Source organism: Rhopilema esculentum, chromosome 4, assembly GCF_057945365.1.
Source record: "Rhopilema esculentum isolate cy_ngs chromosome 4, ASM5794536v1, whole genome shotgun sequence".
In the NCBI taxonomy this organism is placed as follows: domain Eukaryota; kingdom Metazoa; phylum Cnidaria; class Scyphozoa; order Rhizostomeae; family Rhizostomatidae; genus Rhopilema; species Rhopilema esculentum.
The window spans coordinates 3,598,612-3,886,969 of record NC_142818.1 but is presented as its reverse complement, the minus strand read 5'-3'; the positions used below and the strand labels follow the sequence as shown (position 1 = coordinate 3,886,969).

General features: G+C 35.9%; 16 protein-coding genes and 2 long non-coding RNA genes across 27 annotated transcripts in view; 7 read left to right on the top strand and 11 right to left on the bottom strand.

Moving 5' to 3' along the window:
* Positions 1-2,629, bottom strand: part of LOC135691020 (uncharacterized) — a 10,193-nt gene extending 7,564 nt beyond the window's left edge. Inside the window, exon 1 of the mRNA XM_065208742.2 lies at positions 2,127-2,629. Coding sequence (XP_065064814.2) covers positions 2,127-2,562 — 436 coding nt within the window. The 5' untranslated portion in view covers positions 2,563-2,629. The remainder of the gene's footprint in view (positions 1-2,126) is intronic.
* Positions 2,630-11,853: 9,224 nt separating this feature from the next.
* On the bottom strand, positions 11,854-27,349 carry LOC135691021 (uncharacterized). The gene is made up of 3 exons (XM_065208743.2): positions 26,867-27,349; positions 20,245-20,496; positions 11,854-12,148 (listed from the first exon to the last, which is right to left on the bottom strand). Exons 1-3 carry the CDS (start codon positions 27,288-27,290, stop codon positions 11,997-11,999), a joined length of 828 nt encoding a protein of 275 aa, XP_065064815.2. The 5' UTR covers positions 27,291-27,349; the 3' UTR covers positions 11,854-11,996.
* LOC148960312 (uncharacterized) lies at positions 15,926-20,036 on the top strand. The gene is made up of 2 exons (XR_016144908.1): positions 15,926-16,244; positions 19,222-20,036. It is a non-coding gene; the product is annotated as an uncharacterized LOC148960312 (long non-coding RNA).
* Positions 27,350-40,372: 13,023 nt separating the features above from the next.
* Positions 40,373-42,373, bottom strand: LOC135690897 (uncharacterized). The gene has a single exon (XM_089113973.1). The coding sequence runs from the start codon at positions 42,371-42,373 to the stop codon at positions 40,619-40,621; it is 1,755 nt and encodes a 584-aa protein (XP_088970099.1). The 3' UTR covers positions 40,373-40,618.
* A 17,710-nt stretch (positions 42,374-60,083) lies between these two features.
* LOC135691018 (uncharacterized) lies at positions 60,084-72,365 on the bottom strand. Of its 3 annotated transcripts, XM_089113982.1 has the most exons (9): positions 71,342-72,365; positions 70,850-70,936; positions 69,361-70,086; positions 68,860-68,932; positions 68,058-68,138; positions 67,411-67,434; positions 66,621-66,790; positions 65,291-65,388; positions 60,084-63,170 (listed from the first exon to the last, which is right to left on the bottom strand). In XM_089113982.1, exons 4-9 carry the CDS (start codon positions 68,903-68,905, stop codon positions 62,714-62,716), a joined length of 876 nt encoding a protein of 291 aa, XP_088970108.1. In that variant the 5' UTR covers positions 68,906-68,932; positions 69,361-70,086; positions 70,850-70,936; positions 71,342-72,365; the 3' UTR covers positions 60,084-62,713. The 3 variants fall into 3 exon arrangements, with proteins under 3 accessions (XP_088970108.1, XP_088970102.1, XP_088970104.1); XM_089113976.1 differs by having other exon boundaries at positions 69,361-70,936; XM_089113978.1 differs by having other exon boundaries at positions 69,361-70,936; positions 71,346-72,365.
* Positions 72,366-72,529: 164 nt separating this feature from the next.
* LOC148960311 (uncharacterized) lies at positions 72,530-88,471 on the bottom strand. The gene is made up of 4 exons (XR_016144910.1): positions 88,167-88,471; positions 82,717-82,756; positions 80,767-80,828; positions 72,530-73,571 (listed from the first exon to the last, which is right to left on the bottom strand). It is a non-coding gene; the product is annotated as an uncharacterized LOC148960311 (long non-coding RNA).
* A 3,557-nt stretch (positions 88,472-92,028) lies between these two features.
* Positions 92,029-114,554, bottom strand: LOC135690799 (kinesin-like protein KIF28). Its single transcript, XM_065208463.2, has 27 exons — positions 114,410-114,554; positions 113,160-113,198; positions 112,465-112,541; positions 110,826-110,842; positions 109,507-109,529; positions 108,872-108,993; positions 108,382-108,460; positions 108,002-108,065; positions 107,488-107,577; positions 106,720-106,816; positions 106,112-106,264; positions 105,325-105,589; positions 104,617-104,777; positions 103,396-103,484; positions 102,603-102,735; positions 101,706-101,763; positions 101,107-101,249; positions 100,336-100,482; positions 99,960-100,047; positions 99,315-99,374; positions 98,768-98,855; positions 98,270-98,443; positions 96,741-96,863; positions 95,828-96,097; positions 95,088-95,243; positions 94,328-94,456; positions 92,029-93,543 (listed from the first exon to the last, which is right to left on the bottom strand). Exons 1-27 carry the CDS (start codon positions 114,421-114,423, stop codon positions 93,433-93,435), a joined length of 2,970 nt encoding a protein of 989 aa, XP_065064535.2. The 5' UTR covers positions 114,424-114,554; the 3' UTR covers positions 92,029-93,432.
* Positions 114,555-117,347: 2,793 nt separating this feature from the next.
* On the bottom strand, positions 117,348-137,356 carry LOC135690804 (mitochondrial inner membrane m-AAA protease component AFG3L2). Its single transcript, XM_065208468.2, has 16 exons — positions 137,026-137,356; positions 135,816-135,909; positions 133,027-133,331; positions 132,780-132,907; positions 132,263-132,356; positions 131,469-131,539; positions 130,377-130,479; positions 125,270-125,564; positions 123,616-123,745; positions 122,489-122,586; positions 121,807-121,917; positions 121,200-121,315; positions 120,237-120,317; positions 119,347-119,466; positions 118,633-118,827; positions 117,348-118,098 (listed from the first exon to the last, which is right to left on the bottom strand). The coding sequence occupies exons 1-16, from the start codon at positions 137,107-137,109 to the stop codon at positions 117,895-117,897; spliced, it is 2,229 nt and encodes a 742-aa protein (XP_065064540.2). The 5' UTR covers positions 137,110-137,356; the 3' UTR covers positions 117,348-117,894.
* A 6,251-nt stretch (positions 137,357-143,607) lies between these two features.
* Positions 143,608-151,359, top strand: LOC135690896 (uncharacterized). The gene is made up of 3 exons (XM_065208585.2): positions 143,608-144,364; positions 146,498-146,694; positions 149,395-151,359. The coding sequence occupies exons 1-3, from the start codon at positions 144,151-144,153 to the stop codon at positions 149,725-149,727; spliced, it is 744 nt and encodes a 247-aa protein (XP_065064657.2). The 5' UTR covers positions 143,608-144,150; the 3' UTR covers positions 149,728-151,359.
* Positions 151,360-152,083: 724 nt separating this feature from the next.
* LOC135691398 (uncharacterized) lies at positions 152,084-162,496 on the top strand. Of its 2 annotated transcripts, XM_065209249.2 has the most exons (12): positions 152,086-152,634; positions 153,639-153,817; positions 154,790-155,082; positions 155,210-155,328; positions 155,739-155,812; positions 157,177-157,257; positions 157,619-157,703; positions 159,013-159,124; positions 159,706-159,827; positions 160,742-160,817; positions 161,575-161,690; positions 162,350-162,496. In XM_065209249.2, the coding sequence occupies exons 1-12, from the start codon at positions 152,518-152,520 to the stop codon at positions 162,479-162,481; spliced, it is 1,506 nt and encodes a 501-aa protein (XP_065065321.2). In that variant the 5' UTR covers positions 152,086-152,517; the 3' UTR covers positions 162,482-162,496. The 2 variants fall into 2 exon arrangements, 1 of the variants encoding a protein (XP_065065321.2); XR_016145309.1 differs by lacking the exon at positions 160,742-160,817 and having other exon boundaries at positions 152,084-152,634.
* Positions 162,497-167,615: 5,119 nt separating this feature from the next.
* Positions 167,616-177,290, top strand: LOC135691397 (furin-like protease kpc-1). Its single transcript, XM_065209248.2, has 5 exons — positions 167,616-168,191; positions 170,024-170,249; positions 172,943-173,181; positions 173,803-174,102; positions 175,246-177,290. Exons 1-5 carry the CDS (start codon positions 167,750-167,752, stop codon positions 176,346-176,348), a joined length of 2,310 nt encoding a protein of 769 aa, XP_065065320.2. The 5' UTR covers positions 167,616-167,749; the 3' UTR covers positions 176,349-177,290.
* On the bottom strand, positions 176,646-188,146 carry LOC135691400 (uncharacterized). The gene is made up of 10 exons (XM_065209252.2): positions 188,007-188,146; positions 187,122-187,307; positions 184,296-184,345; positions 183,917-183,978; positions 183,004-183,222; positions 181,973-182,176; positions 181,125-181,149; positions 180,607-180,641; positions 180,053-180,104; positions 176,646-179,655 (listed from the first exon to the last, which is right to left on the bottom strand). Exons 2-10 carry the CDS (start codon positions 187,301-187,303, stop codon positions 179,399-179,401), a joined length of 1,086 nt encoding a protein of 361 aa, XP_065065324.2. The 5' UTR covers positions 187,304-187,307; positions 188,007-188,146; the 3' UTR covers positions 176,646-179,398.
* Positions 188,147-188,331: 185 nt separating this feature from the next.
* LOC135691402 (mediator of RNA polymerase II transcription subunit 10) lies at positions 188,332-203,434 on the top strand. Its single transcript, XM_065209254.2, has 4 exons — positions 188,332-188,477; positions 189,831-189,914; positions 192,009-192,111; positions 192,265-203,434. Exons 1-4 carry the CDS (start codon positions 188,332-188,334, stop codon positions 192,370-192,372), a joined length of 441 nt encoding a protein of 146 aa, XP_065065326.1. The 3' UTR covers positions 192,373-203,434.
* Positions 192,018-199,214, bottom strand: LOC135691401 (uncharacterized). 3 transcript variants are annotated; one of them, XM_089116123.1, is made up of 5 exons: positions 199,076-199,214; positions 197,850-197,916; positions 196,683-196,871; positions 195,835-196,029; positions 192,018-195,256 (listed from the first exon to the last, which is right to left on the bottom strand). In XM_089116123.1, exons 1-5 carry the CDS (start codon positions 199,081-199,083, stop codon positions 195,098-195,100), a joined length of 618 nt encoding a protein of 205 aa, XP_088972249.1. In that variant the 5' UTR covers positions 199,084-199,214; the 3' UTR covers positions 192,018-195,097. The 3 variants fall into 3 exon arrangements, with proteins under 3 accessions (XP_088972249.1, XP_088972250.1, XP_065065325.1); XM_089116124.1 differs by lacking the exon at positions 199,076-199,214 and adding an exon at positions 198,761-198,921; XM_065209253.2 differs by lacking the exon at positions 199,076-199,214 and adding an exon at positions 198,673-198,742.
* A 295-nt stretch (positions 203,435-203,729) lies between the features above and the next one.
* LOC135691399 (uncharacterized) lies at positions 203,730-209,806 on the bottom strand. The gene is made up of 2 exons (XM_065209250.2): positions 209,247-209,806; positions 203,730-208,146 (listed from the first exon to the last, which is right to left on the bottom strand). The coding sequence occupies exons 1-2, from the start codon at positions 209,307-209,309 to the stop codon at positions 206,647-206,649; spliced, it is 1,563 nt and encodes a 520-aa protein (XP_065065322.2). The 5' UTR covers positions 209,310-209,806; the 3' UTR covers positions 203,730-206,646.
* Positions 209,807-211,102: 1,296 nt separating this feature from the next.
* Positions 211,103-228,915, top strand: LOC135691395 (uncharacterized). Of its 2 annotated transcripts, XM_089116121.1 has the most exons (14): positions 211,103-211,496; positions 213,414-213,615; positions 214,452-214,604; positions 215,725-217,294; positions 217,835-218,107; positions 218,954-219,103; positions 219,297-219,371; positions 219,494-219,568; positions 220,365-220,426; positions 221,142-224,361; positions 224,770-224,894; positions 225,862-226,097; positions 226,779-226,976; positions 227,664-228,915. In XM_089116121.1, coding segments are annotated over exons 1-14 (6,600 nt in total). In that variant the 5' UTR covers positions 211,103-211,494; the 3' UTR covers positions 227,923-228,915. The 2 variants fall into 2 exon arrangements, with proteins under 2 accessions (XP_088972247.1, XP_088972248.1); XM_089116122.1 differs by lacking the exon at positions 211,103-211,496 and having other exon boundaries at positions 211,510-213,615.
* A 384-nt stretch (positions 228,916-229,299) lies between these two features.
* LOC135691038 (uncharacterized) lies at positions 229,300-233,603 on the top strand. The gene is made up of 4 exons (XM_065208774.2): positions 229,300-229,923; positions 230,468-230,720; positions 231,071-231,187; positions 232,877-233,603. The coding sequence occupies exons 1-4, from the start codon at positions 229,315-229,317 to the stop codon at positions 233,296-233,298; spliced, it is 1,401 nt and encodes a 466-aa protein (XP_065064846.2). The 5' UTR covers positions 229,300-229,314; the 3' UTR covers positions 233,299-233,603.
* A 10,449-nt stretch (positions 233,604-244,052) lies between these two features.
* Positions 244,053-287,433, bottom strand: LOC135691025 (FH1/FH2 domain-containing protein 3). 4 transcript variants are annotated; one of them, XM_065208751.2, is made up of 24 exons: positions 287,086-287,433; positions 271,806-271,906; positions 270,926-270,984; positions 263,824-263,891; positions 261,071-261,176; positions 259,055-259,149; positions 258,388-258,499; positions 258,032-258,129; positions 257,527-257,610; positions 257,102-257,161; positions 256,525-256,592; positions 254,562-254,599; positions 253,660-253,861; positions 252,872-253,017; positions 251,400-252,499; positions 250,520-250,684; positions 249,849-250,151; positions 249,199-249,360; positions 248,271-248,386; positions 247,976-248,050; positions 247,503-247,560; positions 247,042-247,200; positions 246,308-246,680; positions 244,053-245,802 (listed from the first exon to the last, which is right to left on the bottom strand). In XM_065208751.2, the coding sequence occupies exons 1-24, from the start codon at positions 287,233-287,235 to the stop codon at positions 245,705-245,707; spliced, it is 3,996 nt and encodes a 1,331-aa protein (XP_065064823.2). In that variant the 5' UTR covers positions 287,236-287,433; the 3' UTR covers positions 244,053-245,704. The 4 variants fall into 4 exon arrangements, with proteins under 4 accessions (XP_065064823.2, XP_065064822.2, XP_065064821.2 ...); XM_065208750.2 differs by lacking the exon at positions 287,086-287,433 and adding an exon at positions 272,248-272,482 and having other exon boundaries at positions 246,308-246,677; XM_065208749.2 differs by lacking the exon at positions 287,086-287,433 and adding an exon at positions 272,248-272,481.
* Between the last annotated feature and the right edge of the window lie 925 nt (positions 287,434-288,358).

The window sequence follows — 288,358 nt, the reverse complement described above, 5'->3', positions numbered from 1 at the left end:
CATAAACGGACGGAACACATCGATATAAGGTATCATTTTGTTCGAGAACAAGTAGAAAAAGGGACTCCGCTACTAAAGTATTGCAACACGAAAGAAATGCTGGCTGACTTACTTACTAAATCATTGAACAGAGGTCAATATGAGTACCTACGCTGCAAGCTCGGAATGCAATAAAACCTGAAAAGAAACTGTTGATTGAGTGGGAGTGTTGGGAACGTGCAGTCAACAGTTACGTAATTGCTGATTTTGTAAGTAAGCTAATGACCTTCGAAATTAGTAGCTAGTCTAGGACGCGTAGTTAGAGTAGATTGCTTGCTGCTCTATTGTTAGCTAATTAGAAGCTCCTAGAAAGTTCTAATGATCGCTGAGGTAGAACCTTTTATCACGCGTCACGTAGAGTTAATATGCAAAAGATCTTGAGTACATCGAAGCAGTACTTTAGTGTGTTCCAGTCCAACAAATGTCAAATTTCATTCAAATAAGTCTTTACAGAACTCTTATCATGCAAGATAAAGCCAAAGCAGAATGTGGTATGCTTACATAAAGGATATATTGTATGTTTCAACATCATTTTTATTGTTTCAGATACCTTAGTGCCATTATAGGGGATTACCTGGATGGTTCAAAGACACTTTACTTGCAAGAATATTATTTGAAATAGGGTTCTGTTGCCATGATATAACTTTTGTTTGTTACCTTTGCTTTTAAAACACACAAGAATTTATAATATGCCTTATAACTTTGCTCCTTAGTATATGAAACCACAGAGCATCCAAGTAAGGGAAGGATTTATGCTTGCAGAAAAATTTTATGCATGGTTAAAAGATTAAGACTCAAGGACTTAGGGTTAAAAAACTTGCTAGTTTTTGTTGCAAATGAGGAAATCAACATAGTGTAGTGTCATAGCTCCAGCTTATTGCAGTAGACAGACAACCAGTAAAATGAACAAAGATAGTTTTAAAAAACAACTGTCTATATCAACTTACTTCCAATAAATATTGTAACATAAAACTTGGGCGAGTACAAGTCTGCAGAGTATGGCTGGCGCATGCCATTAATTTCATTCGGTTTTGAATCGTATTTTGTGTTAGATGAATTTTAATTTGATTGCAAGATGTTAAAATTCGATCGCCCAAGATGCTCAAGCTTTAACAGCAAAATCTCAGTGATGTAAAAGACACAATACACAATACAATGAATGCAAGTATGACATTTTAAACTGAAAGGGTGGAAATGACTTTGAAAGAATGTCGACATGTAAGCTTTAAGCTAAACTGAGATGAAGTGTTGTTGATTGTCTTTTATAGTGGATGTAATGAAGACAATAGCTACTTGAAAGTTGCTTACTTGAAAGTTTAAGATTGAGTCAGGTTAAGTAGCACCTGCAAAGTTCAATCTGCAGAGTATGGAAGGTCTCCACAAGTTCTTGTGTATGCAAGAGCAAATAGAAATATGTGGGCAACTGTGCAGAAACAGTGTACTATCTTGTGTACGAGAATGGGAAACTCTGAATAACAACTTCCACAACCTTGAATTGTGCCAGGTTTTCAGCTTGACTTGTTGATAAACATGGATTTTTTTAACAGGCTACTATTGTTTGTACTTTTTGGTATTCTAAGCACTAGCCTTCATTGATTAAGATCTTTGGCTCAGACTTTTTCTTCTTTTCATTATCCTAGCATGCCATAACACAGTTCGGACTTGACCTTGACATGTCTTCAGCATGAGTTTCACATTGGGTGCACATAAGCATCAAAACTGATAATAGGTTTTTTTGCAGCACCAAAATCAACATTGTTTAATTCTTATAATCATATTTTTCTAATTATTGGAGTCAGTTATTGAGGCAAGCTACATTTTACTTTTTATCCAATCTATTGCTAAGGTTGATGAGGCTGATTTAATTCTGAGATAAGGCTGAGAAAAGGGGTATTACATATCCAAATTTTCAGAGATAAGGCTGTGTTGCGATGCCAGTTATGTCAGAGATAAGGGGGTAGAAATCCATTATTGGAACTCACATGGTATATAGATTCTCATAGAAGTGAACCCGCCGGGCTTTCGAATAGTGGCACCCAATAGATACAGCTTGTACTTAAATAAAAAAACTCAATTTGTTTCCTTACCTTGAGCCAATGCTCCTAAACTTGCAGCAAACTTCAGAACTGCTGCACACGATTTCTCAACGGCAAGGCACATCGATCTGCACGGAGGTATGCTGCCAAACCTATCTAGCAATGGAGGAGCCAACAAGGAACAAGCCAGTGGTCGAACTAGTTTTGAGCAGTTAGTCCTGTCTAACGCTTCAAATGCCTTGAATAGATAACCCTGGGCAACTTTCGTCTGGTTGATTTCTTTCAAAAAGTTTATTTTTCCGGTATCTTGATACCCTAAATCTTTGCAAAAATCAATACCAAGTTCCTTGCCAATTTTAAGCAGCTCTGTTAACGAGCGTTGCAAATTCAAAGCTGTTAAACTGTTAACCAACGAAAATGCGATGAAGAAAGAAAGTGATACCTGCTTCATTTTTGACGGTTGTGTATCGTACATCTCTTGTGCCATGTGTGTCTCTTACTCTATGCAACATCTATTTATAATGATGTCTAGTTGACATGTCTAGTCTGGATGTCTAGATGTCTAGATGTCTATTTATAGTGATGTCTAGTTGATATGAAACCCGTCTTGACCTTAATCGCGATTTTCGCGCAATCAAAACTAGGAAGTTATGAGGCCCTATAAGGGGGGATGACGTTATTTCATATTTCATGGTGATACCTTGCAATTATTTCATATTTTGAAATTGCCAAAGCAAATTATTTTGAAATTGTCAAATGTTCCATTCTGCCTTCAGGTGTCAAGAAAAGTTGGACCGACTCACATACAAAATGGACCGAGTCTTCAAAACCAATCTTTGCAGCTACAAATATTGCAAATGTAGAAAGAATTTGTTCGGAAAAAAGCCAAAGGGCCCCGTACTTTCGCAGAAATAGGGAATTCATTCTCTTTGGAACTGTAGTGATCAGTGGCGGACTGGCTACCCTTTGACCCACCGGGAAAAGCAAGCAAAAGGGCGCCAATAGGTGTTGAAGTTGCTTATCTTTGGGGCTTGTAAAACGGGCCCGGAAAAATTTTGTCATTCTTCATTCTTAAAATTCCTTGCAATTGAAAACAACCTATTTAGAATGTCCTAGTAGAAGAACAATTGGCATTGGCATGAGGAAGACTCTCTGTCAAATTGACTGTATTTGAAACGTCTACACGGCTGGTCAAATTTGTAGGTATCAAGTGACGTATTGTCCTCAATTTCATGTATCGAATGACGATATCAAATGATAGATTTTGAAAGCTGGACTAAAACTCAAAGCCCGTTTTCAGTTAGCGAGACACTCCCTTACAAGATTTTATAAAGAAAGCAGCTTCTCTGGCCTAGGAGACGAGATTATTTTAAATTAAGCTCGATCTCTAAATCTTTAAAAATTTTACGAAATATATGACTTTGTTCTCATCAAACGGTAACATAAATTTTTTTGAAAGTTTTGGAGCATATCACTGAGAAATGTAAAGCAGTGCCACATCACCTGCTAGCCTAATGACTATGTTGCTCCATGCTACTGCCTCAGCGCTACAGTTACATATCATTTACAAAAGATATGATTCCAGTTCATCAGCGTGCGGAATTATGATCAGGTATTTAACATTTAACCGTAGACTTGTCTGAAAGATATCTGATAACATATCTTGGACAAACAAGCACCGCGGAGCGTTGAGAAAAGTGGGGGGTCTAGAAAAAGTGGGGGCGGGGGCTAAAACCATATAGAAAGAGGCTTTTCTTGTAGTTTGATACTTGAAATTTGGCATTTTTTGCAAAAAGTGGGAGGGCTAAAACCACCCCCAGCCGCCCTGCTCCGCGGTGCCTGAAAAATGAATTTTAAGAGATCTTGCTGTCATCCTTTTTGTGCAAATTGATGATTTTGCAGATTAATAGGCTTCCTCTCTATGAGAAACTGTGCGTAGAAATGGTAAAAGGGAAAAAATTCTTAGGAAAAGGCATAGTTCCTTTCCGGGACAAAAATTTGAAGAAAGATTGGAAAACCTTTAATAGCTAGTTGTAAATTTGAAACCAGTTTTTTCATGAGGGTATCGATCCTCAACAACTTCTGTATAAATTTTTTAAAAAATGGTCAAGATTTTTGACTTCAGTTAGTGATAATTTCTATTGGTGCAAAGCTCCTGGTTTTAACGTATAAAAAACAGGATGCCTATCAGTTATTAGATGAATTGCAAAACATAATAGCTTGTCACGGACAGGAAGTATTGTCCTCTATCATTCATAGAGTGGTTTTCACTATCAAGGGATAGTTGATGGCCCAAAGAAAAAAGGACTATTATTCAAGAGAGACAACACAATGAATATGCACATATTACGTTAATATTTGAAAAATCCCCTTCTCCCTATACAACTATTTTAACAAACTTTAACAAATAGCCATAATAAGCGTAATTGCCATAACGTCTGTGTAAATCCCCCCTCCCCATCTCTGACTACATAATATGTGAACGTTCCCATACCCAATAGCCAACATATCCAGTAACAGCCATTATGATTAGAAAGAACACAGGGTCGTGCTCAGCTAAGAACCACAAACATTCTCAACTAAGGTGGCCAGAAAAGAGTGCCAAATTTCTTTTGTCTTTACGGTTGCGTGTTCATGGCTTTTGATAATATTTCCTTATAGTTTGATCGAGGATAGTTATTTTGTTTTGCGTCAAATAACGTAAATTTTAATCACTTTTAGCATTGTTTATTGGCACCATACTGAATTCAATGATATGGCCAGTAATAACATTTTCAAGATAAGAATAACTTTGCGGGAAACATGTTAACCCCAAATAAAAAAATTGAAAAATTAACTATAACCTTTTTAATATTACTATCAGCAAATCAAAATTGTGGTTTACAAAACAGTAGTTAAGTAGTCTTAGAAAGAATTCATAGTATGTATGTGGAACAATCAATGTAGATAAAAACATTTTTATGATATTATTTGATGTTGGCAATTTTCCTAAACGTGAAGTATGAAAAGCCTTTAAACTCATAAAAAGGTTGAAATATTCAAAAGAAAAACCCAAGCGTGATATGATATCTTAACAGCTCTATAGATCAATAGCCACTTGAGTCAGTGCTGTTATCAAATAGATAATTCTCACACAACATTTTAGAGAGGTATTCAGTTATTTTGTTATTTAATATTTCATACAGAGAACCAAAGTTATTTCATATTTCAAGACTAAAAAACCTAAATATTTATATTTTCATTCCGACAATCTCAATTATTTCATATTTCAAATACCCCTTACAGGGCCTCATCAGTGTATGGTACGTTGCTTTCAACCAGTCATCTGTAGACAAAGTCTTGGCTTGTTGGGGTAAAATACCTTTTAGGGCCTGTTTACATGGAGTGGGCTACCCCACTTGAGTGGGCTAGTTTCCACTGGTGAGACCGTATTCGCATGAGTTTACATGAGGACGCGATTTATCCCACTTAGGTGGTATGGCCTCTAATTTGAAAATTGTGAATGAGGTTTTTTTAGTTTTTGGCGTCACAGTATTGAATATCAGCTTTCCTTAACAATGGCGAAAAACAATTGGATTCCATTTCTGACCGTTAAATTATACGTTATGCTCGGATTCGTACTTCAGGGCCCTTCATTTGACGGAATTCTGATTTTGTGTTCGATCTATCATAAGTATGCGATCGACAGGTTCGTGTCATTTCAATTGAGGAAACGTTTGAATTCCTTAGGTTTCTGTACGCTTTTACTACAGTTTTAGAGCCCGATCTGTTGCTGCCGATTCATACGACATTATGATTTGGTTTAGTTTGGCGCCAACTTCCTCTTCGCAAGCGCAATGAGTTTCAGTGAGTGGGCTACCCCACCTGATTTCGTTTACATGGATAACTTTCATCCAACCTGACGCGGATCCCACCTGTCCTTCTCGCGGATCTCACCTGTGCGGGCTGGCCCACTCTCCATGTAAACGCAGATACAACGAACAAAGGAATTTACAGAAAGCACGGACCTCACTTGAGTTAACCGGCCCACTTTAGTGAGCTAGCCCACTTCATGTAAACAAGTCCTTAGTTTGCGATTCGAAGGCAACCATAACTTTAAGGCAACCCATCTTTCATTTCACGTTTAGATTTTTGTACTTTTGGTTCCGGGTCAAGGGTTTCGTCGACCGTTACTCATAGCTACTTAATTTTATGGACCCTCTTTATATCAACCCACAACTGGTATATATTTTATTTCTTGCTCTTTCCAATCTTTATTCTGAAGTTTTGTACTTTTAAGCCTTGGCCAAACGATTCGATCTTTCGCTCGATTTTTCATTCGATTTCTTGTTGAGTGAAAAGTCGAGTGAAAAATCGAGTCGTTTGGCCGGGGCTTTAAAAGGGTCAGACTAAAAAGCTTTAAGTATGCTGTAAAATGTTATTTCTTTGAAGACAATTTTCAAATTTTGTGCCACCAAAAAATTGTTCGCCCTAAAAAGTGCAAATACATATTTAAGAATATATAAAAGGTACAGATAGATTTGATGCATCTTGAGAAGATTTTAAAAATTTTGAAATCATGAATGGGCTTTGAGATTAAATACACCACAAAAAATAAAATTGTAACTTACTAGGCCAACTTTGTCTGATGCAAATGAGCATTGAGTTTTTCGCTGTTCTTGTTGGTAGGCCAAAATGCCTTGTTCATAGCAAACGGATATATCTAAGTTTAAATCTGGGGCGCAAAGTTCTTTTCTGAGCTCTCCTTGACTTGGGTAGAGTCAGCATTAGGCTTGCCACCATCAACCCCTGTTATGAAACATGCCTTTACTGAACTCTTTTGCACTAACAATATCCCTATCAACGGTCATTGCGGCATTTTCCAATGCCATGGCAAGCCATCTGCCTGGAATCAGTGCTTTATGGTAATTCAATAGTTAGTGAAAAATGGTTTAGAAAACTTTGGTGACAATTAGAAGGAGATCTATTGTTTCTTTTGCAGTTGCAATGCATCAACGATACTGAACAAGGATCCGCAAATATTTTATTCATGCCTATCATTCATGGCTGACTGGCTGTTAAATGGAATACTTTTGATCAATAAAGTGTTTTTGTACAAGGTCTTGGACAGTATCATGGGGCACAAAAGGGAAAAATTTCCTTTCTGCCAGAAACAATACAATAGAAACGTATAACAATATAGCACCGAATGTTGAAACAATGGTTCCTTCACACGTCACAGAGTACTTTTTTCGAAACAAATTAGGTCGTATTTTTACGGTGAGTTTCGAATTTGAGGGTCTATATCTTGAAAACGAGTGTAGATTTTCGAAAAAATTTCTTTACGATACCTTTCAACTCTCGACTGTCTGCCAATTTATGCAAAAATCTCAGAAAATTTTTTGGGATGGAGTGGCCCTTTAACAATATACCACTTGAACCAAGCAGCCTCGTTTTGAGATTTCTTCTTGAAATAGTTCCAGCCAAATTTCTTCTTGTTGCTCATAAAAAAATTTCATTCCATTTCTTTTGCAACATGTCTTGCATACTGAACTCTTTAGTGGCTAATAAATTTGGTCAAAACTTTTTCAAGAAAAGCAACATCAAGTTTTTTATAAGTTTGCTTGCTACTTTTACCACTCTTACTAGCAATTGTTTTTAATAAACAAATCCGCCGCTGGTTAAAATAAGCTGACATCAAGGGTATTTGTAAACTTTATTTCTGATATTTTTTTTCTATTTGTATTCAATTTGCCTTTTATTAGATTTTCATTTTTATCATGACTTTGCATGAATAATGTTAGAAGACATGAAGTCCCTGCGAAGGACAAGTTGTAAATAATGAGTATATTTTTGTTTATTTCCGTGATGTATATAAAGGGCTGTCGTGGTTTGAAGTAGCCTGCGTGCAGACTCTGTTGACAAAATTGAAAATAGGAGAAAAAGTAGAGTCTGCGAAGCCGAGCCGATTTTCTTCTTCACAGGTTCCTCAAAACCAAGGAACCGAATTTGATTGGTTGGGGAATTTCAATTGCTTTTTTCAGTTTTCAAAGTGGCGCCTTCGAGCAGAAGTATAAATAAATGGTATCAGGATAATAGAATAGATCTTTTTCTTCTTTTGAACAAATAAAATTACAGAAAAACATTGCACGCTAATGGAGTTGTTGTTCTTGTACTTAGAATAAAATGTTGATGTCAGCGAACAAGAAAACGGCTCTGTTGCGCAGACTCTGCTTTCTCTCCTCTTTTAAGTTTCCGAGTCTGCACGCAGGCTAGGTTTGAAGAAGATTGTTGCATTATTGCTTGAATGGAGATTGTTTTGTTTATTGATTTGAACACGAACCCGTGTACGGAATTAAAGTTTGACATGTTTCAAGATTATATCATGGATATCTTTTTATTCAACAACAACAACAACAACAACAACAATTTTGCAAGATGGAGTTCTTAACAGTCACAAATTTTGAATTTTCTGTGATTTTTACAAAACATTACAACATAGACAAGCAAAATGCTTATCAAATTTAAGGTAAACTTTATCTACTTGTCAATAATTTATTGACCAATGCATGCAAATAAGGAAACTTTACATACCATCTTCCCGAGAGCATTTTACGTCGTTTATTTTCGTTAGCGGACCTCTACCAAGAACAGTTGTTTCCCTATCTTTCAGAATTATATAGATACTTTTGTCCTTCCATGAATAAAAACGGCATTCCATATTCTTGTTTCCCTTGATACCAATAAATAACAATAATTACAAAACATGCTAATCTGTCATGATCCCAAACTCCCTTGCTTCCATGTGACAAATCCACGCAAAACGAGGCTGATTGATAAATTGATAAAAAAAACTTTATGTGCGTACCCTGTTTTAGCTTCCTGTGAGTACTTTTCGTGTGTCCGTTAGCAAACTTTATTGAACTTTATATTGTACTATCCATATATGTAATTTTAAAGTTATTGTTATTTGGGAAGGTTTTATTGCATTTCTAAGCCATACTTGCCTAATTATAAGAGAAGGGTTTAGCCTGACACTACCCAGGGTACCAGATATTTTATTTTGTATTTAGTGAGTCTGGTACCCAGGGTAGCCTGACACATAAAAGGGATGGTGGACTGGCAGGAAATATCATCAAAATAATTAGCATAAATGTTCTTACAGTCAGTACCGGCGGAACAAAATTCATCTTTTTTTCGGGGAGGGGGGGGGGGGGTGATATTGGCGTCTATGTTCGATATTGGCGTCTATGTTCGAGTGTAAGGAAAATTACTGTTTACCGGTCTGTCATTAAGTGCCGGATGCCAAATAGGCAAAGCTGTACATGCCTTTGGTGTCTAAAACAAAACAATTTTAACTTGCTACTCCGAGTTCCACGCTTTATGCCGAGGGGCAAATCACTCTAAGAAAATCTCGTACACCTTTTGTGAAAATTCTATTGTTTTATCTGAAAATCCCCATAAATCCTTTTGATTTTGGCAAATTCTTGTACGCTATTTGCAAGAGTGAATCGCCTCTCGCTTTATGCGACCATCGGGCAACGGTTGTGTGCTTGTGATTGTGTGACAACAGTCAACATTCAGATTTCTGTGGCATTCACACGACAGCTGCATGAAATGCACCGGAAAGAATGATGATAAATAGAATTTAAAAAAATCTTAAAGTAAACGTTATTTAATTCTTTAGAACCATCTACGTCAAAAATTAAAGAAATTATCTGGTGTACAGTGGTGCCCAGCGTGAGGCTGTCATAAGGTTAGATCAGAAAAGGATAATTTCTATCGAACTTTGGAAAGTAACACTTTTGATTTATGTTACTATTGTTGTACTATAACCCAAGATTGATTGCAGTGAGCGGAATTTCTGTTATTTTTCTGCATTTGTGGTTAGAATTCATAATCAGACACGTAACTAAGCATTTGGTGTGTTGGCTTTTTTGATGGCCAATTTCGGGTATTGCCAATTTTAAAAGCCCCTAGGCATTATTATAGAGATTTTCTATAGAACTTTGCGCAGCAAGTCAAGAAACTCGCTTTTCTAAAAAATTTAGAAGGCAGTGTGTAGCGCCGTTTGATGGCTTTCCGAAACGAAGAAAAAAATTTATATTTCAGTGAGTTATCATTTTGTAACAAAATCTCTTGAATTTCGACAGAAAATAGCTAATGGACAGCATGACGCGCAAAATTTTAGTATGTTTTTGGAATAACATAGTAAATAACCAATTATAATCTGAAAATGTTTCGCAATTCTTTTTTCTGTTTTCTCGAGACATTTGAAACCAACCTATGTGTGAAATTCACAGCCAAAATGTAAAGTTCATAAACCTAAATCCTGACTTGGCCTACACAAATGCTTGTTCTCACACCATTACGCGATTATCCAGTTGGCAGTGGAGCCCTTTTCCTTTTATTTAACATAACACGATTACATAAGTCTTAAAACTTGTTTGATTCTTTCACTTTTCTTTCCTACTGCCGTCATGGTCTGTTGAAGCTGAGGAAGCATTGGTGGTTAGTTCCAAAATTAGGTATAAAGATTTTAAAACATTAGGCCTGTTCAGAAGAGATCTAAAGCTTCTCGTCTGACATTCTTCAAAGACCAAGACGTCAGAACATAGATCGAAAACTCTACGGTAGGAAATATATATACCCAGTTGTGGATCAGAATAGGCCAATCAGAAACGCGAGCACATGACTGTTGAGGTTGAGCAATCAGTGCCGCTTGCCTATTGACCAATGGAGTCCTTACCGAAGGTGAAACGAACTCCTTTTGTTTACACAATACTTTGTCGAACCGAGGTGGCTGTTCTCTTTGGGGATGAGTTTTGTTTCTAATACTAGACAGGACATGTTGTTTTATTCAATCCTCAAAATTCTGAAGAGTGTCAGACGAAAAGCTTTAGTTTACTGAAATGTTTGCTTTTTTCAAAGCCATTTTCAAGATCTTGATACTATTTGTCTTTGAAGATGGCACGGAAAAAGAAAAATAACATACTAGAGCCCTTTTCAAAAGACACTCCTCAGATTATTTTGAATAATGACTAAGGGTAAGTTAAAACTTCAAGATGCGAATCGAAAGATACATGAGAAGAACAAGGTCGCGATTGATTAGTTCTTTGTTTTTGAATGACCGACTTGTCCCGACCGACTTGTCCCGACCGACTTGTCCCGACCGACTTGTCCCGACCGACTTGTCCCGACCGACTTGTCCTGACCGACTTGTCCCGACCGACTTGTCCCGACCGACTTGTCCCGACCGACTTGTCCCGACTTCGTGAACAGAAGAGTTTTTCTATAGTTTCGTTTGCAAACTTAATCAAAGCAATTATACCTTGACTAGAAAGTCTGTTTTAAGTATTTCTACGTCCCATAGGCGCAGACTTATATTTTTTCCAAGGAGTAGGGATGTTCAAAAATTAATTGCAATTGCCAATGAAGGCTGCCTATGGCAGAGGGTAGAAAGAGGCTTAGCTGGGGGGTTTTAAGGTGATCTACTATGTACTTTTCATGTTCGCTATTGTTTGATCTTGATTAAATCTCTTAAGGTGATTTTTATGCGTGAAACCAAGAATATTAAAAGTTAGGCTAACAAATTGATAGCCAATTTATGTATTTCCAAGAGAGCGCTTAGCCCCCAAATTTTTATCCGGATGGGCTCAAGCCCCAGAGCCTCCCTTCTTTTAAGTCCGCGCCTATGCTACTTCCACAATCACTTGAAGACAAATTGAAGCAGATTTTACATGCTTTTTTGCCCGTTGATAGCTGCGTCCTCGATAACTGTGGTATAAAAAGTCTGTTCATTGAATTTTCCCCAGAATATTTCAGAACATTGAAAAAGGTTTTTTCATTTCAATAAAAAGTTTTCAATAAGGTGATTACTTAATAAAAGAAGGAAGGTAAAAACATGTTTATAAAGATAAAGTCCAATGAACAATTTCCTCCTCAATTGAATGGCAGGTTCCAACTTTTTGCCTGAGATACATTCGGAGTTCCTTCAACCACAACCTTATACTTATCAAGCTTTGGATCAAATTTGAAGTTAAGGCAGCCACTCGTCTTGCTGGGATTCGGCAGCATCTTGCACCAAAGGCTCGCTAAAAGAAGGAAGATAATAATTACACGAACTTTGCTTCATGCAAGGATGCCGGGAACCAGGGCCTAAAATAAGCGTGGATCTGACACACTTTGTGGAGTTGTAAATTAAAATTGTGGAACTGTAATTGTAGAAAGTGTGGATTTGTAAATGTAAATAATGCATGTTCTTAAAAGTGCAGCATAAAATACCAACCGAAACGCCTGAGAAAGAAATGGGAACATTTTTTCAATTCGAAGTGAATGCCCAATCCCAGCCTTATGTATTGCACTCATCTTTTATAAGAAAATTGCGATAAGAAATAAGCAATGGACAATAAAAAAGAATTAAGAAACTTCAGAACTCGAAGCTTGAGTACATGCGGAGAAAAATCAAGTGCGCTTTATGATATTGCTGTGTGCTAATTTGAAGTAATATGAACTCTGTATACAGCTTTGATTTCAAGACATCATCTCAATTTAGTTTACTTTTATAATTTGCTTTAAAAAAGACACTGAGCCTTAAGACCAAGAGTAATGTATTTTAGGGTTTATATGATATCTTTCAGTAGATTTCAGAAAAAGCTATAAAGCAATTCAACTAAGGTGTTTTAAATTCGAGAAGCATTGGAAAAATTCCTCTCAAGGCTACAGCAGCTGAACGATGATAAGCCTTTCGGTGGTAGCTGGGAGGAACATTCAATTGGGAATGTTGCATGACAGGGACTATAGTCCTCCCCAACTTTTTTGCAATAACGGGTTAGAAAATGTTTTGAAAATTTTACGCTAACGAACGCAGTTCTGCTGGGTACACGTTTCTGTTCTTTCTGGTGGTGCTTTTTCTTGTGTGGTCAAAGATAAATTTGTATTTTATCTAACTCGGTTTTGTATTTCTATGTTAATTGAAATCTTCTCTAAATCGTTATGTTTATGAATAAGGACATTATTTAAAAGAATCATTGTTTCCATTGACCCATTGTCTATCGTTACCAAATGCAAACACTTTACACCAGCATCTGTGGTTTCATTTAGAGAGTAAATTGTGACTTTTCCACCTTCAGGATTTTGCCAGTTGTCTTGAATGGTTGGCAGCCACATATTTTGTGGTTGGCAGCCAAATGCAGCCAGCTAAACGCAGTATACAAAAAAGCTAAATTTTCGCTAATTATTGGGAGTGATAACGTAATCAAAATTTGCTTTGTAGGTTACAAAAGTTTTCACTTGCTTTTATCATAAACTGTCTGTTATCTTTTACTTTGTTTCATCATTCATAATTTGCAATTTTGAAATTATTTTTAAAAGTTTTGAATATTATCTGTGCAAAATTTTTTGTTTCCTTTGCATTTTCGTCGTTTTTTAAACATGGGGCCAGAATTCAGCCAAATTTTCTTCTGCCAAATAAATTTGTGGCGGCCAAGGGGTTTTGAAAAACTGCCAAAATGTAGAAATGTGGCCATCAAACCATGAATCTAAATTGCCTTTTTGTTCATGAAGAATGAGTACACTGGGTTGTCAAAAAGGCCAAATTGCAACTCTGGCCACTTTTGATATTCTGAGCATGCATTAGCCTCTTTCTCGAGCAGTGTTGCCTTGATTTGTAATCTAGCATAATTTTTGCAAATCTAGCACAATCTTATGACAAAACAAGATGCATTAAAAACAAGATGCTTTACAAACAAACATTATAAACAAGCACTACAAACAAGGGGGTAAAGGTCATGCTTTCAAGCTGGGCGAAAAGAGAATAAGAAGAAACAAGCATAATTGTACATCGGTGAGAGAAGAGTTTATAATATCAAAACGTTTTGAAACAAACAAATTTGATGGTAAAAATTATTTGATGAGCTGAATGCAGTTAAAAAGTTTTTATAAGTAAAACAGACTTGAGCAAGCTTCGCCCAGAAAGCTTCGTCCCGGACAAAATATTTCATTCAATCATGCATTAAATTTTGAGAAATAAACGACTAAGATCGCAGAGATCTGAGACTTGTTCTCAGAGGAATTCGAGTTCCAAGAAAAGCTGCAAAGATATGGCTCCCAAAAACCAAAAAACACCAAAGACTGGCAAGAAAGGCTGATTTAAGGGAATTTTTAAAGGTGTAAGGGAATAAAAAAACTTTGACAGAGATGTTGAAGAGTTTTCTTTCGATAACGTTTTGCTCACTATATGTAGCTAGTTTTCATATTAAATCCATATATTGTAAAGAAGGACATGCTATTTGCACTATGATGGCAGTTTCTATATTTGCCAGCCCCATGATGCCAATCCCAGCAAAGTACCACGCCCAATTTTTATAAAAAGTGTGGATCTGTAAAAATTACTTATTTTAGGCCCTGCCGGTAACGACCAAGGGGCAAGGGGGTCAAGCATGAAAAAAAGGGCCTTTGAAAGATAACTCCCAGTTCTACTACTACTACTAACTAACTTCTTCTACTAACTTCTTCTACTAACAGTTCTTCTTCTACTAACTGCCATTTTATTTCGATCTTCTGTAGGACAAGTTTTGAGAAATGTCGTCATGAACTAAGCACTGCAATTAGAACTTCATGTGAATCTCTCTGATTGTTACAGGAATACTTTAATCAAGAGTACTTTAATAAAAAGGGAACTCTGGCGCCTCTTGTCTCCTATCCTATCAAAAGGCAACAGGGGCGGTCGACCCCCCGGTCGACCCCCCGCCCCCCCCTTCTCCGGCGTCCCTGGCTTCATGTACAGCTAACGATATAGCAAAAAATCTGGCTTCTCCACTTCCGGATCTACTGGTACGGATGCACTAAGAACCGATTCACTTGAGATCCGATCCACTATAGATCCGATCCACTTTTTCTCGTTTAAAAGTGGCCTTACAAATTTTCCTCAGAAAAGGAATAAAATGAAGCAGAGTTTTGGCATGGTATATCATTTTTACATATTTTTGTTGGCCTTTGTCGTGGTCTATAACCATATGACTCATCTGCTTGTCCCTTATTCAAAATGATCGGAGTAAGTGTATTCTAACATTAAGAAGAAAATTATGAGCAAGAATTGAAACATGACATTATCCACTTTTATATATCGACAACAGTCAAAAGCTTTACTATTTTTTGTGTAACTGTATAGGTTTTGTGTGTAAAGAGAATTAAGTGAAAATAAATGAAAAAAGCTTCTCGGGGATTTAGAGTGCCTCGTTTCAACAACTTCGTCCAAGATGATATCATTTGGATTATAAGGCCTGTCGCTAACTATTGTGCTCAAGGGGTGTTGGAGCGATCGAGTCCTGGGAATAGGGTGGTGCCCAGTCTTTCTCCCGTCGATCACTGCGTTGACATGTCTTTCGTGATAAATCGCTTCGGCACATGACCTCGAGGTTAGTTATTGGCTATTGTGGCTGAGTGTGTAGTAAGCACAATTTTGTTACGAAAATCACGTACATAATCTCAAAAAAAAAAAAAGATGGCATTGGTGCGGATAGGAACGAGAAACAGCTGGTGAACATCCTGTTTGACTCAGGCAGTCAGAGAAGCTACATTTCAGAAGAAACGGTGAAGAAGCTGGGTTTGAAGGTCGAGAAAACAGAGACCGTATACTTGAACACTTTCGGTTCAAATAAATATGAGAAGAAAAGTTGTGATAGGGTAACGGTAAATCTAGAAGTAGGAGATGAAATATTGCCGTTAACCGTATTAAGTTCCCCCCATCTTTGTTTGCCATTAAGTACACCAATAGATGTAAGTTGCTATCCACATTTGCAAGGTTTGCAACTCGCCGATAGTTATGCGACTTGTGAAAAGCGCATAGAATTAAATATTGGTGTAGATTATTATTATCGCATAGTGCAAGGCGAAGTAAGAAAGGGCGGCAATAGCCTTGTTGCAATAAGTAGCAAACTCGGTTGGTTGCTTTGTGGACCTGTTGTTTGTAATGAAGGTGATAAAAGCTCTTTAAATAATGTGATGAATTTAATTGTTGATGTTTTACCTTCGAGAGACGAAATTACAGATGATAGCAGAGAAATCGTCGAATCGCTGACGAAATTTTGGAAGCACGAATCCGCGGGTCTTTATGAAACCGAGAATCCTGAAGACAAGAAGACCGATGATGGAGGGGTGGATATCAACTTCAAGGATAGTCGCTACACGGTAAGACTTCCATTTAAAGATGATTTGTATCGTAGCCTACCTTCAAATTATGATATGAGTAAGAAACGGCTTGAATCATTGTTCAGTAAACTTAAAATTAAGCCCGATCTTTTGAAACAATATGATGAAATTTTCCAGCAGCAACTTTCTGATGGTATTATTGAAGAGGTTTCTCAAGAAAATATTGATAAACAAGGGTCGCATTTTCTTTGTCACTTTGGTGTTATTAGAAATGATAGAGAGACAACTAAACTGCGTATAGTTTTTGACGGTTCCGCGAAAAATTCACAAGAAAATTTGTCTCTAAATGATTGTCTTGAAACAGGGGAGAATTCTATGCCACACCTTTTTAACTCCTTGATACGATTTCGCACGAAGCCAAAAGTTTTGACAGCGGACATAGAGAAGGCATTCCTCCAAATCGAACTTAATGAGGAGGATCGTGACGCACTACGATTCTTATGGTATGATGATGTGACTCGAAATAGCCCAACAATACGTTGTTTTCGATATCGACGGCTTTGTTTTGGTCTTAATTGCTCGCCATCAATCCTAGGCCAAGTCATTAAACATCATGTTTTGCAATTTAAATCGGACAGTCCTAAGGTGGTCGAGATTCTCAACAGGTTGTATGCTGACGATTTATCTTGTGGAGCTCAACAACCACATGAAGCCCTTGAAATATACGAAAAGGCTAAATCTATTATGTTAAAGGGAGGTTTTAATTTGCGTAAATGGGACTCTAACGATAAGAATGTGTTAGACGAAATTCGAAAGTCAGAGGACTCAAGTGAGACACCTGCGGTGGAGCAGGGCGTGGTCACTGGTGAAGATGACCAAACATTTTCTGAGTATTCATTAGGGGCCGCAACAAGTAGTTTTGATAATGCGGGTAAGAAGGTTTTAGGTGTTAACTGGGACAGCAAGTTAGATAGACTGTGTTTTCAGTTATCCGATATCGTTGAGTTTGCTAAATCACTGGTGCCAACAAAACGTTCTGTGTTGAAATTGGTAGCGAAAATATTTGACCCTTTTGGTTTGTTAAATGTTTACACAATAAATTTGAAGATACTTTTCCAAGAACTTTGTACTGAAAAGGTGGCCTGGGACGAACTATTACAAGGTAAAAATAAACTCAAGTTTGAATCACTTATACAGGTACTTGTTTCAGAAGGGAAAAGAGGTAAGAAGTGTAGAGTTACATGGATTCTCGGACGCTAGCGAGAAAGCTTATGGGGCTGTGGTGTATTTACGATGTGTTTACGAATCTGGAGAGGTCCAAGTTAACATAATTGCTTCCAAGTCAAAAGTGTGTCCAATTAACAAACAAAGCATTCCAAGACTAGAGCTTTTAGGTGCATGTTTACTTGCCAAACCTATGCAAACAGTTAAAATTGTTTTGCAGAACGAGCTCCAGGATAAAGTCATTGACACATTTTATTGGACTGACTCATATTCTACTCTTTGTTGGATTCGCAATGTGAAACCTTAGACACAATATGTTAGGAACAGAGTTTCGAAAATTTTGAGTACTTCTAAGCAAGAAAAATGGTTCCATTGTCCTGGGGTAGATAATCCGGCAGATCTGCCTTCCAGAGGAAAACATGGGGGTCTCGCTGCCAATTCGTTCTGGTGGGAGGGTCCACAATTTCTTAAGTTAGAACCACAGGAATGGCCCAAGTCCCCTAATGGCAGTGAGTTGGTCGTAGAAGAAGCATTGCAGGAAAGGGTTAAACAGGGGCCTAGCATTACCCACGCAATATTTACTTCAAAGGGGAAATTCGAAGAACTTATTGATATAATGCGTTTTAACGACAAGGGTAAACTGGTACGAAGTTTTGGATGGGTTATAAGTTTTTTCTCCAACTTGAAAAGTGCGGTACAAGGTACTGAAATAAATCGTAGCGAAGGTTTAAGTGCCCCGGAAATTCAAAGGGCAGAAACAGTATTAATACGGTCAGTTCAGCACGAGTCATTTTCATCTGAAATAAAATATTTGTTAAGCTCGGAATCAGGCAAAAAGGGTACGAAAACACCGCTGTACATAAACCAGTTTAATCTATTTTTGGATAAGGACATGATTCTTCGATGTAGAACACGTGTAGGAAAGTCTACAATTGCTGAAAGTACCAAACGACCTGTATTTTTGCCTGCTAAAAGTAAGTTGTCGGAGCTAATAATTAAGGATTGCCATGATAAAGTGTTCCACAACGGTGTAAAGGACACGTTAAACTTAATGAGACAGCGTTATTGGGTTCTCCGGGGGAGGGAACAAGTAAGAAAACTCGTACGTCGTAGCATTTTGTGTAAGAGACTTGAGGGTTTACCCTTCAAGACCGTGTACAGCCCTGAATTACCAGAGTTCCGCACTGATAGTGGTCCGCCCTTTACAAATGTAGGCATAGACTTTGCGGGACCATTAATGGTAACAGGTAGATGGAATAAAGACGAACAAATTAAATGCTATCTGTGCTTGTTTACGTGTGCTGCTACGAGAGCAGTTCACCTTGAAGTTGTCGAATCATTAAGCGTTGAAGATTTTATTTGTGCTTATCGACGCTTTAGTGCTCGTAGAGGGACACCCTCATTGTTGATTTCCGACAATGCCAAAGTCGGCCTCCAAGGAGATCACTAAACTACAGCGTTCTCTCAAACTAACTGAATATTTTACGATAAGAGGTGTAAAATGGAAGTTTATCGTAGAACTCGCACCATTTTACGGGGGGTTTTGGGAGCGACTGATAAGAAGCACAAAACGTTGTCTGACGAAAGTCGTGGGTCGAGCGACACTAAGTTATGGGGACCTACGTTTTTGATGATACGGAAGGGATATCATATCCACTAACCCCATCCCAATTAATAAACGGTCGTAACTTGAGTCAATACCCAAATGAAGCACATTTTGAAGTAATTAATACGTATGAGAGTTTGTCGAAACGAGCTAAGTATAATCGAAAATTACTTTCTAATTTTGTAGATCGATGGAGGAAAGAGTACCTACTGGGGTTGTTGGAAACTTACAGGCCAAGAAACAGTAGTAAGACCAACCCCGACATAAAAATTGATGATATTTGTATCCTTAGGAACGACCAAACGAAAAGATCCTTTTGGAAACTTTGCCGAGTGTTAGAGCTGCTGACAGGAACAGATGGTTCAGTGCGAGCAGCCAGGGTATTAGTATTATCACGGGATGGCAGTAAGAAAGTTTTGAATCGAAATTTGAAATATCTTATTCCGTTAGAAATTCGATGTCCTTATTGGCAGAAAACCGAGTGTGCCGCTAATGCAAACAAGGACACGCGAGCAATGCCACCTCAGGATAGTGCGCAGCAAACGCAACCTAGGCAAGGGCGACAAGCGCCTTCGCAACCACTGCAAGCTGTTACTAGGGCGAAGCGCAACGCTGCTATTATTGGAGAGTTGCAAAGGCAAGCTAGTATGAAACGTAAATGAATATATTGTGATTTGCAGTTATGTTTCGAAATTTAATAGATTGTAGTTGATTTTGTATTCGTATTTATAAAGATGTTTGATTACGCCGTATATCAAACCGGGGGAGTGTGTTGGAGCGATCGAGTCCTGGGAATAGGGTGGTGCCCAGTCTTTCTCCGGTCGACCACTGCGTTGACAGATCTTTCGTGATAAATCGCTTCGGCACATAACCTCAAGGTTAGTTAGTTGGCTATTGTGGCTGAGTGTGTAGTAAGCACATTTTTGTTACGAAAATCACGTACATAATCTCACAAATGGATTTTCTCTATGCTCCGACCTAGACTTTACAACAAGGGGTTTTCTATGTCCCAATGGGTCAGTCATCCGAAATTCGCAGACTAAGCACCCTTGGATGGCAAATAACTCCTTGCTTTTGCAATAGAATTCTTTATCAAGGGGGGGGGGGGGGTGTAACATTCCACACGCCTCCCTTTAACGACAGACCTGCCTATTTCCAGACCCCTGAGGCTAGAGAGACGCCGCGATTGTGGAAAAATGCTCAACTTACTAAAACAAGTAGGGACATCGCAGTACTCCCATCTGACCGACTTTGATGTTGTGTAGCACCACGGCCCATCTGGCTCCCCATCTGGATTTCTGCAATAGTTCTCTTCCAACCCTTCCCATGGATGTGTTTTTGCTGTTAGGTGTCGATGAGAGTGGGGCTTATGAACATTCCAATGCTGGCAAGTAAGGCCTCCAACTGTCTTGTTCACAGTGCCTCTGAAGTCCCTTCCATCGACAGTTGTTTTACATCCACCTAGAATTTCAAAACCAAACCTCAAAAGTCAGAATAAACAGTACGGAGCATGATGGGAGGTACGTCCCCCTTACACATTTAATCTCTCTTCCAAATCTGATAACAATCTTAGGGCAATCCGTCTGATTGGACCAAACCATAGCATGTTTAAAATTTCTGAGTGGTAGGCCTACTTGAATATAATTTAGTTGTTTATGATGGAATAGATAGGAACTAGAATTTAAAAACTGTTTTCTTTTCTACTATCCAATACTCTAGTCTGGTTTACTTCAAGTATTTTAAAAATGACCTCAATAAAGGGGAGCCTCCGATAAGGAATGATAGCTGAAGGTCAATTAATGAAAAATGTTGATATTTTCTCCTTGCAGAACTGCGCATATAATTGACGTGAAGTACCATCAACGTTACCCGGCCTCTGACGTCTAAGATTTCAACAGCAAGAGGCCAAAAAGTCTGAAAGGTAATTTTGATAAAACTCGACTTACTGACAACAAAAACCAAAGTCTTAACGGCCGGAAGTGGCCGTGAAAATACAACAGTCAATGGCCAAACTTGATTTTTGGAAAAACTTTCTTCAGAACAAAGCAACAAGCATCGTGCTGTTTATTTAAGACGGATAAGTTGGTATAATCAACCTTTATGACCCCCCTCAAAGTTTCCCTTAGTTGCTGAATGAATTCAACAGTCATTGGTCAAGCCCCAGGCTAGTTTTGAATTCCAGGTAATGATATTGTATCTGGCCCATAAGTAACAATGTTCGGCTTTTTTTGTATAAATGATTGATTTAGTAAATTATATGCAAGTTCATTCAACTGAAATATCTCTTTCATAAAAACTGGATTTAAGTTATTTACTGTTTTGTATATTTCTATTGCTGGTAGTTGTAGGTTCTTTTGATGTATCCTGACATTATTTTTTGTGTGAGAGAATATTTTCAAAACTTGATTCAAAATCATTGTAAGCCACTCTCAATGCTCTTTAATGGATATTTTCAATAAGTTTTCCAGATTTGCGGCTACAATACATCCACAAAAGAGGGCGATAGTTAAAGCGACTAAGTATAAAGGTTTTCATCAAAAGTGATCTTTTATATTCATTCATATAAGGGGTGATTCTGACTAGGGCATTTATCTTTCTACCTGCTTCTTTACATAAATTTTTTACATGTTCTTCAAAGTTTAGTTTGCTGGCTAAAGTTATTCCAAGTACTTTGGCGTTTTTCGTCTCTTCGATTGTGGCATTTCCTATTTTAATATTTGCTTTTTCAGTTCTGGTTTGTTTATGTTCAAATATCATAAAGTTACATTTGTCTTCATTTAAGAATAATGAATTATCCTTAAACCATTAATTCAGAGCTGCTACCTCTGTTTCTAATTTATATATTATATCATCAACATTTTTACCAACTTTCCATATTGTATTGCCATTTGCATAGTAACAAAGATTTTCTGTAGTCATGAAATAGAAAATATCATTTAAAAAAATGTTAAATAATAGGGGGCCGAGAACTGATTCCTGTGGGACTCCTTGTGTAGCATTTTTCCACGTGCTTGTTTGAGAATTAATTTTCACTTTTTGTGACCTCTCCTTAAGGTAATTTTGTAATAACATCAGTTCTTGTTTGCTGAACCCATACGCATGTACTATTTCATGTGAGAGGCAATCAAATGCTTTGGATAAATTCATCATTATTATACCTGGTTTTTTCTTATCGTCTAGATAAATTTTTAAGTTTTCAACCCAGCGTATCAATGCATGGTGTGTACCATATTTTTCTCATAATTCCACATGAAAGAGGACATAATTCTATTTTAATGAATGAGAATATCTGATTATACATTATGCTTTCATATATCTTAGACAGTGAAGGAAGAACACTTACTGGCCTGTAGTTCCTTTTATCATTTGGATTTCTTTCTTAAATACTGGTGATACATCTGCTTGTTTCATTGCATTGGGAAATTCACTAGTTTTGACAGTGTGGTTAAAGAGAATTTGTAATGTTTCAGAAAAATTTTCCACTGATGCTTTGATTCAGGACGATTATATTAGGACAATTACACTTCGGTTGCAAATAACGTGTGCAGAGTCAATTGTAGACCGATGCGCAGAGTCCAGAAAATATAACGGTTCCACGGCTGTGAGCCGGAGGGCGGTTATCTAACGATGCAGTAGTTTTGAGGATGGAAAATTCGTACCTACCAAACCATACATGGTTTTACTTAAATTCCATGTCTAGAAAACCTTTGTACAAAAGATATAAGAAAAATTTTGTGGATGAATAAATATCATGACAAGGAATGAATAAATATTCCTAGCATTAGCTTCGAACTATACTTTCGATTCTAAATTATGAAGATTCTGGCCCCAGGGGGGTGCAAAGCGAAGCTCTTTCATAATGATCCCTGAGGAACTCTGATGCACGTGAAAGGCAAAAATCAGCCAAAGGAACGATGTCTCGAAGATGATCCACTCCTTTTGAAGTTTTATGAGGAGGTATCATTATACCTTAGCTCACTGACTGCTGACTGAGTTACAGAATTCATTGGTTTCTGAGAAAGATGTTAGAGCATCAGAACATATTTCTGTCTCTGTCCAAAGGAGTTAACATCATTTTACTTGATGTGCTACTAGCGAAGATGACATGAAATGTATTCAGACCCTTGCAAAGTTCCTAAGGCAGTCCTTTAAGCATAATAATAATAATAATATTAATAATAAAAATAAATAATTTGTTTAAAGTTGGCGTACTAAATGAACGGCTGATAGCAATAAAGAAGCTTATTAAGGCCAACTATCTATAAAGAGTTAGTATGAAATAAAGATATATGATACAATATTAAAAAGGTTTAAGGTATAATGTTCTAAATAAAACCTAACCCAGCAATAAATTTTTTACACAATCTACAGTCGCATTCTATAGGGTGTGCTCTTAATTCTTTTTTAAATGTTGCCAATGATTGGGACTCTCTTATACTGTGAGGTAGTGTTTGCCACAGTTTTTGACCTAAATATCTCACAGTTTCTATACCATAAGAAGTTGTCCTGGCTTTTGAAATGCAAAGATTATTTTTAGTTCGCAAATCATAATGTACATTTCTTGTTTCAAAAATCTCACTCATGAAACTAGGGTTCAGGTTATGTTTGGTTTTGTATACTTCTATCATCAAGTACTGTAGATTGCGTTGGTGAATTGATACTGCATTATCCAAAGTCAGCAATGCTTCGTAGTCAGCATGACTGTCTTTATAAACAAATCTGAGTGCTCTTTCGTGGATTTTATTTACTTTAGCATTCAGACATCTGTCATGGAACATCCAAATTAGGGGGCAGTAACTAAACTGAGCTTTTATGAAGCTGTTCATTAGGAGACGCAGTTTATCAGAACCCATAAATGGCGAAACTCTAGCAAGAGCATGCATTTTTTGGCTGGCTCTTTTGCATAAATTTGAGACGTGACTTTTGAAATTAAGATTTTTATCTATTATCACCCCTAGCAGTTTTTCTTCAGAGCTTTCTTCAACAATGGCCTCACCGATTTTGATCTTAAAGTCATCTTGATTTGTTCCAAAAGTAAGAAGATGACATTTCCCTGCATTCAATTTCATAAAGTTTTCTGGCAACCACTTTGATAAAACAAGAGCATCAGTTTCTAGCCGTTCTAAAACTTTATCTAATTGACAGTCAGCTGCAAAAATCGTAGTATCATCAGCAAAGATACATACTGCAATATCAGTTAACATTAAGAATAAATCATTAATATAAAAATTAAATAGAAGAGGCCTAGGGACTGATCCTTGTGGTACACCTGCAAAGGTTTCTTGCCAAGTGCTGAATGAACCATTTAATTTTACCCTTTGTCTTCTACCGGACAGGTAATTATAAATCAATAATTGAGCATCTTTACAAAAACCATAGGCATTTAATTTCGCAATTAATAGCTCATGATCTATGCAATCAAACGCTTTTGAGAGATTCATTAGCAAGGCACCAACCACCCCTTTTTTATTTAGGGAATTCTTGCAAATATCCATTAATCTCAACAGCGCATGCTGTGTGTTGAAACCTTTCCGAAAACCACATAAGTAGGGAACTAGGAACGTATCCGCGAAGTCGACCATCTGAGCATATAGAAGCCGTTCAAAGACCTTTGATAATGCGGATAGAACTGTGATAGGTCGATAGTTTCGTTTTTCTGTAGTTTTGTCACTTTTGAATAGTGGAGTTATGTCTCCTAATTTAAGATCTTCAGGAAACGTTTTCTGGAGCAATGAATTATTGAAAATTGTCGTCAGTAATGGTGCAAAAATTTCTTCGTTTTCTTTCAGTATCCGCGGAGGAATACTTTCAATTGTAGACGCTTTTTTGCATTTAGTCTCGATAATTCATCATTGACTGCCTGCATTGTAATTGGTTTGAATTCGAAGAATGTGCCATGGTTTACCTTATCCTTAATCTTGCGGGTGCTGGGATGATGTTTATATTTTTCAACAGCAATTTCATCAGGATCCAGCAAATGGTCTGTCGAATTGAGAATGCATTCACCAGGGGCAATGTCAATTGTCTTTGTGATATTTGTAAAAAATTCATTAAGGATCTCAGCTATTTCACTGTCATTCGTAATAAACTTTTCATTTTCGATAAGCGTAATACTTGAAGAGGTTTGTACCTTGTCAGTAAAAAGTGGTTTTACAGTTTTCCAGAACTTTTTATTGTCAGTGACAGAATTTATATCAAGGTTACCATAATATGACGTTTTTGCTTGTCGCAGAATTTTCACACACCTATTTCTTTGCTTTTTAAAAGCGTTCCAGTTTTCAGAAGTATTATGCCTGTTTAATCTGTTACGTAACTGTGAACGGAGCATAATTGCCTTTCTTAAAGTTTTCGTCATGAAGGGTGCATCATTTGCGCGTAAATATTTCTGTTTTAGAGGTACATGGTTATTCAGAACTTCTTCGACTACAGAATTAAAATTTTCATATTCAGAGTATGCTTCGCTGCTCTTAGTTAGATTGCTTCTAAGGTCACTGCGAAACTTTATAGGATCAAATTTACTGTAGTCTCGGTATGTCACAATCCTTGGACCTCTTTTTACAAATCCACTCTTTAACACTGTTAGTATCATTAGATGAAAATCAGACAATCCCACTTCTATTGTCGTAGTGTTTTGAAAACCAGAGGTTTTATTCGTTAGAAACATATCAATGGAAGAGGGATTGTCAGCAGATTTATAACAAGTGGGACTTTTTATTGAATTTTTTAATCCATAGATATCCATGAAATTGCTAATTTCATAATTTTTCTCTTCCGAATTTAAATCTCCAATAATGACGAAGTTTTCGTATCGAGGTGTAAGTTGGTCAAGCACTTTGCCCATCTCTGCGAAGAAAATTTTTCACATTGAGAAGGGGGGCGGTAGGTACTGATCAATGCCCATTTTTTCTTGCCCACATTAATCTCAGTTAATACACATTCAATTGAATTGGCGATGTTCACCAGTTTAATTTCATTTGCTGGAACTTTTTCTCTGATATAAACCAGAATCCCACCACCGTTTGTATTTCTATCATAACGGAAGGGTTTTTTGAAACCATCAATTAAAAACTGACTAGTAGGAAAGGATTCGTCTAATTTGGTTTCAGAAACTGCGAGGATGTCAACATTTTTTGCAATCATGGTTTTGAGATCCTCTATTTTGTTTCGGATTGAGTTTATATTTAGATGTGCCACAAATAGGCCTCTCTTGTTTTTGTTCCTAATAGTTGATAGATTGGCAAGGGGGTTAATATCTTCGGTATCAGAACTAGCAATTTCATTAGTATTTTGATTTTCTAAATTAGGATTGACTATGCTTTAACGAAAATAGCAGAAACGATCGCTTGAACAAACGATCGAACATAGCATAACATGTCTTTAAGTAAAAAACGTTGAAAAGTTTACATAAACGCGGTTACTCAGCCTTGTTCTGTATCTGATCATTTTTGTAAATAATGTACAGTTTTGTTAGGTTATGTGAATAATTTTCATAGATACATCGATAGAAACAAATTAGGTTGAGGGCAATCTCGGCCAATTTACCTATATTATAAACAATGGATTTGGATACGTCAGTCTACCTAAAATCACGTCTTTGGAATTTAAGCCAAATCCTCGGTGCCTTCTTTGGAACACCCAGTTGACCTTGACCGTATTGAGTAACATTTCGAGATCTATGACGGATTCCGTGACGGTTCACCTCGAGGCAGTCAGGATGGCGGCACCAAGTAGCAGGAATATTCCTTATCAGTTTTAGCAAGGGCTTTCAAATAGTGGCACCCAATAGATACAGCTTGTACTTAAATAAAAAAAACTCAATTTGTTTCCTTACCTTGAGCCAATGCTCCTAAACTTGCAGCAAACTTCAGAACTGCTGCACACGATTTCTCAACGGCAAGGCACATCGATCTGCACGGAGGTAAGCTGCCAAACCTATCTAGCAATGGAGGAGCCAACAAGGAACAAGCCAGTGGTCGAACTAGTTTTGAGCAGCTAGTCCTGTCTAACGCTTCAAATGCCTTGAATAGATAACCCTGGGCAACTTTCGTCTGGTTGATTTCTTTCAAAAAGTTTATTTTTCCTGTATCTTGATACCCTAAATCTTTGCAAAAATCAACATCAAGTTCCTTGCCAACTTTAAGCAGCTCTGTTAACGAGCGTTGCAAATTCAAAGCTGTTAAACTGTTAACCAACGAAAATGCGATGAAGAAAGAAAGTGATACCTGCTTCATTTTTGACGGTTGTGTATCGTACATTTCCTCTAAAGGCAAAATTTGCTTCTCTTATGTGCCATGTGTGTCTCTTAGTTTATGCAACATCTATTTATAATGATGTCTAGAGGACAGGGGGTTGATATGAAACCCGTGTTGGCGGGTTTCATATCAACCCCCTGTCTTCATCATCATCGTCGTCATCATCATCTTCATTATAATCATAATAATAATGGAAACTTTTCATTTTCAATTCCAGTTAAAACTACAATTACAAATCTCACCATTACAAGGTAATTTATAACTGGCTAGCCTGTTTTTACAAAATAAGACTATTACAATCGTAGTAAAGAGAAAAGAAAAAAAAACGTTAAAAGGGGAGTAGCTCTGGGTTAGTCCATGTTTTGTTCCTACAGCAAAAAATGTAATAGGTGATACGAATGGATATCGTAGAAAGCTTAGAAATGAGATATCGTTTGTGTTGATCATCGATGGAAAGAGAGTCACACATTTCAAGGAATGAGCTGCATGAGTCGCCGAAGATGCCAAGAGAGCTGATGGAGAGATTTACAAATATCACAGATTTGAACCTTGGTCTTAGATCTGAGACAAGGCGAGCATATTTTGAACGTTTCCTTTCTGCATTGCAGTTAAGGTTAGTTTCAAATCCTATCGTTAGTTCCAAAACATAAAGAATGTTTTCCTTTGTACGCAGAAGTAGATCTGGGCGCAGATTGTCTCCAGTTATGATGGATGGTGAGGAGAAGCCAGGTAATAATAATAATAATAATAATAATAATAATAATAATAATAATAATAATAATAATAATAATAATAATAATCATCATCATCATCATCATCATCATCATCATCATCATCATCATCATCATCATCATCATCATCATCATCATCATCATCATCATCATCATCATCATCATCATCATCATCATCATCATCATCATCATCATCATCATCATTATCATCATCATTGTCGTTTCTTGAACTAACTTCCTTTTCACCATCGTTCGATAAACATTGTTCTAGCGCATTGGCGTAGCGAGGGGGAGACAAGAGGGGGCGGATACCAGACGAAGTTTTGTCACGACGAAATTTTGACAAGTTTTCCGAAATCTTTATCGACGAAGTTAATCCGCCGAAGATTTTTCTGAAGAAGTCCTTTTATTGCTAATCTACCTGGGGTGCGCCTTGATTTTTATCCCAATTCCCACTGATTAGCTGCCACCTTGCTTCCAATTGCAAGACCCTCCACTTTCAAGTTAGGGGTTACGAGAATGTCTAGGTGGCGAGCAATATCGTGGAGAAGGTCTGGGTCACCAACCATATCAAAATTGTTAATTATCTGATGAAAAATGCCTTGTACAGCAACAATGATAGCAGTAAAAGCTTCGTGGCCGTCTCCTCCTGGCTCCTGCAACTGCAATTCTCCGACGAATTATTTGTCGACTGTTTCACAGGATTCAGTGGCGGATCCAGACTACCGCTTACTGCTCGAGCGGTAGTCAGATTATTCAAAAAATTATAAAAACAAGGATCATTTTCATGTTTATCCTACTACTTTAAATAAACCATAGTTAAAAATTGAAAATATTTGATCGCACTGCAAAGCAAGCATTCCTTCCTAGAAACATGCCTAAAATTGCCACAGAGACATAAATACTTTTTAATCCTTATCGCTATGGAAATTGCGTGCCAATTGGCCCAGTCACATGCTTGCAAAAAAAAAGGCTAGCATGGGTGGATGTACCCTGGGTACCAGAATCACTATATATAAAATAAAAAAGAGTCTCTATTTTATTCTCTCTCTGTTATTTTATATAGAGCCAATAATCGGTCACCAGACTCTCTATTATTTTATATAGTGAGTCTGGTACCCAGGGTAGGGTGGATGATGAAATAATGGCTTGCTACCTATGGGGCATTAGCGGAAATTCAGGCTTTAATTGAGGGGGGGGGGGCAGGCCTACGATTTTCCGACAAGATAACATCACGGACCATGTATAAGTTTAAAAAACTGCACATTTTGATAAAAATAGTTGATTTTTTGACGAGACTCTTTAGAAATCTTTGCTGACCATGCCATAATTATGTAGCAAGAAAAACAATCCATTTTTTATTTTTGATATCAAGATTGATATCTCATCTAAGACAATTGATGATACAAGAGGTCGATCGATTACACTTTTGACAAGTCGTACGTTCATTTTATGCATTTTATCTTGTTTTCGTCAGTGAGAAATACGTTTGAAAATAACTTTTGTTCAGAAGAATCCGATGGAAATTTTGGCCAAACTTTACGGAATTGAAATTAAGTATACAATTCACAAGCAGTTTTGATTTTGGTCATATATTGTTTGATTGATTATTTGGTACCGGCTAATTTTTTATCAGCTATGCCATGTTCAAATTTTGCAAAAAGGGCACAGAGAGGTTATAGAGGCCCGCGGGGTAAAAAGGGAAACGCAGATCACCTGCGAGACCTGGGAGATCAACCTGGGGGGATGCATACAAATTTTGTTGACAACCAATGAACAACCGAGTTGACTTCCGCTCAGCTGGGGGGTTGAGTAGAACTGCCGCTCAACACGGCTCAAACGTTACAGAAAGATTGGGGGATGCCTACATATTCTAAAAGTGGGTAAACTGTAACTTCAAAGCCGATATGACCCATTATTTTGTACAATACATAAATATTGGTAGAAAAATATTTTATGAGAATATTAAGACTCAAATATTCTAAAATTTAAGAAGGCACCAGGACCATGCAGTCAGGCCCATAAAGTGAGCCAAAAGTATGATTCTTTGTTTAACAAAAGTTGCTCTCAATAATTGCATATTTTATCTGGCTTTTTAAACTTATAATTTCATTAATTAATTAATATAATTAAGAAATTGTGCGACCTAATGCAAGTTAAAGGCGACATTTCAAAATTTTGCCAAATGTATTTTTTTTCTTATTCTAAGGTGTTCCTCGGCTAAATGCCGCAAATATTTTTAGAATATCAATCCTCAGAATATTGAATAAGAATATTTGTTGCTTCTGAAGGTTTTTGTAAGGATACTTGAAATTTAACTAAAGCACGGCTTATGTTTTGAAAATGGTCTACATAAGAAATTACGGTAAATAATAACAATTTTAGAAAACAGGGTGAGACCAGGAAATGGGTGTGGTCTAAAAGATGTGGTCGATCCTCTATCTCATTTCGGCGGTAGTCAGATTTTTGGCTTGATCCGCCACTGGCGATTCCCTTGCAGTTTTGCTTTGTACGCGGAATACATCGCATCATGCCGCAATGCATCATGCCATATGAAATTTGAAATGCCATATAAAATGGAACTTAAAATGCGATACAAAATGGAACATCTCTCGGAGTATAAAGCCATATAATGAGTAATGCCACGCAGAATGAATAAGCAGTGGAATTATGATATGTTATCGAGAATTTGAAAATCCACACGAAATGTTAGACTGCGGATTTTAATGCCGTAGAATAACATATGTCATTTAGAATTTAGTTAAAGACCATGTAAAATAAGGTGGATGGCATGCGAAATCATCAAACACTCTACAAAAAGTACAATTGTAATACAGACACCAACGACGCTCCATATTGCAATCCATGTTTTAAAGGTAGCGATTTCTGTAAAGTAAACACGTAGTTACACTGTCTGGTTATCATTTGTGTATTGTATGGTCCACCTCGTATTTCTTTGAGCAGAACAAAATGATAATAGTGATGAAAATCTGAAATGCGGAATCCAGGATACGAAATATTTTTTGGCAAAATATTTATATACAAACCCCAATGTGCTTTTTGATTAAATTTTATGTAAGCGCTGTTTTGTAATTATCTTAGATTTTGTTTAGGGTTATTAATGTGAAGGACAGTCAGTTACTGTTTAAATAAAGCGCTACGCGGAACCACGTAAAGAACTTGAAAAACAGTGTATATGATAAATTTTCTTAGGTTTCAAAGATCCAGCCCTGAACTTTTTCAACTTTTTGAAGAACCGAGCACAGCTTTCTTATAAAATACTTTCTTATAAAAAATTTGTAGAGCTGAAACAATGTAATAAAAGTTAGTCATTAAACTGATTCAGAAACAGCGGCTAAACTAAAAGAAGCAAACTATTTGATGACGATAGAAAAGAAAAAATATATCCAAATGAATGGAGAAATAGGGGTCTCGTGACAAGGTGTCTCGCGTTACAGATTTAAAAGTTTGAGAGCTCGTGATTGAGGTACAACACCTTTTAGGAAAGCATGCTTAAAAGCATAGTGTGACCACGGCCTTTCACTAATGGTCTTGCTAAACATTTCTGGAATTTGGTTGGTTTTTTGCATTTTCAAAGCAAATTCCCTTAATCCTTTAGGATGCTCTGTACCTCGGGCATTAATTTAAGGAATTTTCATCACTGCACAAAACAGCGTAAAACACAGATTTTCGGGGCCAATAGGGTGTGGCAAAGGGTGTGGCTAGGTTTTGACTGGACCTCTTTTGGACGGACCAACAATGTTTACATTGTTTCCAGGGACATTTTCAGTGTAATTTGGCCTAACTACAGCTACCACTTATTATGTATATATCTTACCAGAACAGATCAAACCTGGCCAAAAGAAAACAGAGTAGCAAACCTAATAACAGGTAATTTTTTCTTCATTTCCACCCTATGGAGTCAAAATAGTATTTATTTGTGAAAGGTGGAAATAGCAGTATTGTATTTCATACAAAAGAAGAGAAGCAGGCCGCCATTTGATGGTGGTAGTGACACTGGGTCTTTTTGGCCATGCAATGCAAGAATTCCAAAGTTGTCGGAGGCCCTAGGATTATCCGACAGAGGAAGCTTACCTGCGAGCGGAGCGAGCAGAAAATTTTATGACCACACCCCTTAGATTATCTCAAAATATATTTCAGAATATTTCTAGCAGTTATTTTCTTGTAATCATTTTAAACATTTTGTTTTTTTTCAAGGCATGCTTTTATTACATTTGATCAATTCCAGTCTTAAAATTTACATAATTACTTTATAAGACCCCACAGAGACCTCGGCTTATTCCTTGGAATCTTGGCAATAACAGGATTTATTGCATTTTTCTTTTTATCTATTTCTTTTCCAGTATTATTTCTATTTTCTTAAAAACACTTTTTACATTATGAAGTGGGTTTGTGATTAACTGTATATTATTTTTATTGTTAAAGCTGGCTTTAGTTGAGTTTCACACGTAGGTGGATTCTGTTATCTCATTTGACTCTTGATTATAGTTTGTATTCATTTGTCTTTATTCTAAAAACATCCAAATCAGTAGTATTTGGAGTATTTCAAAAGTGAAGTAATTCATCACTGCACATTTTTCAATTCATCACTGCACGTTTTCGCTTCATCACTGCACAAATTGGTCACCACTGCACCTTAAATTAATCCTTGCTGTACCTTCCCAAAACCATGCTAAATACTTGTTATGCCTTCTAAATGAACAAAATCAGGATGTTCTGTGTCCTTGACATGTGTGTCCTATGGCGGTTGACATAAAATAAAGCGCACGCGTACAATTCTTTTCATTCATAAATTTTTCACTGAAAATGCAACAAGCAAAATTTACAATACAATCATGTCGTACCCTTCCGGATCTGGAGGCAATTCTCAGCAAAATCCGTTTCAGTACCAAATGTATTTGCAGCAAATTGAATTTGAATGCTACCAGAATGGGTGTATGAGCTTGAATCCAGGGAATGAAGTTGCAAACGAAGATGAAAAGAAAAAAGAGGAAAACAATTGTCGCTGGTCCGAGATTCAAGCAAGAAGCCTGATTAAAGAGTGGAAAGAAAATGTCCCGGAGCTGGAAAGCAGTCGCAATCGGCAGGCATGGACAAAAATTATAAATAATGTTAACAAAAATGGACCTAAAAAAACTGTCAACCAGGCCAAGAAAAAACTTTCGAATTTAAAATACACCTACAAGAAAGCAAAGGATAACAATAAAAAGAGTAGCGCAACTCCAGACTTTCCTCAATTTTACAACGATTTTGATGAAATATTATCATGTAGGCCTTTAGTCAAACTGGACTTGGTAAGAGAAGTTGGGGTAGGTGTCGAGGAGGTTGAAGAAGGGATAGAGGCTGAAGAGGAAAGAAATCAAGATGACGATGTTGTTGATAATGGCAAGAAATTAGCGAAAAAAAGAAAGACCTGTATGGAAAATGATGGAAAAAAGGCAAAAAAAGTAAAAGAAAATTTCAAAGACAAATTGTTGGAAATACAAGAGAGGCAGATGGATGCATTTGCGGAATCTGACCAAAGGAACAGAGAGTTTTTGGTGGAGCTGGAAGAGCAGCAGAAAAAAGCAGCGGCTTAAAATTCCAAACGCCCTCTCCACAACAGATCTGGCAGAAGAAAGAGTTTTGTTATATTTCGTCTGTGATCTTGTCAATGCTCCATTGTCAGGGTACGGCTTTAAAAGCCAACTGCTCAGTGGATATGTCCCCTCGCCTATAATGAAAGGTTTTACGGGCTGGTTCTCTATATTTGCGAGTGGCCTATTCAGAATAGCGCCCCTTTGCGCTGTATGATAAATTGAGCTCGCACGCAAAACCCTTGCATCATGAATGCTGCCTGGAAAACCGGATGATACATCCATAAATTTCACATTTCCATGTGTGACCGGTGGCATAATAGAGAGTTTCCGATCGCCGACGCAGCTACGACGAGGACGTTTGCGAGGCTTGGAACTAGCGCGGTGAGAAAAAATGGCATACCCCCGTGATTGCTTCTCGTCCGGCCTACAACGCAAAATTCGAAAATTTCCGTCGGAGCAAGAACGCTGAGTTTGAAAGGTAAGAACTAATTGTTTTGGGTGTAATCGTTTCGAATTGAGATCTTTCTGGCTCAGCAAAGCCGCAATTTACCTCTTCGAACTAAAAATAGGCCATTTTACCAAGTTTTCTTTTGTATTTCAGCCTTATCAATTCGACCTATTTCTGAAGGAAAATGGCAACTAAAGTGACACCAAAAGACATGGAAAGCCGGTGTCATATGCGTTTCGGTAACCTTATGCATTTCGGTCCGGCTACTCAAATGCATGGCAATTTTGGTTATGCAAAATCGTACCCAAGCACTTAAACAATAGGGTACCAAAACGAATGGTGGAATTTAGCATGCAGAACGGTTCAAGTACACAAACGCATGGCAATTTTGTTTATACAAAACGTACCCAAGCACTTAAACAATAGGGTACCAAAACGAACTTGGAATTTAGCATGCAAAATGGTCCCGGTACACAAACGCATGGCAATTTTTCTTATACAAAAACGTACCCAAGCTTTTAAAAAACAGGGAACCGAAAAGAATGGTGGAATTTAGCATGCGAACCGGTCTGGGAACACAAATGTTCTTGTTCATATTGTTCAGAACGTAAAGAACAATCAAACTATTTCTAACAAGGGGTACTAACAAGAAGCAGTGCTGCGATTTCCCTTGTTAAGTTTATACAAAAAAGTAAAACATTAATGGCGATTCCAAAGTTTTTTTGATTGAAAAATGTGAAATTTTAAACTCAAAAAGCATTGTGTTCAATTTGTTATTCATAACGTGTCATAATATCGCACTACGATGAAATCACATGATTTGAAACACATTGCGTTTTACAATGTTACACTTTTGCATAGGGTACCAAAACGCATATTACACCGGCCCTAATTCTTAGACACAATGCATTAAAAATAGTTGCAACTGACTTTATGTACATTGTTTGTAGGTTTTATAAGTTTTAGTATTTTTAAACCTTTTATTTGTAAGAAACAAAGTAAAAATTTGACGAAAGTTTTTTAATCACAAGAATGCTAGCTTCAGCATGTTCAGGAAGCTACAGTTTTCAGATCTATAGTATCAAAGGGGTTTTTCCCATTTTTGTATAGACAACTGAACTAATTCCTTGTCCTATGGATTAAATTTAGGTAGGATTTTCTTTTCAGAAAGTACTATATGTATTCATTCTTTTATATATGGAACTTGCTTATGAAACAAGTGCTAGGAATCCCAAAAATTTAAATAACTTTATAGTATTCAAAGGAAAAGAATTTATAAAAATGGAGGGCTTGAAACATCTAAGTGTTGGCATGAAAATGTCCGACCTAGATAACTAAGATTTTTAAAAAATTCCACAAATTCTTCACAGCATTCTATTTCTCTCATTGTATGTAATTTATTTCATCTTTCTTTTGTAACCTGTTGCTGTATTTTAAAAAATTTGAAGTATGTATGGATTTTTAAAAAAAGAAATGAACTGTAACTGAACAGCAAACTTCATCAGTCTCCTATCTCCTGTTTATGTGTTAAACCTTTTCTGCAGCCTGAATAATAAAGGACCCCAATGTATGAATAAATGACATGAAAATTTGGAAATTTAAGAAACAATGAGTGCTAAAAATTGCTGCATTCAGAGACTTCAGTGTGTTCTCAATGTTGACCTTTGTTTCTGATAATAAATGAATGTAATTCACTTTTTGGATCAAAACTAAATGTCAGTGTAGTACTGAATTAAAAACTGCACAGCACCAAGTTTACTGTCATATAATTGGCGAAGAGGGGTTTGCACAGATACCTTGCTTGAAACTACTGTTCACATGGGAGATCTCTTTAAAAGTGCGATCCCTGCATACTGAGATATTCTTACTTACATGAAACATTGTATTTTTTAAGTTTCAGATATATCTTTATAGAGTGACAAAAGTTATTGGCTTGTTTGCCTTGAACTCTTGACTTGGATTCAACTGTAGTTCTTCTGTAAATAAATCTCCCTATAGCCAGATATAATTGATATCTGAACATTCCTACTTTTCAAGTAAGGACACAGTGTCTATAGTTAGGTAAAAACATATTTTTTTTATGTGAAACATGTTGACAACTTTTTGTAATACAAACTGCCTTTTATGATGCACTAATTGCAAAGATCGTGATGTGGATAAGAAATTTTTCCCTTTCTTACAAGTTTAGCCTGTCCACTCTACTGGAATCCCACTACAGGCTGGTAGCTCCTTTTAAGTTTTTGGACTTTAAACATTTCTTATTGAGGGCTTGTTTTGTGGCTGCCCTTGAACTACTGTAAAATTTACAGTATACATTTAACAGACCAAAAATTAATTTAAAACAGAAATTTTTATAGTACTGAAGTATCATTTTCTTTCACCAAGCATTTGTATTTAGATAATCTCTCATGAAACATGCAAGCAAAATCCTGCATGCTGGTGACATTTGGAAATTATAACATTTGAATATATTGCATAAAGAAATTGTATGTTTATTGGTACATTTCCGGCTCGTTAATATCATGCTCCATTTTCGATATACACTCTTTGTTATATGAGAACCAGTATACCTATGCAGATCAGGATGGCTGCTTTTAATTTTTCTAGAACTTTCAGAAGGTTATCAACAATACACATACTTGGAGTTTTCTATCGTGTGTGATAAGATAAATCTAAACTTGGTGGCTTTGAAAGCTTTTAAAAAGCTGTTTAATAGCTTGTAAGAAAAGGTGTTTTCCTTATCTGAAGTATTCTTCAAGAACTGGTTGCTGCAGATAGAAAAAAAGCTGATGTAGTGTTTCCAACGTTCACTTAAAATACGGAAGGCCATCGTGCAAATTTTTATTATGGTGCTCTAACAGAAGAGGCGTCTCTTTGCCGTCGATATCGCCCTCATCGTGCAATAAAAACAACATGTCGTCCATTTTTAGCTTGTTTGATTTTGGCGCCATTCTACGTCCCCGTCGTAAAATCGGAATCTCATTTTTCACATGTGCAGGAGGACGGAACGGCCGCGCTATTTCCAGGCCTCTCAAACGTCCCCGTCGTTGCTGCGTCGGCGATCGGAAACTCTCTAATATAAGAACAAATTCGGATTAGCAAAAAGGATGCTTGGAAAGGTACAGTGTGACCGCAGCCCAACACCTTTTAAGAAAGCATGCTTAAAAGCATAGTGTAACCGCGGCCTTATTTGCAAAATATCATTTTTGTGTGTTGAAGACTTACGAGCTGGGCGATACAGTACATACATGATAACCACACAGAAGAGCCGCATGGATACTTTCACATTGCAGCATTTTATTAGTAACACACACGCACCTTCACAGCACGGATTATCAGTGTATGGTACGTTGCTTTCAACCAGTCATCTGTAGACAAAGTCTTGGCTTGTTGGGGGTAAAATACCTGTTAGGGCCTGTTTACATAGAGTGGGCTAGTTGCCACAGGTGAGATCGTATTCGCACGAGTTTACATGAGGACGCAATTTATCCCACTTAGGTGGTATGGCCTCTAATTTGAAAATTGTAAATGAGGTTTTTTTAGTTTTTGGCGTCACAGTATTGAATATCAGCTTTCCTTAACAATGGCGAATAACAATTAGATTCCTTTTCTCACCGTTAAATTATACGGTATGCTCGGATTTGTACATCAGGGCCCTTCAGTTGACTGAATTCTGATTTTGTGTTCGATCTATCATAAGTATGCGATCGACAGGTTCGTGTCATTTCAATTGAGGAAACGTTTGAATTCCTTAGGTTTCTGTACGCTTTTACTACAGTTTTAGAGCCCGATCTGTTGCTGCCGATTCATACGGCATACCGTAAAAACCAGACCCTAAGACCCTGAGACCTAGGACCCTAAATTGCTAAAATAAAAAAGGACCCTTAACACCAGAAGGGTCATCGCCCCGATAAGACAATAGTCGATCAAAGTTGACTGTCATCATTTTAAAGCCCCAATCGAGTCGTTTGATCGGGGTTTTAAAAGGGTCAGACTAAAAAGCTTTAAGTATGCTGTAAAATGTTATTTCTTTGAAGACAATTTTCAAATTTTGTGCCACCAAAAAATTGTTCGCCCTAAAAAGTGCAAATACATATTTAAAAACAAATAAAAGGTACAGATAGATTTGATGCATCTAGAGAAGATTTTAAAAATTTTGAAATCATGAATGGGCTTTGAGATTAAATACATCACAAAAAATAAAATTGTAACTTACTAGGCCAACTTTGTCTGATGCAAATGAGCATTGAGTTTTTCGCTGTTCTTGTTGGTAGGCCAAAATGCCTTGGTCATAGCAAACGGATATATCTAAGTTTAAATCTGGGGCGCAAAGTTCTTTTCTGAGCTCTCCTTGACTTGGGTAGAGTCAGCATTAGGCTTGCCACCATCAACCCCTGTTATGAAACATGCCTTTAATGAACTCTTTTGCACTAACAATATCCCTTTCAACGGTCCTTGCGGCATTTTCCAATGCCATGGCAAGCCATCTGCCTGGAGTCAGTGCTTTATGGTAATTCAGTAGTAAGTGAAAAACGGTTTAGAAAACTTTGGTGACAATTAGCAGAAGATCTATTTTTCTTGTTCAGTTGCAATGCATCAACGATTACTGAACAAGGATCCGCAAATATTTTATTCATGCCTATCATTCATGGCTGACTGGCTGTTAAATGGAATACTTTTGATCAATAAAGTGTTTTTGCACAAGGTCTTGGACAGTATCATACTCATGGGGCACAAAAGGGAAAAATTCCTTTCTGCCAGAAACAATACAATAGAAACGTATAACAATATAGCACCGAATGTTGAAACAATGGTTCCTTCACACGTCATAGAGTACTTTTTTCGAAAAAAATTAGGTCGTATTTTTACGGTGAGTTTCGAATTTGAGGGTCTATATCTTGAAAACGAGTGTAGATTTTCGAAAAAAAAATTTACGATACCTTTCAACTCTCAACTGTCTACCAATTTATGCAAAAATCTCAAAAAAAATTTTAGGCTGGAGAGAATAAACCACTTGAACCAAGCAGCCTCGTTTTGAGATAGTTCCAGCCAAATTTCTTCTTGTTGCTCATAAAAAACTTTCACCCCGGAACGAAAATTAATTTTCATTCCATTTCTTTTGCAACATATCTTGAATACTGAACTCTTCACTGGCTTTAGTGGCTTTTAAAGCTGGTCAAAACCTTTTCAAGAAAAGCAACATCAAGTTTTTATAAATTTGCTTGGTACTTTTTTCACTCTTACTAGAAATTATATATTTTTAATAAACAAGTCCGCCGCTGGTTAAAATAAGCTGACATCAAGGGTATTTGTAAACTTTAGTTCTGATAATTTTTTTCTATTTGTATTCAATTTGCCTATTATCAAATTTTCATTTTTAGACATGAAGATCAAGTACCAGAAAGCTTCTATTTCATGTTTTACAGAAAGTTTAGGTACCAGGAAGCCTCTAATTCATTTTATAACCTCGTTTCCATCAAAAATTTGAACGTGGAACAAAGGCTGTAAATTTATTGGTTCTTATTAATTGTGATATGCTTATTTTGAAACTTGATCTCATACGGCGGAATCCTTTTTCATGCTTAAGGCTACGGTAAATGTTTTCTGGATGAACGCATCCTTTTTTCAATTATTTCATAGTCAAGTAGCCGAACTTTAAAGGCACACAAACATACCAAAAAAACCCATGTAAACGAAGGTTTCCATAATTTCTTTATCAAGCTTTTAGTTGAGGTCTTGACCCGGATTACACTGTGGTTTATGAGTGTACCTTGCAAGTGTAATCAGTAAAATCCCGTTTTTTCCGGACTTACAATTCCTCTACATACAGGTATGAAAAAGCTATTTTGTACCCAAGGAACCAATCGAATGGCTCAATAATTTGCACACGACCAGGACAGATGTCGGGAAATGAAAACGTATTTCAAAATTTTTGTATTTGCTCTGGTCCGTTTTATAGCCAAATACAGCTATGAGAGGGAGGAAATATTGTTTGCCAATTTTTGACAGGGTATAGTTTCAAGGGGAGGTGGAATTTGAAAAATCTGACACAAACTTTGGTAGCTAAGGATCTGCACTTTCTGCTGATATAAGTCAGATTCTGTTAACTCAGACGCAAGGGTACAAAATAGCTTTTGAAGGTGGTGCACTCATTTAAGGGATAAATTTGCAAGTATGTTGATTTGAAATTAAATTTGGCTCGGTTCTACATCAATCAAATTTGACGTCACTCGACTTGTCCCTCTCTGGCTCCGTGTACACTGCACGTAAAATAGGACAAACGATGGAAGGGAATATCCATAGAAGTTGAGATACGTAGCTAGATTTACGAAAACAATCGTTTCTAAAGGGTTATAGGCCTAGAGCTTACAGGCCCCAATCTAAAGAGCTACTAGATTTCTTAATTTTAAAGGAACATTGGTAATTAGACAGAAGGCAGGTTTAAAATATGAAATTTTTTACAAATGCCAATACATCCCTTTATGTTACTTGGTTCAATTTATCTCATTGCTAGCAAATGTTTTGGTGTTAATGTATAGGCTACTCAATCTACTAGGAAGAAGAAGTGAATCGCCTTTTGAATTTACAAAACAATTGTTCTTTCAATTGTCTTCGGAAAGTCTTATTATAATAGCAGTAAATCAAAGGATTGGAAAGACTGTTGAGGTACCCAATCAAAAGTGTCACTTTGTCGATTGTTTTAGGAATGTGGACCGACGAAAGTGACTCGACAAACATAGTAACAACAAATGGAAACCAGGAAATGAAGAAAACCGCTACGATCATGATGCACATCATCGTCAACTTCTTTTCCTCTTCCCTTTGCCTGTTCGCCTGTATCACAACATGAAGCTCTTCACTTTGTTGGTGGCTATCAGAACTAGAAGATACTTCATTTTGCTGGCCAACAACGGTATTATTGACAGCTGAAAGTATGTCTTTAGGTTGACTGCAATCGTCGGGTGCCGAAATTTCAAAAGTAACTACTGGTTCGTCTTCAACCGTAATGTTGACGCCTGAAAGTATGTCTTTAGGTTGACTGCAATCGTCGCATGCCGAAATTTTAAAAGTAACGACAGGCTCTCGTAAGCACGACGCTTGCTCTTGATCAGTATAATTGTTTTTTTTAATAAGATCAGTTGCCTTCCAGTCAGTGATACTGTCTATGTCAGATGCATCAGAATGACTGTTTGCCATCTGACTATAATGCAACTGTGGACAAGATTTGGTGCGCTTACGTAGACTATTTAGTATGGTCGTTTTGTCATTTCTTTTGCTGTTTTCCCAAGATTTCTGTTTAGGTTTCAGCTTTTGTTTACGCTTCAAAAATTTACGTAGTTTCCTCTTGGATAATCCTCTTTTTTGCGTGATACATTTGGTTGGATGAGTCTTCTGTGAGCAGCGGTGTTGAGTTTCAAAAGATGTACCTGGTATTCCATTAGTAAAGCCTGTTACTTGAGACTTTCCATTAACAACAAAAGCACCGGCCTTGACATGACAGTCACTGATTCCTTCTGTGTTCTTTTTAATCTGCTGCAGCTCCACTACATCACCTCTAATGCCTGAGTCATTCCCAATATCGTTGGTTACCTGTTGGTAAGCTAGCTTCTTCTCCGAAGTATTAGTATCAGGCGTGTTTGACAAATAATGCCTAGAAGGCGATTTTTTACTACCAAGTTGCTTTCTCTTGTTAGAGAATGAGCTTAGATCCGCTTTACTCTTCTTCCAGAATCTGTATATTTTGAAGTAGCAAATACCCATAATGCAAACAGGCAAAAAGAAGCAAATAAACATGAGGGCAAATGTATATAAGGGTGTGACTCTCCAGTCAACAAAACAGTGAGCTTTTCCAGATTTGAAAGAAATTTTTGAAAAATTAAAAAGTGGAGGGGCAGATAGAATAAGAGCTGCCAACCAGATTGCAAATACAGCAAAGGAAATTCGTCTTTTTGTTACAATATCATAATATGAACTCCAATGCACAAGATGAATGTATCGGTGCACATTCATTGCGGTGACAGAGAATACAGATGCTATCAAAAAGGTCATCTCGAAGAAGCCTGAAATATCGCACAGAATGCTTCCTGTCTGTCTGAAGTAAGGCAACGATGTCGAGGCTGCAGTAAATGGGATGTTGAAACAGGAGACAAGAAAATCTGAAGCAGCGAGGCTGAGGAGGAACATTGTGCCACGAGTCTGCAGCCTACTACACTTATACACAGCAATAAACACAAATATATTGGAAATGAATGTGAAAGTGGCAGCAGCTGCCAATATTACTATCCAAATAGCAACACCTGCGTCCATCTTGCACTGGCCTCCTTCTCAACTACATTTTACTGGCAACTGTAGGCAACTGTTGCATGTTTGTCGTTTTGAAAGCTTTCACGATATCACCTTGGCTCAACACTTTGACTATCTTTCAGCTATCAGTTTTGCTTCTTGCAATCACTGATTAGGCCTAAAATAAGATTTCTGTCTTAAAGGATGTTTTAATTGGAATTACAATATATCATGATTAAAAAAGACAAAAGGAATCAACAGTCAGTATACGATAACGTCTAAACGATAATTTTACAATTTAATAGCTAAAGTTTCTGTAAAATCTTCAAAGCTATTTTCTTTACTTTTGAATGTTTTCCAGCTCTAAAAACCATTTTTTAACCATCAGTTTTGCAACAAGTCTTTGAACGTAAGGAAATCATTATATTTGGAAAAAGTTTAAATGTAAGAAAAAATACCTAATGCCCTACACGAGAAGTCGCTTAATATTATTCAATCAAAATAGCCTTGATTTCTAAACAATATATATTATGCAAGCTGTCAAATGGTTTAGTTAGTTCTAGCTACCATTTTGACCTTTACATCACCCAAAATCGTGCAGCATCCAAAAAAGAAAAATGATATCTTGAAATGAATATGGATTTGTATGAGAGAATTTGTAGCACAAAAACTGAACTAACTACGAATCACATTATTTTGGGGGGGCCTTTCCCATGGACTATAAAAGTTCAGTCTTGAAGCATTAAATGTCAACAACATACTAATCTTTGTATGGAAAATATGACTTGGGTGTCGTTGACAGAATTTCTTTAGATTCTGTTTGCCGTTTGGGTTCTACATCTAATGAAGTTAAGATGAAAAGTGCAACCATACATTTGAAAAAGTAAGAAATTGTGGAACCTCTTAGACCCCGTTTACACTTTGCCGGATAAAATTTATCCGCATAAAACTTGTTCGGATTGATCAGCGTTTACACTGTGCCGCACAAATTTTGTCCACTTTGCCCTCCCGTTTACACTGTGCCGGATAACTGCAGTCACATGACCTAAATCATGCACAGAACGCCCAAAATGAAGTCTTCTCTGGGCAACAAAGTAACAAAAATATTCCCGCCAAGGTAAAAAGACTTCATTCTCTTTTCAGAATCATCTGCTTCTCTTTTAGGCTAAATCCAAAGATATTGTCAATATAAATTAGGCCTAGTTTATTTGAATTGTTTGTTCTTGAAACAAAATGGCACTGAACTAGCAACAAAAGTAGCGAAAGCTGACAAGGATGCCAATTTTTCGTGGACTGGCAAGATACTGCACTTTTAACACGAGTATTTATCGACAACAAGGCAACCAAGATGGCGAAAGGTCTTGATTGGGAGACAGTGAAAACTAAATTGGATGAAATAGCCAATCGCTTTCGAGCAAGATATGATGTGGATAAAATTTATCCGGATAAAAGCCTTTACACTGTACCACATAGCTATCCGAACTAATTTAATCCACTTTCCTAGGTGAACTAATTTTGTTCGAATAGCCGCTCTCAAATTCGTGCGGATAGCGTGGGTCTAGTGTAAACGCGACGCCTATCTGAACTAATTTTGATGCGGATGAAATTTATACGGCACAGTGTAAACGGGGTCTTAGAAAACAACAAGAAACAAAAACTTTCGTTTTAAAAGAGAAAAATAAAAAATTAGGTCCATAAGGTGTTTTCCTAATAAAATGTGCTTACCATTGGATTTTCGTCAAAGAAGATTTGTACGCGGGAAAGAGAGGGGTCACGTAGAGTAACCCGGCAAGAGTCTAAATGAACAATGGTCTTTGAAAGATCAATGACAGAGATAAAGTACCATACAGAGCTCGTAGAAGTTATATAGAATATTTAAAACGTTATTAATTGAAATGATGATTATTTGTTATTGTTGGGAATCCGCCATTTTGCATATAGCACGTGTATTTTTACAATTAGTTCATTGATTTCGTCAGGTTCTTTGTAAGTCATGCAAGTATTTTCTTCTTGTTGTTTTAGAGTAGCATTTGCGTCAAAACCTCGCTTTAAGCTGAATCCGTCCGAGATTATAGGAAATAGTTATACCACACTTGCTGATTAAGTTATCATGCTTATCCATAATAAACACCTGACTAACATATATGCAAGTTGTTATAATTAAAAGTTCATGACTCAAAACTAATTAGCAACGTAAGTAAACGTATATATTCCGCAAATTTATTAGAAAAAGTAGAGTGTTCGACGTAGGAGTCGTCGTAGTGTTGTAATCGTTTGAGATTTGGAAAAAGACGGAGATGTAAAGCAAATAGTTGTATTTTCTTGGATTCATGTTTCTGCTCTTGGGTTCTCTATTCTGATACCAGCGAGATTGGAGGTTTTCCTTAACAGTTGTTCTTCAAAATCATTTTTCAAATTTGAAGTCTCGAATGAACTCCAGTTTACTGACATTAAAAGGCTTTAACCAAAAATATAGGCCCATGAAAATATTTGCCAAGTAAATATCAAAATCGATCCTCGTCCATAAACACCTTACTTTTACACCCCAAAAAATATCATGTTCTAACTACCTCTCCAATAAACGCCTTGCTGTTATAAGAAATCTTGCCAATACGAAAATTCTATGTTTTTATTTCGTTTTTATAAGCAAATTAGCAGCATTGCAACTCTATAGCAGTTCAGGATGTTAGAAGATTTTTGAGTAAAAAGGGGGTTAAATCAGGAGAAGTTCCTGCTTATCCTCTGTGATGGAACGGGTTTGGGATGACGTTTTTAACAAAATAAATCTGGTCTAAGCAGTGGAATATGAAGCACAATTGATTTTTGCTAGAAGTACGTTCAAAGTTACAAAATGAGCTTTACGTAGTCACGTGACGTCAAATTGCCCCCATGCCCTTATATGGAGATCTTATTAAAAACGGGCAAAGCCAACTCATCCTTTGCCATAATTATGTGTTATTAATTAATTATGTGAACGTACCTTTTAGCTCAATCATCGCAAACAAAAATGTTTCCACATTGTAAAACTTCATTCTTAGTATTTAGACACTATTTTAAAATTTCCATAGCTCCTTCCTTTATAGTGAAGAAACGTGTTTTTTAATAACAGATCTATCTTTTAGAAATATTTCAAAACTTAATACAAACAATCAAAGTTACCTTGATGCATACCGAAAGCAGAGCTTCATCTAGCGGCTTTTCCTTTCTCGTCAGCTCAGCTCAACATAAGTGGGCACACAGTCACCTGTCCGCAGCACTTTGTCAATAAAACATCAGTCCTGTTATAAAATTTCTTGTCCTATGTTTTTACACATACACAATACTTCCTGTACACATTGGATTTCAAACTTTGAAGTCGAGACAGCTTTGGGCATTAGAGCACATTTGTTTCACCTTAAACCAGTGGAAGAACCTTGCTGGCATGCCACCTGTCAACGAAAAAAAACAAAATGTCACTCAAATGATATTGGAAGTGTGAAGGATGGCAGCTGTGACATCCAGAGGCTATTACGTTCAATTTATACCGGTAGAGCTGAAAATTACAGATAAAATTCCATAACACGGAATATCTTTGTCCATACCTCTAGGCACCAGTCTATTTTTTGCATCAAATATTAATTCTGTACACACCTTTTCACAAGAAACAAGTGAAAAATTGATGATTGCATTTATTGTACAACTTTCTCTTGGAAAAACAGATGAAACCTTAGAAGAAAACGACGCTGTAATGTACCACTTTATCTTTCTGTAACATATTGTGTAAACGTTGTACAAGGTAGCATATGTGCAAAACACATGAAAACAAGACATCTCATGTTTTCAAAATTGGCCAAATATTGTGCCAAAAATATTTTCGTTTCCAAAAATATTTAAATTGGAAAATTTTTTGGAAATTGATGAAAAAAGATTTAAAGCAGCTGTGAAGGGTTGTGAAGTTTTATTCTAGGGCGTCAGAAGAAGGTGTTTATTCCATCTTGAAATGATCTCTTTACGACCTCGCCAACCTCGCCTTGGAAACGGTTCTACAGACAAGAGACTAAACACAAACATTTCTGGCATCTAGATTAATACTCATCTGTGAATGATATTGACTTTGTGAAGATCAAGAGAGGAAAAACTTGAGTCTGGCAAAAAGTAAGTTAAGAAGGAAAATAGAAAGATTAATGAATGAAAAAACAAGTCATAAAAGGTTTTTTTCAACAAAAGCATGCTTCGTGATATTGAAAACAATCTTCACTGGGATCAAAAGTGTTCAATTTTAAGAACCATGTCGACTGCCTAATGTGGAAAGTAAAGCAAAATTGGATCTATATCAGTTAAATTTAACAATCAATGAAAAAATAGAATAATATCACATCGATGTATCTAACATACTATATAATCCAGTTCCCATTTACACTAGCCGGATTCAAATTGATCCTTACCAGTTTGGATCGGCCTATTGAATACGGATCGTTTAACCGTACTCGTTAAAGATGACATTCCAAACACGCAGAGATTGCTTTAAATAAAACCCGCTTATAGGGACCACTACACTATGTTTACAAAGGCCAGACAAGGTTATCGTTTCTAGAATAAAGTTTGAGACAATGTAATTCTGAAATAAAACCATAATAACGATAATAAAAAAAGTTATAGCAAATGAACAACCAGCTTTACAAAGCAGCGTTTTATCAATTCATAAAAAATTTATCTAAAATGTTTAGCATAGAGGTTCTTGAAACTATTTTATATCAATTATTTTAGCCATGTTTAATTACCTCTCATAATCGCCTATCGTATTATCAACGTATCATTCATTTTGGCTGTGATTCGAGCAGTGTTTAGAATTACCCTAGGCTCTCACTGTTAAAGTGTCTATGCAGCGAAATTTTATGTCCTGCTTTTTTTAAAAGTTATATTTTACCATCTTTTCCGATACGTTTGACACCAAATTTGTCATAATTTGACCAGCAAAAGTGTGATTAATCAGAGTTTGAAATTAGGTAGTACTTGCGAAAACCAAGACCAGTTTGTGACGTCACAGTGATGAGTCGGGTCGACAGCAATCCGGTTATACAGAATAGGATTTAGCAAGAGTGAAGGAGATAAGCAGAAAAATTGTGCAAATTTTGATACAACTACCAAAATTTCAGAAAACACCAAGTTTGATACGCTTAAAAAGATGTGATATGAACCCAAATCATATCTTGCCAATAAGATCTATTTTTAGACTGGGGTACTCCGGTCAAGACCCCTAGTTGTACCTTTAAGTCATAAACGGAAAACGCCAGTTCATAGACAGTTGAAATTCACCAAAAAAAGACAGTTTAACAAGACAAAAAATATGTGATATAGACCCAATTCATAATTTAACAGAGAATGCCAGTCCATGGAAAGTTGAAATTCACAATATAAAGGCAGTTCAACGAACCGAAAAATATGTAAAATAAACCCAAATCATATGATGCCCCCTAAATTCTATTTTTAGACTGGGGCCCTCTGGTTCAGACCCCTGGCCAAAAACAGAGAACGCCAGGTCATAGAAACTTGGAATTCTCAATATAAAGGCAGTTTGACATGCAGAAAAAGAATGGATATAGACCCAAATCATACCTTGCCCCTAAGTTCTATTTTTAGACTGGGGTACTCCGGTCGAGACCCCCTATTTCACCATTGGCCATAAACAGAGAATGGAAATTCTCAATATAAAGGCAGTTCGATATGCTGACAAAAATGTGATATAGTTCCCATTCATATCTTGCACTCTAAAAATAGAAAAAGGGGGCAATTTTCAGTCGGGGTCCATAACCTATCTTTTTAAGCGTATTAAACTTCCCTATTATTGCAAAGTTTCATGCTAGTATCACAATTTGCACAATTTTTTAGTTTGTGATTCGAAGACAATCCATCTTTCATTTTATGTTTAGGTTTTTGTACTGTTGGTTCCCCGTCAGGGTTTCGTCGACCATTACCCCTAGCTACTTAATTTTATGGAACCCCTTTACCTGTAACTCCACAGGCCCGTTGACTTCGCAGGTTCTTTAAGTAAACGAAATCTTGGCGCCAGGGCTGTCGCTAGCTATTGTGCTCAATCGCCAAGATCTGCTAAGATGCCGGATTGCTATCGGAGCGGAGCAGAGCGGAGTAACTTCTACTCCGGAGTGATATTTAGGGTAGCAGTTACGCTACGACGCTCCGCTCGCTCATAAGCCTGTATTTCTTTGCATTTTTTGTACAAAACATGCACCAGATTAATTTTTTGATGATATTTTCGAATCTACGTGCTGTTGCGAATTCGTTTCAATAGCTATGCATTAAATGACGAAATCAACCATGAAACTGAGAGATAAATGATGGGGTTCGTAGGACGGATAGCGAGATTGTGTTGCTATCTGATGTGTTAAAGAATGTTTTTCGTCCAAGGGCCACTTCAAAAAAGTTTGGGTAGAGATGAAGTCCAAATACGAAAATGTTTTCACGATTTCGATTTGGCATTACCCAACAGCAACAAAATCTCAGTAAGCGCCATTCCTTTGTTTCAAAATGGAGCATATCGGATTCGTGCGATTACACTGCAACGCTCCGCTACGGAGTGACTCCGGAATGAATATCGTATCACCTCCAGAGCGGAGTGATTTTCACTCCGCTAATCAGAGCGTTGTGTACCGGATTGGTGTGGCGTAGTGTAAGGTGCCAGTTATACCGGATTGCTATCGGAGCGGATTAACTTTCATATCGGATAGGGGTTTGAGTTACACAGTTTGAATTTGAGTTACGTGAGCAAGGAACTAGCTCTATTTACCTACCGTAGTGTAGCATTTGTTGAAAATGTTCAGGGATGTCAAGCACCCATTATATTGCGTCATAAGCTCTGATGTTCGTTGTGTGTAGAAAAATTAGAATAACGGTCTTACTATAGAAGCTGAATATTGTGCTATAGTGTTGAGCAAAAAAACTTTCGTCCGCGCCTTTGGAGGAAATATATTGTGGTTACATTATTGTGGTTAATTGGCTTTTGCCAACACCAGCGCTTCTAGAAATAAACAAAGTAATTTGTGTTTTCACAGTTTCATCCAGTCGATACATGATAAAATAGCCTCTCATTCAAACGGATGAGATTTCTATTTGAAAAATCTTCTGTTCAGTATAAATTTCGAATGTCGTTGTCATTTGCTCGTGGGAAGACTCCAAGATCATTTATCAAATCATATTGATTGTGACACGAATCTGCAGGTTCAAAGCAAGCATATTGTCGACTTGGTGCAACACCGATACTCTTATCAATTGCACTTGAATGCTGCGCCGATGGTGCGACATTTAAAGACTCATTGCTAACAATGAGCCATTGCGCTACGCAAGCATCCCATAATGCATTTTCAGACAGTCTGAGATCAATTATGGTTAATCCGTAGAAGTTTACTGCCATTATTTGGATCGTTGCCTAGATAATTTGCCACCCTCGCAAAGGCTCATTGTTAGCAATGAGTTTTGGTTTTCATCCTTTAACAAGTTTCATGCAACAATGTTTCAGTTTAATGGAATGAAACTTCTTTTTACTGCCGCCCATTGCATTGCTTCCTATTCAGTTCACTGTTATAAAGGAAATATAGTGCAGTTTTAAAATTATTGGGGGGAGGGAGGGCTCCAGCCCAGAATTAATAAATAGAAGAGTCAACTATTCCTAAAGATTGGTTTCAATATATCTTTTATGCGTCGCCGATGATTGAAAATTTTAATGGAGACATACATCGCCGACGCGTCGGCGAATCCTTGTATACACATGACCAGCAATAGCCAATCAAAATTCGTTATAAATCACCTGGTCAACTCGTTACAAGCGGTTTGTTGTCCGTTCGAAATATGGCGCAGCAACAGAATAACATCAGCGAAAAACTCAAATGAATGAGATTCAAAACTGTCATGTTTCGTGCGATAAAGTTTTTGTACCATAAAAGGAATACAAAAGAGACCTAAAAAACTTTTGGCGGCACAAAATTTGAAAATGGCTTTGAAAAAACAAACATTTTACAACATACTAAAAGCCATTTCGCCATACACTCCTCAGAGTAAAAAATGTCAGAGTGAGGGTCCAAAAGAACACGATGAAAAATATATACCCAGTTGTCCAATCAACACTGCGTGCCTAAAGAAGAATTACCACTGGAGTCCAAGGGAGAAAACATAATGAACAACGATAAGCTTCTTTGTAAAATACGAATGGATTACCACGGGACATTGATATGACTGTATTTAAGTCAATTAGACTTAGAGGTATTTAGACTCTCTCCCTTTGGACGTGGTGGAACTACATATGATAATTGGTTTTCATGCTGGCTGGCCCCCTTCAGTAAAAAACGTAAAATATTTGAGTGCGAGTCCTCCATTGGTCGCGAGGTTATGGCTTCCATTAGTGATACTGCCATTATTTGATTGATTGTTGGTGTATCCCAACTGGGGCCACCAAGGGAACGATAAAAATTGTTGGAGTTAACGAATAATCGTCGGCTTTTTAGTTATCGGGGGTTTGAATTATCGAGGTTTTGAGTTATCAAGACATAATTTTGTATTTCTAATGATATTCTCCTCTCCCGGCTGCGTTACTCTTGTCAAATCTAATCCAACCAACTGTAGGACGAGGCTAATTCCACTCGCTTAGATTGAAGCATCTGAAACTCTCGTATTTACAATGTATTTGCTACTTCGAAAGCGAATGACAGATATAGATGTTTTTGGAATCAATATAACGAGTTCTCACCCAAAGGCTGGCCTTCATGACACGAGGTTTAAACTATCTCTCCTTGTCTACGAGCATTTTCGATGGAATAAAAGATATATAAGATCATACACGGTGGAAATCTCATTTTCTCGAAAGCCCTTTTTTAAAATCAGCAGCTAGGCCGGCAAAACGGTTATTAGATTTTCGCCATTCAGAGATAAGGAAAGGCCCTTAAGGAAAGGCAAGTTTCTTAGGACAAATTTCCAATTAAACTAAGTAGAGAGTTATCGGTGTAAAAATACCTTTGTTGAGAGAAGCAGCTCCTGTACATTCATTCTTGATGTTTACTGCTTTGAAATGCAAAGTCGCTGTTTCTCTTTGCACTGCTTTTCATGCAGACTTTTGAAAGGGGGGCAATAAAGTTGAAAGCAGGTTTAATTGTTTATACACATCACGAGTGCAATGCTTAACAGGCTTTTTTGTGGTTCAGTTATTGTTCTTCAACTTCCTATTCTTTTACTCATACATCGTTTGAAAATTATGTGGGCAAGAGTATCTCAGATCTCAGTAAATAAAAAGCTTTTTGGAAGAATGCGAAAGGGAGTGAGTCCGCATATTTAAGATTGACGTTAATTGTCATGAGAATGTCTAATATGCGTGACCTAAAACGACATTCAGTTGTAAACACTCATTATGGCGGGTTTGTTTACCTTCTTTTGCCGTTTGTAGTGGCATAGTTTAGATACAATGCCATACAGCATATATAATGCATAACTTAGTGTCACGGCTTTACGGGAGCTTTGAGTTTAAAACAGCTAAATGTAATGAATCAACTTTTCCGGGAAACATCATTGAGTCGCAAAAGTATATTTTTATACCATAACTGTATGAACAGAGCTAAAATAACGGTAATCCGTTAGCAAGCTTCAAATCTTTCATTGGCCATTTCTTCCCCGATTTTCGGTATTTTTCACTGATTATTCATATTTCAAAGTACTTCATTGTGTTCTTTCAGATAGTATGGTCAAAATTCAAAATTTCCAAAAGTATATTGTTTATGATATTCTCCTTTTGCTAAAATGACCAAATGCCCCTTGGATTCTATTATCATTTTAAGATTGTTTTATTGCTCTCTTATATGAATGGTCTGCAGTAAAACTGCAAATTGAAGGAAGTTGTATAGATCCTTATATCTTATATAGTGAAAAAGCAGAAGAGGGCAGATATTCTTTGAAGAAATAGGCATCGACTTGCGTTGTTTGCGCCCTTTTCATTTTTTGCTCTGCTAATATGCTTCGACCGTTACTTGTTCATCTTCAGAGCAACTGAGGCCTGGTTCAAACATCGCACTTCTCGTGTGCCGAACCTAACTCTGTTTGGAGCGACACTTGAGCATGTTTAATGCGACTCCCGTTTCAAACGTCGAACTTAATCATGTCGCGCCAAATGGCTATCAGGATTGTTACATGAAGTATCTTGGTTAAAGCGCGCAATCTCAAATATTTGTTTGAAACGCATGCGCCCTCCAAGAAAGAAATGAATTTTGGGAAGGAAAATAAATTAAATATAATTAAGCATTGAGTTCGGTACATGACAAGTTCGACGCTTGAAACCGTGCCGTGCTGGAGCCGTGCAGCTCGGCAAGCTCTGCCGATCCAAACTAGTCTGCCGCTACTAACTAAATCTGCCGTACCAAATTGGGTTCGGCACATGAGAAGCGCGACGTTTGAACCAGGCCTGAGAGTGTTGTTGTTTTGTTTGGCTGCTTTTATAGCTGAGAATTTAATAAAAACATTAATTAAGTGTTCATATGGAAGTGTTTCAGTTTGTTATTTTTGTTGCTGTTGTGGCTAGTGCTAATTTGTGATTAATTTGTGATTATTTCGAAATTGAATCATAGATTCAAAAGTGCTCTCAAAAAATTTTTTTGCGCAATAAACGTCGTTTGAACACGTGACGGTAAACCAATTTATAGGCTAAATTAAACAACAATATTTCATAAATTAAATGACAACCTATCATGCCAGTTTGGCAAAGATTTTCCAACAAACCATATTAAAATTGAAAAAGAAAAATTAGCAGTTCAAGGGGGGGGGGGGGGGGAATTCAGAGAAGAATTTGACCGTTGCAGATTTGCAAAGTAAAAAAGGTGCAAAAGTTTAATAAAATTGAAACAAAAAACAGAGTTGTATTTTATGAACAGCAACATAAGCAAAATCGTGTGATTTCATTACATGGAAAAGTCCGAAAATATTATTTCGTCATTGAAATGGATCAATGGCAAATCCGTAGCGGGACGTCCACTGAGCAAAAACGCCGTTTTCCATGTTTACTCGCAATACTATTTTATCGTTAGATACAATCGGTGGTTTTCGAGTCTAATGGGTCATTTGATCCACTTCCAATTCCTCGTCAGACTACGAGCAATCTTAATGATCGCTTGTCTGTAAAATAATTGACATTATCCTAAAGTCAGTAGATAGCGAAGCTGCTGCTGTTGATTCCCATCGTTAATAGAAGACTGTCGTCCATAATTGATGTAAGATGAAATCTAATCCTGAACAACAGTATTTGGTCTCTTTAATTTCTAATGAGAGGAGAGGTGGCCTTCGCAAAATCTGTCTTAGAGTATTATTTTGCAAGAAAACTGTCAATGAAAGGGAAGAAAACTTCACTTACATTGACATTTTTCAATAAAATACGCCTTCTGTGTTACCTGATTAGACTTCACAATAAAATATGAACTAAGACGATCAGCTTCAAAGTGAGTTTGCTTATTTTCTCAGTTCAGGCAAACCGCCTTTTTAATGAAAGTGGAAGATTTTGAAAAAATCCAACTCAATACAATTTACAGATTATTCCAGTATTGTGGTTCACTGTGTGGTGTAGTAGGTCGATAGGGGGTGCGAAATGCTTTAAAGTTGTTAAAGAGAAATCAACGGAAAATTTTGACACCTGAAAATTGCAACAAGACATCGGTCATTTGAAATGAAGGGCAAAAAAATGCATTTACATGCTCTGTATCCCATACGTGTTGCGAGAAAAAAGCGAGAAAAACTATCGCCTTTTAAGCCTTGGTAACCTAGTTTTTTCGCGGACCGATGGTCATCAACAAATAATCGATTATTCATATGATATAGAGTGGCACAATAGCCTATTGCTTAAAAATTGCTAACTTTCTCTGGGAAAAGCTCGTTTTAAAAAGAAAACGATTTTTCCTCTTTCCCCCTTTCTGCGCCATGGTCGTTCCAAAATGGTTTGTTTACACTTATCAGCGTGACGTTAATCGCTGCTTCTGTTTGTGACCCGAGATTTGCCATCCAAGAAGAAGGCCTTTACTGTCACTCCTAGCAATGCTTTAGCTCAGCTGCTCTGGTTTTTTTCTACTTCAGCACTCAACAGTCATACACACAACATTGCACCTCTCGCATATATATATATATATCCAGGGATGGCTTCCAGCTTTCATTGGGGCCCTCTTCCTTTTGAAAGCAAGCGGGCTTCAACATTTGATGTTTCAAGACTGAATTATTCAGTGGCAAGCTCGATCTAGTCTTATTTATAGATCAATTGTCTCGGGTCTTTGTCTATTGGCTCCATGGTTTTGTTCCTCAGGGAAGGGTCTTCCGCCAAAACACAAGAAATAGCTACCGGCTTTCGCAGAACACAGCAAACAAAAGTGAGCAAACCAGATTCGTGTAAAAGAGTCAAATATTAAAAGGCAACAATAAGCTGTGAACTGAAACCCCTATCAAGAGCGAAAACGAACGCGAAGTGAAAACCAATCAAAAGTGCGAAATAATCTGAAGTGAAAAAACTGCGTATTTCAAGTTTCTTGGGACGATATAGTCAGATAACAAATATTGACTAGAAAAGTCACTTATGACGAGTTGATCTACGAGACTTGCCACTGTCCTGTCGTTACTATTCTTTTTAAATTATAGAAAATTAGACCCCTCTGATGAGACTTTTCATATTCGAAATTTGAATATAAGCACATAGGAAGAAACTAACTAACTTCCGCCTCGGGCAGTCTCGCAAAAATAACACACACACAACTAGGCCTTTGTACTCCAATTGATTATGTGATACGCCACTTTTTATAATTTGAAAAAACTCACAATTCATAAGAGATTGCTCTTCTTCATGTTTCTAAACTCTCTTTGTGCTCCCCAAAGTGATTTCCCATAAAGATTCTTTGGAAAATGCTAGAAAACACAACGTTGATAACAAAGCACCTTCGACTTCTGGCCCGGCTGGCCTTACTTTTCACAGCTGAAAACGAGATCGTGTGGAGGCTGAAGTCGAGGTCATTTGCAACAAAGGATCTAGACAAGAGTGGCCACTCTAGACAAACTCTATTTTATGGCATGGTGCAGGAATCTTTTTGTTTTACTAAAATCACGATGTTTGGATACAACGATTATATAATATACAAAGTGGAATCTAAATTAAGTTCCAAAAAATCCGGTGCCAAAAATTTCGGTGGATTATTTTTCGGTAGAAAGAAAAGACATTATTTTCTATTTTAGTTATTTTAGTTAGTTATTTTACATTAAGTTATTTCTATTTTCAACATAATGTTGTCTGAAACGCAATCATCAAAGTTTTTGATGCAAGTCCAATGAGTGGAAGTGAAGAGTTGGCAAAAACTGTTATTGAAGAGGCGATCTTTGTTAATTAATTTTTTATAACCCATGAAGGAAAAGTAATTGGTATCGGTTACTGTTCACAATATTTTAGATCGCCGATCGCAACAAAGGGACAAGAGTCCTGGTCGATTGTGAGTTAAAAATTGAAGCGTCCAGATTGAAACCACTGTAACTTTAGAAAGAAATAATGGAGAGAAATTTTTAAGAGCCGGAAGAAACGTTAGTTCAGCCAATAAAGAAATCAAATTTCTTGGATGTAGAGGGTGAAAGAGAAGAAAGTGAAGATGAACAGGATATCTTGTTTGTTGACGAAGAAGGAGAACCAGAGCCTGCCAATTGATATGTATTGGATGTAAAGTAATTCTCTAATAACAATATCAAGAAAAAAATTTTCTGCTATTTCGAAAGTCAATCGGTGTAAAGTGAGAGTTTTCTAGCGTTTGAAAAATTCCGTAAGAAAAAATTTCAGTTTCAAAAAATTCAGTGGGACTAATTTTCGGTTGCCCCATATCAACAAATATAAATCCCACCGAAATTTTTTTGTAGATAATGTATCAAGCGCAGATGAATAGGCGACTTTTAATTAGTTATAATTACGTGAAAATTAACATAAATAATTAAATTAACATAATCACTCTCAAGGCTGGAAACTTAAACTGCGTGCTCAAGTTCAACAAAAATTCGAATTTTGCTGCTACTAATAAGAATTCAAGGTGATGTTACCAACGAGATCCCTGTTTAGAATTAAATAAGCAAAATCATCAATTAACAATTTAAAATGCTTAAAAAATACTTTGATGTTTATTGTCACAAATCCTGAAGTTTGGGAAACAATTATATTCCTTGAAGTTTTTCTTCGAGTCAATGCTTGCAAACAATAGTAATCTAAGCCTCGTTAGGGTGGTATCTGAATAAGAGAATCATAGAGTGTAAATGGTGAATTGTGTTGCGAAGGAAAACAGATAGGATTAATCCCTTCGTCTTCCGTTGTCCTTCGCAATTCCACCCCCCCCCCCCCCCACCCATTTCTCACTGCCTTTGACTACCCCTGGCTCTGGTATCAAGGGCAGATGGTAACAAGCCGTTAAGATAACCCATCATTTTAAACTTCAAGTCTTGTTTTTTTAACATCACCAAAGATTTGTTGCGTTGCATCTTAAGGAAGGGCAATGAAACAGGAACAATTTGTTGAAAAATGACCATTTGAAAAATTTTAGTAACTAAAGGGACTATCTTTAAGAGACATCGACAAAGATGCATTTTTCAGTTGCAAGAACAAACACTTACAAGCATGCCATATAAGAATATGAAGGTGTTTTTATATCGCGGATCGAATATTATATCGTTATATTATTCTACGACAATTTTCCGAAATTATCTTTTTTACTAAACAATTGCTTGAAGCAAATTCAGTAAAGCCTAATGGTAGCTAATTACGCAGCTTGAATTGTATTGAGACTGTTTAAAATGAGAGCATATTGATTTATTTACTCAGAAACTTTTTTAGTAAAACTGGTGACTTTAAAATTGTGTTTAAAATGGCAAAATCAATCGCCATGGTTACAAAAGTGCTTCATAAACACATTTGCCAGCTGAATAAAGACAGCACTGTCATTACAAGCTTAGGAAAAGATAAAATATCCGTGTTAAATACTTAATGGATCTTTTAAAGTACTGCATTTTCATCAACATTCTAGAAGAAAATTTCAAGGAATAAGGGAGTCATTCCTATCAAATCGTGACAGACTGTGATAAAATGAATAGTGCTGAAATAATTTGCATTCCAAAGAGAATTCTCAAAGCTTCAAGAGCGTACTTTCTTCAGTGATGTTCTTGCACCTAAAGCACCTTGCTGAAATTGTTTGGCGGCCCGTGAACAAAGAAGATTTCATATAGATTTGGGATAAATTGAAGAAATTTCGTTTGAGCAGAGCATCAAGGAAAGCTTCCGCGTTGAGAAGCAAAACATTTCAAAGCCTACCAACGTGCTTAAAATATGGGATCATAGCAGTGAAACCAAAGTCTTAGCTTTGCTTAACAACAAGCTTAGACAGATTGTTGGTGTAACATGACAAAGAGGACTTCATCCGATGCAAGCAAAATTTCTTCTTCTTCCAGTTTTTAAACACGAAGAATGCTTTTTTATGTTCATAAGAATTCGTTGTGCTTTAAGCTAATCAAAGAAGATATTATAACTCTTCGTCCTGAATATGTTTAGCTGACTTTCGATAAAGCTGTCGAGGTACTGAAAGTATCAAATGAGCTGAATAAACTATAAGATTACTCACAAAATTGAATGGTCCCCTCTTGAGTGCAACAATCGGAGACTCTGTTAGATATTTCCGCGACTGTAATTCACTTGTTATTTCTCAGGCTAAACTCGTACTGAAAGCTATTAAAGACAGACTGTCCCAAACTACCAATCAATATCATATCTTCTCTTCAGCGATTTCTCAGTAATGTGAAGCAGCTAGTGTTTGCTTGAATGAAGAATGGTTAGTCATATTATACAGATATTATACTCCGCATCTTATTATCTCGATTGCAGGTGCTTCATAGCGTAGAGTATTTCATATTTCCCACATGCAAAAATATTATGTAACTTAAAAGTAACATCATGCTAGGCGTAAAGAATGGGAATTTCTTTGTTAAATAGAGTAGAAACAAATCTAATGGCAAAAAATTTGAAGTTGGCAGAGGGGAAGGGGGGGGGGGGGTGGTTATGAAGAGTTCTACCTCAAAATTCCATCCAATACAGTTCTACCTTGCATGTGATTCTTTTCTTGTCATTCGGTCAGGTATTGGGATGGAAAACCGTACCAACATTTCTAAAAAACCTTGAACGTAACCGCTTCCTCAAACCGTAAGTCTCGGGGAGTGGTCAAGTTTACGGTAAGCTAAGACCCAAGACAAGGATCCTGCGACATATATCGAAAGCAGAGAGCTGTAGTTTAGCAAGCAAAATGAATCTTATAACTTGCTTTTAATTAAATGTGATGATAAGGTTAAACAATATAATGAATCGAAGAATTTCAACGCCATGTTTTATTGACAATGCATACGGGGAAACGTGTAAATATTTATAACTAGAAATTTGAACAGCTATGTGCCTGTGTTTTAAAAACAACCCTTATAAGAAATATCAGGCTGAGATTTGCTCAAAAAATAAGAACAACATAAGAACCAAGACAAGCTAAAATTCAACAATACTCAAGAAATAAAATACCGCCAAAAATTGAAAAATGAAAGAATAACAACAGAAAAAAAGCGATAAGTAAAACAGAATTAAGTACTTTATCAAGCACATGTTATGTCCGGACACTACTATGCACGAGAAATTCCATTAAAAACAAGAATAAGAATAAGAAACACGTTAGGCTGAAAAGATAAAAAATGCAAGGCTGAAACTGAGTGTTCTTAAAGAAAAAGCGCGTATTCTTCGCCAGGGACGTCAGATGCATTGCGAAGTTGGAGTCACAGGCGTAGGAGACAGGCTGGGACTGGATCCCAACCAATTAGGCAATATTTGCCGAAAAGTAGGCCCATTCGGGCATTTTTATCTCAATGAAACAACAGTATTCGGGCAATACTATACTAAGCCAATTAATTATTGAGTTAGAGGGTGAATATGAAAGCCTTTATGCCGCTGTGATAATTACATTGGCGATCACCGCCGAATCTAAGGCTGAACAGTGAGTGCATCTTTGACGGGATTATGAACCATTCCTAGATTTAAGGTAAGTATATAATTGATTTTGTCTAAATTTGAAATGTCTAAAGCGCTTTGGGTGGGGAGAGGTAAAAACGTAATTTATCTGAATCTCGACACGAAATTTAGCGATCAATTGCGAAGTGTTTTTTATATTATTCTTTGCGATCGAACAGTGACGCCAATATAGGTTAAATAGCAACGCATGATGATGAACTGGACAAAAAACAAGGTTGAAATTCGCTCTGTAGAGGCGTGCAATGTTGTTTGTAGACAATGTGGTAATAACACGCTGAAATGGAGAAAATGGGCCTAATTCTAGCTGCAAATCGATTTTGTTGTGAGAATCCTGTGTGCTGATTGGCTTAGAACATGGTAGCGGAAAGGGCTCTTAGCCAACCAAAGATTTGACCGCTATGCTTAATAAGCCCCAAAACGTGAAGCATCCGCTACGCGCGTGGTTGGAGTGGGATAGTTTGGAAGTGGGTAATGTTGATTTTCAAAAAAAAATTGGATAGTGTTGATTTTCAAAAAATATGGGTAATGATGATTTTCAAAAAATATGGGTAATGTTTATTTTCACAAATATGGGTAATGCTGATTTCAAATATATGGGAACTTGTACCCCTTGTTCTGGTGATGTTGACTGATTTGATAGAGGAAGCTCGAAAAGAATCTCTACTGTATTTTATTCTAGAAATTAAGAAATTTATACAGTTCTTACTACTTAACACTTTATAAACTGCTATTCCTCTTCAAATAAATTACAACATTTCTACCCAATAAAGAAATATCACATTTTACAATACATATATTCAACAAAAAAGATAAAATTAACATACGATCTAATGTTTTCAATCTTATCTTAGCTAAAATTAATAAGCACCTTGGAAAAGTTTTACAATAACCGCGCAAGCTATGCAGGCAGTGTCATTTGGCGGATTGAACGTGTGAGAACATGAAAACTAACTAAAAAGGTTTGCTCCCCAGAAAAACGGTCCAAAAAGGAGACAAATCGGTAGGGAATAAATAACAAGGACCTTGTAGCAATGATATAGGCATACAGCTGGGAAATGAGAAAATTTGGAATCAAACAGAGTTAAATCGTGTGTAAAACTTGGTTCTCACTAGTAACACCAGCAAAACACAAGCACAAGGGACTGATGCATTCATGAAGACGGTTCAACTTAAAGACTCATTGCTAACAATTGGCCTTTGCAAGCGTGGCGACGGTCCAAACTTCTACGAATTAACCAAAATTGATTTCAGACTGTCTGAAAATGCATTATGGGATGCAATGGCTCATTGTTAGCAATGAGTCTTTAAGCGTTTCTAAAATGAGGACATTCAAGACAAAAGAACGAATACTCTAGGAAATCAAACTAACATTAATAATTTTGTCTAGACCGTCCCCACTAGATTGTCTAGACTAGCGCAAAAGATTTTCGGTTGCATTTGTGGTTGTGTCGCTAGTGAGGAGCAAGGATAACGTGAAAGTAGAAATCGCTTTTAAAAAAGAAAACCACATCAAGGACCTTGCTATTATTGTTTTATAACACCAGATTGGTTCGAAAGCTTCACGTTGATATTAAATTGCTGAATGAAAATGTTTAAATACTGCAACCAATGCAGAGAGAATATTCATAATTCATCATGCTGTGGACTTTGTTGAACCATTAATAAGTCTTTCTACGTAAAATAGAATATACCTCAAAATTGCATTTCCCATTGCTATCTTTGACGAGTTTCCCTCACTTGTTTCGTTCTCCTTCGACACGATTTTTTTCGTTCTATGCAGGAGAGTAAGTGTTGTTTTCTAAAATGTTTAAAGCACTCCACTTTAAGCAAGTAAATTTTATTGAAACACAGTTACTCTTATGCAATTCAAATGCACAGCATATTCAAGATAATGCTTTAATAAGCGGGATTTTATAAAATCTTTTCAAAACAAAAACAATACAAGGTAGGAAATAAACTTCTTTCGGTATGGAATTTTCATTTGCAATGAGATCTCTTTTATTTGTTAATGCTTTTGTGGAAATCAAAAGGTAACTGTGTTTTGGAAAGGTGAGCATTGTTTCAACGAATTTCGATGTATCAAAGTCAATTAATAAGAACCAGCTCAGTTCTCTCTTTGCATAGGAACATAGCGTCAAGCAGGTCTTCTATTCAGGCGGTTTTTGGATGTAGCAATTAAAGTACAGCTGAAGATTATAGGACAAGACAAACAAGATGAGCTTATTGCTAACAGTGTGCAAAGGATTTATTGCATAACCAAAAAAGACTGTTTGAATTAAGAAAATGGAGACGTCGGGAAACTCAATGTCGTGAAGCTGCATATTTTTGTCATGGTTTGAAAATATTAGAACGTTAAATCAGACGCAATTCTAGCCAATTTTGATTGTTTATCTTGAGCGTTGACTTTCAATGAGCAGTGCAAAACGTTTGCTGTTTACGAGAAGGAAATCAACATCCAACGGAGCGCTACCTTTAAATGGCGTGTCATATCGCCATATGGCGTACCACAAATTGATTTTTGTTGCACACTTTCCCACCAAAAACTCTACAAGTTTATCTTTAAAAAATTAATCCCTTTTGTTCATCTCAAGCTGCTGCAATTCATAAAACAAAACGAAAAACAAAAAATGATTTTATCTGATTTAGAGATATTCGCTGGATTTTGGCTTTTCTATCGTATTCAAGTTGTGTTGAATTGAATCGACGAAAATGATTTTAACTAATCTTTTATTGAGTTGACTCAAAAGCCTTTGTTGTGTCGGATTTTTCGGAACATATCACCTTGTATATTCTATTTTGAATTCTGTTTAATTAAGAAAAAATTTAAACACTCTTCCTCTTTGCATAAAATTATTTTGCAGACAAATCTACTTTTTCTTGTCACTTTGATAATCACAACACGTAGACTATCACCATAAGAAAACTATTCATACATTACTTCTATTTCCCAAAACCTAAATAATTGGGAACAACTGATGAACAAGAGAATGATACGAGCACACTAAAACGAACTCGTTACCATTTGTTGGCAATTAAACCTGGCGTCCCATGCCGAACTTCTTGCCAGGACTCAATCCTCTATGAACCAACTAATAACACTTGCTTGAATCCCTGAATAATCGCAATATTACGATGAGGGTGCACCAAACTTTGTGTTATCAAGTGCCTCCCACATCTCTCGGGCGCAGAAACATTGCCAGGTATTTTCAAAGCGCGGACTTGCGGCAAGTCTAAATCTTGCCCGAAAATACTTCTTATCAATCAACGCTGACCCTATTTTTAAATAACTACACAACTGTTGTAGCTTTCCACTGGTTCGCATTTTTGTCTGCAAAAGTATTTGCATATTCGTCTTTGCCAAGCTTCTTTTCAACCCCAAAGTCTTTCAGTAGCTCCGAAGCCCACAAACCGGCAGGTTCTACCTCTTCCTTATGATCAACAGGGCTGATGACGTCATCGCCATCATTTTTCCTTACAGTGTTACCAATAGATGCTCGTTCGGGCTTTTCTGTGTTTGTTTTTGCAGGATGGAAAACGAAAACATCGTCGATATCTGAAGAACTACGCCCGGACCCGCTATACTTACTAGCATGCTCTACGTCGATAACTTCTTCATTTGAAGATTGCCTCATTTCATCAAAATGTGGGTGCTCAATTTGCAGAAGCTTGCTCCGGCTGGCAGGTGTCAGGCATATATCCGGTACGGACTTGGACCGCTCGTCGGATCTTTGTCTTTCTCTAGATCTAAAAGATTAAACAGAGACTTAAAGAACTTGAGTATGTAGCTAAACATTGATTAATGGTCTTCAATTTGTGCAAGAACTTTAAGATCTTAAATAAGTCACAAAGGATCTTCAAATCTAAAAGATGTCGACAGTGACCTTTAAAAATTTAAAAGATGTTAACAGGGACCCTAAGATCTAAAAGATGCTGACAGGAACTTTTAGACTTAAATTTATTGACAATCTTAAACTTTTAACTGGGAATTAAAGGCCTTACTTATGTTAACAGGGACTTTGAAATTTAAAAGAAGTTTGTAGGAACCATTTATCTTAAATTTGCCAACAGGGATCTAATAATTTGAAATATAACAACAGGGACCTTAAGTATGCAGGAAGCATGCAAGACCCAACGGATACCAGTAATGTCAATACCATGACTTGAACAAGTATCTAAACATGAAGAAATAAAGGAATTTTAGTCTTGATTGCCTTGATTGAGATCAAAATTGAAGTCTTGATGGAGAGGCAGTTGTCACGAGACATGAGTTGCATTGCAGGTGAACTTTTTAATATAAGATCAGTTACCAGAAGTGGTTTAGCCGTAAAATTTTAGGAAGCAAAATGCAACAGTTGAAGAAAACCAGAGCCTCACTCTCCTTTTTCTTTAGAAATATGAAAATTATACCATACAAATGTTGAAAAACATAAACATAACATCTGTTCTTGATTACATGGAATCGTCAACGACAGGACTTCCAAACTAATGTTGCCTAGCTACCATAAGCATGCCAAGAGCGATATCTTCATATGACTTTCACGACTTTCATCATTAGTCGAACCTAGGTTGGGGTAAGTCTAATGAAAACTTAGCAGCGAAAATTGTTTAGAATTTAGCAGAGTTCGGAAAATTTTACAATTCCAAGGTTGTCAGCTGGAGGAAGGGTATCCAAAAATACAATAAGTTTGAGAATGCATAACTTCACAACCATATAGGATTTTAATTTAATTCAATTTCTAAGAAACTTTTGTACAAAAGATTACTTTTGCACAAGAGAAACATTTGTAAAGAGAATGTTGAGGAAGACGGAAAAGGTAAAATTTCAACCCGAAGAAGGTTGTGGCGTTTTCTGAACTCTGTTATGTAGAATTATGCTAATATTTAAGAAGATTAACCCTTCAATTCGTTTGAAACGGTAGCATAACTCTGCAACAAAAAAGTTTCAAGAAGCTTTACGGCCCTATGCCGCGTTATTCCTCCACTGCACCACTGGTTTCCAAGCTAACATTGCACTTATAGCATATGCCTATTCGGGGAGCTGCTATTTCACTACCATAAATCAGATGCAGACACAGCTATCAAAACTACTATCCTGTATATTTCAAGAACGCGATGCTTCGTGTGATAAAATAGTCATTTTTATCCCTAAATCTTGTGCCTGACCCACTTATTTGTTATTTTACTACCCACTTATCAGTTATTAAAACGTATCATCTTGTACCTGTAACTTTCTATATTTTCTATATTTTTTGTAACACTTCTTATGTATTATCATTATAATAGTCATAACAAGTAGCGTTTGGAGTTGTTAGTCTATTTGCGTGTAATGGCCATGGGGTTGTTATTGTCCTTTGCTCCCCGTGGTATCGTACCTGTAGTATCGTAGTGTAATTAGATAGTATAGTAGAATGTAGTTTATATCGTAATATTTTGTCTGGATAAAATAAAGGCCATCAAAACAAAATACACTGGCTCTGTAAACTGAACACATAAGATGGCTTGTATGTTGTCAAATCTACTCCTCACCAGCGCAGACTGATCAGTGACACGAAGTTAGGGCAATTATATGACAGTCAATATTATTTTCTGTCTACATCAGTGATAATAAAGCTTAAAAGCAAGCTAAAACTGCCTACAACAGCAATTCCAAAAATTATGGCGGCCTGGTGATTTTTAACGATTAGACACTGTCAAATCTAACTGACACTGTCAAACCCAGCCTTGAATTGGTTGTTTTTCCGAGGGAAGTTTTGAGTTTTGTTAGGAGGAAGCTGAAACACATTCAAGCACTTTGTACAAATTAATGAACTCTGCTGATCGAAGTATTTCTCAAAAGCCTCAAAAGACACACAAAACATACTTACTCGGAGTCTCTAGCTTTTGAAGCGTGCTCCTTCGAATCTTTTTGATGTTGTGTTCTATCCTTATTTCGAACCTTTCGAAACGATCGTAGAATCGATTTCTACGAAAGAATAAAAACTTTCAAGCTAAGCAATCTTGCAAGCGTTGCCACAAGCTAGCTAAGAGAAGAAAACTTGATATTTGTGTTTTCTTGATAGTTTGTAAGAAGACTGAAAACAATAAGAAAATGTACACCTGAATATTGCAAGTTAATGATAAATCGGTAGAATAATTTCTAATGAGAATATTCCTCTCTGTCTTTTACTGCATATTGCTTTTGCAAGAAATCTTATATAAATTCATCTAGTTCAAGACAGTAACTTTGAAATGCGGTTAGGTTCACTCATGTTTCAACAAATGGATAGATTGGAACAGTATGTGGATCAACAGAAAAATGATTTCTGCGGATATGTTAACTATTTTCATGCCAGGATGATGGTCTTTGATCTTTTGATTCTTTACTTTTCTTTACAATCAAATACGATCTTGTCTTGCCTATCCTTTATTCAATTTTTTATGATTCATCTAAACTGAATAAATTACTCAGGATCAGGAGTAGAAATTGTAGCGGCGTAAAAGCCCTCTGCGCAGATTAAAAATTATTTGAAAAAGCAAGATTTGTTTGTTAACTTTGAATAAGGTTTTCGCCTTCTTTTATGACCGAGAGGGAGGAAAGTTAAAGAAAAGATTTAAAGTGCTTAAAAATGAGATAAATTGTCTTGGCAATAGTCACTGCTTCGTTCATTTGGACCCAAAATAACGGTTCTGGCAAAACTTTTATTATATCTTCTGAAGTCAAATCAGTTTTTGTCGGTTGAGTTAACATTATCGCTCCCCCATAAAAAATGTTCGGTTTTCGCCTCTGCTTCGTAAAGGTTGCTTTATCAAGAAATTAATAATCTATGGAGGGACACGATTTCAAAGACTTTTCTATCGAAATCTGAAGAGCTATGTTTGATTCCATCAAAAAATGCTTTTAAATTTATAGTTTTTGAAGTATGTGAACAAACAGATACCAGCCCTAGAAATTTTGATTAAGGTCCTCGATTAATCGAATAAAGGTCCTAGAAGGCCCTTCAGAGTAACTCCAGTTCCAAAAAACCCTCTCTGTGCTTCTTCCTGATAGAATTACTATTTATAAAGTAAAGTTGTTCCTGAAAATGGTTTAGAAGGCATTTTAAATTGCATATTCATAATATCAAATATCTAGCTTGATATATTGAAGATGAAATTTTATGTAGTAGAACGATATCTGTCAGACAGAGTAACAGAAAAAAATAAACACCTATTTACCGTTCGAGATTTTGAAGGATTGTCCCGCTCTTTTTTGTCTGCCGCCATTTTCTCCTCTAAATTTTCGTGTCTAAAGCTATTCCACGATCTTGACACTGACTGCTTGCTCATTGCCGTCAAGTTTGCTGTTGTCGCCATGACAAGAGCATCCACTTTTGCACCGTCAGATGCTACAAAAATACACATATCAATTGATAAAGCGAGGGAGTTTTGTTTTGGTTTTCTTTCATGTCTGCTTGTCTGGTACCTAATGAGAGCTAGCGTTTATGGACCATCTCATGAGCACGAACCTTTGCAAATGTTTTAATTAGAGTCAATTCATAATTCTTTGTAAGCTGAAGTGAGAATCTACAAAGAAAGCTCGTGATCATTTTCTTCAGATTTTGAGGACATGTATGGAGTAATTGTCCCTCTTTCGTTAAGAGCAATCTTAAAATGATCCACTGATGATTCATGAAGAGGACAAACATAAAAACGGTAATATAACACAATTATTATATTATTGACAAGATTAAAAGCGATCGACAGATACAAAGGGGCTTAGGCCATATGTAAGTAAAAGAGTTGACCAATCAGTTAGTGCATTTCCAGCCACACGCTTATTGATTGGCTAGTTTTGATTGACAGATGGCTGAAGCCATTTTCATATCTGTCGATTGCATTTAAGCGCTCTCACAACATTATCAGTATGCTCAATATTACAATGAACAAGTTTAATGCATACAAGAAAATGTGCAACATAATAAACTTAGAATATTGTGACTGTTGGAAAGAAAGTATGAATACATACTGCTTTGGTTCGTTCTCAAGGCTCCTAAAAGAAGAAAACCCTGTTAGTCTGCTATCAAACATGGATCAATAGTTAATACAACCAAGTTCCAACCAAAGTCAAAGTTTGTTGGTTTAATCAACTCTTATTAAAAGGACTTGTAACTAATTTGAATCGAATAAATATCTTCAGCGCTTGTGTTCTTGACGCATTTATTAGAGGTAATAGTCACACAAAATGCTTCTTGAATAATAGTAACTGCAGGCAGGAAAAAATTTTCATAACAGTCAAACCCGGTTATAGTCACTCTGTTTAATATACCACTGCTGGGTACATTCGTATCTTAAAAAAGATTCATTTATAATCTGCTTTCTGTTTTCCTACGTTGCCTGCAGTTTGAAAAATTACATAATTTTCATGTTTGGCAGGTTTTCCATTGAAAATGCCATACAAGAAAACGACATATTGTTTGCGATCTCAACAATTCATTTCTGATCTTTATTTGCAGTATGCTTAGATTATCAAAATTGTTGAAATGAAAATGTAATGTACGGTTGAGGATAATTTCACCATGGTTTTTGGTATTGTATACAATAATACATTGATTGTATGAAAAGTACATTTAAGTACAAACATCGAAGATACCGAATACTGTAATGATTACGTACTTTGTACCCATGTGGGCATATCTGATTGAGCATAGTGACCAGGCTTCTTGCCGCTGTAATCTCTGGTGTTGATGTCTGCATCTGATGTTTAAGTGATAGCATTAACGACTATGCATTTCATTTTATCATTTCTACATTTATATATTTTTGACATAGACATTTGTCTCGGTCTCTTTAAAGGGATAACTGCTGTTAAACTTTGCAACAAAAACATAACAAATGGCAATGATAATTGTTACAGAAAATAATCAACTGGAATCTCCATCACGTAAAGATATCTTTAACATAAAATACTCATTTCTGGACAAATTTATTGTAAATCAGTTACTGGTTAGTCGATTTTCAAGAAAAAAACAATTAGAAGTCCACGAGTTAAAAAGAGCCTGACATCACATGCGAATAATATTGAGTGAAGATGTCATTAACTCTATTTCTTAAACATTTTACATTGGATCGCATAATTTGAAAGAGTGCTGTTATGAAAAAGTACTATTGTTGCAAAATCAGCTGAATGATTTAGAAAAAGATTCATCCAAATGAGCACAAGCTTTTTTCTTACCATTTACTGTTCATCGGTCCTGGTTCCACAAACCACATTTTTACAATACTACAGGTCTTCACTGTCTCGTTCCATTTCGCAGCATATTTGTGTACCCATTTCATATTTGTTACAGACTTCTCTTAATTGTCACATTCAGAACTAGTGGTAATCTTTTAGGTTGTATAGCCGAAAATAAAAATACTAACAAAACAGAATATGTAAAAAATACTGTTCAAACTTATCATTGTGCATGTTTCTCACCATAATCAGTGATCAGGATATCAACAATCAGCGCCTTGCAATGCATCACAGCAATGTGTAAAGGTGTATAGCCCTGTCAGAACAATGGCCTGTTACTCACAGTGGCAAGTTCAAAGTTTCAATTACGTCACAAAAGAAGAACATGGGATGCAAATTAGAGAAAGTGGTGCGTTAGGATGTTGGCTGCATTTGTTTTTTAATCAGAATTTTGTATAAAGCCAACAGCTTTGAATAACTGGCCTAAAGCTGGTCGATATGCAGAATTGCTATGACATAACAGTTTTCAGGACAAATGCTATGGAATCAGCTAAGATATAACAGGACAAGTTCCTGTTTTTTGTAGAACTTTTTAAGGGTCTACCTACCACCAAATCAATGGAATTTTAACCAATTAAGATTAAAAAAAATTGCTAATTCATTATAAGAATTATCACCGTCATAGAAAATTATTCTTGTCAAGTGATAGTAAAATTCAGATAATAAAAGGAATGTATTACTTACTCCCTAAAAATCCCGCAACGAAAGAGAAGTCAGCAACAACATTGGAAAGAAAAAATGACATATGATTAGCTAGATATTGATAATGTATGGCATATTCTGATCTCTAAATTACTTCCTGGAATATATATTGAATAATTAAGACAGTTTGTTATCTTAGTTATAAAGTTCTAGTCAAGAGCACACTATGTTTAAACTTTTGGCTGAACTTTAAAGATAGAAAAATAGAAGAGGGGAGGGGGAAAATGTCACAAAAACTCGAAAATCAAGATTTAGCGGAACTTGCAAAGTCGCAAAATAATGTGAACGGAATTAGATTGTATTCTAGATAACGAAAGAAACTTAAAACTATTAGAACTAGAGTAAAAAACCTTGCTTTAAGAAAGTTGAAAGTCGTTAGAATTGAAAGTCGCGATAAGTGAGGCAAGAAATTGTTACGACAGAAAAGTCTCAAAGTCGCGATATTTCGCGAGCGTTCCACCGAGAATTCTTTTAAATCGATTTTCTAGTAGCATAAATTCAAAGATGACCATGTAAAAAGCAAACAATTTAAAGCATACTCCTTCTCGCAACTCTTTCCATTAAAAGATATTATCTCCGAATCAACGTAGAATCCAGATAGATCTAGATACTTATTATAGATAGTTGAATATATAAAATAAATGCAGAACAGTGTGATGTTCTTATTCTGTTGATATAATTTGTAGGTAATGTCCAAAAACTTACATTCTGTTTGTGTGAAGGCCAAAGATCAAGCATAAAAGATATCCAACATATAAGGAAAAATGAAAATTTCTATTAGCCAATGAAATCAAACAGAAATATCTATATATTCAGCAAAAATATTGATTTTAGCTAAATTTTTTGCTACGGACATTAATTAGACATATTTATGGCTGATTATATTTTGAATATTGCAAATAGAATATTTTATTAGGTTTTACATTGTAGCGTTTTTTAAAGGACCCCTCTAAAGCAGTCTCAACAGACTGACGGTGCTACCATGGATAAATAATATGTCATAAAATGAAAAGTTAAAGGACATTATATTTTGGTATTATGGACACAATTGCTGGACATCCCAACATAGATAACTCTTCTCCGGGAAAGTTTTCCTAAGATTACAATCGGAAAGAAGAGGCAGCACTCTAACGTTAGTGAAAGAGCGCTTCCATGACGGGCATTATATTATTTTAGCATAAATACTTCTGTTCCTATTTTGATAAAAGGAGCTGCTTTGATAAAGTTCCTATACATCTACGAGTACATTCCTCTACATCTCGTAGTTTGATGGATCAGATCCGTTTAAGTCCTTCAATGCTACCTAACAATTGGTCCTGATGACAGATGCAATAATATTGAGGAACGTGATTGAAAGGAAGGAAGAAGTCTACATCAGACTGAAACTCAAAACACTAGTTAAAGTTCGAGATTCGTTATTGAAGACCACAGCCTTACAAATGCTTCGGTAGTCCTAAGAACCTGAACTCACCGTTTTAATGTTGACGTCAGCACCAGAATCACAAAGCCAGTGAAGAAGCTCCGATTTTCCCTCTTTTGCAGCCCAGTGCAATGCCGTCTGTAGGGAAGATGTTGATTTAATATTCCATGATTGCTTTTAAGAAATCACTAAAATTCTGGAAGGTTTTACGTAGATCTCGTTTCCTACGATTATGATTCATGTAAGTTCAGATTGATTTCAGATTGATTTCAAGTAGAAGAAATGACTATGTTCAAACTTACCCTTATCATTTCAAATTCAAATTATTGATTCAAATCATCTTGGAATAAATAAAAATGACTGATAATAGAGGGGACTTGTCCTTAAACCTATTAAGGCACCGATCGGCGATCACGGGACGACGATTAAAGTCATAGAAATTGTTGATCCCTGATTATATATCCTATATTATTTTTGAAATACGATAACAAACTTTCAACGTGGTTGACAAAACTAAGAATTAAGAATAGATATTATACTCACATACTATTTATTCCATCAATTTGAAGTTGCAAATGTGATGTGAGCATAGAAGGAATCAGACAAAAATTGTTGAGTAAATAAAATGGGAGAAAGTGTACATGCTTGTGGTAATATAGAAGTATATTTGAAAATCAAAATGGTACGATTCAGTAGCAGCTTGAAACATTTCACTTTAAAAACATTTGTGATATCTTTTTTTTACAATTTTAAATATTCTTTGTGGTGGTAAAATTCTTTAACAAAGAGGCCTTAATAATTTGACGAAATCGCTGCTCGGTTTCCTTTAGTAATTAGCAATGTTCTCAGTTTTCAAATATAAATCTAGATAGCCTGGATACTTAGAAGTACACTAAACCAATCCATGTGTCAGATAATTTTTGGGATACAGTAGATGTTGTAGTTTGCCTGTGACTTAAAGTTTTTTTTCTTCTCCCTCGTATCAAGACAAAATTTTCTGTTAATAATTTCATAAAATCTACCAGCAAAAAAACATAGGTTCATCAGATATGGATCCTTTGAATATCATAAAATTATGCTAAAGAGTTCTACTGTGAAAATGCTCATGGAAAAGTCGAATAATACTCACGCCCTGTGGAATTGTCATTGCCATAATCAAGAAAATACATCAACATGAAATAGAATTGAAAGAATGCTTGTAAGATTAGGTTAAGAAAATCACAAGTGGTTCAAATTTTTGTAGTTTTGGTAGTTTGAAATTATAAACAATAGCTATGATGCTCAAGGGCACTGTTAACATAAACAAAGCAAAAAATTCTGTAATGTCTTTAGCAATATACATCTTTATGACATAATAATTATACGCAGTTGTATAAATAAAATAAGTAATGATATAAGTAACATAAGTGAGTAATAACATCACAATAAAAAAAGCTGCAACGGAGAAGGCTTTTCATTTATTGTACAAAAATTTTGTTTCATTGAGATATTTAAGAAGATAGCTGCAGAAATTTAAGAATTTGAAGCCATTATTTTCATAAGGTTGCAAATAATTGCTTAGAACAAATACTTTAAAAAGATCTTTAGATAAAAAATAATCCTTAAAATATGAAAGCCAATAAAAAAAATAACTTTAGAGTGATACAAAGAAGCGTTTTAGCGTTATATTACAACCATGAGAAAGGAGACGAAAGGAAAATAAAACCTTCTCACCATGACAAAGTCCTGCAGAAGAGAAAAAAGATTTTTGATAAGTTTTGGAAATGGAGATTTGGTAGAGCATGCGATAGGAACTTGTGTATTGATTAACAGGGGTATTAGAAACAACAACGAGTTAAACGTAATCTAAGAAAATACATCCTAATATGCAACAGTACACATTTAATTTTGACTTAGTCTAAGTATTCTTAAAAATTCGTGATTCTGAGCCTAAAATTATTTTGAAACCATTTTTGCGAATAAAGGTTCAAATCTTTGTTTCACGTTCAAATCTCCTTTCATCACGAAAGCGTTGTAAGAAAGAAACATACAAGCAAATTTGCGTGTAAGTCGTGTTTGCTAAAAAAACTCTACTCATATAGATAAAAAGTATAAAAGCCGATAAAATACGAGAATGGATACTATTCTTAAATAGTATCACAGTTCCAGTTTATGAACTTCCATAATCACAGTTCATAAATAGTAAATTTTTACAAGTTCAAATCCAAAGTTTATCCCCGTATGGCAGCCATCAAGAAAATAAGTACGATAAAAAGTTGTACCCTGCCAGTATTATTTCTGAATCTCAGAGGCTAAACATATCCAAAATAATGGGTTGCTTATAAGTAGCACCTAGATTGTGGTTTGTGTGAAGAAAATATTGCCCCTACGTCGATCACCTCGTGCGATTTTTCATTCTCTTGCGGTAATAATGTAAGAGCTTTTCTAGAGCTCAATCGACATTTGTAATACGAACCATAAACTTTCAGATGGTGAGCGAGTTAGACTGTTAGATGTAACTCTCTCAATCTATGTGGTGCCTAGGGCTATACTTTTTTATCAGTACATGGGGGGGGGGAGATTTAAGTAAAAAATATATCGATGAGTTTTCTCTTTTCCCTTCAACTTTGGCAAATAGGCTGCTTGAGCGAAAAAAAAACAAAATAAATAGTTAACTATCAAATAAAAATACCTTTTTGTCTATAAACCCGCTATTGGCAGCAAAGAGGTCTTTTAACTTTCCCATTTGACATTGTGAAGAATACAAAAACCACTCTTTTTCCGAGATATTGAGCTAAAATGGAAAGACTCTTTCTTTATTAATCTTGCTGATAAACGTTTAAAAGAAGGCACAGGGGAGAAAGAGGAGGAGGGAAAAGGAAGAGGGGAAGGGGAAAGGGAAGAAAAGAGACGAAAAGGGGGAAAAGGAGAAGAAAAGGGAAGAAAAGGAAAGAAAGGAAAGAAAAGGAAAAAGAGAGAAGAAAGAAAGGGTTGAACGCAGAGAAAAGGAGAACGGGGATAAGGGGGTTAACGACGAGAAGAGGTAGAGGGGAGAAAAAGGAAGGGGAGAAACAGAAGAAAGAGGAGAAAGAAGAACAGGGAAGATGGTAAAAAAAGAGAAGGGGGAAGTTGGAGAGAGGGGGCGAAAGAGGAGAAAGAGGACAAAGAAATGAAGGGATAGAAAGAAAAGAAGAGAGAGGAAGAGGAGAAAGGGGATAAAGAAGAAAAAGGGAAGAAAAAAGAGAAGGGGAGAAAGAAAAGACGAGAGAGAGCGAAGAGAGCAAAGAAGAGGGAAAAGAAGAGAAGGGGAGAGAGAAAAGAAGGGGGAGAAGGAGGAGAAGGGGGAGAAAGAGGAGAAGGAGGAGAAAGAAGAGAAGGGAGAGAGCTGGAGGAGAGAAAGGGTCTATTGCATAGAAAGCATTGCTTTTATTGTTCAAATCTTTAACAAGTTATCTCTCTATGTAGACAGCAAGGGCTACGTACTTCTAGAATATACAGCTCAAAAAAATCTGTTTGCATGAAATCAAATAATCATTTATCTGTTAACGTAAAACCACAGCTCTATAAATTTCTCTAGGAAAAGCCTTAATAGAAACTCGAAATAAGCTTCTACAATGAACAATATTACCTACAATGAACAATAAAATTTTAGGCGTAGTCTTATAAGCATTATTAAATTTCCTCCTTTGTAATTTAGAAATAGAGATACATTATTGCCCTTTTATCAGTTTCCTCAAAAACGCAATCCCACAATTGAACGATAACCAGCCTTTTCAATTGCGTTAAGTTGGGAAAACAAATCGGATTTCAAGATTTAAACGATTTCACTGTAAATTTGAGGTTATAATCTCCCAAGCCTTTGCATGGGTTTATTTATTATGTTGTGTGTTTGCTTCGATACAATGGTAGCCTAGGACCAATATTGAATTACCGTAACAACATACAGTTAAACTTCAAAATTTTCCTTTAATTGAAATCCAAAAAAACTGTTTTATTTGCAGTTCCATTTTTTGGTGTCCTTTACTTAAATACAACCAAACAACAAAAAACAATCGCCTAGATTTAAGTCACCATTTAATTAATCTATCATACTTTTTATGATAGCCTTGAATGTCGTGATTTACGTAAAAGTGAGGTAAAAAAAGAGAGGAAAGTGTCAGCCACAATAAAGCTTAACAAAAAATTGGACAGGTTGAGTTCCACGACAAAATTACAAATCCTTGCAGTCAGTAACAGGGGTTGCGAAAATCAGAAGAACAAACTTTGCCACTCCCTTTGCGTCACCACACCATGTCATCATTTCAAAGATGATAAATTTTTTGGGCTATCGTAGAAAATTCTGTTTTGCAGTTTGTAACCGATCAAAAACTAGAGTTGTTACTAACAACGGTGATATTCTGCAAACTATGTGCTCCGCTCTGCCTTATGAAACTTGGCTAATATTCATTGACTACGATTGAAAATCACACAATACAACCTAATCATATGCAGGTTGATATGTCTCGATGCAAACCTGCCCCGTCATTATCGACATGAGCGTTTATTCATGGTTGACCACTGAGTTCCAGTGAAACATAGCGATTAAACGGCAACACCCTGGGTTCATTCGCGGCTCTACTCTAAATAGACCTGAATACTATATTGGCTGACCTTGATTGCAAGGTTTGACATAAGACGAGGAAGTGTTGGCCTGTTGACCAACGTATTCGACAGAACGCACGTGTGTAAATCAGATTCGACGTTATTTAATAACTAACCATCAACCAACGTAAAACCATTGAGTTTCAATTTTATTACAGACAAAGGAAAGAAAAACTTGAATTAATGGCTGAATCCTCTGGTTTCAAAGAAAGCATATGAACAACGAAAACATTATATTAGTCCACTTTTTGTCTGACATATACTTATGACACAAAATAAAAAACAAAAACATTCAACTTTATCATCTCATTGGAAGAAGTTGAAACTGATGAGCTACAACTTGGCATCAATAAGGCAGCTAACATGCCTGCTAATCAGGAAATGAATGTGCTAGCTTAGAAAGACCAACGTACATTGGTTGAAGAAGTAATTTCAAAGTAATAAATAATGCGGAATATGCGGTATTCCTCTGATTAAGAATAATAATCGTCGACATCCTTCTAACCTCTCCTGAGTCTGCTTCGACACAAATCAAGATTTTTTGAATTCCTACACTTTTCGAAAGATTTCTTATTGGAAATCGTATATTGAGATTTATTCTAACACACCTAAATAAATATGATTTTCCTGATATGGAGCTTAGCAATTCCATGCATGCTGTAGAATCTCTTTAATCAGGATTTCTATAGTGTATCTGTTTCGTTTCTGGCTTATTGTGGCTATTAAAGTTTGCATTAGAACTTATCGTCATTTTGTTAGGCCTATCTCGTCACCACAACAGAAAACTTACCACCACAAGTCAGTGAAAAATAGTCTCGAACATAGTCTCGACATGTAATATCAGACTCAGATTGAGATTTCCACTTGAAAATAAGATGATCTTTCTATTCGTTCTGATGATTTGTAACGAGTGGTTTTGTGAAGAAGTTGATTGCTTTAATTTAGCCTATTGAGTACATTAGGAGACCTTCAACGTAATATTTGATGAGGACAGATCTATATCACAGAATCTGTGTGTATGTGCTTGAAAAATGTCACTCACCGGTAATGGGGACCTAGTACTGCAGACACTTATTGAACTGACGTCGCTGCAACGTCTGAAAGACGTGCTTGCCTGGCTCGATCTCCGTGAAGAACAATTTGAACCATTGATCAGGATTCTATCCAGATTTCTTATTACTTCGTCTTTTGTCTGCATTTTGTACATATTGATACTAATGCCAATAACAGGTCATTGATCCTTCAATTATTCTTGTAACAATCCTTTACAAAATATTGTGATCATGGCTTAAGGAAACAGCAGCGTCAGTTCAAGCCAACGGGACGAGCTCATTCCAATAATGCAAATTGTTCGAATCGATCAATCGACACAGCGCTTTAATTGCACTTTAGCGCATGCCAAATCTTTTAGCGAGTAAATCTTAGTTTCAATTACAACGACTTCCCCGACGGTGGCTTGCGTATTTATTCATACAGGCCGCTGGTTTTACCGGGGGAATAATGCTCCTTGATTAAGACAAGTAGACATTATATGGATTCAACCCAGTAAGAACTTAATTGGCTATCACTTAGATTTGATTGCAGAGAAATTTCCAAGTATTGCCGTATCATTGGCATCTATGTCACACCATGAAACAAACCCAAGGAACATGGATTCTTTATTAACTCAGCAATAATAACACGAACTCATAAATTGGCTCAAATCAAAAGCTTTTATTAGAATGAATTTCTTTCAAAGAAGAAGAAATAGAAAATCAGATTTGACACATTTAATTTGAAACTATCTCAAAGAGATCGGAGACAGCAGAACAATTCACAATATGAGGGGTTCAACAAACAAATAGAAAGCAAAGCTTTATTGTTGATGACGTCACGAAGGATTAATAAACAAAAAGGGACAGGGAAGCCAATGGATGTTTCCTATACTTTAATTCTTTGTATTAAGAACTGTTATCACCTCTTGAGTGCCATGAAGAAAATCACAGAGGACCAAGCCACAGATATATCATTACATATAAGACCATGATCACAGACACTGGACAAGGTTCAGAAACCCCCGATAATATAGAGAGAAGAAAAGATATGGTCTTGTTGAACGACAGATTAAGGATTGAATAAAGAGCACCTGTCATTCATAGCACCAAAGCGATTGCGTCATTAAATATTAATGTCACCTGACCATTGCCATCCCAACTTATATGATACGGCTAACATCCTCTTTGACATATAAACAATTACAGCCACTGTCCTAAGGCAATAGATTAAAGTCAATACAAGTCTAATTTTGATCAAATAGATTATATTAAACAAGGAATTTGAGCTTCTTGACAGCTCTAACTAAGCTAGGTGCACAGTATTTAATAAAAATTAGCTCTTACTCTTTAATATTCTATAAATCTTCCTTTCAGACACGCACCTAGATTTTGCACTCTTTTATAATAATGACAGGCACTATGTCCCGACGCATTTCGCTGGCCATTTAATTTTCCCATTGGTTGGATTACACAATAGACCTATTGTTACGTATCCAATCAGCTAATTCTCAATATTGTTTTTTATCATAAACACGCTGCGAAGTCTATCGTTAACTCTGAACGGTTGGCTGACGGGAAATAGTGCCTTTATGGAAAAAAGATATCATTGATTATGTTGAAGTCAATGGTTAACCATTAAAGAAAACATCTAAAAAAGGTAAACATCTTTTTCTTTCACGAACCACTAAGCTTCAGGTGTAACAGAGTTCCAAGATTATGACGTCAGAAGAAGAATGTACTTTTTCAATTTGATCACTTAAGTTTAAAGAGCAATAATGCTTTAAAGAAAAATTCTTAGAATAGGGGAAAACTTATTAATGTCCTCAACAACTACACAATCAATGCTCCTTTATCAAAAACGTAGGTAAAGGAGCACAATTAAGCACGTGCCCTTTCCCGTTCATCAGATATTCTCTGATCCGGGCAATTTTTATCTTTATATCCAAACAGCCTCTTTTTGAACCCTGCCACGGAGTTTGAAGTTAGTGACGTAATAAGTAACTTAGATGCTAAAAAGTCAGCTGATGCTTATGGTATTCCTACCAAACTAGTCAAACTAATAAAAGCTGGTATTGTTGGTCAATTAACTTTATTAATAAAGGAATCATTTACCACTGGCTACTGTCCCCAAATTTTGAAGTATGCTAAAGTTATACCAATTTTTAAAGCCAGCTCCCCATTTGAGGTAACGAATTATCGCCCAATATCACTTCTTCCAATTTTTAACAAAGTAATTGAAAAACTGATGTTTGTGCGAGTTAGTAATTTCTTAGAGTCACTCAAAATTATTTTTAATCATCAATTAGGTTTTCAGAGAAACAAATCTACAACCCTTGCAATCTTAGATGTTTATGCAAAACTTGTTGATGCGGTTGAAAGCAAAAAATATTTATGTTGTATTTCCTTGATTTCGCAAAAGTTTTTGATACTGTTGATCATGAAATTCTTCTTAAAAAACTAGATTAAATATCACTTACTGTGTACCTCAAGGTAGTGTTTTAGGCCCCCTTCTATTCCTTCTTTACATTAATGATATACCTAAATCAACACAAGGTTTCGAATTTTACCTTTTTGCTGATGATACAAGCCTTTTTATGTCACATGAAAAATTGGAAACTCTTGAATCTCAAGCTAATAACGAGTTAGCTAAAATCTCTGATTGGCTGATTACTATAAGCTATCTCTGAATACAAAAGAATCTAATTTCTCAACTATTCCTCCAAAAAACAAGATGCTAAATCGAAAAATGGATATTTTCATAAACAATAAAAAACTAACTGAAGCACAGACTGTCAAATATCTAGGTATTTTGATCGATTATAAATTAGCCTGGAAGGCTTATATTCAGCAGACTAATTTAAAAATATCTAAAAGTATTGGTATATTAGCTCGCATAAGGCACCAGCCACCTAAAAATATACTTGTTAACATAAAAATGCATTTATACAGCCACACGTTAATTATGGTATTATTAATTGGGGAGAGACCTACAAGACTGCTTTAGATCCTGTAAGAAAGAGCATGAAGCATGCTTTAAGGTTGATTACATTTCAGCCAAGAACAGCTAACAGTCAACCTCTTTTTAACGAATTAAAACTTCTATGTCTTAATGACTGCTATGAAATAGAATGTGCCAAATTTATGCATGATATTATTGATAACAAACGAGATAAAATCTTCTAAGAACTAATATCAAGCATCAAAGTATTTTAAACAATGGAGTTAAAATCTGGAACAATATACCTTTTGATAAAAGGCAATCTAATAATTAACGTACGTTTTCGAAGAAATATAAAACATGGCTTCTAAACAACAGTGCTCGATCGGTTGATATTCATATTTGTATATAGTCTTAATTAAAAAATCCTTCTCAAATCCTTTTTAATAAACATCTGTATTTTTGTCTTTTCGTTTTTGATCTTAATTTTAATTTTGAATAATAAACTAGCAAGTATCCTGATTTCCCAAACCTAATCCAGTTACTTTAGTTTCATTTTGCTTAGTTTAATATTCTTATTTTATATAATCTTATTTTCTTAGCTGTTGTTGTTATGTTACTATTAACATAATTTGTTTTGTTTATATCGCAAATTGTTGTTAAATTGTGTAAAGGGCACTTGGCTCGATAGCTCTTCTGAGTTTTTTCCAAGTGTCCTAAGCTTACCTAATTAATATTAAATCGTATTATCAGTATATTGTAATTAAAAGTTTGAATTATCAATATGAAATGAAATGAAATTAAAACATTTGGCAAAAATGGATCATGGAATTGGAATCTTCATGTTGAAATTAGTCTGTGCTGAAAATTGTTTGGACGGCAGACAGCGAATTAACCCATTTTCAAGATTTAGCTTTTCCTATACATTTCAATGGACTTTGTTGCTGTAGTGAAATTTTTTCACTGCAGCAGCAAATTCCGGTCAAATCTAAAGAAATATCTAAATATTCGAAACAAAGTAACTCGCGACCGAACAGTCTAAACAACATGATTGTCTCAGTACAAACTAATTAAAAGATGAAGATTTTAATTCTGAAGTACAATTTTTCAGAAAGATCCATAGATAGCGAGATTCAAAATCAATGACGTCAACCCGGAACGAAATAGAGGTAAATGTCATTACTTCCTGCTAGCAGTTGGGTATCACATGCAAAAATAGGAAAACAAATTAAGGAACGACTGTGTAGCTGTGGTGCAGCTCACTAAAGAAGGACTGTTTGATTTTACCCTAAAATGAAAATAATACAAAAACAAACAAACTTTGCAAAGAAGAATTCATGCTAGTTTAGAATAGAATTGGTCATTCATTTACTAACCTTTAGCGGCTTATTTACCTTGTCTTGAGCACTGACGTAACGACTTTCCTCTGATCCATCATCTAAATAAGATTCAATAAAAAATCAAACTTCAAAATCTTTAAGAATTTATTTAAAAGCGCATTTATGTAAGAAAAATATCTGTTGAACATTATTACCTTGAAAGGTATATTTGTTTGCAGTGTAAGTTGAAAAATGTGTTTTCTTGATAAGCAAATGACAAATTCTTAGCGAGGGAAAAAGTACTGAAATGAAATAACAATATCTAGATATTCTATATTTGAACATGCCAAGGGAGTTTAATAAGAATCCCAAATGTTTGTAAGAGATCTCATTTCTTTTCTAGAGGGCTAAAAGAGTAGAGTCCCCTTTCGTCCTGTCAAGACAATCAAACACCCTCATAAAGATATGAATTAGTTTGCTCAGAATTTCAGCTAGTTTTGCCAATTCTCCTTCCATTTTTTAAACAGTTTCTCTTTTTCCTTAAAAAGGATTTCAAATCCAAAGGCATGAACAATAACAATTTCCGTAACATTAATGCGCTGGTTTCCATTCTCCTTCACTATCAGCCTTCTCCTAAAACAGGCACCACAGAGCGTTGAGAAAAGTAGGGATGGTTGGGGGGGGGGTTGGGGTAAACGAAACAAAAGAAGTCTAATCACATCATTTTTTCTGGCAAAAAGTGGGGGCTACAGCCCCCCTATTCCACTCTGCCTGTAATGCCGTAATAAAATGATATTCAAAGACAAATTTACTAAGATTCCCAAGAAAGTTAATTTTTGCCCAATAGAGTTGGTCTAGAGTATCGTACAAAGGGAAAATCGAACAGAATATTTCAATTTATCCAGCTACTTCTTCTAAACTTTCTTTAATCGTCCAACAGTCAATCGAATTGTCATACTAAGAATGAAAGATGGCTGTGAAGTGATCTATAATGTAAATTTACTTTTGCTTTAATATCACATGATCAACGATAGAGGCAGTTTTCAATGCATCATAACCACTCCATCGGGTCCCAAATGTAAATACAATGCTAACTCTAAGTATCAGACGTGAAACCGTCCTTGTAATGTGGCATCCGTTTTCTGAGACTGAACATACAAGGTCTGGACACTGGAAAAACTTGGAGACGACCGATATGAGGAAGCGTGTTTTATTAGGGGGTATCTTTTGAATTATGTTTCTCTGAATCTTTACATCTGAACCCTTATCAATAGCTTCATGCTCGGTTACGTACTAAGACTTACTGATCTGCATAAAGACTGACTGGAATGACACTCAAATACCTTTGTTAAAGTTACATAAAATCTGCAAAAATCCTGACAGGCTAAACAGTATTGATCCTATTATAAATCTCCACAATTCTCCTTAATGAAATTGTTGTTGAAACCTAAAGAGATCTCACCAATTGTTATACTTTGAAGATAAGCCTGAAATTGCCTTTGGCTTTTTCCCTTTCTTCCCTTGTCGTTTTTAAGAAACAAGGCTGGGATTAGCTGTTTAATCCCGGTCATCAATGTGAAACGTTTGTTAGTTTATGGTTCTAGACCGAACTTATTCCACTATTCAATTACTCCTTCCCTTTATTTGGAGACAAAGACGTAGCTATTTAAGATAATCAATATAAGATGTCCATTAGAAATAAATTGCCCACAGTAGAGGCTAGATATTGCTCCATGGAATGGAACATCTATCCGAGACTAAACACCAATCGCCTCGGTGCCTGGTACTGACATTTCTCAATTTTCAATCATTTCAGGTCTTGCAATTATTTCAAAGCCTAGAAATTGCAATATCTACAAATCTATACAATTATGAATTCTCAACTTTGCTGATGTCGTTATTTATTGGTATCAGATGAATCTGTTGAGAAGACTTAACTAAAACAGTTAACAGTTTAAACGAAAACTACAAATGAAGTTTTCACTATAAATCTATGATGGAACTCACCAATGCCTTTCTGACTATCCAATTTAGATTCTTCCATGTCCTGAAAGAGGGAATACATATTTGACTATTGGTTAATGAGCATCAGAAAGCTAAAGACAATGCTCTAACTTCACAGACCTAGCTACAAGTACTTCGTAATATTGTGGTGTAAATTTGATTCAACAATCAATTGGTTTTATTCTCATGCAACAAGGTGTTCGATGATGTTTATCCAAGGTCAAATGTAATCTTTTGTATTGTTTAAACGAACAAATGTTCTGTTTCCCAGGGTGATCCGATCTTTTCTTCGCAGTAAGAGCACCACGACAATACTTCTTTTTATACTGCAAAACTGATTTTGATAATACTGTTGAGTTATTGTTGAATAAAAGCAATAACCTTGCAATGATATTGAAAATGATATGACTAACCTTTTGAAAAGGAGGCCTCTATACGCTAATTTTTAGAGAGGCAAGTTAACTTGAAAAAAGCGTTTCAGATTTCCACTTAAACAAAAAGGTTTCTACAGATATTCTGATAAAACAATGGGATTTTCTTGGTTGAGATCTCAACACAGAGTGATTTGCCCCACTATTTTATTTGTCATAACTTACATTAAAGAAAATTGATATTAACCTACTTTTCATTCAGAGAGATACGTCAGCCAAACTTCAGAATAATCGTGATATCATTGTGATAAAATTATCAAAATTTATTGCTACATGGAACCAGCAATAAATGTGCCACTGAATACTGCTGCAAGTGCAACTAGTAAACGTTCCTAAGAAAGCTCACCTAGGAATAAAGACCTTTCAAAAATGACGTCACAAGTACAGGACGGGAAAGCATTCTGCGATATTTTACTTCATGGTAAATGAATGGTTGGACAGTGAAGACATAATATGGATTAATGACAATTCTAAGAACTCCAGGCGTACATTCGGTGACGTTTTAAGTTTAAGAGCATAACTGTTACACATTGATCTCCATAATCGATAAATATCTTATAACAAATGGAAGAAAATCTCACTACAATGGAATTTTTGCAGCTAATATCATTTTCCTGCAACAGGCTTCAGTCTCCTTATTTTTTCAGGTCACTGTATTTAGGAGAAAAGCCACAGACTAAATTGCAATTTATCTAAATTGCTCTCATGACGAAATCGTAGTAATTTGGTGGATCGAGAGACTTTGGAGGGGGACACGTAATTCAGGGAGTTAAAAAACTTTCTTCCAAAACCAGAGATGTCTGAAAGTCACTAGGGGTTTAGTAACATTCTATCGCACCGCCTATAATGTTAAGCCCTGGTCAAACGATCCAACATTTCACCCAACATATCACCCAACATCATGTCGGGAGAAATGTTGGATTGTTTGACCACCATAGTTAGGTCACATTCCAGCATAAAAGAAAAATGTTGGGCGAAATGTTGGGTGAAATGTTGGATCGTTTGACCAGGGCTTTACTTCACACAACTCGGGGAAAACAGTCAATGTTGCGTTGTTTAGAATGATTCAAATTACATTGGGGTCTGGGTACAAGAGTCTCAACATCAAAACACAGGCGCCCTTCTCTCCCAGCGTTATGAAAAAACTTTGTTGCCTTGCTGGTAGTCCTTTTGTGCTGAGTATGTTAGATTATGTTATTGTGGCCACATTTCGACGGTATACCTAACTGACAAGTGGTACATATTTATAGTTAGAATGTATTCGCAGCAAATGCCTGTTCAATTGTTCAACCACCGGCTTTTTTTCAGCCACAAAAGAAAATGTTCGTGACAGTATATATCATAGTAGATCAACATCGAATTTTTGCAATACACTGATATTGTCAGCAATGGAATCTTATTGCGTGTTTACTATATTCAATTACATTGTTAGTGTTGTTGTGTTCACAGATAACAGCAGTATTTCATTATGAACATTTGCTATAGTTGATGCCGCCCGTTGTAGCACAAGAACGGCAACAGGAAACATTTATCAGAGAAGCCCAGGCCTTACGTGACACAAGCATTATAAACAGAGCAAACTGTGTATCTTTTGCAGGCCATTTGACAATGCCTTCTAACAAATGAAGACCACGGACTATATATCCTTGTTTATATTCCACGTTTACAATGGCTGCACAGCACCACTTGAGCATATATCTTTGGAATTGTTTTCTTTGTAGATAAATGAAGAGGGGTTTTTTCAATTATCATAGAAATGGAAAACTAGCCTTCAAAAAGCCAAGTAACAAACTATTCCAACCTTTGAAATGATGATTTTGCCAATAAGACAAACCCCAATAGCCCAGAATTGTATCGTTTCCCCACCTCTTCCTTTCCTTTCTTTTTTCCCCTTTTTAATTTTTTTTGGCTCCTTTCCTTCCTTTCAATTTTCCCCTTTTTTATTTATGGCTATTTCTCTTACTCTTCCTTTTACCCCCATTTCACATTATTCGCGCTTTCTATATGGATCTCTAGTCAAAGATCAAATGAGCTAAAAATAATTAAAAAAGGTATTAGTTTTGAATAGGACTTCATCCCACCGTCAGAGTCCAATGATCGATCATGTGACAGAGGGTAATCTGACCACGCTGTTCGATCTTTGAGATAAAGAATTTCCAGAGCTTTAAAGGGCCTAATGTTGTGGACAGTTTCAATTCTCTGACCCAGACGTGTTTTGTTCTATTGAGAATTTCGCTTGCTCATCTTTATCTTTTGGCCAGAACAAGTGGCATAGGTCACAAACACGATTGTCGTTGAATTTGCCAAGGCCATCCATGTGGTGGCGAAGATAGTATCTCTTACAAAATATAAAGAAGGCGTTGCTCCAGGGATATACTTTAGAGAAACTCAGTTCCAGGATTTGTCCTTGTGGTACCGTTTTTCATTTGTAAATGAGGAGAATATGATTTACAGCGACTCATTCTTAATAACGTTAGATGGATAATATTTGACAAAGAAGGGGGCAAGGGTAAAAACCCCCGTAACCCTCATAAATGCCTATACCATTGATTCTTGTTGATACATAAAATGATAGTTTCCAGCAAAAGCAAATGTTAACTATCAAATACACTTAATTCTCTTAAAGAGCTTCGGCAATGATCTGTAAATGCAGAGTCGAGACGTTCATAAGTCCATCAGAGTCAGCTGATTCAAGCCAGCCCAAGGTGCAGTGCAATGCTCACAGTCCCATGGGAGATTGAAACAACTCGTTTTTCCTTAGTTATATTACATAGCACTTTATATAGACTGCACTTTATACCTCAAGCAATGATTATCACTAGTCAGTTGTATTTTTCATTGAAAACAAAAAACAGGGTCAGAGTGGGATCTAACACAGTTTTGGCTCAATGAATACTTCTAGCAAAGACTTTCGATCGTGATCATTTCAGAGCATTTTAGAGAATACAAAATTTATTGAGCTTGCAACCAAAGAAAGCTTTTCGATGTTTTTAGAAAAATTCGAACAAGCATGAATAGACAAGCTATAACTTTTGAACTGTGTTGACATCGATGTATCCACAAGAAGCCATTTCCTGAAACACTTAGTCACATGATTTTGAAGAGGAGAGGCTTATGAAGCAACTTGGAGCTGGACATGTGGTACCTATTCAAACTAGAATCTTGTGACACACAGTACCTACAACTTCTGCCAAAGAACCTTGGAATAACCAGCAATTTGCATGATATTCTATCTTTCACTTCTTTACCGAAAAAATACCACTTTCGCCACCTCCCCTATAGAATAATGTTGATACTTAGCTAAAAAAAATCGTAAAATTAACGCATAGGAAAGTACTTCCTTATCTCCAATTCCGTTTTATAGTAAACCGAAATTGTGCCCTGACGAAGAGGAGGATCACTGAATTTGACCTTCAAAAAAGACTTCAAATCCCAAGACCTTTGGCAGGGACTGTAGCTGATTAATAAGGATATGATAATGTGGCACATTGCGACCCTGTTATCTTAGCCATACAAAGAAACCTTCTCTGGTAGAACGTCAAAAAGAGAGTGAGAGGAGAGGACCGATATGAGAAGAATATGTTTTTGTGAGAGAAATTATTGACATATGCAAGAATATTGTTTTATTTACAGGGAGATTATAAAATGAAAGCTAAAAATGTTTTAGCTCTAAGACCGATGCTGACTGAAAGCCAGGTATCAGGTTCAATGCTGACCGAAGAATAAGAGCCACAATCTTCTGACTAAAAAAGAATTCAAGTCTCCTTTTTACAACATTCTAGCAGGGGTGGATTTAAGTAGCAAGAATGGGGGGGATGTTATTTGATGATTGGATTTTGGTTCAAAGTCAAATTTTTACTTTAAAATAAATTAGGTAAGACGATAAATAAAGCTAATTTTTTTGCATTATTTCTTTACTGCTGAATACAAAAAAGGTTTTTTCTGCGGCATACCCTAGAATGCAGAGACGCACCATGAAAACCCCTTGGTATATCAGTTCCTGCATTCTAGGGTATGCCTCAGAAAAAGTTTCCTTTAGGTTGAGTCTCCAAAAGTCAGGTATGTTTCATTCATTTCATTATTTGATGTAATTGGAACTGTATCTAGATTTAAAAGATGAACTTTAGTACCGTATTTAGATTACCCTTGAACGATGATTAATATTTCAAATACAGAAAATCAGACGTGGATTGAAGGGCTTTTAGAGTTACTTAGACACGAGTGCGTCAGCAGGATAATTTTAACATGGAAAACTCATTATAATCCATTTAGTTAACTTTACTTTGTCCGAATATATATGGTGATTTGATCCTTAACCTTCCAGTATGAAAAGAAGTAGCATTTAATATAATCCGTGCTGTTTTTGAAAATAATCCTATAAGATAGTTTCAAAATCTCTATTCCAGCTTTTGACAAAAACGCATGAAATGTGAGAAGACATGGAAATTCTTAAACAAATTCTGCCGCAGCTAAAGACCAGAACATCACTGACACACTTGCGTATTCCCATCCAGAAACTGCAGTTCACTTTTGCAATGGGCGAACGTTTCTTAACTCAATTTCGTCATCACATATGTACAACACCATTACCGGTTTGTGATTCAACGAACAAAAAAAGACTTACTTTTAATGAATGGTGCTTGTTTGGAAAAAAAATTTCATCCAGCCAACAGTTTTCACTGAGCTTTTTTCGATGAGAAATATTACTTTAAAATGATTAGATGAAGCTTTTGATTTTGAAGAGAGGCAGTACAAGTATAACTTTGTAAAGGAACTTTCATTTGAAAAACAATTCTTGGAAATAACAAAGTTTGATGTAATCTCTATCCGGTAATGTGAAGTGTCTAGAAAACGCTACTAAAGTTTATGCTAACAGGCCTATGGAACCAACACACAGTGAGTTAAGAACAGCAAACATTTCAGTTTGGATTTAAGACACTTTCTTCTTTTATAGCAGGTACTTTAGAAAAACTAGACATTAAAACAAACTCCAAAAGTAAAACAGTTTGTCAAATTGGTTACCTTGTTAGTGCCAAGTATAATCTGATATCTTCATTTATTTCTTGAAATATCAGGAAACCAAGTCTGTTAGTTTATGTTCGTCGCTGAACAAGGCTCACAATTGATTTGAGCTATCTCCGTCTCTTGGTACCCTGAGAACCAAAGATCTAATATTATTATTTGTTCATATTCGCCACCTTTGTTCTCAGTCTTTCCGTCTCTGAGATCTAATTTTGTTGATGTAGCTGTTTGCATGTAGAGTTTCTTTCTCAAAGTGTGACGTAATTCCTTTTGGACCCTTTGTCGCGGTTCCTTATTTAATCTATAAAGATCTCACTGTTGCTCAGTATCGTGCGTACAAAAACCGGACCAGAAGAGTATAGATCTCAGAGGTGACCCAAGATTTGAAACAAAGATTTCTTTTGAAGGTACGAGTAAACTACTTAATTTCCAATTGTAAAGTTGCATTTTACAAGTGAAAAACTTGTTGCGCAAATAATGCAAAATGTAATTAGATTTGAAAACCAAATAAATACCAATCTTATTTGATATTTTTTAATGACACTGCCTTTTCCAAAAAGCTGCTTCCACTGAAAAGCTGACAGGAACTAGAGCACTCGAGTCAATTAAAATGGGAAGATAAAGTCACTATGCCCTGATAAGATGTTTTGTATGTATTTCAAGGCTTGTGTGCTAAGGTTTTTATGTGGTTTATAGGCAGACGTACAGCAGACATAAAGACTTGGTCAATCTACGACGATTGTGCACAGATGGTTAGATTGTGGCTTATATAATCGAGCAGTCTCTTTCTGTTTATTATTGTCTTCTATTTTAATACATCTCATCCTCCTCCCTCCTCTGTTCCAGTTTTTAGTCATTTTTTTTACTTCCGATAAAACAAACGTTCCGGAAATGCAACCGGGTGTTAGGACATGAGTCCATTTTGCTGATGCAGATTTGATCCTGTATCATCAACAGAACGGATATGTTACAATCAAACCGCAATGCAAGGCATACACTACATGCTAAATTTAGAATCAAGTTGTATTGTAGGCATTTTCTTGAAATAAAATTCTAGGGAATTCCCGGGAGAAGAGAGCTTCAGATCTGCAGCTATTTCCTTTAAATCAGAGTAATACCCTTTCTCCCTGGGGCAAATCACTCCAAGAAAGACTCGTAAACCTTTGGTGGAAATCCCTTTCTTTTATCGTAAAAACCCTGGAAATCCTTTTATTTTCATGAGAATCTCGCACGCTAATTGCAAGTATGAATTGCCCCTCGCTTAAGAGCAATCTTGAACAATGCTTCATCTCAAAAACGAGGAGTTTTTAGCCTTCCAGGGGAGCTTCTTCGCTGACTTTTCAAGCTTGTCGCCAAGAAAGGATGTCTCACTCACTTTGTTGTAAAGTGATGTTTAGGCTGGTTGTTCTTAATTTTTTTAGAGATTCTGAAGCTGGATTGTTCTTAATTTGTTCTTTAATTATCAGGGTGTAAGCATTACAATTGCTAACTTTTACTCTCTAGGGAGGTGTTCAGGCCTCATTTGCTAAGGAAGTGAGCGAGATAACTTACTTTAGTCTTGTAGTTCTTATAAAATTGTTCTTGTAAAAAAAGAGTGTGCAGAGTTGGTATATTAAAGATACTTTTACTGTAATACGATATCGCTGTCAAAAAAGAGATAAAAAGCTTATATTTATCAAATTTTAAAATAGCTTTTTTATTGTTAAATAGGCTTCTTGCGTTGTAAAAGTCAATGGACTATTTCGGCCCGGGAATAATGTCTGAAAAAAAGAATAATAGGGACTTATAAGCAAATTTACCTAGTCACTTGATATTAATACGGAAGTCCCTTGATTTAAGGGTGAGGTAAGGTTACACACAGCCTGTTCAGCCTTCTCATTAAATGCTGTAATTTTTGCTGCATCTGTTGCTGCTTAGCATCCGAAGACAGTGTATTTGTTATTTCTCTCCATCTGACCACACCTCGCAATTCCTACCACTATATTTACAGAGAGCTGGCGACTTCACTCACTCGTAGCGAAAGTTCCGTTGAAATTTAAATATGAAAGCAAACAAAAGCCTCTTACGACCCAAGCTAATGAGAAATTAAAGATTTTCAGCTTTCAGATTTTCAGAATCATTTGTTTAATTTTTCAATCCGATTTTCAGTTTGGCAAGCTTTTCGCGTAGATTTGAACATGCTAATTAAAGCTAAGAAGATTAACTCTACATTTTTCTAATTTTCCAAACAACAGACGAATACGAAAGGATGCTTCCATAAATAACGATACTGTCTCAAAATATTTCCTAAGATTACGGTGCTGCAATAAATTAAGCAGAGTTACTGGGTTGCCCCCCGATCGTTGATTTGGTTCTATACCCCTGCCCAGTGCATTACGAAGATTCTTGGAAATGAGCTCACTGGAAGTTGTATTTTGTCAAAATATTTTGATATGTTTCTAATACAAAACCAAGTGCGTCCTTATAGCATGAAAGAGCGAAGGGGCAGTTAAATTAATGGTAAAACTACTTACCCTCAAAACTCATCTGCTTTCTTCTTTTTTCCAAGTTGAGATGGCCTTGCAATGTTTTTGTCTCGATCAGCTGTTTTTGTTTCGAATTAGGCCTAGCAACGACTGCAAGATTGATTGGCAGCGAGTTTACCTTCAACCACCACGACTTAATTGATGAATTTAAACAACCAAACAAGGAAAGACTAACATTATTTCGTCTAATTTTAATAAGTCTAGCTCAGCTAAATTAACGTATTTCTAATATCCTTAAAGTTGTTTTCCTTAGCAAAAAGGCGGGAAAACGTCATCAGATTACAGCCTCGTTTTAAGCTACAGTTTAAATGAGCAACAGAATCGAGAAAACGTTGAGCTAGTAGTTACACACATTAAGCAAAGACATAATGAATCAATATTGCAACACTGTACATTTTGCATTTGTTCTTCAGTTTTTGCACGAGTAAAATGATTTGATTCATTTGTGGGCAGTTATCTGATGGGTCTGACACTGTCAAAGTATCGTGCAAAAATCACAAAGTTTTTGCATTTTATTGGCAATAGAATTCAGAAATGTTTCTCAATTTTGTCCACAGGAGAGCAGAGAAGAATTTTAACTGGGGGGGGGGGGGGGATTTTTCTCAAAACAGTATTCCAATCCTGTTTTTTCCTTCACGCTGCATTGTGTCAGCTAGACAGTCAGTTTTACCCCTTACTTCGGTTGAGCGTTTTCCTTTCCTTAAAATATAATGATGCATGCCCAAACTGGTCACACCCAGTCACGCCCATTTGTCTTTATACCAGATGCGTCTGTTCCCTTCACGAAACCAAAGCCACAACACCAAGTGTGACGTCATAAAAAGCTGTTTTTGGAATTTTTCCATTTAGACCACATAATCTAAAAGAACATTATAAGCAATTTCTAAATAAGCAAAATCAGTCAAATACGTCAAAGCCAATGAAAGATTTGAAATTTGCTAACGGATTCCTGTCATTATGGCTCTGTTCATAAATTTACGAACAGACGAGAACATGGACCAATTTACAGAGGCTTGATGAGGAAAAAGCCTGTGCTGATGAGAAAAGAGCCTGTTTTAATACCGCCGTATCTCCGCCAATTTGTAACACATTTAACTGATTTAGCATATTTAGAGAGATTTCATGATGTTCTTTCAGGTTAGCAGATTCAAAGACAAGATTCTAAAAATGGATTTTTGTGTTCTTAAGAAAAAACCCTGGTCTGTGATTAGCTTACCGACAGACTCTTTTTCTATTGAAAAACACGCCGGTCCACTGAGTTACAAACCATCTGCAAGGCAGTACCCTGTCAGACAAACTTGACATTGCAAAGAGGTAGCTCTAGACATAAACGCAAACTCTGTCAAAAGTCTTGTGGAGAATCATATGGACAATCACATTGTTCTTAAGTTAGATAAACATGAATCTAAAAAACATTATTGACAATCTAGGATCAGTGCATTAAACATATCAGAACTGAAGTCTACGAAACACTCTTATTAAACAATCAATGTATCAGCGCTTAAGATAAAAGTTAAAAAAGCCTTTTCTAATCAAGTATATAATACAGTAAACACGAACTAACAGCAATCAACACAATAAATAAACGAACCCTAACAGTTTTAATGCGTTAGGTAATACAAAGGAAGCTAGATTTACCCCAAGGGCGGTGTACGGGTGGCTCATTTATGAACTGTTGTGAAGGCACATAGGCACATGTTTTTTGCAACCCGGTAAAGCGTTCAGTCTTAGTTGATCGGGAAGAAGGATTCTCGTTGGCTCAATATCGACTGTCTAAGTTTCATAAACAATCGAGAAAATGAGAAGGCAGAAAGAATAAATCTAAGGACATTGTCCCATTCAACAGAAAAAATTGATCAAAGGTGTGATGCAAGTTGAAAAGAAGCATATCAACCAACTTGTTACCTTTGTGGCAGTTCACTGGTCCTACAAAGCTAAGTTAGTTATCGGCAAAGACAGGAACCTTACAGATGCTTTGATTCCTGAAAACCACATCAGTTGTTTACAGTGACTTCAATTCAGCACTCTAATTCAACTTCGCCCTAAAGAATGTTTTGGCTCGCTGCTCAAAATTTTGAATGCAAGGGCAGTGCCGAAGAGGAAGGCTTTCCGAGTAATCTTTGTGAGCCAGTTCCCAGAAGGCCGTGGGTTGAGTTAAGGAGATAAAGCAAAGTAAATACTATTTGTATTTGGCAGCATGAAACGAAAGAAATTGTTCGTGCTAATTTTTTTGTGGCTCGTGGAAACAGAACAGATTAAATTCTCTTGCAAACCCGTCAAAAAAGAAAGATGGCCTTCGGAGTATTCTGTCCTATACCCAGTAGACAGATTTTTATTTCTTTTACAATTTTAACAATATCAAGAAAATGACTGACTGTTATTCTTGTTTAACAAAAATGTAACTGCATAGGGTTCGACTGGCAAGAGAAAGCTAAAGAACTACCAAAGCTGACATAACACAACGTGCACTTTTTGCAAAGAGCATTAGAAAATAAACAAACCCGCTCTTATTTGAAAAATATAGAAAGCCATTAATGATACTTTTTAACAAATATGTGATTAAATCTTGGTTAAAAGTTGGCCTATTGCAACATATTTTTTTAATATTCTGCTTGAACAGAATGCCATAATCACTAATAGACTTCAGTGATCCGTGTTTTGTTCTAGATACTGACATATAATGAGTCACAAACTATAACAATAAATACATCTTACGAGCATTAGCAAGACAGGAAAATTATTTACATTACAGAGCATGCTTTACTTCCGGCTGAAGCGCTCGAACCGCTTGGTTTCACTTCCGTTTTTATGTCTCCACCGTTTGCAGTAGTAACTTTCTGGTTTTTCAAATACTGGAAAGAAAGAATGCATGATTTATAGCATTATTTTCAAAATACCTAGCTGATAAAGGTTAAAACAGCTGATATTCTTGCAAATATAGGGGTATCATTGCTACATTTCGATTAGGCCTTGCACTGAATTTCTGCTCGAGTTTTAAAAGCTGGTGCTAAATCTTTCTCTGACCCTCCCTAAAATGTGGATTGTTTATGTAAAGGCATTTATAGAATCTTTGCTAGACTTCTCAATGCAATACAACAAAATGTCCTGATTGGAATATAATAACTGCATTTGTTTACATGTATTGATTAGTTAGACTTATGTAAAAAATACTCATCATTACAATAAAATCATTAATGCTTAGTTTTTAAGGGGGACTTCAAGAATCTAAAGAACGAGGTGAAATATCAACTGGCTTTGTAGCTATGATAGGATAAGATAAAACAGATATGCAATTTGCTGCATTTCCTTTTAAGTGAGACGCAAAACAGTTATAAAAGAAAAACAACAAATCAAAAATAAATTAAAATAGATAGCTAATTAAAGGCATCAAAAAAGTACAAAGAGTTTAAAAGAAAAGCTTCAAAGTGAATTGATTAAAAAGCAGCAAAACAATTAAAAGAGGTAATATAAATTATAAACTGGAATTTGAATGCATTCCAGTAACAAATACACAACTTTTTCACAGAAATAGGAACTGAAAACTAAAACCACATTCAAGGACTTGGATACCGCAAACTACTTTCCAATTACTTCCTAGGAAGTGAGATAAATAAAGGAACAGTAAGAGAAACTTACCGACTGGAGCATGTTAACTTTGTACTTGAGCTGGCCACGTTGATAGAATGCAGCAGCTTGCATGGCCTTGTGGAATGCATTGAAATCCTTCTCGTTATCTGGTTTCTTTCCCCACTCAGTGACAATATCCTTGGAAAAGAGGATTTAGCATTTCAAGAGCATTGTTGTAGGAAATGTTGTTGGAAATTTTGAGGCACAAATAAAAACAGTGTGCACATACGAAGGAATAAAACAAGTCTAACAGAATTCTGAACAAGAGATTTCCTCCGGAAAAACTTTAGTTGCACCCACAGTGGGTTATATAAAATGTGTATGAAAGAGATTGGCCATATAGAAATCATGTCAGGAAAATGGACGTGTGTAATTTTATGTAAAAGATTAGCATGAAATCCCGTTACAATGTACATTTAGATTTAAAGGCAAGATTAATCCCTACTCTAGATTCCTCAGATTATTGAGCTAAAGTCCCGATGTGATCGACAGTATAAATAAATATTATCATACATCTAAAAATCTAAAATACAACAATTTCTTGCAGGATTTTGTAGCGTTTGTAGTAAGAAACCTTATGTTTATGGAATATCAGCGTTAAATTAATACACAAAAAATATATATTCTAAGCATAATGATTACAAAATTATTCATGAATCATTGTCCATTGATTTCAAGGCATTTTAATAAAAAGTTGCTCGTGTTTGGCAGTTCATTAACAGCCCTGTCGTGAAGGAAGGGTAAATAGATTGTGCCTAGAGTTGTCTACCTGGATTCTCTTCTCTTTCTCTGCCAGCCTGTTGAGTTTTCGTTTGAGCAAAATCAGCTCTGATTTCAACTGCGCTGATTCGCCAATCGCTGGCCTGAACGTCGACTGTCTGTGATTCATACCAGGGTTTTGTATGTGTTCCATCTGTCGCAATTCCTATAATAAATTCATGGGACATTGTAGCATTGAATACTAAGCAACAACATTGTCATCCTGAACAATCTAAGGAACAATGCAAATCTTAAATTCAGTGAGAACAAGAATCTGCATTTAGCAATTGATTCTGCTTCCAATTTTTCGCTACGAGACCTTTCGTCTATCTGTGTTGAACACCATTCTAAGAGAGAAGCTACCTCAAAAAGGTACGAGCATATTCCCATATCCCAAATACATACGCTCTTAAAACAGAACAAGCTGAGGCAGTGTTAATACAGAGGCTGAACGTCTTTTCCTATATTTCACTTTTTCCTTTCTAATTACAGCAGAATCTAAATCATAACCTATAAACATTATGATTATTTTGGTACAATGTGCCATCAATGCCAGATTCTGCAAGTTTGGAATAAATCATGGGGTTGATTTGCTTCAAATACTCATTAACCCGAATATAATAGCTTTCAAGCTACTGTAAAAAGGTGTTAAATCAGCGTTTCTTGAATCCCTTTTCTCTTAGCATCAGTGTTCAAAGTAGAATCCATAACAAAATACGATTAGTAACCGCAATGGTAGGTTATCCATACCTTTGTTGTCATTTTCAAAAGCCTTTGATCTGAAACAGTGTCCACTTGCTTTCCATAGACAGAGAACGTTATACAGCCTGAGTCGAACCATTCTAAATGCTCCTCTGTGATGCTTGGGAATGAGAAAAGCTTAGAATGATTGTATTCTGGCGACAGAGTGTCCTTCACAACCGGAGTCTCCGTTGTCTCAGTTTCACCCATGGTTGTATACTTGATGTAAATGCCTTGAGAATATCTGGCTTTCAAAATTTCAGCATTTCTGATCAAAACCTAAGGAAGAAAGCGAATAATTAGCAAAGTCAAGAAAATATATTAGTTCGATGCAAACTGCTAAGAATGAGCTTGAACCATGATTTTAAAAAGGTTCACTCAGCTTCAACATCGGCTGAATAGTCTTGGTGCATTACATCTGATTTTTGTAAAATTGTCAATAGTCCCTCACCCCCCCCCCCCCCCCCTTCCAAACAACAACTTTTCTTTAGAATTTTTCAGAGATTCCATATTGTCGAAATAATTGATTATTTGATGATGTTAAACCACAAAATCTTTCGAGTTTATTAATTTGAGTTTTATGGAATACATCGTCGAAAATACTATATTCTTGCAGCAGGAGATTAAAGCAAGCAATTTTAAAGACTGCACGAGATGCTGACACTGAAGCAGATGGAGTTGTTGAAAGATTTTAGTGCTTTAAGTCAAGGGGTAGTGAGAGGAGGGAAGGGGGCCTGGGCCCCCAATATTCTACAGGATCGGCAAAATAAAAATAACACCAGCAATTCTCTGAGCAAGGATTACCATGGGCGGATTATCTTTTTGCAGATATACAACCACAGTTAGCAGCAAAATAATCACCGTCTTGGATTATAATATCAAAGATTCATAGACCAAATGACTGAAAAACAGTAGCACATACCTTGAAATGGTAGGGTTTTCCTAGTAGATCTTTCGGTTCATCAACAAAAGATTCTTCGTCCAAAGGCTTGCCATTTGCAGTACATGGTGTCACGTTAATAATCAAAGTGCCTTGCTCGATACCCTAGCAAGAAAGAAAACAAAGGTATGAAACTTTTTTGGCAGAACATACAGAACTTGAAAATGACATTGATTAAAGCAAACATTTCACAATATATTGGCTAAAAGCTTTTTCGTCTGACACTCATCAGAACATAAAACGTCAGAATAAGGGCCCAAAAGAACACGATGAAAAATATATATCCATTTGTGGATCAAAGTAGGCCAATCAGAAAAACGTAAGCACAAAACCGGTATAGTTGACCAATCAGTGCCGCGTGCCTAAAGAAAAATTACCACTGGAGCCCAAGAGAGAAAACGAACTCCTTCTGTCTACACAATAGCGGCTTTGTCGTTTGTATGTAGATCGATTCCAAAACGCTTAGATGGAAAAACGACCGGGCTCTACTAATTATCCGAAACATGTCGTCATTATAGAGTTTTGCAGAATCTGGGTTATCCAAAAGATGTTGACCGATGGCAGAATCACTTGTTTTAAAGGTGCTTCTAGACCTACAAGATCGAGGAAGCTGTTCTCTTTGAGGGACAGTTCTGTTTCTAATGTTGGAAGGAACATGTTGCTTTATCCTATCCCCTTATCTTTGGGTAGTGCGTCCTACGTAGCCAAAATCACACTGGCACGTAAATTCATAAACAACGGAACTCTTTTGGGTGGTAGGGCTCTCCTAGTACTGTAAACAATAAGGGGATTGACAGCAAAGAAACATTTTGTGATGGCCTGCTTAATCTAACTCTCAAATCGCAAGGAACTGCTACCAATCCATTGTAGTTTAAGATCTTCTCCTTAGTTTAAGACAAAATGATATCTTCTGGATAGTTGTTGTCCAGAAAGATCGTTTTAAGTTTATCCAGTTCAGCATGAAGTTTAAATTTCGAGCAGATCATGATTGCGCTATGTACTAACGTTCTGACGAGGTTGACTTTGCGTTGTTTTTTGGGCAAAATGAATCCCAGAGTATGTACTGGCCAGTAAAAGTGGGCTTGCGATATACACTGGTAATAAATCCAGTGTTAAACTTTTCGATCAAAACATCTCAACAAAATTGTAAGGAATCATTTTATTTCTTTTCAAACGTAAACTGGAGGGCTGGGTGTAGGCTATTAAGGTGTTCTAGAAAAATATCACACTCAGCCTCTGTTTTGAAAATGGTATATGTGTCACCCACGTGTCGAAAAAAGACGCCAGGCCTTTGACATATGTATCATCCACATATCAAAAATTGATGCCAGGGAACGCAGAGTGGACATAACATCTTTAGGTTTTCCAGACCTGGCGGCCTTTTTTCACTTTTGTTCTTAAATGCTTATACTAACTTCAAAGGAGAGCATAATAAAATAAGTTTTCGAAAATCTTGAAATTTTTCGGGATTCTTGTGCAGTTTTGCCGCTATGAACAAAAACTTTACCTACCTTGTAATCTGTAATTGCCAGCTTGTCATCAAAGTCTAAAGCATACGATAAACTCTGCAAGAAAACGTTTGCGGTTCCAATAAGGACATCTTCCGGAGGCTCCCAGAAAGGGTCTTCTTCTTGAGGAATTGTTTTCACTGTCTCGTCCCCATCAAGAAACCGTTGATACAGATCCTTGAGAACATAAGAGTAACTTGGCTTATAAATGCTGAAAATTTACTCAAACGATAAACTGGATTCAAAATTTATCATATATATACAAACACTGAAGTGAATATATGAGAAAATAATTGCATCATTTTAGACACGCTGATTTCTCTGTGAGATATGGATCACATGCGAATTTCGAATAAAAAGAGAATTCATTACACGGTGCTGAATGCTTGCAAACAGAAACATAAAATAGATAAAACTATTTAGGAAACCGAAACTTCACACTAACTGATCAAAGGGTTTTAAAGCCCTAATATTCATGAAAAAATGTCTTTCATTTCATACCTGCATGAGAAACCTTCTGTTCATGAACTTTCCTCGCTCCCATAACCACACGTTGTCATTCAGAAGGTTCTTCATCTTTACAAGAACTCTGGAAAGTATCAGCGAGATTTTTAGCTAACAAATAATTTGTAAAAATGTTTTCCAAGTACAACATTGTCAGTACTGCTAAGTAGCAATCATTCTACTGATTATTTATGATCCCAATGATTACTGTTGATTAGAGATAACGATTAGCTATGATTCCTAATGATAAGCAGCGATTTCAAATGATAAGCTATGTTTTTTCATAAATCCTTGAAAAAAGCGATCCTAAATAGATAGTTCTTCACAACCTTTACATAATGCCATACCAGTTTACATTTCACCTCTGATTCCGAATATCAACTTTACGAAAACACAACTTAAGATTGCCCCTCCAAAAATTCGTAAAATTATCCCTCGACCCGATAAATGTTAGGGATTTTTTCAAGTTATTCAGTCTTTAATTTTTGCAACTCAGCAGTTATCATCACAAATAATTCTAGATACGAGCGAAAATCTTGATTACTTTGTTTCTTTTCCTCCAGCATCCTGTGCTGCACTTGAGATGAGAATGATTTCAAAAGTCCTGCAAGAGATTCGTGTAAAGCGTCACCAGATATCGACAAGATTCAAAGATAACATTTAAAACCCAATTAAGTACTCATTATTGAATAAAGTGATATATTTTCGATCTTTGTGCTAAATCACAATATAGTTTGTTATAATTGTTTTCACAAAGGGAAGAATTTTTTAGATCATCAAAATGAAAATAAATGCTAGTGTTTTTATGCAACTTTTTTCAATGTAAGCACATGACATTATTACAGCTTGAAAGGAGACGACATCAAAATTCAATTAATTTTTTAACAAACTCATACAAATTAAATACTTCAATTAATTCCTCGAAGCTTTGAAATCGTCTCTCAGTCCAGTAAAATCTTCTTAATTTATTAGTACGGCTCTGAATCCCTCTTTCATTCAGTTTAACTAAAGACGTAAACAAAGGGTAGCAATGATGTTTCCACAAACAAAGATGACATCACGAGCTTATCAATACTGAAAGGAGAAAGTTCAGATAGTGCCATATAACTTATGTGCTCCACGACAATTTTGGCAGCGGTTGTAGATCTGACTTTATATGCGCTGTAGCTGAATTTTAGTGTTGACATACTTTTGCTTGTCCAGTTCTTCACTGATAGCGTTTACTTCGCTGATCAGGGGTAACAACTCCAGGACTTGCTCTTGAGCTTGTTGCTGGTCTGTTTAAAAAGAACATTGGACATTTAAAAGACTGTCGTTAACTGTGATGAAAACACACTGATATTAGCAATGAAACCATTTTTAAAGATCAAGAGAAAACCTATATTGGTCCTTTAACAGTTAAATTCAAGCTATAAACTTACTTTATATTAACCTCCATTCAGTTCTCAGATAGGCAAATGCTTTAGGTTACAGAAAAAACCCACTCATAAAGTTAGACAACCACAAACTGTCGAAACTTAATGGATCTAATTACTAAAACGCATTCAGAACAAAAGGTCACTTGCCTTTAGAAAGCCCAGCTCCAAAACCAGTCTGAAACCCTTTAGCCTGGGCGATTTCTTTCTGTGCGAATTCCCAATCCACCTTTCCTGGAGTTCCATCGCTTTTCTCAGTATTCAATGGATTTACAAAATAATACATATGGTTCGAGCCTGAGAAAATAAACACAAATTTCCCTCTAAAAATGGCGAAAGCCAAATCGCCTTGCAACCATCTAAATGTTAGTCTACTAAACAGGATACAGATTAATAATTTGTGATTAAGCATAAAATTACAGCCAAATCAAAAGCCAGATTCAAGAACATTAAATGTTACCATTCTTATTGTCTTGTGAAATTCCCTCTATGTGAACTCGCAGAAATTGAAAAAAGTTTCATTTAAAGTACGTGGGTGTATATCGTTTAAGTGAATGAAACTGTTTGCGACTTTGTTCTCGCTAATCGCTTGAGGTTATAGCATACCAGAATGTTGCATGAATCTAACGTTCTGTTACCGCTTATAGTGTAAGGGGCGCCAAAAAAAACGTTGAAACATGTTTCCAAAGTTGGAGATACCCAAAATTTAGAGAGGAGAGCCATTGACCAGGTCATAAGATGTCATATCATAAGTTCACCACTGAATAGCCTAAGATGACCATTTAGTGCCAAGAACAATTAGTCGAAACAACAATTTGTTATATGGATATTTTTCGATTGGACAATAATGCTTCAAACCCTTTTATCCAAATACATGGAAAGAATTGTCCTAGGATGATAGATAGGGAAAAAATGTCTTACCAAAAAGGATTCGATCGTAATGTTTCAAAACCCTCTCTCCAGTCAGTGGCATGCCATTGACTTTTGTCTTAGCACCAGCCGTAGCCGGTTTCAGTGTAACCTCATTTTCATGCCAAATAAGAACTGCGTGCTGTTTCATGATACTGAAAAACATCAATTAGAATTTTTTAGACTAAAATTAGAATTAAATTTCGTATGGCATCCAATTTGCATACGAGAAAAAACCTTGTCAATGTTCTGCTCTGGATTCTTGGACTTTTCACCTTAGACCCTCCTCAAGAATTCTGACCTTAAACATTCTTGATTGCACGGGAAAAGAGAAAAGAGAAAATGGAAGAAGGGTACTATGATATATATTGAAATGGCATGTAAAAAACGGTGAATATCTCTAAGGCAGAATACTAGAATTACTATAAAAGGCAGGACTTTTCATAGAAGAAACTTCGTGAGTAAATTGACTTCAACTCGTAAACTAGTGAGTTCATTGAAAATTTAACCAGTAATGTGACACATCATATTGGTTGAATAATCTAAAATATGAGGACAACAGAAGCACAATTTCTCAATATATCTTAATTGGGCATCAAAGACATTTGTACCTCAATCCGGTCATAGGTACATTGGGATTTGCATCTTTCCGGCCAATCGTTGTTTCTCCTATCAAGCAGAAGGTAAAATGTTAGTAACAATGAACCTGAAACAAGGAATAAGGCAGTTTTCGCACAGTGTTATTTCGTAAATGGAAAGGATAAATGTTCCTTGAAAACCATAACGGTTGGAACATGTTGATTAGAAACAAAACAAGGTTTTTCTCAAATATCCTTTGAACCGGGGCAGCAAAAAATCTGAACAAAAATAATAGTTTGATGCTTTCCTATACAGCAGAGCTACTTCAATGTGATTTGCATGCATACCATATTTGACTATTAGGACTACCACTATATTCTAGAGATTCTGCCTGAAATAAAATTCAGCATTTAATGAATACCTGACGAACCTTGAACTGCATTCAAAAATAAAAGATTGGTGGGGGAGGGGGGGTAACACCTGTCTCAAAACCAATACTCCAATTCCACTATTAAACTCTGCATGTGCACGAGTTGTAATGGGCTCAGAGGCGTTAATTGTCATTCGCCTGGGAAGTTATCGTACTACAAATCCTTCCCCCATTCTCAAATGATTTTGTTTACTTGCTTAGTAGGTTTTTATTATAAAACAAAGATAAAAACCGCATTGATAGAAACTGTAGACGGAAGAAAAAATTGTTAAATTCAAGCGGCATCTTTCGCAATTAACATTCTAAGATTGAAGTTAATAAAATAAAGATAGCTTGAGATAAAGTTACGGTAAACTTTGTCTGTAATATTCGACAGCCATTTTGTTTTATGATTCAAGTCTTATTTATAACTTGTGGAAGACTGTATTTTTAGTTTCCACAACATATATGGAACAGGCCACGATATTTCAATGTTTCAAAATAGATAGTTAAGCTGCACCTTCATTTAAGGAATGTTTAATGACACCAGACAACATATTGTCCTCGTTCAAGTTGATAAGATGTGGGGTTGTCTGCAGCTTTTCGTTTGCAGCATCATCTGCCGGATCCGTTTCACTTCGCGATGCTTGGAGCTGTGAAGAAAGCACAAGGAATTAGGAAAGCTGCTAGAGATTTTTGGTAATCGACTAACAGAGAAACAACACAACAAATAGTGCGCTTTTAGTTTCCATTGGAAGTAGGAATGCCATAATATCATCTTATCCGATGCTACTGACGAGAAAGGATTCAATTTTGTACAGGTTTTTATGTATATGCAGTCCTGTTGGAGCGAAGCTGATATTGGGGGGCTGCCCATTGTATTCCTTCTCATTCAATACAATGTTATAAAGGAAACATACTCCAAGTTGACAATCATTGGGGGGCTCCGGCCGCCCCCCCCCCCGGTTCCGACGGCCCTGAAATGTAGTTCTAATATAATTTACGATGTTCTCCAAACCACAGCTTTTTGCTTCTCAGAGTATCGTCCTAGCAGTACTGTAAATTGCTTTCATGTCAGCAGTGTATCTCGTTATATGTATTGGTAGATATTGGTAGATGTATATTGGATTGTAAAAAAACCTGACAATACACTGAAAACTTGTAACCTGCAGAAGCATGCAACAAATATGAATGACAAATAATCAATATGTTAAAGGGCATCAAAATTTGTCTCAATGGTCTACATTTCCCAATAATAAGGTAGTGAATAGCACGTATAAATGAAAGCAACAAGTAAAAGGCATGAAGCCAACCTTTTCATCCCAACTCATCATTGCCATAGCGTTCGCTTCAAGTTGAGCACGTATTTCTTCTTCCATTTCTTTTCTCATTCTTTCCTTTTCTAAAATGGTTCATAAACGAGTTAGAATAGGGATTACGTTTGCACAGCGCAACTTTAATGGACTAAAAGGAACAGCCGTTTAAAATAGATTGTCACCAAGAAACGGATGCAGACTATTGGCAGCTGCAACATTATACGAGGTGGAAAAAAATAGTGTAATTGAAAAATACGGTTGAGCATTGCCCATGTTAAGCAGTATATTCTGACAAAGACTAAGGATTTCAAATTTCTTCAAATCGCTTCAATTTAAAATTAGCTTACATTGTATTATTGGCTAATATTAAACTCTGAAAGGTATTTTTACACAAATAGAAAGTCATGTACATTTTTTCTAGTTCTGATACTAGTTTCAACACTATACGCTGGTTATATATAGAAGATTTGAAAACGATTTGGGGGCTGGACAACAATTCTTCATTAGCAGGTAGCGGAACCTGTGATTATCGTCAAGTACAAGGAAAGGAAATGGTGTTTTGTGCACTGCATAATGTTCAATATCTGAGCAATATTAAAGGCGAGAGCAATATGTTTGTTAACATAATACCACTTGAGTTTGATGACATATGTTCAGTACTGACTTCAGATAGATAGGCAAAATGCCACCATCTGCAGGGAATATGTTGCTGCTAAATATTACCAATTTAAAGACAAAAATTCGATGCGGAGAAATGCATTGTGTTATCCACACATAGAAGTTAACATGCTCAACCCTGGCTTTTTCTTGAAATACGTCAGATTGATGATTGCTTACACAAAACGACGAATGCATGGCATCAATGAGCGACTCCGAATTGGCAAAGCTAATGTGGTAGAGGTCCCGCCCCGTAACTTTGAACCACGTGAACAAGCGAGGCGAAAAACAGACCACCAAGAGACAAGAGGAAGATTTATCAGAGAAAGATGCTGGACAAAGTGATGAAGAAAAGGGGTAGAGACAAAGCAAAAACAAAAAGTTAGGGGTAGCAAATGACGGTTTTTAGTTGTGAAATCCATCATATAGGATGTTTTGGAGCCGATTCTTGTTTCTATGGTAACTTGAAAATTACCTCAACACTATTATCAGTACACTGTTTCATGATCAGAAAAGACAATGGAACTTGACGTCAAAAAACAGTTAAGGAAGTCTTCTTACCCTCTTCGGTCATGGTTGCCCCAGGTGCGGACACTGGCAAATCTCCACCCATCGCTTTTTTCAGTCTTTCATTCTCCTCTTTGAGCTCCCTAATAAGTTTGTCCATAGGATTTTCATTGACAACGGCTTTGTTTTTGATTTTCTTTGCTCGATCAGCATATCTAAATGGAAACATAAACAAATGTAGATATAAGGAGGAAAATCCAAAAATCTGTGAAAGTCAAACGGAGCTTCTAAAAACATTGCTACGTAAGATGTGACAGTTAGGAAGTTGAAGACATTTTGCCTCCAATATGTTTTAAAATTAAGCAAAAAAATTGCTGCTTCTTTCATTTCTGCCAAAATGAAAACAGCTTCGCCTCATTTGTAGATTTCACATTTCATCAAATAGATTTAAATTGAAATTTCTGTAACAAACAATTTTAATATCGTTCAGTTGGCAAGTTTACATTACAATCATTATTGCTATTAATTTCAATACGGCAAAAATTAAAAAAACTGTAAAATTATAATAAAACTTCTTTTCATCAAGCTGTTTGGAACAAAACTTCATGCATATTTTGATTTGCCTCTTAAGTGCATTTAGCAACTAAGGGTTGTGCTTCTTCTGAATAACATACGAAAACGTTTTTCCTGTTACGTTTTTCGTTTGGCATACAAAAATGTTAATTGAATTATGAACTTAAATCCAAACAAGTAGAATCTTACCGAAGCGTGCCGAGGGTTTCATCGTAGTTAATATCAGCAGGAGACAAAGCTGCTATCATAATGGTCTTACTGTTTCCACCAAGTGCATTCTGCAGCAACTTGGTAAGCACTGAATCTCTGTACGGCACAAGCACTTTCTTTTTGCCCATTGACTGATCAGCCAATGCTGAGATGACATTGCCAAGAGCTGATAAACTCTTGTTGATGTTAGCTCCTTCCTTGAGGCGATCTCCAGTCGCTCCAGTGCTGTCAGCACGTTCAGAACCTAAAATTCGTTAAAAACTAGCAATAAAAGAGGAAGTTTTCGATTTTAACCTGCAGTTCTATTCTATTTTTTCTTCACTATTATGAGAGCAAGGACCTACAAGGCTAGAGCTCATTTTGAAACATGTAAAGGAGCTAATAGAAAAACCAGCTTCACAACTTTCATGTAAAGCTTCATGAAACTTTATGTTTTATTACAGACAGTTCCATATCTATGGATAGAAAACTGAGCACGATTTCCTTCTATCAGGTTTCTAGCTTTTTTACCACTATGGCAAACGTAAGACTTGCTAAGCTCTCTGCAATGTTATCATTGACAAACAACCCTTTATGATAAAAGAACCTACTGATATGTTATCATTAAAGAACAATCAATCATGAGAAAAGAACAACCATTTTTTAATCTAGACCCAACTTATCTGATAATTCATAAAATAAGCCGATCAAATCATCGATATTTTATCAATTTATATTCAAATTCACACGCGTTCCATAAAATCAAAACAAATGAAACTACAATTACCTGCCAAATCTACAAGGTTAATAATACTGGTTTTCTTAGTTTCTTGGCCCATGTCATTTTTGCATATCTGGTCAAACTGAATTGTGACGACTGTGTGAGCACGTGAGCTTGTTGCGTTCATTTGAGTTGACGCAACAGTTCTGTTTGCAGTGCCTAGAAATAAAAAAAGGACAAATCAAAGATTTTCCGGACTTTGAAGGATCATGCAGATACTTTGGCACGTACCAACTAAATTCTAAAAAAAGGATGAAAGACTTTTTACCGATATTAAAATCATGGGGAGACAGAAATGAGGGCCACTGATATTTGACAATGTAATAATATCTTGGCATATAAAATTAAAGAATGGCAAAATTAATGCAAAAACAGAAAATTCGAGTTAATTTTCCTTGAGTTTTTTGATAAAAATAACCAGAGGCAAAAAAGACGCAAAATTCATTGCAATTTATCTAAGAAGCGAAATAGAATCCAGTTGAATTAAACTCGAAGCAATTCAAAAAAACTTGGTCCATATTATGGAGATATAAATAACAAGGAGACTGAGAATAAAGGATAAGATATCTGCACTCAGAATCGTTAAAAATTGCGGAGCTTCGAATTCCACCCACCCTCTTCTGTTCTTTTCTCAATTTCCTTATAACTTCCCACGGCTACAAATTTTAATCCTTGGACGTAGAAGGCACCAATTTTGGGATTTTGACGCACCTAAATTCACAGAAAATAAAAAGTTTGGAGGATTCGAAGGCACAAATAGCAATTAAAGAAGAATAAACAAATTGAATTTACTCAGAAAAGACTAAAAGAAAAATTCTAAGAAAGTTAGTAAACGTATTTAATACAAAGACAGCGAATATAATATATATCAATTCAACAAAAACAATAAGCAGTTATATACCACAATTAGTAAGAAAAAATCAATGTGCTTAAAACATCACAAGAAACGTTTTTAAGACAGATTCTCTGTTAGTTGCCGGATCTGACAATGGTCGGTCAAAATTTGATTGGCAAGCGATCGGGTTCACTTTTGATACCAGAAGGCAGTGAATCTGATTGGTCATAATTATTTGTCAATTATAAGCAACCAATCAAATCACGGCTTTAAATTTAAGGTTAGCTGTAAAAATACACAATGGCAACCAGATCTTTTGGAGAAAACAGTTACAAAAACAGACAATCTAAGTAGGTAAAGACGTGTTTTCAAGTTTCACCATCTGAAATGAATTGTGTCAGAAGCTGAAGTCTTTTAATAGAAAGCCAAACTCTGATATAACTCTCTTGTCCGGATTTCGAGCTTAACAAGCACTAATAAAGAATTCAAATCCACTGCAACTCACGTCATTCTGTAAATAGATTATCATGATTATCATGACACTAACCTGCAAACCTCCTTTTGGGTTTTCTTTTGTGAGCAAATCTCGGACCTGCTCGTTATAGATCTCCAACATGCTGAATGTTACTTGATATTTCTAAGAAAAAGGGTTATCAAATCAAACAAAGTAAATACAGGAAGGTACTGCATGCATAAACATATTAATAGAAGGCAGAATTGATACTAATCAAGTTCTTTAACATTGAGCAACGACATGAACAAAGTTAGCGAAGTGAGTATAGAGGGCTATTCACCAAAGGAGATCTTGAAAGCCCTTAAGAAATTCAGTTAGCCATCTAAAATTGCCAACACGCTATTAAGAAAAATATAATAATACTTTTGACCATTTATAAAAACATTTTCAGGGTGTTGTAGTGCCGTATAGATAAGCCTTACTTCCCAAGTATACTACTAGACATATTACGCAGACTGTAATCGTTCAAAAAATCACTCCTGGCACATCAAGGAAGACTACAGTCCGCAATTTATGTGTTATATATGAATGCAACGGTGGTACTTACAATGCTTCCATCGCCCCTTTCAATGATTTTGAACAACTCGTCACATGTAATAGGTACAATACCTCTGGAAAGCAATATAAGATAACGAAATAATTGAATTGAAATATCGAAATAATCCTGTTTAGTATAGTTCACGCTACTATTCTAATGAAGTATTAAGCAAATAACAGGCTTGGATCCCGTCTGGTACCATTCATTAGAGAAAAAGCTTATCCATGAAATATTTGTTAGGCAAAAGAGTCTTTCACCATGGCTAATTTCAAAAAAAAAAAAACTGACAGCAGTAGCATCGCAAGTACCTTCTGATAGAAGTTAAACGACGCAAACCATTTCTTATTCAACAAACATCAAAATTAAAAAAGATGCTCAAAATTTCATACTTGTTCTGTCCATAACCGACCATGGAGTATGATTTTCCAGCACCCGTCTGTCCATAGGCAAACAGCGAACAATTGAATCCTGATGAAGTATGTTAAGAAAATGTTAAGAAACTTGGAATCATCAAAGGAGGGAATTGTTATCGAAAACTTTCATACGAATGATCTGCTTTTTTGGTCTTAAATGTTAGAATTTCTATCTATTGGATCAAGTTTCAACCCACCATTTTGGTTAAAAGATTATATAAAAAGCTACTTTTTTGGTTCAGCATATTCATCGTGTTGTTGGGGTGAAATCTTGTCTGTATATTTATATTCTTCGTTTTGCAAAATATTCTGGTTACCATTGGTGGCTATTTCTGTTTTGATACCGTTCGGAAACATTAAGGCTATGGGTGAGCCCCTCTTGAATAAAACAAACCAAAGAACGACATGGTATGAAAAGAAGCTTGAAACAGGATTGTCAAATATCACAAGTTGATTTAACAGTTACCTAAGATGGCATTGTCCAATACACCTTGGCCTAGATCATTAAACACTGTTCGTTGATCGGCGTATCTTGGGTTGTCTGCAACAAGTAAACCATCTGGCAACTCTTTAGCTCCATCATGAGACCTGAGGAATAAATGTTCACTTGAGTTTATACCAGGGATTAGAGGCTTGAAGTTTTTACCATTTAGTAAATCCAAAAAGTATTTACAACAATCGAATGAGTTTCTTTGTTCTTAACTATCAGCATAGTGATTTTTAGGCCCATCCACGTTCGCTTTACATCTACAATTCCTGCTAAAGAAAACATCTAAAAAGCTTCCAAGTATATCAATTATATTCCTATATTTATGATAGGATTGATCATTGCTGACCTATGTGTCAATTTTTTCTCCTTCTCAAGATTCTTTCTTTCTGGAGTTTCTGGAGCATTTTTTTGCAAATTCTTTTTCATTTTTTTCTGGGACCAATGGTCCCGTGGTCCAATAGTTTTCCGCTTTAGCTTCCAAAAGTTATGTCCCAAGCTGCAAATTATTTTTGCGTATTTGCCCTTGTTTCGTATTAAAAAGGGTTTGCATGAACCAATTCATGGATGGGCAAGAGGTTCGTTTTCTACAAATACCAAAACGCTGTACTCACCAATATGAGAAATCAAAAGAGAACTGAAAAAAGATAAAAACCATCATTAGTTAAGAAATAAAAGGATTTGAATAGCAATTCATGTATCTTGCAGTACATGAAATTCGTTTTTTCCATTAGAATATTACTGATTTACTATCAAAACAGAATTAACAAAGACAATTTTTACCACAGGTTGTACTACCAACACAAAATAAATGATATCCAGATGTCGTCTAGCATCATATCTTTGCTATTTTCAACTTAAAACAACCATAAAATAAACTCTGCAAAACCGTTTGATTTGATAAAAAAAACAGAAAAAGCCACATGACACCAGGTACAAACATTGGATGAAAGGAAAATGGTGTGTGTGGTTGCTAGCCCATAACATAGTTGAAGACAAGGCAAGGGTCCTCATTTGGTGAAAAAGTTTCAGGATCAAAAATGCCTTTGATTTATAACGGAACATCTAACAATAAATTTTTGAATTAAATAGCAAGTGCTTGATATAACAAAGAACTTGATATTATATCATGCAAACGCTACCATAGGGCAAAAGGGTTTCTACTTGGTGCATACTTGTTAAATAAGTTATGTTGAATAATAGAGTTCGTTTTTAAAGTGTATTGTAAGAGGACTAACTTTCTAAAGTAATTATCTAAAGTATCTTATCTGCCAATTAATTAATAACACATCAGCAAGAAAATTTTTAAGGCCTTCTTGAGTTGTATAAAAATCAACAATTGGATGGTGATAATTTGGTCCATGAAAAAGAACTATAATGGCACAAAAAGTTTACAAATATATACAATCAAAATCATTTCTTTAAAAAACTAATTTCTTGTACCAGAAGCAGATGTTTTCATTTCTATTTAACAACAGATAAGAATAAAAATTGGAAGTACAAGATACTTGTGAGCCTTAGGAATTTGCTATCTGGATTAGATTGGCCTTGTAGACTCATCCTAGTGAGATTGGGGCACTTAGCAAAATTTAGTAATTATGAGATAGTACGATATTTGTTTAGAAACCAAGGACGTGATGAGAGTAACACTGAAATAAAAATGAGCTGGTGGTAAGAATTTCAGACTCTGTACAAACAGTGTTTTTGTACTGTGTATAGAAGATGATCTAAAGGTAAACAATGGCCAGCAAAAGTGTGATTTCTAAATCCAGGAAAGCTGTCTATAGAGACAAACAAAAGGGCTATGTGTAATATTATTAGAAATTTGATATGCAAAGGCCTTTTCATGTTTGTAACCAATAAATTGCTTTTAGTAGTAATTTATGAAAAAGGTTTTACCCCTTAATGAATAGTAATGAATGAATATTATTACCTCTTTTGGTGGTTGATCTGCAAAGAAAGAAGAAAACATGGGTTGAATTCCAGTTAACAGAAAGAATGATCATGCCAAAAGCTTTAATGGGAGAAGGATACTCTAATTTTAAAAGACTCTTTATATTGCCTCATGCTATACAGACAGGGCTGTACACACATGGTGCATAGGGCAGAACTGTTTTGAGCTTTAACTCTGAGTGATTGTCATACTAATGTGACAATCAACTGGGTGTTGGTCCTACAAGTTTAATATTTCTCAATTTAATCTTGTGTGATAAGACAATCGACATGTGGGCCAGGCCTTTTCCGGAAAGGCGCTCGATCGATCGAGCGCGGGTACCTAGAGCACACCCAAAAAAAGACTTGGAGAGCGATTTATAGGGCCCTTCAAAAGGTACAAACAATATTACCACGGAGCAAAATAAATTTTTGGAATTTGGTGAATAAACTTAATCAAGCATAAACAATCTTCCCAACAGACAGCAATATTTTGAATTGCGTTACCCCTTGAGAAAAAAATTCAGCAAATTCAATGTTAGGTTTTTGATACCATTTTTAATCTAATAACCCTCTAATAACCACCAAGGACACAGGCCATCAAGCATATTCTCTGGAAGATTTATTGGATTTTCAAGCAAGCTTCAATATTCTGTTGAAGTATTATTTTCTGTTTTCTCTCAATAGCTGTGCAAATCACCTGTTTAATCAGCGATCAGATCTCCGCCCCAAATTATTGCATTGCTATCCAGCTTTAATTTGCTTTCGTGAGTAACAGATATTCTAGCTTTTTTTATATAATGGATAGCATAAAAAGGGAAACAAAATATAATGTTCGACTTAAAGCCATGCATTTTGATGAAGCAATATTTGCTAACATAACACTGTGTTATGTTAGCAAATATTGCTTCATCAAAATGCATGGCTTTAAGTCGAACATTAGTGATACTGACAGTGATAAAAGCTCATCAAATGATGGCAACTTACATATCTAGAAAAATCTGAACAATTTCGAGACTTTGCTTTGTTATATTTCTATATTTATATTAACATAGTGTTTGTTGCATGTTTTGTTATTTCATTTTATGGTGCTTTTGGTATCACTGTTGAATCTCTTATTTAACACCCTTCCAAAGCTTTCAATATGAAGATTTGAATCTTCCAAAGCTTTTCAAGGATGCTTTCAAGAACATTTTATTTAGAGGTGCGAAATAGAGCGCCTAGAGTTTCTAAGGGGCTCGTTTTATAGAGCACCTTCATTTTGCTTAGATCAATTTACAAGTGTTATCCACCATTACACAAAGACTGCAGCTCAATGCAGCTGATGCAGCTTTGATCAATGGATTGGAGTTCAGTTGCAATGGATTTTAGAGGCAAGATATCATCAAATTTCCTAATCACATTTAGCTGTATGACTCATATGAATCTTCAATTAATGTCATTTTAAAACTTAACAACCATTTTTCTTCCACTTTTTTCAATCCAACATATGGTAGCTCTTCAGATGAATTCTTCTAAATCTTAAAATAAAATTTTATTTTGTTAACCATATTGGTTATTGTGCTCCATGCAAGTGAACTGCTATAATCGGATTATTCTGCTCCCAACACAGGCATAAAACCCTTCTGTCTGAAACTTACTTAGCTCCTCTGGGTTTTGGATGGTAGTCATTTTCCCTTGCATATCAATTACACATTTTGCATTTCTTTCTTTTTCCCTAAATATGATTAAGATGCATGTTAGTTTTTAACAGTGACAAATTACATGATTCAAATTATGATTCAGACTCCATAAGCAGTGAGATGAAACTTTTTATCAGATGAAACTTTACATTCTAGCAGTAAAAATATGAAGCACTTACATATTAAATAATAGGAACAAAGTAGTTTTGAAAACTGATTGATCTTTGAAATAATTAATTAGAAATAATCAAATGCATCTTTTGGATCAGATTTTAGGAGAATATTCAGAAGGAATGGTTTGATCACACAGTTTTTGGCTTCTTGGCATTAATGAAACTGTAAATTTGGTCAGGTTAATATCTTTGGTTATGTAACAAAAATGATTTTTCTGCATGATTCCACATAGCCTGTTACGAAGTTCCAATTGTAAACATTCTGGTTATACAAGTCTTCATTACTATCAAAAAGATAATTTTATGCAAGTTTCTTCTTTAAAAACAAGGAGGAAATTTTCCACAATCATTTATGCCATAGCAAAATACAAAAATTGTCATTTCTAGCAGAAATGTGTACTTTTTTAACATTGTTTCATTAACATATGTAATCTTCTTTTAAAGAAAGTTAATAAACATAAAAAAATGTTTCTCCTTTACCTGGAGTTAAAGGGACGAACCCTGACAGCTACACGAACCCTAAAAAGAAGATAAAATATTTTCTCTTGCTTGGTGCATAAAACTCATTAAAGTAAATTAAAGGAAACAACGCATCTGAATTCACTTGAATTACAGACCTTTTATTCAAGTATTAAAATATCTGTCATATACAAGATAAAATATTTATGCCCAAATAACATATCTCCATTGTTAAAGCAAATTAAAGTGAACTAAACTCTACAAAGACTTGAACTTAGACAAAGACTTGTTGAAAAAACTTATAATGGTATTAAGCAATGGGAAAAAGTTATAAGAAGTGATAAACTCTCACATCCAATTTTGAACTTGTAGTTCTACCATGAAAAAATTTTCTGACATAATTTACAATATCTAATTGGCCTTTAAAATTTAATTCTAATAACTATATCAGGATATTATTTTCTTAAAAAAATTCGCGTGTAGAGGAACAAGTTAATCAATTAGTTAAAATGGGTTTTGGAAAAAGTTTTATGGCAACAGTTCCTTCTCATAAATGATTTAGATCAGATGAACACCGTTGTTGACACATTTAACTCAAAACAAATTATTGTTTGTTATATACCAGCAATTTGATTTATTCAAATCAAAAAGGGACTTATAACGAAACCTTACAAATTTCCAATGAAATTTCTCTAAATAACTGATTTGAAACCTGATATGGAGACTCGGGATGTCAGTACATTTGATATTATTTTGAGTGCGTTGGCAGGGTTGCCCTGTTACTCAGACGCAACATCCCACGTTGTTGTTAACAGTTACGCCGAGCGGAGAAAAAATAATTTTTACAGTTTCTTCTAACGATAAATTTGATTACAATTAGTTGAAAATCCAAGTCAAGTGGACCCAATTTAAATACCAACAGTAAAATTACTAGGGTAGGGGCAGTTGCCACTGCATTCGAGCTTGCCGTTTCCATTTTCAACTGCTGCAATTTGATACACCGGCGCACTCAATAAAATTTTAGTAAAAAAATAAACTTTTAGAAACAAAGAAGAAAATCAGAATAGTAGCATTTTGACTGAAACAAAAGTTACTTAGTTGTTGTAATGTATATTAAAACTTAGCGGATGGCTGAAAGTGGTTACTGGCTTGACTTTACGTTAACTTAGGCCCAAAAGCGGCTTCGAGAAAAAGAGGAAGTAATGAACAAAGGCCTCGGGCCCTCTCAAAAATGACAGATTTTTAATATCTGCGTTTTTGAAAGCACTTACGACTCGTCCGGCATGATTGTGGCTTTTTCCTTGCAATATCTTCTTTAGTTTTGGTTGAAGATTATCTTTGACATTTCAAGGGTAAAGGACGTCGGTTTTCGATTCTTCAGTGCACTTGTTGCTATGGACACATCCAAGTTTAGTATTATCACGTGACCAAATACTATTGTGGTTGAAAAAATTTACGTAAACAAAAAAGTTGTGTTGTTATTTGTTTCTATGGATCAAACTCCAACCCATCATTTCAAATAGCTATTGAAAAATACCTTTACTTTTAAATGTAATTATGAATTGATAGTTTCAGAACTATCGGAATTCTGCACCTGCCGTCCAAAGTTACCGCAGCAAGTTTTTAGGGCTATCACTTCAAATTCTATGAAAACGAGCTATAAATTGAATTCTAGGCAAGCAAATTGAGCAAAGAGGTCAAAAAGAACTGCAATCTGTGGACGACGTGCGGCTTATGGTGGCGGAAGAAAGATGCATTGAGGCGGAAGAAAAATGGACGGGCTGTTTTTTAGGAAGGACGGGCTGTTTTTAGGAAGGGCGGGCTGTTTTTTAGGAAGGATGGGCTGTTTTAAGGAAGAACGGGCTGTTCTTTAAGAAGGCGTGTCTCAAGAACGTGAAGGCCTTTTCTATACAAACCCTAATACGAGGGGAAATTGTTGAAAATTCTGTAGAGGTTAAGATGAGGGTCTCCTGCGAGCGAAACGAGTAGAAATGTTTTGCAGCGACGACCTTGAGATTAGCTTCAAATACATTTCCGAATATTCACTCCCCCCCCCTCCCCTCCGTCTTTTTATCAGAAGGCCAGGCATAGGGACTGCTTAAATTCCTCTACTTCTCTATAATTGTTTATTTTTCTTAACTTTAAATCTTAGAAAAAACTTCACCATGATCATAATCGTGCAATAAGCTTAAGTAGAGAGTAGAGAATTTGTATAGTATTTGCTGCTACCTAGCCCCCGGAGGTAGTTTTTAGGACACTGAGAAGCTATGCTTATCGAGCAGTGTCCTGTTCCTTCCTCTCGATGTTACCACACCTCGTGATTCCTACGCCTGGAATTACAGAGAGCTGGCGACTCTCCCCACTCTGGGTGAAAGTTCGGTGATGCCAGGGACTCGGACCACGGACCCTTGGGTCTGTAGTCAGCGCCTCTAACAACTGAGCCACCTGGCATCTAGTATCTAGGTCCAGAGCTCACTAGGGTTCTTCTTAGTGTCCTCAGCTCCATCTCATTGAATACTATTGCGAAACAACGAAGCATGTATATTCTGAATCTATAAATTTTTCGATACGCTAGAAGTGCATATATTCTACCGTTAACATTAGTCGGAGCAGTCGGATACGAGACAATCAATCTTGACAGGAAGCAAATTACTATTCTCGTGAAAATTTCAAATTTTTGTCGTTTATTAGCTTTTTACTCTTTTTATTCTTTCTTGTAGACTGCATTGCCTAAGAGGAAGTAGTTGAGAATTTTCTAGCCGAATAAAATGAGCAATATAGCATTATGCTACTTTTGGTTTAAAATAATGAATGTTTTGCTTAAAATTATGATACTTTGCACCTCACTGAACAAAAACAACTCGGAAAAAATCGAATTTACTGCTTCGGCCCATTCGACAATGGCATCAAGAACACTTCACGTGGTCCCTGAAATCTTTGCTGAGATTAATAAACAAGTTTGGCAACCATGTACTATAGGGTCAGGACGTGGTGATTTTCAGTGTAACAGGATAATTCATATATTGTATAACCTCATATTCATTTTTTACCTCGTTTAGTTTTATGTCAATCATGTAATTAACCTACTGTACGCCATTAGTATATATATCAAAGGATGTAAGCACAGAACAAGATCTTATTTCTTCATTTCTCTTATGAAATCCTCTCGCATAAGTCTGCGCAATACAGCGTAAGACCTTTACATCAGAAAGGGTACGGGGGGTGGGGCATCACAGAGGAGATGGATAATTACACCAAGGAAACCATGGTAGCAGTTCTTATCGAGATGGATCCCTAAAAGTGACCTATATAACTGATTCTTTTTTTAAGAAAATTCTATAAATGAAATTTACACCACTGTCGCTATTTATGCACAAAAGAATCTGGTACCTGTTGAAAAGGCTTTACTGTCGGCAGCGTATCGACAATTATTGGGCATTGAAATCATACCCAAAGCTCGTTTAGTTTTTCTTTGTTAATGATGATATCATCAAGTTAAAAGACTCTCTTGATTGGTATTCTATTCTGGTGTTTTAGTTGTTTGGATGTTGCTATTACACTTTAGCCATGTGTTTATATATTGTGCTGTAGTTTAAAGAGTTAAGGTCTTTGTTGATGAATAGCCAAATGTAGCTGTGTGACACACCCCTTGGAAAAACATTAATTGTATAAACGAGGAGTTTTTACTATCTAGGGAAGCTTCGTCGGCAAATTTTCAGATTTTTCGGCCAATAAAGGATGGTTCACCACTTTTGTCGGCAAATGGGATCTGAGCTCTGAGCACAATGGCTAGCAACGGCCCTGGTATCGGTTCTTTTACTTAGAATTGTTTAGGATTTCATGAAATATTTTAGCAGAAGGACTTTCCAGAGAGTTTTGGCAAAAGTAATAGGATCAGATTCGTCTACTTTTCTACAAATACTGAGTTTTACAGTATATCGAACTTCAAATAAACACCTGCCTCTAATAATCATGGCATCCTATTCCTTTCAAGACAACATGAAAAATATACCATACCTTAAAATGTAACGAACACCCGGGCGCTTATTGGAGGAAATACCATAGTCAGTGGCATTCGAGCTAGTAGGGTGTGGTGTCTGAAGGGGAATGGGGTGGTGTCAATCTTTAGACATTGATACCAGTCCTGGTAGCTTTTGGGCAAATGCTTCGGTCGACTTATCACAAACTGAGGCTCCACAAAGCAAGGAATGACGATAATAATCGTTCATAACAAGAAAAACAATTAGCACCTGTGGCTTACACAAAATATATTTAACAAAACAAGACAATATCTTAAAATCATACAATAAATCTGCACCACACTCGTTAACATAATGATGTATTTCACATATTTCATTCTATTTATAAACATACGCAATGAAGCGAGGGCACAACAGTCTGATCTAGAAGAAGTATCAAAGAAGCCCTTTTTATCACTTTACATACGAGTCTTAGCCCTGCCCTTGATCAAAAACAATTACGTTTGCAAAATCCAGATACCTCTTAAAGGACGTATGGAATATATGCGCCAATGAATTCAGGGGTAAAGGTGCAATGCTATATGAGTCAAACCAAGGGCTGTTTAGCGAGAAAACTCTCAGTGCAAAGGAGACTGGGTGAATTCAAATGCAGATAGCTAAATTTTCAACCTGTCAAAGGTTTCCTGTTACTTTGTAATGTTGACTTGGCATATGTGGGAGGCTAGGCCTTGACCTGTGTATGCGTTAAAAATTAGGACACTAGAATTAATATCAAACTATGTTGGAATAGGCTTGTCTTCACCATCGTCCTCTGTTTCAAATTCCTTTAGTCCTTCTGGTAAACTAGTATCTTCTTCTTCACCTCCAGTTCCGGCCACAAACTCCTCATACGTTGACTTTTCAAGGAATGGCCTGGGGCCTAGCAGGTCAATCATGTCGTCACGACTGAGAACCTCCTTTTCGAGTAGTCTTAATGCTACCTAAACAATGAAAAGCGAAAGAGTTTCGATAATGACGAAGCAACAGTAAGAATCAGTAGGATGCAGAACAGACAATGGCATTTAAGCAGTCCTGTAAAATATATTTTCCCAATCTGTTAAAAAAAGTTTATATACTGGCTTCGCATTTCCATTATTGTTTCAAGTTACCTCTTCTTTTGAAGCTTTTCTTTCAAATCAATAATTAGCCCGAATTTGTTAACAGTTTCAAACAGTACAAAGCTCTCCTTTCTCCCGATTTAAGCATTAACTACAAGGATGGACAAATAAAGTGAAACTAGCTCACTCTAAAATATTCCCTTCTAGCAGAAGAAACTGTTAGAAAATCGAGATATTGATTTTTACTACATTCTGTTCAATTGTTTTAATGTGTACTACACTCCAATTAATTATGTGATGTGCCTGACAATTAGATTCACTTCTTTAGAATCATTACTTTTTTGGGGATTCTTTTTCAGATCAGCAACCAGATTTTTGGTTCAACAAATAAAGTGCTAAATAATGTTTAGTACAGACCTTTTCAACATCCTCCTTGTGTTTCTCGAGCAGATCAAATGTATTTTTGTGTGCTAAATCGATCAGTTCTCTAACTTGCTCGTCGATCAGCTGCGCTGTTGCCTCGCTATACGGCTTGTCAAGGCTAGGTTCACCCTCTCGAGGCAGGTCAAACGAAACATTTCCTATTTTTTCATTCATTCCGTACGTAACAACCTAGATAAGATTTCAATTAAAATAATTTAAGATATTACACAGCACGACTGTTATCAGGCAGTGGAAATTACAATAAAAATTGAAGATAGCGACGTCATTCAAACTCAAAAGTCTAACAAAATCTTCAAGATTAACAGCCAATGGTTCCTTAAGATATGATAAAAGCTGTTAAAAACCTTTAATTCGCTATACATTTGGCGAGAAACCTTGTTTTTAAATAGAAACAACCACAAAATACAGGGGAGCAGCAGTTTTGTCTGGCAAAAATGCTGTAGTATTTAGAAGTTCAGCTTCAATAATAAATGAAAGCATGCAGATAGACTGGGAGTTTGATCGAAGGTACAACATAATGATTGCACATAATTCAAGGAAATCGACCTAGCAAAGAATGATAGCTCTTTTCATATCCAGCAAGAATGCAAAATAGAACCTGACAGAGAAAGACCTCTAAGTAGTATCCTTTGTTGACCCTAGGCTTAAGACATGAAGAAGAATATTAGAACAAAATGATATACATACCTGCGCATAGGCATTTTTAGTTATTTTGCTAAGGTCATCTTGAGCTCCTGTCGTAATTCTTCCAAAAAATATCTCTTCAGCAACCCTGCCACCAAGGGTCATGCACATCCGATGGAACAGCTACAGAAAAAAAAACTTTTTACGTCACAATAAAAAAATTTAACTGTTTTCAAAGATTTTAAAGCCAAATTTTCTGGAATGTTTAATGACGTATCCACAAGTTTTTCGATGATTCAGGGTCTACAGGAGAAATTTTTAAGGATATTAAAATGTTTGCCCAACTTTCATATGCAATACACACTGTTATATTCAAAGCGAGAAAGAATAGCAGTAATCGAGATAAAACATTACAATATTTCGAGGAAAATTAGACGCAACGTGCTCAGATTTAGGCTAACGTACCTCGTGGCCCTACTAAAGGCTGCATAACTACTATCTCGTTATTACCTTTCTCTTAAGTTTACGAATTAAGAAAAAATTATCTTAAATTCTCCGCCTTTAAAGAAAACTGGTTTTGGCTATACAAATCAAATGCCCGTTTGAGCTCTGATTAGCTACATAGACAGAATACAATATTTCCAAATACAGAAAAAAGCAAAAATACACTGGAGGCAGGCTTTCAAGCTGCATAACTACTATCACGCCATCCTTTTTCTCGAACGTTTTTGAGTGAACAGAGAATCTCGTAAATTCAAATCCTTTTAAAAACACGGCTTCTAAATATAAACAACAAAATGCAAATGCTAATTAGTGACACATGTGAAGCATCGTATGGCAGCCCCAGTCCCTTTAGTAACCAGCAATCCCTCTATCAAGATCAATGTGTTAATCTAAATTTTGCTTAATGTCTTGGCATTTCTAAACACAAGTATTGCGGCATTATTACTCACCTGCTCTTTCGAATAAAGATACTGCTCCCTTGGCAAGTATTGCGCGTAGCCCAACCCTCTGCCGCGCGGAATAATTGAAACCTACGGTAAAGCAAGATGAAATAAGTTTGGTGATAATTCCTGATCTATGAAAAAGCATGGTAAAGCGTAGGCGGTCGTTGTTGGAACAGGTCAAAGGAACTCGTTACCGAAATATAAGATATTTCAACTGTTTATAGACTTTAGGGAAAATTGATAAATAACAAAAAAATGCCAGGTAAATGATTGAGTTCCACAAGCTCAGGAGCAAAGGTATCCCAACTTACAGAGAAAGAAAGTTTTTGCAGTTGAAGGGAAAGTGAACCAAAAAAGTGACACAGCAAGGATGTGAGGAGCTTGGCACAAGGAAGGTGTCCCAGGCACTGACTAGAGGTATAACACTTTTGAAAGTCAAGGGAGAAATTTATACGAACTCATTATTGAAAATTATCTTAATGAATACAGCAAACATCTCAAGTACAAACAAGTACCATTAACACTACCAAAATGAGTGTTTAGTGGTGGTAGAGCTGGTTTCTGAAACATAGATGTCAGCGAACAAGGACAAAAATAAGAGACGCTGCCAAGAGTAAAAGGTATGCGAAGATTTATAGATGTTGAAACCTATCATGAAATAACATGAACAAAAAGTTTAAAAAACGATCGAAAAAACAGACACCTAAGACTAAACTACCAAGTATATCATTTGTTTTTAAAATAAATAACAATGGATACTCTTGATACCAATGTTAACTGAACTCTTCTTTTTAAATAGAAGGACACAAAATTGTCATTGGAAACTAGTAGCTAGTCACTATACCTCAAGTAAGTTACTAAAAAATTTACATGGAAAACAAATGAACGCTTCTTTTAGCAAACTATATTCGGTATGTGATAACACACAACGCAGTCGTGCAAAAATTGGTTATTTCGGAATCTGGTCACCTTTAAAACAGGATCAGCATGTTCTAAAAACCATCCGGCAACAGCATGACCAGCTTCGTGATAGGCCACTGTTTTCTTCTCTTCTGGCTGCAGCACTTGGGTTTTCTTTTCTAGGCCTTAAATGAAATCGAACCAATTACATAAAAGTGTGCAAGCAAAATGCAACTGGAAACTTCTTCAGTGTACGCAAGGGGCAAAACATCTGTTTTCCAACTCAGTTTTGATAATTGTTACTTCAAGCATAATGTGCATTGCCACATCAGCCAGAATTTTTTACAGCTATTTCAGATTGCGAAATGCTGTTTTCCTGTAAATTGTTCATGTACGAACTAAAATACGTACTTATTTAGACCCGATTATTGAAGATTCAATTTGGCCTTTTATCAAATCTTTAACTTAAGTATTTGTCGCATTGGCTTTTTTATCTTTCTTCATTAAAGCAGCAAATTGTCTTTTTAAGCATATCTTATGCTACGAAATTACTTGCTAAGTCTGAATTGAAATTCGATACGTATAGCATTTTGGACTTTTCATATGCAAGTTAATTTAGATCGGAGTTCTTATACAATACTTTGTAAGATCGAAAGCCTTTTAATAGGTTAGCCACCTCCAATAACTCGCTCAATAGCTTGCTCAAAATGCTTCATCTCCACCATTGGTGACGAAAACCTTGCAGCAATCAATGCAGCCTCATTGCAGACATTAGCTACATCAGCGCCTAAAAATTGGCAGAAAAACATAAACTTTAGTAGCCATCTTGCTAAGTTAAATACATAAACAAACAAATAAGAAATAAATATATAATCCAAGCCTCGACTGTCCCCAAAAATCTGCCTTTGAAAAACATTTCGTACCCTAACCATCAAACAGAACGACAAAAATGAAAAGGGGTGAAGGATAGCAGTCGAACTAAAGGCATGTTTTCTGGTTTATCACACATGTGCAGTGATAGAAAATTCTACTCGGGGAAATTACAAAAGAAAAGAGCTACAAGGGGACCGGCTACAATGATGCTGGAAAATTTTACTCCGGGAACTTGCAAAAAAGGGGAAGAGGAGTGACTACAATGTCATTGAATATATATAAAATAAAGGAAACCGTGATATCATCGTCCCGGGTATAAGCTACCCTGGGTTCCAGAGCGTCAGTGTCGAGGAAGACTTCCTCTCTTCTCTCCTCCTCCGCACTCTCCCGCAACCCCTTATTTCCTCGACGCCCCACTTCCTACACTTGACGCTCTGGAACCCAGGGTAGGTATAAGCGAATTTTCTGTATGATTTAAATTAAACCTGTGAAGCCGGGGGTATATGCTGCCATTCTCCTTGCAACTTGTTCAATATCCAAGTCCATTTTTAAAGATTTAAGATGAACCTTGAAGATCGACATCCTGCAAAATACAATACATTTCAGCTTATTAGATACACGAGAACGGAATGCAATTCTGTAGATAGTACAATACATGTGTCAGATTAGGTTGACACATATAGTTAGATTAGGTTGAAAACGCCGACTTGAATATTGGACAGTTTATCTGAAAGAACATCATAAGATGATGCTACCGTTATAAAAGTGTCCCCTACAGTTATAAAATAGTCATACATGGGATAAAACAATGGTAGACTATATTGGCTTCGATATAGATAAGTGACCTCGTTCGCTTTCCCTATCCAATCATTGTAATTTGGTTTTGGTTATATTCTTTCGATTATTTTGTAAATATTTTTGGACAATTGAAGCAGTGCACACGATTAATAAGGGTTTTCCCCTCGGGGTACCAAAATTTAGTAAAAACGGCTCCATGTGATATTTGGAAATCTCTGGATATTAATTTATTTCAAAATGCGTAATTACACATAACTGGTAAAAGTCTAGAAGAGAAAATTGGTCACATCTTTCAAATTGAGCAGAAACGTGATATTAAAAAAATGGAAGATTAAACTGGCAAAGAGAATCGTTCAAACAAGGCGGAAATCAAATATAAAATATAGATAAATGTATATTTAGCATTGTGAGAACGGGAAGTAACCCCCACAAGCAAAGTACGGTGATACTTATCAACTCTTCAGTGCAGTTTCAGTTTTTTTCAAGTGGCTCAAGCGAGCATTGTTAAAGACTCATTGCTAACAATGGGCCTTTGCGAGCGTGGCGACGGTCCAAACAATGGCAGTAAACTTCTACGGATTAACCAAAATTGATTCCAGACAGTCTAAAATGCATTATGGGATGCTCGCGTAGCGCGATGGCTCATTGTTAGCAATGAGTCTTTAAGATACGTTCCTTAAGTGTTAACAACCACTTAGGCTTCGTGCAATGAAAAAGCTTTAATATCCTTGCAAGGAAATATAATAACCAATCGCAGGCCAGGTAGATACGATGGAGACTAAAAAAAGGGAAAGGATTGTAAAGATATACAAACCTTCCTTTAATATCTGGTGGAGGAAGGTGAATCTGTCGATCAAAACGGCCGGGTCTCATAAGCGCTGGGTCTAATACATCTGGTCTGTTAGTGCCAGCAAGAACAATAACATTAGTCGTCGACGTAAAGCCTAAAAAGATAATTTAATTCTGATCAGAAAAGTCCTTCATATTCTTTCCTTTGTCGAAGGGGAAAGAGCACAACAAAGACACGCGACCTCCAAAAGTTACGCTGATAAGGTATTTAAACCTTCGTTTCTTTTTCAAAATGGACAATAAAGAGTTTATCTATAACTAACTGTAATTTTTTTGTGTCAAGAAATTTTTCCTTCGAGAGATTCTTGGATGAAAAAGCAACAAAAAATTAAGGAAATTTTATAATTAGGAACATAGAAATGGAAGCAAATGAAGTCGCAAAAACTAACACACCAGCAAACGAACTCAACTTGAAATTTACATAAGGTACTTCTCCAGCCTAGCCTAGGAAATTTTTATAACCTCTTCTACATATATCTCATGTCCTTGCTTATTTCTATTATGATTGTGAATATGACAGTGCCTTAAGGGGTGAAAATGCCCCCTGTAACGGCTCCCTGCTTTAGCAAAAAGTCCGTTCTGATACTATAAATTTACAAAACGGAACCGAAGATTTAAACATAAGCATATGGCAGAATCCAAATGACTACATCAAATTCCATGATGAGATTTTTTCCTTGCAGATACAGCAGCTGGAAACACCGATAAAATTTGATACAGAAAAGTAAAACGAAGCTATTTCTATTTGATAATCAGCAAACAAATAGAAAATTTGTCAAATAAGTTAAGGAACCATTCCTAAACCAAAAACCAATAGACATATTTGGTCACGGATAAAGTTGACGCCTATATAGCTAAACAAGTTTCGATTCAAAACCACATCTGGTCAGAATCTGATCTAAAATTTACAAATTCAATAAAAAGGAATACATTTAAACTTATTACAAAACAGAAAAGTCAATTAAGAACACGGTTATTTGTACAATGGTGATCCTGAATGAATGTTTATATAAAACCCGCATTATTACGATTGTGCATTCCAAGTTTTAATATGACCTGATATGACTGGATCTCGGAGAAAGGCAGTAAGGTTGTACCAAGGGGTGTTAAGCACGCGTTCACTTACAAAGGAAAACAGAACCCCAGAATAAATACGACTATAATGCAGAACATAGGGTGCACAACAGATGTGGGAGGGGGCGGGGGAAAACACTCAGTAAACGGCACACAGCATAATGTAGCTAAATTTCCTTTTCAATATGTACCAAATTTTTTGAAAACAGGGCTAATTCGGTCTCTGCAAGGCAAGAAACGGGGAACAGGTGTCTTTGGTTTTAGTAAAATGCCTTACGGCACGTGGTAACTGCAAGCATACCATCCTTAATACCAAGGGAGCCTAGTTGCAAACAGCATGTTGGAGATCATGTTGGAGATTCAGTCAGGCCATTGTTGAAACAGCAAAGAGATAGAGAAGAATCAGCCATACATTCTTGATAGGAGGTAACGGCTCCTTTAAATACGCTGATAAATGATACGGGGTTAACGAGGCAATGTTTGATGGGTAAAACTAATGGTCATGATAGAAGCGGGTAACGATGATAAATGATAGCTTGACTCACCATCCATTTCAACCAACAGTTGATTCAGCGTGTTTTCGCGTTCATCGTGTCCTCCAAACGCACCCGAACGGCCTCTTGCCCTACCAACTGCATCGATCTCATCTATGAATATAATACAGGGCATATTCTTCCTAGCAGTTGCGAATAGATCTCTCACCCTTGCAGGGCCAACTCCAACAAACATTTCTAGGAACTCAGACCCCGAGACAGAGAGGAATGGAACACCAGCTTCACCCGCAGTGGCCTTGGCAAGCAAGGTCTTCCCTGTGCCTGGCGGTCCTGAAAGGATTGCACCCTAAAAACGACAAAGTGTGCACTGAAACAGGAGAGGAGCCAAGGCAATGGTCTTGAAAACGCGAATCTAGAAGCAACAGACAGTACAAACGCACCACTTTGTCATGTCCTTCCGGATAAACCTTCAAACCATAGACGATCACAACAAAGATATTATTTCGGACTCAAATAAATAACTGTTAAGTCACACACCCCCAATTGAATCTCATTAAGAAACTTCAGGCAAAATCCGCTCATTGGAAGAAACGGTTTAGATAGTTCAGAGACTTTCACGTCTTAAAATCAGGGGCGCCGACACAGGGGGCTGGAGGGGCGGCAGAGGGGGCTAGAAGTGCCCTAAGAAAATACTATAGGATCTTATCGATAATTGATGACCACTTTGACCACTCTCCTTATGTTAATATATATTAGAAAATATCAGAAAGATATTAATACCAGCACAATAACGCAAAGGATAAAAGCGACAACGATAATAGATGATAAACAAACGACTTGCTCCCTTAGAAGTACTCCAGAAACCTAAGGAGGATAAATCGGTATAAAAACTTAGCGGGCAATCAAAATTTTACAATCAGCCCATTTATGACAGCCATGATTTTTTATAAACCAAATATTGCGAGTATTGACAAGACCATTTAATACCCATTTTATGTATGGATAATTTTGTCAACATTTTCTCTATGTTTAGAATCTTTGATGGTGTAATAGAGCTAAATTTAGCAATTTCACCTGGTTTTTTGTATACGTAGGTATTTTATATATTACGCAGATTATTAGGATATCCCCCTTGTGCACGCGAGAGATGATCCGAAGACTGAAACTTCAGAGAATGACGGTTTCTTGCGAGCGGCTATACTTTTCCTTTCCATTTCCATCTTATAACATCCCAAGGCTAAACTTTAATCTAAACAGCTAACATAAACAACGACGGTTCTCCGCAAACTCTAATACTTATAACAATCCCATGAAATATATAACGAGACACAGCGCAGTCTTTCTTAACCACTACTTTCTCAACCACAATACAGACACGGATCTTAGAATTCCTCGCTTTGCAACCTTTTACGGGCAACGTAGTTTCTCATATCGAGGTGTGAATGTGTGGAATAAACTAAGCACTGAAATAAAGATGCCCCTTCACTGGCTGCTTTCGCTGAAACAATCTTTGAAAAATCAAAGGGTGTGAGAGTTCTTGTACAGCATCAAACATTGTTTTTTTAATTTTTAATTTTTACCTTACCAGAATAACTTGTATATTTATTTTGGTTTAACTTCGTTATTTAATTGTATGTTAAAAGGCTTAGGTTTTTAAACAAGGCACATTGTGAATCAGTTGTTATCTTTTCATTACTGGATGTATTACCCTGTATAAATAATTAAAAATCAAATCAATCAAACTGCCTGTCCTAAATGCAAACTGGGCCGCAAGAGCCTTCGCAAGCCTCTTGGGCGAAACGGTTAGCCTCCTTCTGACGTCTATACCTTTGAATTTCTCTCCGAATCTCCTTGAATCTGACTAACTACGTATATTTATATGTACAAGAAAAATACCAGAAAAGCATAACTAAGCATAAAATGTTACCCAATATAACTAATGACTACGCAACATGATGTAATCCTAATAAGGAGTAATTCTACGGAAAGAAAAAGTAAGGCCGCTCGCAAGAAACCGTCATTTGAAGTTTCAGTCTTCGGATCATCTCTCGCGATTTTAAACCTCCATTTTCCAATGGTAAAAAAACCAGCTGTATGGGTGGCACTGTATTCAAGTTAATATTTTATTATGTTACCCCAACCTCGCCCCCCCCCACCCACCTAGGAATTATGTTAGTAGAAAAATTCCACGATTTGCCACTTGGCACCAACACTGCCCCTCCTGCCCTTATCTTTTGCAGGCGTCCCGGCTTAAAATCAATAAAAGATCAGGCAGAGGTAGTTGTTCCGTGGGTTACCTGTGATATTTCCTTGAAGGTAAAATACACAGTTTTTTCAGCTGTGTATGCAAACTTCATAATCCAGTCAGGTGGTAATTTCAGCTGGTGTTTACAAACAGCAGTGAAGAAAATAATTCCAACTAATGCAAAATTGTTTATTTTGGTCACTAAATAAAAAATAAAAATAAATGTCTTCCTTGTGCTGCTTAAACTACCGCAGTTTCTTCAATATTCTAACTTGATCTATTTAATTCATTTGATTTTAAGAACACTCGAATCTCAGTCGAAGCAACATGCAACGTAGCACCTATTATGCATCATAGTATTTAAAAATGGCAGTTTGTTTTGGATCTTCTTTGCTGGAAGTAGTCGCGTGCATATAAATTCTGATGTCTCTGACAAATCTTGAAATTTCGTTCAAACCCAAAAAATTTTAAAACCCTTTAACAGAAATATTGGGATAATCAAAGTTCCAAAATCTCATCCACATTTCGGAAGTGTGGTGCCTTTCGTTTTTCACAACAAGTCTTGTTTTAGTATAAATTTCAGTATAAACTACCACGAGTAAGATCAACCAGTTAATATCGAAATTTATCTGCATTAAATTTTGTCCCTGCCACACTAAGCTCCAGCATTTCTAAATTTCCTATGCACCCCAGTAGCTGAGCCCCCTTCAAAAAGGAGCGGGGCGTGATAAAGGAAAGAGGGATATTTTTTTAAGCTTTATACGAGAAAAGCAACGTGTATTCCCCACAGTGCCGTTGACAAAAGTGGAGAAAATGGAAAGGATCATGAAAACCTCCGTCTCGTGTGCTATGTTTTTAATTACTGTCATGTATTTAGTTAGTTAAACAGCCCAAGCTGGATAAGTCCATACTTTCTTGGGTCGTGTATATTACAAGTTCATACTTTCTTGGGTCGTGTATATTATAGTATTAACTTAGTATTCTTCTTCTGTAGTATACGAATAAAATTTGACTGAAATTTAATTGAATTCTAAATCAACAGAGTCAGGCAATTCACGGTCTCAATTCAGCCATTTTGGGTATATTCATGAACAATATAGACTTCTGACATCAATAGCTTTGGAAATGATCAAAGAAATTGATTTGGACTAAATTGATTTGACTTTCTCGAACGCCTGATTGAGTTTGATCAAGATAAAATGAGGAATATTTTATCCTGATTTGATGTAATCCTTAAATCTGAATGACGTATAGCATACTTGGCGGGTATGACCAGAGCTCTTTCTTTGACTCTTTCATTACGTCAATACACTTTGTTTTTCTAACAATTAGTAAATTGAGGTTTTGGCAGATTGATCTTATACTTCCTTAAACCTAAGGCTTGATTATTTTTTGCTTATTTCTAGATCATTAGGGTGTAAGCCTTAAAAATAAAAATATATTGGATATGCATAATGCACGTATTATTTTCTTTGAAAACGCAAGCAAAAGATATAGGTTTGAAAAATGTTTTTCAGGGTGGAGATCAAGGTTATGGAGGGGCACTTGTTTGTTGACTAATGTTATTTAAAGCTAAACCCCACAAAACCGAAAAAAACTATAACTTTCGATTTCTATAACAAAACTATAACACGGAATTTTCAATGATCAATTTTTACAAAAAAAATGAAGCAGTGAAGTATAATATCATATCCGATAAAGGCAATCTTTAAAGCCTATCTTCCAAATTATGATACGCATATATGAAAATGATATTTGCTAAGGAATACAGCTGGATCGACTTGGCGGTTCAATGCTAAAGATCGGATCGCAATACGTAAACGGCATGAGAATGTCGAATAACGTTAAAATCCGGTAGATGGGACTTGAACAAAGTTTAACCGACACAAATAAACATAATCGCAGTTTACCACGGGTTACGTGTGCAATAATAAAATCAATATATAATAATCACCCTGATTGCCTGAAAAGCAAACACTGATTAGGACTGAAAACAGACGTGCTTACCGAGCTGTTCTTTTGTTAGTATTTAATCTAGTCGCGAGTAAAGAGAATAATCACTTTAATACTGTTGGGTAAATAGGAGGAGATATTGGGCAAAACACAATGCACTCAATGCATAAGGCAATCACGGACAACTGCTAAAATATTTCGACTATGTTTATGCTTGTGTTTTATTTTCAGGTACATGCATTTTCAGATCAGGCATTTGCATTAGTAGACCGCCTTGTGCTTATCGAAAATCCATGAAAATCCCTTGAAATCCCGTTATTGACAATCTGCAGGCAACTGCTACAACATATCCTCTCCGCAGATTACAACGAAGGTTTCATAGTAAAACAATTCTTTTGACAGATCCATCCCTGACGCTTACAGTACGTCCCCGCAAAGAAGAACCTACTTTTTCAAGAGTCAGGCTATTCTTTGTTTTTCAGGGTCATAGGTTCTTATTGCAAGAGGTACATTCCTTCAGTTTGGAGAATGAAAAGGCACAAATGACTTATATAGAAAATTCAATTCAATTTTCTTCTGGCATACTAAATTGTTAACAGATAGTTAGGAATCTGTGCGTTTTGGCCCGAATTGGCAATACGTTAACTTCACCATTAATTAGGCAATTCAATAATTACTCTATTCAAATAGCTATGCAGTGAGGCAGAAACGAGGTACAACTCTTTAAGCGTGTACGCTCAAATGAATACCCATTCTTCTCTATGGACTGCTTGCATATAATATTGGCCCACATTCTGAAATTTCACACTCGCATAGTTACTGTAGAGCTGACATTGTAACTCTTATGTCCTACAAACTCTAAAGCATGAATTAAAAAAAGATTTAGGGGCTGGAAAATGAGATTTAATAAATAACAATGGGGTTGCTCAAAGTTTTTTAATTCAAGAAGAAACTCCATACCTTAGGAATCTTCGCACCGAGCTCTTGGTATTTGTCAGGATTTTTCAAAAAGTTAACAAACTCCATAATTTCTATTTTTGCCTCTTCACAGCCAGCAACATCTCTAAGAAAGAAATCTCAATCGCTTAACTGTTATACCTCATAAATACTTAAATACTTAAATACTGAACTTTCATGCCAAATTGCGGGAACACTAACACAAAACTGAAAATTTCTGTAAAATTGTCCCTTTTTCCATTACAATGTTGCTGGATTCCACCGTTTTATTCCAAAGGTGAATTAATGCATTTAGACGATTTGTTTTAGATTTGCTTTGCCTTTTTGCATCCTGTCAGGGGAAAGCGTTACATCTTGGGAATTCATCTTAAGCTTCCGTGAACTCCCATGGTGTAATAAGCCAAATATTGAGACGTAAAAAAGACTTCAAAATATATTTATCTTCATCATAATCGTACACACAAAAAAACTAACTTACAACACGTGCTAACTGAAATAGAGGCTAGATATGATTTATGCACATATTTTAATACTATTGTCCACAGGGGACAACAATGGGTCATAAATCTCTCCCAAGTGACAAGATTAAAAGGTTTTATTACTTCGAAGTTTAAAAAACCTCAAAGGACTGGTGAATGAAAAGCATCACGAAAAAGCAATCTTAGTTGAAATTTTACATTTCTGTTCTCTCTTCCACTTTCTATTTTATGATCAAAAGCAGCGAAAATGTTAACTTTAATGTAATAAAACCTAAACAAAAATGTCTTAAAATTCTAAATTATATCGCCCGAATGTGAGTAGAAAGTTGTAAGAAAAACGGGGAGGGTTTCAAGGTTTTGAATAAGAACAGAGAAGCTCAACTTGGCAAGTAAGACAGCTGTTAAAGCAAAAATGCTGTGCTCTTCAAGCAATTGTTGAAAAAGGAATTTCATTTGCTCTTGTCATAATGGATTTGTTGACTTGCTTTGGGTTGATGACTCATACACAGTAGAAACCATTTATGAAGCAAGGACATTTGAGGACAAAATAAATCATTGTGTGTACATAACTTGTTGTCTCAAGGCTAATGCGAATAATTAGGACGACGATACATACCTAAATCGCATTTTAACACCAGTTTCCTTGCTATAAAACTTTGCAGTCGTCTGTCCAACACCAAATATTCCCTACAAGGGTGGAGAGCACAAAGAAAGCTATAATTAACAAACCTTTTAGATTTTCAAGTCATTCGCTGATATCTCAGACAAGCTGATATTATCATGCATCTCCTAATCATGTAAAGGTGTGTTCAACCCCACACCATTTCCATTGCTGGTCATTTACCATGCAAATTAATTGCTTGATATGCATGTGCTTAGTTCTGTACCATCTCAGTTTTACATCATCATTACTGATTCTATAAAATGCTACCTATCCTCAATTTGGGTAGCCATTTGGGGAGACCATGATTATAAAAGAAGTCAGTGATCATGCTCCAAGTTTATTCGAGACTCTGTTATATGAAAAAGAAGACGAAATATTCTAATCTAGAAGAAATTAAGACATGAGACTTAAGATGTGTTTAATTTCATCTGCATTAGGATATAGGTAGTGGGGCTGAGTCTACAAAACCAAACTGCGAAACTATGAATGAATAACTTGTTAAAATTCTATCAAAAAAAGAGCCTTCAATGTATTCATTTTTGCTTTTAAATCTTATACTGTCAGAAGCACCGTATGTTTAAGCATAGCCAATTGAAAAAGCATTTAAATTGAATATTGGTTTAAGTGAAACTTCAACCATCTTTCTGATTCTTCTGCTCATATTTTATAAAATCATAGTCTTACATGCAGTGAATTTTCTTGAGTCCCCTGAAACAGAAATTAATTTTTAGAAATCCGATACTAACCCCTTGCCCTTTGGCACCAGCTGAAAGCCTTCTGCTGAAGTAAAGAATGGCTCCAATAATCAAAATCGTTGGTGTCAACTTCAAAAACTCTTTCCTGCAGAAATCAAGAAACATGTGATAAGGCTGAATCTAGATTCAGAATTTTTACTGAAAACACAAACAATAAAGAAGTTTGCATATCATGCTGAAGGTTTACTATTAAGTTCAAGACTGCCAGGTATCTTTAACTAGGTTAGATCCCATTATTAGCCATAGATTGTTCCCAGTCCTCCCAGCATTCACAGCATTCCTGTTTACCAGCAAGCACATTTAATTGCATCAAATGACAGTGTTTGCAACTTGTCAAAAAAACTCAACATCTTTATGTTTCTTATGTAAGTAACAATGATCTGCATTGAAAGTAATTTTGTGCATCAATGTTGGAAATTTATAACACAACATAAATTGGGATAGAAAATCTGTACAGAAATTTTCTGTTCAGCAAAGTTCTATTATTATGAATAATTAATCAACTTACAACCACTCTGACTCTCTCACATATGTAACTGGTACAAACTGTGAAGAATCAAGTCCCCTTTCAGTTTGCACACGTTCTAAATTCTTCTCAAAGTTATCCACACTCCCAATGTTAAAGCTCAAGTGGGTCTGGAAGGAAAATTATCAGTAAAGATCATAACTACTAATCATTGTGATCCAGTAAAACAATTTACTGTGAGATGCTATAATAAAGCAAACAAACTTTAAAGAAATAAAACAGAACTCACAGCTGTTGGGTCACCTCTTAAATACACTTTCACATTGCTTTTGTTGGAGACAACAAGATGGTCAACGTCTCCTCTGTCTAAATAGTTAGTTCTGAATTCTTGCCAATTGATTTCTCGAGTTGATGATGAGCCTCCAAATAGAAAATAACCAAGACCAGAAGCGACTGCTAAGCCAATGAGCAGACTTTGTTGGTTATCAATCAATTCTTTCCACCAATCTCTGCCACCTTTTCCACCACCGGTTCCCCCACTGCTACCACCACCACTGTTTCCCTGTTCTCCACTTCCTCTTGGAGGAGTGCTGCCTGATAAGAAACATATTTTGAATCTTAAAAATTCAAAATGGTAAAGCTTACTTGAAGAATTAGCCGAAGTCTAGTAGATAGATTCACAAACTGTTAGATGGAGCGATGATCAGGCTTTGCCATTAATGCCAAACATGTCGCCGTTATAGTTTTTTATCCAATCTGGGTTTTTCAGTAAATGCTGCTGGATAGTGGAATTCCATGTTTTGGTTGTCGTTTTTGATCTGCAAAACAGAGTACCTTGTTCTCTTTGAAGGATAGTTTTGTTTCTATTACTGGAAGGCACCTGCTGTCTTATTGTATCCCCAATCTACAATTCCTATCAATTTCTTTGACTTTCCTTTCAAAAATATTCCTGTTTTCTTAAGATTGAAAGGTTCTAATCGCTACAAACGTACCTTGCGCTTAACTATCCTCTACCAAATAGATCGAAGTTTATGCCTATCATAACAAAAACCGCCCAACAAGCAAAAAGTTAATTGCCAAAAATGCAATGACGGGAGAAATCGCTGCTACAAAAATAAACCAATTAACCCTTGTGCGTTTTCATAATTCTCTGAATAGGAAATTTTAGGGGAGCGATTCTTCCTTCATGTTCTGTTTAGGAGAGCAATTCATAGCTCGCCTCAGGTTGCGAGGGGAGCGTGGAGGCAAGCGCGAGCTATCGCTCGCCTCAAACGGCCAGGCCTGATAATGCCCAGTTGTGCACGTATCATTTTGAAAAAAGAACCATTTCTAATAAAAATAATTTTACCACACCCCTTCTTCGTGTACACAATGTTGGTTGTAGGCTCAAAAAACGTAACTATCTAATAAACATCACTTGAAAACATAGTCCTAGTAAACATAACATGAAGCATAACACAACACTATTTTGATATGGAAAGATTGATACACTACAATATTTCCAAAATTCAGTGTAGTGTACCTAGAATTTAGGCGGGATTTGCTTTAATTTAAAAAAGTGCTTTATCATCTACACTAATGATGTTTTACACTTTGAAATGAGATGCTCTTTAGACCTTCTGGTGTCATCTATTTCTAGAAACTAGAAACAGACTAAAGCATTGAATAACATTCAAAGTTCATGACTTCATGTTCTTTGTTGAAATGGTTATTATTCACTAAAAAAGAAGCAACTTAGTGCCACATTTTGTATACAAATTGGCAAAAATACAAGGATCAATTTTTGTCCCATGGCTGATGGAAACTGGGGGTTCCATATTTGTTTAGTTTTAGAGAACAGGCAATAGTTTACATTAGAAATTTGCATAGGTTTGCTATATTATTATTAACAAAACAAACTTCTCCTGTTTCTGATATTTCTAGTGTTTTTATCCATTACGTGAAAAAAGAACAAAACAAATGGACACATGAGCACTATCCACGAGTAAACTCTTGAGAAACCTACTAAATCAGTTGCCAGACATAAGCTCATTCATGTGCTGTTGTCATACAATCAATATCTCTTCTCATATTTTGTATACAAGACGGTTTTAGGATGAAAATGGCTTTAACTGGAAAAAAAGAAATCATTTAATGAGGGAGGCCTTTTTTGTTTAATGTGAGAGATCACTCGCAACCGGATCACCACTCGCCCAAACCCAACCATGCAAATGTTTCCTTACTGGTGAAAAATTGTAAACTGTCAGGAATAAATGTTTTATCAATTAACACATTCTTAAACATCTTTTGTGACCCAAGCAAGTGACATAGACAATATAAAGCTGATATATCAAAACACAGGAAAAATAAGTAAGCTGAATTAACCACATCTCAATGGAAAAATGCAATAAAAAGTCAATTCCACCGCAAATGTTCATGAATTCTACAGAACATTGTCTTAGCAGTGAAGGTGTTTTTAAAGGAGGTTTGGAACAACATTTTGCAATCATCTGGCAATAACATCTATATGACCTTTAAGATGAACATAAAATTTTTAAACAAAGCACATTTTGTATTGAGTATTTAATCTTTCTTGGAGTGCAAAACAACAACAGAGATCATTTTCATTTGGTATTGCCTACATAAAAGTACCTTATAACAGGATCATTACAGTTTTTAAATGTTACAGATGCTTTTAGCATTGTTCAGTATTATTATTTTTAGGGTGTTTGCTTGCACAAGAGAAATCACGCAAATGCTGGGCCACTCATCTGGGCTTTTTCTTACCAAAAAGCCTGACAAGGTTACAAAAACCTTGCTAAGGCCCAACTTACCCTTTCAACACAGATTTTCACACAGTTCTATGGTAGCTAAAAATATAACATATTATTTGACAGGCATATGGTCATTTATACCAATGGCACAACCATAGAATAGGTCACAAACATTGCATTTGTTTTATCGCTTTTCCCTCAATGTTTTGCTATTGCAGTAATTAAATTGGTGGGAGTTGTGCTTAAATTTTTAACTAGCAGGAAGTTGCTTTTGAAAATACCAATTCAGTTTAACATAAAATCTGATCAAATAAAAAATACTTACCAGTAGGTTTTCCTGCTTTCCTTGATTCAGGGAAGAAGTTCCCAAATCCTTTTGGTATTTTTGAATTCAACAAAAAGGATGAAACTTTGTCTACCTATTAGAATTAAAATACATTATAAAATATAAAATTCAATTAAGTTTTTTATTTAAAAAAACTTACACTTATCTGGGCATCTCAATCTGCTAGTAGTCTAAGTTTTTATAAGTTTCTTATTGAAAACTCTAGCAATGTCTTTTTACTGTCTTTTTTATTTGACTGTGCTATTTTGCTTAATGGCAGAAGATTGACTGATCATGGAAGTTTCATTTTTTGGCATTTAGTTAACCTTGGATAGGCAACAGACCAGGAGGCAGTATGCAGAGCATGACAATTCTGCATCCAAGAAGGGACAATGGTACCTTATGGGCCCTCCTATTGACATTTTTTTAAAATTCTATACTGGCATTTTTGAATGAATTTGGATGACATCTTGTCAAAATCTGTCATACTTTGCAAACTGGCTAATAGGCAACAGACAAGCAGTGCTAATGAATTCTAATTTATAACTACAAGAAGATATGGTTCCAAGTTAAAGTGAAAAGCTGTCTGTTGCCCTGGAATTACACTGACTTCAAGTGACCAATGTTTGCATTTGGCACAAAGCCTTAATGTGCAAATCTGAGAAGCATGTTCTACTTTATTAAGTTAGGGTAACGTCTTAAGCCACACTCAAGCCACATCCAGTTCTATTTGGGGAAACAGTAGCCGTAAACTGTTGCCAGCTGCCCTTGCTTGAATCCATATAAAAATGAATATTTTCTGGAAAAATGTTTTTTAGAATGCTGTAGAACCTTAAATGTTCAACCAGGTTGGGGTTCGTATCATAGCTCCTGGGCTATTTTCAAAATAATTGACAACATCTCTGTGACAAAAACTTCAGAAATTTTCAGAAACTTTATAATTCAATCAACCAAAACATAAAAAACAGTAAGGCAACAAGACGCAGTTGAGGTGAAAATAAAGCCAAAAGTAAAAAAATGGCAGATAGAACTGATAAAAAGATCTCTTTTACTGCTAACCTATACAAGATTTGCTTTCACCTCTTTTTGCTTTTACCAACATTTTTCCTTAACAAAATGATTTATGAACAGACATATAAGAAACAACTTCTCTCGAGTTTCCCTACATGATGACAAAACTCTTTTACAAAGTATATACTGAAAACAATACCCTTCTTGCTACAAGAGGTTTCCATGCCAGGTTTCCACGTATAAACGGTGCCAGGACACTGCCACTGATAAGCCTCGTCGTCATCGTTTCTTGGACCTCTTAGTCTTGTTGTGGCACCTTTCTGAACCAGAACGTTATACACTTTCAATATCTGCCGTTCTTTTTTTCACGAAGTTTTGTCAACAACTGTTTTAATTCTTTGAAACCTCATACAACTGTACGTATTCCGATCTTCACAACAAGAATGGTATTTATGTTTGTCTTCTTACATAACAGAATACTTTGAGATTGAAGCTGAAGTAATTAGGCCCGTTGTTTTTCTAGTGCCCAGCTCCCTAGGATTGTGGTTGTAGAGGACGGTGATCGAGCATGATGGTGCATGTGGAGGAGATGATGCAATATGAAAATAGAGCAGAATAAGCATCATAATTCATATGCGATCCAGGAAATGCAAAGCCAAGACAATGTTGACTTAAAATATAAGACAAGACAATGTTGACATCAATCACACGGTGTTTAAAACATTGTTGTCATGCAGCTTTTTAGCAATAGATAGGGTCTAATATCAGTGGCGGCTCGTGACTTTCACAGTTGGGAGGGCAGACCATCAATATTGCGATAATCGATAGAAAGGTCGAGTTTGCAAATTTTTCACTGTATTCATGGCTCGATGTTGATCGTCATGGAGCGCAGAAGAAAAAGCATATATAGATGTGGTTGTTGTTTAGCGATGATGTCATTTTATGGGCAAAATTTTTCTTGCCCCGAATTCCTCCAAATAACCAATCACAGGCCGCGTTTCGCAATGCTCGAGGTCGAAAATTAGCTTGTACGCATGTCGGCTAGGGGCAAAAAAAACTTTGCCCGTAAAATGACATCATCGCTCAAGGCACTAGCGGGCCAGAAGCGAGGCTAGGGATGAGACGGGATAGCAAGGAGCTTTTTCTAGAAGAGATACAAACTTATATAATTAACCACAGTAAGACTATCTTCAAAATTAAATATGAATATCATAGATTTCCTTTGAATCTTTTTGAGGGGGCATTGCCCCAGATGCCCATTAGCAAGAGCCGCCACTGTCTAATATTATGAATCAGACAAAAAACTATCATTTAGGACAGAGCTACCTGATTGTAACTGTCGATTATGGTCTTTTCTAGTGTCGCCTTCAAAGTTTTGTATCTTGAGACTACTTTGTAAGATCTCTCAGCAGATTATTCCATAGAGCAGCTCCCCTGGTTTAGGAGTATACGAACACCCCATGTTCTGATTGCCTTATGGACTTGGTAATTTGGTTGTTGGCGTGTGTCATAATCATGCTCTTTTTCATTTGTAATGAAATAATTTCGAAAAGTTTCAGGTAGGCCGTGTTCATTGTAACGGGATTAACACAATAAAGTCATGTTGATCAGGATAAAATCTTTCTGATAAGACTTCAGGCAAATTTATACACAACTTTCATAATTTTTACACGAGTTTAAGGTTTTACGCGGCATTTACGCTTTTTATAACATGGTACCTTTAAAAAGCTCTAAAAATAGCAAATAAATTTTGGTCTACTTATTGCACAGTGGTCAGTAAAACAATCTAAATCTGCAGATGAGCGTAATTAAAGAAAATCCAATAAGTAAGTACGCATTTTTGTTATCTAATTAAACTGAATTCATCTAACACTTGGTGAATATAATGATAAGAAAATTTGCAAATACTAACAAAAATAGAAACATCTAAACATACTTTTAATTATACGTATGATAAAAAACCCTACAATAAGCAAAAACAGGAACTAGAATATGAACTGAGTTTAAGCAGAATAATCTCTGACAACCTTGGCTGAATTGTGATGTGGTGAAATCTATGGAAAGTCAAAAGAACGGGGCTTTTGCATGAAATAATATTCCATTCCATAGCGAGCAAGAAGGAGGAGAAACACCTTGATGAGTACCAGGAATTCTCTCTTTCAGTTGTTAAGTTTACTTGGCTTAATTCAATTTTTTTGCACTTTTTTCTATAAGAAGCAGATAAATTTTGTATTTTTTGGAATATTTACAATCTGGTGTTTAAACATTAATTTTATTTTATTTTACATACCACAAATTGTTTCTAAGAGTACTAAATAACAGTTTTACATGATGTTATAAGTAACACTGTTGATTTGCTGATGAAATCCACCCAGTTTTGTAAACAAAACATAAAATTTTCAGAAGCACATCGGACATTTTCTTCCAATATTGCTCTCGAGCAGAGACTGGGTATGTTTTTAGGTAGTTCTTATTTTTTAGTAAATCGAGCTCCGCTGTTCTAATAAAACGTGTTCTTATTATTAAAGAGGGTATCACAAAATTTCCTAGGAACGGTATCATTGGAGTTTCTGTAGAATTTGATACTCCACAAGCCAAGATTGATGTTGAATACTGTGTGGTTTTTCTATGGTCTTTGCTGCAGTTGATTGAGTTTATTTGAAAGACTGGATCCTGATAAGCGCAAATTCCTTGCATGTTGACAAAATTACGGCTGCTGTTATTGCAAAATGGGCGTTTTTGGAAAATTCTCTCAAACAGATAACACCCCTTTATTTCGTGCGGGTTTTGAACAACCATTAGCTCTGTCCTTAAACAGCTGATCACATCAACAATCAATTTCTTTATACTTTTTGTATATCAGAATAAGTTGTAATTGATCAAAGATGTGAAAAGTTTCAGCTTAATAGACGGATCAATTGATATAAAATATGAAAACGTGAAAACGTAGCTCTTACATTCAGATACGAAAGAGTTAGATTAATGGTTATTCCAACTGCGACGATTGCAGTGGCATAGATGGAAACCTTCTCTCGTTGATTCGGAATTATTTGGCAAATCGAAAACAGCGTGTAGTGCTGAATGGCAAAAGCTCACAATGGACATCAATATCTGCAGGAGTGCCACAAGGCTCAGTATTAGGACCCTTGTTTTTTCTAGTGTACATAAATGACCTTGTTGATAATGTTCACTGCGATGTGAGAATGTTTGCGGATGACACATCTCTTTTTTCTGTTGTAAACGAAGTCAATAGAACTGCAGAGGACTTAAATAGGGACCTTGAGACGGTACGTTTGTGGGCATGGCAATGGAAAATGCAGTTCAATGCGGATAAAACTGAAGAAATTATTTTTTCTTGCAAGAGACGTAAGCCCTTCCATCCTCCCCTGTCTTTGGGATCCAACGAGATAAATACAAAATCTGAGCACAAACACCTGGGACTAACTCTTGACTCTAAATTAAATTTTGAAAGCCATATTCGAGAAGCTAGTATAAAAGCAAGAAGGGGTATCGGTATGATAAAATATCTTTCCAAATATGTTTCTAGGAATGTGCTCGATCAGATATATAAGCTCTATGTGAGGCCCCACCTAGATTATGGAGACATCATATATCATAGATATGATCCTGAAATGCAATCTGCTTTCACACAAAGACTGGAGCATATTCAATATTCAGCTGCCCTTGCAGTCACTGGAGCATGGAGAGGTACGAGTAGACAAAGACTCTACGAGGAATTAGGTTGGGAAAACTTGTATCAGAGAAGATGGTATCGACGTTTGTGTCATTTTTTCAACGTGAAAAAGTCACAATCCCCTCATTACTTGTTTGCGGAAATTCCAGATGAACGCGAACTTACCTACAATCTCAGAGCAACACGCGCTTACAACCAAAATTTTGGGCGAACTGTCCGTTTTTCGAATACGTATTTCCAAAATACTCTTTTGGAATGGAATCTGCTTTGTGATGATATAAAACATTCTGTAAGCATTGCTGAATTCAAACGTAAACTTCTTGCAATCATTCGACCATTAGGAAACTCTACATATAACATTCATGACATTGACGGTGTTAGATCTTTAACAAAACTTCGATTGAATTTTAGTGCATTAAACGAACATAGATTCCGGCATAACTTTGACTGCCTAAACCCGATTTGTAGTTGCGGAACGGGAAAAGAGGACAATGAGCACTATCTCCTGCACTGCCCACAGTTTGATTTGATGCGTACAGATCTCTTTGGTCAGCTTTCAGAAATCCCTGCCCTTGACATTAATGATATGGATACAACAGCCTTGTGCGATCTCCTTTTATATGGCAGTTCACGATTGAATATAATTAGCAATAGGATGATCATGGATGCCACTATATCATACATTAAGACTACTCAACGCTTTAAGTGAAACCCCAAACAGCAGTTACCCCCCCCCCCTTTTTAGTTTTGTTGTATATAGTCTTTGTAAGGGATTGTTTATTGTAAGTGTCGCTCGTAGTGGGAACACGATGACCTTGGGTCTTTTCCCGCTATGAGGGGCACAGTTGAATGTAAATATTAGAGTTGTAGTTGTTTTAAGTTGATATAAAAAAAAAAAAAAAAAAAAAAAAAAAAAAAAACTGCGACGAGGTTTGGCAGCCAAAACCACCTTTATTAGGGGTGTATTCAACTGCTCAGTGAATTTCTCTTTCATTTAACCTAACAGCTGTATTAAAACCCGTCAGTGAATTTCTTAAAGTGACTGCGTTGGCGGCAAAATCTCTGATATTAACTTCTCTTAGGTTATGCGAGCCGAATACTCTTAGAATATAGACACCAATTAAATCAAATGTGAGATATTTCTGCTGTCTGAAGCTGGCTCTCCCCGTGAAGCTTTGTCCGAAAAAGACATTGAGTTATCGAATTCATCTTGTTATCAAGTAACACCATTAGCTGATCTATATTCTTTAATGGAATCTTGAGTAAAAAGCCTCCCTCGACACAGCTGAACTTTGCGCTCACTTTTTCTTTTTTGCATAGGTGTAAAGTTACGTTTTTTGAAAAAAAAATTTATGTCGAAAGCATTTCTAAGCAAATAATTTTTCCTTCAGAAAACTGGAAGTGAAATTTCTTCCAGTAACTTATTTACCTTTTCAACTATTATGTTTTGTTTAAAAAGTCGATTTTTCTCGGACAAATTCCAACAAAGTTTTTCAAACTTAACATCGCCTTGAAATTTAATATGATAAACACTAGCATCATGAAAATTTATGTGTAGACATCAATTTTTATCTTCAATCCGAATCATCACATAGATGAAGCCAACAAGAATTGCAAATTGGTTTGAAGTATGTTTCGGAATAGTTGATTTGGTATTGTATATAATAGATTGGCATAAATTTTTCAACCTCTTTCTACAAAGTAAGGTATTAGAAAATATTTCAAAGTTCTGCGTTCTTGAAGACAATGTTTTCGTGAAGATATATTGATAAACTATTTTGTCCTCAAATTTTATGTAACATTCCTCATTTTAAACTTAAAATGTTTGCTAGCTAGATTTCCTGACCTCTTTTTTTTCTTCAGAGATATCTTTCTACAATCTGGTCATTGTTTTAAGATAAAATAAACAATGTGCTTAAAGCTTGCTGAAAAGATACATCATTTGCACTTGTGTTCATTCATACAATCTTTCGCTCACTTGTATGCGGACATCAAACAAATCTGCATCATGTGCAAATTGCATCTTAATATTTTCTTTATTTCAATTACAACTGAATACAAAGGAATACAAATAAAGTTTTAGAAAATAACTTTATAAAAGGAAAGTTGTGTAAAAAAAGAAAAAGTGTCATCTTCTCAATGAGTCAAGTGTCTTCCTAAGAGCAGTTCAAATTTTCGGTGTTTTCAGGGACCCTCTCAATGATAATTGAATCGTTGGCTATGCACTATGAAAGTATTTAAGCATATAAACTAACACAATATTAGCTATTGACAATTTCTTCACTTTTTGCTGGCAGTGTCATTATCGATTTAGCATAATCATGAATTGTTTTTGTAAAATTCAAAGTATAAAATGTCATTCATAAACTTTGAAATAGCTACCTTATTTTCATTTGAACCATAATTCAAAACGAGACCTAAAAATGCTTTACTATCATTCTCAAAAGAATTCAGATACCTTTTTTACTGAACAAGGTTCTAAATCGAAACCATAGAGCACTGATGCAAGCCTAAACGCGAATTTAACGCAATCGGATTTGGGTAATTTTTCTCAAAATTCTTCTTCTTTTCCTTGAAGAAGACCATAGCTCTAGAAGACCATAGATACTTTTGATCCAAGAAACAGAAGGGCCTAAAATACTGACAAAGACCTTAGAAACATAACTAATACTCGTATTTGGACATTCTTTGTCCCCCCCCCCCAAACTAAATTTTTGCCTTTTTGTGCACTCTTCTTATTTCTGCAACATACCAACTAACCTTGGCCTTGGTTGAAAGAAGAGAAGGTCACCAATGCGTAAAAGGCAATGAATTTTTCTACTCATTAAAAATAAATTTGAAACAGAGACATACAAAGCAATGTATGCAATATTGCAAACTAGGTATTCAAATTAGGTATTTAAATTGTCAGTCAGAAAACGTGAACTTGTGTATCAAATATTATGCTAATTAGGTTGCTATCCATTGTAAAATAGGCATCGTTGTGCGGCTTCAGACCACGCAATAAAGTTTGCATAGATGAAATGATTATGTCTTAGATAATGTAGTAACTCCCATGGGAAAACACGGTTTATAGCCAGCCGCTGTTGTTTCAGAGTCTGGGTCAATTCTCTACAAAACGCATGAACTGATTAGCGCTCTTTCATGGACATTCTGTAATCAATTCGGCGGACAAGTATACTGTTGATTCAACTGCATTTGCTATAAGTCGGTGATTCATTATCACAATGAGACTAAGCTTCTGATTGGCTGCGGCCATGATTGATTATGAGATCGATTGGGGAGTGAAAGTAATATCAGCAATAGTGACAAAGGATATTCGAAAAATTGAAGCTGAGGGTCGTTACATAAGGAGTAGCTTTTTGAGGCACATTGACAGTGAGTTCACCATGAGCAGATAATCATCATCTGTTAATTAAACCATTAATATTCAATAAGATTGAAAATGCTATAAGTTAGCAGTGCAGAGAGACTTAAAGAGAGTGTTGCAACAGATCGCATCATCAACATAGCAGATATCTCTGAGTGGCAAGGCTCAACAGATAAAAAATTCAAAGCAATATTTAGTAGAAACTAACAAACACCAAGTGAAGATAAAAGAATCTTGACAGTTGATCGAGAGAAAAAATCATGGAAAGAGAGTCATCGGAACAGAAGCCTGTTCATTCTTTATTTAAACCTCTTGAACCAAGAAGAACAGCTTTTCTGCCTTCAGTTCAAAACGAATACCTTTCCAGAATCTACCATCCTTTGGATGCAAAAAGCGTATACCCGCCTCCAAGACTTTGTTATGGCAGATGCTGTATACCAAGACATTTTCCCACCAGAGATGCCTTTCCCTGTGGTGAGTATCACATCACTCTAAAACTCTAGATATTTATTAAAAGTTATTCAAAATTATCAGTAATCTTATCAAATGTGTTATGCTCCTTTTAAAGTAAATGTACTTGATGCCAAAGACTTTAATGCGTGTTACTTTTGAACAATCCCCCTCTGTAATTTTCATTCATTGATTTCCCTCCATGGGTTTCCTGTTCATTGGAACAAGTAAACGAACTTTGTGACTGTTTTAGTAGCTCTTCGCTTGGGAACTTTCTGTAAAATAGCCGATTTTTCACAATATTTTTTCGGATGTCTATTTCTATTGAAAACGCTTTGCTTCCAATATTCTCTCAGCAGTTCGTATAAGTGTAAATGGCTATATAAATTTCTCATTGTATTTGTCATTTCTATACGTGTTGATGTTAACATAACATTTCAATGAACCTTCGGAATAAAATCATTCTCAAAGTCTTTTTAATATCTTCAGAGAGGATTAAATAAAAGTATCGATGTTATTTAAGTTATACACAACATTTACATCAGGAAAGGTTGCAAAAATCATCAAAATTTAATTATTAAACTAAGAGGCTATCAATTTGATAAAAGGGTCAGAGAGAGGTGATGCCACGGAAAAAAAGGTGAATGCAGTTTTTCGCATCAACTAGCTAATTTTCTACAGAAGTAAGCGGTGTCATAATCACTGTCGCATCTTTTTCTAGAGTATGATATTTGAAACTTGTAACCCAGATAAAAGCTAATGTAATTATGATACTTGAAGCAGATATGATACAAGAAACGCAAAATACGTAAAATCTTTAAAAACAGAACTGTGAAAGGAACCAAAACCTGTTGACGTGGCAAGGATGTCGTCAACATAAAGGGTTTTTTGCAGAAATTTTCAAAAGTATTTTTCTAATACAATAAAAATAATTGGTATTGTTTATTAGCTAGAAACATGCATTGCTTTTAAAATTAGCACATGCCTTTTGTAGCATAAATTTTTCATATGAAGCTGTGATGTAAGATCAGCACCGGCGAGAGGTATTTGAACGTGTTGGGAGGGAGGGGGCAAATGTTGAAACCGTTAGAACAAATTAAGAAGTGATTGATGGCAAGAAATAATTTGGAATATGATAATCTAGGGATAGCCAGAAACTGCATCAAGAATTGATCTTGATTGAAGGTTAATCGACTGAAGAATGTCAAAAGATAAATTCATCAAAAAAAGGATTAAGCAATTCTGTAAAGTTGAGGCTCGATTTTGTAAAATCTGATTGTAAAAACTTTTGGAAAAAATAGTTCTTATAAAAAGGACTCTAGTCCTAAAACTTTCGAACAGGGCTGGTCAAGACGATTTTTAAAAAAAATCTCAATGTACATTATAGTGATCGTTCGGCAGGGAAAGGAAAGCATGTTTTTTGCCCTTGTGCAAATCTCCTTCTACCACGAGATACCCGTTTACAGCTTTATAATCAGGGTTTCTTCTCTCTATTGACTGGACAGAATCATTGATAAAATCACACTTTGTAGCTTTTTGATAATACTTTCAAAAAAAAATCTGCCGACTTTCAGCTTATGGTATTCTTAAAAAAGTTTATTAGAATGGTTGGCTGCACTTCCTACTTTAAAATACTGGATATAACGGCAAAACGACATGAAATATATCCCATCCTCTCTCCTTAAACCCTTACTATGTGGGTGTCTCTCTTTAATTTCTATAATGACACAATATTAGCTTAACAATAGCCTAAGCACCATCAACACAAATTTCTGTGAACAGCGATTATCTTTGAAGTTATGTATCAAAAGCTAAGCAAATCTTAAGAGCAAATCATTTTATATCATCATCTTGACGTGCTGTGACAAGACAGCCTTGGTTTGGCAGTGCTGGTTGCAAGTTAATGAATATTGCACAATGTGACTAGATCTTAGACTTCGATCTGTAACAGAACAATGAGGAAATACATCTAAGTAGTAGTGAAAAATTAATTTTGATGTGCTATTAATTTGTCGAAAACTGTTAATCATAATTAAAAATAGCTTTGAAATCGGAAGTTTAATAGGAGATGCTTTTCCAGAGAGCAAACTAGTTCTTATCCGGCCTATGAGCCTGCCATGTTGGAACAATTTGGTAATCCCAAGAAATCTCTTTCAGCAAATCCACAAGCAGCCTTCGAAGCTTTCTTTGCCATGGTAAGGCCAAGGCGACAACGCAGAATGAGAGTCCGAACGAATTTCACGGCATGGCAGCTGATGGAGCTTGAAGCAGCGTTTGAAAAGACTCATTACCCTGACGTGTTTATGCGAGAGAGTATTGCCATGAAGCTCAGGCTGCCAGAATCACGTGTACAGGTTAGCATATTTAATTCCCTATTTTACCAAAAACTTGAGATCCAGAGAAACGTCAAAGGCCATGCTCTCAAATAATATCCAACTTGATGCTTCAAGTTCCAATTTAACAATGTTTCAATTTATATTGCTTAATCAGAAAGCTTATGATATCCATACAAACTTATGATAATTATTCCTGCATACCATAAAGTTTTTCGGGTTTTCCATTTTTGGAAAGATACTTTTGATTCGTGAGTGCAATTCTTTTGTAATGGTGGCTAGATCCATTCCCATGTCTCTGACATTTCTATAAAATCCAATAGACAATATGATGATAGAAAAATCAAAATTACATATGTTTTGTGGAAACAATGATTCTGTTCTGATTGCTTCATCAGGATTTAATTCAATCTGAGTAAAACAAGGAAAGTATTCTGTCGCTAGATAAGAAACATTCAAAAACAAACAAATGCTTTACTGTAACAATGGATTTTGAATAAAGTGGAGTTTCTTTTCATACATACGTCACAAGTCCTACTCCACGTGGAACATTGCTGAAAAGGAAATTTAAAGAAACATTATAACATATTAAAATTATACATCTAAACTGTTTGCGCAGTCTTAGTTTTGTATATGTTCAGCAGGTTACACCTAAAGCATGATTCATTATTGGAAATGACTATTCATTGTTATACGAACGAACCAGCTAGACACGACCTCCTCGTAAAATTTCCCGTGTAAATAAACTGTGTTCTTGGATAAGCAGAAACTTTTATCACAAAGGCATATTTTTCAAGTGTAGTTGTCTTGCTCTTCCCTGCTTATATTAATCTGTGTAAACATTGTGAATAGCCAAAAGCAATTTTGTACAATGTACATTAGATACTCCGTTTACCCCTTGATTTCATAAACGGAGGATTCCGGGATGATGATATTTGGTTCGAGGCTAGGCCAAAATTCTCAAGGTTGTGTTGGAGGTTGCACCTAAATTAAATCTAGAGCTCCAGCTTCATCTCATTTTCATGCAAACAGCGATATATATCAACGAAATGGCAGCACGTTTTCTTCAAAGTGTCCAAGTATTTAATATCTGATAATTGCATCCTTAAGCCACCACTTGTTCAAGGACAAATCTTCCAGGATGGTGTCCTCTAAAACGTGACGTAATGTCTAGAATTTGTGCGCAGAAGAACATAAGCAAAAATCTATTACAAAAAAGGCTTAGCAACATAGTAAAAAGTGAGGCAATCAAAAACATTGAAAAGGAAATATTTGCCCTTCTTTAATTCTTGATCACGTGTTTTGGAGGATATTCAAAAATGTTACTAAAAATTAAACTTGTTGCCACGATAAATATTTTAACTAGATATATACGTTTCGTGTGGTGCTTCATCCAGAATAACGATAATACAGTTAGCAAATTAAATTCAGTGCCAGAATGAAAATGTAATAGTTTGATTGTTAAAAACACGACGTTTCGAGCATGTACTTGTTACCAAGAGAAATATTTTTACTTTCAAAGGGATTGAGTTCAAAGTACATGAAATGGTTCTTTGTGATCTCTACTTCATTCATTAAAGGAAAGACCTTCAAAAATATTCTAAAAAACTCCTTCTCGTTATTTCTCGCAAAAATTAAGGTATTGATGTTCACGAATTGCTCATTTCTTGCAACATATTTCCGATATCCTTAGCAACTTGAACAAAATGTTTTTCCGATATCCATAAGCTAAGAGACGAATAAACTTTGCAGCACTTTATCAAATTGTCTGTAAGTTGCGGCAATAAAAATCAATTATAGCTAAGCCAAACATTTGTGAGTACGATTGCGATTTTCTTGTTGTCAAATAATTCGTATTTGAACAGCTTTGGGCCTGTCATTCTACAAGTCTATGACAGTGATCGGGAATATGACATTTGGATGTGTTTATTAATGCTTTAGTTTAATTACTCTCCTGTGGATATCGTAGTTGACTGGTACAGCTGTGTAAATTGCCATCGAGATTCAATGACTCTCCAGCAAGTGACTTAAAGCTTTCATTTCAATAGTACTTGTAATTCAGCTTTGCACTGAGGATTCGACTGCCATTAGTAGTTGTCTGGTAGTAGTGCACTGTAGTAGTGTCTGGTAAAAGTTACATTTAAATCCGGGGGGTACTCCAATTAAGGCCTGACAGGGAGTCCGGTCGTCAATTTGAGTGTCTTATCAAATGGGAGAAGTTAAAGCAGTCGCTTCCTCTTAGGGGGAGCTTCCAATTGACTGCTGAGTTGAGATTGCCACTTCATACAAAAAATGAATAAGGCTTTATTTTCCCCGATTCAACAACAATCAATGTGGAGCGAAGGAATTTGGCAAAGAAGCATTGCTTGGTTTTTATATTGGCATGCTACTATCAAACTTTTATTGAACAATGTTATTTTTTGATCATTTTAGGGTAACTTTTAACTTTTTCTGGTTTGACCCTCTTTGACCTTGTCTGGATCCCACTGATAAGTCTTAATGAGAATACCCCCGAGCTTATAAATGCACTTTCCTATTTGCAATCCCCTCTTCTTTAAATGAGTGCATTTTTTGACGTGTGTCGATTTTGTGTTTTAATACTCATTGGTTTTCGTATAAATGTATTAAAAGATATTGGAAGGCATTTTTCCAAATTTCTTCTGCAAATTACTAGCGATCATAGGGTTGTGGAGTTTTCAACCTAGTTTGATTATTTCTTAGGTATGGTTTCAAAATCGACGAGCTAAGTGGAGAAAAAAGGAGATGGACCAATGTCAAAAGGTTTTGTCAAACGACGAAGAGTTAGACATTTTAGATGAACAGCAAACCGTAACACAGAACACTCCTAGTGACTCTATGGCAACACAGAAGAATGGGGATGATGACGTCACAGAGGTCGAAGACGGCGCCACAGCAGCTAAAGAGGTTTTGGTAGAAAAGAGCAACCAGGCAACATGCGAGAGATCACCTGAACTCATTTTACCGTTTAGCTATAAGAACAAAAGTATTGGCCCACCTCCTAAGCTAGTGCCAATACCTAGCGCTAGGGATTAAAACGAAAAGGGATTAAAGCGAATTTTCATTATCAATGTCCTTATCAATTATCAACGTATTTTGTAAATTATTGCTGGCAAGGTATGCAATTTAAGAACTTACGTTTTGAAAGAGAGTTTCCTTGTCAAGTTGTCGGGACAGCTAGGAACAACTGTAACGAAGTACGTTTCCGATAGAGACACGTTCAAGGCAACTTAACCAGTAGTGTATAGCCAACAAATGCAGAGGGGGCCATAGAGCTTTCTCTACATTGTATGCAAAATGATCGTTTCAGTTGTTTTCGTTTGCATGGCCCCTCAAAATCAATTTTTCTATCTTTCCATTTCTAAGGTTAAATCATCTTTCGATGTCTACCTGCTACCTGAGTAGAAAATCTTACAAATAAAGAATTTAAAATAGTAACATTTTGCCAGGATTTATTGAGTTTTCTGTTATCGAGGTCACCCATTAATACAAATGTCAAAGGTAATATCGCTTCAATCAAAGATTTGATCCTGGCAGAAATTAGATATGATATTTTAGAACAACCCAGAAAAAGAGGAGGGGCGCAGCCTTCTTCTTCGGGAACATCTTGGAAAAGCACCAGAAAGACAGATCCCCCCTGAGCCCTCCTCTTCTAAAGCCCTAAACTTAACTAGAATCTGATAGTCTCTAAATCTAGAATCTAGGTTGATTCATTATCTAGGGTAGAAAATAAAGTATGTTTCATTAAGTTAGAAAAGTTTCGCTTAAAATGCTGCATGAACAATCTCAGAATTGTCTAATCAAGCAAGTTAAAAGATTTAAACTAATATTTACCATTCCTGTGTGGCTTGTCAGAGAAAAAAAGGGGCGTTGCTTTAGTAGCAAAACTTTAAAATTTGTTCTGAAAAGATATGGAAGAAAAAGGTGAAATTTAGCTTGAAGTTACTTTAGCTTTTATTGATTAGTTACAGCATGTTTTGTTAAGAACTCAAGTAAAATTGTTTATCACAATATGAAATATTATTAGGCCAATTCCATTAAAAATTTGCATAAAAAATTAATTCTTATCTTTTAACTTAGTGCGTAAGTTCGGCTTGTCTCACTAATTCATAGCACTTTAGTCGCTAATTCCTCCATATTTTGAAAATTACTTGAAATGCTTCTTTCTTGGCAATCCATGACACAGCTTATCCTAAGACCTGAAATTGAATAGAATACTACTTTATATTTAATTCATATCTAATTAAAATATAAAGTTAAATAGTATATTCAGTGGGACGGGGAAAAAATCTTTAGATATGTAATAAATAGAACACGCATATAATTTCAGCTTTTAGATCTTATGGAATGCATCAATATAGATTTGTTTGTAGTAATGACTGCTTCGGGTTTGTAGTTAAATAAGTTTGATGCTCTGTAATAAATGTAATTTGCTTACCTGTAATGAATCTAGTGGTTGTTATTGGAATTCATGATATACATCTTTTGTTATCTTTGAAATCATAATCTTTTCAGTTTGACATTTAATATCTTTTTGAAAACATCTTTTCGAAAGCATTATTAGATCAGGCAGAGAATGGTCGCCCGAGAGCGAAATTAATGGGACCTAGTGCTTTTGGTCAATTCGAAGGTGCTGATTTCGAAAATTGATGTTATACGGGTTTGGGGGGGGGGGGGGCAATCAGCCTCTTTTTCGTGTTTGAAGTCTCTGTAACAGTGAATCTTCTGGTAAGTGTGCAAAAATAAGAAAAAACCATATTCCACTGACCATAGGAATTCGCAAGTAAGGCCCGTAGTTTCACCATACTGTATGCTCTCATGCAATTACACTTGCGAATAGGCCAAACACCCATTTTGGGCGTAAAATTCATCATCAATGCAAACGTCATGCACCCCTGCATGACTCATTTTAAATGATCACCCTTTTAAACAAAGTTTTTGAGGATTTTTGAGGGGGTATAGGATTTTTATGATTTATATTGCATAACATTTTATAACTGATAACTTTTAATACTTTTATTGCCTTAAATACAGAATTAGAGGTAACCATGGCAGTGCTACGTGGCTTTCTATGGAAGACATTTGTATGTGCATATGAGATAAATGGAACATATCTATCTTGCTTGAGAATACAAAAATGCATAAATATTTAACTACTAATATCTTACTTAATTATAGGGATATTTTATCCTTAGTATCATAGTTCATCCACTTATTTATGTCTGAAAAGTTTTGAAACGTGTTGACAGGGAAACGAAAGTTATGAGGTGAATCCACAGAGTACCACTTATCTGATTATGATTTGAAATCTAAGGCTCATTTGTGAGAAATGTCTGTAGATGGTGAAAGCCAACTCAGAGCAAAGAGCAAGCAACGCAGGCCTGGGGGGGGGGGGGGGAGGGCACTTGACCAGGAAGGTGACTAAAGTGTGCGGTAAACCTTTTTGCACCTGACCCTGTCCCATAGAAAATTTGCCAAAAGCATACTCTGTCCAAAGGATTGGTAAATAGGCATATTGCACAGTTATGCCAAAATATACCTGAGCGGAAAGAGGATCTGCACTGTAACTAATGCGTGTTGCTTTTGGGAGCATATATTCCTATTTTTTGCTTCTAAATACCTTGTCCAAAACAGTTTCCTTAATTTTGATACCTTATATTTTAATCAGAAAAACTCCCAAGCCCCATAATTTTAATCTGAAAACCCCGTGTTTCGTGGCATAACCGCTTATGTCAAGTATAGGCGTGCTCCCCCCGGGGGGGAGGGGTAGGAGACAAGTTCATTTGCCTCGATTCTGTTTTCGGGCATAAGTGCAAAACAACAAATATGGCGGACCAAGATGGTCAAGAGGGTCAGAAAGTGAAAGACCTTATTCATTCCTTCAGAACCCTTGACAATGTCGAAAAGACTTTGTTTATGTTAAGTTGTGTTAAGGAATGCAAGGTATCTTATTTGCTTGTTTCATAATTTGTGTTTGAATTTTTTTGCTTGCTTGAATTCCTCATTATTTGCTTGAATTCCTCATTGGGAGTTATACCGACAATATTATCATTATATTATCATTATATTATCACAAAAGATATTATCATTAATTTAAAAAGTCATTTTCACCAGCCTAAATTCGTTTTTGTCTGAAAGCCCAATCGATCTACAAACTGTCCAGGTACTTTCGTGAGGGGAGTGTATTTTATTAATTAGATTTTGATTTCTCAATTTTTCTAATCTTCTGTAAAGGAACTTTTTTAGTTTGTACAGTTTGATATGATCAATTGTATGCAGTGGAATTCAAAATTAAAAAAGCTGAATTGAACTTTTAAAAGAATTTGTTGTTCATATCGTGAATCATTAGATTGCGTTGATGTCACACTTAAATATTATATAATATAGAAATTTGGAATTCCCTGCCATTGCAAATTAAAAAGTTACCGAATAAGTCATCTTTTATCAAAAACCTGAAAAGTTATTTCTTAAAGTCGAATTGATATACTTATTTGAACCCAATTATGAACATTATCATTAAACATATATTACCACCATGCATCTCACTATTGTGTTTTTAGTATAACCAATTAACATATCTTATTATACTAACCCTATATTATCTTGATATTCCTCCTTTTTATTTCTCATTCACATTCTTCTTTTGAAATCGAACACCTACACCCTATACACGTCCAATCGGGCATATGACCTAGATAGCTCCTTGTGAGTTCTTTTCATATGTCGGACAGCAAACATACCAAACTTTGAACTATCTACTGTTTGTAGTTTTTCTTTTTTGTAAAAAATAATTGTTATTTGTGGTTCAAGTATTAAATAGAAATGTAGTAGGTAATTATTGCTGTGAATGAAATGTTTTGAGTTTTTGAGTTTTGAGTTTGAATACTTTTCTGTTTTCTTTAGAAAGTTTCATTATCAAGTTATTATGAACTCACTTTTATTCAAAGACATCTCAGTTAAAGGTGGTTTATGAAGAGGTAGAGAGGATATTGGCAAATGATTTTGTCAATATCTTACCTACTGAGCTTGCTGAAAAGATATTCTCATATCTTGATGCCAAATCTTTATGCAGAGTTTCATGTGTCAACCGTAAATGGAGAAGAGTGTCGAATAACAATAAAATATGGTATGTTTGATATTGTTTTGCCTGAAGATGACCCAAAAATCATTTGAGAAATGCTTTCTCTAAATACCCCTTGCAGATGTGATGTGAAATTTGTATTTTAAAGATGAATATAGTGAATATGTAATTTTATTTCAAAATATTTTCTGGATTGCTATTTGCTACTTTTTCCTGTTAGTTTTTTGCATTTTGGATGGGGAGCTAATTACCTTTGAAAATTAATTGCAAGTACAATTGGTGCTGATTATAGTCAAACCCTACTATCATAATCAAAGCAGTTGACTGCGGCTGAAGTCACACCAAATGTTGCTTGAAAGCCTGTGACTGTAAGCAGAGTGTGACTGTAAGCAGAGTGTGACTGTACCAAGAATGATGGCATGCAATATTAACCATTTGCAATATTTATCAAGGTTTGCCACAGGCATCTGCTGCATGAGGTTAAACTGTTATTACTGAAGTTCAAAAATAACATAGGTGTTACACCATTTAAAAGTGAAACTGTTTTAGTAAATGAAAAGTTTCATTAAAGGTGACTGAATTCGTTTTTTACATAAAGTACTGTAATGTTTTATTGAAGTACTCCAAAATGACAAGAAGCAATTCAATATAATGCAGTTTTTTCCAATATGAAGAACCAAAATAGAAGTTAAAATTAGATTATCAGTAAACTAATTTGTGTTGGGGATAGAGATAGTATTCAACTATTCAAGAACAAAGCTATATCTGGTTTAATCATGGCTGTAGAGGCATAAAGTTATAAGTTTGGCCATTGAAGAATTTGTTTCTTTAGTTATATACCATCACAATAAAGTAGAGCTGCCATATTTAAAGTGTTTTATTCATTTGATGTGTTATTTTTTTTTGCTCAAAATTATTCTTTCAGCCATCCATTTTTTTACCCTCATTTGAGCAATTGCACAAGCTTTGATAGATTTTTTGTATTAAACTGACACTGTCATTCTTTATTCAACCTAGGTATGATTTGTGTAAGGATAGAAAATGGCATGCTTACTGCAACAACAGAACATTAAAACATCCACCTGATAGAGCTCTCTCAAGGCCATCATCAGCATCAAGAAAGATTTCAATCAGACCTTTTGACTTCAATAGAAAAACATCAAATGCACAATATTTAGATGAAATTTGTGAATGGAAGGAATTATATATTAAGGTGTTCCATCTACAACAAAATTGGGTTGAAGGCCTTTACGCAGTTAAACCTATCTTGAGAGGTCATAAACAGCCAGTTACCTGTTTAGATTGTGATGGTAATTGTTTCTTTCTTCAGTTTTCTAAATATATATTGGATTTAGAGTTGAAATTTATTTGCTGGTTAGAATGTAACATTAAAATATGATTTTCTGTGACGATAATTTGTTACTCTTTGGATTTTAGGAGAAGTTATTGCATCAGGATCTTTAGATGCTACAGTGGTTTTATGGGACATAAATTCCCTTGAATGTAAGGTAAAATTGACAGATTTTGGAGGTGCAGTCAAGTGCTTAAAATTGAAGGTATGAATCTTCTTTTCGTGGTGAGTAGAAAAATATTCAAAATTAATCCTAAGCAGCATGTTGTCTTTCTAGCGTTACAATGCATCTTTCAACCTGCTTCTTTACATTAATCTCTACAGATAAGTGTAAAAAGGCCTAAAATGGCAATGCATTGAAAGGATGATCCACTTTGCACACGAGTTGCAATATGGAAAATTCCAATATATGAAAATGCTAGGATAACTTACCTTACAGAAAATTATTTTTGGCTAAAGTTTTTCTTAATAACTTGACGAGATCATTAGTTTCAAGGTGAACAGTTAACTTGCATATAGATGAAAATGTGAACAACATAGGCAAAGAAAGAGGCAAATGGCTATGGAGAAGAGTTAATTGCAAATGTCCAGTTACAGCTAGACTCTTTATTGTAGGACAATCACCTGGTTACTGGTTGTATCGACTCTGTTATTCGTGTTTTTAGTACAAAATCATTTAATATTCTAAGGTAAGTTTGATTCACACTTTTTTCATTTAAGAATATTAAAATGTGAAAATGCTGAAATATGTACATTGATTACAATGAAAGGTCGTGGGAAATCCCTTTGGGTATTCCAAAATCACAGGAAATTTACGATCACCTAGTCCATGTCCAGCCTAGGATATTTCTTTAAGTATGTAGAGACACAATGGAAGGCTTAACAAATGTCAAGTGATAAACAAAAACAAGAAGTCATTTTGTGTAATCTCTACGATAACCATCCCGTTTGTTCAAAATTGTGACAATTTCGTTTGTTGACAATTTGTGGTGCGAAGCGCCAGGCAAGGGCACCGCGCACCAGTCTAAAAGAGGGTGGGCTGAAAAAGGCGTGACCGAAATTTTTCGAGGCTACGCCCTTTAGAGCGCCAGAAAATGCCTCTTTTAGTAAATATATAATTGCTTCTTTCCACTTACCTTTTATGAGCAATCCGCTTCAGAGAAGAAATAGATTAAACAAAGGCAAAACACCTAAAAGTGAACAAAAAGGGTTCCCAGTCAAGAAGAAATGCTGCTTCTCAGGACCCGTTGGAGTAAACTTTCTAAAGTTGCGTTAGAGTAAACTTTGTAACAATTTTCTAACCCATTCTTGCCAAAAATGGGGGGCTATAGCCCCTGCTAGCCCAATGGCTGCGCGGTGCCTGCGAAACGCCCTGGTCACCAATAGGAAAATGCCTATGACTAATTTTTGGCTACGTATCAGGGTCTTTTTAGCATACTAACTATGCTTATACCAACTATATCTCCGTTGTTTTAAACAGTGGACTTTTTTCCTCTTTGAATAAGCAAAATCTTGCCTTTTTTCAGCCAATTACCCTTCGAATAGGCTATACTACGTATTGATAGCTGCAATGCAACATCATAAAATCGAATGACGAAGTCTTTAACCATAATATTATCTCTACCCCCCATCATATTTTCCTTGGACTAAGAGGTAGGTCAGAATCGATCCTGCCAGGAAACTGGGGAAGGAGGGAGGACGTTTCCTACTTTTCCGTCTGTGGTGCCGCCATTGCGTTGTGTAGAGGTTGCTACATCCACGAGTTTTGACCTTAAAAGTTGATTTTGAACGAACTTTTTCCACTATTAAGAAGGATTTGTTATAGTAAGTGTCAATTTACAGATGTCCCACATTGTTATGCACTGCATCTGAGAATGTTGTATTATCATAATACGATTCATATTCTAGTCAATTTTTGAAAGCCTTTCAACCATGCCAGCAAATTTACGGTATTACGATGCCTTTGCTTTTGCTTTTCTGTTTGCTTGGAAGGGCACCTTGTATTTTGACAAAACTTGTGCGGTGTTGTTTCATTTTGTTGCATCTTTTTCAGAAAATTCGATTGTCAACAAGGAAGCATTGAACATATTTGCTTTGAAGAAACAATAATTGCAAACACAGTGTCAGGTGACAGGTAGTGGGAATATTTCAACGTTTATATTTCAGACGATATCTGTTAGGGCATTGGAAAATAATTTTGATTGTGGGGGTAAGATGTTTTCAGTATGATTAGAAGCAAGAAAAATATCATTTCAGGGAATGATGAAGCCTCCTCCTACCATGGTTCCCTCGGTCCCTGTTCTTTGTGGCTTTTTACGTAAATATTCAAATTATCACTTTCAAAGCCTTTCACCTTGTGTTAGACTGTGGTAGATATGCTCGAGGAAAACTTCAGAACACTTTACGATTTAGAAATTCTACATTGTTCTCTGTTCTCTGTACTAGAGCCTTTTATTTCTACACCAGATATTAAAGTGAGCCTTCTTCTACTCTAGGGACATACGTATTTGGTCAATTGATGATAATAAAAATGATGATAGGTGCTTGCATCGTTTAGAAGGTCATACAGATGATATCGAGGTTTATCTAACTTCTTTGATAATATCTTCAACGCCGTAACTCCAAATGTTGTTGGGGGGTGGCAGGGGGGGGGGGACTTGTGTCTCCCCTGAAAAATTTTTGGAACCCATTGTTTCTGTGCATTCCTATTATGTACGAAGAATAAGAACATTAAGAGGTAATGTGGGGGAATGTAAAAAGTCAATTTACTTGCTATATTGCATGCATTTGATTACAGTGAGTAAGTTACATTTCATAACAGTGAAAGCATCAACATATTCCATAAAATGAATGAAAATTTGGTTGATTTCTTCTTGGTGTCTGGAAATTTTCGTCTGCCTCTTGAATTGAAACAGTACCTGTTATCAAACAGATCCCTGTATATTGATTTGTTTTCAAACAAAATGAACGATTATTTTGCTGTTTCAATTGAATGTATTAATGCTTTACACAGTATCGTACTTGTTTAGACCCCAGCACAGGTGAACGTAAACGTTTCATTTTTCAATTCTTTCTATTTTTGGAGCTTTTAACTTCGAATTTGTTGTTTAATTGTAAGAGTGTCAAGTACGACAGCCAAGAGTAAAGCTACATTCCTAATTAAAAGAATGTTTCGGGGTCAGGAATGTTTTAAAGTTAGCAAAGATTGTGGTAAAGTGAGGGATCGTTTTTACTGTTAAAAGTCATAAGCCTACGATTCTTAACGATCTTTTCGCGAAAGCAAAAGCTGAAGAGAATGATTGCACGTGTTTTTGACAGGGATTGGTTCATCGGGAATGCATGCATCGGGAATGCGTGCATCCGGAATGCGTGCATCGGAAATGTGTACATCAGGAATTTATGCACCACTAATTTGATGCTTTCATCAGCTTTCATTATTCTTTTTGTGCCTTGCCAAGGCAGTACATTCTTTCTCCGTTCTCCCTGTCCATTCTATAGGTTCGCCTTGCTTCTTGTTCTTTCTCTATCTGGACACATATCCTGAGTCCTGATGATTTTATCAAAATTCTGTGATTGTGTGATCTGTGATTGAAATATCAAAAATATTTTTTTGTAATGCTAGAGGTGTTCAGTCTGCTTTGGAGAGGAGGGGGAATTAGGCCGTTCTAGGAATGTTCGGTCTTTTAGAAACAACGATTCACAGTGTGCTTTGGTAAAAAACCATCTAAAAGAGTCGCAGCTTTCTCAAATCCGACGCACTGACTACCTAGGTCTCACAAACATATGTAATGCCAATCTGTATAGAAGTATTTTATTTAAAGCAAGTGTACCTGCTTACTTTATGCTTGTTGTTTTCTAGTTTACAATGTGTTATTTGCCTTTCTTGAAGGTTCTTCAATTGTGGAATGGTACATTAGTGAGTACGTCTTGGGATGGCTCTGTTCGATTATGGTGTGTACAAACTGGACAATGTTTACATTCCTTGTTTGGCCATACTGAAGGTTCGTTACAATTTAACATTGTGCAGACTATTTAATTCAGTCAAGCATACACACTTCCATTTTCACTGCATTGTCTGTCTATGAAAATTCAATGATGTCTCTACAGAAATCAACATAATGTGTCTTACTTTGGCAAATTTACCCAATTTAAAATTTTTATCATATTGCGAGGATGCGTGTTTACCATATTGCGAGGATGCGTGCAAGTGAATGCAATCTTCATAATCTATAGCTTATCAGGTCTTGTATAACAGATTCAAGCAACCTTGTTTTTCTTCATTACGTTTGAATTCCGAGACTAACGGTTTTTGGTCTACGCTTTGCAATATCGTTTAGCATTTTTGAGTAAATGATCAGCAGATTTAAATTTCCAAATACCTGTCATTATCGTTTAGAAATTAATTTGTTGACAGATTGTCATTCCAGGAAGGATATTATTCAGTCTTTCGATGAAAATTCGACATACTTCATCAAAATTCTGTAACGAAGAGACGTAGACAAAGTAACCAAGGACTATAGTGGTAGATAGAAGTAAAAACGATTACGAGACTAATTTTCTTTTACTGTATTTATAATTCTAGTGGTAATGTGTTGTCAGATGGACGACGAAAAGATTATGACAGGGGGAGCAGATGGAAACGTGATCATTTGGGACACAAATTTCGGACACTTGAGGCAAACCCTTTATGGTCATGCTGAAGTTGTAAGTGCCAGTCTATATTTTTCATTGATGCAACTTCTTGTTAATTTTTTGACTAAATGAGTAAGATCTTGTGGATCTATTGAATAATTTCAACAAACTGGGGTAAAAACAACATTGTTAAGGCTACTTCATTATGTTCTTTAGTTTTTTTATGTTTTATCCTTTCTACATCTAATGTATTCTAATTTAAACTGCCTTTCTTTAAGCTCACCTGTTATCTATATGTTTTGACTTTGTTATAAAAATAGATTTCAGTAATTGCTACCAAGTGCTGTTTTAATATGCTAGCTTTCTTCAATCATAATCTTTTTAACATCAACGTCATTTTATGTATTTTGGTTAAATAAACTTAAAACCAAACTATGGCATAGCGTAGGCAGCGAGAGCTAGACTAGTATCGTTGGAAGCCTGAAAATGCTGCGATTATTTAATGGTTTCAACATTTCACTGACAGCAAGAGCACTCGCTCATATCAATATATAATCGTTAATCCGGTAAAATTTGGAGTTTATTTTTGAAAAGAACTTTCAAGTTCTGCGAAGGAAAGCAGACGAATTGTAGATTATTCTTGTAAAAAAAGTTACGTTGAAAAATTTCTGTCACCGAGTTGTGTGGCTAACAGTTCACTGTGTGGGTTGTCTTTAAGTATTGCTATGAAGTAAGTCCAAACTCAATGTAAATATTTCCTGGACACCGAAATGGTTTTGGACGTATTTGTCACTTTGAGCTCTTTAGCTTTCAGTAATGATCAAGAAATTGAGATAAGCTTGTTTGAATGCTTATTGGTCAGAAAATCTGCAGATTATTATTTTGTTTCGATTAGCACTTTTTACAATAAGCGAGACCGTTCTATATTGATTTGGAGAAGCGTCTGTTAAGTCTTCTTCTTCTTAGCTGAAATTCTTATCTTTCAGTATTGTCTCCAATTTAACGAAAAGGTAATTGTTTCTGGATCTGCGGACAGTCTTGTCCGTGTGTGGAGTATTCATGGTCAGTTTCAATCTTATTGTTTTAAAAGCATTGAACTTCCAATAACTATAAAAGCTCCTAATACAATTTATTTTTCAAAGGATTTAGGGAACAGCTGTGATTTAGGTCTGTTATTTGTCGTTAATGAAGAGATTTCTCTTTTTTGGTGTACCACCAAATCATTTTAAAGCCTACTAAATGATCACATTTGCCAGTTTCTCACAAAATATGTGTTCAATTATATAAAACTGGTGTAGAAATCTCTTAAAATGAGTACTAACAAGCCTTTAATACGTTTGGTAAATGGTTAAATGCGTTTAAGGGCAGATAGAACATCGTAGATAGAACATTTTGTAGATAGAGAAAGGATATTTGGTAGTTTTTATTAGTGTTCTTAGGTTGAGTCTCAGTTTATTTTCTTCTAGTACTTTTCAGAATTCTTCACATGAAAATTCTCATATAAAAATTTTGGTTCACTGGTCAGTTTAAAGGGCATGTGTCGTGAACATGTTTTGCTAATGCAATACAATTATATTTTTTGTTTAATACAAAGCATGGGATCGAGAGTGAATTTTTACAGCAGTAGAAATTCAATAAAAAGAAATGGAAAGTTACGAAGCAATAGAATTCCATTCTTAACGCTTTTGTTTTATTAGCTAACTGTTAATGCGACATATGCCCTTTAAATGTTTGCAGCATTCTTGGCTTGTTACTTATAGCAAAATCCTAAACATCAGTAGTAAGTTCAATGATGTTTTTATTTGTTTATTGTGTGCAGGTATGCCCATGTATTCATTACAAGGCCACATTGGAATAGTTCGATGCATTAGACTTCAAGGCAGCCAATTGGTTAGTGGAGGGGACTGCAAAAAAGTTATTGTCTGGGATGCCGAGGTAAGGATATGCTTTACCATATAAGATTGTCATTTAATTTCAATTTTCATAATTGTCATTTTTACACTCACGGTACCGGATGAGAGGCAATTAACTCGTGGAACAAATTTGCATAATTTCCGCCAAAACAAAATAATTTCTTGGAATTATGCTGGTGACGCAATTGGATTTCACGAAAATTGGACAAGAGCTTTATGCAGCCATTTGCCCCTTTTTCCCTGAGCCAGTTCTTTTCAACAAGACCAAAACAAAAACAGTCGCTCCTATCACACCCGTCCAGTTCTCCCTATTCAAAGCTGGGATGGGGGCTATTGTGGAAAAAGTTGCTCAACCTTTTACGCAGATAAACTTCAAAGCTGTTAATGTTAAAACGTTAGCTCAAATGTTAGTCAATCAGCGTGCACTCGCAACTTAGCATGGAGGCAAGGTTGTTAAAGTCATAAACATGGGATGCTTTATCTGAACTCTGCCTGTCCTTGATGAAAGTTTCATTTTGAGGCTCGCGCCTCTTGTTACTTTTTATTTTTGTTTCAGATCTTTGATTGTTGTTTCCGAAGCCGGGCAGATGTTAGAGACCGGCCCGTGTCAGAATGAGCGCAAGATTTTAAATCTTTCCTCGAAAGGAATGTTTTTGTAACTTGCTTTTTGTTTCATTTCAGAAGGGAGAGCTGCTAAATTTTGTACATCGTCACCCAACATCATTGCATTTGATGTGGACTGATGAAACAAGAATAGTTACAGCTTCGCCAGAAACCCCGGGTACTGTTACTGTTGTCAGCTACTGGTCATAATTCAGCCAGATCCGGTCCGGAATAAAAATTATACCGTAGCCCAGTTGTCGAAAAGCGTTATCCGCAATGGATATTTGCTGTTGTTCACCCGTCCCATGTGTTTGTGTGGTACTGAAGTTGTGAAAGAAAGAAATAAAAGATAGCCTGCGACTGGTTTTCCCAGAGATTAAACTATTTGCTTGGAAATTTAGTTGATTGGAAAATTCAGTGTTTCTCTCCCAGTAGACAAACCGGTAGAAAATTCAGTGTTTCTCTACTGAGAGACAAACCGTAAATTTTCCATTCAACTAAATTCATCTCTGGGAAACCAGTCGAGCCTGCGCACAGGTTAAATAAAAGGACGGTGCTGCCAAAAGTACGACACGAAAGCTGTATAAAAATTTGTCTGTTAGGAGATCTCCCGATCGAAGACTCTTCTGGACTGAAACAGCACCTATCAGTTGTGGTATAACATCATGCTAGTCTGTTATATTTTCATCATGGTAGATATTCAAAGGTGCAAGAATTGATACTAATAAAAGCACCAGCTGTTAGTATACCGGTTGCAAGATACACTCATTTTTTATAAGAAACAAAGGTCAATGTTAAGTACTCCAGTTTCTTAATGTTCTGGAGATTTTGTGATGTCATGAATGATGTTTTGAAAGGTTTATGACCTTTTTTATCATGTCAAGAGAATCGCTTCCGTTCTGATGCTGTATCTAGATGTAGGAAGTATATATTTATCCCTTTTGTCTTAAGTTCTGGGCCAAAAGAGGAATCATGCTCTTTGATTTTACAAAATTTCTTTGTTCTCAGTTTTATCATATTTTGATAGTTTCTTAATCTTTTTGCTTCGAGTACTGAAGTTTCTTAATTTTTGCTGACTGTCCAATACTCGTTTATTATAGCCAGTTTCTTTTTAAAAAATGAGTGTACTGCATATCAGCACGAATAGAGAAAATACCTTGACTGCGACCTTAGCAATCGCAGATCTCGAGCTTTAGTTGAAACGAACAACAATTTTGAATATTGCAATCAGCGGCGTAACCAAGCCGTCTTCAACCCCGAGGAAAAATGTGCTAACTGGCTCCTTGCTCTTTAAAATTTGCATCCCTTTTGTATATTGCTCTGTTATAAAGGGGTTAAAGGGGGACATGATCCCAGACCCCGCGCTTATGTTAGCCAGAAGGGGCCCGCACTTAAGGAAAAATATTGAAATTGTAAAGATCAAGGGTCCCGCAGATGTTTTTGAAAATACTCGGTGTGGCAAAGTTTCCGAAAATTGTCTGAGAATCTTTTTTTTCTTAATTCAAGAATACATGATAATTTTCCGAAAATTTGTCACCCCAAAGCGTTTTGCTAAAACTTGTAAGTGTGAAAAACACGAGGTACCTATCCCACCATTAGTTCAAAACTGCTACGCAACAACATATGTTTTGGATGCCAATCATCTCTCTTGGCGTCCTTATCTTTCTCGCACCCCTAGGGACGGATTTACCGGGGGCTGTAGGATGTGCGACACCGCCCAATATATTTGTGTCTTTCGGCGAATTTTACTTTTATTCAGTAAACACTATTTTTCGATGATCAGTACTACAAAAAATTCAAAAATTTACTTTATTTATCTCTTTAACCTTGAAGTAATAGGCTGGCTCTTAAAAATGGGCTTTTCCATCATTTTCTAATCACCAGAAGGGTGTGACATCAAAATGAAACCATTATCTAACACCCCCAATCTTTGCCGCTTAAATCCGCCCCTGCACCCCATCTTAACGTTTTAATTTCTGATTTTGACCTAGCCTATGAAATATGTAAAAGAGTTTTATTGACTACTTTTCATTAACGGTCAACTATTCATTGATTACTTTCTACTTCACTTACTTTACAAAAATTGTCTTAACATTCAAGCTTCTTTATTATCAACACGACTTGTGGCAGTATCCTAGAATAGTTATGGAGGTAGCAGAGTCTAGCTGATTCTCCAAAAATTGACGTAATTTGCTCGATTCAGAACAATTTTCCTTTGATAGATATTAAAATTTAAATAGGTTTGCTTTCCAATTTTTTAGTAAAAATTAGATATTAAAGAAAGAAGTGAATATGTTGTCCGAATTTTTTTTGTTCGGAAAGAAATATCCGAAAACATTTTTGCTTAAGTTTATTGTTCGAAAATCTCTCCATTGAAAATGTCTCTACTCCTTGTACTCTTACCTATTAAACTTTATGTCTTCATGTAAAGTTCTTTCCGCTCTGAAATCTCATGAATCATGTAAAGATTTCATATTTCAAGAAGTGTTTTTTAGCTAACAAATAACAGCATCTTCGTGGTATGTTTCAAGAAAACTTTTTCCCAACTTCATATTGTATATTTCATCTCATTAGAGCTACACGCTACAAGATGAGCTTAAAGCCTTGTTTTTAATGCATTCTGGTTGAAATGTAACTTGAAAATGATTTAGAGTAGCATATATTTCTAATGTGAGTGTTTTCACTCAACCATTAAAGACACTTGTAAAGGGGTATTTCATGAAATGTGTTCGGTTTTTCTCATGATTAGCCATTCTGATCACCCCTCAATCAACCTCATTGAATCTTTCTTTTTTCCTGTCATTTTTTCTCTACCGGTATCACATTGAATAGATACCGGTACTCACGAGCCTCGAATTCAAGGTACTTTGAACGCCAGCTGGTGTTTTTCATTCATTTTAATGATTTTATTGGGGATCCGCAGACCCTCAATTATTTTTTCCCACCTACGTTCCGTGCATCATGAATCATACAATTTCGGTCCCAGTCTCTTTTTACCGTTGTGAATTTCTCAATAGGAAGAATTCAAATACCCGTACCAAAATTTAGGTCTTTATCTAGAGTGGGATTTTAAGTATATCTTTTATCCCCTATTTTCCCATTCAAAGACCTTAACCTTCATGAATATAATCAAGGAAGATTTTAAACTAAACTGTAACTATTTAGATGTTAAACAAATGATTAGATTTCTCTCGGAACTGAGTTGCAATTATCGACCCGATCTTTTTAGTCACTGCACTAACTAGTCGAAGATAAAGTTTTCATTTTCTCACACCTTTCATCTAGAATATTTTTCTATAATTCGCAAAATTTCTATAAATCGAAGGTTGGTAGAGCTGGCTGTTACTCAGCCATTTTCGGTCATATGATCGCAGAAGCGGTGTGGCTAGGTGGTACAACGGAAAATTTCCCAGTGAACCGCTTTCAAATGAGTTTGTAAAACCAGGAAAATGTTTAATATGAACAAAATCTTTGGTGAGAAAACGCCCCACTTGCATGTAGACTCGAGTTCACAGTTCAGAAGTAGAGGAGGTCCACATATACAAACAGGCCCCTGTGGAAATGAGTTGAATATGAACAGGGCCGTCGAGAGGGGGACAAGGAGGTGCAAACTGGCCCAGGCCTCGAGAACTTAATTTTAATGAAACGCGACAAAGTATGCCTAAAGATTGTAAAACGTGGTAAATGACTGTAAAAAACCTTCTGAAATGTGTTTCAAGCTAACTTAAAGGGCGTGACCGTGTGCATTACAGCGTTGGATTTGTCTCACATTTTCTTGCAGTCCTAAAGAGACTATGGTTAGAAAAAAGGGAATACACCCAAACAAACATAGCAGATGAACCTTTAAAAATGATATAAACTGGTTTTTTTATAATTTTGGTGCATGGTTTCCAGGTAGGTACCATTTTTGGCAACTTGAAGATTTCAAACGGAAGAGCGGGCCCCCTTATGATCATTTTCTCCCGGCCCCTTTCTAGAAGCCACAACGCCCCTGTATGATCGCCAATTTTTTACTTTTGGTGGTGATGATATTACAGGGGATAACAGACGATTGGATTCTATAAGAAGGGAAGGTGCGTGGAAGACCAAATCCCATCTCGCAGTTCAAAGTCTCTGTATGATGCTTTCGTGTCACAACAATGTTTTCATGAGAGTAAATATAATTTTACAGTGCGGATTTCAGCTCTTGTGAAAGAACGAAGCAAAGAGAATTAAAGAGGTTCGAGATGTTAGCGACGCTTCGGAGACTGATTTAGAAACCAGGTGGTCCTGATATTGTTGCTTTCATCTGGGATTCAAGGCTAAAAGTATTTTCACCGTTATCTTGCATTCTTATCGCTGATAGCTTCTACTAAAACGTCGACCCTTACGCTTGCGAAAAGGTGCTGCCCAACACGAGGAGTTATATTTGAGAAACATGACAATTAGACCTCTACGACAGTTGTATTCTTTTAGAGTGACTATCTTATGAACTTCGCTTGCACAAGGGTCAGAAATTTATGAACCTTGAGAAGCCACGGTTACCAGTGTTTTAAACCACAGTTAGACGCAAGTGAAGTTTGATTGTGGTTTGAACCCAAGCGGTTGCTTGAATGCGGAGATGTATGAACTTACGTGAGAGGGCTTGCTTACGTCATTAGCCTTGGATTAGGTTCCTTGTTCTCTTTGCAAAGCAGTTTTTCTTGACAGCATTTATATTGGCGAAAATTTGCAAACTATTTTTAAAAAAAATCACATTTTGGGGTATAAGATTTAATGTAATTCTTCCTGTGGAGATAGAAAGAACTTGAGCTACTGCATAGTAATTCTTTGACATTATGCTCCACATAAAACTCAAATTCAAAGTGTATGAAATTTACTAGGTAGCCGACCTATTCCAAGCTGTCCTGAACAAATTGGACCTATTAAGATGTTTCCTGCTAATTTGCTTAGTTTCAGACTAATTTCCTGAATGCTACAAATTCTGGGTGTTCACTCACAGTATTATTGTTTAAATGTTCGCTTCCTTGTATGTCTCTGTAAAAGTTTTTACCTCTAAAGTGCTACTGCTTTTGAAGCTCAGGTAGAGCAAGCTCAAACTAGCATATTTCGAAAACTGGTGGTATTTTTCTCGTTCTTTCTACTAAATAATTTTGTTTTTTCCTGGCTGTCAGTTTGGTGAATATACGCAAACAAAATTCATGCTAAGAAAATTTTAGGCGACACCTACATTCTAGGCGACACCTACACTCACTTTGACTTACGTAATACTACGAAGGAGCATTACCGGGGGTTTCTTCATCCAAGAGCTGATGAATGTGCCCAGGCACCTTGAAGTCAGCTACAGAAGGGGGTAAAGTTCTATTGGTTTCTCGCTAACAAATAAGTCGTCGTTTGATTTCGAAGTGAGAGTAGAAACTCAGTCGAATCTCGAGCTGCAATGCTACAATTCTGAGGAATATATTTTCATTAAACTCTCTGTCTTCGAACTTTTTTAGTATGAAAATTTTTTTAGCATCGTTTATCGCTATCTTATCGTCGTTGCGACATACATGCGGACATACAAGAAGCGGCGTCCATCCTATTGACGATGGGCCTAGTCAAGGAGTCGGTTCTGATTTCGATACGGAAAACGAACACGTATACTCGAATACATGGGCTCTAGAACTAGATGGTGGTGAAAGACAAGCTAGAGAAATCGCTGATAAACATGGTTTTAAATTCATAGGACCCATTGGTAGTCTTGATAACCATTTTATATTTAAACATAGTAAGGTAGAAAATAGGAGGAGAAGGCGAAGTATAGAACACCATAGCCTCTTAAAAAGCGAACCGAGTGTGCGATGGGTCGAGCAACAAAAGGTTTTAAGAAGGACGAAGAGGGACTATAAGGACTTTACAGATCCTCTTTATAGAGAGCAGTGGTATTTGAAAAATACGGGTATGTAAACCTTCATTTTTAATTCATGTAACTCGAGTTTCGATCAATGCATAGTCGACTGTTTTGTACCAGAACAGTGCGGAAGGGATGACAAATGATGTCTTTGAAGTTCAGGATGTAGTCTATTTTCCTGCAAGGAACTCGCTTGCAATTAATTGTTATCTTATGTCCAGCCGGAAGAGGTTTTTCCATGCCCTCTTTTGAGTAAAATAAGGGCTAAAGTTTCCCACGAAAAGCCTGTTACCGCAAACTTAATACATTTATTATAGAGTGGTTTGACAGGAATACCTATGAAATCATAGCGTAGGTTAATTCTTCTTAGATCTGCATTTTTTGTAAATATAAATTAAATTACAAATCAAGTATTTGCTTTGTAAAAAAATCAAATTACCTGAGGGAATTTAATTGGTTATCGATCATAAATTCATATTGAATGTCAGCTCAATACCCTTTCAAGCTTCTTGTGATACTACTTTGATGAAAGGATAAATACAGGCACCAAACACTATTTCGCAACATATTTAGTCTGTAAACAGTGCATACATTGATAAGGCAGCTTTTCATCCAAATAACTCCCTGATTAGATTTCATTTAATTTTCATTATATATTGAAATACAAATTCAAAATGAAAGCTTTTATTGTGTGTTGCAATTTATTTCTTCAAAGAAAGATAGAATGACCGTGGTAGGTAGGTTGCTGTTTTGGGATGTGCTCCTCTGTAGATTTGTTGACCACTTTTGTTATAGGTAGTACCTTAAATCCCATCTGTATTTCATTATCCTTGTCTCAATTAACTGTCAATAAAAACTTGTGATGCAATAATAAGACTTCATTTCAAAAGCTAATTCTTGCTCAGAAACATGGTGAAGATGGGAGGAAAAATTTAAATTTGTGCCTCTAAAGCTGGTCTGTGCATATGTTTTAAGCCAATCAATAGATTTAAAGACCTTGGTGATTGGCAAATTAAGACTGTTTTCAAAGAGAAATTTTTTCTGCCATAACATAGACTACAGATGATCATCCACTAATTAAGGTGGCCTACATTGACCACGGCACAATCTGTTTTCACGGCACACTTTCATACTTCTCACGGCACATTTTCTTATTTTTTACAGCACATTTTCCACCTTTTCATAACGAGGCATCTCTTCAACAATGGCAACTAAATATATGGGGGGTATAAAAGAGCTGAATAATGGGGGTATAGTTTAATAAAGATCGGTATTAATGAGGGTTTGCTGTCTCATGGTGCTACAAAGATATGTTCTTATGTGCCTCAGTGATCTGAATGAACATTTTTCTGAACATGATGGTGATGGAATAGTGGCCAGAATTTTTATTCAGAATATTTTTATGTGGGAATAATAACAATGAAAGGTATAAGAAAGTGTGCCAGGAGATATAAGAAAGTGTGCCGTATATCTGTGATGTGTAAATATATAACTGTGCCATGAAGAAAGATTGTGCCATGGCCTTGTGGGTCACGATAATTGATAGTGATGAATCCTTATTTGTAACTATTCAAAAATAAACTGCATTGATATTTGGCCCCTTAACACAGAGTTCTTTAGCAGAGTAAATTGGTTTTTCCTTGTTGTCTGTTTGGAGCTTCACAATGCAAGGAAGAGTGTACCAAGTAAGATAACAGATTATTTCCCTCATCAGCCATCCATACCACAAGCTGCCACTGCTTACAATTTTCATCCAAGGAATTATGGCACTATAATCTTTGACACCAGTAAGCTTTTGCTGATGTTAAATTTTTAAGTCATGTTATGTTAAAATTTTGTTTGGCAATCATTTTATTCATGGTAGCTCCTTTTGCACTTAGGTATAACCCATTGTAAAGACACAAAGGGTATCAATGTTATCCCTGTTTGGGAACAAGGAATAACTGGGAAAGGAGTGGTTGTAACCATTCTTGATGATGGTATTGAGCACAATCATCCTGATCTGAAAGACAATTATGAACCAGGGGCAAGCTATGACTTTAATGATGGTGACAATGATCCATTTCCTGCCTATACCAGTGATAATGTTAACAAGCATGGAACAAGGTAAAGATGCATTTATTATCATTTGCTTTTTAACATGGGTTTGAATATTTGGGGTCAAGCCTTTTGTTTTAATGTCACATTTTTCCATTGTTTTAGAACAAAAGACAATTGTCTTCCAAAATGTTGCCCCCAGCTTTTTGCAATGCTTTTGGAGTCCCTCAATCAAACCTTCGGTGAAGAAATCACCAAAAACATACAATATGATGGTCCATCAATTTGATATTTTTTCAAGTCCCCATTCCTGTTCTATTTTGATATAAATGAAACAAGAATTTTTTTAATATACATAGTTCTGTTGTTTTATAGTAAGCCTTATATCAGTGCAGCTGATGATCCTTCCCTACCAGAAGGCTAGCAAAATTGTGGTCTTGTTCTTTCTATCAGTTTATAAAATTTTATTGGATTATATTTTAGTAGACTTAGGTTTTTAATTAGATTTCACAATTTAGTTGCATTCTCTTTGTTCGACTATGATGGCGGTGAAATGAACTCAATGGAATCATTGTGTTATAACTGGTTTGCAAGATCTGCTTTCAACAGTATTTATAAACATCATTGAAAATATTTAAGATTTAAAGGCAATTCACATCTGAAAAGTCCTGGTGGAAAAAATACTGAACTTTGATGGAATTGAAATTCTTTTGCAATAAGGAAATCAGCTTATACTTTATTTTAGGCCACAATATAAGGATTAGTTATATCTGTATCTTGTAAAAGTTAAAATCCTGTTGTTATACTTCAGATTTGATTTGAAAATTTTTTCACCTTCCAGATTCATTTTATTTAATATTCTTAAGAAGGGTGGCCCTCCAGCAATGTTGATTTTCAAAGGGCTTCCTATGCCTAGATGAACATGTGTTTCAACAGTTTCATTTTTTTATTTAAACAGTGTGGCAGTACTTTTTCTTGAAAATATACCAAAAATGTACATTAAAAAAAAAACAGTACCAAAAATGCAATTTCTGTCAACTGTAATTTTGCCAGGCATCGTGAATGCATTTAAAATGGCTGTTTCTCTGAATATCATTTTGGTGAGCTTTGTGTACTATACATTATTACAGCCTGTTGACAACTTTCTAATTAAAATTATTTCCCCTGATACAGTATGAATGCAATATGCATATGCATTTAATTGTATACTAGGATACACGGAAGCTCCCCTTCTAGTTATCTAGCAAGTAAATATTAAATTGGAGATCAGAGGATATAGAAGCACAGCACATCTAATTTCGGTACCAAGGGGTCAAGAAGAGTAGTGTTTTTGAATTTTTGATGACCCTTTATAATAAAGCTCTATTTTGTGTCAGCATGTATTCACAGAAAAGGCATTTTAGCTTAGCAGTAAACCCAGTTGTTTCATCGATCCTTTCATCGAGCTATTGCTTTGTAGTTTACACGCTATCCACTTGTTGTCAACAACCGTTTACTGGTGATAGTTCAAACTCACTCTTTACTGGCAATAGTTCTGTGCCTGTTTTCCATTGTCATGTGGGTCTACTGCCATGTGGCTTTGTAAGTCTTTATCGTGACCAGTAACCGTCATTGTAGCCATCTACGTATCTGCGTGGCAACAGAGGCCAGACTAAAAAGCCACTTCGGGATTTTTTTTAGATCGTTATCACCTGATTTCATTTTTTGGCCTCTTTAAAGCGCCGACGAGTTCTTATTTCAAGCTCTCTTTTGGACTTGCTTTTATCTGATAAGCAAATAGCTGTTAGAGACAAACCAAAATAGTAAACTGCTCAGCGACGCGGTCGTACCCAGAACTGTGACACTGGTGCCCCGATAAGCCCAGTCTCATTATCTATCTAAAAGGGTGTGAAAACGTTTGCTATATGCGTGTTGTTGTTTATTGCTTCAAGCTGGCCACTTGATCAAGTGAAAACCAATCTTTCGCTTTGAATTTTTTTAAACATATGATAATATCTGATTCCATCACACCGTATCTCATTTATTGCGTTTGCCACTGCAACATAGGACTGGCAGTGTCGTAAGGAAGTTTGTCTGATAAAAAAATTGCTAACAACATTGGCGTTGAGATATGTTATGTTTGTGTAGCCTAAGAATTAAATTATTGTGTTGCCAGATATCAAATTGCTGTTTGATTCGTTTTCATGTGATAACACACACAGAAACAAGTTTGATAAATGGAACTTCTGATTTGCTTGTTATTAGGACTAAACGTGGACTCCTATTTAACTTTTTTATAGTATTCTCGATTGTTAAAAAAATTTCTACTTCCCGCCCTCATCTTTCTAATCCTTCTTAAGGAATTTCGTCAATTCAACATTGTGCACATTTTTAGAATGCATACAAATTCAATTAACCGATACACGTTTGTTATAGAAACAGTTAGCATAGCATCATGAAAGCTTTGTATACCATCTTAAAGTTTATCTTTTTCTGTGCAAGAAAAACAGAAAGGCTGTTTCTTTTTCTGGTGATTTTTGTTGCTGGCTCCCAAAGACTGGTACCATATTTGATCTTGCGATATTTAAAATGAAATTCGTTTTTAGCTAAATGCTTAGGCATGCTTCAAAATAAACAGGGTCGGTATACAATGCTCGGATGCAAGAATAGATACTTTTCTTGCCAGTTTTAAACTGTAGATCGCAGGTTTTCTTCCAGCCATATGCTGACGTTTCCTTGAATTAGTATCTTCTGTTTTCAAATCCTTTTTCGTTTGCTCATAGATGCGCTGGTGAAGTGGCAGGGTCCGTAAACAACGGTATTTGTGGTGTCGGCGTTGCTTACAATTCACGTGTTGGTGGAGTTCGAATGTTAGATGGGGATGTAACAGATGCCGTAGAAGGAGGTTCGTTGGGCTTGAACCAGCAGAAAATTGACATTTACAGTAGCAGTTGGGGACCTGATGATGATGGGAAAACGGTTGATGGCCCAGGGAGAATGGCTAAAGCTTCGTTTCAACGTGGTATGTCCTATCAGCATGGTTGTTTTCTTTTCCTCGTTCTTTTCGACAGAAGACGCGATTAAAAATAGCAGATACAAAGAAGTAGGGTGTGACCACGCCTTCCCCCCCCCCCTCCTTGCCCCCAGGTGTCCGCCATTGCTAAAAACCTTAAATATGCTAAGAAAAATGAAACTAAGGCTTCAAAGGCAAAACCCAGCATGAGGAGGAACTTTATTCTCACATTTATCTCTCTTTTCTTCTTTGTCTTCATTAGTCCCTTTCAGCTACAAGTAGGACAATAATCTACTCTTCTTGTGTCATGCCTCTCTTATGTCCTTCTCCTTGTAATACTCATCTTTCCACCATGCGCTTTCGGTTATATTTTTATGTCCTTCTTTTTGTCTTTTTTCTTTATCTTTATTTATTTTCATTTATTTTCTTTGATTTTAATCCGTTTTCATCCATTTTCATTTTTAAACCCTTACTGAAATTTATGAGGTCCTTTTTTCAGTGAATTCGAAGCTAAGAATGACCTTCAGTACTATCTATAGTGTCATTTTAACTCGCTCTCCGCTTCACAATTAAACTTTGTTTATCAATGTGGTACCACCTTGTTAGCGCGTAGATGCTATTTGTTTGCAGGGACTAAGAGTGGACGAAATGGAAAGGGATCTATATTCGTTTGGGCGACAGGCAACGGTGGTAAAAACAGAGACTATTGCAGCTGTGATGGCTATATAAATAGCATTTATACAATATCAATTGGAGCAGTGGATGATTGCGGGAAGTCACCGTGGTACGCAGAACCTTGTCCTGGAACGATGGCAGTCACCTACAGCAGCGGAGTAAGCGGTATCAACAAGGAGATTGTCACTACTGATTTGCACCATAAATGCACCTTGAAGCATACAGGGACGTCAGCTGCTGCACCATTAGCTGCAGGTAATGATTCATCTTGGCGTGCGATGAATCTCATTGCATCATTTTGGCATCTTTTTTTATAAATGCGAATTTCCCTTTGGTTAAAGCCATCTAAAATGACGCAAGAGGTCCTTCTCTTTTCAGTTATACAGCAACATAATTGGAAATTTATTTAAAGGAAAGTTGTAATAAAATTAAAGGATGTAAGTTTCATGCCCAGCACTGGGCTTTCTTAGAATCAAGGCCGCGAAAGAACGTGTTTAAATAAAGCAAACACTTTTTTATGAAACTTCGAAAAACTACAAAAACTCGTTTTCCCCTTTTTCTGCACGTTTTAATGTTATCACCGCTTGGACAAGAACTTGGTTCTAAATATACATGTATTATCCGTATTGTGTGTACTTTATTTACGTTATTAAATACGTTATTTATTGTTACACTTCACATATGCAACCTTACTTTTCATGGTATATTGAAAAGCTCTAATGACTATTAAAGCACTAATTTTGAACATTCACTGAACCAAGGCATCAAAACAGGAGTCAGCCTAAAACAAACGGCTTGAAATTAATTCCAGTTTTTAAAACAGCTATTGAAATTTGACACGAATATGTGTGCATTCATATACCTTAAAGGGCATGTGTCGTGAACATGATTGGCTAATGCAACACAATTATCTTTTTTGTTTAGTACAAAGCATGAAATCGAGGGTGAATTTTTACTAGTAAAAATTCAAGAAAAAGAACTGAAAAGTCACGAAGCAATGGAATTCCATTCTAAACGCTTTTGTTTTATTAGCCAATGCTAATGCGACATATCATATGCCCTTTAAACGAAAATTATTCATATCATGGTTTCGTAGGTCCTCGTTATCAATTAGTTCTGGTCTATAAATGAGTTCTTACAAATATACATTCTTTCTTCTCTAATATATCTCGTTGTCTCCCAAACATTAGTTAGCCTACAAATAGTCAAGCCTAGTTGTTTTACCTGCAAAAGTTCTGTCTGTCATAAAATTATTTTGCATGCTAAAGTCGATGATATCGAGAGTGTTTTTCACTGCCGTTTTCCACGAGAGCTTTTCCACGAGAGCTTTTCCACTCCCTGCGTTGATGGTAGAATTTAGATATGAATTTTATTAATTTCAAAAATCTATATTTTCAGGAATCTTTGCATTAGTTCTTGAGGCAAATCCAAGTCTTACCTGGCGTGACTTGCAACACCTGGTAGTACACACCAGCAAAGTGGTGAGCCCAGACGATAGCCAATGGCAAACAAACAAGGCTGGCCTGCATGTAAATCCGAAATTTGGTTTTGGAGTTCTGGATACTGAGGCCATGGTCAAGGCAGCTAAAGCAAAAGATTGGAAGACCGTAGATGAACAGCACATTTGCAAAAGCAAGCACAAAGTGGCAAACAAGAAGATCCCAGCAATGGGCTCGATAACATCTAAAATATATACCAGTGGATGTATCGGGCAGCCCTCTTGCGTCAATAAATTGGAGCATGTGCATGCCTTTGTCACACTGAAGCATCCATCTAGGGGTGGTCTAACAATTTCGCTGAAGTCGCCCTCCGGGATAGTCTCTCCGTTATTAGAGAAGAGAGAACATGATGTCTTGAACCAGGGGTTCACTAACTGGCCTTTTTTGACTGTATTTAACTGGGATGAGAATCCAACTGGCACGTGGGAGCTGACCATTACTGACACGTCGGGAAGAGCGGGAGTCCTTGTAGAATGGAATTTAGATGTTTATGGTACTTGTGACTTGAGTTTATTGAAGAAAGTAGACGAAAAGAAGATGTGCATAGACGAATGCGTCAAGGGCTGTCCCCGTCCTTTCTCGGAAAAATGCGTCGGTTGTAAAAAGTATTGCGATTGTGAAAGGGGGGTGTGCGTGTCGCAATGTGATAGTCATTCTTCAGTTGACGTGGAGCGACGTCATTGTAAGCGAGCACTTGACAGCGAGTCGGAATCGACGTCGCAGGAGCCTAATCAGCCTTTAGCTTCGAGTTCGACAGAGACGGTAAAAGTAAAAAATTCTCTGCTGAAAATTCCGATGCCTGCCAAATTTGCAGTTATATCCCTGTCAGCTGCTGTCTTGATTGCTCTCGCGGCTGCAATTGGCTATTTTCTGCTTGGCCTACCAAACATGCAGAGCAATCCTCGAGCGGCTGTCAATTACCACAAAGTTGGAAAGAAAGCGGGGGCATATGTTGTGGATATGAACCAACCCAGGGATGATGACACGCAAGATGAACAGTGAGCAGTCCAAACACTGTTTCGTTTTTCTAATTTGTAACCTCAACCGAATTTCTTAATAAAGTATATCAAAAATGTACCTATGTTAAGTTAATGAAAATATGTATAATATCAAATAATCGTTCAAAACTTAAAAGATTGAAAACGGCGAAAAATTGGAGTATTTTATTACGATGTATTGTGGTGAAATTTCTTTGGAATTCAAACAAAATGGCCAAAAAGTCTGGGATTTATATTTGTAAACTTTTTCCTGTTTCTCCTTTATCATAGTCTTTGAAAGTAAACCTATAAAATTTTGTTATTGTTGTTGATGCGGTTATTGGCAAAGATATTTTACCACAATGCATTGCAGTAACTGTTTTCTAAATGCGTGGTATTAACCCTTGGTTTGGTTTAAAGGTCTCTGAACAACTAACAACTAAAATTTCAAACCCTTATAGCGTCGGCAAATGTTTTATGTAGAAATTTTGTAATATTGATTCAGTGTGTAAGCTGTTTTGATGCCAAGCTTGAACACTGTTCATTCATGACACTGAATTCAGTAATATATTTTTATCAAATTTTGGCTGTTGAAAATAGCAAACAATTCTTTCATCCACGTCACATTTTTTTTCCTTTTCCACTTAGCTTAACAAGGTTTGGTAGACCCTTCTTTACTCATTTGGTAGTTTTTGAGTGAAGGGGAACCAAATTGTGACTATTCTGCCTTTTATACAGAGGCATTTATCATCAACACCCGATCCCCTATTCTTTCGTCACCGCTATATCCTTATGTTCTACGACGTTTAATGTAGCACGAACACGTTTATCGGGCGTTCTTTTTTAGTCCCCAAGTGTATCTATTCACCTTCATAACTAACTTCGTCTTTTGAATGAAGACGATTTTAAATAAAGGGGATAATTTAATATGATGGCAAATTTTGCGATAAGTATTTTATGGCAGAAAGGCGGAAATTGTTTTTGTTTTGTTGTTTCCTTTGTTGCTGGTCCATATTGCACTTGGGGGTGTTTCTGTTGTCCGTGATTAAAATCATTTCAACATCTGGCATTGCCTTTTGCCAAAACACGCTTTGAAATCCCTTGATAATTCGATTTTCTTCTCCCAAAAGAGTTAGCATTATTGTTGGAAGAAATGTCTTAAAACATGTGGTGACGAGGTTCGTGCCCAAAAGATGCGAACTAGAATAAAGATGGTTTCTTTGGTGGTATTTTGAAAAAGGATCATTTTAAAGCATTTCAAGAAATGTTACTGTGTAAGTAAGATTATTTGATTCCGATTGAAAATTTGATGCCCCTGCAAAGTATGCGTCATTAAATGTCTCCATTTAGTGAAAGTCTTTCAGCAATTTATATCTTACAAACTGAGAAATAAAATTCTTTATTTGAAGATTGTATTTAGTTAAACTTTCCAGACTTTTCAGTACATCACAATACGATGGTGCATCTTGCTCATTCATTCATATAATGCCAACGATAACATACAAAAACACTAAAGCCAGAGTCTTAAATCGGGCCTCGGAGGGCTGAAATGAAACCAAGCTGTTTCAAATCGCACCCAATACTTTCTTGTTCATGCACGCTGTCAATAGGATTGATTGTCAGTACAAAATAACCTACCAGGGTCAAAAGAACAACTAAAGATGGAGGGGAAAATTTTTCAAAGAATAAGAAAAGAATACAAAACCTAAGCAGGGCTAGGACCCATCTGCGCTTCTACAATCTTGAGTTGATGCTAATCGACAGCAACTCTATACCTCCACTAGATAGGGTAGATTTGAAGGTGGGGGGGGGGAGGTACTCTGAGTTTTGTTAAAAATTATTAGGGGTGCGCTATTAGGGATGCACTGAAGGATAAAAATGAGTAATATTCACGTACCTTTACAAGAGTAATATTTACGTAATTTGAAGTATTTTCATAGCAATCATTTAATTATTAGAATATCTAATTAAATCGGTAGAACTAATAACAAGATTCGCAATAATCTATAATCAAATATTTATTATATATAATTTATAGGATTTATACAGCAGTAGTATGAACAACTAAAAACTGCCAATAAATTGTCTTAATGCGTTATAAATTTTTTAACAGCGTATGTTCATAGAAAGTGGCATGGGGTGGTTTAATAATATACAAAGAAATATGAATCTTATTTTCAACAACACGAAGAGACCGACTGACAAAGGTAGCAACAAACGAATTTTATAAAGCTATGATTACTGGGATGAAGAAATGTTTTCTTCTTTAAATAGTTTGCTCTCCTTTAAATCACTACCGCCCGGGCGCTTATTTAATTTTTGAGACTCCAGGGTTGGTACTTATTCGAGGGAGGCGCTTAATCGAGGGGGGCGCTTATTTAGAAAGAAGATTTGGGTGCAAATTGTGTTGTTCATTAATCTTTTTTTTGAATTACCTTCCAATTATGTTTTCGTTGAAAATTCGAATAAGCCCCGTTTCTGAAGGTTGAAGGATGGGCGCTTATTCGAGGGGTGGGCGCTTATTCGAGGAGGGGCGCTTATTCAAGGGGGCTCTTAATTTGAGGGGGCGCTTGTTCGAGGCATTACGGTAGATAGTTTTCTCTTGATATGCTTCAAAATAAACTTATAGCCTGATACTTTGAGTCCAATATAACGAATGTAATGAGTATCAAACATAGTCTCTCTGACAAGTTTCTATTCTCCGTTCCGGGTTGACGTCATTGATTTTGTATCTCGCTCTCTTTGGATTTTTCTCAAAAATTGACGTCAGAATTGAAATCTTCATCTTTAAATTAGTTTTAACGGAAAACGTCATGCTGTTTGGACCGTTTGGTCACGAGTTACTTTGTTTTGAATATTTAGTTTTGAAAAAATTTCACTACAGCAACAAATTCCATTGAAATGTATAGGAAAAGCTAAACCTTGAAAATGGGTTAATTCGCTGTCTGACGGCCCAAACAACTTGAAATTTTCAGCACAGACTAATTTCAACATGACGATTCCAAACCTATGATCCATTTTTGCCAAATGTGAAGATAAAAATTGCCCGAATCAGAGAATAGACAAGAGGGAACCTCACTTAAACTTCAGAAATCCGTTTGGATCAATGTTTAATTTTTTCTGCAATTCTGATGTGGTTCTTTTCAATTCCTTCTCAATGCGGTCAAGTTTATATTCATCCCTCCGGTAAGAACTATCCAATGATGTCCGTCTCTTATTGCTCAGCATTTCAGAGTTGCTCTTTGATGTTGATACCATAGCATCTTTCGCTGAAAATGGCCTAGGCTTTCTTTTTGCCACATGAACTCGAAGTTGTTTGTTGTCTACCTTCTCTGCAACGAGATTAAAATCAGTTGACAAACTAGAAAGCAAGACGCCTTTATCTTTAGGATCTAATTTTTATTATTGTGCTAGAAAATCTGTAAAAAACTGTCCAATATCCTATGTCCCATTCAGGACAAAAAACGTGCTATGACATCAAGCGGAATAATTCATCGATAAAATGGAGAAGAGAAATTAAATTTGATAACTTTTTCGCTAGTGATTTGTTCATGGGTCTTACTACAAGACAAAATATTATCTCAACCTTCAAAACAAAAATATCTAATAATGAATTCTTAAATTGGATTTAGAATCATTAGAAGAACTACAAAAACGTTTAGAAAACCATGAATTTAATTTGTATTGTGATAACAAGCATAAATCGAGTATTTCTTGACGTCAACTTACTTGACGTTTTTGGTTGCGGAGGACGCTTAAAAGCTTGGGGTGTTGAGTTTGACTGTGAAAAAAATGAGTTAAATTCTGATTAGCATTGATAAGATTAACTCTTGAAAGAAGTTGAATTAATTTTGGGATAAATAAGAGAAATTTCAATTGAACTGTAGCGCTTTTCCATGGAAAAACCGCGAGTTTAACACCTATCACACAAGGCGAAAATAATGATAACGACTGTGCACTTTGACTCTGAAAGAGTGATTAGTTACACAAGATGGTCCCTGGCATTTGTTTATTTGCTTGTCTATGCCCAGGGTTTATAGTTACGAATTTTCTTGTGGACCATTGTTGGCAAAAGATTTTTTGTAGATTAAAGAGTGGCCCATACTTTACTGAGCAATATTTTTCTAGTCACCTATCTATGTCCCCTTTCAGTCATAATTTACGATGTCAACGAACACTTTGCAAGTAGCCATCAGCTTAGCAACGAATTACAGGGAATTCAGAGCAACTACAGAAACACAAATTTAATATGAATAATATCTGTTATCAAGAATAGTTGTTACCTGGTCCGGAGAGGTTTCTTTGTTGCAGGAGACATCTAAAATCGAGAAGATAACATTTCTGATAATGTCTCAGATAGCAAAGAAAACATATGACACCATTTGCGGTTCTTCACACACGTTGCTTAGAAATTAACTCCATAGAATTAAAGATCGAGATAGGATTTTGAGCAAAACATGCAAGTAAAGTGCAGTACAAAAGTCAAAATATAATCTGCCTTTCAGATCTATGTGAATTTGCCACAATTCTATCCTGAAAATGTCCAATCATAGCAAGGAAACAACTGTTATTTTATGTCCACATTGCCTTTCTCATCAGCGAGGCCAACACGTGGGTAATCTTACTTAGACAATGAGTTTTAAAAAGGGTGAGCAACAAGAAGCTTTTCTTGGTCAGTTTGAAGATAAATTTAGAAATATACGGGGTCAAATTCTGTCCAAACTTTCATGACCACTTTCATGGCCTGCAGAATCTAGTGCCTTACAAAAAATGAAAGTAAAAGACTAACAAAACATCTTACTATTTTGAGTCTTGGTGTTAACAATCTGGAATGATAATGAATTCCAATGAATGACAGGTTTAAATGGCAACAAAGAATAAACAAGCCTTATGCACAGGGTACTTTGCTCGAAAACGGTTTTGGTTCTTACATGGTCCTTGGCAATCAGGGATGGCGCCACCGGGGGTGCTTGGGGGGCAGGAGCCCCCAAAACTTCATTGAGCCTCTCCGTCGGCACTTCAATTTTTGAAAACTTTTAAGCAATGTCGGCACTTTCATAACTTCGTGATTTTTTTATTTTTTTCATTGTTTGATTTTTTCTCAGCTTTTTTTCATTTTTTGAACAGGAATTGTCTCAGCGGAAATAGTGTTATATTAGATCTTTGTTGGTGGTTCACTCACTATCGGCACTCTGACATTACAGCCCCCCCCAAGCATTTCTTTTCTGGCGCCATCCCTGTTGGCAATGTCTACTTTTGTTTACTATGCACCATCTAAACATGCAGTATAGTTAAAAACTCTTTTAGAAGACAAATATTAGTCCTTAACCATTTATAATCAATCCATGCAGTCAATGCCAATGAATTATATATATCTGAATTAAATAGAACTCATATCAATGAATATTACTGTTAACCGGTCTGTGAAAAAGTGCATGATACCATATAGGCAGAGCTGTACATGCTGTTTTGCATATAGGACAGGACGGTTCTTAGTTGCTACTGTGAGTTTAAAACCTAATGCAATCATTGGGCAGCTCATTGTATGATACTATTTGGAAAAATTATGCAATATAATCAGAAAAATGTCAGACTAGAAGTAAAGTTCATTATAGTGCCTTTAGTTGCAAGTATTAATGCAAGTACTACCTTCTTCTGTGTCAGCGAAGATGATTCTGCGTTCAAACAAAAATCTGTCAATCCACCATCAGCACTACACACTTCTTCACTTCTTTTGACAGTCGAAACAGAGTGTGGTCTAAACAACTTTTGCTTTTGTGCAAGATTCGACTTCTTTACCTGTATTTCAGTTTGCAGTTCCAAACTTGATTTTTCTCTTAGGTCTTGCTCTTCCTAAATAAGAAAAGATTAAGTTTTTGAAAATGGCTTTGAGAAAAGCAAACATTTTACAACATTCCTCACTTGACACTCCTCAGAGCATAAACGTCAGAATAAGGGTCTGAATAAACACAGTTATGGATCGAAATAGGCCAATCAGAAAACGCAAGCACAAGACCGGTATAGTTGACCATCAGTGCCGCGTGCCTTAAGAAAAATTACCACTGGAGTCCAAGAAAGAAAATGAACTCCTTCTGTCTACACAATGGCAATTTTCGTTTGTATGTAGATCGATTGCAAAACTGCCAGATGGAAGGACGACCGGGCTCTTCCAATTATCCGAAACATGTTGTCATTATAGAGTTTTGCACAATCTGGGTTGTCTAAAAGATGTTGACCGATGGCAGAATCACTTGTTTTAACAGTGTTTCTAGACGTACAAGATCGAGCAGGCTTTTCTCTTTGAGGGGCAGTTTTGTTTCTTATGTTGACAGGAACATGCGGTTTTATCCTATCCCCCAATCTCTGGGTTGTGCGTCCTACGATTAAGTTTTTAGTATGTATATAGGATTCAGAGTAGAAACCAAATCTTGATGTGACAAATCAGTACACATTTGATACATATTGCATGGTGTTGCGGTTTTTAGATGGACACTTTGTTTAGAAATATATCTAAGATAAATGAACAGAATGTATTTTAATAGGAACTGCAGGGCTATGTTTTGCTTTGCTAAAATCAAGAGAAGAATTTATATTTATCGGTTATCTAACTTAAAAACCTCTCTGGTATCCTTTGCAAATCTATAATCCTCAGTAACATAATGTAAAAGCAAACAACAAACCTTCATGCTTCTCAAGAAATTGCTTGACAATGTTGAGGCTGCATCAGGAACCTCGCGCAGCACTGGGTCCTGAACAAACCCATTAAGCTGTTGATCCAAGAATTGCTCTCTTTCATTCAGATACATGAGCTGCCTCATCTTTCTGTCTTTTTCATCTTTAGTATATTCTCGATTTAATAACCCAATAGTAAGGCTGGCCCAATGATTAAGAGCTGCTGACTGTAACAAATACACACAAATAAATCTGGTGACTCATTCGAAAACACAGCATGGATAAGTTGTTCTACTGTGTTAAATAACAATCTTGAGCATTCTCCACAAACATCTTTTAAATACTTTTAAACCTTTTTCCTTAATCGTGAGGTAATAATTCTCAAGCTCAATCCAAAACTATAAGTTTACTTTGTTATTTATGTCTAAAAAACCACTACAAGTTCAAGACAAGAAAAGCCCAAGAATAAAAAATGTAGCTAAAATTTTAAAGATTAATAACTAGGCAGAGATGTACTGCTGGGAAAAATTTTTTTTTGACAACCAAGCATGGAATTCCAACTTTTTGGTTTAGAAAAATAACATGCATATAAAAGGCAATGGTCAGAGGTGCCAAGAAAAGAAGGACGTTCTGGTGGCTTGACTAAGCTGAGTCAGTTTTCATACAAAAATTAAAGAAATTACTAAAGAGATTAGAAACCCATTCTTGGCAAATTCATTTCTGAACTACCCCTGATTACTGCCATTGATTTTCTGTCAATGCTGAAGATAGAAAAAAGCTTGCTTGTGCCATTTGAAAAGGCTGCTAAAAACACATTATTATGGATTAAATGCAAAAATGCCTAAAACTGTTTGAAAGCCCCAAAGCTCACCCTCCTAGTTTTTATCACCTCTGCCATTCATCATCAAAATTGTTTTTTACCTTAGGCACAGCCACAATTTCATTGGTGTCACCTCTTAACTGCAGATCTGGTGGTGCAATACCTACATAAAATTTACAGTTCTCATGTTAACTTTAAACCTTTTAAATATTTCTCAACAAATGATTTGTCATAAAATAATGAACCATATGAACAGAGTTTTTTCTATTGTGAGGAGGGATACTAACAAGCTCCAATGAAGACATTTAGCCAGAACCATCCACATATAGCTTGCAATCCTTTTGAAAAAAATAAATCATAAAATTGACATTCTATAAATTTGAATTTGAGTGATGTCAATATGGAAATTATCATAAATGTAACATGTGATGACCAATTTTATGTAGGGCACAAACTTTAATACACGGTTAGTAGACATACCAACAATATTGGCAACATGGACTGATGCTTCTACGTCACCAGACCAGGCTCTGAAAAACGAAGCTGTAAGTTAAGAATAATACAGAATACAAAAACATCAAGAAGTCTTTCAATCGCTAGGACAGTAGATAAACTGCAAGATCAGCAACATTTCCAAATGGTGCAGTTTGTCTCAGAGACTTCGACTCATAAAATATTCTCTTAGATATATACCAGGCTTTCGTGGGAAAAATATAGCAGGCGTGCTAACCACCGCACCCCTGAAAACATCCAGGCGTGTGATGGCGTGTGACATTTTTTCACAAAACATTTTGGTAATTATGGTAGATCTATGAAGAAATGGCCAACACGAAAATGATGACAGCAATAATTTGATGAAATTTATTTCGCTGAATTCTTACCACGACTACTTACATTATAGCAACTGAGCAATTTTCTAAACAAGTATAAACTGAGCTTATTTAATATATCCAAAAAAAATGGCACTACAAGTATAGAAATATGTTTGCCATGTCGTAAGCAGTTTTCATTAGCTTCAATAATGAATCCTTAGTAGAATCATTGATGCTTTGGCGTTCATCTGGTTGTAATGGCAGTTTTTGCGTGTAAATCAGTGCATCGAGAGCCCTTTGTTATCAAACATGACAGCTATTTTGTGTACCTCACTGGCCAGATACATAAAAGATAATGATGGCCCAATTTTCATTAAATCAAATGTTGCTAAAATCTAGATTTAAAGCATAGCGATGTCTAAAGAGGGGGCTGCAGGGAGTAGCGAAATCTGCGAATCCTCTGTTATTTTTTCTGCATCATTGGCAAATCGGCTCCTTTTTATCGCAAAATCGGCTACTTTCGTACATTAGTGATAGAAAATGAAAGTCTTGTTGAAAACACTAAATGTTCCTCTTAAAATTCGGGGACAAAAAAATGTCTGTTATAGTCTTCGGTGTTTGTATTTGTTCGATGAAATGCCTTAAAGCCTTGAAAAGGTGTAAACGTTTGCACAAATCTCTTCTCCTTTTTTGCATCATTAAAAGTGCATGTTTGCCAATGTATGTTTTGTCGCTGGCAATAATGACTCCACCGAGAAATAGTGATAAATATACACCAGGAATAAGTAGACCAAAATAACGGTGAAAATTTTTGGAAAAGTTCGTCATATTGAGGAAAATTATGATGAAGAGACTAAATCAGGTTCGTTATAACGAGAATTCGTTATATACGGAATTCGTTATACAGAGGGAAAATGTGCAGAGACAGAGTTCTAGGGGCCAGACATTTTTTGTCATGCCGGAAAATTAGTTGTACTTGTAACCAGGTCAGGTTTCATAATATCAGGATTCCACTGTAGATTAGTTCTATGATTATTTCAAAATTTTATATTTAATCCGCAATCCTGAAAAGGTGTCAAGCCTTTTTGAAGTGGCATTACGTAATTGTACCAAGGAGGGATCAATATATTAACTCATCTCAAAAACGCACAAAACCAATAATTATGAATTTTGCTCCGATAATAAAAGAAGGCGTGCGATGTTTTGCACTCCTGGAAAGCAGCAGGCGTGCGCCAGTGCGTGCGCGTGCGATCGCACGCCTTTCGGACGAAAGCCTGTATACAGGACATCTGATAGGGCTAGACATCCCTTTGATGGTGCATTATCTGATAAAATCATATTTCTCCTTCCATGATTAAACTTCTCATCACTGATAAAACATTGTGTCAGATTAATAATTTACTTCCTATTCTTTTAATTATTAAATATTTAAACTTTTCACAAACAAGATAACACAAAGGAAGCAGAATTTTCTGAAGTAAGTCGCCGCAATAGAATACACCATTGAAAATCTGTGTGGGCTTTTTTGAGAGGGTGGCTTATAAATCATTTGAAATAAATTATACTATAAAAATGCCAATGCTCTGGGATTTCTTCGAAAGAATCAGCATCAGTATCTTCTTGACTTCTGAGGCGCAAAAGGAAATCTTTACATAGACCATATCTAATGCACATGATCTTATCATCATCACACCCCTCATCAAGAGAACCACTCAATGCAAATGTTTTCTTTGTTTGACATCAGGGGCAAAAGAGGGGATCTTAATAGAGAGGGGGGATTTTTTAAATTTTGGCATGGAAATGGGGCTTAATAGGGAGGTGGCTTAGGAGGCTTAATAGAGCTTGGTATGCTAATTTACTATAATTTACAGAGATTCATGATCATTTGAGCTGATTCACAATGACCTTTGCAGATTTATCATGACTCATGATGATTTTCGATTACTCACAATAATTCACGATTCTTAACACTGCTTCGTGGTGATTAATGCTAGTTCACAACAATTTGCATTCATTCACAATGGTTCATGATTATGCACAGATATCACAAACTTGTAGATTTTATTGTTTCATTTGAAGTATTATAGTTCCAAAAAGTGGCTTGTGATCACTTGTAGTAAGATTCTATAGGTGAACATTTTAACTGCCTCACAAATTCTGAAAGTTGCTTTGCAGCATACTTCTATCTAGTTACTGTTCTATTGACAAAACAGCTAATTTCAATCCAGCCAATGATGAGAAAAGAGTTGCATGGAGATTTTCAGGGATATCAGGCATCTTTGTTAATAATTAAAAATTTCATTGAATAGAAAACCTTAATTCCCACAACAGCTGTTTCTTCCATGGTGCAAAGACACATCTGATGAATTGTTGATGCTGCCGCTCACTCTAGCATTCTGTTATGGAAATCGCAGAAAACGGTTACTTACTTACTTACAGGGTCCCCCACACCACTGTACTCATTCTTCGTACATAAAAATCAAGTCTCAGTTACCTTTTCACAAGATGAATGAGACACTTCAGTTGATCCTTTGTTCTTCTTAGCTCTTCTTGACATCTCAATAGTTGAAACTGGGATGCACTAACAGCATCTCTTAATGCTTGATTTTCTACGCCAACTGGTGTGGCAAGTGTTGTTTTCTTTTTATGGTCCATTGTTGCTTGGTTACTTTTCATGCACCTGAGAGTAATGCAAGACAATATATAATTTTTCATTTTCTCCCAAATATACCTGTTTAATAACAATCAACTGACATATCACTGAGTATCTTATTAATTTTTTACACTCAACAATATCCAGTGGAAAAATTTCCATATACATGACTAACAAAAACCTTTTCTGCTCTGGGCATTCTTCTCCCTGCGTATTTGCCAAAATTGGATCATAGAATTGGAATCTTCATTTTTAAATTAGTTGGTGCCGAAAATGAAATATCTAAATATTCAGAACAATGTAACTTGTGCCCGAACAGTCGAAACAACATGAAGTTCTCAATATAAACTAATTTCAAGATGGAGATTTCAAACTTGGCATTATATCTTGATTATTATTTGAATTTTCATTCTCTCAAGATAAATTATAAATTAATTGAGAACTTTCTGAATAACAGTGAAAAGTATAGGTATATATAAATACCGCATTATATGCTCATCTATGTTATCATCATCTAGTGCTCATCTATGCAATACTTGCTAAATATTTATGTTTTAAAACTTGATTGGTTCTTGACATGATAAGAGATAGTCTAAATGTTGTATGTTGTAAGCTAATAAGCACCTTTTTAGTTTCCAAGTTACACAGAAAATCTCCCCATTTTGAAAAAAGAAAGAGACGAAGACATAATTCGAAAAATTTATTAAATACGATATTTAAAAGTACCTTCAGCAGCTGTTTGCCATTCTTGGTTTGGCTTGTCTTGAATTCAAGGTAGGGGAGGCCATTGATAATTTATGATGTGGTTGCTGTTGCTATAGCACAAACCACAACCCCCGAAAAACTACCCATTTCATACTTGTTTCACAAACTATTATGGATCACGATCAAAAATAATTTTTCTCGAACTTGCCAATACTCTGTTTGTAAGAACCTTTTTGCTTGCAAGTAAGGCAAGGCCGATACACAACTTCAAGAAATGCTAACGACCGACATGAAGCTGCAGCCTCACTTTCAAAGGGAGGCCTCCCAGTTAAAGTAAGAAAACAAAATGGACAACACGGCCACTGAAGGAACCGAGAACAGATTTGAAACGCTGCAGCAAAACATAGAGCAGTTTATTGAAACTACACGACAGATAGGCATCATGGTCAGTGATTTCCAGCCGGGATCGCAAGACACTCTAAATGACAAGATGTAAGTATATTACAAAATATACCTCCAGGGCCAGATACTCTGGCTGCCCAAAATATAGACCAAATAAATAAATGGGTTTTTTCTGTTGTTTGAATCTTTAACTTTATGTCTGTCTGTAAAACTTTAACTTGTTAAATTCAATTGTCAACGTGCAAGAACTGACAAGGTGTACCATTAGATGTCAGTTTAGAGTCCAAAACCAATCAAATATAACTTCAAAACATAGACAACATTTCAAGTTTGAATTTTAAAAAAAATATATTTTTAGAATATCAAAAATGTAAATTTTTTGTGGCCATTCTCGAAGCTTTGAAACCTTTGCACAGCTTGCTAAATTTAATCAAAAACTTCTGACTCAGGTTATTTTATATGACACATGCTGATTTTAACAAAACATTCACAAGGTCAAATTTAGGTATCTGAAATCACAGATGATCATTACTGGCCTTGAATTTTGCAGAAATGGCATTTTTACGGCCAATTTTTAATGAGGATACTTTTGATGCCATTGAGGCACTTGCATGTCTCTGTTTGTGATTGTTTCTCGCATAAATTTTGGTATTTTCTTCAACGATTAGATGAAATATTGTTTTGGGCAATTTACAGCATTATTTGTTCTCTAAACAGTATTGCAATGGACTGAATAACATGAAAGTAAAGACTAGTAACATTTTATGGACTGAATTCTTTTGTAAGATGCTACAAAATGCTCTTTAAAATTAGGCCTGTTGCAGGACAAAAACATGTGACCAAGACTTTTAAAAAATCCTTTATTATCAGTCAAGGAAATTCATAGTTTTCGGCACCCAAGCAGAAAATGAGTACCTCTGAATCCGCCTTTATCGTCACAACTTGCTTTTCGTGGTTTCGCAGTGGTTGGCATAGTTTGGAAATAAGAAAATATAAACCATATTTTTTAATTTTTCATTTCCATTAGTATTTCGTGATGAATTTTCCACTAGTTTCCACCCAAATAGTAATCCTAAAACGTTTATTTAACTTGCTATAGCTATTTGAGTTTTGGTTAGCTAAACAAATTTGGCGGCAATGCTGCCATTTTGTGGCAGGTGGTGTAATACTTTTTGAACGTAAGTGTTCATGATTCGTGACACCACTTCCCTACTGTCTAATTGTCTAAAGTGTTTAATCTAGCCTTGCCCTCTTCCCTCATTCACCACAACATTAGAAATCTATGCTCTTCCTGTTAACTTTTAGTGTGCTGTTTCTTTGTTGCAGTTTCTCTTTGGGGAGTGGGGAGGGGGGCAGATAGGGCAAGTATGGAGAACATTATAGAACTGGAAATTTTACCCTACCATAACATCTTGAGTTAATGTTGTTAATTTTTCTTCATAGAAACAATATGATCACAGATATGCAAGAAATTGACAGATGCAAACATCTGGTACAAGATGTTGAAGTTCCTCTAGAAATTTTCCAGTAAGCTAATAGATTATATTCTTGCATGTAATCTACTTTAAAAAATTTTGCCAGGAACAGGGCTGTTTGTTTAAAAAAGTTGTAGGAAGATAGGAAATTGCCCAGGCTTATAAGGCTGATCACTTTTCTAACTAATCACTGTTTGTTTTGATCAGTTTTCCAAAACCCTTTTGCTCAGTTCAAAATAATCAGAATATACTGTTTAGTCAAAAAATGAAACATCCATCTGCTCAGACTTTCAAAATGATCCATAGTGTTTTCACTGCAACCATATGCTGATGTGTCTTGGTATTAGTTTTTATTGTAAGGTTTCTAAATAAGTGATTATCCTTTGTTTGTAAACAAAGTGTTCGATTTCATGATAAGTATGAAATGCTTTTAAGTCATACCCAATGGATATTTTAAATGCTTTGAAGTTTTTATCATACCTAAACTATCTTATCAAACAGGGGCGGACACTTGATTAAATATTGGGGGGGCAAGCCTTTTGTTTTAATAAGATGACGTCACATTTCCCATTGTTTTAGAACAAACGACCATTGTCCTCCAAAGTATTGGGGGGCAGTCACCCCCACTCGCCCCACCAAGTGTCCGCCACTGTTATCAAAGACACATAGCCTATTTGAAGGGAAAATAGATGCAGGGGCAAGCCCAGGCTTCTGAGTTTGAGGCTCATGATTGCCTGCCTGTGCCTTGGCACCATCCACGTAGGTGTAGGGGGCGCAGGAGGCTGTGCCCCTCCAAATGAAAACTTTAACCAGAACTTGCACCCTCTGGCTACAGAAACTCCAAATTATTTTTGGGCGTTATTATAATTTTGTAAGATAATTGCTTTTAAAGGGACTCTACATCTTTTGAAAAGCAAGAAACTTTATTATCAGCTCCTTTGTTTTATACACTTGACTACTTGCAAAATTGTCAATGTTACAAAATATTTGATTCAGTATTAATATTCAAATTGTGATGATTACAGCTGGGGTGCGAAAGAATAGAGAGAAGTGGTCTAGCTTCCTGTTAGCATAGTCACTTGAAAGGACTATGCCAGAAATAGGAATGTAGCGCTAGCCCACCCTTGTTATTGCAAAGGCCCCCCTTGAAAACACCAAGGAGGCATGTACAAACAAACCTCAGAAGTTTACTCGATTGATAAAGGGAATTTGGAAAGTGATTGCAAAGATTTTAACATGTAATTCTCAGCCAGTATAATAGCGAGCAATCAGATCCATGTGCAAGTTTTTAAAGTAGTAATTATGAAGTAGTGTTTCTAACTTGTGAGATATCTTTTGAGGCATTTTCAGTTGAGTAGCTACAGAAACCTCAAAATTTTTTTAAAAATTTTGTAGCTGCTGTGTTTTGTTCTTAACTCATAGCTCTGTGTAAGCTTGATATATTCAAAATTAACATGCCATTTTGCTGTTATGAATTTATTTCTTGGTTAAAAGCCTGCCCCCTTAACGTATGATTTGTGCTCGAGTTTGCCAACCCCAGCTGATATCCAAAGCTTCGTGGCTGCTTGGCACGCACATATGTGAGACTAGGTGCACATTTTTTCTGCTTTTCAAAAGGTAGCCATGTCATGCACCTCAGTCATTCGCATTCTATAAAGATTACTTTTTTATCAGAAGCTTTGTTTTGTTGCTCCGGGAATTATTTTTAAAATTACAGCTTTCACTATTTAAGCAATTGCAGGACATGTCATGCATACTGTTGAGTGAAAAGACAGAACCACTCTAAATCGACCTCTCCACTGTTACAATAATTTTAAGTAATGTTTAAATTAAGGAGTTAATTTTTAGATTGAACACATGTTTGTAGTCTATCTACGCTTGTTCAGTACTTTACTGTTTTGAATTCTTACTGGGATCAAATGATAGAAGTTTCTTTACATATATAATCTTTTGGTACTACAAATCTTAAAAGAACACACAGAAAAGCTGCAACATCAATGGTAATTACTGCTTTTCCGTGTGCTTTAAATCAAAAGTTATGAATTCTCTAGTTTACATGTAAAAAAGGCCCTGAAAATGCAGATTATACAATATATGTACATTTTAAGGGTCAGGTTTCAGAGCAAACATTTGAATTTTCTTCTAGATATGTTGATCAAGGAAAGAATCCTGAGCTTTACACAGAAGAATGCTTTAAAAGAACAGTTAATAAGAACGAGGAAGTGAAATCAAAAGTAGATGCTTACAAGGTATACAATGAGTTCTTTTAATCAAAATTCCAAGCATGGTACCTTGAGATAGTTGCCAAAATTTATATTTTTGCCCTTAGAATTCTTTTCTGTTAGAGAATAAATGTTTTGCTTAACAATTTCAATTAAATAAATTATTTCCTTTTTTCTTAGAATTTTAGAATGACATTGACTGAAGAACTCACTAAAGAATTTCCAGAAATGATGGTGCGATACCATCAGTTCAAGAAGCAGCAGTATACTGCTCCAGAGAGGAAGTAAGCAGCTGTTGTTTTTGATTTAAACAACTACAATCCTCTTCATTTTAAAGATTCAATGGAATGTGACATGAATTTATTCTTAAGAAAAAAAGGAATGCATTTCAAGTCATGGAATGTATTTCTGGTGTTCGCTCTGCCTAAGAAGATCAAGATGAAGGATAATGCAAGGAAAGCTGAAGTTTTCAAATGGATGAAAACACAAACTTAATTTTTCTTCCTATTGAAAAATAGGAAAAGGAAATAAACAAACATATACACAAAGAAGACAAACAGGTAATACTTAGTTGGTTGAAGGAATTGAGGAAGGAGCTCTTCCATAATAATTTATCATTTATCAGAATGCACTGATAAAAGAAAACGTTTACTCAAAAATTTTTATGATTGTTCAGAATTGTTACATAGTACTTTAGCTTAAACCACAATGTTTGTTGGGAAGAATTTTCTCAAGAACTTTATGAGTCTCTTAAAAGTTACTGTCATTCATTTTTAAAAAAAATTGTAAGAACGTAGCAAATTTTAAAGATTAAACAAGTCAGTGTACTGAAGACATCATTATTAGTTGGGTTAAAATATTATCTTAGGCTTGCTTCACACTGGTGAGTCACTTAAAATTTTGAAAAAACCCCCATTTGATGTATTGTCAAAAATTAGATATTCTACAGCATGGCATAGCTGTTCCTACTGGCTGAAGAGGAAAGGAAACTTACAAATGTGTGAATATTTCCTGCACCAGGCATGTGAGCCTATGCCTTAATGATAAAGTTAAACCAACAGTTAACAGCATATATGCCTTTATGATAGAGTTAACTTGAGTTTCAAATGACTGCTAAAGAAAAAGTGAAGATGTAGTGAAATTTAAGTATGTAATTTAATTTAAGTAATTTAAGTAAAAAAAGGTAAACTCATTATATGGCATCAATGTAATGTGATGCAAAATAAACTATTGTGATAATCCATTGGGCTTGTAGAAATCTTTTCTTTTATGAATTTTTCTGGTCTTTTCATAATCATATTTTACAAAAGCATACACCATGCAAATTTTTACAAATCAGATGCTACAGTATATCAACATTGAATACCCTAGCTATGTAACTCTTGCCGGTTTGAACATGCCTTAATGAGCCCAGCAGGAAGCTGGCAATATTGCTTACTCCCAAAAGCACATGTATTGTATGGTCTTATCGACTAACTTCTTCCATTTGCAATTATATCCAATAGCAGCCAAATTTCTTGTTTATATGTAAAGTTTTCTGTTCTGTATTCATAAGGCACTTTTTATTTGAGCATTTTTTCAGTTGGCTTTCACCAATAAAGTTTTTTTAGTTCACTTTTGACATATATTAAACTTCAAAAAGCTGTTTACAGCTGCATACATGTTTTTGCGAAAACTTTCACCAACCAAATAATTACTACATACAGTTAGTTAACATCATAAGATAAGTATGTTAGTTCAGCCGTCATATTGTCACACAAACAGGAGATTTTGGTCTCATAATATCTTCCCTTCTTTTTAATAATTAATATTCTTTGGATGATATTGTGTAAATCTTGATATGGAATGCATGCTGATGAAAGGATTCCCGTCAGGCTTTAAATAAAATTGTAAACATTTGCTGGAAAAGTTGACAAGTACTGTATAACTACGTAAAGCAAAACAAACAAACATTTATGGAGCTTTTCAAAACAAAGTACGCTTACTTTTGGATACGCAAAGCTGATAAAGCTTGCTTCGCGATTTGGAAATAATTGTGAACGGTTCTTATTAGATAAAATGATTTGCTACCACTTGCTTGATTCTGCTCTTTAATGATGTCAGGACATGCAGAATGTAACGTTAGAGGAAAACTGTCGCGTTTTATTGGTTCCTTTATATTGACTTAAGAGTCCAAGAGAGAAAATGAGCCCTATTTGTCTACACAAGTCGGGATCCTTTGTTTCGGTGTAGACAGGTTTCAAAACATCTAAATGAAAATGCGACCTTGCTTGCTCAATGATTTTAAAGTTGTCCCATAAGAGTGATATTTAGCTCCTTTCATTCTTTTCCTCGCTTGAGGATACGTTGATCTTTGTAATCTGATTATAGAAAGGCAGTATTTTCCCGATGATTATTATGATTGTATTTAAAATGCCACAGCTGAAGATATAAAGCCATCAGCGGCAGTTGGAAGATTGCAAGCTGTGCTTGATATGTGAGAAGAACTTCGTCTTACGAGCTTTTAGGCCCTTAAATATATTGTGGATATGTAAAACAGAGCATCGAGGTAAAACAGAGCAACAGACCCGTTTAATTCGCCTATCGTTTAAGAACAATCATTAGATATAGTTGGTTAATCTGTAAAGTTCCTTGTGGCAAATATTTAAGTGAAATGACGTATAGAAATTCAAAAGGATTAAAGAAATACTTCAAGTGCAGTTTTACTTCCAAAAACACATTTAAAATTAATGCAATCCAGCTACTTGCCATTAATTATCTAGGTAAGATTTGAATAATCATCATTTGAGATGCAATACCCCGGTTTTCATGTCACTTTCTAATACTTTCGAACACACGCACATATTGTTACTTTTGACAGTTTTTGACAACAGGCAGGTACATACAAGGCTACCCGTGAATGGTTTTGTAAAAACATTTCCAGAAATGAAGATATACGAGCGCTTTGAGCGAGCCCGTTATCTGCTAAACATATGAGTTCATCTGGCAAGTTTATCTAACTTGATTCAATGCTTCAGTCGTGTGTTTCCTTGACAACAGTTGTAGCCGTCAGTGTGTCTTTATCAATAGTCTTCTCCTGTGTTGGACCATGCAGGTATACATCTGATCTCAGCTCCTTGCTGTTAATGAAGATGTCAACAATGAAGATGACAAAACACAGGAGACCAAACGCCTACGAAAGAATGTAAAACTTCTTCAGTATTGCAGAGAATATTTATGATTCGGAAACATTATTGATACAGATTTTATAAGTACGAACAATACGTGGCTTTCTGGGCTTTTCAATTGACCTTCTGTTGCTTTCTTGAGCCACTTCCCCATTTCAATGCATCACAGCAGAGGCTGATCATTTTTTTGCATACTTGCTAGAATTTCGCACTATATACACATCACAACAATGCTGACCATTCTGTTTCAAGGCGCTTTTCATAGAGATTAAAATTAGGTTGACTGCTTATAAAAGTTACTTTTTAGAGCTAATACATCAAGCGAGAGTTTAAAGGCAATCTGTCTCGTTGTGGATTGGTTAACGAGAACAATAGCTGGAACAATAGCCTAAACACAATTCCAGCGCTCCGCCATATTTTTTACAATGCGATAAATTAAAGGGGGACTGGAAAAAATAAATAATCCCTTTGTTCTTATAATCAATCAACGTCGTGACAGATTGATTTTAAAGCAAGCATGCTATGTAACAATATTTAAAGTTTAAAAGTCATAGACAGTTAAGATTTTCAAAAGTATCCTTACAGCGCCTCCTTGAATAGCCAAGCATGATGTCTTGCTTTGCGTTCTGTTAATGAATTCGCAGTATGTTATCGTTTGCCAGTCTCGGTTGTTGGTAGGCCATTGTTTCGTTGTTGTCATCATTGATGCCACAGAAAGTGAAAGCATTCCTGTAGCAATCAGCACGAAAACCCCAAAAACAACAGCGAATACAATGTTCTAAAAAAGATGGTGCTTGAAACAAGACATGTCTTTAAAATAATAAGGCAGCTTATAAAGAGTAATGAACGGTATTGAAGAAATTGCAATTGAATATTTGAATTCAAGTTCTTGAAGAAGTAAGATATTCTTGCAAGCAACACATGGAGGCCAATGGTAAGAATATCTTGACGACTTCCTCCAAGTATTTATGGAAGATGAAAACTCGCCAACATGAAAATTGAAGCTATTGCAAATTGCAAATGCATTAATGTCTGAAGATGCCGTCTGTATGGAACTCGAAACCAGCTAATACCAAGATTAAACTTGAACTTAGATTATCGAGGATTATTAAGATGCATCTAAATCTAGACCAAATTATGAAAGATATATACATTTAACGAAACCATAATTTAATGTTCATGCGAAAGATTCTAGTAGGATTCAATGTGGTCTAATTGTTAATTATCGTATAATTTTACACTTACGTTTAAATAAAGAACATTTGAAACTTTTTCACAATGAGAATTATCAATCACGTAACAATTGAACTTGTGTTGTTCAAAATGGGCTCTTAAACTGAAGATGAGCGTTGAAACTGGTGGTCACATTGAAAAAAGCAGAATTTCTCCAATTTTTCGTAAATGTATTATCCGGAATCCGCTCTTACTCACCACTAAGGGCCACGGAACTGGAAGATTCTTTGTACACCTCGTTAAGATCATGATAAACACTATTAGTTCAACAATCCACGCAACTATTGTGACAAAAAGGAAAAATTGAATACGAGAGAAAGTTGTCCCTTCAATTTTCACTTCCCAGTTGAAGAATGCAACCGTAGCAATTGCTGCTGATAATGAAAGCTGAAAGAAAGACAAAATTTTTCTAAGAACCCTACTAGTATAAAAATTGTGAAGTACTTTCAAGTTCCTAATTGTAGGAGGGAGTAAACTCTATTTTTCAGTAATTTTGCATACCCATTTCCATTTATTAACACCCTCCACTTGTTATGTATTTCATGCATAATAAACATGATTTCGTACCAATTTAAACATAGTTTCGGAAAATCTAAGCATTTCAATCTATTATGACCCTCTATTTAAGGGTTTTTTAAAAAATGCCAACCTCTTCCTTATTAGACCCCCCCCCCCCACCCTACAATTAGGAACTTGAAAGTGGCGTAATTAAAAAAAAGGAATTATCTTGCGAGAATATCTCCACGATGGTTGCGAACCCATTTTCCTTCCAAAGTTACCAAGAACCATATTGTTATCCTTATCGTTTCAGGACCGCATTGGCGATCTTGCTTTGCTTTTCTATTTACCCAATTTATTTTTTCGCATTTGGTTTACAATGTGTTTAAAGGACGGACGGTATAGGTACACGTGCTCAAAGCGTTCTTTTGGAATCAACGAAGGATCAATGGATGATCTAACAAGCTCATCCTATTCGTTTCATCTTAGTGTTAAAGAGCATACACTACTTTTAAAAACTAACAGGAACTATTGTTTGAACAAATCATTATCTGTAATGATGTACAAACCCATAACTTCCAGACAAATTTAACAGCAGAAGTTTCGTCTTTTGTGCTAATTGAATTGCATTGCATATGCTATGGTATAACCTCTCATGTTACTGGAAAATATTTATGTTTGAACAGGTTTCCCAAAACTTTTCAAGCATTATCAATTGACATTAAGCTCTGCTTGTTTCCACTGGTTTAGAAATGTCAATGTTACTTCCTAGTCCAGAATATTTTTTATTGCAGATCAAGCTTAGGTTTTAATTTGAATTTCCCTCGTTTTGATTTTTGAAGATTGCGCTGTATGATTTGCACTTACCAGCTCAATGAATTTCACAGCTGCCAATGATGACCTCAGGTACTTGATGTTGCAGCCCATGCTTAAGCTGAAATCAATAAAGTTGAGCGAAATTACTACGAGTTTTTATTTGGCCCTGTTTCCAAGGTTATCTGTACTAGGTAGCAATTATCTAATAAGACGTTTAAACTACGAATATTTTACACCAAAACGGCTAAAATAGAATAACAAACACTCAAGATTCCCATGACCAGAACTAAGCCTCCAAAATTTGAAATTCCCTTTAATTCTCCTGATATAAAAACAGCCCTAAACATAAAAGATTTCAAAGTTTGAACAAGACATGGTTTCTTGCAAATAAAAGTGTCTGACCATTCTGCAGCAGTAAACATATATATCTATACTATTTCTGGTGTCAGATGTTGCTTAATAGTCAATTGTTGTGATCATTTTTATCAGAATTAGGAATAAATAATCCATCATACGTATTCTGTACTCTAAAAAGTCGCCTTAGAAGATTAGGCCTAAGATTGCACATTGCTGTTTTTGACATAGGATCTCTTATTAGGGGCTTTTCCTCTAAGTAAATAGTCAAGTGTTCCCGTCAGGGAAATTTTCCCATAGGGGTTGCTTCATTTTCTACCTGCATTAGCTTAATACTGTAAGAATGATATCTTAAATTTGCTCAAACTTTTTAAGATTAAAACACTTGGGGCGTTTGAGGTCTGTTGCCTTTGAATCCATTTCGACTGAGTTAAAATTCTTTAACTGATGAAAAAGAAAGATAGAGGGCTATTAGGAAATTGTAAATTGGGATAAAATAACTAACTAAAACAAAACTTACCTTGCTGGTGATGACCAAGGTTTATAAAAGTGGAATATTTACACTAAAGTAGATATCACTATACAGCAATAAATTTTGAAAAGCATACCAGTTTGCCGGGGGTCATTTATGACCTCTGCAAAATCTTAGAAATCCAGCCAAAATGTTTAATATCCCCACAATTCAAAACAGTTACAAAGCAATTCAAATCTTCTTCAAAAAGACAAGGTGCTCATTCAGCTTTTTTGAGACAGTCTTGAATATTTTTGTACTATAAAATTCGTGTGATCAAATTTTCTTTGCTCTTGAATAAATGACAATGCACCCTTTGCCAAGCTTGATACTTGCACAAGAAGATAGATTATTAATGTGTTCGATTGCTGGTACCTGTGAAAGGAATACGATAGAAAAATAAAATCCCTACCTAACCATTGCCGACTCATCCTCTTCTGTATTGGATTCCGACTGGTTTCAATTCAAATTGTTGCCATGAAATGCAAAATTTAGCTCTTACACACCAAAGCTTTTTTAAGTTTAGCATGCCTTAATTGGTTAGATTACTGGCCTGTCAAAAACGTTTCAATCGATTTTGCTCAACGTGACTTTTCACCATTCCCATCCGCTATACCCTATAATATCCTATAACATACCTTTTATTATTCAATTATTATCAAAGGTTTTTTAATGCAATTTGAATGGGAAAGTTTCCAAAGCTTATGGAAATTGTCCTGGGGAAGACCTAACCAACCACCCAGACTGGAATCGTCCGAGAGAGTTTATTACTTCTTGACAACAATAGTCTAACGATGGAAAATGAGGTGATTACTCTTTGAAAAGTTCTTCTTCTGAATACAAGCAAGATTGATGAAATAATGTAATTATTCTTGTTGAATATTCTTTCGTGTAGCCGGGCCTTTATGAAACTGTAGCATAAAAATACTGAACGAAACTTGTTCTGACGTACTCTGGGTTTTCAATTGTCCATTTGTAGAGTGATTACTTTCGAAAGGTCTGGCTAGAACGTTATTGACGTTCAGGTGTTGAAATTTGTTTCCATTGAGATTCGGTCATGTGTACCTGGCATCACGCAACTCGGCAAGAATTAGCACACAGCTGAACTTGCTGTTTACATGAATTACACTCTTTTTTGTAAGAACCAGTCAATTTAAGTTCAGGCTGAATGTTCTTAATTTTCTCGAAAATCTGAGGCTGGATTGTTCTTAATTTGTTCTTAATCTAATAGGGTGTAAGCAGTGCGAGTGCTAGCTTTTTTGCTCTAGGGTTGTGTACAGGCCTCATTTGCCAACATAGTGAGCGAGACAGCCTTAATTTGCTGACAAATTTCAATATTCACCGAAAAAGCACCCACACATCGCTAAAAATCCTCGATTTTGAGGAAAAAAGTTGTTCAAAATTGCATTTTGCAGAAGCTCAGTCTCAGCTTCTTCTTAATTCTCCCTTAACTTTTGACTAATTTTGAGGCACGTGTTCTTATAAAATTTTTCTTATAAAGAAAAAGTGTAGGCTATCTAATTCTATGAATGTTTGTTTGCACGAAAAATTATTGGCAATTATCCTTCTACCGCCAAAAGTGGACTACCGTGTTCTTGATTGAAAAAGGTTATCTTTCATAAATTGATGCAGGCTTCACTTTCAATAGTTGGAAACTTTATTCTCCAAAAATAAATGTGTTGAGAATACCGATAACACTATTTTTTTCTTAAACTTATCAAAATAAAATGTTTTCTCGACAATGCAATGTTGTTGTCTCGTGGATAAATTTTCAAATGAAATTTTGCAAGAATCCTCTTCTACGGTCACAAACTGTTAGCGTTTTATTTAAATGCTGAAATCCTGACAGGAACGTTGGCATATATTCCGGCCTCCAAACTTTTTGAATAAATCGGTAATGAAAACATATAGAAGAACTCTTCTGTAATGATAATTGTATGTGCTAATGCTTTGGGTTATTCATGATCTTTGGCTCCCCTAGCATCGTTAATGTCTATGTAGTGTTGTGAATCAGTTTCGTTTGTTGCACCCAAGTAATTTGGTTCTTGTAATTTGGTAATAATTGAAAAATCTACAGCTACATGCAAGCACGCCGGAGCCAGGGGCTGGAAGGTGCTATATAGAGCCTTCTCACTCTTTTTGCTGAAGCATGATATTAAGGTTGTAGCATCAAAGATAATGGTGGCAAACTGCCATAATAAACCCCCTCTTTCATCCAAAAATGCTCCAGCGTCCCTTCCTTGTATTGTAGTTTTTTAAATGGGTATAGCAATAGCAAGCCAAGATGTTGTTCGACATTCGGGTATTTTTTAATACGCGACAAAGCATGTGGAGCTCTGTCTTAATGACACCGACAGACCATTAAACAGCTGTCCACTTTATGCTCATGTTAAAAAACTATTGTCAATGAATTAGGTATAATGCAAATAGAAACAACAGCCGTGTTGCTTAGTACAAGAAAACTGTGTGTAGTACTAATAAAGAAGTGTATTCTTATGGTTACTGCCAATGATGTTATACTTTTTTCTCACTTAAAATTTATGATCATTTTAAAGATGCTGAGAGCCTATAATTATGCTGGTTTATTAATCTACGCTAGAAAGTAGCCAGTCTGACTTTTAATGTAGTGCAAGCCGTTATCTTACGAGATTCATAATGTTTCCATTGGAAACATTTTTATGTTTGCACAAAGAAGTTATATAGACGCAATCAGCAAATACCTGCCAGTGCAAGACCAGACGATCAGAGTACGTAGTAGACACGTTGTGTGCGAGATATTCAACTGTAACAAGGTCGCTACAACTAAGAAATGTTTGGAAATAAAGAGTGGTATTTTGATATTTGCATCAGAGGCTTACTTATCGTGGTCACTATGAAGTATGGCTTGGGAAGTACAGCAACGGTGACAGCAACGGTGACAGCAACGCCTGCGAGTAACTCATCTTCGGTAATCGCAGCTAACACCTCGGCCTCTACGAATTACACCCAACCATCCTTTGCTTCTACCATCAATAGTTCGGTGATATGGAATTCATCTACTCCAAACAGTTTGGCACTGGCTGTTGCACACTCTTTATCAACGCCTTCAACAGCTGGCACTACTACAACCTCGATGTACGTAACATTGACTTCAGCTGGAATATCGAAGACCGTGAGCACTTCTCCAGCAGCCTCGACTGGACATTCCGCAGAAAGATCATCCACAAATATCCAGTCAAGTTTATCTACTAGTCGGCTTACAACATCAATAACTTCCCGTGCATCCGATGGGGGAGCAACTTCACCAACGAACTCCGTGCAATCTTCACTACTAACAACAGCACTTTCCCAAACGACACCAGCAACCTCTACCAACCTTAACAGTCAAACGACGCACATGTCTTCAGGGGGCGAGAACACTCAAAAAACTACGCTAATAACACCTATCCCCAGCTCATCCCAATTGAATTCAGCACTGAGTCTAACAATCACAATTTCAGCATCAACATCGGGTAACTCAACGGAGACGAATAGTTCAAACTATACCCAAACAGTCTCTACTGCACCGTCAGATAATTCCTCAATATGTTCCACTTGTAGCGAGTCACAAAGTTCGTTGACGTTCTCAGCAACCATTAATGCGTTTTCAGTTAACAGCAGCTCAGCTACAGTGAACGCTAGTTCAGTAGTTGCGAACATGACTTATGACATCACGCCAAAATCTTCTGTCGTTCTACGCGCTTCACCTTGCTGGGGCTGCTTCTCATCTGCAAAGATGGCCGAAGCTTTGGTCCAGCTAATTGTCCTCTGTTCTGCATTGGCTGTTTTTTTGGCAAAGGACTTCTGTTGATATTGATTATGTTGATTGTATAACTTGCACGTTCCCAAGCACCGATATATATTGCACAACCGCTAACAGTATTTATTAAAAACTGTATTCTTTGCTGAATACTAATGTTTCAAAGGAACCTCCTGGGTTTACACTATAGTGAAAATTGTATCTAACAATTTTAGTTAACTTCACTTTTTAACCTGATTCGGTTAAGCTGATCTTTATCAAGAGGCTTGAATGCTTATCACTGCTACCACCTCAGCCCTTAAACGATGACATTTTTCGGTATTTGATGCTACTAACAGCTTCTTCCTCGTACTTACATGGAAATCAATCATAATCGAATTGCCAGCTTTGCTTTTGATATTGTCCTAAGTGTTCAGTGTTCTATGACAAATACTTTTATATACCTCACGTTATTGTTTTTGCTTGCTGAAAGCAACGTGACAAGCCATGTAATGCAATTAATAACCGATTGCATCGTCTAATTTTCACTTGATGACGTAATAGCGGTACAGATACAAGATCATCAACTCTACACATTACACCTCGTAGATAATCTAATGTACCTTATGAATATAGGCCTCTGAGCTCTTTAGTACACTAAATAGAGTGGGTAAAAAGTACATTGTGGGCTTCTGGAAGGTCCTCAATTTTCTTTATGCGCTCTGTGAAAGGATAACTGTGGGCGTCCTCTTCATTTGCTCGGTTTATGGGAGAACTCGATCAGCCAAGATAACACTATAGAGAAAGAACTCAGCAAATTTTTCAAAATTACTTATCTTGTCGTATTCATGTGTGCTTTTAAATGACGTACTATATATGAAGTATAGTGATATTTCCGTAGAATTGTGTAGTTCTTTCATCTGAGTTAATGTAATGTAATTTAATTTGATTTAATTTTTGTTATTAAAACCTATTGGTGGAGATCTTAGTCACATTAAGCATGTTTTCCATTTACTTCAGCTTTCCTTAATAAATCATACAGCACTAAAAAAGGCCGCATATACTGGTATGACATGCTTTAACTATCCCATTTTGATATGATATTCCTTCGTATCAGAATTTTTGAATTGCAGAAACAAGTAGCCTTTTTTAATCAGATAAGACCAATACAGTCTAAGTTTTGTGTGCTGTCTTGATTGGGGTGCTGCTTCGTTTAAGAGCCTTGTAAAGTGAAATTTCTGCAGTATTTGACAATGCTCAGATAACATTGTCTTATACGCAGATAACATTAATTGGTCGGAAATTATACTAGTGTAGTGTATAAAAATGTTGCAACTGGATCTACAATTTTGTTTTTGATGACGCTTTTTGTTGGCAAATCTTGCAAATTTTTGAATGCACCTATCTGTGATCTTTCTTGAAATGTCAGTGGCTTCCCTCCACAAAAGTTATTGCTGTGTCACCGAAGGGAGAACTCAATTTGTGTGTGTCATCATTGGCTTATCATGTGCGCTTTTTATTCATTTCACAATGAGTCGAACTAACGATACGCCACATCCATGTACCATACTTCGTCATTTCTAGACAATATTTTTCAAAGTCCAATTGTAACTAAATATGACTGCTAGACATATTTTGTACATATAATGAATTTATCATCATCTGCAGAAAATATTTATCATCATCTAAGTCACAAAAAGTCCTTTTCTTCAATATTAATTGAAGATTATCATGTTTTTCAGGTTTTTAAGAAAGGGTGACCTACAACCACACCAGAAATGTTTCGAATTCCACAATATTTACGTTCAAAAGTTGGCAAGACCGCGATTCAACCAAAGTTATCGGCGCTTCAAGTTTGTATGCGTCCAATCCTAGTTAGGTTTTTACAGACAATCATGCAATACTGAGATCAGGCAACATTGTAATGGGGGAAGGTGAAAAAGCTTTTAAAAACTTGATATTTGGCAGGTGTTTCGATGGCCTTGATTGTAACGTTTGTATAGCAGTATTTTGTTGACAATTATTCAGCAAATGTTTTAGCGGTGATCAAATGTACTGTACAGACTTTAAAGGGAGTTGCAAATACAATAAGGAGTGATGCTTTCAACAAAATGTGTTTCAAACTTGCCTTGCTGTCGAAAAGAAGCATTTTATGTTTCACGAGATGCTAGACTTACTTTTTATTCAACAAAATGTTTTCTGCTTCGAATTTTTGGTTTCCACGTGCATTTTCTGTGATTCCCCGGGATTTTTGTGAAAACACGCTAGCCAAAAATGCAGTAGTGGCAACATGAAGTTTTTCACTTGTTAAGTCATGTTGGGACCTCCCTTAAGAGATGGGCATAACAACGACTAATTCAAACGAAAATTTCGTCATGCAAATATGTAAAAAGTTTTAATTGAAACAAGTGCAATATGTTTGCTAAGGCAAACAATTCCCAACAAGAAAGCATGAAACAAGTTAGCATTATTTGCATAGTTGCATTCAAATTCATTCTTGGTGGATGAACAGGATTTCATTACTGGTACGGTAAAGCCTTTTCCCAATCGAGAATTAACATGAAAGTAAATTATCATTTGATCATTATCCACACCTGTTAGTGTCATAACATGACGTCACACAGTGCAATTGCTTTGAATTATTCAAGTTTCATATCTGCCAACGTATAAACTACTTGAGGTTCAAGCACTTTGGTTACTAGCAATTTTTTTGCTTAGGTAGTGGATTTTCTTTGTTGATGGCATATGATCGTGAGACGTAAACTAAAATTGCATATTGCAATTATTATTTTGAGGATTGCTTAATTTCATTACTTCGAGAATGCACCATTTTCAAGCATCATGCAAATTATTTAACTAGCTGAGTTGCTCTAACAGGTAGCTTTCTCCCATTTGTGATTTCCCTGTTAGTTGACCATCCATGCCCAGAAACCGCGGAAGCAATGAGGCTGAGGGGGCTTTAGCCCTCCCCTAATAATTTCAAAAATGTAAATAAAATCATACAAGAAATTGCTTTGATCCTGGTCTTTAGCATGTTTAGCCCCCCCCCCCCCAATATCTTTAGTCCCCTCTATCTGTAATTTGCTCCGCGGTCCTTGTCCATGCCCCATAAATTCCTTAAAGATGATTTTCATAAAAAACAACACATTGTTCTATTTCTATCTTCCTTATTTTTGCAATCGTCATCTTAGCTCTGCACAATTACAGAAACGACTTTAGCTCAAATTTTAAGCTACACTGATTATATCTTGCTTTTTGCAATTTATCTTTCTAAAGCCTCCATAAAATGAAACTATCGCCAGTTATAATTCTTCTGATAATATACCCATCTTTGCTCACAACCTTTAGAACCACATGACCACTATTATTTTGTCTATGAATTGACCTGAAGAGCGATTAAAAGATTCAGAGCATTGAAATTCTTAAAAAAATCACAGAGGCCAAATCTTACAATCTACAGAGCATAATTTTAAAGAAATCCAAACATTTCTAATCAATGGCAATGCTTAAACCTAATTTTTGCACTAAGTAGTTTAGAGACACTTAAATGGCCTGATAACACGCTAAAACAAAATACAGCTGTTTCTTTTGTTCAACCTTTTATCAGAGCCGTTTTACAGAAGATGATTTAAAAAGATTGCTAATTGAACGAGTCAATATTTTAGTGTAACTGGGGCTTGATTCAACAGATTGTGGTTAAATCCTTCATACTAATTAATATCAGTTCGAGACGAAGGGAACTTTTTTGTCATGTTTTTCTCTTTTTCCATGAGCGAAAGAAGACAATTTTCCCCATAAGCACAAGTTCATCGGCACGCCTTCTACAATTTCAAATTTGAGGTTATGGTCAATATGCTAATAGAATAACTATTTAGATAAGTGTGTTGTAGTTTCGATTTGATAACATGGCTAGCAAGTTTTTGACAAATCTGCTGCAAAATATTGCTGAAATTTCGTATTTTTTGTAATTTTTCAAGAAATTAATCAGAGTCAAAGCAATACAGGAATTATTCAGAAACAAAGCATTTTATCTAATATATGATATACATCGGCCCCATATATTGTAATTATGCCTTAAATGTTTATCTTCGTTTCTCTATGCTTTATCAAAGATAAAGATTTCGTTTGAAACGTCATTATATCCCGAAATATTCTTATTACTTAGCTATCCGTTTTACCCAAAAAATGTTATCTAAAATAAACTCATACCAAGCTGTTAAGACCATTCAAGTAGAAATAGGTAGATTTCTGGTTAAAATAGATGCTATTGCTTCGATGATTATTCTGGATGACATTTGGTGTCCATATTTATTTAAACGAGGAATTCTGTTTGGAAATATCTTGTGAGTTGATATTTCTTTGCTATTGCTCGATGGATGATGATACTCATGAATTTCCAAACATGGCAACATATTGATGCTTAGCTCATTTTGCCCCATATCTGCATTCGAGTTCACAGAGATTTGTTTATCATCTTTCAAGTTGTAGTTCAGATCAACAGATGAATGCGTGTGATTCATTGAATCTTCTGTGCTTGAAACATCGATACAAGTAACAGCCTCTTTTCTATTTGCAACCTCGTTTTTATTTGTCTCCCAGATAGCAGCCTGGATCGCTTTCTGCACTAGAATCTCAACAAGCTGGTCTTCAACAGATGCGTGGTGTTTGTTGGTATTGGCCAATGTTGCATTTAGTTTTAGATTTTCCAAAACTGGCTTTCCCATATTTTGTGCTGGGTTACTTCTCTGTAGAGATTTTTGCTCTAGGCCGTGATGACATAAAGGCACAACCTGTGTCTTGTTCAAGGAGACGGCATCATGCTTGTTGCTAGTTTCATTATATATAGTGTATTTATTGACGCAGTCATGAGGAAGATCATTTGATGGCATGGCACTTGCATCAGCAACAGTCCTTGTGCCACAACTAACCTTTTTGTGACCAAGGTAAGCTTTGGACTTGAATTCTTTGCTTGAAATTGATGCACTGATTATTGCTTTTACTAAATCAGCTGCAAAGTTTATGATCTTCAAACTGACCACATAGTTACCCTCTGCTGCTGAATTTGTATCTCCTTCTTCATTTGTTCTTGGGCCGTGTTTTGTTTCTCTTGTCACTGCTTCAAAACTTTTCAGGCTTCTTGTTAAATCTGAGATTGCCATCTTCATAATTGACCTGGTGTAGAAATCAGAGAAACGTCCCAAAGCCGTTTGAAAAGCTACTGTTCCATTTACGCAAACTGATTCTGTGCATATCGGCTCTCCACATTCAAAGTCAGATAGAGCACAAACTTCCTCAGTTTTATTAGCCTCATTTCGATTCATTTCATCCTCTGTTTGGGAGGACGACGTTTTTCGTTCTGTCTCGTTCTCGATCATATTGCTATCTGCATTCTCTTTTTCATCAAAGTACTTTCTTCCAGAATCACCATATACACCTTCTCCCTCAACATTGTTGTCAAACTTGCAGATTTGCTCCCCTTCTGGAGTTGATAAGATAATGATAACACCTTTGTTTGATTTTCTTTGTAAAGCAGGACATTTGTCTTTGCTTTCGTATTGATTTTCTATACTTTTGCAAACAGATTTATCTTGATTTCTGCTACCCATAGAATTATTCCGCGTTTCGTACCTAACATTTGTAGTGTCTCCATCTTCGCCGCGGTGTCTTATCGACAACACGCTCACTTCATTTTCATTCTCAGATCTTCGTGCTTCAAATTTTCCTGGCTGAAAGATAGAAGCAAAACTTGTGAAAGGCGAAAAAAAGCAAAATAGAGACCCGGCCATAATTTAAACAACTCAGTATTCTTTTGAGCTCACAGATAATGGCCTAATATTCTATATTTTGACCGGCATTTCATTAAACGTTTTGCTCTTTGGAAATGAATCTCAGCAAAAGTTGAGACCTTCTGGTTAGCAAAAGAGGGAATAGTGGTTTCAACGCTTTCTTCTGGTTTAGCGCAACAGGAAGCTCCATCATTGGTTTTATTTGATTGTATCAATCATTTCACTTTAATAATTAATATAATCTAAAGCCTGTCGTGTCCCTTATGTCATCGAACTTGTTCAGGGGCTTCCTTTTCCCTCTCATTAAATCAACATTTAAGCTAATTCCCTGGAACTTTCCCTATAAAATTTAGCATGTCCCTTGTTTTTATTTATTTAGCCATATGTGCATGCATATCCATTAGCATATTCACGGCAATAGTTGAACCAAAATTTCAAAAACAGTTGTGAAAATTGGGAAATTTGAAAATGAGAAACTATCAAAATGCAAAAAGGTTTTTTGGTTTCCGTGTGCAGACTATTTGTAAAATAATTCAGGGGGTCAAAATTGATTCCCTGGGATAGATTCCCCTTAATGCTATTGAGCCTTCTTACAGATAGTAAGGGCGTCTTTTTGAAAGCATGCTTAGAAAAGCTTTTATTCTAAACCATGCAAAAACTAATTCACAAGAAAGCACAGCACTGCGGCCTACTGCGGTCTTGTTGAGAATTCATCCCGAAAAGCTGGTTGAATATTCGATGAGTTTCTGGTTGTGCAGCTTCTATACGTCTGCTTGTATTCTATTCTTCTCTATAACACAGCAATCCCTAAGCTGCAAATGGCCAGCGATTTTATTTTGCAGTAATTCTAGGATGTTGTGTGTTGATCGAATAATGGAGGACAACACTTGTCTGCGAGTGATAGCCTAGGTCACCTCGCAACTGCATTGCTTCTTTTTATAACTCATAAACAAGTCTAAAATGATCGAAGCAATAGATCCTTAACCATCCTAATTAATATGAGGTTCCGTGATAGCGAGCTGACAATGTTGTATACATACCTCAAAAGCATGTCTTTCTATTCCATTCAGGTAACCAAAACACTTTGAACAGACATCTCCCATTTTCAGGCAGACTCATGTGTTCTGACTAGAGTCGATGATAACACTTTGGTTCGCCTCTGTAATAACGCCCATCTTCACCTGCTCTTTGTTTTTAGGCCAATCTTCTTTTAATCTTTGAAAATTTTTCACAAGACTGATCGGAAACAAAGCTGTTACAAAACTGAAGTACAGCCAAATACGCGCTTTCTTTGATTTGCTTGCAAAATACTTCAAGGCTGCAACTGCACTGTGAACCGGCTGGCACCGTGCGAAAGCACAACAGAAAGCTCTTGACAATTTGAATTCTAACCAGTAATAAGTAAATAATCCAGTAATTATGTAATTTGAATGACTCTGCGTGTTTCACTTATTTATTTGTGCAAGAAGTTGATATGTTCATGTTTGTATTTAGATAAGGCCTATTTTAACACAATAGATTTCTCATTCATCTGCATTCATTACAAACACGCCTAATCGAGTGATAATAATTCAACTTAACACAGACAACTTTTCATGATTTCCACATAAAGTGCCACATTCTTAAACCTATCAGGTCTTATGATTAACGGTCACCATTTCAATTGATATATTAATATATAAATATAATTTGATAAATAGTTTCCTAAGTTAAAGGAATATTTGGCAGTTACAATCCAAAAATCTCAGCAGCCTGAGAGCAGGAAAAGAGCGTTGAATTCAAGCTTTCAATCTATTTAAATATATTGTTAATAAGATCTATGTTCAATCTTTTTAAGGCGTTTGGGGATGCGACATCTTCTCTGAATGATTGGAAGAGTCGGGCCGAAACAAAATCATGACAGAGGGGAGTCGGCCCTGATTCTAGCTAACGGTACCGTTCACTTTGCGGCCTCATTTTAGAGTGATCTTAAAGGAGGCCGTATTGATGTTTTGTGCCACAGAGATTTGGCTGCACTCTGTGAGCTGGCAGTGCTACGAGTAGTCTTGGTTTATTCATATAAGCAAAATGGGTGCTTTGAAGAAGCTTTTCCGAAGTAACGACAGCGCAGAAAGACCGAGAAAGTTCAAAAAAGGGGCAGCTAACTAGCTTTCCATACAGTAGTGAACATAATAATACCCTATGAAAAAATACGCCTCAGAATCTTTTAACGATCTAACATCACGTTGTCTGTTGGATAGACACAGCTTGTCGTGAGATCTGCTTCAGAAGATTGCTTTCTGCAGAATTTGCTAGCCCTTAGCAAGCTTTAATTGTTATTCACAATACTTTGTTTATACATAATCAATGCTGTTGATCTTATAGTATTATTAGCTTTTCAGATCGCTTTTTATACTTGTCTTGCTGCAATTAACGGTGCACAGATGTTAACATTAGGAACAGGTGCAAGGAAATCTAATGTGTTTCGTTTACCCAGCAGTTAAAACACTTGGTAGGTGTGTGATTGTGTTGAGATTGAACTCACCAATAATGTTAACTTGGCGTGTGAAGAGTATTTCTAATTCTACTCTAAATTGCCCTGCAGGTTCTGTTCCCTTTGAGACAAAACTGTATTTTTCATTTGGAAAAGAAAGTAGAATAACTGATAAGAAGTGATGGCAAAGATGAAGATATTTGTGGCTATAAGTTCCTCTTATAGCCACATGGCTTATATACATATTCCCCATGGGGTGAATGCAGGGGGTAGTGAAAGGGTCCTCGGTTACAGAGTAGCCTTAGTTTTAGTTTCAATTCAATCACAGCAAAATATTCTCGCTATTATTTATTTTTGCAAGAGCCCCTTCTACTCATTCCATTGGAATCTCCCCCCCCCCCTAATGTAAGAGCCTTTTTTTTCTTTTCCTATGTTTACTCATTTCCCTCATATTTAATTTTCATCTTCATCTTAACTCATCCATCATTGCTTTGCTTGTTGCTCTGACATCCAACTCTGTGCTACGGCTTGCTTCAATTCTGCACATTACTAGGCCAATGTAGACGATCCAATGTCTATAATCACCTTGTAAATCTGTTTATTAAGCTAGAACACTACAAAGCTTTAAAAAGTTTAGGAATTGATGCTCACGTGACGTCATTATTGAAGATTTCATCTGACGTCAAAATTAAATCTTTTAGAATTTATGTCATTACTCAATTGTTACTTAAACAAGCAATACTTTTACAGAGCTTTGGATGGATCGCACCAGTTTCAAAGAGGTTTTCTTCTAGAATAACGAAAATCTCATAACAATGTAAGTTTTTTATGCACTGTTTTTAATAATAACAAAGCTGGGGTGGAACTTCTAATAACCAGTCTTAATAGTAATAAATAAAATTTATAACCCTTTAGTTCTAAGTCTTAAAACAGTTCAAATGCTAGATTTTTCACTTTGTTGACTACGGGTGTTAAATCTTAAAGGACCTTGTATTTTGTGAAAACCATTTTTGCAGAAGTTAAAGGAGTATAGGTTACAAATGAAAGGCTGTGGAAGTTTTTTTGAAACGTTGTAAAAAAATGATAACTACTATATCTAGGTTTTAATTAAGAAATGCCGTTTGTTTGCAGGCCCTACTTGTTTCCACCATATTTACTCAAAATTCCATCTACTCGCTATGAAATTGTGGAGTCACATTATTTCCGATTATTGTAAACTTTAAAAGAGTCACCTTCGAGAGTCTTGCTCGAATCTCCTAGAAAGATCCCATCTAAATGCTGCATCAAGTATTACAAATACATTAAGTGTGAATATAGGACTTTTTTCAGTATAATCATACTTAGTTACAAAATGATTCTCTAAATGAAAAGAAATTTTGTTATTCCTCGAACGTAACTCTTCATTGGGTAAAAGAATGAAAAGAGCAAACTGTTGCAATAGGAGTAGAAGGATAAATTGGAATGATCAGAAATACAGAGGAATAACTTGTAAAATGTAAAATAGGCCGAAGCGATGCACAATAAAAAGAAGAAGAAAGTTAAGGCTTGAAGCATAATACAATCTCTGCCAAAACTCTTGGAACACTTTTGATTTTCTCAACGTTTGCATGCATTCGTCCCCCTTCCCCTTCAAACAATGTTATCTTACAGAAAAGTTAAGATATACTTTTTTGGCAAACCCTTTCTAGCGATTGATTTGATATACTGCTTTGTACGCAACATTATTTTAGGCGAAGGGGGTTAGTCTATTAGAAATACGGGAAACAAATGAAAAAAGAAAAATTACTAAAATATGTGGGTGTTCTAAGGAGTTTTGTCAGAGATTGTACTTGTTTCTTTAAACGTCGTATCTATATTCGTTTTTCATTTTCATTTTCAATTAGACAAATTCCTTTATCATTTGGCTTGTAACATAGAAGCGTTGTTAAAACGTTGTTTCCATCCCAATATCACCCTTAACACTACTGTAATAGAGCAGTTCCCTTTACGATCTGAATTGCAACACAAATTGTATATATACGATGATTTGATATTATAACACTTTGGTGAGCACTCCGCTAAAGCCTAACCCGAAAATATAACAAGCTTATGAATTATGCAAATAGGATTTTAGATGTTTCAATGTTTGCTAGAATCGTATTTCAATGCAAGGGTACTATAAAAGCAGGTGTTTTTCGCTGTTTTTTACACAGCTATTTCTGCAAGTTAGAACCCCCCAGCAATTTGTCCATTGGCACATCCAGGATTTTTATCGGGCAAAAGAAGCAATTTTTGTACTCACCCTGTAACCTTTATGCAACAATTGTAACATATTAACATTTATTTGTAGTTGAACTTTCAAAGTATGGCACTGACCAAATTTTATGAAAACAATCTATTGTAAATGATCCTAATAGAACGTAATTCGACGTAATTCATCGGAAGAAATAAAAAAAAATTTGTTTCTCCCGACAAAATACGCTGAATGACGATGACTTAAGATGAAATACGTTTTTTGGTTTTCATATTCCGTGAAAATCGTGGACCCTGAATTGCTATAAAATGCGTCGAGATACGTTATATGAAAACCAGCCTTAATAGGTCATCATTGTACCAACATTGTTGGATGATGTTTTTTGCCTATAATTTATTCGTTTAAACAGGGCTTGCCATGTCAAAGTAACCTTAACTTGATGGATAGCTTCAAGGAAGTTTGAGTAACAGTGGGACATTACTCGTTGTTTTTACTTTGCAGGAAAAACATAAAAGCTGGCATACAATACATTTTTATCGGTTGTGTACTGTTATCTTCGTTTTGCAAGACAAAATGCCAAAATCAAGCAAAGAAAGAAGAGAAACCTGTCATCAAAATGTATTCATTCGTCAGTGCTCCAGTTGATGACGTAGCAAGTGCAGATACACCAGCCCACAATCTTGTTATCAGATCAAACCTAAAGGTGTCTTGATAAGGCCTAAATGCTATTGTCAATAATCAGGGTGATATTGGATAAGTGTGTATCGAGGTTTGAAATTGGTACTTCATAGCAATCAGCAAATCACTACTCAAGCATGATGCAGTACTTCTTTCATTTTCTCTTATTCTTTTTTTATTTTTCGATTGCCACTTCTCTATTTCCTCCTCTAGAGACTTGAGCTCTGAAATCAGCTTTGTGCTTGCATGTTCATTACTGTTAGCTTGGTCGATTTTTGCAAAGTAACAACGAGATTGACTTTACGAATACACTCCAACCGACAACTGTTCCTAAAAACAATCTAGTATACTTTGATAGTTCAAATGTGTAGGCACTTGGTCATAGTTCTGTCTACAGACTTATGTACAGAGCAAGATGGTTTCAATTGTAAATCGTGACTAAAACATGTTGGATTGCCGCTTTTTTAATACTGTAGTGGTACTTCTTAGGACTATACTCGTACATAGTAATTCATTATAATTATAAACCTCAATGTACCAAGCTGTGTTGAGCAGATGTTTATGATACTAGACAATCCAGTATGCATAGGATGAAGCAAGATGAAGGCTGGTTAAAGAAACAGACAGAACAAATCATAAAATAATTTCTTGTAATCATAATCAAATCTAACACTCTAAATCTAAAATTCCTGGGCCCTAGTGTTGAGATGATGTCACTTCAAAATAAGAACACTTGTCTAAGCTATTGCAAAGTGAATGCAGTTAACTGGGCCTAAATTCCTTAAACCGTTCTGTCTTTATTTAGTCATGTTCATTGATACTTAAGCATGCCAATATTTTTAAGTTCTTCTTCTGTTCTAGGGGAACATTAAGATAATCGTCAACAAAATGATGTCGATAGCAGATATGAAAGTGAATGTAAAAATGTCCGGAGTAAATGGTTCGAATTTTGCTGACTACCAAGTTAAATATCGACGAAAGCCTTATGATTATGATACAGTACTTCTTGAAGTGGTAAGATATACCTTATTTTAAAAAGAGATTAGCGAACAGGCAAGTAAAACCCATTATAACTTGAGTAGTTGAAGTGCTAACTTGCTAGATATTCTTGATAAACTTTGTACAAAATCTAAAAAAATTCTATACAATTCCTGTGATTTCTTGAATTTTTATTTCCTAAGGCATATTATTGCAATTTGCAAAAACCAAAATCTACATGAATATGAAATATAGATTTTCTAACATATATGGCCATGACAATAGCTAAAAAAAATCAGTCTCCTAATTAAAAAAATTTCCTTCCCAAAGCAAAAGTACGAGTAGTTTTCATTATTTTTTCTCCTTGCTATTTATCAGTAAACTTTCACATTAATTATACATCGGTAGGCCGATTTTATTGACAAAGTTTATAAATCTAAGGCTGCGATAAATCTAAACATCTAATCACTGCCTTTCTACTAGCCATTTCAATATGACATAAACTAAGAAGGCATGGGACAGACTCTAGAAATACAGACATATCATTTACACAATGATAATAGTGGATGGAAGCAGTAGGAACCTGTTTGCAATTACTTCATTTATCATTCATGTTTTTTAATTCTTTGGAATATTGAAGCTTCAGAATATAAGCGAGTTTTTATTGCTTAATTATTTGGGGGATGAGCAAGAGAAAGATTTTCAGGCAATCCTCCGTCCTGGGGTCGAAGGGCATGAGCATGGAACGAAGTTACTTATGCATTCTTTCTGACTCTAGGACGTAGTGTTGCCTGACTCATTTGAAGATTTTCGCTCGCTCGAAAGGAAAAAGGGGATCTGGTTATCAGGCTATCTTGTTAGTTGCAAAGCAAAAGAGTTAAATTAATTCAAACTTCTAACAAGTAGCTTTCCTTATCAATAAGTTTGCTTTTTCTGTAAGTGAATGTAACTTAGGACGTCCTCTGTATAGATTCGTTATCTTTTACTTCTCTAGCAAAGTTTCGTTGTTAGCATACCAAACTCAGTTTTTCTGCTCTGCGAAATTGAAATTCCATTACTGCATTGACTCAGTTTTTAATTTATCACTTTTCATCGTGTCCCCTTCTTACTCTTTTTTTCCTTTGCTCGTTCAAGATAAATGATTACTTGATTTCAGCACGAATCCGGGCCACCTATTGACGGCGGCGACAAGCTAACAAAGACCACGGTTGCTGTTTTGTGGGGGACAGCCTGTGTCTGCTCTGCAGCGACAGTTTTTGCCATCTTCGGTTGCATTGGATCAGCTATTATACGAAAATGTAAATCGATGAGAAGACGTTCGTACAAGAGTTGTTCCAGCTCTTCAACAGAAAGCGATGAAATCACTTCAATCTCAGATCCGACTGATAATTTGAACGAGACAGGCACAGAGAACACAAGTGATTCAACAGATGAAGTGCAAGACCAAACAGTGACGGAAGAAGATGATGACGATGATGAGGGTGAAACGGAAGCCAAAAGCGATTCAGAAGATTATGATGATGATTATGATGATAGCCATGATAAAAATGCAAGCGATGTGGCACATGGTCGCAATCATCATAGTGATTACATTGACAGTACTGACGATAAAACTGAGAAAAAAATCATTCACAATAAAGGAGAGTGTTTTTATGATAAAAAGTCACTTGGAAAAGACCATCAACATAAGTGGGACGATAGTGGTAACGCATATGTAAGTAGTGGAGAAGAAAAAGACTTTAAATATCCCAATAAAAAGAAAGGAACTCGCTTCAATAAGAAGAACGAGGATGAGGACATTCTAAAAGATACGACTAAGCTACATGTTGCTGATGAAATACCAACGAAGCACAAAAAGAAATTGCATGGAAAGAAGGGACTAGCAAGAACTGGCGAACGACATTCGTTCCACGATGATGAAGACTTTCTCTCAGTTCACAGGCATGGTGAATATAATTCCTTTGTCCATGAAGACGGTGAAAGCATTGTTGGCAAATCTAATTCCAAACAAGGGTTGACAGGATTCATATCAAGTGACTGCGAGGCGGGAGATAACTCTAACGCAAGTAGTATTAGAAACGAAGCACACAGTAATGTATCTAAAGATCCATCTAAACATTTTCACAAACCAAATAAAAAAGACACGAAAAATTCCAATCAGGGTGACATCATGTCGAAGTCCAATTCAAAGAAGAAAGACCGATTAATGAAGGAGCAGCATTCGTACCACAATGATGAAGATTTCCTATCAGTCCACAGACACGGTGAATACAATTCTTTCGTCCATGAAGATGCTAACACTGTTGCTTCAAGTCATTCATTCTTCAGCAAAGGGAGCTGTGATGTCAAAACAGGAAAAAACAAGAAAAAAGAAGCCTACACTGGCGTGTTAAAGGAAAATGCAAGAGAGAATGCATGCACGTCTACAGGAGACAAAGCACAACTTGACATAAAAGCAAATTCAGACGTTAACTTAAGCAGTAATTTTAATGACACGTTAACTGTTAATGGCTCAAGTGTTGGTTTGGACACAGAACAACTGAAATCAGCGCATATCATTAGCAAGGCCAAAACAAGCAGCAGCTCTGGATCAGAAAATGAACTCAAGAAACGCCATGCTGTCAAGAAATCTCACGCTGGAAAGGGCATCGAAAAGGTGATCGTAAAAGCAATCAGCGTGCAAGATAATCAATCCAAAAAGGACACGAAAAGAAATAGTGAAAAAGGCAAGTTTGTGAAATGCAGCAAAGATTAGTAGAATATTATTTTGATGACGTCAGATTTTTTATAGATCCAGCTATGTCTATACTTGTCATTTCAACACTTTGATAATCAACAAAGGCTTAAAATCTGTTGCTTTGATTGTTCAAAGAGAGATTGAATGTAAAATAAACGGAAATTAGATTTCGACACCTGGTCTATTTCACATCTGCTAACGCCATCTGCTTCATTTTTTAATTGTATGAAATTAAGATCTATACTCTAAAAAGACCTTCCTTTTAGACATCATTGAAGGTTTGTGTAACATGTGATCTGTGATAATTAAAGTCGACCATATTTTATGGGCAATACAAGATTCCCGACATATGTTAGGAAGAGAAAGCAGTTTTCCTTCTCTTAATCACTTACTACGTTGACATGTAGCACTGGGTATGAGATGTGTGCTATATAGGTAGATATATGACTAATTATACAAACAATTATCGAAGCAGTACACTAACAATAGAAGAATTAAACCATTGCTTACCATATTATATATTTTCCAGGACACGAGAAAGCATCTGGTAAGGCCAACCGAAGATATGGTGGAGGGTCCTCTTTTGCTGGTCATCAGACTTTGTTTGTTGTCTGCATTTTTGGATGTTTGTCAATATCGCTGGCCGCCTTGCCAGATCTTTCCTTATTTCAGACAGTGACAGCTGATATTACTATCGAGATTCCTGATTTTTTTGAATCGGTAGAAGTCTTTCTCAACAGCAAGCACAAGAATGACGTCAAAGTAATAGGTGATCAGCATCACTTCAAAACAAAGATATACGGTGAGACATAAGGCTTTAGAGTTTAGACTGAATTTTGGCTGTGATTTTAAACATCTTTAGCATAATATATTTTTCATCAATCGTATTAATCGGGGTATGTCTTCATACAAATTAATTATAATACAAAACTCTACATCGAACATATGATAAATGTGCTTCTACTCTAAAACTGAGATTTTTGCCTAAAGTTATTTAAAGGCACTGAGTCGTTATAAAAGGAGAAGGTATACCCAAATACGTTCAGTCATGATTTTCGTACTGCACTGTTATTGGTGGTTGTGACTAATATCACATAAACACACTGACTTACAAAACAGCTTCAGATCAACAACGGAAGCAAATACCGATATCACATAAAAGCTACAGAAATCACGCCGATGATTCAATCATATTTACCATAATTCAATGATTGGAAAGAAGTCAAAAGTGTAATTTCAAGAAACTCAATTTTAATTGCGTAGATAAAAGAAAATTTAATGAAATTATTGAAACAGCAACTTCCTTGCAGAAACGCCAACAATGTGTGTCTTCAGCTGTGAGCGATATTTGTTCTGCAGACATAATTGCCTATTTGCTAATAAAAAACTTTGTGCCTAGCCATGTATAAAGTAAAATTGATATTTAGTGAAATACCAAATAATATTGTACCTAGAGAGATTTTTGGAAACTTTGCTATTTATTCGTTATCTTATAGTATAGATTGCATTTCGTTGTCTTCAGCGCTTGAGAATTTGCAGATAAAGAAGAACGTCAAGTAAAAAAATATTATAAATGTCAAAATACCTGGAGAAAAGGCATGAAATAAGTTGTGATCATCGTCAGATAGAACTTTCCTTGGTCTTGTAGATGTCGACACGGTTTCTGGTTTGGAAAGTGACAATTGCCACGGGAAAGCAAGGGGAAACTGTGACAGTGGCACCTGCGACCCTCAGACGGGCAGTTGCATTTGCCAAAGAAACTATCTGTTTGAAAAGACGTTTCTGAAATGTGTCCCAGGTTTGTTGGAATCAACTCTCACTTACATCTTGTAAATATTGGTAACAAAATATGCTAGTCTATTAAATATTTTCAAGATGAACTCTCATCTACAATGGATAGGTATTTTCAAAATATACCCATATGCCATACGCAACTCATTTCTCTAGTACTGGCATGGTCAAGTATAAAAGCTAATATTTCAATTTTCTAGATTGTTCAAGAAGTTGTCCGTTTGAATTCTACATGGCAAAGTCATGCACAGTGCTATCTCCTGGCGAATGTAAACGTAAGTCGGAATTCCTTGGTCTGAACTCTGTCATAATATCACATTGATATATAGCAGACATCAGTTAAGCTTACATTCTTCTACTCTATTTTTATCAATCTTAAAATGTTTATTTGCTACAGGTTGTAGAAGTCCTTGCCCAAAAGACAAATTCGAAAGCACCGCCTGTGGAGGAGCAATGGACAGAGAGTGTACAGGTGAGTAATTGCTGCCCCGTCTTTTTAAGCCATAAGACGATCGATTCTTTACTATTCGAATGCATAAAAGCACCTTTGCCAGGTACACTTAAAGACAAGGAAGGGCAAATAGTAAGAAACTATATAACATATAAAGACTTTCCCTTTCGTATAATGCAGAGGTTTCTTTTTAGACTTTCATAATACAAATATGTATGTATTTATACAACTTTTTTTAAATCTTATCATCAAATCTCATTCTTGTACTTTTGTGAAATCTTTAATTATTAAAAGGTTTATATGAAGGCTTTGAATCGAATCAATCATTTATAATATATTCCTAATCGAATCTTCCATTCACTTTAAGGCGCCTCCCCCAACTCGGTACCTTGCATCGTAAACGCAATAAGGCAATAAAGCTATGTTGATATTTCCTTTTTTAGATGTGATTATGCTCTTGGAGTGGCGATGAGCAATTCATTTCATCGAAAACGAATATAAACAAAGACAAACATTAGCATCGATGCTGCACAAAAAAACCACAATTAATTTGCTTTAGCAATCGATTTAATCAATCTTGTGGACAGCAAAGTGTTTAAGGTTACTTAGTAGATTTAAAGATTAAACAAGAACCAGTTAACAGCAATTTTAAGGCAATCCACGACAAATAGAGGAAAATTTCAGTGCTCTGTCGTACAATTAACAAAATTTGACATCATTTAATCAGACATTGTGAAAATCATAGTGCAATTCACACAAGCATTTCTAGAAAGCATGTGTTTGATAAGAATTAACATAAGTTATGATTGTCTTACAGATATTTCAAAACTGCCACCTGTGTCCGTTAGTGAAATGATTGTTACTGAAAACAGAAAAAAGGTTAGACTTAGTCCTCTTTTTCTGTCACAGATAAATGTGTAACCTTTTTAAAAATAAATCTTTTATGATAAACAATAGAAAATGTTGGATATAATTTCAAAACAGACATTCTCTTTATCAATAAGGATCTGCCCCTTGCTATCAGGCCCCTTAGATAGCTTTTTGTGAAAGGTGACAAGGTGATGGCATAGAGCATAGAGAACATTCATGATGCTAGGATAACGTTTCTAATAACCACTTGGAAGAAAGATATTTATAATGAAGTCTTGCAGAGTGTTGGAAATTTCCATGCAAGGCTTAACTTTTGGTGCTGCCACTCAAAATGAAACAGCTGTTTGTTCCCCACCATTATTGGACCACTGTTTATGCGATTAATCTCTTTGGCTGCTTTGCCACAATATCCTCAAAGGATTCTTTAATTCTCCATATAGTGGATACATCTAGGACCACAGTTACTGCCTTTCGTAAGATGTCCGCTCTCTGGAAGTTGGTTGTACAAGGTTTTTGGCTATAAGAAAAAATTTTAAATTAGATGTCTCTGATCGAGATTCACTGTATACCATTAACGACTATATATATCTATGGATTAATTATTTGTAAATGAAGCTTACCTGCTATCCAATGATTCTTTTGTGAACGTTACGTGTTGTGGTCTCTGAGTGTTATATCGTTTTATGACCTCTATCACCAAACAAGTTGTTTAATCGTGTCTTAGGTAAAACTGGCCTACAAAAGATTGCATCCAAAGAAAGGTGAAAAGTTGGTTGCTGTGCTTGATCGTGGAACGGGAATCAAAGTTGTCGTGAACGTGTTGGAAGCTTCTTTTGATGTAAAGGTAGAGGAGGCAACAAGTCAAAACTATGACAGAAATCCTTCTGAGGAGCCATTATATGAATTATGCAGACATCAGATGCCTGTTTATTATGTTGCAAGGCACCATGTTTTGCAGGATAAGTTCTACTATGGCCAACGAAAAAACACACACTGCAATAAGAAGATTCCAGAATTTAAAAATGATGGAGTCTATTGCCTTAACAGTGATCATGATCTTATTCGATTGTTTACAAAAGGGAAATCTGAAAAAGAGACATTCGTACATTCTGAGGGATCGAAATTGTGCGAAAAGCTCTTACGAGATTGCTTTAATTGTGCTGATAATTGTGGGAAAGCTAGTTTGGCTTCATCTTGTATTAATGGCAAAGTTAGTTGTTATGATTCTTGCAGGAAAGCAAAGTGCGACTGCTCTAGAGAGGAATGTTTTTGTCAAAAATACATTGAAAATTGTGCTGGAAAAGCATCTGACTGTGTGGGAACAAGCGTTAGCAAAATAACGCTGGAGCCAATTTTTAGCCAGCAGTATCTGTACTGCTATGTGAAAATCTTACGGCTAGCTACCTACAGTATCAAAACAGATATTCTTGTTAATGGCAGACTGGTAGTTTCCAGGTATCGTGAGGTCGCAACCAAAGTGAAAAACCCAGGGTACAGCGGGGCCGAGGATGATCTTGGATACATGTTTGTGAAAGTTTCTGACTCTTTGAATCTGAATGGCAAGAACCTGTTGTTAAGAAGGGTGAAAGACACTAAAAGTCTTGAAGTAGGCCATTTCAAAATGGCGGATGACATTTATGGTGGACCAGCGACAGACAATCTCGCGTTATGGCCCCGTGCGCCGTATTCGTTGAGTAAGAAACAATGGAGCAATATGACTTGCAAAAGAGCTCAGGTGGATGCTTTCAGGGTTTTCGATAAGTATCCGATTAGCACCGAAGAGCCCAATATATTCGAAAAGCTGTACGGCCTTTCCTTAAAAGAAGAAGCCAGAACAAGTGAAGGAAATCGAGTATTTTCCATTAGCAAAAGGAATGAAAATCGTTTTATTGATGTCACAATGCCAGCACACAAGTCCCTTTTAAGAAACATTTTTCCCGCAAGTGACATAATTCAAAGTGAACTGCATGGCAGCCTGTTAAATAAGTCATCGCATTGGTCTGTATCTGTTGGAGGATCTCTAAAGTCCTGCCCAGGCTCCTTCACTGCGAAACTTTTTGACCAAGCCCGGTCGGATAGCTTGCTATTTCATACCGACATTGCTGTCACACGGGGTGATAATTGCTTCTTCAAGTTTGAATTTAATATGCCATTTAAGAATACAGAGGAAGAAAACGAAAGAGTGTTTGTTGTACATTTAATCACCAGAAAGCAAACCATCAAACTTGTACTGTTGAAAGAAAAGAAAATCAAGAGGATACTTCAGATGATTCACATACCCCCGGTAGACAAAGGGCGACTCTTGAATGCGATTCTTCCTATATCTGTTATTGCAGGGGGATTTGTCTTTCTTTTAGTAGTGCTACTGGCTTTTGGAGTGCTGACTAAACCAACAGATCAACTATATCAGGTAGATGTGGACAACGAGTTCCACTTCAGACATGCGCTTGTAATTGTTTGGTTCGTGTGTGCCAGGTTAGCAAAAAGCATTTTATTGACGATAACGTTTCTGAGTTATATTTTTGTCGTGATTCACTCAAAAAACTACCATACTTTGAAAAGTTTCAACGAATTCCAACTACGCGAAAAAACAGTCATAAAAAGCATCTACGAAGATATGGAGAGACACAGAGTTGCAGAAATCAACAGACAAGAAAAGCGATTTACAGAAGAGAAGAACATTTGTGAAATTAATATGCAAAAACTCGATGCATACCTTGCTGAGAGAAAACGTGACTCGTCGTGGGAGCAACAAATAAATAAAAGAGCAAAGTCGATCAAGAGAGCTGCAATACAAAAGTTTGAGGTGAGATATGCCAAAATCGTTAGAACGTACTATGAGACAAAAAACATGGTGAAGACAAGTACCGAAAACCATTTTAGAACTATTGAGCGATTCGTGAGGGGTGTAAAGGGGAAAGTCTTAGGCCATCCATATCTTAAACCCGCAAAAGTTCCCTTCGGTTTGTACCGATTCTTTAGAGGAAGTAAAAATTGGGCACAGTACATTGGCCTTGATGTGAACTTAAACAATCTGAATTACTACAATAGATGGGAATCTGCATCTAGTGAAATCTCGCACGTAAGTAATGCATTAAGGAGAACTAAAAATAAGCAGGAGAAAAGCGAAAACATGAATTATAGAGCCTGGATGGAGCAGAGCAAATCCAGGATTTACGAGAAACCACCTATGGTCTATAAGATTCGTTATCCAAAGGTGAATCACGGACTTGGATTTGATAAAGGTTTGGTGAAAAAAGTATTTGGAGTTACATGGGTCACTGAGTTGACGAAGAAAAAGATATTTTCTTACATTGGTATGGTAATGATGATAGCGTTAGATGCATTGTTTTTTGTTTATCGACATACAAGAACATATGCAATGGCTGCATCCATGGTGTACGGATTCAAAAAGATTTGCAATCTTGATAAGATGCAAGAAGACTGGCAAAAGGATGCTGAGAAGAATGAGATTTTGAAGCAAGGATTCCGGTTTCGACGGGAGGAGTCTCAAGACCACACAACGACAACCACCAATGAAGAATATACTTCTGACGAACGGGGTATTGTAGGCGAAGGATTGTCCACATCAACTGACGAGTACGAAGCGAAGAAGAAGATGGGCTCTCGAATATTCGAAAAGACGTATGGTAGTAACCAGAATAGCTATACAAGTTCGTGTTCTGTTGTGACTGGAATCAGTAACTGCTCAGCTAGAGGTTCATTAGAGAGTAATGACCCAAGTCAAAATTATACAGAAAAATCTGACAATGTTCAACATCAGTCTTTATCAGCACGTGAGAGAGACCAAATCGATGATAAAGACGATTCAGTTGAAGAGGCTGAAGATAAAGACGACATGATGCCATCCGGGTCGAGAGAAGTCACTTCAGATGAGAGCGATGGTTCTTCCGAATCCATGGATGAAACCAGCAGATTCATTGGTAAGATGTATTTCTTTTCTTAATTCCACATCATCAACTGACAAGCGTTACATCCTAAACAAAACCCTAAAATCTACTTTTTTATACAGAAATGGTGATCCGATGTAGGTTGATTGACGTAATATACACGCATAAAAGTATAACAACGATCTCAAACGGCTGAATATGGCGAACTTTCATAGCTGTACCTTTTACAGGTGTCCGAAAATAGTTTACATCTGTACAATGTTCGATTATGGACTTGTGGTGAAAAATAAAAAACATCTTCTATCTCTATGTTACATTCTTAACTTCAAATGATTTCAAGGATGGGCCAACCGGTTAGCCGTATATTGTTAAGCAAGTTCCTTTGACAAGACGGTTTTAGTCAAGTGTGTGTGTCTAATTGAACTTATGTTTGCATTCAAGATCGTGATAAAGGACCTGGTTTGGTTGCAGAGGCATATGATGTTGCTATGACCGTCATCGGCTGGCTTGGTGTTCTCCTCCGAACCTTTGTGACGTATATGAAGAAAATTAATATCGTTAACATGGTAAGTTGAATAACGCGTGCATTGAGTGAGTCAATGAAATAAAGCTCTCTGATATCTGATAAAATGTGACCTCAAATGTCCCGTTAGGCATTTCTATTTTGAACATAGCAACCAGTAGCTAGATCTATACACTGTTGCTGTTGTTGTTGTTGTTGCTGTTATTGTTGTCGAAGAAAACTTGTTGCCTCGCTTTACAGACTGAGTGAGTCCCGGGAGGGGGAAGGTTACTCCCATTATGGCTAACAGGGGGTCCAGTCGGAGTCAATGAGGACCAGATCTAGAATGTTAAAGAATTACCCTAAAATAGTAGTGTTTTACGACAATAACCCTCAAATGGTAGCATAAGGCCGGAAAATATGTCATTGGTAGCATCCATTTCTTTGTACGCGGCTCATAGAGCAGTCCCTTGTAATACCAGAGGCTAGAACTAAAAATTATGGTCTCAGCACACTGAATGTTCAGGGTTAGAAAATCTACCATTAAAATGAATGCAAGTGTTATTTTTGCAGTAAATGGACTGCCTTATACAACTTTAGAAATCGCTTCATGTTAGTATAAAATGGTGTTTTTATATTTGATAAATCGTGGAATTTAATGTGACATTCACAATGTTAATAAGCATCGATATATATGTGTTATTTGCGCTTATAGGAAATGCGCTTCTTTCTGTTCCATTGAAGCATGAAAAATGTTGTGTTTCCCTGGTTTTATAATTTGGATGACAAACTATGATGTTGAAATTTGTAGCATCTCTAGTTGAGTTGTAATCTGAAAATAGTGTCAAAAAGTCAAAATTAACATTGTTTCCTAAACAATCACAGTCTAACTAAAGGTTGTAATTTTTTTTCTTAAAAAATGATAATGTTTAACTGATCCTCTTTGACAATAATTTAAGAAAGCCTTTGAAAATAAAAGGTTTTTACAACTAAAATCTATTTGGTTGAAGAAAAATTTATTTTCTTTCCAGGTGTTGCTGAACACACATGTAATTTTGATATTTTTTATCATGTCTCTTATCACCATTTGCGTCTACTTCACAATTCTCACGGCGAAATTTATTCTGAGAACACCTGTACTAGATGATCTTGGATTTTTCGACGCAAAAATTTCACCAATCTTAACTTATCGAAAAGTTGTGAATACGAGGACATCGATGAATGCATTCATGATCAACCACATCCATATTCCATACTACGAAGCAAGGTCAGTATTGCCAACGCAAGTTAAACAGATCTTTGTGATTCTTGGTTTCTGGGAAAATGTATCCTATGAAATCTATTAGAGTTGCATGTGATAAACGTCTTCTATATCTTTTATTGTGGGAAAAGTAAAATGAGCTGTTTTCAGACTTTGCAAGCTGAAGAAACGATAAAATAACGAGTGAATAGATTAAGTGTCAAAATGAAATGAGTTTAGTTTTTATTGTTGATAACACGATGTTTAAAGCATAGATTGGTTATTAAAGCAAAATTTATCTCATTTTGATACTTATTTTGTTCTTATCATTTTATCATTATTTGAATGATGTACCACAAGGATTGTATATATTTAATTGGGTTTTTCACGCTGCAGTGCTTAAAACAAGCTACTCTAAGTCGTACAGAATCGTTTGTGATAATAAACCAAAGAATGACGTAGCCAGAAAATCAAAACTAACCTTTGTGCTTTCCCAGAGCCAAATGATTGAATCGATTTTCATTCGATTTAATTGAGTTGTGAGTGTTCAATTTGCCTATGAACATTTGTGATGATTAAAAAGAAACTACAATAAGAAATTGAATCGAAATTTTAGCTTTCATTAAGTCTTACTATATAGAACTGTTAATGATATATTTTTTGTTGGAATATTTGAACCAAGAACTAGAAAATTCATTTTGCTTTCAGGATGAATGCTCGAATCGAGATTTACAGGCTGAAAGCTGGGTTGTACAAAAAAATCCAATGTACCAGAGCTGTTTTGCACAACAGTGAATTCTGCTCATGGAATCGAGACCATTGCAGTGGTCTCGAGGCTTATGATGATAATTTTTACAGAAATCTGACTCAATTCAAGTGTCATCTATCGCCAGCAACACCCAAGAGGTAACAGCCCTTTCTTTTCTACGTTACATCTTTCTGTTCATGGGCCTAATATGAACCAATATAAGAATCACCTGGGACCCTAAGGGCCTACGCCATAAGGCAGCTTTCTCAAACAAATGCACATCGTCTAGTTCTACTCTTCTCGAAAGATCACTAAAATCTATCACAAAAAAATCGTCACAACATGGTGGCAAACCATAATCATGTTCATTCAGCAATATTTTGTGATAGTTGATTTTTGGTAAATTGGGCCAGGGCATTATTTGAGGGTATATTGTGGAGCATGGCCACCGTGAAAGCTCTATTAAGCCCCCTTTCAATTAAGCGCCCCTCTTTAATAGCCCCTCTCAACTAGGCTCCCCTCTCTAATAGTCCCCTTCAAATTAAATTTTTCTTATAAGCCTCCTCTTTTTTATAAGCCCTTGTGGTGATATTGTGTTTTGCTGTTGTTGTTGCTACTCTAAAGTGTTGTTGCTGAAGGTATTCATAATGATGGCGTAATAGGCCATACAAATGGTAGTATATCATAGCACAATCTTCAATTCCAGAAAGTGAAGTTTTACAGAGCTTTTACGGTAGTTGAACTAATGTAAAAATTTACATATTAAACAAGACGTCCATGTTGGTGTGCTACATAAGATGCAGAATGGCTTGACTAATTACTGAAATCCACTTTCCATTTTGCAGATACTCAGATTTTGATAGAGTGCAGTTCAAAAATGAAATGATGAGATCCTATGGTCCATATGTGGAAGCAACCAGAGGAATAATTTTAGATACTTTTCAAATGATAATCACCATAATTTGTATTCAAATTGCACTGAGTTTTTCCTCAACCATGATTACAAAGCTTTTGCTTAGATTTGATTTGATTAGACAAATAAAAGTTTATCAAACAAGAAAACCGTTAGAAACATGGGATTTAGCTGGCAACGAAAATACATAATTTACCCTGACATATATTTCACAAAGCTTTTTAGGTTTGCATTTAAAATATTATGTTTTAATATTCATAAAAGAATTCTCATATCAAGTTTTAATGATTTTTGCACTTTATGATTCTATCTACCACTGCATGTTACAAGAACAAATACAGGGAAGTTGGGTTTGCAGTGTCTCGTGTTGCCCCTGTAATAACTTTGCAAAATAAGACCTGTGTAATGACAATATGTTTATGTATATGAATTACAAATGTGCCTACAGTGCATTCTTAAATCTTCAGAACATACCACATTGTCGCAGAAAGCTTAAAAATTGTTCGATGGTCTTTTAGTGTTTTTTAAGAATGCTTGAAAAATGCACGATGTTGAATTAACACTCATAGTTTCTTTTTGTAAGAAACCTCTTCTTGTGTTTCATCAAAAGCCCAATATTAGAAGAAGAGTTATTGCCAAGGATACTGAATTTCAAATGAAAATGGAAAATTGAAAAAGTGTGTGAAAAAGTGGTATACAATTTTCTGCATCAGGCAACAGTATTACTGAATCAAGTGTTGCATTTTAGAACCATTCTCCCTAGTAGCAGCGCAGGCCACTGGGTTTTCTTTGGGAGGGAGACAAGACCTAATTCGCCCTTTTGAATGTCAGATATGCCCTTTCAACAGCAGGGAATGCTAATGTTACCAATATTGCTTGTCCGACTGGACTGCAACTCTACTAACGTTACTTGCGCATTACAGTGCAAACGCTGTTTAACTAACGGACACAAGAACTGCCAATACATCGGACAAGCAAGCAGACGACTGAAAGACAGATTTAACGAACACAGACGAGACATTATCAACAAGAAAGTAGTACAAATCTGGTGTTGCAGAACACCTCTGCAGCTAGGAACATTCCATCAATGACCTTACTATTACTGCAACTCAACGACAAACGTGAGAATGTTTGACGAGCTAAAGAGCAATACCTCATTGGCCTGAACACTCTGCCCTGAACACGAACGGCATGAACAGAGCCATTGACCGTTAACCTTACAGCAACATTATCATTATTTCATATTATAGTTACATTTTTAGTCCGTTTACTTTTGCTCTGATGAAGCCCGGTACGCCAAGGCGAAATATTAGCCTTCATTAATTTACGTGTATTTATTGTTGTTCATTCTCGTCGCATAGCGGTGTTTCTTATTTGCTACATCGATTTTTCGCAGCAAGAACTCCTTGGAGTCCGTCGAGCAAACTGCTATTGTGACCTTTTCTTTATTCACACAAACAATTTAAGTATTGTTTCTATTCAATCAAAATTTGCTTAAGCTTTACCCTTTCGAAAACTGGACACAATTCTGGATCACAAAGCATAACGCGTCTGGTAAGCACTTCTATATCATCTTGACCGGCATGCTTTGCGATTCTGATAATGTTGCTGTTGCGGCACACAAACAACCATTTCGCTGTTCTGGCGCGGAACTCTATTCGGTTCTTGCCGCTTGTTTTGTTTACAAAACTGGCAATGCTAAAATGGACCCCAAAGTAGAAAACACTGCAAATGATGGGGCAAAGAATGCTATTAAGAAAACGCGACATGCCTCAAGACCTGTTCTATCACGTGTGCTGATAAATATCATGATCGACTTTCTGCTTCAAGAGGACACTAGGCCAGTGCCGGAGGACACACCTGTGTGGACAGAGGCATGGGGTGAACTTCTAAAGGAAGACACTGAAATTAAATCATATGCAAGAGGCATTTCTGTGAAACATCGATTTTTGAAATGGATGAAGATGCTTGATTTAATTACAGGAGAAGACGAGGAGCCAAGGCTTTGTATTGCAGGCTCAAAAAAGTTATTGCCTTCCAAGGACGAGGTCCCGAGAATTATAAGAGATGCTCACAGAATGGTGGGGGAATTCAAGGCCAGCGACCTACAAGAAAGAAGGGAAGATAATACTGAGGAAGCAAAGTTATGTAAAAAAGATAAGCATAATTCGGTGGAAAAAGTAATAAAATTGGTAAGTGTTGAATGTGTTGGCCAGGTGCACGCCAAATTGGGGAACATGTATGATTCTGACTAAGCCTAGTCTCAGTATTTTTATTTTTCAAGATGCACAAATTTGGGATCAAAATACCAAAATGCATTCTATTTAAACAGGCCTGGAGAGGATGGCATTTTCACATAAGATCTCCAGGGTGCAACGTTAGTACCTGCATATGCAGGAACTATACTCATAAATACATGACTATGATTCAATATACCTGACTTGATTGCTATACCTTGTGGGTCTAGTGAAATTGCAAGAAGTCAATTGAGCTGCCAGCATATTGAAGTTTTCCAGCCTGGATTATGTGCAATTATTGCCTGGTCTTTCATTTGTGTAAAGCCATTTTTGTGTGTTTTGATAGGGGCATTACAATTGCTTGTCTCCTGGTAGAGACTACAAAAAACACTAAGTTCAATGACCAAAGCATGAGACACTCCACATAATTGTTTAAGTTACTGTTTAATTTACTATCTTATTTCAAGGACTACTATGTGAATGAATTTTTTTGTTCTAGATAAAAAGCAAATATGTATTTGGAGGCAGAGAATTTGGTATTCGTAAGACTGCAGTATATAGGGAAATCTTGAAATGCCCAGAATGCTATGAAGAAGGGAAACTAAAAATACCTGGAAAAGATGTTATTCAGGAGGCAGAATTGATTGACCCTGATTTTGGAAATGAAATGAATTATATATCCTTGAAGAATGCCCCTGTTTCATTCACTCTCAAAGGACCCTCAAAGAACTCAGTCTGGTATGATCAAGCAGGTAATGGCTACTTTTTGCTCCTAGTGTCTGAATTGTAATGGATCTTTTGTAGATCAGATATCAAGCTACTTTTTATTAGATTCAGTATTTCAAATTTAGAGATAAATGAGTCCCGGCCTTTTACTTGCTTTAATCACAAGTCTTTCTACACCACAACTTACATAACAGTAAAAACACTTGAAAAACAACCATGACCCATATCAGACAGATTAGTGAAAAAATTGAATCTACTTTGAAATTTTTGTAAACTGCAATGCAGAAATGGTTTGATTTGGGTTATCATAATTACTTAGCCTTTCCTCCTGTTTCCTTCTGTTTTAAAAACATGGTATTTCATCTTTTCTTTGGAGGACTGGCAAAGAAGCGAAGTGTGTATAAGAAGCTGCTTGGCGTGATTAAAGAAGTTGGCATTGAGATAGGGAAATCAACAGAGAATGATGCTTTATCAAAAGAGCGGCTTATTACAAGTAAGTTCTTTTATAGTTCTTTTTATTATAGAATAACACAAACTGATGGTTTGGTAACAACACAGTGTTTGCTCTACATTTTGAGTTTATAGTAGGCTATTTGCATTCCTTGAGGCCAGAGAAAACATCTCAGCATCTTTTCAGTTATACTGAGGAGCCAAGAATTTACAGTCTTCCTCGCAAGGAAATCACCACACACTGGTTTTCCACATGCATCATTTCTTTCATGTGTGCGATTCACACTCTTATTCCAGATAGCAGGGCAAAATTGTCTTGTTTCCAGAGTGCTAGCGTAAATGTAGGTGAACCACGGACATTTTGTTACGGTCCCAAACTTGCACAGACCAGTGTAAACAGGGTATCGAGTTCAGGAGTGTTGTGGCCAATTAATTATAGAGGGGGCCAAAATTTTTGGACAAAATTTCTTTGATTTATTTTAATCAAATAGAAGCATTTCATGTAAGTATGGCAGGGGGGTGGGAGCGGGCAGAAAAGTTTACAAATTTTGCCTGTACTGGAAAGAAATTTAAAATGCACTTTTATCTTGTCACTGCTTGATCGCAAACCTATAGATCGGTAGATTGGGACAAGGTGGAAAAAGTTACTACCCGAGGCGCCCATTGGGGGAATTTTTTACAATCTTTATGCTTCAAATTTGCCAGAAATTGCATTCTTTGGGGCGAATTTTAATAAAAAAATGTCTAGATCCCTAGGTAAATCCCTAGAAATAATTCTTTTGTGTGGGAATCTAGTATATTATTTACAAATGTGAATTGTCTTTCGACAATACGGAAAGTACTTTATTTTAAGTAATTTATGTCACTAAAGGGTTCATTACACCCACAGTTCAAGTTTGAGAATTTTTCCATATAACAATGATTCTTCTAAAGATCAGTCAAATTTTGATGCCCCTGCTCAAGCTGGTTATAAAGAGGGCATGAAACCTCAAAAGCAACTGAAATTACAGTGCAACTGTGCTTTTATTTCAGAAACATGTTTGTCATAAAATTTGTTGTTTCCCGGCAAGTTTTGAAAAAAATGAAGGAAGGGGAAAGTTTTGAACATTATCTGACAACTGCCACTTTTCCAGGGGAATTTGAACAAAGCAAAGCAATTAGCCTCACTTTAGGAAGACAAATATTCAAAGATTTAGCCAATTTTGCTCAGCTTATGAAAACAAAACTTCCAATATCGCATTATTGGCGCCATGCATGTGCCGATGTGTGTGCATACGATTGAACGCATTAAATGACAAAGACTGAATTTATTATGTTAAAATTTTACAGAATAGCTAAAGTTATCTTATAAAGCAACATATATGTGTGCTTCATAGGCAGACATAATCATGTAATGTGTGCAGTCACAAACAAAACTTGATTGAAAACGCTGATTGACAATTCTAAAATGATTGACAATTCATCTGCAACAAGTGTGAAGAAGTGCGAAGTTATGTTGAATTTAATTTTGTAGAAAGTGCGATTTTTTGGCATTTGAATGCCGTCAAATAGTTCAGTATATTGGGATAAGAGCTCTTCCTTGCAAAAGAAAGATAAGAGCTCTTTATTCATATGGAGTACTTATAATATGGTAGGTAGTATAGATAAGCATTTTTCTGAAAATGTCTGCAATGTTTCTTTCATTAATGTTATAAAGGTGTTCATTTAGTAAATGAATTTTCTGCTTTGCTAGAATTGTGTTGCGCTGAGAAACTAGTGAGTGATATGAAGGAAAAAGCTGTGGATATATTTGCATATCGCATACCAACCTCACATTTCCTGTCTGATTATGCAAAATTGAAGTATGAATACTTGTCTAAAGATAACATTTCCCTCTACCTGCAAGATATGAATTTTCTCATGAACACTTACAAAAGTTTCAAGAATGGTGCATTTCTCAGCTCTGTAAATGCAACCTTTAAAGAGCTGGCAAGAAATGACAGAATGTCATTAAAGATTGTGCCAGTTGGTGATGGATTAGTTTTAGCAGGACATTCGTACTTGTCTGAGAAATTTAATAACAATACCTGTTCTGAAAGCTCTACAAGTACAGAAACAGGTCCAGAAGATGCAGGGCCCCCTGGAAAAATTCCAAGATTGGACTTGGAAAGCTGAAGATGTAAGAATAAGATAATAAGAATCATAACCTAGAGGCAAAATTCATTCTAAAAAGACAATAAAAGGTAGCTTTACATGACAGCTTCACTGGTCATTATGAAAATTGTGCCTTCGAAATGTTAAATAATTCCTTGAATATCTTTAAAGTCATAAGCTTTGCTCATCAACATCCTTTAAAAGATTTTTTTGTAAACATTCAATTTGTAGTATTTTGTTGAAAATTTTTTGACAGTGATATTTGTTTCCAACAAAATTTCATAATTTAATTGCTAATAGAAATGCAGCCTGTGAAGGTTCTATCACTCACAATTTATATTGTCTCTTTTACTAAGTAGAACAGTGGTTTTATAATGATAACTTTGGTTAAGTCACAACTCATTCAATCTTGCTGTGGGTATTTATTAAGATTTGTGCAACCTGGTAACACTGCAAGCATGCAAAATATTTCCTTGACATCATTCTTGAAAAGCCTGGATCAGGAAATATTGGGCTCACAAAATTTTTTATGCTCTTCAGTGATATGTTTTGGAGACCTTTGCTTTTCTAAACATTTTGACTTAAAACTACTTTCTAATAGCATTTTCAATGCATTTCCTGTTGATTTTTGGCTTCATTTGAGCGTTTTTTCAAAGAAAACTCATTGTGAAAAATTGCCCTTTTTCCTAAGCCTATAGCCTTACTTTTTGACGAAATATCACAACAGCCTAAACATCAAAATCTGGCATTTAATCACCTTTAAACTAATTCCTAATAGCATCTCAATGGATTTCCTGTTGATTTTTGGCTTCGTTTGAGCGTTTTTTGCAAGAGAACTCATTGTGAAAAATTGCCCTTTTTCCTAAGCCTATAGCCTTACTTTTTGACGAAAAATCACAAGAGCCAAAACATCAAAACCTGGCATTTCATCACCGCTAGACTAATTCCTAATAGCATTTCAATCCATTTCTTGTTGATTTTTGGCTTGATTTGAGCGTTTTTTGCAAGAAAACTCAATGTGAAAAATTGTCATTTTTCCTAAGCCTATAGCCTTACTTTTTGACGAAAAATCACAAGAGCCAAAACATCAAAATCTTGCATTAAATCACCTTTAAACTACTTTCTAATAGAATTTCAATGCATTTCCTGTTGATTTTTGGCTTCATTTGAGCGTTTTTTGCAAGAGAACTCAATGTGAAAAATTGTCATTTTTCCTAAGCCGATAGCCTTACCTTTTGACGAAAAATCACAAGAGCCAAAACATAAAAATATTGCATTAAATCACCTTTAAACTACTTTCTAATAGCATTTCAATGCATTTCCTGTTGATTTTTGGCTTCATTTGAGCGTTATTTGCAAGAAAACTCATTCTGAAAAATTGCCATTTTTCCTTAGCCTATAGCCTTACTTTTTGACGAAAAATCACAAGAGCCAAAACATCAAAATATTGCATTAAATCACCTTTAAACTACTTTCTAATAGCATTTCAATGCATTTCCTGTTGATTTTTGGCTTCATTTGAGCGTTTTTTGCAAGAGAACTCAATGTGAAAAATTGTCATTTTTCCTAAGCCGATAGCCTTACCTTTTGACGAAAAATCACAAGAGCCAAAACATAAAAATATTGCATTAAATCACCTTTAAACTACTTTCTAATAGCATTTCAATGCATTTCCTGTTGATTTTTGGCTTCATTTGAGCGTTATTTGCAAGAAAACTCATTCTGAAAAATTGCCATTTTTCCTTAGCCCATAGCCTTACTTTTTGACGAAAAATCACAAGAGCCAAAACATCAAAATCTTGCATTAAATCACCTTTAAACTACTTTCTAATAGCATTTCAATGCATTTCCTGTTGATTTTTGGCTTCATTTGAGCGTTTTTTGAAGGAGAACTCAATCTGAAAAATTGACATTTTTCCTAAGCCTATAGCCTTACTTTTTGACGAAAAATCACAAGAGCCAAAACATCAAAATCTGGCATTTCATCACCTCTAGACTAATTCCCAATAGCATTTCAATCCATTTCTTGTTGATTTTTGGCTTCATTTGAGCGTTTTTTGCAAGAAAACTCAATCTGAAAAATTGTCATTTTTCCTAAGCCTATAGCCTTACTTTTTGACGAAAAATCACAAGAGCCAAAACATCAAAATCTTGCATTAAATCACCTTTAAACTACTTTCTAATAGAATTTCAATGCATTTCCTGTTGATTTTTGGCTTCCTTTGAGCGTTTTTTGCAAGAAAACTCAATCTGAAAAATTGTCATTTTTCCTAAGCCGATAGCCTTACCTTTTGACGAAAAATCACAAGAGCCAAAACATCAAAATCTGGCATTTCATCACCTTTAGACTAATTCCTAATAGCATTTCAATCCATTTCTTGTTGATTTTTGGCTTCATTTGAGCGTTTTTTGCAAGAAAACTCAATCTGAAAAATTGTCATTTTTCCTAAGCCTATAGCCTTACTTTTTGACGAAAAATCACAAGAGCCAAAACATCAAAATCTTGCATTAAATCACCTTTAAACTACTTTCTAATAGAATTTCAATGCATTTCCTGTTGATTTTTGGCTTCATTTGAGCGTTTTTTGCAAGAGAACTCAATGTGAAAAATTGCCTTTTTTCCTAAGCCTATAGCCTTACTTTTTGACGAAAAATCACAAGAGCCAAAACATCAAAATCTTGCATTTAATCACCTTTCGACTTCTTTCTAATAGCATTTCAATGCATTTCCTGTTGATTTTTGGCTTCATTTGAACGTTTTTTGCAAGAAAACTCATTGTGAAAAATTGCCATTTTTCCCAAGCCTATAGCCTTACTTTTTGACGAAAAATCACAAAAGCCAAAACATCAAAATCTTGCATTTAATCACCTTTAAACTACTTTCTAATAGCATTTCAATGCATCTCCTGTTGATTTTTGGCTTCATTTGAACGTTTTTTGCAAGAAAACTCATTCTGAAAAATTGCCATTTTTCCTAAGCCGATAGCCTTACCTTTTGACGAAAAATCACAAGAGCCAAAACATAAAAATATTGCATTAAATCACCTTTAAACTACTTTCTAATAGCATTTCAATGCATTTCCTGTTGATTTTTGGCTTCATTTGAGCGTTATTTGCAAGAAAACTCATTCTGAAAAATTGCCATTTTTCCTTAGCCTATAGCCTTACTTTTTGACGAAAAATCACAAGAGCCAAAACATCAAAATATTGCATTAAATCACCTTTAAACTACTTTCTAATAGCATTTCAATGCATTTCCTGTTGATTTTTGGCTTCATTTGAGCGTTTTTTGCAAGACAACTCAATGTGAAAAATTGTCATTTTTCTAAGCCTATAACCTTACTTTTTGACGAAATATCACAAAAGCCAAAACATCAAAATCTTGCATTTAATCACCTTTAAACTACTTTCTAATAGCATTTCAATGCATTTCCTGTTGATTTTTGGCTTCATCTGAGCGTTTTTTGCAAGACAACTCAATGTGAAAAATTGTCATTTTTCTAAGCCTATAACCTTACTTTTTGACGAAATATCACAAAAGCCAAAACATCAAAATCTTGCATTTAATCACCTTTAAACTACTTTCTAATAGCATTTCAATGCATTTCCTGTTGATTTTTGGCTTCATTTGAGCGTTTTTTGCAAGAAAACTCATTCTGAAAAATTGCTATTTTTCTAAGCCTATAGCCTTACTTTTTGACGAAATATCACAAAAGCCAAAACATCAAAATCTTGCATTTAATCACCTTTAAACTACTTTCTAATAGCATTTCAATGCATTTCCTGTTGATTTTTGGCTTCATTTGAGCGTTTTTTGCAAGACAACTCAATGTGAAAAATTGTCATTTTTCTAAGCCTATAACCTTACTTTTTGACGAAATATCACAAAAGCCAAAACATCAAAATCTTGCATTTAATCACCTTTAAACTACTTTCTAATAGCATTTCAATGCATTTCCTGTTGATTTTTGGCTTCATTTGAGCGTTTTTTGCAAGACAACTCAATGTGAAAAATTGTCATTTTTCTAAGCCTATAACCTTACTTTTTGACGAAATATCACAAAAGCCAAAACATCAAAATCTTGCATTTAATCACCTTTAAACTACTTTCTAATAGCATTTCAATGCATTTCCTGTTGCAACATTAAATGCAACATCAAAATCTTGCATTTAATCACCTTTAAACTACTTTCTAATAGCATTTCAATGCATTTCCTGTTGATTTTTGGCTTCATTTGAGCGTTTTTTGCAAGACAACTCAATGTGAAAAATTGTCATTTTTCTAAGCCTATAACCTTACTTTTTGACGAAATATCACAAAAGCCAAAACATCAAAATCTTGCATTTAATCACCTTTAAACTACTTTCTAATAGCATTTCAATGCATTTCCTGTTGATTTTTGGCTTCATTTGAGCGTTTTTTGCAAGAAAACTCATTCTGAAAAATTGCTATTTTTCTAAGCCTATAGCCTTACTTTTTGACGAAATATCACAAGAGCCAAAACATCAAAATCTGGCATTTAATCACCTTTAAACTACTTTCTAATAGCATTTCAATCTGAAAAATTGCCTTTTTTCCTAAGCCTATAACCTTACTTTTTGACGAAAAATCACAAGAGCCAAAACATCAAAATCTTGCATTCAATCACCTTTAAACTACTTTCTAATAGCATTTCAATGCATTTCCTGTTGATTTTTGGCTTCATTTAAGCGTTTTTTGCAAGAAAACTCATTCTGAAAAATTGCTATTTTTCTAAGCCTATAGCCTTACTTTTTGACGAAATATCACAAGAGCCAAAACATCAAAATCTGGCATTTAATCACCTTTAAACTACTTTCTAATAGCATTTCAATCTGAAAAATTGCCTTTTTTCCTAAGCCTATAACCTTACTTTTTGACGAAAAATCACAAGAGCCAAAACATCAAAATCTTGCATTTAATCATCTTTAGACTTCTTTCTAATAGCATTTCAATGCATTTCCTGTTGATTTTTGGCTTCATTTGAGCGTTTTTTGCAAGAAAACTCATTCTGAAAAATTGGCATTTTTCCTAAGCCTATAGCCTTACTTTTTGACGAAAAATCACAAGAGCCAAAACATCAAAATCTTGCATTTAATCACCTCTAAACTACTTTCTAATAGCATTTCAATGCATTTCCTGTTGATTTTTGGCTTCATTTGAGCGTTTTTTGCAAGAAAACTCATTCTGAAAAATTGCTTTTTTTCTTAAGCCTATAGCCTTACTTTTTGACGAAAAATCACAAGAGCCAAAACATCAAAATCTTGCATTTAATCATCTTTAGACTTCTTTCTAATAGCATTTCAATGCATTTCCTGTTGATTTTTGGCTTCATTTGAGCGTTTTTTGCAAGAAAACTCATTCTGAAAAATTGGCATTTTTCCTAAGCCTATAGCCTTACTTTTTGACGAAAAATCACAAGAGCCAAAACATCAAAATCTTGCATTTAATCACCTCTAAAGTACTTTCTAATAGCATTTCAATGCATTTCCTGTTGATTTTTTGCTTCATTTAAGCGTTTTTTGCAAGAAAACTCAATCTGAAAAATTGCCTTTTTTCCTAAGCCTATAACCTTACTTTTTGACGAAAAATCACAAGAGCCAAAACATCAAAATCTTGCATTCAATCACCTTTAAACTACTTTCTAATAGCATTTCAATGCATTTCCTGTTGATTTTTGGCTTCATTTAAGCGTTTTTTGCAAGAAAACTCATTCTGAAAAATTGCCTTTTTTCTTAAGCCTATAGCCTTACTTTTTGACGAAAAATCACAAGAGCCAAAACATCAAAATCTTGCATTTAATCATCTTTAGACTTCTTTCTAATAGCATTTCAATGCATTTCCTGTTGATTTTTGGCTTCATTTGAGCGTTTTTTGCAAGAAAACTCATTCTGAAAAATTGTCATTTTTCTAAGCCTATAACCTTACTTTTTGACGAAATATCACAAAAGCCAAAACATCAAAATCTTGCATTTAATCACCTTTAAACTACTTTCTAATAGCATTTCAATGCATTTCCTGTTGCAACATTAAATGCAACATCAAAATCTTGCATTTAATCACCTTTAAACTACTTTCTAATAGCATTTCAATGCATTTCCTGTTGATTTTTGGCTTCATTTGAGCGTTTTTTGCAAGACAACTCAATGTGAAAAATTGTCATTTTTCTAAGCCTATAACCTTACTTTTTGACGAAATATCACAAAAGCCAAAACATCAAAATCTTGCATTTAATCACCTTTAAACTACTTTCTAATAGCATTTCAATGCATTTCCTGTTGATTTTTGGCTTCATTTGAGCGTTTTTTGCAAGAAAACTCATTCTGAAAAATTGCTATTTTTCTAAGCCTATAGCCTTACTTTTTGACGAAATATCACAAGAGCCAAAACATCAAAATCTGGCATTTAATCACCTTTAAACTACTTTCTAATAGCATTTCAATCTGAAAAATTGCCTTTTTTCCTAAGCCTATAACCTTACTTTTTGACGAAAAATCACAAGAGCCAAAACATCAAAATCTTGCATTCAATCACCTTTAAACTACTTTCTAATAGCATTTCAATGCATTTCCTGTTGATTTTTGGCTTCATTTAAGCGTTTTTTGCAAGAAAACTCATTCTGAAAAATTGCTATTTTTCTAAGCCTATAGCCTTACTTTTTGACGAAATATCACAAGAGCCAAAACATCAAAATCTGGCATTTAATCACCTTTAAACTACTTTCTAATAGCATTTCAATCTGAAAAATTGCCTTTTTTCCTAAGCCTATAACCTTACTTTTTGACGAAAAATCACAAGAGCCAAAACATCAAAATCTTGCATTTAATCATCTTTAGACTTCTTTCTAATAGCATTTCAATGCATTTCCTGTTGATTTTTGGCTTCATTTGAGCGTTTTTTGCAAGAAAACTCATTCTGAAAAATTGGCATTTTTCCTAAGCCTATAGCCTTACTTTTTGACGAAAAATCACAAGAGCCAAAACATCAAAATCTTGCATTTAATCACCTCTAAACTACTTTCTAATAGCATTTCAATGCATTTCCTGTTGATTTTTGGCTTCATTTGAGCGTTTTTTGCAAGAAAACTCATTCTGAAAAATTGCTTTTTTTCTTAAGCCTATAGCCTTACTTTTTGACGAAAAATCACAAGAGCCAAAACATCAAAATCTTGCATTTAATCATCTTTAGACTTCTTTCTAATAGCATTTCAATGCATTTCCTGTTGATTTTTGGCTTCATTTGAGCGTTTTTTGCAAGAAAACTCATTCTGAAAAATTGGCATTTTTCCTAAGCCTATAGCCTTACTTTTTGACGAAAAATCACAAGAGCCAAAACATCAAAATCTTGCATTTAATCACCTCTAAAGTACTTTCTAATAGCATTTCAATGCATTTCCTGTTGATTTTTTGCTTCATTTAAGCGTTTTTTGCAAGAAAACTCAATCTGAAAAATTGCCTTTTTTCCTAAGCCTATAACCTTACTTTTTGACGAAAAATCACAAGAGCCAAAACATCAAAATCTTGCATTCAATCACCTTTAAACTACTTTCTAATAGCATTTCAATGCATTTCCTGTTGATTTTTGGCTTCATTTAAGCGTTTTTTGCAAGAAAACTCATTCTGAAAAATTGCCTTTTTTCTTAAGCCTATAGCCTTACTTTTTGACGAAAAATCACAAGAGCCAAAACATCAAAATCTTGCATTTAATCATCTTTAGACTTCTTTCTAATAGCATTTCAATGCATTTCCTGTTGATTTTTGGCTTCATTTGAGCGTTTTTTGCAAGAAAACTCATTCTGAAAAATTGGCATTTTTCCTAAGCCTATAGCCTTACTTTTTGACGAAAAATCACAAGAGCCAAAACATCAAAATCTTGCATTTAATCACCTCTAAACTACTTTCTAATAGCATTTCAATGCATTTCCTGTTGATTTTTGGCTTCATTTGAGCGTTTTTTGCAAGAAAACTCATTCTGAAAAATTGCTTTTTTTCTTAAGCCTATAGCCTTACTTTTTGACGAAAAATCACAAGAGCCAAAACATCAAAATCTTGCATTTAATCATCTTTAGACTTCTTTCTAATAGCATTTCAATGCATTTCCTGTTGATTTTTGGCTTCATTTGAGCGTTTTTTGCAAGAAAACTCATTCTGAAAAATTGGCATTTTTCCTAAGCCTATAGCCTTACTTTTTGACGAAAAATCACAAGAGCCAAAACATCAAAATCTTGCATTTAATCACCTCTAAAGTACTTTCTAATAGCATTTCAATGCATTTCCTGTTGATTTTTTGCTTCATTTAAGCGTTTTTTGCAAGAAAACTCAATCTGAAAAATTGCCTTTTTTCCTAAGCCTATAACCTTACTTTTTGACGAAAAATCACAAGAGCCAAAACATCAAAATCTTGCATTCAATCACCTTTAAACTACTTTCTAATAGCATTTCAATGCATTTCCTGTTGATTTTTGGCTTCATTTAAGCGTTTTTTGCAAGAAAACTCATTCTGAAAAATTGCCTTTTTTCTTAAGCCTATAGCCTTACTTTTTGACGAAAAATCACAAGAGCCAAAACATCAAAATCTTTCATTTAATCATCTTTAGACTTCTTTCTAATAGCATTTCAATGCATTTCCTGTTGATTTTTGGCTTCATTTGAGCGTTTTTTGCAAGAAAACTCATTCTGAAAAATTGGCATTTTTCCTAAGCCTATAGCCTTACTTTTTGACGAAAAATCACAAGAGCCAAAACATCAAAATCTTGCATTTAATCACCTCTAAACTACTTTCTAATAGCATTTCAATGCATTTCCTGTTGATTTTTGGCTTCATTTGAGCGTTTTTTGCAAGAAAACTCATTCTGAAAAATTGCTTTTTTTCTTAAGCCTATAGCCTTACTTTTTGACGAAAAATCACAAGAGCCAAAACATCAAAATCTTGCATTTAATCATCTTTAGACTTCTTTCTAATAGCATTTCAATGCATTTCCTGTTGATTTTTGGCTTCATTTGAGCGTTTTTTGCAAGAAAACTCATTCTGAAAAATTGGCATTTTTCCTAAGCCTATAGCCTTACTTTTTGACGAAAAATCACAAGAGCCAAAACATCAAAATCTTGCATTTAATCACCTCTAAACTACTTTCTAATAGCATTTCAATGCATTTCCTGTTGATTTTTGGCTTCATTTGAGCGTTTTTTGCAAGAAAACTCATTCTGAAAAATTGGCATTTTTCCTAAGCCTATAGCCTTACTTTTTGACGAAAAATCACAAGAGCCAAAACATCAAAATCTGGCATTTAATCACCTTTAGACTTCTTTCTAATAGCATTTCGATGCATTTCCTGTTGATTTTTGGCTTCATTTGAGCGTTTTTTGCAAGAAAACTCATTCTGGAAAATTGGCATTTTTCCTAAGCCTATAGCCTTACTTTTTGACGAAAAATCACAAGAGCCAAAACATCAAAATCTGGCATTTAATCACCTTTAGACTTCTTTCTAATAGCATTTCAATGCATTTCCTGTTGATTTTTGGCTTCATTTGAGCGTTTTTTGCAAGAAAACTCATTCTGAAAAATTGCCATTTTTCTAAGCCTATAGCCTTACTTTTTGACGAAAAATCACAAGAACCAAAATATCAAAATCTTGCATTTAATCACCTTTAGACTTCTTTCTAATAGCATTTCAATGCATTTCCTGTTAATTTTTTGCTTCATTTAAGCGTTTTTTGCAAGAAAACTCATTCTGAAAAATTGCCTTTTTTCCTAAGCCTATAGCCTTACTTTTTGACGAAAAATCACAAGAGCCAAAACATCAAAATCTTGCATTTAATCACCTTTAGTCTTCTTTCTAATAGCATTTCAATGCATTTCCTGTTGATTTTTTGCTTCTTTTGAGCGTTTTTTGCAAGAAAACCAATTCTGAAAAATCCCCTTTTTCCCAAGCCTATAACCTTAGTTTTTGACGAAAAATCGCAAGAGCCAAAACATCAAAATCTTGCATTTAATCACCTTTTATTTCTTTCTAAAAGCATTTCAATGCATTTCCAGTTGATTTGAAGCTTCACTTAACTATTTTTTTAAAGAATTGGCGTCCATAGAAATATCATTTTTCCTACATCTTGTCTTTTCCAAGCCCATAGCCTCTCGTATGATAAAAAGTCATAAGAGCCAAAAGTTTAATGTCATTTAAAGAACTGAAAATGTTTTTCAACAACATTTGCTAAAGTTGTGAACTATATTTAAATGGGTCTGTCTTTTTTCTTTAACTTCAGGTGATAAAATCACGAGCTTTTTACATATTGAGAGAAAGGCACATGACGCTTCGCAATAATAATACCATTTCTGAAGCCTTCTTTCGGAAGCTCTATAGTAGAGAATTATAAAATATAATTATCCAAATGTCATAACTTCTCATTCTCCTCAAAATGTATAGAAATAACTCAAGTGGAAAATTGGCACCAATCTAACACCCACTTATTTGATCGCCTCTCGCCTGGGCTTTTTTACTTGGAAGCTAAGACCACTTGGGGAAAATCTGTCATGTTAATTCAATATTCAAATATTTTCACACCAATTTGTTTACATGTTCAATTTTTTTAGCTATGTCAGCAACATTTAGAACGTAAATTTACCTTGGTTGGATTAGAAAGACAATACGGAATAGCCTTGAATTTGACAAGGCTAAATCAGAGATTGTATCGTCCATGATACCACATACAAGATTTGCATGTTGATCGAAAGTAAACCAGGGGCATAAAATGAACATGAATTGATTAGAACTACAGATAAGTAATATCAACATTAATCCTAACAAAAAAGATCACAAATTTGACGCCTCAACTGACAGAATGCGTGCATAACCTTATGAAAAATACAAATATACAAACAATTCATGTTAAGAACGATTAGAAAATCTTTAATTTAATTAAAGCTACTTCCTATTTTCTTCAGATACTGCTACGAACTGAGTTAACAGCCATTGTAAACAGGCAACCTAATCAAAACTTATTATTATTCGCAGTAGCTGAGCAGTGTCTGTAGGAAGAAGTTCAATTTATAAATAAATTAACCACTTTGATGATTTTTCTTCATGAAATGAGATAATTTATAAATAAATTAACCATTTTGATGATTTTTCTTCATTAAATGAGAGAATTTATAAATAAATTAACCATTTTGATGATTTTTCTTCATGAAATGAGATCAAGCCAGCAACTGCACGATAAAGGTCTTTTCTGGTGAAGAGCTAATCTATCGAAACAGTTCATGCCAAATTTTACCTGAATTTGAACTTAGAAAATGACAAATTTCAATTAATACCCCTTGAAGAATCTTAAAAGATGTGAGAGGTTTACAGTGGCTTTTAAATAGGTGCTTTATGTGACTTTGAACCAAAGCGGAGCAGTGAAATCTTGGATTCAAGGAACAAGAACTAACACATAATTAAAGCACTTACTGAGTAGCGGTGCCACTGAAAGTCAAAATTGCAACAAAAAGGTTAGAAGTCTTTAAATATTTAATAATAATAGGTTCAGTTCTGACAGTTTCCAGCAATGGCAAACAAAATACTTGACAAGTAGGCTTAAGTCAAATGCCATGTCTTGGGTTTATCAACAAATTAGTATTTTTCTTGCTTCACAAATAGTGTTAAAGGCAATCTGTCACGACGTTGATTGATTATAAGAACAAAGGGATTTTTTATTGTTTCCAGTCCCCCGTCAATTTATCGCATTGTAAAAAATATGGCGGAGCGCTGGAATCGTGTTTAGGCTATTGTTTTAGCTATTGTTCTCGTTAACCAATCCACAAAGAGACAGATTGACTTTAAAATCAAATCTGTCAACACTGTGACTGAGAGTCTAAACCCACTAGAATGAATCTTGACAATATCTGAATTGTTTTTGTTAGAAAATCTTGGCAATAAACTATACTAAGCTCAAAACATACACTATCCAACAAAGTTCATCAGACTTTGCGAATTTAGCTGGGAATATTTAATGGTACAGAGCGAGAGCATTGAAATAGCCTATAACAATATCTAAAAGACTGGCAACTACAACAAAGCCTTTTGATCATATTAAATCCAGCTCAACTTTGCTGTCCTTATCTAAGCTTTATACAACTGAATGAAGAAAAGATGTGTAAGATTCCAATGGAAATCTAAATAATGAATGATGCGTTTTTTAATTGTTATTATTATTATTATGTTGTCCAAATTACACAAATATTCAGTGTTGGTTTAAAATTTATTATGGAATATCTCCATTTCAACTGATTTAGGCCTGTCGTCAAGCAGTTATAATTCTCACAAGGAGAAAAGTTCTCGTCCAGGGTAAAATTTGCAAATTTCCAAAGGTAAATTGTCATCCAAAATGACTTAATAGAAGGATTCTCAGAAAATGTAATCAATTTAAATAAGTTCTAAACTTGAATCTGCCTCACTGTTTTGTTAGCTTGAACTTGCAAGGCTTCTAGCTCTTCTGGGGAAAGGCCATTCTTCAGTGTTCTTGTTCGTCTCACTACAAGTAGAAAAGAACAAAACCTTAGTTGACATCAAAATGTGAAATAGACTGTAACCTGGTGGAATCAATGATGAATCGCCCAATCAACGATTAATAAATCAACATATGATTAAGTTAACGCTTGGCCAAAATTAAAATATGGATCATAAGCATGGATGATAAACAATTTGTAAAATTATGAAGATTCTATGATCTGTTTCTTATTCATTTACAATTTATATTTCAAACTGTCATAAAATTAGACAATGCTACAGAGTGACTAAATAAAGAAATTCACAAATTTTCAAATTTTGCAAAAAATTATAAAAAATGGGGACTGTCATCCCTCTATGAATGCTGGTACAATACAATATAAGGGCAAATGTTGAAGAAAAAATAATTTGGTCATCTTTATTTGAATAAGTGACAACACAAAGTCTTTATCAATGGGAACGATTCCTGGCCAAAAACGATCGTGCTGTTCGATCCAACGTCTGCGAATAAACTTCCAAAACCCACAAACCTGATTTCCTCGGTGTTTTTCCTTCCTTCGCTCTATTTTTTCTTATTCGTGTTCTTTTGTCCGCAGACGTCGCCGACTTAACTAATAAATCCATCATTTGATCTGTCTGATCATCCGTGTCATAATTAGTATAATTATTATTATTGTTCGTTGGGGTGCTCGGTACATGGTTGTTTTCTTTCTCCCTGTGCTGCGCTACATGAGGACGTCCTGACGGTGTTCGCTGGCGAGTTTTCTGCGGACTTTTCAATTGAGCTTTTGGGTTGTCCGCAACCAAGGCATTATGGAATGCTTCCATATCAACGCTTTCGTTGCTACGAGGGTCGTTGACTGGAACAGCAGTCGTGCCAGGCGAATTCGATGAAGACTGCTGCTATTGGAATAAAAGTCGCATTTACACAGATGCACCCAGATATAATTGACATTTACTTATCAAATTGAAAGTGAGAGAGTCTTTCAAATTGGTGCAATGTAGAAGAGTCCTTCAAATGGTTACTAAGATGGTCATATTGCTGATAATGTAGAAAAGTCTACCTATTGCTGGAAAGAGGGACCTCCTGACAATGGAGAGGAGGACAATGCAAAAGACGTCTAAATCTACTAATGGGTGTTTCCCACACTTGAGTCGACTATGCAACGAGAAAGAAGAAACAGCCCCTCAAAAAAGTGCATTCTATGACGCCATAAAGTGTAATTTCAGTATAGGCCTTCTAGCAGATAAGATCGATACATACCTCGACGTTACCATATGCTCCTGATTCGGTTATCAATTTTCCGCGCGTTTTCGTTCGTTTTCTATGGTCTTCTTTTTTCCTTTTTTGATCTAGAACTCTCTGCCGAACAGTTCGATATTCTAATGCGAATTCGCTGATAACTTTGCAAAATTCATGGGGCTACAACAAAAATAGTTTTCCCAAGATAAATAATGTATAACTGCTTTCAAAACAATTCTTAAAAGTGCCATAGCTTGGTGAAAAAGAAACAGAGACACTGAGAACAAAAACAAAACCCTTCACATCTCTCGGATACCTTTTCAGCTGCTCGTAATTCTGTTTCAGTAGGCCTATCAGTATTTAAAATATACAGATTTTCCTTTCAGATTTATTTGTTTGTTTAGTCTGGCGTTCATTATTTTGGTCAAAATATGAGAGTGTTGAAATAATACAAGAAGCTCAGCTAAACACTTTAGTGTTACCTTTGAGTCTTTAGCAGCTTTCGGTGTCATTGCAAGAAACAGCAACATTTTTCTATATCTAAAAAGCAGTGAAGTTGGAAATAAAATACATTCTGCAACTCCTTGCAGCAACCGCAGAGAATACACAAGGATGATAATAAGCAGGGGGAGGGGGATACTGGATATGTTAACAACAAAACGATGACTTGTGTAAGGCACTGTGATTGACCTGCGCTTTACTCCAGCTTTAAATGCTCCATGGGTTAGAAAAATCTCCCTAACGAAGAAGTACAGGTAGAATAAGGATTGATGAGCTCCTTATTCGATTCCTTAGCAAAAAAAATTAACCTATAGAACGCAAAATCATTGTAGGGTAGTAAGAAAAAAGCTTCGATTGCTGGATTGCGCAAATTTCTCAAAGGGACAATCGCAAAACGCAGCTTTTTAACAGTTGATAGTTGCTTGATAATGGAATTAGAGTTTGAAAGGCCTACCTATTAATGACTCTTCGATAAACCACTTTCAGAATCGCTATTCTTTCACCGGCGTCAGCCAGAAACTCTGTGAGCCTGAAAAGACAAATAAAGAAAAACATTTAATATCAAATTTAAGTTATTTTTTGCAAAGACCATTGATAGATTGGCTATGCTGCTTTAGAAAAGCTATGTAAAGGACCAAGCTATGAATTCATTATTACCATCACCAACAACAACAACAACAACAACAACAACAACCGTTGTCAAAGTGATTTTTGAATAGAAAAATATTTTTAAATGAGTGCAAAGCTACCTTGTTTTCAAAGGTGACGAGCTGTCATGTTTTGCTATAAGTCTCAAGTGTTCCCATGATCGTTTACAATTATCGTCCAGGCTCTTTAGTATTTGCGCTATGTTGTCAAAATCCACCTGAAAAAACCAAAGCCAATGAAAATTAATTGAATATCAAAGGGAATGTTTTGCCAGTAAAGATTAAAAAGATATCCAAAGTTTCTTGCATTGCACTTTGAATTCTGAAGATTGGCGTCAGTCAGGTTCAAGGTAAGAGCGAGTACAAGGGTATATTGACGAAAAATACCCTCTACCTAACAAGGTTTGAAAAAGTTGAATGTTGTTTGAAAATAGCTTGGATAACATGTCACACTGAAGAACTTTTTGTTTGATGTTCCTCAGAGAATAAATATTGGGTAATGACAGAAATTTTTGGTCAGCTGAAATTTTTACCCCGCTGTTGGACCAAAAGCAACATGAGGTGCAGTTTGATTGGTTCCTTTTTTATCAATCAGCAACCGGTAACCCTTTGCATAATTGAAGAACAAAATGAGAAAACGTAATTTTTCTGTCTTATAATCAAAACGGGATCTTAGCATATGTTATCCTATTTTCAAGCTAATTCCAAAGCTACCAACCACTGGTAGCTAAAATTATATGAAAGGAATCTTTCCAATGTGTCTTATTTATTGCAACCGTCTAAACAAAAACAGCATTATATATGTATGAAACTCTAACATTTTTCACTGGGTTATTCTGGTGTTTCGCACTCAACAGAAATAAAAGCAATTGGAAGCAAAATTTCAAGAAACCGAAAAAATTTCAAGCATTGGAAGTTGACCAGCAAAGGCAACAAGTTGACCAATAACTTCTATCTATCGTCGAACGCAAATGGTTCAAAATTATGAGTAGACAAGGAAAAGTTACATAATTGAAAATGAGACATTTACCCTTGAGCAACGATGTAATGCCCCAAGTTCACTATATAAATCTGAAGTGTCTGGGTATTTTTCCATAACCATTGTACATAGATGATATAAAAGCGATTGCTTGTGCACAGTGTCTTTCACCTCAGGAACTTTAGCAAGATAGTCAAGCTGGAAAGCTTTTATCTGCAAAAAAACGTTAACTTGCGTAAGGGTGGAAATTCAAAGTAAGAGGTCAATGGAATGAACCAAAAAGAAACCTACTTAGGGATGAACCTGCTCCAGAATCAGGTAAGAGTTCCTAAGACGTAGAAAAAAGTAAAGGGGCAGCAATAATTCCTAAGAAAGAAACTAAGTTCAGTTAAACTAGTTGAAAGAAGAGCTGGGTATTTTCATACGAGACTTAAAAATGCAATATAAGCTCGATTTGTAATACAGCTTGAGCTCTGAAAACATATCAATGGATGAACTTCATTGCCTATCATTTGAGCTCAATTGAAGGTCTAACATCTAGCAGGTTTAATTTATACCCCTTCAATTAACCTGAGCAAACCCTAACAAAACTTAAGACACCAAAGCCAACCTGGATACGACCCCGAATTCTGAGAAACCTTCGTGGAAGGGCGCGAACAGCAAATAAACATGATTTGAAAATGTGGAAAATGTTTTGTTACCTTCACACCGTTGAGGAAATTTCCAATGGCTAGAAGTGTGGCCAATATCTTTCTTAATGTGACGCTTTTCCTTATCTGTTCAACTGTATTTTTCAAATCTGATAACGATTCTGCAGCCTCTCTCTCGTTAGTATCATAATCCATTTTAAAAGCCCACAGATTCAACCTCGGACAGAGCTCATTAATTGAGGATAAAGTCAACAGAAATTGTTCAGCATGTGCTAGCGGGAGATCTGGGAACTGCATTTGTGATTCCTGAATCTTTGACTTCTCCTCTTCAGTGGGTAGCATTTGCATGATTTTCTACAAAAGAACCAAAAGACATTTGAATCGCTAAATCCAAGCACCAAAAGCCTTGAAACACCTGCATTTCAACTTATCAAATGGTAATTCCACCAAATAAAAAATGGGAAAAGTTTAAGGAACCCTTTAACGCTAAAAGACTGTTAAATTAACAGGTTTATACAGTTTTAGCTTGCTTAGCAATAAAGGTTTATCTTTTCTGTCGTCATTCACAAAGAAAATCGCCAAAAATGGATCATAATTACATTTGCATTGGAAAACATTCCCACTGGCGAACTTTTCAGAGTAAGTTCAACCAAAGTCGATTTCAGCATAAAACGATTGTCACTTCATGGGCCTAAAACTTTAAGAAAAAAAACTTTTCCCACCTCGATGCCTTCCCTGTCAATAACTGCACTATCCATATCAAGTATCGCTTGTTTGATTGCTCGAATAGGTGGCAACTTTGTTAAAACAATATTGATAGCTTGTGCCCTCTTCAGCGGCAAGACGCTAATTTCTTTTTTCCCTAACTTTTCTTCTGATTCCACTCTCTGAAATTAAAAACATGAGTCGTGATTAGGTAACTATTAGTCTTACGAGCTATTCAGGTGCAAACAACGTTAAAGAATCAAAGGCAGGTGATAAAAAGTTGGACCCCCTTTGCACTAGCACGGATCCATACCAAACCTAACATAGATATGCTTGGTCAGTTTTCAACGAGTACCTTTTCGGATTCGCTCCAAACGGATACAAATATGAGAAACGAGGAACCGGGGGTAGGTAAAAGTGTCTTGTGACCTCCAAACCCCAGTCCAAGCAACAATACAAAGGCGTCATAGCCGGAACACTTTGGCGAAAAAAGAAAAACTAAATACATCTTTTTCAAATAATACGAAATAGTTTCTAAAATAGCGAATAGATGCAAAAAACTACATCTCCATGAGCACTCAATTCCAGCACTTAAAGGGGGCAAAAAGCTTGAATAAGCACGGCTCCAACGTAAAAGCGAACCGATTTGAATCCAATAAAGTGTGAACACCATGTACCCGTTTGGTTAGGTCACCGGAGTACTCAAGTATTTGCATGACAATTCAATACTTGAAGGATTCTGAAACATTTCATTGCGTTTTAATACAAGCAAGGTGTTTCTTAAATGTGACAGCTTTTAACTGCCTGGCATCCTATTAAAAATACTTTTTGGACAAGTAATTCAATAGATATATATATTATATTTTAGTAACATTCTGCAAGAAAAAACTGGAATACCTTTAAAGTGCCCGTTTTTGATCGACTTTCAAACAAATGCTCTAGCTTTTTCGTATCTACATCCACAGGATCGATGCTTGACCAGATAGTTTTACTAACACCGTTTGCCACTGGCATATTCCTAACCTCTTGCCAAAACAGGCGAACGAGTTTTCGACTAGGCTCCCGTCTCGATGAAAGGCCGCCAGGTGGAGGAGGAGGGGGCGGGCCCATTCCAGGAGGAGGAGGGGGCGGTGGTGCCCCACCTGGGAAGCCTGGTGGTGGCGGAGGAAGAGGGGGGCCATCCGTCGCAGAATGAAGAACCTTAGGTTGCCCGAAAGCATCTTCGTCATCTTCATCTTTCAGGTCAGAGAAATCAAACTGGTCGATAATAAGCGGTCTAGTCCTTAATATTCGTAACTCAAGTTCGAGTTCTTCTTGGTTACGACCCGCTTCTTGTTTCGCTTTCTCTGCAGCTGACGAAGAGCTTTCAAACGGTTTTGTAATGACGCTTTTGACTTTGGAAAGAATGCTTGTTTTCTCGCTGTTTTGTTTAACGTTTTCTTGCTTTTCAGAATCAGTCGATGGTCTGGATATCAGTTTATTTTGAACAGACTGCACATTGCCTCTTATATCTTCAAGATTTTCAACGTTTTTCTTTTCTACATCTTCACTTTTTGATGTTGATTTTGTCAAATTTGATTTCCTTTCTCGTATACTCTCAGTTACTTCCGGGGATTTGATGACGCCATTTTCATTAGCTAACTCCATATCTGTTTTTTCCACAGATTGGCCGTAAAACATTCGTAACATTTTTCGTTTTGAGTCTCCCTGCTCTGTCAAGCTTTGTTTACGTTGCAGTGACCCCTGTGGCGGAGCATTCGGGTCATCTTGTTGGTGACCACGATGTGCTCGTCGACGGAATCTCGGGGGATCCTCTGATTCCTTGCTGTCGTTACTGCTATGCGAACTTGCCAATCGGTCTCGGAGGGGCCTTCGTTCCGTTTGTTCGTCAACTTCAAATCGTTGTTTCATGTTAATCTTTGGACTTCGTGGGGACTCAACAGATTTTGACGGTGACAATTCATTTCCAGTGGGCGATGTAGGTTCTGAATGTTCGCCTGAAACGAAAAAATACATGGTACGTGTCAAATAGATTGCAGCACTGTGTCTGCTTTTGGTGGCTGTATTAGTATGAGCCTTAAAATATCTTGCTATTCTCTAATCAAAACAGCAAGCAACAATCGTGTCTCCCTTTCTAACCCAACATGAATTCTGTTTGATAAAGAGCTGCTGCACTTATATTGTACTAGCCTTTCCCTCCTATAATTTCCACTCGCAAAAAGGCCCAGAAAATATCCTTCCACTTGCTAATAAACCAAGACCTTTAAAGCATTCTGCGACATATTTCCAAATAACAGCCAACTTATGCAAAAGTATATAAACATTCTGATACTTAGCAATTTGCAGTAAAAGGTCATTGAAATACATACCTGATTTTCGTGCTTGTCTCTCTTTCAGTGTAAGGCGTCGATCTGGCTCGGAGTGTTTTCGATCTCGTTCTGATGCTGAGTATTCATCCGCCGTGTCTAAGCTTTCTCCAGAGTTAATCTGCGACATTTTTCCAAATCGACGTTCCCTGAAAATCCAAAACAGCGCTCAAATACCATATTTAAAGTTTTTATTCTTCAATTACTCGAGGAGCCGTAAATCAAAGCGCAAAAGTTACGAATCTTACACTTCCCAGCATTCAAGTCGAAAAGAACCAATTGGACAAGGAAATGTAAACAAATGTGAAAAACGAGGATAATTTTTCTAGTACAGACAAGGAAATGGATATGCACTTGAATGAAATTGCAACTGAATAAAATTCTGAGCACGGATAGTACTTTTCACTCTTAATGTTCAGATACATACAAATTTGAAGATCTTTCACTAGACTGAAAGATCCACTGACTTTTTCCTAGTCAAAGAGAAGCAAAAAATGCAAGAGACATCCCAGTTTTCACTGATTGTTTTAAATGCCGAAGCAGTACAGAAATCAATTTGGATTTTCAAGCCGCATATAATCATTCCAGAAAAATAAAAATAATTAATCATTAATCATTTGCTCTAGTATTATTCTTCGGCAGAACCCCGAGAGCATTAGAAAAGAACCCCGAGAGCATTAGCAAAGAACCCTGAAAGCATTAGCAAAGAACCCTGAAAGCATTAGCAAAGAACCCTGAAAGCATTAGCAAAGAACCCTGAAAGCATTAGCAAAGAACCCTGAGGGAATCACCTTCTTTGCTGCCTTCTTCGCGCTTTCATGTCCAGCTCGGGTGAAGAACAGGACATCTGCTTCGATAGTTGTTGATCCTCAGCATGAACTTTTTCAGCCACTGTCGATGGACCATTGCTGATGACTCTGAGGTCTGGAGCCGAATTTTGTTCACTGCGTGCAGCACTAGTATGGCGCCTACTCTTTCGCCGATACGAAGGATCTATGATGGAAAATACAAAACGCTCTCTGATACAAGTGAACACAAGGCTACTTGAGATGTGCAGAAGATGAACAATTACGAGGTACCCTTCCTTTAAACTCTCTCTATAGCATGACATGGGTTGGCAGGTTGCTAACTTCATAAACACTGCTTTATAGAGATTTTTGAAGTTCAAGATATCATTGGCAAAGAAACGTGAAAGCTTCACCGATCTGCAGGACATTTCAATAGTTTGACGGGTGCTAGACAATGTCAACAACAAGAATTTAATGGTCATCAAAATGCAACGGCACTGGTGGATTATCTTGTGTTGAAATGTTCAAAAACTAAGCGAAAAACGCACATAACTACATCTTGTACTTTCTTTAAACAATAAGCCATTTCAAAGCTCACACTTTGCTTAACGCCGATAGAAACGTAGTCAACCCATTCACAAATGTTGAAAGTACTTAATGTTTCTGTTGAGATTACTCGTCTGTATGACAATTTACGACTACACCACACTATCATCATTCGAGAATTCATTTCTTGGAGAGTTAAAGGAAATAATATAATATATAATATAATTTTGGTATAATCGTGATATAATCGTAAACTTTGATTTACGCTTAACTAACAACTAAACTCAAAGTAACTTCAGTAGGACACTGCATTTTAGCCACAGACGAGGCCATACCAGACAAAGCTACCGGTAACTTACCAAGGTCCAGGTGTCCTGATCCTTTGCTGCGACGAGATCTAGGAAAACGAAATGTGATTAGTATATATCTTCTACACGTGAAAATTACCAATCAATGAAGGAGCAAGGAAAATTACTGGTTTCCCTACTAGGGTTACATGTCAACACATACCACCCACTGCAATTAAAGACTTACAAGGTATACGGTTTGTCAGCAAACACAGAATAATTTTACTACAGGAGAATAATATCACTATCATCGTTATACTTCGAACGAGACCTTGGGTTACTCAGAACAAAAATGGTAGAGGGGGGGGGGGGTTCCCTGGGTGGCAAGAGTGTAACCTGAATAGAAACATAATTTCAAGAATGTATTTCAAACCCTTCAAAACTCGGTGTAGCCATGTAAAATCAATCTTTAAATGTTTTCATTTCAGTTAATTGACAGAGTTTATATTTTGGTATCAAGGAAAGACGATTGAACACATCTTCAAACTGAAGACCCTTTTTGGGGAGATAGTTCAGGCAGTTTTTTTTAATATTTACATAATGTTTCGAATTGTAGTTAATGCACTAATTAATGCGATTTACTTATTGCGTTTATTATATTGCATTGTGATGAAGACACTTGTTAGGTCTGAAACTTGAAAATAGTGGCAAAAAGATAACAAAGATAAACACAACACAGAGATACAATCGTGTTATAAATGTTCAAGACTATTTTCGTAAAAGAAAAATATAGTCTTTTGAGGGTTAAAAAGTGTTCTGTGGGTCACAATACATTCTTTCTGAGTATCGAAATCCTATTCATAGAACAGCTACTAAAAGCCCTGCTATTTGCGAAATCAATGTTGGCTTTTGAGAGATCATTCTGGTAGAACTGTTTCTGTGTTCAAATTTTAAATGGCTTTGAAATGCCACTCATCTAAAACTATTTTACACGCAATTCATTTGAATTCACTTAAAAAGATGTAAAGCTGAAAAGCTTAATAAGACCCAGTAGGAACAGTTACAGTCCAAAGCTTTTTGTGAACAGCAAAATGCCTATTTGGAGTGTTAAAAAGCCCAGCTTACTAAAACATTTTCTGAGGGTGTTAGGTTTAGCTAAAAAAAGAAATTTAACTACCAAGGACTTTTCATTAAAGATTGTACCAGTCGCCAACAAAACGTTTGGTATTGCGAAGGAGGAAAGGAAACTCACGAGTTCCCTTCCAGCAATGATAATAAGCGTATTAAAAAAGATGAGTGCAGGGACAGCACTGTGAAGCCAACATGACCCTCTGTGAAAATATACAAATTTCGAAAATATTCTTGACAAGCCACTGTGTCTGTAGCTGAGTCTCGATGTCTTTTGCCGTCAACGCATATCGTGTTGTGTAATCAAAAAAAATTCCTTACAGCTTAGCCATTTGGAGATTCAAGAATCGCATATTTGAAGAAATCAAATCTTCGTGGCAAACCTATTACTTAACTGTGGTTTCGAAAAGAGGAACTGAGCCATAAATAAATGCTTAATTTAAACCAAAACCAAGAACCAAAAAATAATTATTCTCTTTTACGCTGACACATGATACCTTACGACTTGAGGTTATAGATACAAATGTTTCTTTGGTATTTCTGGATATTCCATCCGTTAATAGCCTAGACTTACAAGCAATATCTTGACGATATTAACCTAGTGGTGAATTCCCGGAACAAATAAATGTTATAGGCATTCTTATAACATAACGAAAATAATAGTTGTTTCATTAAAGGCGACTGGCAATGCCATCACACGAAATTTTGCTATGGGTCACATATTGCAGCATACCGAGAAAAAAAGATTAAAAAATGTCTATCGGAGATATGGAAACCATTGGAGATACTAGTCCCATCCAAACAGGCTGAATATTTGCAAAATTAGTGCTTGTTTCGAAAAAGACACAACTGCGCAGCCACATGGATTACCTTCCATAATATATATCAACTAGGCTAAAAGGAATACCTGATGCTACTCGATCCCATACTGAGTTCACTGAAGGTCTCGTCCCCATCTTCGGCTTTTAGTGATGCCTTGTGATTAAAGAAAGATTTATTAGAGAAATATTTGCGAATCCTCTCCACCATTTTAGTTGCTGCAGACATTAGGTTATGATCTTTAATATATGTTTACCTCAGGGATTTGCTTCGCTAAAGGCGAATCACAGCTGGTCTCAGTGATAAACAAATATTTGGGTCTGAATACACAATTGATGATCAATGGTTTGGGAAGAGACTGCCAGTCAAATCTTGCACTGAAATCGATGTTTGAATTCTGGTGTTCGAAACGCAGGCAGGAACCATTTACGTTGATCAAAAAGGAAGAGGTTCAATTATTAACAATTCTACATATCAAATAACTACATATCATAATTTACACAAAAACAACCTTACAGCACAGCTTACTTAATTATTCATCAATAGGTAGGTCGGTGTTGGTAAAAAACATTATTTCCAAGTTAATATAAATAAACAACAAAAATAAAGTAACAGATTTATTGGCAGCCTTTACGAAAGGTACAGTTCAAGAACAAAACACTCACTTCGTAAATATCACACTGCTCAAACAGATTTTTGTTCTTTGGCGTTCTGTTTCTGAATTTCTGGTTAAGGATAAAAAAATAGTTTTAATTCTCAAACATACATGCCGAATGACGAGGATGAAGCTTCAAGTAGGATAAGAAGCCTAATTTCGTCGTGAGTTTTACTGTAAACTACTTTTTACATGATAGAGAGATTGATAACAAAACGAGGCTGATAATAAGGAGTGTCAGCGAGGCTCTTTTTCTCCATACAATGGCTGTGAATATGTCGATTCAACTCAAGAAATTTTTATGATTCAACCAAAGAAGTTTATGATTCATACAATGGCTGCGAATATATCAATTCATCTTATTTCCAATTCTTTGTTCGTATCATTGTTAATATATAAAATCTCAAACATTAAAATATGATGCGAAATATTCACCTGAACAATCGCCTCCATTCCTTCTTCTTCTAAAGTATCTGTAATATCGTAAAATGTCTTCTGGTCGGGTGTGCCGTACAAAATCTAACGAGAAGAAAATTTTCAAGTTTGATCGTGTCTTTAGACCAAGCCTAACAATTTACGTTCGTTCGTTCTGGTTGCAAAGTTGTAGTCTTTAATCATTTTTTGACCTCGTTGAAAACTTTCGTATCTAAAAGACAGCCTTCAAACAATACGAACCACTTTGGTTTTAAGTCTCGTTAAATCATAAAACGATTAAATTAAGGAGCAGAAATTAAAATGTTTAGCTGATCTATCTTGAGTCAGTAAAATTGAGAAAAATTATTAGTTTAGACCTTTAATTACTCATAGAATAAAAACCTTTAATTAAAAGTATATTTTGTGGCTAACAAAATACTAGTTATTGGTCATCACATAGGGGAAGCAATGGAGATAGAGTTATGCAGAATGCTTGCACAATGTAAGAAAATTAGGCATCACATACCTTGTTTATTAAAGTCATTGCGTATTCAAGAAGTTCGTCATCTGTGGAGTTGTCAGTTTCATTAAGGATGTCTAGAATCCCTTTCGCAAGACAGGTTTCTAAAAGTGAAAGAGTATCGTAATATAAAAGGGGCAACAAGTATCTTCATGGCAAAATGCATTCACAGCAATCCAGCCACTAGCAATAAATGGTTGTAGCTTATTCACAGTACACGGCGAAATACCTTGACAGAAAACAGCATTCCACTCGTTGGCATATATAGTTGAAGTTAATTAGAGTTACAATCGAAATAAAGTGTCAACGGTGGATTAGTAAAGTTATGAAAAATCTGGCAAAAAATGCATAATCTCATTTACCTCTAGACGTGTCAACACCTTTAATAGCATCCCAGACAAGTCTCGCATTGCTTTCAGTGTATTCCACAAAAACCAATAATAACTTGAGCGACGTTTTCTGTACAAGGCGATACTGCAAAAAGTAAACATTGAAAGTCAACTCGCAATGCCAGATTTTGAGACAAGTTTCGTATCGAACAAAAATAATTATTAGAGCAGAATTTAAAAAAAATTGTATAAATGAAATTAGTCATTTACCAGGCATTATGTATGAGACAAGAATAATTATATATTGATATGAAATAAACAAATGATATGACAGTGTATTAAAGTACATTGAAACAAAAGGAAAGTATCTCATACTGGTTGTTTCCAAACAAAAAATAAAAGCACCCTTCAGCACTACAACTTAATTTTTCAGTATGAATATACAAATTGATAATAGGTTTGAAATTTGCTTGCATCCTGGAATCAACAAAATGAGGATGACAAAACTTTTCAGAATTGAGACGAGAAAAATCGAATTTGTTTTGCAAATTAGCATTCACAACATAAAAATTCAAAGACATAAAAATAAAGGCCATATATCTGCATATTTGTAAGACTAACCGGTTAACGGACTTTTTTAACCGATAATGAGAGTGAAAACCAATAAAAAATGAACAGTTTCAAGCAGAGTGAGACTCACCCTTGAAGAAAGCAACTGATAAAGCCACTGAATGGTTTCATTATGTTGGATAACTCCATTCATGCCATCAACATACAACATAATTTGACCAATAGCTGCAGAAATAAGTTGCAATTTATAGTCACTTTGTCTTTAACAGACAGCACAGATGAAATTTTAGAGAAATAACTTCTTTCGCTCATTTGAAGAGCAAGCATCCTAGAAACTTAAGACATTTACAGCATTAGATCAAAATTTACGAATAGAGTTCATCGTTTATTAAAAAATACGTCCTATTATGCATTTTTTCTAAAAATTGCAAAAATGAGCTAAAACACTGCATCATTGCCCCGTCTAAGTTGCTTTATTAGTAGGAATAAAACTTCAATGGCAATTATCATCAAAAATTGATAAAGAGAAATTTAAAAAGACGAATAGTAACTAAAACTGGCCCCTATGCAAACCATTTAAAGGAAATCCATTCCTACCATTAAAAACTATTGCCTCCGCATTATCATAACCAACACAAGAAATTCTTTCGTTCAATTGATGGTATGCTGCTTGCCAAAAAACAGATAGGGTACTTAAATCAAGATATAAGTCCAAGCAGTCAGGGGTGAACCTTACTTAACTAAACGCAAGACATTCCCCGCTTTTGAAAAGGCACTACCCTGGCTTTCTTCGAGCTAAAAAGCTTTGATGATGTTTCTAAGATTATTTGAAACATTAAACTGACGAAGTTATTGAGTCTCAATTGCGGCCACCCATTGCAAACTCTGAAAACTGTGGTTTTTTCAAAAAATTTGGATACCAAAAGCAGCGTGACTAGTGCAATTCAAAGCATCGAAAATATGGTGTTAGTACGCCCCCGTCAGACAGACTGTGGCTTTCCGTGTGCGATAACACTCGGCCTCACCATTTGTAACGCTCTTATGATGCTTTCATCCTGATTAACTCCACAGATATTGACGACAAATAGTGCTGGAAGAAGACTCATATCTACTTAGGGCACACAAAAGAAGGCATTATAGGGACTTACACTCAATTTATGCAACCCTTTAACAAGGAAAAGGTCTTGACATCAGATGAGATTCAGCTTTGTCTCAAAATATGTTTACGAGGAAACTGTTGATTTGCATATTCGAAATAGACTTGAGATTCAAGGGAACACCGCAAAGATATAAACCTGATACGAATGAACACTTGCATGCCAGTCATTAAATAACAGGCCACAAGTATTGGAGGATTTCAAAATCCGAACAATCATAGAAACAACAATCTAGAAAATGGGGGGAATTATCCTAAAATCGCCTTCAACAGATAAGAACTGGGTCAGCCCAGTAGACCAAAATGTTTTTGAAAGGCTTTTTGTGGACTGTAAACATTGATTAGTAATCATGAATATATGCAGATGTCAAAAGGGTAAACTGCATTTCTTTAATCTTTAAGAGGTTGAATATCGAAGCAGGTCTCCAGGATTCTTCACTTTTTTTACCATGACCCATCTACATTTGCACAAAAAAGGATAAGTGCTAATTTTCTTTATTTATCAAATGAGAACCAAACGGCCTTTCCTAACTACCAGACTTGACGCTTTACATTGCCATCAAAATCTTGTCGAGTTTAGCTGTGGTTTGCTTCGTAAAATACTAAGATTGTTAAGACACGGGGCAATCTGGGTTTACGTCTCGGCGAAAAGATCACCGGTTTGATACATTTCTGTTATTTTGAATTGACTGGAATCCATTTTGAGTTTTGACTTTGTCAATGAAGTTTGACATGGGTATCTAAAAACCCTAAGTATGAATTTCATCATCAAGTGGAGAGATAATGTTCCCTAAGTAGATTACTATAAAAGGGGTTGAAATAGCACTTATCAAAAGTTCCAGCAGGAGAGGTTAAGCTGAATCTACCACTGAAGTAGAAACAGTGAGACCCAAGTTGAGCAAAATCTTGTGCCACAAGGATAGCTTCAATACAGAAATAAAATTATTTCGATGAAAAAAATGTGGAAACAAATCGAATAACGAATCCTACCTCGTAAAATGTAATTTTGGTAATTTTGGTCAGCATCCGTGCCAACACTGATGAGACAATTGAGTCCATCTGCAGTGACAAATTCGTGAACCAAGTCTTTGTCATCCTAAACGAATGAAGCAAGAAAATTTCAAAATAAAGTTTTAATCCTGGAGTTTTAATCAATATAACCAGCTAACAGAAAATAAACTTATTGAAATATTAAATCTGGGATTGAATGTAAACGTAGCTTTAAACAAAATATATGCTTTGTCTAACAAAATTAGGATAACTTTGGGGATTGAAGCCTGACTTCTTCAGACGAATAGCAATGGACAAACCAACACATTTCTCCAAACATATGGCATGGAAAGCTAATTAAGCTAGGACAGGCTGGATCATTCAATCAACAGGTACAAAAAATCATTTTCAGTATATATATTTTCTAACAATGAAAATATTTTGGTTTCATGAAAAGAAAGATAGTTAATATACCTATATAAGCAAAGAAATGTCCTTTGCAACTGGTTCATAATGGGCTTAACACTGTGGTACAATTATTGAGCATCATCATGATTATTCAAATTGATATGATTACCCACAATCTAGTTAACTTAGGCCGTCAATGCTATAATTAGCATGCATAACCGACGTTTAGCCACTGATTAATTCTTTTGAATAACGAAAAAGGGGACACACAGCGACTGGCAACTGCCACCAGACATTATGATTATGTGGCAATAAGTCTCATGGGATATGACGTAACGTGGATTGCGATTTGAAACTTGGCGTGATCGGCTTTTGCATACCATTAACGATAACGCATCTTTCATCCTATCAATAAGTTGGCTAATTCTTAAGAGGCAACACATTGATATGAAATGGCTGTAAATGCCATAAGTGGCTGCTAATGTAATGCAGGTGAAGAGCGGCACGAGGTATGCCAACCGCAAAAGACGCGTTGAAAGTGGCCGTGGGTCACAGGATGAGCCACAACTGCTAAATCCTGTTTCTAATGCTAAAACCTTCTAATGAATCATATTCATTGGACACCGCGGCTATTCAAGGCAGCTTCTGCCTAAAGTAGCAGCAGTTTTGGAGCAATTTGGAGAAAAGAAGAGGGAAAAGGGAGGGTGGGGATTGGGAGAACGAAGTTCGGTTGGACAGGAGGGTGAGATTGGCCGAGGGGGGGGGGGGGGGCGAGGGGGGGGTGCCGAGGAATCGAGTGCGGTGGAACAGAGACAAAGATCCAACGATATGATGATTGGTCGCTTAATTGCGTTTGGTCAGTCCCGTTTAGGAGAGATGAATTTTAGAACGTACATATCACGGAAATATTGTCTGCTTCAGAGGCCGCTGAGCGATATTTTCTAGTTGGCCTACTGTTGGGCTCAACTTTCCTTTCGTGCTGTTGTGGCTAGCAAAAAAGGTTGGGAGGCGAGGGTTATCTACGCTGATATCGCAAAGAAAATTTTGTAAAGACTTCAGTGGATGAAAAAGCAATGGAAGTAACTCCATACAGTCAGGTTGTAAATTCACAGAGATTGATCTAGAAAATGTACAGTTGCAATCCTAAAGTCTATCAAACCGATCAGACTTTTTCAAGGTAGATATCTGCCAGTGTAGGAGTCTCTGGATAATCCCTTATACGGCAGTCAATTTAGTTTATCGTCAAATCATGCACGAAATTCACTGATAATTTATCATTTAAGAGTATCGCTCTTCTGTTGGGGTTACGGAAATCACTTTAGACCAATTTTCCTGGGCAGTGTCTAGAAGCACCAAAATCTGGTTTCAGGTTCCTTCCTAAATTCAAGCCTTTGAGTGTGTATCCGCAAGGAAATCTTAAGAGCTTTATCAACCTTTGACGATTTCAGTATTCAAATAATGCTATCAGGCGTGATACATTTTAGATCTGTGGGATCTTACAAAGAGAAAAAGCAATTGGTTGGGAATAATATATTAATAAGGACGTAGAGCTATGCGAGGTACAACCCGAAGCATCTTCTTTAACAAATGAAACACGCAATCACTAGAGGAGCTTGGGTTAGTTTTGACGGCCACTCTATATAACTGAATTTAATAACTGAATTTGTGCAAATAGGATTTTGTGAATCTATTATAAATATCCACGAGCAATCAGGTGAGACTTATCCACCTTGTCAAGTCTCGTAATCAAAACTCCAGTCTCGCCTGCATGTTGACCTACCAGCATTGTTCTTTATAGAAACCGTCTGTAACAAAATGGCCCCGAAGATGACCAAGAATTATGAAATCATACTACTGATCATTGTTAACTTAAGAAACTGATTAAAATCATTATTTCAAACATTGGATGGAAAGGATTTTGTATACGATAATGTACTAAATCTTTGTTCGATTGACATAGATAAAAGAAAAAAGAACTCCTTATATTCTGCTGATGTTATGTTATCTTGACATCGTGTTATATAAATGTTATGATATCATGTGTTAATTTTCTGTCCAAAAAGTAGCTCTTAAGAAATTTTCAATTCGCTCTGCAAACTGATCGGCCTTTGCTCTTATACCTTGCCGCCCCCCCCCCCCCCTTTTGGTAAATTACAAAAAGGCCCTAAGTCAGTCTGGTTACATAGGCGATGAAGGAATATCTACACACAACCCTCCCCATTCAATGGAAACTTTAATGAATGATTGAATAGTCATAATGTCATGTCATTAAATATTCTTATTAAACCCAAGCAATATTGAACAGAAGAGTACATGTGCTCTAAAAATGAATAAAATTGTTTTACCTGAAAGATTTGTTTGAGGGAGAACAAAGCACGTCGAAGGTCTCGTCCCGTCGCACTTATAAGTTTGGCTGAAACGAGAATAGATAAATTATTGTAGTTTTCTATGTTCCACAGATGCGTACAGATTTTGCAAAATGTAGATAATGTCTGAGTAGAGTTTGTTAACTATAGTTTCAAAGCGATCTTATGAAAAAACCAGTTCCAACAATTCGATTTAATGGAAATAACTGTTACTATGCAGCCTTTCCGCGTTCGAATCATGTAACCAATATATGTAGCCATTTTGCCAAAGAAGGGTATTGGTCACACCAGAATACACAAGTCGACCTTCCCTTCCTTAAAGGGTACGCTACAATGAATGACCTATCACAACGTATGTACGTTGAATATACAAGTGCTTATTTCCAGACGTTTTAAGAAGGTTAATGGTATGACTTTCTTGAGCTCCGATTAGACTTAATTACCATACTTCAAGTCGAGGTGAAATTTTTCGTATTCTTCCTATTTTCATTGTGTATTTTTGGATGATAGTTTGAAAACGTAGAAAAGATTTGACCGCAATAATTATTCCAGCTGAACCCCCAGTTAGTCAACTTCCTTAACAATTTCTAAATTAACGTCGTCATTATATCAATATCTGGAGTACTAGCATTTTGAAGACTAAGATTTTGGTCCTTGACCCAAAGTAGTACAAAGAAGTTGAAAGTATATTTCAAAACAAGGCCCAAAATAGGTGTGAATAGCAAACGGAATGTCACTAAATGCAGTTTTCAATAAAGTCTAAAAGCTATCCATATTCCTTAAACCACGTTCCCGCAGGCGCCAAAAGCCATGAATTAAGCCATGAATAGTTGTGTTTTGATAAGAAAGTTATGTTGGCGACCAATCACCAAACGTATTTGAGATTGACGAAGAAGTTAAAGTTTGGAAATATGGGCCTAGCCGATCGAATAGAAAAAACATTCTGCATAGATAAATCAAACATTAAACCTCGTCAAGGGTAGCAACAGTTACGGGGCGTAGAAATATGACCTCATTCCGCGATGGTGTCACATGATGAGTTGAAAAACATTTAACATTAGCTATAAATTTATAAAACCTTTCTGATAAATAGAGAGAGAAAAGATTAATTTCACAATCAAGTTAGATCAGCAGACTAATTAAAAGACAAAAGTGAACAAGAGATAAGCAAGCCACAAATGCGGAAAAGTATTGAACAATTCAAAATTGTATTGAAGCTTTGAGAGGAGGATAAAAAGGAAGGCAATTAAATTCAATAGGCGATTTGCCAGTGCGGATGTGCAAGCAAAACGAAACAGTCTGTGCCTTATCTTAGCCTTGTCTATGGCCACGTCTACGCGGATACGTTTTCAAAACCATATCAAAGTTCTGCGTCTACACGGAAACGATGCGTTTTAAAATCACTGCGCTTTCCAAAGTTTCAAGACTGGCAGGCAGCTTCAAATATTCGACCTTTTAGTCCAAACCTAGGACTTATCGTTGTCATGTGCTCGGTGAGGTAAAAACTTGAATGCGTGTTCAATTTGTAAACATTTTTGTGTAGGAGGATCTATGACGAGGCAATATCGTAGCAAACAGATGCGCGCTCCGGAAAGGCATTCTGTTTCCACTAGATTGGTTGCCTAATTGAGCGAAGGTACTTCTGAGCATGCGCAATGTAACAACCACTTTCGCTGCGAAGGCCAAGGTTTTGCTCATATCTCAGTTAAAAGAACAAGAGGACTTTTCGTTAAGATCATAACTTCTGGAGCGTCTGCCAAAAATTCCTGATAACACTGATTGTCATGTTTCCACATTGAATAGTAGGGATTAATTTTGGGAAAATCCGGCTCAGTCCAGTGCAAATATTTCTGCCCAAAATTGCGAACCATAAAATATCTATTTCCGTACTTGCTACTCGCCATAAATACCACTGTATGATAATATATTTCGATGCTAAACATCTGAAGACTTCTTGTTAAAAGTTCAGCGGTAATCATTTATTTCTCTACTGATATAAAAATATAATTCATTTCATTTTCAATGGATGGTTGATATGATGAGAGACCAGTCCGTCCGTCACAAATATGGTGGTCGAATATCAGTATATTACAAGGATTCGTTTGCAAGACCGGTAGCTCATTTGCAGGTCCAGTATCAAGAAGGGACCACCCAGACAAGATAAACAAACAAAATGTCCAACATTCTGTAAAAATTAATCAGTTTCTAAATCACAATGCAGACTTTTACTGCCTAAGTGATTTTAATGAAAAACACATTTATCAATGATAAAAGCGAGTGTGGATTTTGATTTTCCACGAGATTTAGCACAGGGTCAAAAGCAATATCTTTTTGCCAGCAGGGGATCCCGCAAAGTTTATTCCTCAGTAAAGAAAAAACACCAAGCAAGAGGATATTCAGCAGAGGAACAAAGGATATGCGGACAAAAACGAGATGAATCTGAGAACCAAAACAAGGCTGCACGAAAAGAGTCTTAGCTACACGCCTTATAAGAAAATAAAAACACTTTTGTAGGATACAGCAGGCAGGCATTTGCCGCAAAGATCAATATAAGAAAATGGCATAATAAAATAAGGAAAAGAATCAATAACGATCACAACAAAAAGACGATAAAACAAGTGGAAATGGCATAGAATTTTTTTGAGAAAAAACTTGAAATAGTTTGATAATTTTGCAAACTCAAACGAGCACAGGTTGACTATATTGGTAGAGCCATGCTATTAGCCCAAAATATTTTTAGAAAAAATTAGTAAAAAGGGGAAATATATTCTCTCAGCGCATAGAAAATCTTTTTCAAATTGTTAAAAATCGCAATCTTCGATCGGCAGGTTCGGGAAACTACAATAAATCTAGCTAGTGGAAATCTTTGCCAAAAACGGATGCCTGGCACAAGGATTGCATTCTCATGACAATTGATGGTTTAGGGGACAATGCCCCCTAAATAAAATTTATGATTTTTAAGGCTTGAAGAAGCTCAGCCGGTTTCCACTTATGTCGGCCTCTTCGCGCGACGCAACTACTCGACAAATGGTCGCGGATTCCGTCGAAAGAGGAAATTAAAACATGCGCATGCTCAAAGCTCATTCGACCAGATCGCACCAGAGGTAACCCGGCTTTAGCCAGAGTAAATCAGCCTTCAGGTTCTAGAATTCTATGGTTGTTTGTTGAGATTTACTGAATTCCAACATTTCGAAACTGTTTACCTTCGTAGCTAAGAATTTAGGGAGTTCCATATTTCTATTGAAATCGCCACAGCTTGAGCCCCTCATATAGAAGGGGGCTAAGCTCCTATGCCCCAAACTGTATGTTACATTCATGTCCCTGTTTTGATAAAAGTAAATAAATGTGTATTTCAAAGTGAACTTTTGGCTAGGCCTTCTCAGGTTAATAAAAGGAAGAAAAGTGGCAGCATCGAAAATATCAAAAAATTAATGCATGATGGGAATGTAATGATTCAACCTTTTCTACTTTTCTCTATTGTTTCTTTAAACTGGATCACGGTAAAAATTCAGTTTCTTTGGGGGGCTTAAGGTATAATTTTCCCACCAATATGAGGAGGGGTATAGCCCTGTGTCTTTTAGCCAGAGCAACTATAACAGGGGCCTTTAGAAAATAAGATCATCTGACGCTTGATTTGGAAAGAGATGATGATTCACAATAGCACCAAACGGTCAACAGCAATCAGAGGAAAGATTCGAGCCTCACTTCAGAATTTTGACGCAGCTGAACTTTGCACGACTGACAGAAAACAAAGCATATATTACACAGAAATTCGTTCACATAGAAATTCATTCGAAACATGCGTTCTTATCACGTAGATCAGCCGCCTGAGACCAACGGATACAACGAATGGTTGAGCTTTAAACAGCCCCACCCTCGCTTTCAAAAGGTTTCAGCTAAACCCATTTATGCCTTCAGTTCATAACAAGATAGAAACACATTTATGGAACGGACGTAAATCCTTAACATACGTATATCACATATCATAGCTGAAGAGGGACACTATCTATAGTGAAATTATAGCATGTGTCTGGGTACTGTCTGTATTGTTGTTTTGACATTCGTTGTGATTTAAATGAATTCTTTGACTCTATTTATTTAATGTTTGCTTGAACTCATAATACTTCGCCTAACGATTACGGTTGGTTTCTCTCACTGAAAGTGTCATATATCTAAATCGTTTTTACGAAATCAAAGGAAGAAACGAAGCTCGAAAAACAGTTGAGCTTCATCGTAGAAAAAAATGTGTGGGCCTGTAAAAACGGAGATGAATAATGTGAACGATGGGAATCGACTGCTTGGCAGACAGAGGGATTCTTCGTAGCATAACAACAAGCATTTTTGCTATTCAGAAATGAACAATTGCGCAAAAACCCTGCAGCAGTAAAAGAGGTTGCGCGCGACTGGAAAAACAAATAAATGCAACAAAGGAAGCGATAAATACACAAAACATTGGCTACTGCAAGCACGGCCCATGTCTTTACACGGATTGGATGGTTTTGTGTGAAAGTAATTCTTACAAATAAATATTGACTACCATTTGTATATGGTAAGACATTTGTCTCCAAATCAAAGCAAATGCAAGTCCATGCTAAGACAGGAGCTCCTACCGTTCGCCATAAACAAGATAAGAGTCAGTATCAATAGATTTATGTGTGGCTATCGATTTGCAGAGTAGCAAAGGCACTTTACACGAGAGTAATACGGGCACAAGTATTCTTTAGCTCCATTTCATGAGACAAGGATAATTTGGATGGGGAAAAGGGTGACGTTTTCTAGAGATATCAAGCCATGCCCATTGCCTGCTTACTAGAGATATCAGATAAAAACACATGCTTAGCCAACAGGATGAATTTCCTCATAACTGCAACCTCCCTTTAAAAAGGGTAGCCCCCTTCAATAGCACACTGCAAAGTGCCCTTAATTAAGAATCATAACAAGGATCACATGAAGGAAAACAAACTAAAATTTAAATTAATGGACACTATCATATGATCTGGATTTCAATCAAAAATGTGGCACAAATGCACTGAAAAAAATATGCCCCTTGAGAAAATGTCTCAAACACCTTCAACATTGGATAAACCCTATTTTCTATTTAACAATATATTTAACAACTTCCTAGATCCTTAAGAACTTGCTTTAAATGTCTCACTATAAATTGTCTCTGAAATTTCAAGCCTTCTCGTGCATACACAAGTGCGAAATTTCCTTTATAAACCAGGAACAGAAATTAAATTGTGTGGGGGTGAGAGCCCCACCTTTAGATTTTGCTAAATTGCCAGGTGAAACACCGTTATAAGCAGTTTTGTTGGCAAATTGTGTCATTTTTATAGAAATTTGCTTGCTTTCAGAGGTTTTGCCCTCCCCCCACAACCTAATAAAATGAGTTTCCACCTTTGCATAAAATAGTTGGACATTGGTAACAAATTTTCTTATAATAGGGGCTTTTCTTGTAGTAAAAATTTTATCATCTTTTCAGGGCTGTCTCAAAAGTGATAGGTGACAATATGCATGTCTCTTCTAACTAAAGATGACAATTTTTCTGGCATTTTTAATCAATTTTTGTATTTTTACTATCTGACGGGTTTTTACTTGAACTCTATCTATACAAAAGAAACTAAATTTGCTAGCTGAGATCAAAGTCAGCACAATAAAGCATAGAGTCTTCGTATTTCTAAAGGTGTACATCTTTAGAATTATTGCAGATCTAACTAGCATCTGCGAAAATCAAGAACTTAACTTAATCCAGCAATTTCTGACAAAATATTGTTACAGAAAGAAAATTAACAGTAATTTAAAAAAAGATCTACCAGTTAGGCCCTATAGATTAGAAAAAAATACACAATCCAAACAGCTGTAGCATTTATACCATTCATGGTAACATCATATCCGAATAAAGTTTTAAGATTTTTATTTACATTTGTTCTGATTCAAAAATCTTGCTACTGGCATGTCAATCCTATGAGCTGACTTTAGCCAAATTGCCAAACAATTTTTTCTTTTCAACACTTAAAGGTTACATTTAGGTGAAATGTTGAGATTGTATGTACAATTCTATGCTTTAGGTTCTACATAAGCAAACACTAGAATGATGTATCATAGCAATCAATCTATACTTTTTACAGGTGAGTTTAATCATTTCTTTAATTATGTTTCAGTGTTGAGATCTGCGAACCAGTTTTGAATACTGAGGGCAGCTAAATGCAAAAATGCTGTTTAAAACAACGAAACAATACAGAAATGCCATTGCTGGCTCTAAAAAGTTTATAAATTTTCTTTGCTTTGGGCCATATAATGAACAGGTAGGTAAATAATTTATAATAATTAAAACATGGCTGATGATTACCCTACTGTCAATAGATGTTGATGTTTTTACACTTTCATGGGGTTACGTAAAATTTTGGCGTTTTTAACTCTTCTCAACAAAAGGATTACCCTATCCTGCAAAACATTTTAGGTACAGTACAATTCATCACTTCCGTTATTTGAATTGAGGCTGATTTACTCTGGAAATATCTGATTTCGCACACTTGATGGTGTTGGTAAATAACCGCAACTTAAAGACAAATTTTTAGGCCGTTTTCTGTTATTATGTTTCAAACATGCACTACCAATTAGATCATTAGGTGATAAAGATTTACACAATTTTATCGTTGGTGATGATGGTAACAGATTTTCGCTGTCGCAAAGCTTTCAGTTTTCAAGCAAATATTCCTAGGAACATCCGTCAGTCAGCGTGAAAACAAACCAGACACGAGTTGATCACATGGCATTATATGCCTTGGATATCTAGTTCAAAATTCCCTAATGATCGATAGATAACAAAGCATTTAAATCTATAATTGGTTTATTATTGTCATAATATTATACGGTCCAAAAGCTTTAAGAAATATCTAACAATCGGTGTTTCTCATGTGGTATCAAGTGATTCTACGATAATAATGGGCAGTCGAGATCACAGCATCCCACCCCTGGAATGGTGTATCATCGGAATTTATGGAGTTCTAACCGTTTAAACTGCAGAAAAATCAATGAAACGAGTCTTATCGAGAAATTTAAAAATTTTGAAATGACTTACCAATAATGTTATGAACTCTTACAGAAAGCTGCGTTCGTAATACAATTGTGTTCTTTCGGCTACAAATAAAAAAATACTATGAACTGAATCCTAGGCTAAAGAAAAAACCATTAAGGGTGAGCATAAAATTCAATCATGCAGATGGAATTTATTGTGAGTCTTGTGCGTATATAAAAACAAAGGATACTCACCTGAAAGTATATATTTATATCGGCAGTCGTTATTTAATAACTGAAAACATACATGGCTGGAAAAACATAGCAATTGTGAAAGATGCAAAATTCGTCTCGCTCTGTGAAGGCGAGAAAAAACTGTTCAACCAAAGAATTTCGTATGTTGGTTTGCAGAAACCACTGATCTTAAAGCCATAAAGCTCGGTCGATGAAATATTTAAAAAGACCACGATTTTCAAACAGTCATTGGTGATAATCACAAACTCGAAAGAATAATCCTCTGGCCTTTTGATATCTTTCAATCCAAAAGAATTGTTTTCTAATTGAAAAGACAATCGGATCAGCGAGGCATGCCTTTCGACATCATAGCAAATTCTTCTCAACAACTTCCCCTCCTATCTGTAAGTAAGCTATCAAATTTCAACACAAGAGGAACGTTTTTCAGTGGTGTAAATATATGAGAGAAAATCTGAAAGATCTTTGGCAGGGATATAAACATATTGAGAGGATTAAAAGAATCGCAAGCGCAACCCAGTTCCAGACAAAACTTAAGCAATATTTGACGAGATATGAAACCAGTCAAGAAGTATCAACGATTGTTAAAAAATAGCAATGAAGTGATAGTTAAACGATAATGATGACAGGTCGAGGATCAGACATAATTATTTCGAAAAAATTGCAAGAACAAACAATATTTGCTTGAATACCTGTCGCGAAATCCCTCCAATTCGTCGGTCTGTTCCTCAAGTGTGCTTTCGAGATCGAGGTATGCCAAATTATGTGATAATTGCAGCGCCACATCTTCGATCTGTGTATGACAATAAAACTGCAGTTTAAATCCCAGAACAGCTTTTACCTAAAATCAGCTATCTTTAATAATATAACTGGCATCAACCTTGAACAGAGCTCGGCGATATTTCTCGACTTCCAGTCCTGAACTCTGACACATAAAAATACGAAAACAAACATTGCTATGCTAAGGATTTCTAAAACAGACTTGAGAAATCTCAATACTGTATTTAGCTCTTGATCTCGGCTTCACAAACTCCGTGCTATCAAGGAATAATTTCGATTTGCACAATCCATGATGGTATGCAAAAGGACAGTTGATTGAATTTCAATCAAAACACGACCAAAACAATTTCGTACATTGTGGGGTGCCCTCAATAACTTGTGTAGTCCAGAGATCTGGTTGCAAAGTGGAATGTTTGGCTGGAACGAATAAGTTGGTGGCCTCGATGGTTCTGGAAACGTCGTACTGTTAAACGGGTCGGTATCATCCAAGTATTGCACCTTACACTCAAACGGCGCCATGTTCTCATCCTGTCGATTTCTTCTTTGAAATCAAACGAATACTTTCCTCGACTACCTACATTTCACGCATGCGCTAAGCTGTGATTTGACAAATATCAACAGGGGGTGGTTGTGCGAGATAGAGCTCTACAAATTTTACGAAGGCCTGCGTAGAGGAAGTTAATCATTTAATTTACCGGCCAATGCCCCCAATTTGCTCAAGAATAACTGTTCCTAAAGTATACAAAGAAAAGTTTAACTCGCTTTGCATGTTTCTTAATACATTATAACAAATGACAACCCCCGTCACATTCCATTCATCTTCAGTGCAGCAGGGAAAGGGGAAGTATGACTGGACTCAAAGTTTTCAAGATTTGACAGGGGAGTGGCAAAAGCAGGATTGGGGGGGCCTTTCCCTTTATTCTTCTAATGATGTATCATGGGCGGCGTCTGGAATAAATCAAACGTAATAAAAACATGCCTTAAAAATAGTAAAACGTTTTAAACGATTGCAAAAAATTACTGCAAGAAATATCTTGAAATGTTGTTTAAGCTAATCTATAGGGCGTGGTCGCAAAAATTTTCTGCTCACTTTTCTCGCAGGGGAATCTTATTTTTCGTACACACCTAGGGACTCAGACAACCTTTCGTCGGCCTTTCCAATGCTAGCATATTGAGTCCCGGCAAAAAGCATGGGCATTTTAGTGCATTTTTCAAAATTTAGTTTGTAAGTCAGATAATGCTATCAACTTGAGCCCCCCACCCCCACCTCACGTTGAATATCTTGGCACCGCCCCAGCATATCAAAACTCAAAGTTATGATTTTATATGATAGGTATATCATCGTAGTCGTTGAGGTCATTGATTTTGTATCTCGCTATCTATTGATCTTTCTCAAAAATGGACTTCAGAATTGAAGTCTTCATCTTCAAATTAGTTTATACTGAAAAAATCATGTTGTTTGGACCGTTCGGTCGCGAGTTACTTTGTTTTGAATATTTAGATATTTCTTTCGATTTGAGCGGAATTTGACACTACAGCAACAATATCCATTGAAATGTATAGGAAAAGCTAAATCTTGAAAATGGATTAATTCGCTGTCTGACGGTCCAAACAACTTGAAATTTTCAGCACAGACTAATTTCAACATGAAGATTCCAATTCTATGATCCGTTTTTGCCAAATGTGAAGATAAAAATTGCCAGGACCAGGAACTGTGTATGAGAGAAAAACATTTTCGGTGACAGGACAATAATAGCCTGTCAAGCCATTATGTCATTAGCAAGTCATGTAAGGGAGGTGTTGACTGATTGCGGGTACTCACACCCCCTCATTGTCAACACCTCTAGCAGATATAAACGTATGGGTCACTATTCTTGTGTTTCATTGCAATTTACCGCAAGGTTTGATTTGGAAGTTTTGGTCACTACACACTATGAATAGGGGAATGTGGGAAATAGGGAAAATTTGAGAAATTGAGCTTAAGGGCAAGTAAGCTTATTGCCCATCCAAGCCTTTGAAACTCAAGGAAAACCTCACAAACGTCAATCATAGATTTGTGAAAATTAACAGGAAAGTTCAGGTTTTGTCGAGGGAATTTTCTTTCAAAGTAATATTGATACCTGCCAAATAAAATTTAGGCGTATCCTTTTAAATAATAGACGAATATTGTTGTCTTTTAGATTTTCAAAGTGAAGACGTCATAAAACGATATTTTTAGGTTTTTCAACTTGGAACGCATAACCTACAAAACCCCGTGTTAATTCAAATTCAAATTCATGTAATTCAGCGACATATTTACAATTTATCGAATGCCAGTTAACCAAAAATGTATTAATAAAGGTGATTTATCAAATACAATATTTAATAGTTTGTCCAGGACACTGAGAGAACCAAAAAGGTTTTCGAGCCCAGTGTCCTAATATTAAGATTACAATTGGTTTCTGGTGCTGGCTATTTTTGGAAGCTTTCAACAGGAATTTCATCAGGTTTAGGAAGAAATTGGTCCATTTATATGGAAAATGTCTCAATAATGTTTTTCAAATCATATTTAATTTAAACTTTGGGGGCCATCCAGAAAAAAGCCTCATGCACGTGTTTAGTAAGGAAGTAAAATTTGAATTTGCGATATTTATAAAACAAAACAGAACAGTAAGCATAAATTATAAAACGAAAAGTTAAGAATATAGAAAAAAGAAAATAAAAGGGAACAATAAGGTTGGATATTAAGTTGGTAGATTTCATCATTATCAGATTACGTGTTAGGCTTTCCATTGAACATTCAGAAAAAGTCAACTTTCAAAATGTTTTCGGAACAGGATTTTGCTGGGTCGTTCTCTTATGTGAATCGGTATTTCATTCCAGATTTTTATTCCGTTGTACGTAATAAAACGTAGTTGGTTCTTATCAAAGGGATTGCGTCCTTTCTACGATTGCCTGATAACTCAACCATCTCCCGTCTACCATACTGTCTAAGGTCATTTACTTTTTTCTTGATAATCTTCCTTTTTCTCAAGGTTTGTAACTCTTTTTAACAGAAGCTCGTTTTCCTTTTTTAAGACCAGAATTGCTTCTGATCACTGCTCCAACCTGATTTCTGAAATGTTCATATTCTTTGGCCAGGAAATCTTGTGAATTTCGATGTCGACCAGCTTCTTCTCAATTTTGTCAAGTCGATAATCGAGTGTGCTGCTGAATTCGGCTTTAATTAATAGTGTTTCTGATTGTTTCTTCGATGAATTCTCTAGGTCTTTATTTTGCTTCATTGTATTTAAATGAATAAGGGGTCAAGTAAAAAAACGAAAAATTACAAATTTACAAAATATTGCAAGATTTGAGAGTCACATTATTTGATCTTTCGGCGACCATTAACACGTCCGTCGCGCATTCACGCATGGAATCTGTTGTTGTGCCTCTAAATATGCAAAATGGCTAAGATATGTCCACTTGAGCACATGCTCTTTCGAGTCTTTCCCCATTTGTATTCCGTTAGCAAAACACAGTTTCGCTTACTTTCTCTCAAAAAATTTGCTATAAATTTCGCTGATTTTCTAATTTAACGCGTATTAAACGGAATTATTTCAGGTTATATGATCAAAAATAAAAGATTCTAAAAATAGCTTTTGATGACACAATGAATTGATGGCTCGAGTGAAGTCTGAAAGCGAAACCACTTCCCGGAACAGGATGGGCTATCCCTGTGTCGGTACTCCCAAGCAGGTCCCTCCCGGCTAACCATTGATAAACAGACCAAGTTAACATGATACTTCACAAAATAGTAAAGACATACGGGAAATGAGCTTATGAAATTAAGAATATTATTTGATTTCATCTGAATAATAATCTGGTTCTGACAGTCTGCCAGAGTTAAAACACAACAAAAAAGAAATGTCGTATTTGACGTTAGGTAGCAAATGAAATAGTACTTAAAATTTCAAGGAAACTATTGCTGACGTAATTCCGTGTCAGCAATTACAATTTTTCTAATCTTTTTCTTAAAGTCAAGATGTGGTGAATAAGTATTCATTAAAAGGTCCAATTAAAGTTAAGTAATGGATTCATAGACTCATTAAGACCCAAATTGCCAAATTGCAACATCGACATTTCAAGAATAGCCGGATTCAATAGGAAATCAGCAGCGCATAAAATTTCATTTTAATAGTGGTCGATTAATAACAACGGGTAATATGATGGTGCTCCGGGGGAGCAAGATAATAAACGGAGGAGCGTCGAAAATATATGGGGGGAGTGCTTGTCATATGTGTTTACAAACGTTTGCCTGAGTTAGGCGTCTAACTGTTTGACTTGCTGCAAATTTTGAGGATTTGTTAAATTCAAGTGCTGCAGCTAAGTCCTTTAAACATCACTGTTTTCGGCCACTGGGCTTGCCTCTGTTGTCCTGCATTGTCAATTGTTTTGCCGATCACACGAATACTTATTCATTAGCCTTTCATTACGAATTCATTAAGGACTGTCAGATCGCGTAACTGGAATACATCAAAGTGGGAATCGGTCTCAAAAGAAATCCTAAACAAAGAAATCGTGCAGTAAACAAGAGTGTCGAGGAATATTTAGCATTTTTGTAGTGATCCCACCTGTTTGACGTCACTATCTTAAGATTTGACTAAAGTCTGTGACGCGCGAGTATTCATAGGAAGATTAGAAAGACTTGCTCCTGCTTAGCGTCTATCTTTTCACAATCATTCGTAACCACAAGAAGTGATCTAGAAGCTAAAAATGAATTGTCCCTGATGTCGGGCATATTCATGTGAGACCAAATCAGGAAACGGGGAGAGTTGAGAAAAGTGAAAGGGTTAAAACTGATTGATGATGGGTTCGAAATTGATGATTCATGTAGCCGACGCTGTAGACCCCTCTCTTCCAAAACAAGAAAGAGGGTCTACGGTGTAGACTGGGATTGATGATGGTCCATTTTTTAATTCTTTATGTTTTTGGTAAGAAGGGGCTTTAGTCCCAAGCCCCCTGCCTCGTGGTGCTGGGTCCAAGGGGCATTAAAAGTACGCCATAAAATCACAAACCAAATAGGGCGTAGGCGATGTCTAGTTGAAGTTTCTGACAAGCAGAAGCTTATCGAAGCTGTATGGCTTTGACCATGCATCATCCTTTCTTAATATCATATTTTCGCATCATGCAAATTTATAATTCAAGTCTGTGCCTCTTTCAAGTTTGAGCTTAGACAATTAGTCTCAATAATTCCCCTTTTCAGGGAATCCCCACTTTCAGCAACCCTAAATCGGCTTCATGTTATCCAAAGGATAAAGAATCGATTGAGAATTAACCAAAAGTACGTAAGAACGTACCAATCACGAGAATTTGAAGGCCAAAAGGTCACCTGAGAAACAAGGAGGACAAAAAATTTGGCATTTGTAATGCCATGAAATTCTAGTTACCGTAAATCATCAAATTAGCCCCCTGGAAGCATATTTATTTTTTATATTTTTGGGTGGGTGCCCATTCGAAGAGGGGGGCTTATACGAGGGGGCTTATAAAATTATTGTAGACATTAAGGAGACATTATTAAAAGACCTCGTTTATTTTAGTAGAAATTTCTTTATGAGCATTTAATTATTTACTTCCAAAAGTATGAATTTGTTGTTGGAAATGTCTTGGAAATGTATAATTTCCTTGCTATACTGATTACAGATTATCAGAGCCAGTATATTAAACGTATGCAGGGGGCAAATGGAAAACGTTTTCACTTTGCAGGGACGGATTTGCTAGGGTCATGCGCCAACCCCCCAACCCCCTTCCACCAAATATAATTTTGTGCCCTTCGGTGAATTTTGCTTTGATTCGGTAAATTGAATATTTTGGTGGTCAGTATTAACAAAATACTGCAAAAATTTGCTTTATTCACCTTCTTATCTTTTTTATCTCAAAGCAAAGAGCTGTAGTTTTGAAATGGGCGTTTTTCTCATCATCTCCCAATCACCTGAAGGATTTGGCATCCAGTCTAATTGTCTAGCAACGACCCTCTCCCCCCAACCCTTGCCCCTTAAATTCGACCCTGCTTATTTGCCACCAATAGTCAGCAAAGATGGTCCACTCAGTCATCTAAATTCTATGTTGAAATGTAGTGGAGTAGAAGGCTGGATGCTCTGAAGCTACCCTGGGTGCCAGAGCCTCAGAGAGTCAAAGGATCTCTAAGGCTCTGGCACCCAGGGTACTCTGAAGCGTACTATCCTTGTTTTCGGTCTTCATTATGCATGTGTAATTTTCGGACTTAATAACTTTACTCGCGGTTTGAACCCTCAGACTTCTTAAGGGAACTACTTATAGATTTAAGAGCTTTGTCAAGCGTTTTAATGGGCGTGACCCAAACAGATTTGTTAATGCTTAAAATTGGCAAATTTTCACTTTTGCTATTGTTTCTCGCAACATCTTGTGCAAGAGCCCCCCTTGCTATTTTGATAGCACTACACCACTGGTTGCAAATGGCTTTTTTCGCTTCTTCCAGTTTTATTGCATGAATTACAACGTTTGTCCCCTTGCATGCACATTAGTTTCTATCGGAGAATATAATCGATTCTTTTGTAGAAATTTCTCACTTCTTGATACCTTTAATCCAATTTGCAGAATGTAAAGCTTCATTGTACGCCTTGGTTTACAATGTTCTTTCACAAAATTTACAGGAACAGTTATCTTTCTAATGAAAACCGGAACATAAGTTTAATCTCAGTTCTCTTAAATTGCGCTGTTCATGAATGTGGTTTTATCTACAAAATTTAAATATATTGATTGTAGTTCCAAGCATCAGTTATATAATAAAATCGGATGTTCTGCTGATCAACTTTAGCTGACTGTTATATGAAAAATTAATTTTTTCATTGTCATTTTAAAGTCAGCAGATTTATCAGAACGCTAGAGGAGGTGTACGTTCTATAATGGGATCTTATTCCATTTGAGAACGGGATCTCATTAAGGACTCTTTCGCAGCCGGCACACTTTGCGACTGTAATTCAAAAGACCAGCGTAAATCATACTGCATGAAGATACAAAACACAGTCAATTTCCAAGACAGCTGCCGCTCATAATCATGCTTGTTGCACAAGAGCCTTTAACTTCAATGTCTTAAAATTTTTAACGTTTTCTTCTCCTCATTTTTGGATAAGCAACTTCTCTAGTACAGCTATTCTCAGTACAAGAAAAAAGAGAAATTGGAGGTAGAGCAGCAGTTCAAATTTTCAAGAGTCAGTGTTGAAAAGCCTATCTGATAGTTCTACAATTTGCCATAGCTAGACTCGGCTATATTGATTGTGTCTGAAAACAAAGTTTCACGTTAATGGTTTAACATTATACCTTTTCTTGACTTTCCTGTGTTCTATTTTTCAAGAAATATATGCAAGCACGAACAAAGGGGGGGGAGCATTGCTCGTGTAACAAGCATTTTTTGCCCCTCTGTGCGCTTCTAAACATTTTAGGATAAATACCTGTTTTTGTCTCGAACTTTAGAAATAATATGTTTTTGTCTACATGACTGTCGAAAAAGTCGGTCTCTACAAAGTCAGTGCATCTGTGCATTATGGTAAAAGCCAATATCGACTGCGCACCAGTCCACACAATGCTATATCGAACAGCCTGCGTTGAATGCTTGTTTTCAGTACTAAGCGAGGTAGATGCTCCCAACGAAGACGCCAAGCTGCAAAACGAGGCTTTTTTTAACATACTTACTAGGAGGCACTTGCCCCTGCAGCCCAAGTGGCTTTCAATTTGGCTATTTTTCCTTTTTTATGCAAACAAAGGTTTGTATAAAAAGGTTTGTATTGTTATGCAAACAATACAATAATATAGTTGTTTGCCAATAAATAGAGGGAAAATCATTTTGTATAATAGAAACAAACAAAAGGGGTAATTTATGATAAAAGGGGGATATTTTCACTGAAAAAGTGGCAAAACATTTGTTGCTGAAAAAATGTGGAGGGCCACGTGCATCCCACCCCATGCTAGGACGTAGAAAAAGACTTCAGACGTATTCAGAAGAGGGTGAATTCCCACGAAAAAGAGTAACAGGTCGATACGTGCATACAGTCGAACCAAACTGTGCATATATGTATCTTTAAAGAACCTTTTGTTTCCACAATCAAAAGTGTTACAGAGGCTAAAGAGGCGGCTTATTGAACTAATCTAATTTGTAGCCTTTTTTTAAAAAAATGTAAAGTTTGCAATAGTTGGAACTAGGTTCTCAAGAACCACACGTAACAACATCAAAGGATTTTCAAAGCTCATTTCTATGTCACATAGAAGGTGTCCCTGTTAGTGCTAATAGATACAAGAAGACAGGATACGAGAGGGATGGGTACATCTAAGCTCTGCCACGAAAATCATATTCGTCCATGAAATATAGGGAGACAGATAGAAAATATGCATGCGTCGCTCAACATATGAATGTTCTTAAACAGGATAAAATGGAATATCAGAATATCAGATTTCTTTTCTTATATCGGAACTGCGAAACTTTTTGGATTCACACCAGTTATTAAAACGCTAGTCACGCCAGTGGGTAGGATTTTTCACCCAAATTAAACAACGGGGACTAAATAACGTTTCGGGATTTTTCGTGTAACTTTGTCAAAACTTCTTGCGTAATACGATTATCCTCATTCAGCCATTATAAGAAAAACAACTGCCATATACAAATGAAGGTTTTCATGTCTAGAGTATAACAACATAAGCTATAATCAAATGTCCAATATGTTTTTTTAAATTTGAAAAGTTCAATATCACCTGAAATCAATTAATACTTTTTTCAGGAATCATTGGCTCACCCTTTAAAAGGGTCTTTGTGTACCCTGTTTAAACTTGAGTTTGAGTCAGCCTTTGTCATATAAAGAAGAAACTCGACCCTAAGCAAATAATCCGTTTTCTTCAAATTTCATCAGCCCGTTTTATTTGCAACTCATGTATAAAGGAAGGTATGCTAATTCAATACATTCTTGTGATTTTTTTTATTCCAAAATTTCAGCCTAGACATATAATACCAATATAGTTGTAACCAAATACAAAGATTGTCTCGTAGGATCAAGCAAAGACATATTAAAAAGCCATTTTGTTCCGAATATATAAAGTCTGAACACCAGACTTTTACTCAATTTGATAGCAACTTGTCTGGCCAACTCTGGATGTCCATTAAGTATCCAAATCTAAAACATATGCTTGACAAACACTGCAAAGCAAATGCTGTCAGACAGTAAAGCCTCGAGAAACCAGATAAAAAGAATAGAGCTTGAAAGGTTCATTCCTTGTCTCAAAAGATAAAGGGACTGGGTCATAGTGTCATCACTTCTAAGTATAAGTTGCAACGCCAAGGACCACCAATACAGCTCACTTCTGTTAATCTATCAATATTTTTATCTGCTTCAAGCCAAAAAAGAACAGGAGCAAAAGACGGAGTGAGAATAGAATGAACAACAGGAGTTAAGGAACATCAAAGAGGAAATCCTTTTCAAATTCTCTCCTTGGTTTGCAATGAACTTGCAATGTGATTTGCGGAAGCTTGCTTGAGAATATCTAGTTTTCTAATTTGGTGAAAGCTAGTTAAGGTGCTGTTCTTGAGTTTTTTGTGGAGTCCTCTTTATCAGCTGGATTTATGAACAGGCTGTTTTGTAGAGCAACAGCAACAAGTCTTTACAAAACAAGGGTAAGGTTTGTTGAATGGATTTGTCCGTGAACGAGAAGGGTTAATTGCTATGAACTAACGAAAGTATTGAAGGTTCTTAGCTAACACTTCATTTCTTGTTATATTGCAGTTTGCAAACAATAAGAAAGCTCATCAGAAGTGAAGTAAGTGAACTTAAGAATTTGGCTAGAACTTCAGCCCATGAGACTCGTAATAGCGTTTGAATTTGTAGCTAATGCGAACCTCGTTTCTGAACGTTACCAAAGTGGTCTGAAAATCTGTATATTCTAAATGCCTCTAAATGTGCAAAATCAGTTAAAATTATCAAAAATCGGGTTTGATAACGGATAACTATTATAAATAAAGCTAATTGGCTCTGTTTATAAAGTTATGAACAGAGACTGAATTACAAAGGTTTTATGGAGAAAGAGGCTGTACTCATGAAACCATATCCCAGCCAGTCCGGAACACATTGAATTGATTTTACTCATCTAGAGGTATTTAATGGTGCTCTCCCAGGTTTATTGGGTCCCATTTGAAAAGTTTTTAAGAAGATCTTTGTGACATCATCACTTAAGGACTCTATATTCAGGAGTGTTTCTTAGAAGCTGGGTGAGTAGTGAGTCGTTGAACGTAGTTCTGTTGTCAGTATAAGAGAAAGTTTCCCTTCTTTTTCATTTAGTATATTCCTTCTCCGTTTCAACCCAAAGACCCCAATTGAATTGCTTAAGTAGTCAGAGGTTTGGTATGACATGACTTGATAGTGGCACTAAACATTTGAATGGGAAGATATTGGCCTCTTTGCGATGCGGATAGAAATTTGTATGCTTAAACATAACGGAGAATATACTAGGGTTGGATTATCTCCGGGGATTTGGAAACGGGAAAACATATAACACAGTTCAAAGCTGTGATCTACCCACGAACAATCAACGGGGATGGACATTTTCAAGTTTAAAGAAACAATTAATGGAAACTGTAAGCAGCTTGGAATTTGAGGTATTCGATAGCCATGGGAATCACACAATGTTTCTTTCTTGTTATGGTTCATACGAAGTTATAAATTGATGTAGGAAATTGGAGTGCACTTTTGGTCCTAAGGAGTAATGGTCTCGATGGAGTCGCTTTGCGATTCAACGCTCTATACCCTTACCGTTAGAAAACTGTTCCTCCAATTCTTAGGGGCAATCGACAGATATTAAAGGGGCTTGAGCGATCTGGCATAAAGAACTGATTAATCAGTGAGTGTGATTTCATCCACAGACTGATTGATTGGCTAATATTGATTGACAGATGGCTCAAGCCACTTTCATATCTGTCGATTGCCTTGAAGGATCGCGTTGAGGTGATGGTATGGTATGGTATGGTATGGTATGGTATGGTATGGTATGGTATGGTATGGTATGGTATGGTATGGTATAGTATGGTATGGTATGGTATGGTATGGTATGGTATGGTATGGTATGGTATGGTATGGTATGGTATGGTATGGTATGGTATGGTATGGTATGGTATGGTATGGTATGGTATGGTATGGTATGGTATGGTTTCATGTGGTATGGTATAGTTTGGTATGGCTGAAGCTATAAATACATAGACACTATAATGCTTGCTTTGTTAGTTTCAGGTGTCAGTTGCTACTTCACTACTCCGCAAAAACTTAAACGAGGCTCACTAACACTACCCCCAATACAACTGTCATATCTTTGTAAGACCTACAAAATTTCTGTGGAGGAAGAAAGTAAATAAAAAAGATTAATAACAACTTAATAGCCATATTAGGCAGCTTAATTGGTCAAAACTTTCTTGTCTTTCTCTTAATTGTATCCTAGAAACATTAGTCTACAATATAGATCATGGTTTTAAGATATCATGCGGTTTATGTTTCAGCGAACAATTTACATCTATTTTGTGTATATAATTTCAATTCTTACACTGGACTCGTTCCTAAGTTTTTCAATCAAAACTCCGCAAGGTGCTGGGTGTGCAAGGGAGAAGTAGAGGAAGGGTGAGAGAAAGAGAATAGAGGACAATTGGAGGGAGAGATGGAAGGAACGTCTACCTGTATGAATATTGTAAAATGAGAAAGGATGTATTAAAGAGCTCGATCAAGGCACTTCAATAGTATATTGAACTCTCTATCCTACATAACCTTCATGGTAAAATCCAGTCATCCTACGCAAGAGGGGTTGATTTTAAGATTAAAGTACAACTTCAGCTCTAAATTGGCTCGCCTCGCCTTTGTTGACAAAGAAGAGGCGAGATAAACTGGGAGTATGTGGAATGGGTTTCCTAGCTTTTTCTGAAAATGGCTTGTAATAATGGTTTGCGTACAAGGTGACTATTTCCTGAGACATAAGAAGTGGCCTTCATGTATTGCGTCACCTTACCTCCTTGGTCACCTTACCCCCAGAAATATTTACCCTGCTACTTGAAATCTCGATGAAACATTCGTTTAACATCAAAATAAACCATTAGCTCTTTTAGAAGTCCTATGAAGCATCACAGACTTCTCTACTTTATTAATGTCTGCAGCTTAATTCACAAAACTTGTTTTGCTTCTAAGAGAACTTTTTTGAACTTGAGGTCAATATCAACACAGCAAGCCTCACAGAACCATCATACAATTATATTTTTTCCAGGTATTAAAACAAGCCTGATTTTAAGCTGATCTGCTTTTACATTATTCGTAAAACACATATGAACCACAAGAATATGACCCACCATATGAGCCTTTTATGGATAAATGCTTTATTGACAAACAACCGATAAATTCTAATGCATTAAACTTCGTCGAAGTCTTCACTTATTAGAAAAAAATTCTGATTGCACTTTGGAATCCTAACACCATCATTGTTGTCTTGGAAACTGGTCAACAATCCTGGATTTATGATTTGGGTAAAAATCTAATCAAGGTTGAGCAACAAAGGATTAAACCTAGGACATATTAGCAATGAGAATTGCTCCCTGGATTTATATTGAGAAATGTTATCAAACCGATGAGGTTTAGAAAAGGGTCACTTCGTGTGCAGTCTTTTATGTTTGCTAACGTAAAAATACTTTAATTCTCGGCAGTTACAAGACCAAGGGCTACGTTTCAACGAAAATGGAACCCTCTCGCCACAAGTATGCTCGATTGGCATTTGACTACAACGATGGTGCGGCTTTTTGCTTGCAAAATAAAGCTAAACAGTTGAAAGGTCTTTGTATAATTTCAAATTAATCCTCTCATTGCTCATCTTTGAAATTGTGGCGATGTATTGCCAAAGCCTCGGCCTGGAATCTTTATTCTCTATTAGGCGATTATATTCTATCTAGGACTTGGGACTAGAGGGAAAATCACCTGATAGTGGTTAGTGTATGCAAGAACAGATAACTTCCTGAGCAAATGATATACCGATATTTGTGAACAGCCTTGCAGTTTACTGTTGATTTTAAAGAGCAAAAGATCGCAGCAACAGCAACAAAAATAAATAATAACAGCAACAAATACACAAGCAACAACAACAACCCAAAAGTAATAACTAAACGGCATGGTAACAGAAATAGCCTTCAGATCTTCAGAATTTATCACTAAGTACTGTCCGACGCCCAAAGAGGGTTAAAAGATTTAAGGTTGATTAAAGCCCATAATCATGTGAGCTATTTTCATCTGTGACTTCAAAAACTGTCGTCAGACAAAAGGCTGAAGTATTCAATATGGCGGATCAGATTCGCTTCAAATCCAAACAGGTCACAATTTTCTGTAACATTTGCAGGAAAATCATCTAAAAGAATCCAGTAAATTGGCATACCCATTTCTAGAATCCGACGAATAAATTTGAGGACTGGAGTTGAATTAGGAGGATACGTATGTTATGATGGCAGGCTTGCCCAAAGAGTTTTAATTTTGTTTGCTTGTTTTGAAATTTGGTGTTTCTAAACTTTGTTAGTAGGACAAATAGAATCCTGAAAACACCCAAGTTAGAAAAGAATGTTTTTGAAACATTTCCAATAATCGCTATTATCACTTTCTTGTGTTTATGGAAAAAGAACGAAACAATTCGGCATCGCCTGGCAACTAAGGAACGAATCTTTCAGCTTCATTTCAAATTAACCCACAAAAATCTCAGTGACAACAACAGCTTTCCTTTCCTGAGACATCGTATAAAAGAAGAGCTGACTCTTTTTTCAGACCTAGTGATTGATATTTCATTAAGTCTGAGAAAAACCTGTTAGGTTTCGAATCTCATCTATTTGATACAGGCAGCTTTAAATATAAAGGGAAACTTGGTATAACTAGATGTATAATAATGCACGAGTTTAACTCAGTGCATTCTCGTGTATTTGTCCTAATTCTATTCCTACAATTTCTTCAGCATGCTCCAACGCATGCTCTTGAGGTTCCCTCTTGTCACAGCTGCACGAGTATCAGAGGGGACACTAAAGTCCATGCCAGGCAGGGGTGTGTTCATGAGAATAGGGGGCATGCTTAATTGGAACGAGATGAAAGGGGTCAACACTTTATGCCGAAAAGAGGTATCCAGCATAATGAATTTAAGTATTAGCCATCAACCACTTTCATAATTTGGGAAATAAGAGCCTAGTGTTTTGAGTCTGAGAAAATTGAATTCCAAAATTTACAGATTATCAGAATGGGAAACTGTGTAACAGAACAGTTCAGAATGACTCAAAAATCACCTTGCTCTGGGAATTGCAAATTTGAAAGGAAATTAAAACCCTTTATCGACCTGATTTCAGAAGCGCGAGGAGATACCATTATCGACAGTAGAATATCTACCACATCACTTGCTAGCCAATTGGGAGATGCTGGCAAATTTAAGTATTAAAGCATACGAATGTGGCTTTTCTTTAATTTAAACCGAATTTTTAATACTCGCTGAGGCACGTGACCTCTAGGTTTCTATCTCGCTCCAGAGACTCTCATTTTAAGGATTCCGACAATGTAGCCAGATACAATCGAAATTATTGTATGCTGAGGAAAAATATGATTGCTTTTGGCTCTTGCATTTGAAAACATTACGTTCTCTAGTATTTTAAATACGAAACACATACAGTTTGCAAATAAGATACCAAAATCTGTGCATAGTCTAGATTGATACCTGTACTTAACAAATATATCCTTGAATATGTCTGTTACTATGCAAGTTTGAAACTGTTACTGTCAAAACCTCAAATAAAATAGTCATTGTGGGTCAATAGCTAATAAAATCTCCATAGGTCACAAGGTTAAGCCTGTGAATTTTCAAAGACCCATTCTCCTTTAGCAGTGAGAGGTCAATTTTGTTTACGAGCATAGTCCCAAACCTGTGCACTCTTTTCCAGTAATCATTCCTTCTGTGATTAGTATTTTAAAAAATCCATCTCATTAATGATATCTTCTCAAAAAACCGAAGATTTCTGACGAGCAATAGTGAAAGAAGAAAAATTATTAATAAAACATTCGAGCGAGCAGCGATGGTTATCAGAGAATTTTCAAGGGATTTGAGGTTATTATCGTCGTTTCAAAACATCACTACCATTCAAAGTCAACATGGTCAAGAAAACCTTAGTCATACCTTGGAATTTTCTTGAGTTATTCCCAGTGTGGGTCTGTTTTCCACTTCTGGACTCGGAACATCGTTCGAACATTGAGAGTCGAAAAATCCGCTATCAGCTTGCCTACGTCTCGAGCTTCTACGTTTTGGCCCTCGATCCGACGTAGCCATAATTACACCGATGTTTAAGCGATTTTCAATCTAGCCACGTGCATTCATATCACAGGAAAAAATCAAAATTACTTAAGCCAAGTGTATTCCAACTCCGTGCTGCCAAATAGAATCTCAGCCCGCTGCGATGTCTTTGTTCAAATAGTTTTGCATATTCACCTCTGATTCGCTTTCGCAACTAAACAAAGAAAGGTAGGCTGGATTGGCTAGTCAAACACAAGACTAAAGGGGCAGTACCGAAGCTTATAGCTAAAACTGATTTCCAAAGTTAATCACACAAAGCTCAGTCTTTCTTCCACGAATTAATAAACAAACGTAAATACACGAGTGAATAATAAAGGGACGGATTCACGTGGAAACACCGACATTCGGCTGCAGCTAAAAGCCGGCATTACTGCAGTTATTGACCATTTCTCTGGAGTGCACTACAGAGATAAATTGACGGGATATTTCCAGGACCCGTGGCATCTGCGAGAAAACAGGGAAATCAGCAACATCCTAGAGGTTTCCCAATACTGTTGTAGCATGAGAAATCTACCTAAATATTCAACAGGGTCGATAGCGATGGAGGGGCAGGGGTCAAGCGCACCAATACGCTTGTGTGTTGGGGAATTTTAGCCTTACGTTCGGAAAGTTTAAATGGGATAACACTGAATTGCAGGAAAGCCGCTTTTTTAACCTTTTGTCATCAGACAAAATGAGCCGTTTTGAGCCCTATATATGTGTGCCGGTATACACTCATTTTTTTATAAGAAACCGGCTATAAGAAACAAGTACTGGACAGTCAGAAAAAATTAAGGAACTTCAGTACTCGAAGCAAAAAAATTAAGAAACTATTTATTCGTTATAAAACTGAGAACAACAAAATTTTGTGAAATCCAAGAATATGATAGCCCTGTTGGCCTAGAACTTAGGACAGAAGGGATAAAAATATACTTCCCACATCTAAATACAGCATCAAAACGGAGTCGAGTCTCTTGACGTGATAAAAAAGGTCATGAAAATTTCATAACATAGTTCATGGCATCATAACTAAGAAACTCTTAAGAAACAATGAATATTGAAATTTCCAGAACATTAAGAAACTGGAGTACTGAACATCGACCTTTGTTTCTTATAAAAA

Excerpts from the sequence above, each read along its gene's own strand:
- LOC135691398 (XM_065209249.2), top strand. The coding sequence starts at position 152,518 with ATGGCGGACCAAGATGGTCAAGAGGGTCAGAAAGTGAAAGACCTTATT. Across the intron at positions 155,329-155,738 it reads TCAAGTGCTTAAAATTGAAG|GACAATCACCTGGTTACTGG; the intron begins GTATGAATCTTC and ends TCTTTATTGTAG. Across the intron at positions 159,828-160,741 it reads TTTATGGTCATGCTGAAGTT|TATTGTCTCCAATTTAACGA; the intron begins GTAAGTGCCAGT and ends CTTATCTTTCAG.
- LOC135691021 (XM_065208743.2), bottom strand. The coding sequence starts at position 27,290 with ATGTACGATACACAACCGTCAAAAATGAAGCAGGTATCACTTTCTTTC. Across the intron at positions 20,497-26,866 it reads TTTAGGAGCATTGGCTCAAG|GTGGATGTAAAACAACTGTC; the intron begins GTAAGGAAACAA and ends TTGAAATTCTAG. Across the intron at positions 12,149-20,244 it reads CGATGTCCCTACTTGTTTTA|CGAGCCTTTGGTGCAAGATG; the intron begins GTAAGTTGAGCA and ends TCCTTCTTTTAG.
- LOC135691401 (XM_089116123.1), bottom strand. Across the intron at positions 196,872-197,849 it reads CTGTGAAATTCATTGAGCTG|CTTTCATTATCAGCAGCAAT; the intron begins GTAAGTGCAAAT and ends TCTTTCTTTCAG. Across the intron at positions 195,257-195,834 it reads TGGCTATTCAAGGAGGCGCT|GCGTTTGGTCTCCTGTGTTT; the intron begins GTAAGGATACTT and ends ATTCTTTCGTAG.
- LOC135691397 (XM_065209248.2), top strand. The coding sequence starts at position 167,750 with ATGAAAATTTTTTTAGCATCGTTTATCGCTATCTTATCGTCGTTGCGA. Across the intron at positions 168,192-170,023 it reads GTGGTATTTGAAAAATACGG|GTATAACCCATTGTAAAGAC; the intron begins GTATGTAAACCT and ends TTTTGCACTTAG. Across the intron at positions 174,103-175,245 it reads TGCTGCACCATTAGCTGCAG|GAATCTTTGCATTAGTTCTT; the intron begins GTAATGATTCAT and ends CTATATTTTCAG.
- LOC135691018 (XM_089113976.1), bottom strand. The coding sequence starts at position 68,905 with ATGCATTGCAAGGCGCTGATTGTTGATATCCTGATCACTGATTATG. Across the intron at positions 67,435-68,057 it reads TATGCCCACATGGGTACAAA|GAGCCTTGAGAACGAACCAA; the intron begins GTACGTAATCAT and ends TTCTTCTTTTAG. Across the intron at positions 66,791-67,410 it reads CTTGAGAACGAACCAAAGCA|CATCTGACGGTGCAAAAGTG; the intron begins GTATGTATTCAT and ends GTATTTTTGTAG.
- LOC135691400 (XM_065209252.2), bottom strand. The coding sequence starts at position 187,303 with ATGAAAAGTAACCAAGCAACAATGGACCATAAAAAGAAAACAACACTT. Across the intron at positions 183,223-183,916 it reads AAATTGTGGCTGTGCCTAAG|TCAGCAGCTCTTAATCATTG; the intron begins GTAAAAAACAAT and ends TATTTGTTACAG. Across the intron at positions 182,177-183,003 it reads ATTTCTTGAGAAGCATGAAG|GAAGAGCAAGACCTAAGAGA; the intron begins GTTTGTTGTTTG and ends TTTCTTATTTAG.
- LOC135690804 (XM_065208468.2), bottom strand. The coding sequence starts at position 137,109 with ATGACGACGAGGCTTATCAGTGGCAGTGTCCTGGCACCGTTTATACGT. Across the intron at positions 132,908-133,026 it reads TAAGAGGTGACCCAACAGCT|ACCCACTTGAGCTTTAACAT; the intron begins GTGAGTTCTGTT and ends TTTTCCTTCCAG. Across the intron at positions 130,480-131,468 it reads GGTGTTAAAATGCGATTTAG|AGATGTTGCTGGCTGTGAAG; the intron begins GTATGTATCGTC and ends TTTCTTTCTTAG.
- LOC135691038 (XM_065208774.2), top strand. The coding sequence starts at position 229,315 with ATGCTTTGCGATTCTGATAATGTTGCTGTTGCGGCACACAAACAACCA. Across the intron at positions 229,924-230,467 it reads TGGAAAAAGTAATAAAATTG|ATAAAAAGCAAATATGTATT; the intron begins GTAAGTGTTGAA and ends TTTTTGTTCTAG. Across the intron at positions 231,188-232,876 it reads AAAAGAGCGGCTTATTACAA|AATTGTGTTGCGCTGAGAAA; the intron begins GTAAGTTCTTTT and ends CTGCTTTGCTAG.
- LOC135690897 (XM_089113973.1), bottom strand. The coding sequence starts at position 42,373 with ATGGACGCAGGTGTTGCTATTTGGATAGTAATATTGGCAGCTGCTGCC.
- LOC135690799 (XM_065208463.2), bottom strand. Across the intron at positions 100,048-100,335 it reads TGGAGCTGGGCTTTCTAAAG|ACCAGCAACAAGCTCAAGAG; the intron begins GCAAGTGACCTT and ends CTTTTTAAACAG. Across the intron at positions 99,375-99,959 it reads GAAGAACTGGACAAGCAAAA|GACTTTTGAAATCATTCTCA; the intron begins GTATGTCAACAC and ends AATCTCTTGCAG.
- LOC135691399 (XM_065209250.2), bottom strand. The coding sequence starts at position 209,309 with ATGGGAGATGTCTGTTCAAAGTGTTTTGGTTACCTGAATGGAATAGAA. Across the intron at positions 208,147-209,246 it reads TAGAAAGACATGCTTTTGAG|CCAGGAAAATTTGAAGCACG; the intron begins GTATGTATACAA and ends TCTATCTTTCAG.
- LOC135691402 (XM_065209254.2), top strand. The coding sequence starts at position 188,332 with ATGGACAACACGGCCACTGAAGGAACCGAGAACAGATTTGAAACGCTG. Across the intron at positions 188,478-189,830 it reads GACACTCTAAATGACAAGAT|AAACAATATGATCACAGATA; the intron begins GTAAGTATATTA and ends TTTTCTTCATAG. Across the intron at positions 189,915-192,008 it reads GTTCCTCTAGAAATTTTCCA|ATATGTTGATCAAGGAAAGA; the intron begins GTAAGCTAATAG and ends ATTTTCTTCTAG.
- LOC135691395 (XM_089116121.1), top strand. Across the intron at positions 219,372-219,493 it reads ATCTCCTGGCGAATGTAAAC|GTTGTAGAAGTCCTTGCCCA; the intron begins GTAAGTCGGAAT and ends TATTTGCTACAG. Across the intron at positions 220,427-221,141 it reads TTACTGAAAACAGAAAAAAG|GTAAAACTGGCCTACAAAAG; the intron begins GTTAGACTTAGT and ends ATCGTGTCTTAG.
- LOC135691025 (XM_065208749.2), bottom strand. The coding sequence starts at position 272,412 with ATGGCGCCGTTTGAGTGTAAGGTGCAATACTTGGATGATACCGACCCG. Across the intron at positions 256,593-257,101 it reads AGCAGTGTGATATTTACGAA|GCATCACTAAAAGCCGAAGA; the intron begins GTGAGTGTTTTG and ends TTTAATCACAAG. Across the intron at positions 252,500-252,871 it reads GAGACAAGCACGAAAATCAG|GCGAACATTCAGAACCTACA; the intron begins GTATGTATTTCA and ends TTTTCGTTTCAG.
- LOC135690896 (XM_065208585.2), top strand. The coding sequence starts at position 144,151 with ATGGAAAGAGAGTCATCGGAACAGAAGCCTGTTCATTCTTTATTTAAA. Across the intron at positions 144,365-146,497 it reads CAGAGATGCCTTTCCCTGTG|CAAATCCACAAGCAGCCTTC; the intron begins GTGAGTATCACA and ends AATCTCTTTCAG. Across the intron at positions 146,695-149,394 it reads TGCCAGAATCACGTGTACAG|GTATGGTTTCAAAATCGACG; the intron begins GTTAGCATATTT and ends ATTATTTCTTAG.